We start from the raw sequence: 222,050 nt of genomic DNA, 5'->3' as shown, positions 1-222,050 counted from the left end.
ATCATGAGTCGTCTTTTATTATACTAAAATATAATTCAGAAATACTTTACTGATAATAGCAACGCAGGATATTATGTTGACTTGCCATGTTTTTTTTGTCCAGATTTTAAGTATTTTTTTAAAGTAGTGTTTGAGGAGTTTCGAGCAGTTGATTCAACTTAAGACATTATTTCTGGAGCTACTTAAAATGAGGTGTTTTTTATGTTACAAAATGACCATTTTCAATTAATTCGTAGTTCCAAAGTAATTGCTGTCATGAAGTGGCTTCCTTAAAAATTCTGTGGGATTCATTCAGATGATTATTTTGTATTTAGAAACCAAAATGCAAAATGCATTGGTAATGCAGTGTATAATATTGGTGTAGCCTCTGTCCACAGTCTTTAGTATAATACTCCATAGGAGCTCTTAAGGTGTGTGTCAGTGACAGTAGGTTAGATTTTATTTAACCCCTTCAGTTTGCGAATGTGCTATCTGCAAGTGTAACTTTGTCTTTTGAAGTGTCATTTCCCTCCTGACTTCTGCTGCGTAAAAATCTGCTTACAATCAGCTCTGCTTTTCTGGAATAGGAATCCACTGAAGCACTGGAAACCACAATGATAGCCTCAAAGAAAGATGTTACAATCCTGTAATGCTGACCACAGGTGCTTTGCTCATGGTGGTCTCCATAATAAGACCTTAAAACTTCTGTCTCTTCTTCAGCAGGTGGGAACTTGTTCTTTTGGAGCCCTTTGGAGTGCTTTCTGCCAGTTAGGTCAGGGTTAAATCTGTTCAGATGAACATTAATATTAATGCTGTATGGATGGTACTAATGCAGTTCTATGGAGTGTCTTATCTTTACAGATAAAATCAAGCAGAGCTCCTGCTACTCAATGTCTTCTCTTAGTTTACTACCAACCAAAAAGGAGGTATTTGTACTACTCCTCTTCCTTTCCAGCCCTAAGATTCACATTCCTCCCTTGCATATTGGCTTTATTGTCTGAGTCTGCACTGAGCTGATTTAACATGTTAAAACTGTAGGAGGCTGCCTTAAAAAGTGAAAATCTTCTCAATTAGCAATTTGAATCAGCTTGCTGCATAATCAGGAGTTTGAGAGCTATTGCAAGAAATGGAAAGGATTGTGCAGCTGGGGTTTGGGAGGTGATGGCTGAAACCTGATTCATGTATTTAGACTTTTCTGTATAATGTAAAGTAGTAGAAACCTCATTTTATGCAGAAGCTCAGTTATGTGCTATGAGAAGCCTGAGAGCTGGAGGTCTGGGCTACCTATGACAGTCTGTGACAGGTGATTCTCCTGTCTGTTGTAACTATGTTCTAGTAAAAAATATGAAGTTGTTCCAAAGTCTTTGGGTGTTACCTCTCAATTCAGATGCCTTGAATTTCTGTGCCAAGGATTTTTCTTGTTGGCTTTTTGGTGGTTTTTGGTTGGTTATTTTTTTGGGTGTATTTGGTTTTTGTTTTTTTTGGAATAGCAATTCTTCTGTCATCGCTCCATGTGGATATTTTTGGTTTAGTTTGTATCAGGCCTACATTGTCAAACCTTAATAGAATATAGAGTTACAGATTTAGTGAAGCTGCTCAGAAAATGCCCAGTTTTTTCCAAAAGGAAGGCAATCACCATGTTACAAATCAAATGTTCTTGAGATTAAACAGAAAGTCAAATGTGGTACAGTCATCTTCTAATATAGAAACCACTTGAGATAGTAGCTTTGGATACAGATCTCATTTGTCTGTTTTATGCTTAAAGAACAAGACTCTTGCACTGCGGTAGGAGTTCTTTGTCTCACCCCTTCATCTGAAGGTCTTGCTCAGAAGATGGATGAAATCTGATGTCTTTGATCTCCATTCATTATTTGTACTGTGTCAGTGAAGAGTGTGTGACAGCTGTCATTCTGGCTGGTGATGAAGGGTGAATAGGTTGACAATCTCTCTTTAAACTATCCATATGCCTACAGGAAACACTGGTATCTGTATTTCACATGCACAAAATAAAGTACAGCTTTATTTATTTGGTGCAGACAATTTATTGAAGATTAGTACTCTGAAAGTAGCAATAGAGGAAGTGTACATCACTAAGTAAACAAGTCACAAAGACTGATAAAACACCAAATCTCCAGATGATTTAGAGTATATCAAGCCTGAAGTCTTGATTTGTGTAAGGATTTAAGTTTCTGGGGCAAAAAGAAATTGACAGTATTACCTCTCACTAATATGTTTTGTATCACATTGTGCTTTGGGCTATAACTCTCTTAACATCTTGTGTATCTGTGCATTATCATACGCCCCAAGCATTAATTTCTGTCTTCAGTATCGTGCTGGAGTAACAGGTGACTTAACAAGTTTCATTAAACAAGTAGTAGTCCAGGCAGTCCTGTGTTGTGAACGATCTTCCAAATGCTCCTGCAAACTGTGTTGACTGACACAATGAGGATGCCGTATGGAGATAAGCTGTGCTCACAGAGCAAGGTGGGACACAGAACCACCACTTCTTGAAGCTTAAGTTTGACAGATTTCTGAAGATTCTTAGAGAATTGGTGGCTTGTGGCACCACGTTTCTAATTACACCAAGCTGTGATTCTTACATTCTGAAGTTCTTTAGAAATGAAAGAGAGCTAATGCAAGGCAACTATGGTCATGATGCAACTGAAGGATCAAGGTCCTTTATGAAAACCAAGATCAGAGTGTGTTGCCATATACTTTACTAAGAAAAACCACTGATCCAATCAAACTTCACAGCTCAGAGGATGGATGGCCCTCTCTATTAACTGAGGTAGTAGGTCTTTTTTTGACTTTGCAATAATTTTCCCAGAAATCCTAGTAAACTCTGAGCCAAGTAGACTTACTTCATACTGTACCTGACAAGAGATTCTGAACCCTTGAAGGTGAAAAATAAACCTGGTATAGTACTTTGTTATGTGTTTTTGTAATTCTGAAAGCTCCTTCTGTCAGCTTTCTTCCTTTCTTTAGTCAGTAGGAATAGACTAAATAATATCTGGATATTACTGATGTCTTCCTGGTATCTCAGGTACTACTAGGGAATGCTATACAGAAAAGCTTGTGGTTCTTTTCCATAAAAACTTCTCCGAATAGTTCTTACGGTCATCTAAATATGTCATCTCTGCTTTCCCCATCAGCTACTTTGTAGTACTGTGGGTTTTGGGTTTTGTTGTTGTTGTTGTTTTTGTTTTAGTTTTAAACTGATTGCTGTGCAACACTTTTTGAAAGTGAACATTATAAAGGTTTACCATTTGGATATTGATCTGAATTGTCATTTCATCCAGAGGGCAAGTTTCCTTACATTAGTGACTGTATCATGCAATATAGTAGGGCTTAGATCTTCCTGAATGATTTCTGAAATGTAAATAATCCAAACCTTTTATCCAGTATTGGGCGCTCCATTCTGGAGCATCCTTACACCTTATGTTTAACCTCTCAGGGTTCTTTTTGGAGTAAATCAAAGATCTAATTGAAAAACTCATGTTGATCTTCGCATAAGCCAGTTCCATACTGTTTAGTGGCAAGATGTCTTTCTGTATGTTTCAAGGCAGCTATGATGCACCTTGCTTGGTTTTCATTAAAGGGTCCTGTCACTGTCACTGTTAGGAGTTTGTCATGAGATAAAGCATTTATTTAATTGTTTCTTATATTCGCCAAGTACTATTGCAGGATTTGGCCTCTGGAAAGGAGACCTGCTGCATGGTCTGCACCAGAATGCTGCTGCTTTCTGTCAGAGAGCTTTACTTGTTGGTTTTGGTTTCCACAGTACTTTTATGTGTTGGTACAAACTAAAGATGGTTAATAAATTTTGCATAGGCTGTGCATTAACCTGGGTTGATTTTAGTATACATCCATCTTGATATGTATGTTATATTTTACTTTCATATAGTATCAAGGACCTTATTAATTATAGCTTTTCATTTAGAAGTCCAGGTTTCCATCAATTTCTACATTTTTGTTGTTTGCTTTCTTAGAAGATGATGGATTAAAGTATGGAGAAAAGATAGTGAGAACTTGGTAACTTGTGTCTTGAAGTAGAAACATACAGGCTGCCTCCCTCCAAATTTTCAGTTTATTACCTAAGGTGTTTTTTTCTGTTTTATTTTTTTATTTTATCAAATGTGTATATAAAACAATAGTATATTGAGTTCCATAGTGAACGGTGGGTGTAGGGAGGAAACGGATCTGAAAATCTTGGGGTGGTTTTATCTATTTGTGAAGACACGCTGTTTGTAGAGTGCTTATGTTTTGTCTTAATATAGCTTTGAAGGATCAAAACGTTTCCAGACATGAGGAAGTTTCAGTAACTTCTGTGAAGGCATGTGGGCACTGCACTTGTTTAAACTTCCAGAGAAACTGAAAAATGTACATTATCTGTCATAGACATTCCTTTTTTAAGCATTTTTAATTGCTATTCAGGTAGTAGATTGGTACTATTATCTCGTTAAATGAATACTGAACTTCTCATATTATGTGGGGATTTGCTCTCACTTACATTGTCAAATACAGTAGTGTTCACTCATGACAATTGTTGGGTGGGTGAGAAAGGTCTGGCTCAGTTAATTGCTATACAGCAGCATTTTAGCAGAAACATCCACTTAGTGCATTTATGTCAATTCTCAAAATATTCTAGAACTCCTATAAGCCCCAAACTCCCATTGCCCTGGCAGAGCTAGCATGTAATTGCAAAACAATTAATTGGTGACAGTGCAGGATAAGATTTTTTTAAAATTATTAATGGGAGAATGTTGTGCTGACCGGTCATTAAAACAAAAAGTTGTTTGAACTGCTGCAAAATTTACTGTCAGTTGTATTACTTTATATAGCAATAGAATTTAGTCCAGCTGTTTTTTTTTTTTTTTTTCTGGATTCCACACATGACAATTTGTGCTTCATTACTCCCAATAACTTATAATTTTATTAGCAGTCCCCAGAAAATTTTACTAAGGGTTGGAGAATTAATTTTGACAGGGTTGTCACATGCTCAGAAGCCAAACAGCTTTAATCAACTTAATCTAACATAAATATGATTAATTTCTCTTTCAAAATACTTTGTTATATTAATACTATTAATTGACTGTTGTAACTGGAAAAAGTTACAATGGTAGTGGCTATAACATACATAATATACAGGAAACTTCTTGCATGGTAAGCTCATGTAGAAATGGCTATGTTGTGTGTGAAACCAAGTAGTTAAATTGCATTTGATGTAGGTGTAGATGCGTAGATTCTGTTTGTTCAGCTACATACCTTCTGTTTACCCTGCAACACTTCACATGTTTTGAAGCTGTGTGTTGCTGCTGCCCCCAAAAGTAGCCCACATGTCGTCCTGAGAGCCGTCACTTAAAAACATGGGCAAACTGCGACTGCAGCGAGTGTACGCTGGCAGGAGAGAGTGTGAATGGAAAACTGGAGGCATCAGTAATCCTCTAAAAACAAACATCGGTTGAGTGACAATGCTACCCATTGTCCTTGTTTTTAGTGTTCCCATTCATGAGATTCTATACTTATGAGCATGTGTGGCCAATGATTTACTGTCGTTCCTATTGAATATGATAAGCCCTTTATGTCATTATCCATTCGTGTTTACAATACTGGTAACTTCTGAAGCTTGCTTTTTTCAGAGGGGGAAAAAAAAAAGCCTTTTCCTGTATGAAGAGTCTGCATAATGCTGTGTACAGATAATTTCTGTATTTTTCTGCTTACTGTTTGACTCTATATACGACTGAGATAGTCCTTGTTCCAAGAGAATAGTAATTTTAAAACTTGCTAATTTAATACGTATTTACCTTACTGTATAATTTCATAGTCATGCCTGTGATGCCAGTAATTTTATTGCTATGAAATGGTAGAAGTTCAAGTCCTTTTCAACTTATTGCAGAGTTTTTCCACTGTTCTGCAATAAAAGGAGTGTTTTATGAGGGTTAGGCTTTGTTTGCCTTAAATATCCCAGTGAGATGTGGAATATCAGATTGTTAGTGAAGGATGAAACACATTTTGTAGCTGTATAATATAGATAGCTGGGTGGAAAAGCAAACTAACTATGCATGATGAAAAGTACCTTTCTGCTGATTTAATTCTCTCCAAACCAGTTGTTTCCTTTTACAACTACTTAACTATATCAGGTAAATTTAATGCCAGTACAAGAATGTGTTTGGCAATGAGTGAAATATTTAATTTTCATGTCCACTGCTGGCTCTAACTTCAAGATTTAAAAGTCATGATTCCTGATTTCTCTGAACTAGTCCATTACAGTCTGCTACTGGAAAAGCTGTTGATAGGTATGTTTAGGTAAAACTTCTTACCAGCCCAACTGTGTCAATAAAAGTACTTAGTATTGACACCGATGTGCAGACAGACAGACAGGCTCTGTGACTGGCGTAGCTCTGGTTGTATTTGGTGTGTGCTGCTCTAATCTGTGCCTGCAGTGAGAGGCACTCATTGGAATCCACAGCACTTCACAATGGGTGTGATGCTCTCGTGCAACACTGTCCATGAAAATAGCATCAGGTCTGGACTTGTTTGGAGGCTGCTTTGTGTAGTCAGAATGCTATCAGTGAAGCACCACCTCCCTACCCACCCCACAAAAAAAACCCAAACAACCAACCAGCCACCAAACAAACCCCAAACAAAAACAAAAAACCCAAAACAAACAAGAACACCCCCCCCAAATAACAAACAAACCCTAAAACAAACAAAGCAACAACCAAACCAACACAACCACAAACAAAAAGCCCAGAACAAACAAAGAAACACAAGCAAAACCCACAAACAACAAAAACAAACCAAACAGGCTTGTAAATGGGAGTTCAATCTTATACAATCTGTTGCATCTTTGGCCTGTAATTACACTTTGGCTTTCTCGTATGTCCCTCTTGAGCAAAGCCAATGTATTCTCACGAAGTCCCAAAGCCCAGTGACGCAGAAGTGGACCGATCCTGAATGTCTGTGCTTTGTGATGGAAAACGGATACACCATGATCTTCAGGTTGGTAGTTCTGGTGGTATTCTGATTTATCAAACTGTAGTGATATTTGTCTTCATTGCCTCTGGTTATGAGGTTTGAAGCCCTATTGACCTGAATTATCTGGGTTTTCTTCTAAAATTTGGTGATCTGTGTTTTACAGGAGTATTCCAAATCTAGGTTTTTCTAAATCAAGAAAACACGTAGGGAACATGAGAAGTTTCCTGCTTTCAACAGAGATCACGAATTTGTGTGTGTTAACTAAGTGTGCATATATACACACAAGTTTATACAGTTACCACACATATGAACTAGATAGGCATAAATATGCATAATCTCATTTTCTGTAGTTGTAAGAAGGCAGGATGACTGTACAGAAAGTTCTTAACAGTTTCTTGTGTTGAAAATAAATGGAAGATGATGGAAATAGCTGATACAAAACTAGTAATGTCATTATAACCCCCCAAAATTAGGGCTAGCTTTTGTGCAGTTTTGAATACGTGAACTAGAATAATGAATAATGTGAAGTTTTTTGAATGTGTAATACAACTCCTATTATATACTATAAAATAATTTACTGATATAATTTTTAAACTTCACTAGCATTATTAAGAAAGTAAAGTCTTGTCTGAATAAAAGCTTTACTATTTCCCCCACTGATGTATGAGAGCAGTGGGGGAAAATAATTACAAGGAAATACAATTCTACCTGCAAAGCGATCTGAATTTGGGTTAGTGGGCCAACAAATGAAGAAACTGCTTTGATACCCTGCTGACAAGAGACCTAGGTGTAAGCTGGTAGTTGCAAAAGCAGCACGTTGTTTTGGCTGGATTCACTTCAGTGTATTCTGAAAAAAATAGTACTTGCTAAAGCAGACTGAGGACCTGGACGTTGCACAATGTCCTTAGTCCCAACAGAAACTTGCACTTGTCAGCATATATTCAATTGCAAGTTCTAGTTCATTTAGATTCTTGAAGTGATTGTGTGATTCATGATACAGGGCACCCACATTTTAGATGTGAATCATGAAAGATAATGTGCTATGTGAGTTGTTAGAGTTTGGAGCTTGTGAGTCTTCACTGGAGCATAAACAAGAAATTACTTTCATTGCCAGAGAAAACTCTGGATAGTATTTACTCAGACATTTGTTGTATCTTTGTTTGTTTATGTCTCTCATTATATGTACTACATAGGGTGATACATTGTTTTAGTCACTTGTATGACATGCATTTTTGTCAAAAATGTACTTTCATAGCCAAAAGTTCTGCACCTGTAATTGAGGGGCAGCAGTCTGATTAGATTTTGCTTTATTAGTAATACTGGGTTTTAATCAAATACAATCCCAGACTCCCAGCTTTAGCTTTTTTAATAGCTTAAAGTTCTTGGAAAAAAAAGTTATTAAAAAAATTAGGTGACCCATTCTTCTAGTATTAAGCTAGTAAGGCTTTCAGTCGGTTGAATAACTATGACTAATATAAATAATGCATTATCCCCTTCCTGTTGATATATTATGAGCACTCTGTATTATCTGAACTTCTCTTTCAACTTCAGTATCAGAATACTATCTAAGTTCTTAAATTTTAAAAGTACAGCTAAAAAGAAATTTTATCCAAACCTGGAACAGATTGCTAGAAGAGGTGGTAAAATCTCCATCCTTGGAGATTTTATAAAACTAAACTGACTAACCTGCTAACTCTAAAGTCAGATCCAGCTTTAAAGTTGGTTCTCCTTTGAGGAGACAGGGAGAAGGTGGTGGAGCAGATGACCTTCAGAGATCCTTTACAACCATTTTTTCTGTTTCTAATGTATTGATTAAAAGCAGGTTTCTGTTTCTGTGGTCCTGTCAAGCTCCTCCTTGTTAAATACATCAGTGTGCATTTTCTTTCAGGTTGTTTTTGTTCTGTTGCACCAGTGTGCATTGAGGGGTAGAAACTAATTTCTTGATGACTTTAAAAAAATTACAATTCTAATAATACTTATTAGTAAAAATGAAATACATTTTGGTTTTTCCAGGTCAGGTTTAAAGTGCCAATTTATGCTTTTCTGAATCTGAGGTTAAAAATGACAAGACCAAGTGTCTTCAGGTGTCCTGCACTCACATACACGGACCAAATGGAATGACTCTGTACCCATTCCCTCAGTTAGGTGATTGTGCAGGCTTTTAGGTGTTTATGTGGCTTTTTCATCTTTTTCTCGTTTTGAAAGTGCATACTGAATTAATCACTCCTATTAACAACTTACCTACTGAAACTAGATTGTTGGGCAAGTCATGACGCTCCCATTGTGTACTAATGGAGTAGAGCAGATTATTATATACAGACTACATCTTTTATTTTCAAAATTTGAGAAGGTTCTAGGTTCTATTAAGCTGCTCTTATTGGAGGTACTGATTAGCCTTTATCTCAACAGTAGGAGGAAGGAAAAAAACAAAAAAACCAACATAAAGCTACAATAAATCTAAAGAGTGGCTGGTAATGCAGCTTAGTTGTTCACATATGTAAAGCTCCAGTCATACAGGAAACTTACTAAAAAGCAAAACACTATCATGGACTTAAAATGATTATAAAATATTTGATCCCTTGTTCTATACCTCGACAAAATTAGATCCAGAAGTTGCTGGTGTATTTGAACTGATAAAACTTGTTCTTTTGTATTGTTTTCTTTCAACTGTATGACATCTGCAGCGCAGGATGTACGTTAAGATATGAGACTCTTCTGAGTTGATGCATGTAATTCAAGATGTTTTTTAGACTAAGCTTTTAGCTGTATAGTAACCACAATATTATAAAACTGTTAGGTATTGAAATAATAGCACAGACTGCAGATTTTGGAGACCTGTTGGAATTATATCTGTTGCAGAAAATTTAGAAAACTTCCCTTGTAACCTGATGCTGACGTTCATTGATTGCGTTTTTCTGCTGGGTACACCAGTGCTAAGTATATGTTAAACTATGGGGTTGTTCTTCAAATGACTAACAGTAAGTAAAAAATAAAATTTGATGTAAAAATAAATATATAAAGAAAACTAAAACCACCAACAACAAAACCCACAAACTTTTATAGACAACATCATCGTGATTCAGTATCTAAATGGCCTTATGTTAAACAAAATCTTGAAACTTAAGCAATTTATGAAAAGTACTTGCATTTTTATCCATTGGTGAATGATAAAGAAGAGGACATAAGAAATTGTATTAAACTGTGTACTTGTGTGCTCAGTTCTTAAATAAGGGGTAAGGAATCTGAGAAACAGGAAACTGAACAATGGAGATAAGAAGAGTAGGACGACAAGCTCCCACGGCTGAATACAGGGTATGTATGATATAAAACTGTCTTAGCACATGCTGAGTTCCCAAAGTGTATTTAAACAAGTTATAAATGTCATATTCATGTTCTGTTAGTATGATAAAAAACTTGCCATTAAGGTAGACGCTCATCGTGCTGTCCTGTCCCTGCATGTATTTGGTGTGTAAATCATGGTCTGTAACACACCAGCTCTACCCCAGGGCACCTGGAGGATGTGCAGTTGCCGTGTGGCTGCACCGTGGGCCCTGGGGCAGCTTCTCAGGCTGCTCTTTCTGCTTTCAGCTGTCACAACTTGATCCACCACTTGGTTTTAAGTCATGACTTAAAAAAGTCCTGATGGAATGATGTAAACAGATACTGCACGAAATACGGACTCAAGATTTATTCTGATCCTGAGTAAATATGTGTTGGTTTTTAAATTACACTTGCCATACCATGTTCTTACTCTCAGAGCTATCATTAAAATCTAAAATCTAGTTGCCTAGTAAAAGAGGCATCTTCTTCCCCTGCTCCCTACCCCGTTTTTATTTCTAAGCTTGAGGAGTGTTGTTACTGCGGTCTTACAAATCCGGTAGGAAATTCATTGCTTCACGTTCTGATGCTTCTACCTGTTTGGTGGTGGTGTGGGGCTTTTTTTGTTTGTTTTTTGTTTTTTAATGAATTTATTTTTCATTTTTATTTAAACATTTCTGGTTTGTTTTACGCAGCGGCGTCACTGGAGGGGACCCGGGCCTCGGCTTCCCCACCCGGCGGGGCCGAGGTCGCTCCGCCGAAGGGTCCCGGCCCGGGGGCGCGGGGAGCCGGGAGCCGTGGGGGCTGAGCGGAGGAGCGCCCCGCGCCACCGCTAGGGGCGCTGCGCTCCGCCTCACGGGGCCGGGCAAGGGACGCGGACGGGGCCATTCGTGCCGCGGGAGCGGGGGGGAGCGAGGCCCGGGCGCGGCGCCGGGAGCCCTCGGCGGGCGGAGGGACGCGCCGGGGGGCGGTGGCGGAGAGGCGGGGGAGGCCGGCGGGGGGAGGCGGGCGGCGCTGAGGCGGCTAGGCGGGGCGGTGGCGGCGGGAGGGTTGGTGGGGGGGGCGGAGTGGTTGGGGCCGGCGGCGGCCGCCGCGGCGGCGGGGTCAGTTCTCTTTAGTGTTTGCCGATGTTGGAGGCGTCTCCAAAGTGTCCCTGGGAAGCAGGTAACCGGGCCCGCGGGGGCGGCCCCGCGCCCCGCCGCCGGGCGGGGAGGCAGTGGGAAGGGGGGGCCGCACCGGACCAGGCCGGAGGGGCGGGGAGGGAGGCTGCTTCAGCCATGATGTCCGAGTCCCCGTCCCGTCTCCCCCCCCTCCTCCTGCCGGCGCAGCGACTCCCGGGGTGAGGGCTCCAGCGGCCGCTCAGCGCCCCCCACCTCCCCGGGGCTGGGCAGGCGCTTCTGCGCCACGGCGTTGCCGGCCCGCTCCGCTCCGGCGGCGGTGGAAGAGGCACCAACTCGCCATCCGCCCGGGGCCCCCGCCCGCCCCCAGCCGCTGCTGAGGGGCGGAGGAGGCGGGCGGGGGCACAGGTGGGCCGCCCCGGCGCCACCGCCTCTGGGGGCCGCGGAGGAGCCGCCGCCGTAGCTCCCACAGCGGGGTCCGGCTGCCGGCGGTGGCCGTTGCGCCAAGGCCGGGGCGGGGCCGGGCCGTGCGGTGGGGCTGGGGTTGGGCTCGGTGGGGACCGCGCGGGCCTGCCCTGTGTCGGACCTCGGGAAGTAGTTGGGTGCGACCTGAAGTTGCCCCTCGCCGCTCGGCCCGGCCCGGCCCGGCCCGGCGTGCTCTCTCGGGGTCGGCGGCGCCGACTGAGATGCGCGGCCTCGGGGGCGCTGGGCGGTCGCTCGCCGCCGGCGGGTGAGGGTCGCCGGGCGTTCCTCGCCGGGTCAGCAGTGCCGACCCCGCGGCTCGGCCGCCGCGGTTTCCTGCGCTGTGTTTAATCCCCCTCGCGTTGCGCATCGCGTGCTGCCCCCAAACTTCGGGCAGGGCCCGAAACTTCGCCGGCAGGACTGGGCTCTCCCGCTCCCAAAATGGATGTCGGCGTCTTTTCCACGAAGCGATGGGCAGCGGAGCGGTTTGCCGGCCTTTGCCCGAACCGAGGGCTTCGGGGCTGCCGTTGAGCTGGGGGTGAGACCCAGGGAGACACCTATGTTAAACATCCTTTTCCAGGCCACTTGGGCAGTGGGCAATATTTTCCCGGTGTTCAGGTCTCCTCGGTGGGAGGGAGAAAGTTCATCCTGGTTGCAGCCAGGCCTGGCAGTCCCAGCTGTGCCCTCCCGGGAAAGCGTGGGCTGCTCAGGGCGTGCTGGGAGGGCAGATCCCACAGCAGAGCTGCTCGCCTTGTAGGGCTCAGGGTCCCGCCCGCCAAACCAGTGATGCTCATGTGGAAAATATCCCCAGAGTGCATCTACCTGGTATTGCCTCATGGCCAGCAAGCTGTTTCTGTGGATACCGAGATGTAAGCTGCTCAGGCCATGCTCAGAATGCTCCCTGTGCAGCTACCATGGTACTAAAAAAAAAGTTTGTATTATACAGAAGAGTAAATGAAGTGTTTCTGTTGTAGCCCCTCTCTTTGTGTGAAATACTGTCTTTAACAGTGGTGAAGAATGTGCACAGATAGCGGCCCTGCAAGGCGCAAGTAAGGCTATTTGCTCTGGTATAACTAGGTGTAGTTGTGTTGCACTTCTGTGATCGAGCATATATTGCTATATCTCGCTTAGGTTACTAGTGGCATCAAGCTGTGAAGGAGTAAGGTCTTCCTGAGCAGTGTGGTAATTATAGGTTAGCAGTCTACACCAGTGTAATAATATATTGAAGTCATTTACTAAATACAGGGAGGCTCTATACAGGTTTTGTTGTGACATTGCTGCCTATAAACAGTGCCAGACTGACAGGTTTCTGAATGAATTCTCTTTTCTAGAAAGCCAGCAGCAGTGCAAGATTTCCACTACTGATCTCCAGCCACTGAACCTTGGCTTTATCCTAGAAAAGCTCCTGGAGAGAGATTTCTGCTCTTGCCTGTCTTTGTTAAGATTCCTACTGCTGACAACTAGGAACAGGATTGAGACTGCCCCTGCTTGTTCATAGTTTTTGAGGAGAAGATGCTGTTCAGATTTTGCTTTGCAGAGAACTTCTCAGCAACATTGCTCAGCTTTAGCAGAAGTCATTCACCTTGGGTTCAGTTAAGGCTGTAGTCTGGAGGCTAGGGTCTTTATGTAAGTTGCCAGCTTAAGCTACCTTCTCCCCAATATTTATGTCAAAATAATAAATTTGAATAATCCTACATCCTGAATTGTGAAAGTAGTTTGGAAAGGAACTTCCTAATTTTACTTTCAGGAAAACCTGATCAGAGGTGTTTTAGTGACTTGGCCAAGTATAAGTAAGTACTTAACTCGATCAGCCCCTTCCTTGCGGGCAAATATTGAACTTGATTTTCCTACACAGGTTAATAAACACGACTCCATGGTAATCCTAGTTTACATTGGTGTGAATGTGAGAATCAAATGCTATATGTTTTATTTGTAAAGTGTTATGAAAAGTGACCTTGGGAAGGTTAGGCAACAGGCTGTAGTGAAGTAGATACTCCGATTCCAAGACTGCTTCTCCAACCATTAAGAAAGCTGCACCTGTCATGCTCTATCTAGACAGTTTGTTTTGACCTGTTGAAAATATGCGGCTATTGATTTGTCAGTCTTCAAAAAGACTGAAAAAACTCTCACCAATTATGTCCCGTCCTTCAGCCTAAAATACATCTTTTTATGATGTCATACCATTGGAGAACAGACCTTACAAAGTGTGCAGTTTTTAGTGCCAGATTTTTTTTTGGTGTAGACTTCATAAAGACACCTATACACATGAGCAGATTCTCTCCCATTGCAGAGTCAGGTATCTGCTTCCTCATGTGTGTCACTGATGTGGTGTGGAAGGAGCTAACCTTACATCTTTTCAGGATAACGGTAATGTATAACTTGTGCTAATAAGCCATGAAAGCTTCAGTTTTCCTTACTCTTCTTACATTGATTTCCTATAAGCAACAGCAAGATCTGTAAGGTAAGAGTTAGGCCTGTCTTTAGCCAGAACCAATTATTTTGCATTTCTAATATTTGAATCACGCATAGCCTGTGTTTTTCACAATAGTTCTTGAATTTTCTATATCTTCCAAAAAAAGGAAGAGGAACAGGCAGAGAATGGCCCTCTTAAAGCTGCTGTGGGTACTGATGTCAAAATCCACATGGGAAACCAGGAATCCCTGCTACCCCTTTCTGCCTCCACACTTCTCAACTGTTCCTGTTGCTGGTTTTGCCACGTTACACGTCCAAATACACCCATGTTAGGGTCTGTGCTGCCGGAGGCCCTGGTGTCACCCAGCCACCCCTTTTTCATCTCCTTGCTGTTTGCCGATGGGTTCTCTATGTGTGGTCTCTGAAACCATCAGGGCAGGGGTTTCTATTTGGTTGAGGGTGTATAAAGCAGGAGGCCTGGTCAGGGAATGGAGCTGACAGCGCTGCTTAGGGAGGAGAGGGTCTGTGGTGCAAGGCAGGGAGCAGAGTTGATTGGGGCCATGTGACAAACTCTGGGAAGAGAGGAAATGGAACCTGTGTATAACATAGTTAATATATGTATTAAAAGTCAAGGGCTCTGCATTTAGGAGACCTGCTCATTGTCAGTGACTGGTCATGATCAGCATTAGCCAAAGTATGTTTGCATTAAAAGATCAAGAGTTCAGTAAAAATCTGAGAGATGTCTTGTCAGGCGTTGTTCTGGAAACTATTTAGAATATAAAAAATTGCTTCCCACAACTCCTAATCTAAAAATGAATTTTGAAAAACCATCTGTGTTAGTGTAATACTGTAGTCACATGCATGTCTGTAGCTATTCAAGTTTGTTCATACTTCACCTCAACAGCAACTGTTTTGTGTTGGGTTTTTTTAATTTTTTTAAGGTGGTAGTACTTGGAAAGTTTCCCAGTAGGGAAATCTGTACTCCAGGGTCACATTGTGCTCACCTGTGTCATACCGCATCTTTTCTGTTGGATTAGTCAAGTACATTTGTATGCAGTATGTTACAAATATATTGACACGTAGCCAAATAAATTCAAACTATGAAATTGATTTTCCTTTTTTCCTCTTAAAGAACACTTTTTTTTTGCATATTGAGTTATTTAATTTTGTGAATGCAGTGTATTCCTATATCCTCATAATCTTCTAATTTAATCACCATTAAAATGATGCGAGGGGGGGGCCTTTTTAGACTAATTAGAAGTGAGTGTTTGAGCACAGGTTCCTGTTGGTGTTTGAGGAGGTCCTAGTGATAGCCAGTGGCTAAGTATTATGGTGAGTATGGGTTAACCTGGCATCCCTAGTTTCTGGGCAAAGACAGCTTCAGAAGATGTTTACCATAATACCACATGCTCGAAGGGTATGTTTACAGACTCATCTTCTGAAAACTTCTGAAGGCAGCGGTCACGTGTCCAGTTTTGCTGCTTGCCGGCTTTGAGGAGACTGTTTGCCTCCAGGCTGAAGGAAATGTTTCTGAGCGTGGGAGACTAGATGTTCTTGGGAAGTTTCTTGCACTGGAAGTGGTCACCTGTTGGAACAAGAAGATTTCTTTAAGAGATGACAAACCTTTTTATTGCTATTGCTGTTATTGGTTTCTTGGGTTTGGCAGCTGTTATGTATTTGTAGTTTCCACTTTCTTATACAATAAACCCAGTTTAAAAAAGTAGTGTTGTACAAATATAAGGACATTTCAATGTAGTAAACATGCAGATTGATGCCAGTAACTGAAGATGTCCACATAAGTAACTGGCTGTAAATCCATGTCACCCAGATGATACAGCTGTACAGCTGATAAATTTTGCAGGGAAGAAATCAAGCTACTGTTCCCAAGGTGGAAGTGCAGAACTGATACAAAGCGATGGTTGGTCACTGTGCAGCATATCCAGTTGTACTGATACAAATAAAGCAGTGAAATAACGAAGTTTGTGGGAGCTTGGCTTTGTTAGAAAAGAAGAAGAAATAATGTAAAATTGCTTGTTAAGAAGTCGTGTGCTCTTTTTTGTTATTCCCGCCCCCGCCTCCTTCCCTGGTTCGTCTTCAGTCCTGGATACTGGGTTGCAGGGCTTTTTCCTTTCCAGACTGTGGAAAATGTTTTCTCTGCTTTTTATTCCGTAGTACTTAAACCTGCCTGCTTTGAACTGTGTTCTCTCTGTGGTGGCAGTATCCTTTGAGTGGACATTGCTGGTGGGTATTTTGCTTAAGAGTATACGCCCAAGAGTCTATTCCTTTTGTACCTGTTTTAAGGCCTGGGAATCTTAATGAATGACTCCAGAGGGATTTTCTCAAGAACCTTTCTGACCCTCTTATAATTCCATGCAACACACTTACTGGTCTTCTATGAAATAGGTGTCCTCTTGGCTTCTGCATGGCAACTAAGGCTGTCTGTCCTTCATGAAGGAGGATGAGAAGCTTGTCCTGGATCAGGAGGCAGGTAAAGCTCACCTTGGTTTCTCAGAGACATCTCTCAACATTTTCTTTTAGCTGAATCTCCAGGGTTAGATACAGGATTTGATGTCTTCAGAAGGAAAAATGATCTGCATCATCTTTTCTTCACCCCTCTTCAGCTGGCCGTTCTTTATCACTTAGAGCCATAAACAAGTGAAAAGTCACTGAAGATGCAAGGACTGGATCCCATTTCCATGGGCTTGATGGAGTTTTCATTGATGAGGACATTCTAGATGTGAATTCTCTTCTGAAACTGACCATTCCACAAGTTACTGTTGGTGTCAACTCACCAGAGGTGGTGGCTTTGGAGGCCCTTTTTTGTGTGGCCATTAAGCTATAGGTAAAACTTTGATTCACTTTTTCTGGTTCTCTTCGAATCCCACTGCAGTCAGAACCCCTTGGAGTTTGTGACATTTGCCTTCATTACAGGTAGGCATGAAAGCAAACCACTGTTGTAGATAGTGGGGCGAATCTTTAATACTGTAGCTTTAATACCATACTTGAAGTATTTTAAGAGAGATTGGAAGCAGCAACTTACCCGTTCTGGCTTTTCCAAGGCTTTTAAGCTACCTCTGCACTCACTAGGAACTTTGGCATCACTAGCACCAAAAAAGCAGCAGCTTTATTTGCTATCATTGCAAATACTGCCTGGTGCTGTTTACGTTCATGCACTTCGTAGCTGACAGGAGGAAGGAAGACATGGTTACTATCAAACTAATATAACTGATATATTCCTAGGGCAGGACAGAGCACTGCAGGTGAAAAGGGTTAGCTGAGGCAGTTCTGGTTCCAGGGCCTACTCTGCTTTTCAAACGTACATGTCTGCTGTTGCACTGGATTGGAGACCTCAGTTCCACAGCTCTGGAGTCTTCACTTCCACCTAAACTTCTGCTGCTGGCATGTCACAGCCAAGATGCTGGATGACTTTTGGGCTATGAGCACTCCTTCCCTTTGTTAACAATGGACATCCTTTTTCACAGGAGGTGTAACTGTGTTGGGCATATATATGTAGCCAAATAACACCTTCTCTTGGAGATCCTGGAAAATAGGGTCCTTCCCTTTTGCAGTTTTGCATGGTTTTTTGTTTGTCTGTTTCTTTTAAATTTGACTTTGGTTTTGAAGGTGAGGATGTCATGGTTGAGATGGACAAATGACATAGACCAAGTTCTTCCAGGATGAAAGTAGTAGATGCCATTTATTGCCACAAGTGCATTTTTATACAGTTTTACCAGTTCATGTATTTCTTCATTTTTGGTTACAGGTTACAGCAGTAACATTTCATTGGCTAACTTTGCTATCATTCATGTTACTCTTCTACTCCCTTCTCTCTCGCAGGTACACCTTAATATCTCTAGATACTCCTTTACTCCCATCTTTCTCATGAGTAGGCCTTAATATCTTCAAGGCTAATTTCAGTTCCCATGCCCTCCATCAGGGAATCCACGGACCCACCATAGTCCCCCACATGAGGAACAGGAGTCTTAGCTCAGTAGTGAACAGAAGCATTACCTCCCTGCTAGTTCACAGGCAAGTTTGTTCTTTCACTCTGGTTTAGGGTGGTTCCAGAGTCACAAAAGCTGACTTCACCCTGCTGAAGGTAATAGTCCCAGAGTCCTGAAAGTACTGTAAGCGGTGAGAAAGTAATTCCTTTAAAGGGCAGCTCAGAGCATCATCCATATATCAAGCCTGCTTCCATATAGTTGTGAGCCTATGCTGTTGCAGAGAGCATTATCATTCCTCATATATGCAAACTACTTTTTCTCTTTTGCTCATTTCTAGGTGCTGTTTCCTTTTATTTTGAATCATTTCTTGTTACCACTGAATCAGGTTGCACTTTTAGCCAGGATTGTCCCTTCTTTCATTTCTGACTCTTTATCTGTGCAAAAATACTTGAAAGAATGCCAAACTTTAGTTCATGGTTTGTTTACATTTTTTTCCTGTAGTAGTTATGCTTATAACTTCCTTTTATCTGGGGAAACAAGTTATTCTGTATCATCAACTATATGGATGGAGATCTCTTATTTGCTGTCTTATGACATATCCTACTTGATACCACTAGTACATAAGTTGAAGGAAAAAGGCTCCTGGTTTTGTCGTGCTGGTTCTGTTCACTCACAGTGTGCTCAGTTTGCACCGTATCTCTTTTTACTGGCAGTCTTCCTCTCTGTTGATGGTTGTTAGTTTAGCTTCCTCCTCACTGATTCAACTGCTGCAGAGATTAATCTTTTGCCATCCTGCCAGATGCATGTAGTCTCTGTGCTGCAGCAGAATGTGTGCTCAGTGTGCAGCAAGTTTATAATATTTGGCTAAAGTTTAGCACTGATCAGATATCCAACAGTTTTTCTTCAGTGTTCTCTGGTTTTGCTAACTCTGAAAAGATGTGTAAGCATGCCACTAGGATTTTTTCCTCTCCCCAGATTGTCAGCATATAACCTGCAGTCTATAACCTGCAGTCTCTTCAAAGATAAATAACTTATTTGATTATGTTTCATTGCACAACTTTGTAATTTCTGGCCAAAGCGTGGGTTTGCTGCAAGGAATCGGTACACGATTGCTGTCCTTGTGTACCTTACTGAGTTGTTGATGATTCTTTTCGTTCTCAGGATGCTTGAGGAGTCTGCATTGATAGCTGCCTGCTGTATGTGGCCGGATCGTTACCTCTGTTCCCCTTGGCTTTCTCTTAGACTCTTCCAAGCACGTCTCTTCCCATCTGGAGCCCAGTGTTAGTAGCTGCAGGTCACCACTGGCTACATATGAACTGTCCACTTCCTTAATTTTTGGACTATTTGTTTTCATTGTTGTTGACCAAGGCTTTTGTCATCAATTTTGCAATGGTTCATGACCTTGCCTCCAAACACAGCATCTCTAAACTGTTAATTTTCTCCAGTTGAAAACTTGGATTTTGTGCTTTCCTTAAGTCAGAGAACTTGGTACATTCAATCCAATGCTCAGTAATTCTTTTACCTTTATTCATCAACTGAGGAGATACACACTTAACATAGGGATGAGGCTCTTTGAACTCTGTAGAGCTGATTTGACAAGGTCCTGTTCTGTCCCCTGCTGAGCAAGGCACTAGTCTCATGAGCTGTATGTTGAAATTATCTTATATCTAAGCATCGCAAAATGTGTCTATGGGAGAGCTGAGAGAAGAGGAAAACTCCAGGAGTGATTCATGAATCAGAGGTGGCGAATTGACCCCAGTTGTGTCTGGAAGCTGCAGCTTGGAAGCTGTATGAGACTTCAAGGCAATGTTCATCACTCTAGTGAAATACTGGTTTTGTTTAAATACACTCATGCAGAACAAAAAAGGCACAAACCCCAGAATTTTATCTATTTCTAAAAATAGAGCACAACATCCACTGCTTTGTCTACTGAAACCTCATTCTCTGAGAATCTTGTAGCTGTTAATGACAGGGGAGTGATTGCAGTATGAGGAGGGCTGGTAGCAAGAGCTGTAACTTTTTGCAGAGAAAAAGGCATGTTTCTGCTATTTCCCCAAACTTAGTTAGTTACTTGAAATGTGAGAAGTAGTTGGTTACAGGCAGTCAAGGAAAACCAAGGTAATTTTCTGAATTCCATTATTAATATGCAGTTTCTAGTTAGGGAATAAACTTTTAGTCAATAAACAATTTTTGCCTGCTTCAGAACAAAATAATAGTTGTAGGTATGTATTACTTAGATTAATCCTAGAGTAGTTTGTAATTTAAAGTCAGTCAAAGCTTATTTGAGATGTTAGGAATATAACTATGAGTTGCTAGTGCAAATTGAAAAACATAGCTTCTAGAAATATATATGAGGGAAATTTAAAAATACTAATTAAATAAGAAACTAGGAGCTCTGACTGTACTCCAATATCACAACTAAGGAACCAGTTACAGCTGTGATGCACACGAATCTGTAGCAGCAGCGTGTTAAGTCTGAGTTGTGGTTTTTTCATTGACTTACTTAATCCTCTCTGCACTTTAAAGCTGATGATTGATTGTTAAACTAGTGGCTTAGGCTTCCCTTTTTTTCAGCTATTTTTCTTAATGAAAAATCTTAGTAATTAATTTTTGCTTAACCTAAGGTGAATGTGGTTTACCTGCCCATCATCTGCTGTAAGATGATATGATGACCTCTGTATGTGATGGCAACCATAACCATTTTAGTATAACCCCTTGAGTGTTAGTGGGATATTTAAATGGTTGCACTTGATTGACTTATCCCAGAAAGTAAAAATAACATATATTTCTAATAAGTTGTTCCACATTTTTCTAATCTCAGCTTCTGTGTTCACAATTTCTGGAGTCACTGTATTAATTAGTTATCTCCTTGAACATTTCTGACATGTTTTGTGTGTTTAAATTTTGAGGTGGCCCTGGAAATTCAGCTCAATTTGTGTCAGTGTTGTCTTGAGTCTCTCTTGATTGTCCTACTCTCCCTTCTTCAAGGACTGGGACCAGGTGTAGTCACCTTTTCAAACCATTAGAAATACGACTGCATATGGCAGAGTGTCTGGAGAGATACAAGTTTTCAGTTTTGAAGGGATCATAGGTGCTTTACAGTCACAATAAGGAAAAGATCTAAAGAGTTACACTGCTGGACAGCCAGCTTTTGTCCTTTGGATTAGTTGTTACTCCCAGTTGTAGTAGACAAATATAACGAAGGATATTACCCTCCAGCGCTGGGGAGTGCAGGTGTCATCCTGCTTCTGATCTGTAGGCCATTATAGGCAAATACAAGCTATTTTTTTGGATATACCTCAAACCATGATGGTTTTGGATGTGGAGAGCCTTCAACAAAGAAGGTGCTGATGATCAGCTTGCTGCTTCGTGAGGGAGTTTCACATTTTCTTCTCTCTAATAACTCAGGGTACTGTGGCTGGCTCAAACCAATGGCTGTGTCTGAACCGACGTTCTGGCAAGATGGTTCGTTTTCTTTTCTTAGCATAAAGTTTGTGGCAGTGTGAGAGCTGGGTTAGCTCATATTAGCTGTTGGAAATTTCCATGGCATTTTTGTACATCTTCTCTGTTTTCTGGACAGCAATAATAAATTGAGACAAACGAACTTTCTGATGAGTTTCTTTGTAAGGTAGTGGATATTTAGATGAAGCAACCTAACCTTTCACTCTTGGGCTTTGGGTTATAAACAGGTTGAAAAGCATGGAGATGCTCAAGTGGCTCAGTTTCTGATGCAACAGATTGACTTTCCTTATCTTTTAGTTTTCTTCTGGCATTGAAATCTTCGAGTTGATAATCTGATTGATCTCCCGTGTCATTTCAAATGGGAGTTTTGTGATTAAGCTTCCCAAACTGCTGTGATGCCAAGCAGCTGTAGCCATGAAGCATTTGCTCTGACTGCAGACTGTCTTCTCTGAGAGATTTCCAGATGTTTGGGTTTTTTGTTTTGTTTCAGCCTTTGCTTCAGTGATCTTTGATGTCAGTGAAGGTGTTTTGTGAGAAGAGCAATCCTTTTTCCATTGTGGTTCAAGATGAGTGTTAATGAAGTTTCTAAGGAGCTGTGTTTCATATCTGCCTGTGAAGTCTTCACCTGAGACCTTAAGTGGCTGTCCAGTACACACAGAACCGGACTGTAATTTTTCTGTTAGAGGAGAAAATTAGCCCAGTGTACAGGCTGGGCTCGTTTAGTTTTGCTTCACGCGGTAAGATACACTGTGGCCTGAGTTGCTCCTTTCTCAGCTTTTTCACGTCAGCCTTGCTGTTGCCAGGGCAGCAAGGGAAGAGCTGCATTCCTGCCTGTCGATATGCTCTACTTTCTGTTAAGTTTCTCTCATTACAAGTTTTTAGACTCTTGCACATCCAGCTGTGCACAAGTACAGTCAGTGCTCAAACCCGTGTGTTTTCTTTCATTCCTTAAAAAATTACGAGTTTAGACACTTGGCCTGTATTTGGAAACCTGAATTATACATGTCTCTAATCCCTACCTGAATCCTCATATCTCACTGTAAAGCAGTGCCATATGGTACAGGTATAACTTGTTCTGGTGTGAGATACACTGTGCCTGTAGATGGCCTTGTAGATCATGCGTTCTTCGTATTAGTTACTTGTCTCTTGCTCCAGTGGCTTAAGCAATTTACTACATCCAAAATATTTGCTTATTATATTTTCTCTGTGACATATACTATGTATTTCAAGTTGTACGAATCTTAACTCAATGGCAGCGTAAGCTTTTTTTGTTCTAGCCCCTTTGCTAATACATCATAACTAAATGACAACAAAAATCCTGACTTTTGGCTATTTTGTTGACTGAGAAAAATCATAGTTTTTCATCTTTGATTCCATAATTAGTTATTTTCATTGGTCTGGTTTTGTTTGGAAGTTTTCCTTTCTTTCCAAAATTACAAAAATCTATTTTAAAGAGAGCTGTTAAAGATTGAATTGGTGACAGATGCAAATAATATGTATTCCCAAGTAGTGGTCATTGATTTAGGGACTCATATGCTTCATGTAGCATTTTGGATCAACATAATATTGGAGATCAGGGAGTCGATACAGTTTCATGATGAAAGGAAAGGAATTGGCAAGACGAAGCAGTCTGTAGCTCAGTCCTGAGTCTTAAGTCGTTTTTTTGTTTGTTTTAACATGCTTGTGCTGTGTAGCAATTCAAAAGGAAAGTTGAGCTGACTGCTGAACGAGTGGCCGAAAAGTATTCTGAGTGCAGATTCTTAATCTGTTCGATTTCCCACTTGATTATTTTTTTCAAAAGTACCTTCCTGCCTCTCCTCAGAAAGCTTCTTCCTGATCGTATATAGGAGTTAGCAAAGGTAATTCCTCTGTGGATGATAATATCCTTACAAAAACAACTTCTGTGTTTCCTGAAAGTATGATAGGATTTAATGTTCTGACCTGGCATTCACTTCAGCCGCCTGGCCCTGCCTTGCCCTCCTGGGTGTCTGTCTGCACTGCTCTTCTGCTCCAGTCCAGGAGCAAAGGAAGCGGCTTGTGAGGAGCTGGAGTTTTTAGTCAGTTCTCAGGGGCTGGGTTTAGCACTGAGCAAGCAGGGGAACTTTTTTGTAGACCTTGCAGCTCCTTGGATTTTGAGTATTAGTCTCTAATTTTCTATGTCAATTCACCTTCCTTTTTGTGAACATTTTTGTCTTTGGTTGTAAATTACTTTATCAAAATAACCATAATAAAAGAGTTCTGCTTTGTGAGATTTTTTTTCCCCCTCCCTCTTATACTTCGGGAAAGTAAAAAAAAAAAAGGAAAATGTTTTTAAGGCCTAGCTTTACTTAGTTGTTAATTAGCCGGTAGCTATGCCCAGATTTCCACTGAAATTCAGATTCTCTAGTGCAGGGGTGTCAAACTCATTTTCACTGGGGGCCACATCAGCCTTATTGTTGCCTTCAAAGGGTCGAATGTAATTTTAGGACTGTATAAATGAAGGAGTAGTTACAGTGAGGCTGACGTGACCCCCGGTGAAAATGAGTTAGACAGCCCTGCTCTAGTGTAAGGCACTGTAAAAAAACCAAACCAAACCAAACACCAGAAAAACCAGGCCACAGGTTTCTGAAGGTGAAATTGTTGAGGAGGATGAGATCATGGGTTTTCTGTGGAACAGTGTGAAGGAGCTGAACTTCAGCGTGTGGTTTGACGGTGGAGCTAAGCGGATTAGCAGGAGCTGAAAGGGCTAATTCCTTGCGCCCACTCCAGGTCAGGAGTTTGTGGACCGCCCTGCACAGACATGGATCTTCCTCCTGATCTTCCTCCTCACCCGCACGTGAGCTGGTTCAGTGAGGTAAATGGACAGAAGAATATTAGCTTTTTGCTGGAGGGAAGAGAGGATGTGGGGTTGTCCCTGCTACGGCAGCAAGTCATTGGATTAGTTTGGCTGTTGGCAAAAGACCCGTAGTAGGGCAAAAACCAACAAATTGGTGGAGGAGCAAATGGGGAGGACCAACAGTAATATATAATAAATATATAATATACATACTAGACCCTCTGTGATTTCATACATACTTTGCCAATTTTGCCTATTTAAAATGTTGAAATATGATAAATTTTATTAGTAATTCTAGATAACCACCTGGTAACTGGTGCTTTAAGTCATGCTTTTGCTAAAGTGCTGCTGTGTGGCTATCTTGTTGTTTGTTTTTATAGAACAGAAAAGATTGAATTAACAGCTGCTCGGAAGGTAATGCAGAGCTGTGTGTTTTCTGTCAGCCCCAAATAAGCTATTGGATATAACACGGTAAAAAGACATTACATAAAGCTTGGGACTTATGTAGTACTTTTTATATTAGTGTACATATATGTATAAATATTTACCATAAATGTGAGAAATGACACACAAGAAGAGCATTTTACCTTTTGGCAGTTTTGTATGCTTTTGTCTAACTGAGTGAAGTAATATCAGGGGAACAGAAGGAGAATGGAGAGTTTAATGGAATTTTAAGGCTAAAACTAAAACCAAACCCTCCTTAGGAAGCTGTTACCTCTATTAGGGTTGGGACTGTGATATAAGAATCACATTAACAAGCTGCTAACCAGAACTGGGGTTGGTCTGGAAAAAACTCTTGCGATGTTGCCTGCTTAGACACTGCCCCCAGTCTGTTGTAATGCTGTTCCTGTACCTTTCAATATTTTCATTAACGATGTGGATGAAACAGTACACTTATTACATTTGTAGATGCTGTAAAGCAGACTTGGAGGAGACTACAACCATTTTGGAACTAGAATTGGAATTCAGTGTGATACTGAAAAATTGAAGGAGTTGAGTTTTTTTACTTCTTTTTTTTTTTTTTTCAAATAAGGGATTTAAAGGAAGACAAGAACAAAGTCTCATTAGTTGCAAAACAGGCAGATTCACAGAGTGCAGGCTAGAACTTGCTGGACAGCAGTTCTGTAGAGAAGGACCCGAGATCATTAATGTGATACTGCTGTGAAAAATAGGCACTGATTAGAATGTACGAGCAGAAGTATTTGGTATATGAGATACAAGATATGTCAAGTAATTTTTCTTGTTCAGCAGTGGCTGGCCCTCAGCTGTTACCTTTGTCAAGCACTTCACAAATATGTAGTACATGCCGTGTGTTACACACTTGTGCGGATTAGATCTGGTACGTTGGGTTGTATGACGGAGCCATGTGAAAGCGTGATAGCACCCTGCTGTGTAAATGCATTTTCACTTTCTGCACAGATGAAGTCCAGTCTTCCGTTTCAGCTGCTAGGGTCATTAGTTTCTCCAACTGCTGTTTTTTCATACAACTTGTGGTTCAAGTCAAGTATTGCTTTTTTTTCAATTTTTCTACTATGTAAAAGTGTATTTAACTTGAAAACTCATTGTTTGTGTTTTCTGCGTTTTGTGCTGTCTTATCTGTCTGCCTTTACTCATTCAATTAGTGTGACATATTCTAAGAATTATTTCACCTGAGCATTTAATTCACATCTCGTATCAAGATCTAAAGTGATTCATGTTCCAGAAGAGTACAAGAAATTATGATTATCAGAAAAAATATAAGTAATTCTTTACGTTGTGTGGTACTTTTTTAGCATGACACAAGTGTATTCACAGCTGTTAAAAATATTCTGCACCTGTGAGTATAACTAAATCAGTGTTATTTTTCCTAACTTACAAGAAAAGTTAATGGAACATTAGCAATATTTTAACTTTCAATTGTGAAGCAGTTTTGTTTTGTTGTTTTAATGTGAGTTTGTTTTGGATTGGTTATTTTTAGTGTGAGAGGAAAGTTTGGAGTTTAGACATAGTTTAACAGGAAAGTTAATAGCGTTTCATGAAACCCGTATACAAATTGCTTTCAAAAGTGGAAATTAAGTCAAATGCAATTATAGTATAATGACATTCCTTTAAATGCCTGCTATAGCGTTTCTAATACAGCTGTGCAGGTTAGTAAGAGAGGAAAGAGGATTGCAGCATTTCAGAAGGCACCATAAGCTCTGGAATAGAACTTACAGAAAAACGGCAGGACTGTGGCTTGCGGACTTTGACTGGGCAGGTGAGGACGTGATTGAGATTGCCAGCAATGTCATTGCTGTGGTGTCTCGGCGTGGCAGCTGGATAAAGACACGGAGCTGTGTGTCACAGCTGCCCAGCAGCCGTTCCCTAGACATGAGTTGGGTTGGCCGGCTGAAATGAGAGCTTCTCTGGTTGTATTCATAATATCCTAAATAAGCTACCCCTTTCGTATATGGCCAGTTTTTTCCAAAATGTCCACGTAGAAGATGTAAAATTATTTTTGATGATATAACTGCATTTAATCTCTGACTGTCTTAGTGAAATCTCTCTCCCTCAAGTCCTACAATTTGTTGTTTAGTAGCAAACAGGTCTGTGCCCATAGTGGGAAGGCCCCAGAATGTTTTTGCTTCTCTGTTTATAAAATGGTATGTAAAATATGTAAAGAAAAGATGTAGCATATAGATTTTGTCTCCTTTTGATGACATTGGAGATTATTTGCTTGGTAATGTGAAAATGACATGACAGCAGTATATCAACTATATTCTCTCTGTTGTCTATTAGCGGATTTTTAGAACTGATTACAAATTCATTATCTTCACATCTCATATACTGAAGAGTTAGTACCTACAATTACGTTTAGCTCCTGGGCATTTTTCTTTATGCAGATCAATTTATAAAACAGTTACAGTTTCTTGTGGGAGTTTTTTTGGCTTTAGCTATACAAGAAAACTAATAAAATAAACAAAGCCCCACACCTAATATGTTAGGATTTTATTCTAATTTCACAGTTTAATTTCCTGTGTACTTCACTGTAGGATAAATTATACATTTTTTCTCCTAAACTTTATAGAAGTTTGTTTTTAGAATTCCTTGATACTATTATCAAACTGATTTTTTTTTTTTTTTTTATTCTTAATAGAAAAGGACCAATCCTACAAAATATCCCAGCAATACTATAAGGGCTATAAATATACTTCATTATTTTATTTGGTTATTTGTAATTTCTGCTTTCTTGAAACAAAGAATAAACTTTCATAATACTGAAAGCTAGGCAGGGCACTGCTCTAGAATTATGTGTTTAGTAGCTTCTCATACAATATGACGTGGGTGATGGCTTTCTTGTACTTGTGGTTACAAGCTAAAATGCTGTAAATACTCTAAGGCAGGGGTGTCCAACTCGTTTTCACCGGGGGCCACATTTATACAGTCCTAAAATTACGTTCAGCCCCTTGAAGGCAACCACAAGGCTGATGTGGCCCTTGGTGAAAATGAGCTCGACACCCCTGCTCTAAGGAATTTCTTAAACTTGAATTATTGTGATCGTGTTTCAAGTTATATTGGTTTCGTCTTAAAGATGTTTCAAAAATATGGCCTGCTTCTGCCATAATTCCTTTGATGTTTACAATTAAGGAGCATTTTGAATGAATTCTGATCTATATGAGTGTATTTAAAATCAGAATGAAACATGTAGTATACCGATGAATTCTATAGTTATACACGACCTCAGTCTTTAAGTTAGGCCCTTATAACAGTACTGCTGTGTAATATTTGCTGTTAAGTGGCAGTAGGATTTTTACAGTCTGAATTTAGCATTTTTGAATACATTAAGTATTTGAATATATATATCAGCTGACTGCATATGTACTTTTGAAATCTGTCACTATTAGCATTTTACTTATGGTATTTATGAAAAGGGCAAGTGATTGCATCTTAGCTTCATTTTAATTCTTTTTAACTCTCACCTTTCTAGAGATCTAAATCAGTTGTCTGTTTTTCCTCAGTAATAAAAATGGCATTCCATTCTGAACGTCTTCTCCAAAGCACAGAGTCACAGTAGTAGAATTGATTATTTTCTTTATACTAGGACAACTCTGCTAAAGTTGGTGTATTGAGTGATTTGGATCTTAATCCAACAACACTGTTCCTCTGAATAGAGGTACTTGGATATTTTTTAATGGATTGGGAGGGGGAAGGGCAAAAATACCGATTAAAAAAATGGTATAGTTGAACTCATTTCAGTAAGACCCTAATTAGGAAGGTCTGCGTGATGGAGGAGTGCTGGGCTCCATCCTCCCCTGCCTTTGTCAGAGGGACTGGAGCTGCTGCGGGGAGAGCTCCCAGGTCCAGCTTTTCATTCACTGTTACAGGGTTCATCTCTCTGTCTTTGCTGTACAGACTGTATAATATCATGTGAAGCCTACAAGATAGTCTCTGCCCATGCTGCTGAACAAAATACATCATCACAGAATCACAGAACATCAGGATCATTTGATCCTGATGCCAAAAGGAGAATCCCAAGACTTTTCCCTGAGGACTGAGAATGACAGCCTCCTCATTTGGGTGGATTACCTCAGGTGCCTGCTGGCCTCTGAACTGCTTCCCTGTGGTTTTTGCAAGACTCTTATGTCAGCAGCCAAAATTTTGCCAAGGAGCTTACTCTCTGTGAATAAGATGAAGGAGCCGTGCCCTGACCCTGCTTTGTTTATAAATGTAGACTTGGCCAGAGGACAGGTACTGGTAATAAAGAATCTCATTTGCGTAGATGGGAAGAGATGATTAGTACCTTGCATATTGTAAGTAAATGCTTTAGGCACCGCATTAAAGGCTAGTTTAGGAAATCCTAGTACTTGTGCTAGTAATTTGTAAAAGGATTGAAGTGCTTCACCTGTTGACTGGTTAAGCAGTGATCTTTCAGAACTTGCTGTTTCAGTGTTTTTTTTTTGTTTGCTTGTCTTCTCCTGTTATTTTTTCTCTTTTATAGTTTGGTAACATGCAGAAAAAATAGGGAATTTCTCTCCTGGCCTTATTTGGTATTTTGTGTGCACTTTAATGCACTATGGTAAAAGATTGCTATGACAGTTTGTTGCAAGGACATGCTCTCTTGAAGAAATTGGCAGGTGCTAATCTCATCCACATAATAATTATATGGACTTTTATTCTAGAAGAATCATTCTTTGCGCTGTCTTTCAGGCAGGGTCACCCCATAGTTGAGCAACAGAACCTGGAATCAGGGTGTGTGGGTTCTTTGGTGATTTTCTTGGGCTGTGAGCTGTTCCTTTGTTGCATCAGTTGGGAAGTAGTGCATGCTGAGGCATGACTTTTGTGGATAGTTCTATGGCCTAGATCCAGGAGCAAAAAAGAGGTTTTGGTAGCATCACTACTTTAATTTGACTTTCAAAATGCAAAGTGCCCTGCTCATAATAATTTGTTTATTGCAGTGACAGGTGATGGCACAAGTTAAGATGCAGACTACAGCAAACCTGTCCGGACCTACCATGTCCCCTATGGTGCTACCCCTACCAGTTACAACTACGAATACACTTGGTCTGCCGTCCACAATGAACGGATCCATTTCGGAATCGGCTGCCAGCTGTAGCAGTCCTACTGCCATCCTTGGGGATCCTGCACCTTCTAGCAACTCACCAGGTAAGTTGGTACAGGTATATTTTCCTTAGTGTCTAAATGAATCTTTTTGAGGACTTGTTAATTGCAAAAAAAAAAAAAAAAAAAAAAGAAGATAGGTCTTAAATATGATTAAAATAAAGCAAAAAAATTCTGTACAAAGATATATTGGTTAAATGAACTGTTTACTAGGTTTAGTTTCTTTAGCTGAGCTCAGACTTACACTGACATGTTGGTCAATGATATAAAAGCTCAAAAAAGAGCATGTCTATTTTGTCAAATTCAGAGTGTATCTTTTTTAGAGAAGTTTTAGTGGTGCAGGAAGGCCTCCAAGTGTATTTCTCTTCCCTAGAACAGAATGTCTTCAGACTGCTTGGCAGTATTTGGTGTTTCCTTTGTAGCCTAATAAATGCTGTAGTTCCTAAGCTGAACTGGGTATAAAATACAGAAATTTTATCCTACGAGATTAAGCAAGAAATTACAGTGTGTTAGAGATAAACACAAATAAGTTGAAAAAGAAATAGCAGAAGGCTGAAAAAATAGTAAGGCAGCATACATGCAGTATGTAGTATAAGGAAAGCCGAACGAAATCCTCGAAGAGGGAGGAAAGGTGTTCTTTGGGAGTGCTCTGATTATTGTGAGGAAAGCCTGAAACACTGGGAAGAAGCAGGGAGAAGCAAGTGAGTACCACAGGGTTTTTTCTGCTATTTTTATCTTGCGAGCGTTATGCTATCCACCTCTGCTTCAAAGTGTCAGGAAACCATTCTGAAAGAGTAGTCATTGCCTGGAAGCAGCATACTCCTGACAGTAAACTTTGGTGGTGTAGAAAATGTAGCATATGTTTATGTCCTCCTACACTGTCATCTTTTGTAGAGACATTTTGGATAGAAATAGTTGTATTATTTTAAATTGCATGTGATCAAAACTATTATTGTAAAATGCACATTCTCATGTGGTTAATATGTAAATGGTGTTTAAATATTGTATTTAGCTTATGTGCAAAAATTGTTTTTTAGCCAAAGTGTTTTCTAAGCATGCTGCTGCTTTTGCAAAGCTTTGCGAAGTTGTGAAGAATGCATTTCTCCACAAAAACTTTACAGACTCTTTATTTACAGCTCCTCTCCAAGATAACATGGCAAACCCCAAAGAGAAAACTCCAATGTGTCTGGTAAATGAGTTAGCCCGTTTCAATAGAATTCAACCCCAGTATAAGCTTCTGAATGAAAGAGGGCCTGCTCATGCCAAGGTAAGGTCACAGTTCCAGGTGATGAGCCATAACCTTAAATGCTGAACAGATAATGTCATGGTCTGGACAAGCGTGCTTGTCAAACGCAGCCACACTTCCAGTGTAAGGAGTTTCTTACTCTTCTTTGTTTTGCCCTATTTTTTTTCTTTTCTTTACGCTTTCTGAAAGTGTGTCTGTATTTCTGTTGAAGCCCTGTAGATAATTTTGTGCCTTACTTTCACTTCCACCTTTGAGTTTATATTTGTTGGTTTCTGTAAAGATCTTGTGAAGGTCTTTCCAGGGTATCACCAACCTCTCTGAATCATTGTGAAGCGTTTGCTTTTTAAGCTGCATGAATCGTTCTCCCCACTCGGCCTCCTTTGCTAACTATCTCTGCATTTGTTTCATGGTAGTGCAGATAATGACAAAGCTAGTTTGCAAAATGCTTATTGATACAATTTCGTGTCCGTAAAGTTGATTGCATTGATACTCTATCTTTGTATCTAGCATTATAGGGCACAAACTTTATTACTGTTCTTTTCTTTAAATTCTGTGCAACTTTTAAGATTTATGGTGACGTTAAGACTCCTAATATGATTATAGCATTAAGGTTTCTAGTGAACAGACAGTTAATTCCGGTCAGTTCTCACATCAATTTGAATATCCAACTTAATTCCTTAAGTGCAAATTAAGATGCTTTTGGATGATAGGGAACACAGAAGGATATTCTCATGATAATTTTCAGACATAGTTTCGAATTTCCTCCCTAGTTAGGAGCAATATGGGAGGGGAGAAAATGGCCTGAAGAACTCAGAGAGAAAATGGTGTAATTAGTAGCTGATTTGCACTCACTATTTCTAGAGTGGCAAAACTGTCTGTGACAAGGAGTGGGACCATCCTGCAGATCAGCAGCACCGTCAGCTGCTCGTGGGCTGCCTCTCTGCCACCGCCCCTTGTTTCGCAGTTGCATGTTACGTTGTCAGTGCGCACACAGCTGACGCAAACCATGGATCTTCAGGTTTGGCCAGTGTTCGTCCATCCTTTATGCTGGTGGGAATGATGTCAGCAGGTGCAGGGCTGCTGAGAATCAGGAGGCTTTTGGGATCCCTCAGTGCAGATGGGAATCGATGTGTCCTTCCCCTTCCTGCAAGGCTTTGCCACTGCAGGGTACACTGGTTGATTGGTTTTAGGTTGTGGCATGTTAAATCTGTTAGCTTTCTTTAACTTTTTGCTGTTGTATACTTTGATACTTTTTTTTTTTTTCATTATTGTGAAATAAGAAGTGCTTTGGTTGTTCCAAAAGGTGTGGTTTTGGCTGTTCATATTTGTCTGCAGGAAAGAGATTTGAATTACATTCATACTGTACTTGAAATTTTAGCAGAATAAGAAGTAGTTCCCATGTATTTGTTTTATTTTTAAAGGAACTAATATAATTGAAATTAGTTGATCCTTCGTTAGTTGCACTTTTGAAAGCCAGATTTCCAGTAGATATCTTAATTTTTCAGTTTTTCTATTTACCTTTCATTATTTTTAATTACACTCATAGTGATCAAAAAAGAGATATGTGCTCTGTAGACTGGTTGTTGTTCAGAAGAAAGTAAGTCTAATTTTTGCCTATGCAGCAAATGAAAACAACGGAGGGAACTGGATGAAGAACAAGGGCGATATTCACAAAATTATGCAGACTTCTGTACCTCTGCCCTATGAAAAGCAAAGACATAGATATTATTGTGAATGCCTTAGCAGTTTAGTATAATGTCTTGCTAATAATATGGTGATATACCTGATAGAATATGTGAAACAGAGCTGAGTGTGTTCTAGAAAGCACGACCTGAAGGATGTAATGCTGCTGCTACTGCCATTAAAGGAGCGTCTCACATTACTGTCCTCCTACGCACTCTCTCTTCCTGTCCACTAGTGGTTTTCATGATTTTCAGAGCCATGCTCTGCAAGACAACTCTCTGTCTTGTGACCACAAATGCTAGTAAATTTTTATATCGTTTTTTCCAGTTGTCTCTGGAAAATAAGTTTTGATAGTTGGGGTGAAATGGGAAGCTGGAAGCAGTGGAGCAGGGAGAAAAGCTGTGCTTCTGACAGCTCTGTGAGGGTTTCCAGTAGTCTGCCCTCCAGGTGGATTCTTCCTAGTAAAAAAAATCAGAAGTTTTGTTAGCATAGATGGCATTTTTGAATACATTAGTCAGATCGATCATTTCTTCTGTGCTTTTATGTCATTGGCATCAGAGGAGGCAAATTTTAAAAGGAACAGTAGCAAAAGGAAATGGATGGTGGTAGAGAAGGAGGGGGAAAGGGGTAAGGGAGGTAGCACTTCAAAAAGCTGGGGAGGAAGAGAGAAATTCTACATGCAAAAAAAGTGAGGAGCAAAGAATTGCCAGAGCTGAGGGAGACCAACCTTATGAACACAGCGGGGCGAAAACAAGCACAGGGCCTGGTGGCATTAGTATTTCCACTCTCTTGTCATCAGGTAATTAGGGTGAATGTGCAGTATACAAACTTCCTCAGAAAACTGGTGAGAAATGCCTCATGGTCCGTAGCAGAACTGTCAGCTCAAGTCTTACAGAACTTGAGTACTTTGTTGGCGGCTCTGGACTTTGGTTTTAGGCCATTTTATTTTTTTAATTAAATTCCCACCTACTACTGTGTGTGGTTTCTTGCAGGAGCGTTTTGTCAGATGGGTTGAGATGGTTAGAGCTCTGGCTATAGAAATTTACTGAGTGCCAAGGGTTTGATTGCTGGGTGACAATAAAACTGTGGCAGATGTATTGTTAACCCCCTCTCCTCCCACTTCCCCTTAGCCCCTCCTTCTCCCCTCTTCCCGCTCAGGACAGGCAATCAGGAGGGAAAGAAGGACAGAGAGAAGAGAGTTCAAAACATTAAAAATGTTTTACTAATGCTACTAATAAGAGTAGAGAAAATAATACAAAATATACAAAACCAGTCTTCAGAGTCCCAGCAACTGCAGAGCTGGCACCCGAAATCCTGGATTGGACTCTGCAGCCAACCGGAGCTGGATTCAGTCCGCCACTAGGCCTCAGTTTGGAGGGACAACTTGCAAGGTCCTCTCCTAATGTCGGCCATAAGGAAAAACGGACGAGATCCTCGTGATCTCCCACTTTTATATGAAGTATTCACATGAATGGGATGTTGTACTCTGTTGGTCAGTTTCGTGGTCACCTGTTCCTTGTTGCCCCTCTCACGAGATGTTCATCAATCCCTATCAATAACATTCCATTGCTATGTTTACCAAAACATGTATCTGGTTTTCCAGGAAAATGCAGCTAATATGAAAGCTTTAGCTGACAGGCAAATTCACTAAAAGAGAAACTTGTTTTTCACAAAACCAGGACACTGAGCAAGCCCTTTATTCTTTAATTCTTGTTTGTTGTTTAAGCACTAACAGGAGAGTTATAGGTAGATAAGTAGCCGTTATTCATCATATTTTTATTGAAATTCAAGATTATTCTCCTCCTAAAAAATACTGCAGTGATACCTTCTTGCAAAATATAAACAATATAAATGCCAGATCCAGAAATTAAATTTCAGTTCTTTTAGTAATACGGGTGTATGTCTGTAGATAATTTATGTAATTGCAGGTATTTAGCTCTAATACCCAGCTTAGCTTTCAGGTGGGGGTAGGGTTTCAGCGAATGCAAAATTAAGAAACTATTTCTATCTTACCCCTTGTCTGTGAGGAAATTGTCATGACTACCGTGGAAAAAGTGGCATGGCGACAGGAACTGTGATATGGGGACTTGCACTGTGCTTCTGAAAATTACAGTAAGCCAGAAGTCAAGCCTGTAATTAAGATACAGGTATATATTTATAGCATTGAGTTCATATGCACTGTGTGCATGCGTGTAGGGCCGAGTTGGGAGACATGTACATACTTGTGTTCAGATATTTGTTTGCAAGTACATGCCAAGTGAAAATATCTGTAAAGGCAAAAGGTTGCCCGTCATGCCCATCTCTAGATACCCAGTCCTGGATTCTAGTGTGTTTAAATAATTATTAAAAATATAGAGCAAATAGCTATCCAAATGAAAATTTTACTTCATACACTGCTCAAACTAATACGTAGATTTCTTTATGTTGCCTCAAGTAAGTTAGTCTGTTTTCTGAGGTGGGTGCGTCTTAGTTTACTGTGTATATCTAACTATTAAATCCTGCCTTATTTGTGTGGAATTGGTATGGAAAAGACATTGAGTTCTTAACCCTTTCTTCTCTCATTCTTAGATATTGAAATTTAAACAGAACATGTATGTATCATGCAGAAGATAGACTGTATAAGGTCTTAAATTGAGCTTTATCTTCATGACTTGCACAGCATAGATACTGATGAAATTATCCTGTTTGCAGGTTTTGAAATAGATATGCTTTTTATCAGTAGTCTGTTTCTGAACTCTGAATTTTTACAATTCCTGTTTATAGATTCCAAATTAAAGAATTGCAGTTTCATTCAAAAAGTTAATACTTCTTTCATTTCTTAATTTACATTTTTGAACATATTTGAGCTGTGACTCTCCCCTAACAATATAGATTATTTTCAGACATGTGGTAGTGTGGGAAATCCTTTCACTGTTTAAAAATATTTGAGCCAAATTCCCCTCTGCCTTGAAGAGTGTGCAGTCAATCCTATTCATTCAGAATTATTACAAAATGACCTATTTTTTCGAGTAATATTCTTTACCTGTCTTCTGCAGGTAAAAGTGACTAAATGTGTTCAGATGTGTGAAGAAACGTGGTCTTAAGAAACCCATTTACAGTCTTCCGACAGCGTAGGACCAGCTTGCAGTTACTATTACTTGGTTGAAATAGTATTCTGTTCTTTGATAGTTCATGTTAACATTACACTATTTGTCATTTAAAAGGCCAAATGTTGCCCATTGATAAGGACCACTGAGCTCTGTAAGAATCAGTTGTGGTATCTGGCAGTGGAATAAAACAAAAAGAGAGCACAGTTTCTCTTCAGCCCTGGAAATTTTTATACATATGCATTTAATCTGCAGTGATAATCTTGCCATTGTTTACCTGTTCTTTGTCTTTGAAGATGTTCACAGTGCAGCTGACACTCGGAGAACAGACCTGGGAAGCTGAAGGAAGCAGTATTAAAAAGGCCCAACATGCTGCTGCTAGCAAAGCACTGAATGAAACCACCCTACCCAAACCAACACCTAGACCACCCAAAAATAATGTTAACAATAATCCAGGTATGATATTGTCCTCTGTATGTTAAATCTTGTTGAAGTGTTGGAATATTCTACCACTAATAAATAAATTTAACAAGATATAAGTTAAGTTGGAGGATGAGAATCAACATAGCCATCTTATAGGTATGGCAGTATAATCAAGAACCTCTAGTGTGTTTGCACAGGAGAATTTTTAATGCGCATACCTGAAACAGTTGAACTGTAAGTGAATATATTATTTAGATAAGGCTTGGATGTATACAAAGTGACTGTGTGTGATCAGTAGTAGACAAGGTAAAAACAGATTGAACTGCCATTATTACCATAGTAAAACACTTTTCCCAAAAAGTTCCTTAGCTAATTTTTTCATGATATTGGGAATTTCATCCTGTTAAATCCTGTGAAGTTGCATAATAAAAGGTCAAGATTTTACATGAGAACTTTGACAAGTAATTTCTGCATCGTGAGTTTTCCTTCATAGGAACCTATGCTTTTGAAAAGCTTTTAGATGGCTGAAGAAACAGTTGTTTGAACAATAGAAAGAATGTATATTGGTGTCTTGCATCTTTTATTTTGAGGTGTTACCTGTGAGTTGCCTTCTATGAGTGCAACACCTTTAGAGATACACTTTCCAGCTGTGTGCTTAATGTTTTGTTCTGTCTTGTTTGACAAGAAAGAAATGAAAACATGTTCCTAACTTTATTTTGCACTAATAGAGAAAAGAGCAAATGTTGAGAAAAAAGTAATATTTTCTTTTTTATTTTTCTCTTTTACACTCCTTTTTCTCTCCCCCTTTTCCTCTTCTTCCCTTTTTATTTCCTTCTGCTTCCTCTCCCCTTCTCAAAAAAATCTTCAGCCACTTTCTTAAGGTGGAGTAATTTTGCAGTTAATCTTTTCTATGTTAGAAAAAAAGCAGAAGTGAGTTTCCTTTAGAGCTTGTGAGTATTATCCTGAGCATTAGCCAGTAAGCATTGTTTGAGAGTGATGCAACAGTATTCACTTTCTCCTTAGGAGATCTGTGTGTTGGTTCTTCTGATCCAGGATGCTGGTTTTGCCATGTGTCCTTTGGAGTCCCTGTGACTTGAGCTGTTTAGGAAGCAGGAGGTTCACACCTCTATAAAAATGGATCATGAGCTTATTTGTTGACACTGCAGATAATCACTCAGGTTCTGCATTTTTTTTTGGCTTTGACCATGTTCGTAAAGGGAAAAGCAGATAACGAAAGAAGCAGGCTTTAAGAGAATTCATTAAAAATCGTGTCACTTAACGCTGTAATTTTGCCCTAAAAAATGTGTGTTATATAGGCACAGGTATCTTCTCATCAACATTACATTTTGCATTTCTATTATATAGTTGACTTCATAGTGATTCCTTGCTTTGGAAAATATGAAAATGATAGTTGATGGAAGTTTTTGAATAAGTATTGCATAAAAACTTTCATTATTTGGCATATAAAGCCTCAGTGGCAAACTGGCAAATTCATCGTAGCTGTATTGAGGCTGGAGTCACTTGAATGGCTTAGGAAGATATTTTGAGAAAATATTAACTACTTTTTATTGGAATATATATTTACCTAATTTAGGATCTTCTTACTGCAGTGGAACTGGAGAATACTGTAGCTGAACATTTTATTAAAAAAAAAAAAAGAAGACACAATGCAGCTTTTTATTTGGCATTTTGGAGACCTTGCAAGTGGGCAGGTGCTGGCTGGTTTCTATTTTTGTATTGTCACCAGTAGATGGCTGTAGTGACACTGATTTCCAGCAGATGTATTTGCAGTTTGTTAGGTCATTCCTGTTAGATCATTAGTTTTTAGTCATAGTCTTAAGTTTTCAAGTCTTGCAAATGAAATATTTTTCTTACTTCTTGTAAGATTAGCAAGTGACCGCAGTAGTGCCTGTTACTGCTTGCTTGTTTTATTGCCTCTTTGCTGGATTTGTTGCTTTTATTTAATGGTATTTAGTGAGAGGAGACATTATTCTCTTGACTTGCTACTTTCAGAAAGTGCCATAATGTATTATACGCACGTTGGAAAGATGAATAACCAGCTTGATTATAGCACTGACTTTCTTGATCATATGTGAAGATTGAAACTGCATAGAGAATGCACTGAGAGAAATGTTTGAAGTATTCCTTTTCATTGCTTGTGATTCAGTTGGCATCTATATTCCTGACATTTAGAGATACTGAAATGTCATTGTAGTTTCTTCTTTTTTGATTTAAGAGCAGAAAATTTGTTGCAGATCTCTTTTTGCTGCTCATCTCAGTCTTGCTTCTGTGTTTTGCAGTATTTGTGGTTTAAGCACCTTACATGTGTTCTTTGGGTTTTTTTGCAGGCAGTATAACTCCAACAGTGGAGCTGAATGGTCTGGCTATGAAAAGAGGAGAGCCTGCCATCTACAGGCCATTAGATCCAAAGCCAATTCCCAATTATAGAGCAAATTATAATTTCCGGGGCATGTACAATCAGAGGTTTGTACGTTTTCTATTATTTGATTTTTTTTATCATTTGCTTACCAGTGTGTTAAAAATCTTTATGAACTTCATAGGCTGAGAGTACAATAAAACCAAGATTTTTACTAAGGAGAGTCTGTGCAGCCTTATTTAGAAACACACATAATCTCTGTCTAAAAGAAGATAGGTGACCTAGGCATGTCAAAAGGAATAAAGACATGTAAACCAACTGTTTCTGTTCTTCTAATGGACATACTGGAGTTCCAGTCTACAGCCATGGCAGCGAGAAGGCAGAGCATTATACTTCAGAGCGAGGTTTTGGTTTCCTTTGTTCCTATTTTGGGTCGTGTGATTAGAATCTGTATCGTTAAAAATGAAGCACTCTTTTTTATAGAAATTTGATAAAAAATTAGGAGCGCTGCCGTATGAAAACTGACTTGGAACCATTCTCGGGTTTCTACTTTTTAACAATTCTAGCTCAACTATCTCAGTTCCTTAATCCTCAGTGTTTGGTTAGGAAAAATCTTTTACTTAACGGTTCTGAAACCTATATTCAGTGATCTCCATCAATGCTGTCATTACTGTAGTAAGTTGGAGTAATTGTTAAGAAGACAGTATTCAAGATTTTGTTTTTAAACTATCAGATTATTAAAGATTAAAAAATTAGAAAATTTAAGCGGGTGGTGCAGTTTTCTTAACTGACCATACAAATATTTAGTTTTTCAATAAGTTCTGATTTTTTGGAATATCTTCGTCCATGTTTTTTGTAGAATTTTAGTACCGATAGAAAACAGTTCTGGCTTGTCCTGAACGAAATGTAATTTGTATCTAATGCAACAGTCTGAGAGAAACTTAGGGTAACATATGTGTTAATTTGCAATCTCAATTACTTATTTTTTTGAGATAGGTTTTCTTCCCATTTTTCCTTATTTTTCCGCAGAGGAACTATATTAGGTCAGGTCTTTTGGAGCTCCAAGAGTAATACCAAGTGTAATCTGTAAAGAAACAAAAACAAAACAACAGGTCAGAAATTCTAATAGCGTGTTTTATCAGTGAATAATGTTGCCGTTCTTACAAACGGTTGCTTAATGGATTTCCTATTAATTTTTATGCATTTAATAATTATAAGAAAGAATGAGGTTATGAACTCTGCAGAAGTGTTTTGGTTCAAAATTACTCTTTTATTAGATACTGAATTTACAGCAATGCTTAAAAATTAAAGACTTTGAAATGAAAATGCAGCATTTCAGAATTGTCTGAAGAAAATATTTCAGTTGACTTAATCTTATTTTATTTTTCCCCAGATTTTTAAATCATTATAACTTTAGGGCTTTAACATTTCATTGTGATTTTTTTTTTTTAACAGCAACAATACCTAGAACTGTAAAAGACAAAGAAACAAAAATAACCTGGAAGAAAACCCATTCCTTGCTCTACAGAACAGTGCCTGATTATTGTATTACTTGTGTTGTGTTTCTAGTCAGTGCTGACCTCAGTCTCCGCTTACATATGTCATGGTTTAAAAAGCTAACTATGGTGCCTGAAATGAGTTTTGTTAATATTTATAAATCCCGCATTTATTTGAATTGCTTTTATTATGAGATTAGTTTGACTAACAGATAAAAAGGCTATGCTGGAAAAAATGCAAGCTAGTAAAAAACATAAAATGGTGAATTCGGGTATCTGAACTTAGTTACTGAAACATATTTGTGGAAGTAGAACACTGAAACACTTGCCAGTTGCTAACTTTTAAGATGCTATATCTTTTCATAGAAAATGTCTAGTGCAGTTTTTAAGTTGGCTTCTTTGGGAATTTTTTCATGGGCACTGTGTTCCTATGTTAACGTAAAATGGTACATGAACTTTATTCCTCTGGGCGCATTAGCTGGCTGAGGGCATTGGATTTTTCTGCTCACAAAGCAAACAGACAGAGTGGGACAGAAGGCCAGAATCTCTGCTTGCCTGCTTCACTGCGCCTCTTTGGGTACAGTTGCCCATGCAGGATGGCTGATAATACTGTGCCTAGTCAGTTGATCATTCCTACAGGCAAAACAGAGATGATGTAGAGTATTGCGAGTGTAGTCTTGCATCTAGGCAAGAACAACCCCAGGTTCCAGTATAAGCTGGGGAATGACCTATTAGAGAGCAGCGTAGTGGAAGGGGACCTGGGGGTCCTGGTGGACAGCAGGGTGACCATGAGCCAGCACTGTGCCCTTGTGGCCAGGAAGGCCAATGGCATCCTGGGGTGTATTAGAAGTGGGGTGGTTAGTAGGTCCAGAGAGATTCTCCTTCCCCTCTACTCTGTCCTGGTGAGACCACACCTGGAATATTGTGTCCAGTTCTGGGCCCCTCAGTTCCAGAAGGACAGGGAACTGCTGGAGAGAGTCCAGCGCAGGGCAACAAAGACGATTAAGGGAGTGGAACGTCTCCCTTATGAGGAAAGGCTGAGGGAGCTGGGTCTCTTTAGCTTGGAGAAGAGGAGATGGAGGGGTGACCTCATTAATGTTTATAAATACATAATGGGTGAGTGTCACGAGGATGGAGCCAGGCTCTTCTCGGTGACAGCCAATGGTAGTACAAGGGGTAATGGATTCAAACTGGAACACAGGAGGTTCCATTTTAATTTGAGACGAAACGTCTTCACAGTGAGGGTAACAGAACACTGGAACAGGCTGCCCAGGGAAGTTGTGGAATCTCCTACTCTGGAGACATTCAAAACCCACCTGGACACCTTCCTGTGTAACCTCATCTAAGTGTTCCTGCTCTGGCAGGGGGATTGGGCTAGATGATCTTTTGAGGTCCCTTCCAATCCCTAACATTCTGTGATTCTGTGATTCACATGAGAACTCATTGCTGTGCTGTTAGATGAAGGCAAGGCCACGCAGGTGGCACAGCCTGCCCTTCTCTCGCAGCGAGCCCATCCTGCAGCTGGGGTGTCTGTGCAGCACTGACCCGTCCTGCCAGCCAGGCTGGGCACAGGACCCTGCTCCTCTGCCCCTCCTGCCCACCCTCACCAGAGGGAAGTCTGCAGACAGATTCTAGATCCATTATATTACCCAGCTAAGTCTCAAGTAGACGCACATGTCGTAGTACTGTATTGTGTTCCTGTGGTATGGTATATTACATTTATTATTTATTATTATTTATATTACATTTATTATTTTATTACTACTGCTGTGTTGTATTTAGCTTTCATTTGCTGATTTTCAGCAGTTGGGTAGTAGAACCAAAGTGGTGTTGGAGTTCCCAACTAAACAAAGGCTATTTAAAAGTAAGATTTGAAAAATAATGTGGGTAATATGCTGTAATCAATATTTTCAATATTCATCAGTTTCTGACTGGAGATGATTATCTGTTAAAACAGATACAAAATATGGTAAGTTGGAAGTTGTTTCTATCTTTCATACGGTGACTAAATGCCCTTTATTGATCACTGTTTAAAAGAATGTGCTTTTCAGATATGTGAAGGTACAGATTAAGATTAGGAGATTGTGTTAGGGAACTTTGGTTCTGGCAAAATGAATGGCTTGAGGAAAAAATTAAGTATTAAGTTCATCCCAGGGCATATCTTTACACCAGTTAAGTCTTGTTTTTCAAGAGGCACAAAAGATCCTTTTCAGTAACTCATGGAAATGTGGTCAAAGAGCTGCTGTTTGTATGCAAAGTTGAGGAGTGGCTTCCGTGTTAGGCTCAGATTATTTATGTTGAGGTGGCAGTGATTCCTCCTCCTTCCTTCGTCCCCAGCCTCAGTGTGTCTACAGGTTTCCTGGCTCCAGCGCTGGGAGTTGAGCTGCTCAGAAAATAAACAGTTTTTGGAGGGGGAGAGGAAGGGAGAAATTAGTCCTAGATTTAAAACTGTACATAAACAGCTCCTCACCTAGTCACACAAGAGCTTGTGCCCTCACTGGAAAAGGGGCACGAATGTGTGTGTGGAAGTCAAGGGCCGCTCAGGTTGATTTAGGCATGTGGAGAACTACGCTCTCACGTGCAGTAGAGCATATTTGTATGGGCAGTCTGTTTCACAGAGCATGTTGAAACACATTTATGTGCGAGGTGCAAAGGTCTGTTTGCGAGGTTTGCAGCTGATGACATCAATTGATACTGAAAGGGAAAGTTATTTTCATGGAGAAAAGGAAAGCAGATAAGCGACAGGAAAAAAAAAAAAGTAAAGTGTCCAGCTTGGAAGGGAAGTGGTGGGTGTTCCCAGATGAGCATTCCTGTCTGAGTGTCCTTTCCCATGTAGCAAGTGTTCCCCATAACACTTTGCCATAGTAATTCTGTGGTTTTCATCAGGACCTGCTCAGGTTCTCTGCTACTTGTTCCTGCTTATGATACTGGTATTGCTGCATCTGGGCAGGTGTTGGATACTGGGGACATATTGAGTTTTGTGCATGCATGTTGCTGAGCTCTGTTGCGTGTACCAAAAGCTACTCCTAAGGGATAGGAAAAGGGCAGAGGAGAGGAGGGCTACGGTACAGTATAGGTACAATGCTGTCAATGTATTGGTATTTGCAGGTGGAGGGCCTTGAGAATAACAACATGGGGAGAACAGCAAGGGAAAAATACAGCCAGAGAAACTTTGGAAAACACTGCCCAAGAAGCTGAAGGGTTAAAAAGCTCAAGGCTCCAGACTTGCAAAGGTCTTTGTAAGGCATTTAAAGCAGTGTGTACCACCAGAGTAAGGTGTTAGCCTTGTATATCTCTTTCTGTGCCGAGTTAGGAAGTGCAGGGGCAAGTCCGCTCCCATCTTAGGGGGTAATTAAGTAGATAAAATACGGTCCAGTTTGGGAGTGGATGAGGTATGGATGTGTTAACCTGGCATTTCTCTGAGGCTAGTGAATACAATACTCACTAGGTTGTTAACAGCACTGGGCCATTGCCATTACGCTGCATCTTGTCCTGAGCTGATGAAATCTGTGCGATACTCGGTTGAACCGTGTGAAGTTATCAGTTTAGGTCTCTGGTAGGTTTGGTGTGTGTATACTGCAGTTCATTTCACAATATAGATAAGAAATTAAAACTTTTTTTCATCTCACTCTGGTGAGATGGTTTGGGAGTCCTCTCTGGGTATTCTTTATTCAAGTAAAATCCATACAGGTTTGGTATTAGGAAGTTTGACAGTCTCTGATAATGTGGAGCTTTTAAAAAAGTTCTCAACTCTGAATCCAGCCATGTTAGACAACTTCTTATTTATGAAACATTTCTATATTACTAACAGAGATTACACTAAAGGGAAAAAACATTTTGGCACTCAGAATTTACCAGTTGTACACTACCTGTTTAAAGCCTCACAAGTTGGAGTTTTGAGCAATTTGGCAGCAAAGGCACATGAAGACCTTTTGAGTTCAAACAAAATACATAACAGAAAAGCTACAAATAACGAACATTGCATTTTGTGTGGCTCATCTAAGAGCTTTACAAACTGACTGTGGGGAAGGAAGTGCTGGTACTTTTGAGGATTGTTTGCTGACTGATGTGGGTTGAGCATTTGTCAGCAGCACATTTGGCACGATTCAGGAGAACTGATACAAGAACTGGCATGCTACTCAGAAGAGGCCAACCATTGAAACAGCAGGTCAGGTTTGAGAAATACTAGCAGAGCTGAGGATGAAACATGTGCATACTGCTCATATCTGTAGCCAAGGCTAGAACCCATACTCCCTCACATCCCTGAGTATGCAGTTGGGTTAAGCCATATAAAAAAATTGAAAAATGTGGCTGTTCAATTTAGAGCAATTACACAATAAAATAAGATACTGGTTCTGACTGCAGGGTCATCCAGCTTGCCTTGTCGCCATTTAGTTCTGGTTTGGTTTATTGTTTTTGTTTTTTTTTTTCCTTCAGTTAGAATTGGAGAGAGTCATTCCTGAAGTGTAATTGTCCTGCAGTATTTTCAATTATAGAATGTCTGTAAGTGACAAAACAGAGATTGTATCTTACAAACATACCCAAACTAAGTGTTTTCAGCTGAGAAATAAAACCACTAGCAACTGAACAACAGCTTTTGATGTTTTAGTATAGAAAGTAGTGTCAAAGAGATCACAAAACTCAAAATTCTGAAGTTATTTGTTTATTATATAAATTCCTTAAAATGTGTCTCACTACAATCTAGAGAGCTTGAAAAACCTTTATTAAAAAAATCCTTCAAAATTAAAAGCACTTGTGGAGTATAGGAACAAAGAAAATACAAAACAATGGCAAGCTAAGGAATGGGAGAAAGATAATTAAAACAGTTTCTTGCTTGGCTCTGAGGAATTTGGATGCTGTGATAGTTCTAGAAGTGTGTCACGCAAAGTGGTGGTGTCCCTGGGATTAACTGCAGCTTCTGTGCACTCTGACAGTTTCTGCTGCATGGAGCCTTCATGCCAGTTGGTTTGTGGTTGCTTATGTATTGTATACTATAAGTATATATTGTATACTGCAGAGAAAGGGTGAGACTGTCACCTCTCCATAGCTCATGGGGGAGAGCACACAGATTATTCCTCCTTTTCTTTTTCTTCACAGCCCTGTCATTCTGAGCACATAGTTCTTTGATGTTAGTAAATGCTTCTTTACAGTGCTGTTTAGAAGACCAGACTTGGAGAAATAGAGAGGAAGCACATTCCTGCCTCTTCTGGAGCCAGCCAAGCTACCTGGCCACGGAGCACAGGGCATCACCCCATGTGGGCATGTAGGTCTACCTACCGGGTAGGTAGCTCCCCTGGTGGGTGCTGAGCTGCTGCATGGGACTGTTTACTTGGGGTTATTTGCTCCTGAAATTACTTATATCAGCCCTGGGGATTAATTCCTTAAATAATGAATCAACACTTTAACAATGAGGTATACTAAAAGGAAGTTTGAAAACTGGTCTTTGGCCAACTACATCTGCAACTGCTGGCTTCATAGTGGACTGACTTGTTCTCCAATTGAAAAGAGGATAGACTGTGTGATTATTGGATAAATTACTAGAATTGTCAGATCAGATTAATAAAAGATTGTATGGTGAAAGAATGCAATAAAACGAAAACTTTGTTTCTTCGGTGAATGCAGAGTTAAAGATTTAATACGTGCATCAAATGGAACAGATTTGAGGGTAGTGTTACTTGACATGAGTGCTTAGCAATGCAGTCTGAATCCCCACCCAACTTCATTTGTTTCATGGAAGTTACATAGTCCTGTGGGATAAAAAAAGGAAAATCTATCCAGAAGAGCAGCTGTAGAAGCCAAATTTTGAAGTGAGTGGGTTGCCCTGCAGGAGACAATGTAAAATCTGTTGAGAATGTTTTCAGAAGTGCACCTACAATTATACAACCCAGTTATCTAATGTACAGAAAGAGAATGAAGGCATAAATTCTCCTGGCCTTTAGAAGCCCTTCTTCACTGCCTGAGCACCGTGATTAACTTCTAGCAGGCGACACCTCTGTGGATGGAGATCCTCATCCATTAGAGGCACAGATAGTCCAGTGCATAATGTAAAGGGTTGTTGTATCTGAAAGACTTCAGTCTAGTGTTGATTAGATCAACTGGTAGCCTGGAGAAGGAAAAGTTCAGATTACCCTGTGGAGTCTTTTCATTATTCTAGGGCCATGTTTAGCCTATTATCTGTTGCTGAATTCCAGCTATTGAGGATTTCTGTTGAGGCTTTCTGCAACAGAGGGGAAATTTCAAGCACAGCTGTGTACAAAACAGTTGTTTGTTTGTTTGTTTTCCCAAGCATATGTAGTGTGACAGATGTGAGGACACTAAATTGCCTAAACATAGACCTGTAATTCCGCTTGAGACATTGTAAGGTCCTTGAGACATCCACATGGAACCAGTGGATTTGGCAGAATACCCAGAAGAGACCTTTACTAGGGGGCGGCTGAAGGCCAGGCAGGATACCCTAGAGCATTTCAAATGTCACCATGTTGATAAGTTTAGACAATGGAAGGAAACCCTGAAAGCAGGGTTTATTAATCATAACATTTTGTGTAATAATCCGCCAAGACTTCAGCTATTTGTGAGAAACTCCTGCTTTTCATGGACCAGTCATGTGTCACATCATGAGGATGTCTTAGCTAGATAAATAGGTAATAAGTGTTGTAGAGAGAGGCAGGCATGCAAGTACTGCCATGCTTTTGATTGAACAAAGCAGTATTTTGCTACAAAACGCTGTTAGGCTATGGACACCAGTGCCCTCACTCCCCAGGTGAAGCAAACCCTTGGTTTGGAAGCCTCTTGCATTGAACTGAGTTAGTGACAGGAGAATAAACCCCTTGATGAGGCACGGTGCAGGGTGGCACTGGGATTTTTACCTTGCTACAGTTGTTGGCTTCAGACTTCAGCCACAGGGTACAGCATCCCACCCTTAAAAAGGCCAGAAGGCGTCAGAGGTGCTCGGCCTGAATTTCCAGTCCATGTGGCAAAGTTTTGTCCTTAAAATTTGCGTTTTATGGAGTAAGAGGTGTGATGATAAATACGTTTTCTGACTGACTTTGCGAAAACTCCTTTCTGCGTTCTTTGCCCTTCTCCCAGCCTTTTGGACAAATGCACAAACACACTTTTGGAAGAAATATTAAAAACTACTTGGAAATAGAAATTAAGAGTTTGGTTAGAATAGGTTCTATCTCCTGAAATACACTGTAATTTCATTCTGAGCATCAGATACGGATTTCAGAGAGTTAAAGTTTAGGCAAAGGCAGAATAGTCCTAATGTAAGTGATTGTTCAGGTTGGAAATGTAATTGTTCAGCTGGAAATAGCTGTTTTAGACCATTAGATGGCAGCATGAATTTGTGTTTTGGTGCAATAACTTCACAGCAGTAGCAGTCTTTTAAAAGTTGCCTCTTTCTATTCTGAAGCTTTTCATGACTTTAGAATGTCATAATTCCAGCATAAAGCAATTAAAACCAGGTTTGCTGCGATGTTTTATCTCTTCTTTTTCTTGAAGTTTTCTTGTATAAGGATTGAGGCTGTAATGTAGTAACTTCAATGCCATTTTTCCTTTTTTATGTAAACCTAGCACGAGTAAAAGGTGCCAATTTGTCAGCCGTGAAAACTGAAGTGTTTGGTTTATCCGTGCAAAGACAGCAAGAATCCTGCATTTCACCATATTATTTATTTTCTCAGGCTTAACCTAAAGACATTTCCTTAAAGATAAGGCTGCAGTTCGGCCGCCAAACCTGCAGTCCCTAATGAAGCTTTCTGATGATTTGAACATCTATTCACTTGGAAGAGATTGAGATTTCCAGCTGATAAGTGATTCGATTTTGAACATGACCAGTGGAGACAGGATTCAGATAGCATCTTAAAGCAAAGTGTTGTACCTCGCACTGTTATTACTCTGCTAGTGTATCAACATTATGGTGTAATGATCCACTCACAGACTTTTAAATGAATTCTTTGTGTTCATCTTCTGCATGCTACATTTCACTTCCCCTGGCCTGTTTCTTCCCACTCATTGCCTGCCTCCCACACGGACATATTGTTGTAATGAAAGTGTTGAGTACAGCTGTGCTAGGGTTTTTCTTTGCTAGTATCTGTTTCTAGGAAAGGAAAAGGGAGAAAATCAGTCCATTTCCTGTTGGTTTAAAACAGCAGAAACATCTGTTTGTCTTAAGATAGTTTTCCCAAAAGAACAGTGGCAAGGGAGCTTGCAGGTGATGAGCTTTGCCATTGCCAGTAGCTATCAGTTTAGACAATAGTGATTAGTATCATTGGCGTAAAAATAATGTAAAAATTCCTAAAACAACAGACGTTATTTATTCCTGCAATAAAATTTTTGACAGCTAATGTTTAATTTCTACAGTGTTTTAAATCATAAAAATACATAGAGTATCTGGGATCAGAAAACCCAGATCCTGCTGTGGAGTCTAAAGACTCTGTTGAATTCTGTTCTAAAGTGATTTTTCTGCAGTCCCCTTGGCCTGTTACGGTGAAGGTTCACAGTGCTCACAAAATGGTATTAGGTGACGTGTCCTGGCACAGTGTGCATGTCATCCTTCTGACAAATGCATCCTGTCACTACCATCCACTGCTTTAATGGGTGCGTTTAACCTGTCAGGGATCAATAAAATATATACTCTTAAGTATATTTACAGTATTACATTGACAGCTGTTAAAAAAATGTTATGCAGACTAAAAATCAAGCAGACATAATATAGAGCAAACTTAGTGGGCAATATTTGCAGTACAGTGTCTCTTCATTCTCCAAGTCAATCACTTACCTGGTATCATTGAATCTTTTTAGCCTTAGCTGTAGAGCATCTAAATGCTTCATCACTCTTCATGCCTGAAATGTGTGATGTAAGACATGACATTTTGTACCATTGCATTCTTCTAACCTATCTTCGCTCAAGATTAAATAGTTTTGTCAATGACATTTTGGCCTTATTTACAGAGGAGCTCCTGAATCCCAGTACTTTATTCTTCTCTTAATATTTTTCTTCATTTTATTTCAGGACATAGTGAGCTCCTCAAACCAGTTTCTTACTCTGTCTGGTAAGGGGACTGCCCTGTCCTTTTGTAGTCCTTCACTCACATTTTGGTATTTCTCCTGAAGCTTCCATTTGTGGAACAAGGTTTTGGTAGATTTTTTTCTTTGTGTTTTCAGCTTCCTGAGATGTTTCTCTGCTCTGGAGAAGGTACATCTGGCTCCAGATCTGCATCTCTAACTTTCAGCCATGACTTTCCTTGTTCTCACTTAGTCTGAGAAGCATGAAGAGGTGAAATACAGATCCTTCTCATCTTTGGTTACCTAATGTCTGTCTGTTAACATTGCTTTTCCATTTGGGAGAGTTCCCGTCAACCTTTTGATTCAAACATCGTCAGAGCCCACAGCTTGCCCCAGCACCTTGTGAATCTCTTCAGTGTGTTGGCTTTGCAGCTCGCTGGGTGTCCCCAATTCATTTCTCTAGACCTGTTTGTTTTAAGGCAGCTTTACTTTCAGTATATGGACAGAAGGCTAATGTTGTTAGTGTGTATGAAAATAAACACTGATTCAGAATGGTCTTCCAGGAGCAGGAGCATTTTGGGTCTGTTTCTTTTTTCCACAGTTAGCTTTTTATTCAACCTTGTATTTTTCCTGTACTTCTGCTAAATGCTGTCGAGAGTCCTGTGAGATACTGGGTTTGATGAAACAAAGACTAGTTGGTCCCCCTTCTTGTTATGGCCTTTCTACCGTATCCAGAACCTGAACATTGGTTACCAGTAAATGTTTTCTCTGCTTGCCTTTTGGGTAATGACACAGATGAACTGCTGTTACAGCTCAAACATTAGTTTGAGAGGCTGTCATAATTTTCTTGAGGGAAGCAAGCAGAAAGAAGTTCAGTGGCTAATTTTTATCAGCTTATAACTCTAGAAGAAATGACTGGAATTGTATTCTCTCCCAGTCCAAGGTCTTTGTCCCTTTTGAACTTAAAGTTCTGCCGTAGATTGAGGAAATATTAAATTTTTTCAAGAAAGGTTTTCAAGATTCTTTTATGATAATGAGTCTGAATGCAGAACTTCCTGCCAGCAACCCATGTTGTTAGTTTCTCTTCAGGTCTTGTCTACAGTAGTGAAAATATAGTTAACATGTCTTCTGAAATGCTAATTCCCAGTATCTTCTGAAGATCTGCTTGTCTTTTCAGGATTTTTTTAAAGAGGAATGCCCGTTTAAATTGGTTATTGTCACAGAAAGGATAGCTGCACTCACAGCATCAGTGTCAGACTTGTTTCAGTGAAATGGGGATGAACTGGAGAAGGGATGGACACCCACCTCACTACAGCCTCCTTTCAGGTAGTTGTAGAGAGTGATAAGGTCTCCCCTGAGCCTCTTTTATTCCAGGCTAAGCAACCCGGGATCCTTCAGATGTTCCTCGTAAGACTTGTGCTCCAGACTCCTCACCAGCTTCACTGCCCTTCTCTGAACTCTCTCCAGCACCTCAATGTCTTTCCTGTAGTGAGGGACCCAAAACTGAACACAGTATTTGAGGTGGGGCCTCACCAGCACTGAGTACAGGGGCATGATCACTGATACAAGCCAGGATGCTGTTGGCCTTTTGGGCCAGCTGGGCACACTGCTGGCTCATATTCAGCTGGTTGTCAGTCACCAACCCCGGATCCCTTTCTGCCAGGCAGCTTTCCAGCCACTCTTCCCCAAGCCTATAGTGCTCTCTGGGGTTGTTATGACCCAAGTGCAGGACCTGGCACTTGGCCTTGTTAAACGTCATTCAATCGGCCTCAGCCCATGGATCCAGCCTGTACATATCCCGCTGTAGAGCCTTCCTACCCTCAAGCCAATTAGCACTCCCACCCAATTTAGTGTCATATGTGAACTTACTCAGGGTGCACTCAATCCCCTCATCCAGATCAGTGATAAAGAGATTAAGCAGATCTGGCCTCAGCACTGAGCCTTGGGGAACAACACTTGCGACCGGCCGCCAGCTGGATTTCACTCAATTTACCACAGCTCTTTGGGCCTGGCCATGCAACTAGTTCTTTACACGTCAGACAGTATGGCCATCCAAGCTGTGAGCAGCCAGAATGCTGTAGGAAACAGTGTCAAAGGCTTTTCCACAGTCCAGGTGAACAACATCCCCAGTCTTTTTATCATCCATTGAGTGGGTCACCTTGTCATGGAAGGAGATCACATTTGTCAAACAGGACCTGCTTTTCATAAACTCATGCTGTCTGGGCCTGATCACCTGGTTGTCCTGAATGTGCCACATGATGGCACACAGGATGATCTGCTCCATAACCTGCCCTGACACAAAAGTCAGACTGACAGGCCTGTAGTTCACTGGATCCTCCTTCTGGCCCTTCTTGTAGATGGGTGTCACATTTGCCAACATCCAGTAAACTGGTGCCTCCCTGGTTAGCCAGGACTGCTGATAAATGGTGGAAAGTGGCTTTGGCACCTCCCTCAGCACCCTCAGTGCCCTTGGATGGATCCCATCTGGCCCCATGGGCTTGCATGTGTCTGCAGGTCAGTAACCATTTTCCCTTGGTTTATGGGGGCTTCATTCTGCTCCCCGTCCCTGTCTTCTAGCTTAAGGGGCTGGGTACCTGGAGCACAACTGGTCTTACTGGTAAAGACTGAGGCAAAGAGGCATTTAGTACCTCAGCCTTTCCTCATCCTTTGTCACTATGTTTCCCCCCTCCTTACTTCTCCAAGAATCAAAAACTCTATCATTTCATGGCTGCTGTGCCTCAGGTGGTCTCCAACCATCACATCACCCACAAGTTCTCTGTGAATGGGTCCATTGTGGCACTTTCCCTAGTCGGCTCACTGACCAGCTGTGTCAGGAAGTTGTCTTCCACATGCTCCAGGACCCTCCTAGGCTGTTTCCTCTCTGCTGTGTTGTATTTCCAGCAGACATCTGGTAAGTTGAAGTCCCCCACAAGAACAAGGGCTTGCGATTGTGAAACTTCTCCCAGCTGCTTATAGAATATTTCAGCTGCCTCTTCATCCTGTAGCAGACTCCCACCAGGATATCTGCCTGATTCTTACCCATAAATACTCAACCGTATTGTCACTGTCATTAAGCTCTAGACAGTTAATATACTCTGTAATATACAGGGCTATGCCACTGCCTGTCCCTTCTGAAGATCTTAAAGCCATCCATAGCAGCACTCTCATTGTGCCAGTCATCCCACTGTGTTTCTGTGATGGCAACTAGGTCATAGTTTTCCCCCAGTTTCTCCCGTTGCCCCTGCTGCGTGCATTGGTGTAGGTGCACTTCAGCTGAGCTATTGATCCCTCCACGTTTTTGGAAGGAGAAGCTTTATTTCCTACATGACCATTCTCAGGCACTTCTATGGTTTCTAACACATCAGTCACCATGGCTGCCGCATGGATCTCCATCCCCTACCTCCACCAAGACGGCAGACGTGGCTAGCACACCATCCTTCAAACGTTGGCATGATGTCCTCAGGCTTTTCTCTTGTGAGCCTGGTTGTAATAACCAACATCATAATGACCATTTCAGAAACATGTATGATCAACAGTCCTTGGCATGTCTACCCTCTAAGTCTTCTTTGGAGTCCCTGCTTTCTAGAGTACTGATCCACACCATCTTATAAACATTTACTACATATCCCACCTTTTAGCAAGTCTGAAACCTTACATTTTAGTATATTGATCTAACGTGATCCAACTTTTTTCCTGTATTAATATTCAGTACTAAATTTCATTCAGTGGATCAGCTGAAGCAAGTCACTGCACATTGGTGTGACCCCTACTACTGCACCCTTATTGCGTCACTTTTATGTTTTTTATTAGCAATGAATTCATATACTTGTCAGTCATTGGTGTAAATGCATTATGCCCATTAACATTTGAAAGTTGAAAGAGTATTATGTCTGCTATTCCTGAATAAGCTTCCCTGGGAAATCTGCTCTTTTCATGCTTTATGTAGAAAGGAATCAAAGCACTGAAAGACTTCACCACTCATATTTTTACTTTCTGACCTTTTTATCCCTTCAGACTTCACTATGATTGATTAACAGACCTCCTCCCTTCCCCTTGGCGGTGTGGATAAAGCTGCCCTCGTAGGGCCATGCACATTGTTCTCAGCATCCTGATCGGATCAGAGCAGGGCAACACAAAGTGCCCTCCCGGTCCAGCTGACCAAGCTCTCTCTGTCTCACGTTTCACTTCTTTGCACGTCTGATGGCGCAAATGGGAAGATTTCTGGACAGAAGCTGTAGCTGTGGCCATGATAGTACGTTTTCAGAGGATGCGGAGATGATAGGTAGCAAGGTAGGAGAGTGTGCATCCTCAGCTCTTCTCAGCTGCTGAGAGGAGACTCGTTAGGCCAGAATTAAGTGTGGTTTTTTAGTTTGTTCTTACTTTCAATCTTTTAATTGCCATGTTTAAAATGATAGGTTAAGTTTTTTTACTCAGGATAATGCCATTTAATGCCTGTATGTTTATATTCCTCCAAGTAGGAACAGAATGTACCCCAATGTACACTCGTTACTTCAATTTAAGTTAATTTTGATGGTGAGAATCACACTGTGAGCTTTCTTGGGCTTTCTTCCTCTGTGGACGTTTAGGTTAATTAATTCCTAGGAAGTCTTAGGCCTGAGATGATTTTGTTAGTAGCATTTTTATTAGCATTGTATTACCAGTATAAATATATGATAAAATTAAATGAGTGAGGTACTTCATTTTCTTATTTGCTTAGTCTCTAGGCTGGCAAGTGATGTGATTTTTTTTTTTGACGTGGGTTTCTTATGTAGAAAGAAAATGATACTGTAGTCAGATATGCAGCATTGTTTATGTTCTTTTACTGTAATGGGTATTTGGACAGCATTCTCAGTAACCGCTCCACATGCTTGTAAAGATTAGTGAGTAATACAGTTCATGGGAAATTTTATGAGCTGGAGTAGATAAGAGTTTGGGATGTTTGTCTTCTGGATGTCTGCTTTAACCTCTAAATACACAGTGCACATCACAGCTTCATTATGTTTTCTCTTTTATTCTTATTGTACTTGATTTTATGTCACGAAAAGGAACATTTTCTTTTTCCTTGTATTTATCTTTTCCTCCCCCAGCCCCCATTTCCATTTCAGCATTGTCCACTTGACATTTTTCAATGCTTTAAAAACTCTGGAGGCTGTATTCTTGTGATGTTCTTACGTTATTTGTGCTGGTTTTGCAGTCAAGAATAAGTTGAAGTTGTGTTGACCATTTTCATTACTTAGTTGTTTGGTTGATAGATAAAAATACTTCTTCAGATGCACATAACATTTTGTTCTGTGCTCTCTTCTTGGTTTTGATTGTTGTTTTTCGCTTGTTTTTTCTACCTTATTTTCCAATGTACAGTACTTTGAAAGGTTCATCTCATGATCCTTTCTCCTTAGGTTTTTTCCTTTTACTTCTTCTTAGACTTTTTTCTTTTTTCCCCCTATCTCTTGCACTAGTTTTTATTTGTTTTAAAAATATATATATTAGGGCTGATTTTGAGACCCTTCTGGCACTTTGAAAAGTGCTTTTAGGCTTTAGACTGAAGGAGAGAGAGAGAGAGAAATAAAACCGGAAGCAGAGATCTGGACTTACTGTGTATGGAAGCATCTCACTATAACTAGTGCTACAGGGCTGGCTCAGTGTGTGTGCTCTATTACTTGTTACCCTGATTTGTGACTGTTAAAGTATTTAACTTACTGTCTGTAGCCTTTTGTTGGTTTCTTCTATTTACTGTTGATGAGCAACTGCTTTTTACTTGTTGATGTACGTATTTACTGAAAATGGTAAATAAAGTAGTGGTACAGCAGAGAGTAAATATTGAAATGTTTATTTCAGTCCAGTGTCTGTATTGAGCAACTTGAAATTCAGAGATGTGGCAATATGATGGTCTTGTCATCACAAATTCTCCTGAGAAGCTTCCACATTAGATAATGTTATGTTAAACTCAATCCCCCTCCCTTTTGTTTTTTACTCAGGAATGTTTCGATACTGTGATCATGAAAACATGAGGCAACTTTTTGATTAAGTTAGTCAAAGGAACTCAAAGGAACTGCATAGTCTCTGGCCCAGGAAAAGAAGAAAAGAAAAAAAAAAAAGAAAAGGGAATCATCATTAACTTCATGAAGTATTCACAGACTTAGCACAAAGTTTAAAAGGAAGTATAAATAAAGACATGGAAGTAAAAAAGGATAAAACTCAACACGAAGTTACTGTGTACTAAAGGTAGATTGTATCTGACTGATGTGTTAACCTTGCATGTTATGTGTTAACTCATTTTTTAGGTAAAGGGAGTAAAGTAAGTTATGTATTTGTGGGATGCAGTTAAGCATTTTATAGCATTAAATAAAGGTACTGTTTTCATTAAACTGAAGGAAATAAGGATTTGTATAAGAAATACAAGGTAGGAAAGGAGAAGAAAAATAATCAGCCGTATTAAAAGTCAAACTTGGAGGAAGATTATTAAGTGCAGTTCTTCCAGTTTTAGAGTCAACCTTTTTAATTATTTTTGTTAAAGGTGTTTGCACAAAAAGTAGGAAAATGTCCATGGGATGCAGAAGGCATTGTCACTATGCAGGAAGATCAAGATATGCAGGGAGAGTTGAATGATCATGAGGACTGGCACATTAGAAGTGGGATGAGACTAGACTTCCTGGTATAAAACGTAAGATTAAGATCATGGGCACCAGTAATACAAATTCTGTTGGCACCTGAGGTTTTATTCAGTTGGAAATCACAGAACAGGAGTCTTATCTAATATTAATTATTTGTAAGATGAACTAAGAAAACTGATGCGATTGAACCAAAGGAGAGGCAAACGTGATTTTTAAGATGTGTTGAGCAAGATGTTTCTGGTAAAGAGATATAAATATCACTGTTATACAGAACACTATTAGCGTTTCATATGCTATATTGTCTGCCATTCTTGACTCATGTTCATGCACAGGAGCAAGTATAGGGGGAGGAGCTGTGAAGGATTATCAGGATAGTCTGTAGCCTTTTATACAGGAGACTTCTAAAATACTTTGACTTGTTCACTTGCAAAACAGAGGCTGAGAGGGAGTGGGAAAGTTCTCCTTGGAGCTAAACATAACAAAAGACTAAATGAACTACGTAAGTTAAAGGATAGTATTGACTCAAAACAAAATGTGAGAGTATAGCCAACTTCAACATCAGGAGATTCTTAAGTGTCAGCTCAGCTTCTAGATCACTCTCCCAGCAGAAGCACTGGAAGCATGTAATCTAGACCCTAACAGATAAAAGAGGACTGTGTTATGCAGTTACCCACAACTCAGTGATCTTGACTGTTTAATGCAGGATTTGCTTATGTCCTTACATTTGAAATAGAGAAGATTTGGGTTTTCTGTGTCCTAAAATGGGAAGCATCTTTGTTATGTCTTCCCATTAATTTTTTTAAATTAACAATTTATTTTGAATCTCTTTCTATTAATAAGTTTCTATCATGTGGTTATTCTTTAAATTATTTACATAGTCAGTTAAGCATTCTGTTGCTTTGGGGGTTTCTACAACTAGGTCAAAATGGGTTTAGTAAACTGATCAGAGCAAATATTATATAAAGAAGGAAGTACTGAATCATCCAGAATTAATTAAACTAAGTTTAAAGTTCTAAAAGTTCAGTTTATAGTTTAAAACCATCTTTTGAATGAAGGATAATCTGAGACAAGTATACATGACTTTTTTTTTCTTTTTAAATGTCATCTGTGTAGCTCAGGGGAGGCCAACATTGGAAAAGTGAAAGCAGTAACAGGCTGTATAAATAAATCAGCTGAATAGAAATTTTGGGAAAGTTATCTTTCCATCTAATAATGGATGTGTTTGGCTAAAAGTGATATATTGTATCTTGTCTTGCTTGCTTTACATTAAAAATGGTTTTGGAGGATGTGGAGGTAATCTAGAAGAGGACAGCCAGCCTAATTCAGGGATAATGGACTGTAGTTCTCAAAAGGAGTACTTGGAAAGAGAGCCTCCTTGTTCCCTGGGGGTGTTTGGACCTGCTGAAAGAAACATACGGTGGACTGTATGAATGCAAAAATGGCTATGCTGGATGTTTCCTTCTTCAAAATGTAGAACTCACATGTGTATGAAATGCACGTGGCTAATGGACTGCGTAGTAAAATAGGGCATGGCCAGGGAACAGCTGCACTAAGCAACTTGCTCCCCTAGAGAAATTTCAAATGTTATGGAGAAAAAGCTGTTCACAGCGAATGCAGTTTCCTCCTCCCTGGCAGGGTCTGTGTCTCTCTGTCTCCCGCTGGCGAAGCATTTCCCTGGTGAAGCAGCGTCAGCGGGGCTGCCCGCCCGCACGGGTTGGCGTGGAGGAGCCAGAAGGAAAACGTGCCAAGAATGACCCTTTCAGCATGGAGTTGGCATCTGAAGAATGACATTCCCATGCCATGTTATATCTCGTCTTTTAGTGGCCCTCATCCTGCCCAAACTGATCCCTGTTTCTCTTCGCTTTGCCATATGAAATTGGAATAGAATTCCAATTCTGTAGTGGGGAATTGGGTTTATTTGTTCTTTTTTACATAGGTGAAGAATACATTTGCCATTAGAGTTTAGACAAAACCTCACTGGGGTTTTTAGCAGTGAAAAGGAGGCTAAATCTAAATAAATTTCCTGATTTCCTTGAGCTGCAACTTGCACTTGTTTTTAATCCCCTTCTATGAATAAAGTAACAATATTTATCAGAAACATTTATGCCATTGAGGAATCCAGAGAAATGCAGGAAATGCAGTTTGAACACATAATGTATGTACTATTACTTTATTTGTCTTTATGTGTGTGGATTTGATGGCCAAAAAGGAAGAGGCCCCAAGGGCTCCTTACTATGCAATTAATATTTTGGCTAGCAAAACAGCAGATTGTTTCAGTATGCTTACATGTTATGACATCATATTCCAGTAAAATTATAATGAAGAGAATTTTTGTTTGTCTCTGTGGCAAACCAAAATGAGTTTTCTAATTGTCAACAGACCTTGGTGATTTATTTAATTATAGTGGCGCCCGCTCACACCAACTTAGTTAAGGTCTGTCAGCATTTCTGGTATGAACCCCTGTTTTTAGGGGTTTATAACTAGTTGTAAATATTTGCTCATTGCTGAAACTTGGCATTCAAGGTCACAGCCACAGAGCAAATATCCCTATTCAGGTTGACTATTCTAGAGTGATACCAATGGCATTAGCTAAAAAAGTAGATTTCTGATGCGCTGAAACTCAGAGAGAATAAAGAGAACCTGTTTTCCAGACCTCTTATTTGACAAATTTTCTTAAGAATCTCAAATGTTCCGAAGAACCAGATGAAAATGGACTTATTTCAATTGGTTATATATGACCATTTGTTAAAGTGTTATCCTTTATCACATCTATTTTTCTTCTAATTGAATGTGTCATTTCACATGTCCTTCTGTTGTCTTCTAATCTTGTAATTTTCTGTAGTTTGGCTGTGTCTGTCATCTTATGTTCTGAGGAGTGTGCCAGTATCACCTGAGAACCTTTATTAAACAGGAATTTTCCCCGAAGGAAAATCCAAACCTTTGTAGCTGCCATGTAGAATGCAGGGAGATGCATATTCTTTAAATGCAGGTAGCTTAAAACTTTCAGAAACCTAACGAGTCCATACGTGAAGTGTTGCTGTTGGAAATTCTGACTGTCTCAGTCCTGTGACTGAATAGAGCAACAGGGGGCTTGGGAGTGTGGGACTGATGTTCAGGTGTTCTTGTGATGGAAAGTGCTGTGCTGCCATGTCATAACAACCAGCAAATTCCATGTAAATATTCTGAAGAGTGTTGATGTTTTCAGTCCTTTTTAGTAACTCAAATGTAATGTATTGAGAAGGTTTGTTAACGGTCAGTGACAGATACAATATCTTTGCATGGGATTGTTCCTTACATGAATGTGCATCTTCAGGATGCAGAATCATTCCTTATTAAAATTCAGTTTAATTGTTGCACTGTACTTTTGGATTGTAATATCATCATTAGTTTTAAGGCTTTTGTTAATATGGTCTCTGTCCTCACCACTGAATAGGGCATGATGTTTTGTTTCTATTTGACACGCTTTATGTTGTAGAGAAGCCAGTATCCTCACAGATTTAGTCCATTTTCTGAGGGTTTCAGGTGCTCATTTGCACTTTCCTGGCAATGTTCATATTATCAATGCTCTGTTACAATAACTCTGCTTGAGGCCAAGCAGAGCAAGAAAAGTTTAATCAAAACCATGTAAAAAGCCTAATCATTCTGCCAATGCCAAAGAGCTGCGTGAGGCTCTTGAGCCACAGGCTGAATATCATTTTTCCATATTATCACATTAATAGCTCCCTAAACACTCTTTAAAAGAAAAGGTGGGGAGAGGGGAGAGAAAAAGAGAGGGTTTGTTGTGGGATCTGAGTTTATGAAGTGGATTAAGGTTCATGTGCTTTCCTCCTTTGCATGTAATGGAAAGGTAGGTCTAGTAACTCAACAAGAATCGGGAACTTCTGATGTTGTATTTTCCCTGAATACAGGTAGTTGCTAACAGCACTACCACATCTCTTTTCATTTAAATAGTACTGTGAAGTGATGAGGTGGAATGTACAATCCAGGTGTCTACTGGTTTTGCATGACAGAGCTTATCCTGTGCTAAGCTGCAGCTAGCAGGCAGACAACAGATGCAGGGGTTTCCAGGCTCTAGTTCTAGGTCTTCCGAGAACAACTTCTGGGATGGTAGAAGGATTCCTGAGAACTCTGTGAGGAACCTGAGGGTGCCTGTTTCTGCGGGGAGAGGACAGATACAGGAGGCTGTGGCTTCTAGCAAGCGCTAGCAGTTGCTAGCAGTCAGCTACTCCTGATCAAAAGCTGCGTTCAGCTTTTCTTCCAGCTGTCTTCTGATTAGAGAGGGTCAAGCACCCTTTCAGGAGGTACTAGGGAGAGGCCCACGTAACTGCAGAGCCTAGAGCATCGCTCCCAGAGACAGGCGGCAGATGCAGCAGTTTGCACAGCAATTCACGCAGAAGGGAGCCAGAAGCTTTGCTGAGGACGGTGAGTGTGTGCTCAGCAGTGATGCACCACCCCATGACACAGTTCTAAGAACCATATGGAGCAACTCTGCCTGGTACATCAGAGACCTTGAGTCACATCTAGCTCCAGAGGGAAGGTGCAGGTCTCCAGGCCCTCAGCCGTGGGTCATGCTGGAAGCTGGGGCAGGGAGGCAGTGGCCTTGTCTGCAGTAGGTATGCACTGTCAGATGATCCAAGTATTACCCAGCAAAACGATGCAAGAAGATGTCTGTAAACTGTGCTGACATCACTCGTGCTGACAAGTAGGAGGTAATTGGGTCTTCTCCAAGATCATGTAGGTACAAGAGCCTGCATCCCCACCTATAGCAAAGAAGGAGCAGGGAGAGTCAATGCTTATTGGGCTGGGACATGGGGAGTCCTGTGATGGTGAGGATTGGAAGCTTGTAGCTTTTGGCACCAGGAGGAAGGCTTCTGCTCCACCTGCAGATCTGCAACTACAGTTTCAGTGCCTTGGCATCAGATGAGGGCCTGGGAGCTCTTGAAGCATCAAATCCAGCTGAGTCTGAGCCCTGCAGCACTACCAGAAGAAAGCAGCAAGTGACAATAGTGGGCAACTTCCTACTGCAGGGGACGGAGACCACCGTCTGTGAACCTGACCTGTGCAGGGAGGTTTGCTCCTCACCAAAGAGCTTGGATTGGGACATTCTGGATAGACTGCCAAGGGTTGTCTGTTTTTTAGACTTACCTACTACTGCTAATTATTGTGGATACCGGTGATACTGTAAGAGGACACATGGAGCATAACAAGCATGACTATGTGATTACAGAGATTTGATTTTTGCAACTGTGGCACCCTCTTTGAGGGTCAGTGCTTGGAAGAGATAGGATCCACCTGACCAAGTGGGGCAAGCATCTTGATAAAAAGATTGGCCAATCTCGTCAAGAGAGCTTTAAAGTGATGGAGAGTAGAGCTGACTTATAACCAAGCGAGGAAGTGATGAACCAAGTTAGTAAGCAAAGATTTAAGGGTGATGTTGACAAGAGAGGCCCTAAAACCAACAAAGGAGCTGAGGGAGTTTCACCCTGAGTGTATGCACACAACTTAGGAAGAGCCTACAGGACAGATTGATGGGGGAAGTCCTTACACGCATTCTGGGAAATCAGTATGCTTGGGTTCCTATTGGATGTTTACGTTATTAGGAAGGACAGGCCAGAGTGGCAAGGGCGGTGTGTTGTCCTTTATGTGAGAGAGTAGTGGGAATGTATGGAGCTCTGCCTGGGGATGAGTGATGAGACAGCTCATAGTTTATAGGTCAGGACTGGAGGACATACCAGTGTGGGTGATAATAGTGGTGGGTGTCTCCTACAGACTGAATGATCAAGAAGAAGTAGATGAGGTATTTTCTTTTTCAGGTAACTGGAAGAAGGTTCATGGTGACAGGCCCTGGTCCTCATGGAGGACTGTAACCACCCCAGTATGTGTTGAAGGGGCATCACAGCAGGGCACAAGCTATCCAGGAGGTTTCTGGAGTGCATCAATGACAACTTTCTGACATAGGTGACTGAGGACTCAATGAGATGGGGCATTCCTTCCAGAGCTCACACTTTGAAACAAAGAAGAGCTGGTCAGAGATGTGAAGGTTGGGTTCAGTGCAGTAACTGTGACATAGTGACAAGAGCTTGAGAGGAGAGAACAAGGCAAATATCACAGATCACAAACTGGACTTCAGGATAGCAGGCTTGGGTCTCTTCAGAGACCTGCTTGGAAGAATCCCAGAGGTATAGTCCTGAAGAGAGGAGGAATCCAGGAAACCTTGTCAAGGTTCACCTCCTCCAAGCCGAAGGACATTTTAACCATCCATCCTGACAAGCAAGTAGTCAAGCGAAGGCAGCAGGAAGCCTGCATGGATGAACAAAGAACTTCTGACTAAACTGAAACGTGGTTTTTGACCCAAGTGAGGTGACCCAGGATGAACATAGAGACACTGTACTTGTGTGCAGCTATGAGGTTAGGAAGACTGAAGTCCATCTGGAGTTGAATCTGGAAAATGATGTGAAGGGCAACAAGGTGGGTTTCTACAGCAGCAAAAGAAAGGCTAGGAATCTGCTCTTGGGTGTGGCAAGGGACCTGATGACAAAGGACAAGGAAAAGATGGAGTTACTCAAAATTCCTTCATCTGTATTGCCTGATAAAACTGTCCTTCAGGACAGACATCAGTGGGAAAGTCTGGACCAGGTAAGACTTAACCTTGATGGAGGAGGATCAGGTTGGGGGGACATATAAACAGAGGGGACAGGTCCATGAGGCCTGATGGGATGCACCCATGAGTACTGAGGGAGCTGAATGATGACATAGTGGTGCCACTTTCAATTATCTTTGAAAGGTTGCTGTGATTGTGGAGGTTTCCAGGGTCTGGAAGAGTGCAAATTTTACTCCTATTTTCCTGAAGGACAAGAAGGGTCTGGGAAAATAAGTAGTCAGCCAGCCTCATTTCAAGCCCTGAGAAGACGATGGGGGAAATAATCTTGAAAACCGCTTCTGAGCATAGTGAGAATGGCAGGTGACTGAAAGTAGTGAGCATGGATTTAAAAAGGTAAGATTGTGCCTGACCAATCTGACAGCCTGATACAGTGAGATAGCTTGGTGGATGGGCGGGAGGAGTGGATACTGTTTATCTTGACTTTATCAAGGCTTCTGACACTGTCTCTCATAACGTCCCAATTGGCAAACTGGTGAAACATGGCCTAGTTAAATGGACCGTGAGGCAGTCTGAAAACTGGCTGAACTGCCATGCTCAAAGGATTGTGATCAGTGGCACAAAGTCCATCTGAAGGCCAGTCACTAGTGGTGTACACCAGTGGTCAATACTGAGGCCAGTACTGTTTACTATCTTCATTAATGATCAGGGTGATGTGGCAGGGTGTACCCTCAGCAAGTTTGGAGATTATACAAGCCTGGAGGAGTGGCTGATGCACCAGAGGGCTCTTCTGCTCACTAGAGGGATCCTGACAGGCAGGAGAAATGGGCAGATAGTAATTTCATGAAGTTTAGCAAAGGGAAATGCAAATCCCTGCACCTGTGCGGGAATAACACTATACATCACTACACAATGGAGGCCAACTTTGCCAAAAAGGACTGGGGTGTCCTGGTGAACACCAAGTTAAACATGAGCTAGTAATGTGCCCTTGTAACAAAGGTGGCCAGCAGCATCCTGGGCTGCATTTGGAAGAGTGTTGTCAGCAAGCTGACAGAGGTCGTCCTTCCCCTGTACTCAGCCCTGGTGAGGGGCTACATCTAGAGTGCTGGCTCTTGTTTTGGGCTCTTCAGTACAACAGAGACAGGGACATGCCAGGGCCAATTTGGTGAAGGGCCACTAAAGTGATTAAGGGACTGGAGCACTCTCTCCTTTGAGGAGAGAGTGAGAGAGCTGGGACTAGTTAGCCAGGAGAAGAGAAGGCTCAGGGGGATCTTACCAATATGTATAAAATATGTGAAGGGGTAAGTAAAGAAGGTAGAGCCAGGCTCTTTTTACTGGTGTCCAGTGAAAAAGAGGCACAAACTGAAATACAAGAAATTTCATTTAATCATAAGACTTTTATACTGTGGGGGTGGTCAAACACCAGAGCAGATTGCCAGGCAGATTTTTGAATTAACCACCCATGGAGATACTCAAACCCCAATGGGAAGTGGCTCTGAGCAGTCTGCTCTACCTCACCTGCATTGGGCAGGGCGTTGGACTAGTGGATCTCTGGAGGTCACTTCCCACTCCAACTACCCTGTGTTTCTGTGGTCAACTAAGGAAGGACATTCAGAGGAATCACATTAGCAGTGCAGAGGACCAGGGACAGACAGCTAAGAGCCAGCTGTGGAACAAGTGGAGTTGATGGTGACAGAACTGATGAAGCTTTTCATTATTTTTCCCTTGACTTTAAGTGAGTGTAATATTTTGCACTTTGGAAATATAGTTTGATCCATGTTTGGTGTCAAAGGCCTGTTCATGATTCTTAGATTTGAACTCTTTCAAGGTGTTATTTACATCTATTGCCTGCATATTCCCTAAGTTTATTTTTAATATTCCATAAAACAATATTGCAAACCAAATAAAACTAATAAAGGAAAAAGTTGATATAGGAAGCATTTTATGTGGACTCATTAAGTGAAGGGAAAGAGTGCGATCCTGCTTTTCACTTGAAAATTTACCATTCTTTTTTGAGGTAAGTCTCAGTTTGTAGCCACTGTCCTTTTTAATTGTAGATTTTGCCACTTTGTTAGTGTCTTGGTGTTGTTTTTGCAGCTTTTACAAGCAGAGGGAAGCAGAAGGCAAGTGCTGTATGTCAGAAGCAATGAAGGACACAATGCAGCGGGACAGAACGTTCTTGAACTATCTGTTTCGTTGGTTTGACAGCTGCTTTATTAATGAATGGCACCACACTGTTTGAGTTTCATTATGCATGTAGGAGCTTTGCAATGTTCTCCCAGAGAGAGGGGTCGAACACTAGAACAAGTTACCCAGAGATGCTGGGAAATCTTCATCCTTGGAGATATCCAAGGACAATGCCTGAACAATACAGTGTAACTTCAGAGCTTGACCCTGCTTTGGGTGCTGTGTTGGACCAGGTAACCTCCAGGAGCCTCTCCAACCTGAGTTATTCTATAATTTTATGAAAATATTACATAAGCAAAACATTTCCAGGCCTTAATAATTCCCCATAACTGTGTTAAACTGTAAACAGAAAAGCAAAGTAAATACCCACTTTTTGCATGTCGTAAAGGCAACTTAGCTCACCCCTCCAAGGCCCTATAGCCAGAGGCTTCTTGGAGCCAGTATTATGGTTTTGCTCTTTCCATATAAACGTATTTTTAGAATGAGGCACAAAGATCAGCGACACTGAGACTATTTTGGGGTTGAAGTGCAAAACTTTTTATTTCGTTTTATAGTTGAAACAAATCAGTTACAATTATTAATGAAAAGTCAGGAAGTCTTCATACAAAAAAAAAAATCTCCATGTCAAGAGATTAAAATGGAGAGAGCATGCTTTAATAAGAATTCTTTAAGAGGAAGAAGGAATAATGTAGTACTTTGCTGTGCTTTTGAGTGATGCTAGTTTTGCTGCGACTGACCTAGCTTTTGGTCGTGCTTTTGGAAACCTGGGCTTTTTTACATTGCTGTAAAATGTGTACAAGTTATTTGTCATAAATGAGAAACTATTTCTGATGGTTATATGTTTTTCCAAGGACTACATCTCCAGTGTGTTAGAAAAGCCTTTGTTCGAGCAGGCAGACTAGATCACAGAGCAAAGAGTACGAGGCAAATTCCCTCACCTATGCAGAATTCTAATTAGAAGGTTTTTTGGAAATGTTCTCTTGAAAGATGATAATTTTAACAGTGACTAGAAGCAACTGTCTTTGCTGAATTGCTTTTCTGAGTCTGAGGGGAGAGGGCACTTCTCTTCTGTAGAAATTGCTGATGTGGACAAGCTGTTCGGTTTGTAGTTGTCACAGTGCTGTGACAGGACCTCCCAAATCCAAGAAGGGTGTTATTGTCTCTTCCTTCATTTGCTGCTAGCGAGAGACAGGTTTCAAGGTAGGGAGTATGGCTTGGGTTAGCTATTTTTATTACTGAAAATAGAGATGTGGAGTTGATGATAGGAATAAAGATACGGCTTTCTTTGAGGAGTAATGACTGTGCTGGTTCATAGGAAAACATACAACTTTTTGCTTTACCTTTCTTCTGGTGCCTTTCAGACATAATCAGAAAAACAAACCCCGCCATTATATTTGGAATTTTTTAATGTAGAAAAGTAAAAAAAAAAAAAAAGGAAAACAATGGGGTGGTGATTGCTGCTCTTTTAGTGCCTGGAAAATGTTTGGCTGTTACAGTTTTGGAGGAGAACTTCTCCCTACCCCCTGTTATGCTTTGGAAGCTAAATCCTTCTTATCTTCTACAGCAATCTCAATACTTGAGCTTTAAAATGAGGCTGGAAGTACATTGCTCAGGTCGTTCAATCTCTGCCATCTGACTTTTTGTTGTCCCCAAGAGCTGAGCTATGCTGGCAGGTCTCAGATGGGAGACCTCACAATTCTTCCTCCTCCGTGCCGCTTTCCTGCGGGGCAAGAGTTGTGTCCCAGGCGTGGCTTCCACTGGAGCTCTGGGTTCTCCTTAGCTTTAATCTTCTCAAGACTCAAACCAAAAAGAGTGCGGAGCTGGGCTGTTGGCCTGAAGTACTGTAGAGCTCGTTGAAGAGCTGGTTTGCATGTAGTAGCTGCTGTCAGAGTTACCGATGGTCTTGCTGAGCAACAGTCGCGTGTTAAAGTGTTAGTTCTTACTCCATGAGAAAAGATAATGCTGTAACCCTCACTACTGTATTACATAAAATTGATGGTTAAAATTTGTAACTTGTTTTCTTTCCATGATTTGTTTCCAGGTATCACTGCCCAGTGCCTAAAATTTTCTATGTCCAGTTAACTGTTGGCAACAGTGAGTTTTTTGGTGAAGGGAAGACTCGTCAAGCTGCTAGACATAATGCTGCAATGAAGGCCCTTCAAGCTCTCCAGAATGAGCCTATTCCAGAAAAATTACCTCAGGTTTGTGTTTCAGAAAACTGTTTCTAATCTTCACGTTAAGATAACCAAATCAAACTATTTAATTGCCAGTTTTTCAATGTTTAATTTTTAGGGTTTTTTTTAATATTTGTCTCAGTAATTACAGAAGCAATACTAACAAATCGTTAGTGTTACTACTTTATTATAGCACACCTGCCAAGCAACTAGACTTAATAACAAAAAGTAGGCGTTTTAAAGATGGGATTGTCAACAGTGATGAAGTAAAACATAAATTATTTGAGATTATGCAAAACGTGGAAAAATGTCTATTTAATCAGTGGCTTCATGGGGAATGAAGTATTAATCTTGAATGTGTGTTGTGCCATGAATGTGATCTTTACAGTCTAAACAGCTTGTCCCTAGTGTACCTGAGAAGCTGATGGTGCTCACTGAGAGCTACTGATCACCTGTCTGATGCTTTTAGGCTTTTAGCCACCAAGTACCTTTTAAAATGTCTAGCTTTCTCACTGCTGTGTTTATAAGTGGTGTATATTGCAATTTAAAAATGAAAACATTGTGTCATGTTTTAAAAAGTATTTAACAGAAAAAGTATTCTCAAAATAATCTTTGCGAATTGAAAGGACAAATATAATAAAATTGCCCAGTTAAATAAGCCAAAATAAATGCAGGAGGAAACAATCTTTTTGATTGGCGCGCTCTTTCTGATGATGCCTGTTGAACTTCTGTGCGCAGTACAAAACATTACTAATAGTACCTTCTGTGTCTTGTGTGGTAGTTTTGAGCTGTTTTTTAAGAATGGAAATAATTTTCTGTCTTTAAAGAAATCTTTGTTCTTTCTGCCTCACCCTATGTCTACATCCTCCTTTTGATCCAAAGAGAATTTGACTCACCCTTTTGTTTTGCTATATTATTTTGCTAGAAGAGGAAATTCTCTTCAGAATCATTTACTGTAATTAATATTGATTTTTTTTTAATGGGAAAACTATTAAAAAAGAATATGGAAAGTCTTAGGAGGAATCCCTGTTTCCTTTCTCGTTGTCAATTCTCTTCTTTCCTCTTGTGGTTTCCAGACAAGTGTATTGGTTGATAACGAATCCTTAGCACAAACCTGAGTGGGAATTTCATATTATTGAAACATATTTCTAGCTCAGCATATTCTTAAATTTTGAAATATTTAATTTTATTAAAAGAATATTTTAATTCAAGTTATCCATCAGTTAGAATGGAAATGGAACCACTGAGTGCATATGATAACAAGTAGTAGATGGAAGTAAATAATATTTAAGTAACATGGGTATGTACCTCATTTATATACTGAGTTTTCATAGCCCATTTTCATATATAATTTACCTAGCAAAAGTTATAAAATCTTTAATTAACTTTTTTGTTTCATTTGGTCTATTTAGTGTCTGTTTACAGCAGTGTCTGTTAGGTTGTGCAGGTTTTTAGAAGACATAGACATGGCAAATTGAGTTTCCTAAATTCTTGTAGCATGCTGTCTCATGTGCTAATGAAGTAAGTTCATTATTCTCCTCACCACCATAAGTTGTATATGTAAGCTGAATCAAAACCACAGTTAGCTATGAGAAAAAGAGGGAAGACTTACCAGGAGACAATACCGTAGATAAGCTGAGATGTTCACATAGAACTTCCAAGACCTGCAGGAGCACTGTGAGTTTCTGGTGCAGCAGCTGAGGACCTCTTGGGATACTGTAAGATCTCAATAACAGGTGTGTGAGAGGAGGAAACTAAATCGAGTCCTCAGTCAGGAAAACCTCTGTGGCTTGGTCATGCTGAGGTTAAAGGGAGCTGGTTGCGGGCTAGTCATGAAGAAACATTTCTGTCACCTGGAGGTGACACTATGCCTGGGTCATGATGGAGTACGAAGAGCTGAGTGTGTGGAGCTGAGTGTAGCTCTGCAGAGAACTGGCGCTTGGTTGAAGTAGAGTTTAAGGGCTTGGTGGTGGCCAGGGTTCAGGTTCCTGCCTGCTTCTGGTCATGTCAAGTACACGCAGGGCTGCTACACAGTGGTAGGATGTGCCCTCACCACAGGACGTGGTCCAGCTCAGCAAAACCCTGCTTTCTTCAGCAGAGCTGTCCTGCTTGGGTCTGCCGTGGAATGTGATTGATTCACCATTGCTCGGACGTCACGCGTGGATCAGAGCCAGTATGCATTAGAGTCTGTCGGGCCTCAGTTATGTGACTGATTGAGCTTCTTTCTCCCCCTGTCACGGCCACTGCGCTTCCCATGGGAGCAGAGTGGGGAGTGAGGACAGACCTGCTGGTACTGGTCTAGCCCTGCATGCCATTAGTAACTCAGTGAAATTCACTGGAATGGGATCCATGGAGTATAGCACAGTAAATATAAAGCTTTACCTTTTGCCCTTCATAACCATGTTTGCTTAATGCCAGCTTCCGTATTTTCTTCTTTCATTTCAAGATACCTTTTTTTCCTTTTTTTCTTTTTTTAAACTTAGTTAAGGATACTTTTTTTAATCCATATTAAACCACTGAAGAAGAATATTGCCATCTTAATACTTCATTGCACAAACATGTAGAAGAGCATAAGGTGAGCAGAAACAAGGAGCAATCGGCAAACAGGGCAGGGTTGCAGGTGCCTGTGAACCTGCTTTCATAAAAGAGCTATTGTGTGTCTGCCAAAGCGGCTCTGCTGTCTCATACATGTGAGGCTAACAAAGGCCTTACAATTAAAGTGTCAGTTGTGGAATGAGGATCAAATTTAAATCCAACATACTTGAGACACTCCTAAGCATAATTTATCTTCCTTAGGGAAGTCATACGTCTAAGGCTTGAAACCTTATTGCTCACTACTAAGGTCTAAGCCTTAGAGTCTCTGATCTTCCCGAGTCTCCACTTGTGTTTAGGCTCTCTACTGTGTTCAGTGGAAAAATAGGCAAGGAGTGAAATTGTAAGGGCAGAAGGGACAATCAGGGATGTTCTGGGCCGATGTGTTTGTATTAGTAATGGAGTTTTAAACAGTAATTTCTACATTAGACTCCACATATCTGGTTAAGCTGATTATAGCTAGAAAACCTAAAAATTCAGTACTTCATCCTTGTGGCTTTTTTTGTCAGCTTTTCAGATTATCGTTGTCATTTATAAAACACAAAAATAATTGAATACAATACTGAGTAAGACTCTCACTGTTTTTTACAGAATAGTAGTACCCCACTCTTTATGTTTGATATTCTTTATATCCCCAAAATATATGTTTACTTTTAAATATTGTCTCTTTATATAATTTAGCTTTCTCAAGTGAACCTAATCAATGCTTTGTATTAGCGAGACATCCTGCATAATTTCATTCTAACCACCCTTGTTACTGCTTTGCACTGCACCCTTTATTTTCAGCAGATTCTGTAAACTGTAAATGTTTATTTTGTATGGAGCTCCAGTTCAATGTCATGGATGTAAACTGCTTTTTCAGACTCAAAACTTTCCAGCCATTTAATGAGATAAAATGTGCCCCAAGTCTGCAGGCTGTAGCTGACCACTGCATTTTTGGTCCTGCGTTATCTTAAACATTAGTATATTACAAAATGGTCGGTAAAAGATTGAGAAATTTAATTGTCAATGTGAGGAACCTAATGTTTTTTTAATGTTATTTTATAACTTCGGTATCTGGACTTTTTAGCTGTGCTGGTAGCTGAAGATTTAGATCAGACTTTGTTATGTAAGATGGGAACTCTACAGGAATCCACCTAATTCAGACCAAGTTTCTTTGATGTTTACCTCCGCTAATAAAAAATTAGGAGCCTGGCCAAGGTTACATGGTTGTTGAGAGATCCCAGTTTGAAACACTCAGGGCTTAGCAGTTTGAAAGTATCTGAAAGTGGTGCCTCTGAGAACGAAGGAAGATGTGGCCTGGGGGACAAACACCAGAAGGCAGCAGTTGCAGAAGGCGATAGATAACTCTCTGACATTTCCCCATGCTGGTGGTTGCCTGAGAAAAATAAGACTTACCCAAAGTGCAAAGCAAAGCTGAATTTTAGGCAGGGTAGTGTTTGCATGTGCCTTTTGTCATTTTATGTCTTAGCCTCTCTGTTTGTTATGTTCCTATGGCTAAATAAATAATGTTCTGTGTTGAGCAAGCTGTTCTCTGTCACTACCTTTTCACACTGGTCACAACTCCCAGAGGGAAGTTGATGGAGGGGCCATTAACCAGCTGGACCTGCTGAGGACACCTGTAACCTGATGACCCAGTCAAGTGTGGGGGTGATTCACTGCGTTTCTTCTGAGACAAGTACAGTCCTCTGTGCTTTCCAAGAAGTGGAGAAGACTTCTTCCTTGCTGGGAAGGGGTACCCGCAGAGAGACTGAGAAACAGGTCAAAGGATCTGTTTTGTCCTCATGTTCAACAAAGGAAGTGTGTAAATCAGGTTATTATTTATCCATGTCATTAGTAAGATTAAAATCCATAGAAGTTATTTTGCCATCTCTCATTAATTCGTAAATGAATGTGTATGTGTTCCTTTATTATGAAGCATAAGTGTGTTATATATGGCTTCACAGTCAGCAGGTGTCCGATAATGGGGTGTTGCAATGGATGAACAAGCACTGATTTATAGTATGACAGGAGAAATCACAAGTCTTTGTTGAATGAGCAGAGGAGCATATTATATTTTTTTATCTTCTAAGAATTGTAATATGATTATGTATTCTTCATTTTCAGAATGGAGAAACAGGAAAAGAATCAGAAGAAGATAAAGATGCAAACAAGTCTGAGATCAGTGTAGTGTTTGAAATTGCTTTGAAGCGCAATATACCCGTCAGTTTTGAGGTATGTGTTACATATTCATCTGTTTGCTAAGAAAGTATTAAAAAATGTGCCACTAAAACTGAACACAGTTAAGAATATTCAGCCATCATGAAGATGACATTTAAATTCATGCAAATTATAAATTAAAAAATTGGTAGTGTGTCACAATCTAAGACACTGAGTTTTTACTATTAAATTAGATGCTCTTTCAGAAGGATTAGAGACCTGATATTTGTTTGCAAACAAGCGGATGGCAGAAAGACATTTCAGGCATCTTCTGTATAGTGCTGTGAGATTAGAATCAGTAGCCGCACTCAATCTGATTTGAAATGATATTCGAAACAGTCAGCCCAAGTCTTTGCTTTAACTGGAGGCATTCATACACCACAAAAGTTCCCATTGAGACGCTTTGCATCCACCATGCTGTTTTCAGAAAATCATGAGTATCTTTTTATTTTCCATACTGTTTGACTCCTTATCTATCTCTACTTAAACCTTCATGATTGTTTTTTCTCATTTCATAACGTTTTATCTATGAACCTGCTTCTGACACCTTTGTTTACCTTAAGTAATAAAGCGTTTTTGGAATAGCTCCAGTGCTATCAATGAACTTACTGTGGAAGAATGAGTGTTAATAAGAGGAACATTTTTCCGATGAGAAAGTTCTTGCACAAACCAGTTGTAAAAATCTAACATCGTTGTGGTAGGAACCACCAGACTTTAAAGCTGGGGGGTTTGGTTTTTGTGTTTTTGTTGTTGTTGTTTTGTTTGTTTGTTTTAATTTTTTAAATACAGAATATGCTAATTTAAGTGGCTCTCTGAAGTTTTATTTTCATGCTTTTTGTTTTACATTTAAACTGAGTTTATAGGAAGGACATGGGTAGTGCCTGTACTGATGATGGTTATTTTCTCCAGTGCTTTTTCCTTATGAAGTATAGGCACATCTTTGCATGCCAAAAGAATAAATTGTGCTGTGGCATGCCTTACAGTGTGCTGTATGCATTTTGCTGGAATGTTTGGCCCATATCCGCAAATTGGCCAATGTAAAATGAGCTATTCGGACCTTCTTAGAAATCTGAGAAATCTCTTAGAAGGTAGATAAGAGGGCCAAGGACAAATAATATTGTTTTTGACTAGTGAATTCATCAGTATAACAAGCACGTGTGTGCTTTATATATATTATCTATGTACTATGGACTAATTAGAACGTTAAGAGAATGTAAAATCTCGAAGGTAAAACTGGGGTGTCTGGGGGTGTTGGTGTATCAATTTGCAACTGCATAGAAAGAACATGACCCTTATACAAGATCACACATAATGGAAACACATGCCTGTGCTTCCACAAGGAAGCTCATAATTAACGTTTTGGTTTTCACACATCATTTTCTACCTTAAGTATTTAAAAGTATTTGGAATCATTCCATACAAATCAATGCACTAAAATACAAGGAGATGAATGGTCATGGGTCACAGAATAACTTGGAGGTTGGAAAGAAAAGAGGAATAGCGCTTTGAGTGTGTTCTTAACTTCATTCCTGTGTTTCAGCTTATTTAAGGGAGAGCATTTGGTAAGGAGTGAATGAAGGCAGAGATACAGAGAGTGTAGGAAAAGTCTAATATGTCACTTGCCCAGGAATGTTAACAACATTGGAAAAAGACAGTTTATTGCGCTCCTGACAGGTTTTGTGTTATTTCCTGCCTTTAAATCTAAGTAAAGGTGACGTTCTTAATAGAGTTTTGATTGAGCTTGGTACTGGCTTATATTTCAATAAAACTGCTAAGCAATTATGGGTAATCCCCAGGATCTGATGTTTCTAATAGGATTTTATTTACAAATGGTTTTGTGTTATTTCAGGCAGGCATCAAAGCTTTTGCTAGGCTTTTTAATTTTTTTTTTTTTGTGCAATAGCTATAAAATGATCTGCCTTTTCTTCATCTGACGAAGCTTTAGCCAATGTTCCAACAGTGCTGTGTTATGCAACTAAGTAATGGTGATAAAGATATGTAAAGTTTTATGTAAACTTGTCCTCAGAATTACACAAGGGGTGGAAAATAGGGAGAGCGTGCAGAACTCCATGGGTTTCTTCTGTCTATCCTGTTATGTGTATTATGGCTAGTTTTAATTGCCTAGGAACTTTAGGATGATTTTTAAGGGATTTCTGTCTGTGAAATCATTAACTAAAATAAGAGCATTCAATTCCAACAAAGAACAAGCTTTACTCCATGCTTCGCACTGGTGCATTCTTAGGTAACCTTTATTCATCAACTTTTAAGTCAAAATGCAGCTCCTATAAGGCGTTTGCAGGACTCTCAATGAAGGATTTTAAGGAGGGATACAAAACTGATTGCTGCAGGAGTTGTTAGAATAGCTATAAAATTATCATTGACAATAGGCTAAAATTTTGTGCTTTTTTTTTTGTTTTCTTGCTTATTTCTGACTTGTGAGTAAGGAGTTGACTGAGCCTAGAAGATGTAACTGAGGTCGACAGCTTCAGGTATTAGAACATGTTGAGGTGTTTCAGACTGTCATTTTACTGTCAATATTTTTCTTTGGATTGGAGTGTTCTTTCTTTAGAACAGCAAATACAATGTATTTTTTATGTTCTCAGTGTGCGGAGCAAGGGGATAGTTTGCCTGAACAGGCAAATTATCTGCCTCTCCATCCCCTTTGAGTGTTCTGCTGGGAAAAGGAGTTACACAGTTTCTTGTGTCCAGTCTTATCACAGTGAGGCAGAGGTTCTGTGTTTTGAACCAGGAACAGACGAAATTGCCGACTCTGGGAGCCTGAGCAAGTTCTCAGCAGGAAGTTTCACACCCGTTTGGCTCCTGCTTTCCTGGGGATTAAAGTTTTCAGATTGGATGGTTGAAAAAATCAGTAGCTCTCTCTCAGGTTTTGCATGATGGTCACCGTTCCTCACCCCAGTTTTAATAAAACATCCAGAACTTTTTGACTTTTTTAAAAAAAATTAAACTGGGAAAATCTGGTATGTCTTCCCACACAAGCACATGGAAATATATTGGTATTTTAAAACTTAAAAATAATCATTGGTGTGAGTGACATATTTTTGTTGACCTGCTTTTTGTCTCCTCTTTCATTTTTTTTAATGTACATTTAATCTGGTTGTAATCTTTTGAATTTTCTACCTGGAGTCTCATTAATAATTGAAGCAGTGTTCCTCTTTCGTTGTAATCGTACTGCTGGTTTTCATTTGTCAGCATGATTCATTAAGTTGAGCCAAATTCATTCTTGATGTAACTTGACCTTAGATGTGTTTTGGCCCCATGTGTTTTCTCTTGCTGGAGTTATTCTTTAAATCAGTGGAACAGAAAAAGAAAAGTGTAATGAACTGTCACCCTTAATCAAATTCTCAGCTTTAAATTAGCCATGATTTGGTCCGCAGGTCGTATCTTTCAACTAAGGAAATAGTTTAATGTACTAATGCATACAGTGTTCTTGAATAGCAAAGGCTGAATTTCTTCTTAGTGTTTTCTGACCCTAGGCTTATAGCACAACTGTTTGAAATCATGTGGAGTAAAAAGATCTAAAATATGGGGTTAACCAAATATGTTGCTAGGTAAATATTGGTTTTTTGCTAAATTACCGAATTTGGATGCTTAGCATGATCCAGGTCATATCGGAATCCTGTGGGGTTCATTCCATTGACAACAGACTTTTTTTCATTTGCACACTAACAAAAAAATAGTTTTGAATCTTTATCAGGCAATTATTTACCTTGTGTCACATACATAAAGTTTAAAAGATGAAAAACACACTGGAATATATTAGCTTTATATTAAGAATTGTATTTTCATGTATATTAAAATATAATCTAGTTTTGTATTAACATTATTTTTCATATATTTGTGTGCATTTATATATATATGTGAGAAAAATTACATGAAGCCTGTGTTTTAGGGTTTCAGTAACTGTATTTCTTAAGCAAGTTATTTTGTCCTTTTTCATCTGGTCAGTATAAACATTTTTGTATATTTTATTAAGACATTATATTGCAAGTAAGTAGAAATACCTATATAATGGTATTAGCGAGACCACAAAGAGATTAAGGACCTTAGTAAGGTCAGTTTAGCTATGTTTTACAGCCAAGCTGTTTTAATATTCAAACAGGAATGTACAGGGATGAATTAAGATCCACCTTTAGAGCCAAATAGGAAACGCTGCAGTGTGGTGACTGTGTTCAGCACTGAGCTGGAGAAGGGAAGGCTGAGAGGGGATCTCATCAATGCTTACAAATACCTCAAGAGTGGGTGTCAAGAGGATGGGACCAGACTCCTTTCAGTGGTGCCCAGCGATAGGGTGAGGGGCAACAGGCACAGACTGAACCTTAGGAGGTTCTGTCTGTGTTTAAGGAGAAACTTCTTTAGCTTGAGGGTACCAGAGCACTGGAACAGGCTGCCCAGAGAGAGGTTGTGGAGTCTCCTTCTCTGGAGACATTCAAAACCCACCTGGACGTATTCCTGTGCGATCTGCTCTGGGTGACCCTGCTTTAGTAGATGATTTCCAGTGGTCCTTTCCAACCCCAGCCATTCTGTGATATTGTGACACAAAGCCCGGCTGGTCCCAGTGCGGGTGCGGGCGCTGTGGGTTCCCCTAGCTCAGTGCCCGGAAAGAGCCGCTGCCTCCTCACACCATGAAGCGCTCACGGGCAACTTTGAACTGAGGTAATCTTGACAACACTTCTGAAGTTATTACCTGGAATCTTAGAGTGGGAGCACTCCTGGACTACTACAGAAAAATCCCACGCTGGCACGGATGTTGTCTTATTCTGGGAAAATGCAGACTAAGTTGTCCGTTAATTTTCATTTTGTGTCTTTTTATTGATATATGCTGTGATAATTGTATTTACTGGGTGCAGTTGCCACAAAAGAGAGCTTAAAAAAGAAATACAAGCCTAAGGAGACCTCATTACAGTGTAACAGCAAAACTAAATAATGCAAGGACATGACCTTGATAAAAAGAACTTTAATACAAAACATGTTGTAATAGTATTAAGGTTGAAGGCTTCAGCCCATTAAAAATACAATTATTACACCAAGAAGGCCCTGGCACTTATACCTCAGTTCCTTTGCACTCAGCTTCTTGCTTTACACTTCTTCAACAAATGGTTTGATGTAATTGCAGCATCTGAAAAAATACCTATTTTTATTGATTTTGAAGATAATACAAAGAGGTGCCTGTCAGATGCTCTAATGCCTCCTTGTACACATTACATATAACAAAGATTAAATTAGGTAGCTGCTTCCGCCCATCAAACAAAATCACTGAACCTTTTCCCAAATGAGGTCTCTAATTCGTGATAGACATTGTCCAGACCAGTAAATGGTGCACACAGGAAGAAATGGTGATCTTAGCACTTGCAGTGCTGTGATTTGTTGGTGAATGCGTCCTAACAGTATAGTCTCCTGAAAGGACATGTGTGTGTGTGTGGAAAAATGAAGACAGAAAATTAGTTAAAGGAAGGTCCAGCATTCAGAACTTTGTTTCTTTCCATATTGTTATAACTTTTAATAGTTTTAAGTACTTCAAACGGGTTTTCTCACTGTCATCCTGAATATGCTTGGAAGGGAGTGAATAAATGAAACTTGTCAGAACTGATTGGCTTTTGTGTGAGTCACGGTGGCTCTTCTGATAGTGCCTTTTGGTGCTGTTAGGAAGGACAGCTGGGAGTTGTGGGCGCAAGACTGTGGCAGCCGTTCAGATGCAGGGGCTGTTGTTCTGAGGTGTGTGCTCTGGCAAGGTGTGAGCTGCCTGCACCTGGGACAGTGGCAAAATACACATCTCGAAGACTGAAGTTTGGGACCATGAGTGAACATAGTATTTCTTAATGGTAATAGAAAAAAAATTACAAATGGGTTGAAGTGATGCCATATACATATAGTTTTTAATATGTTTTTTGTGGAAAAACAGCCAAAGCCTTACAGACCTTCATGAATTGAATTTCTTTAGTATTTGAAGCACTTTGCCAGGAAAAATGCAGCCTTGGTTTAAATATGCATTTTTGTTGTGTGTAGTGTTACTGTGTGAATCTTTTTGAAAATATAGGTCTGCTGAATATGATGGTTAGGTTTGCTTTATCTAATTAGCCTTAACTTTCTGTCCTCAAACCTGATACTGTCTATTAATACTTGTCCAGATTTTATGAAAACCCATCTAAGTGCCTTCAGTTAGGAGGGAAACTACATTAGCAGTAAGTACATTGCAGAAATACAAACATTAAGTTATATTCTTACAGGCTGATTTGACTCAATGTTATTTTTGCTTAAAAGGTGATTAAAGAAAGTGGACCTCCTCACATGAAGAGCTTTGTTACACGAGTTACAGTAGGAGAATTCACTGCAGAAGGAGAAGGCAACAGTAAGAAACTCTCAAAGAAACGTGCTGCAATGGCTGTCCTACAAGAACTTAAGAAACTTCCTCCTCTTCCTGTCATTGAAAAGCCAAAACTTTACTTTAAAAAACGTCCAAAACCAATATTGAAGGTATGTGTCCACGTTTGATAGAATTAAGCATGTTTGCTCAGAAAGTAACAGAGTTAATCAGATTTTAAATCAGTAAAAGCTTATTTGTCATTTTCTGCTGATACTGTTACTTGTTTGCCTGTGCTAGTGTGTCTGTACTTTTTCAAATTCTGAGAATGCTGTGAAGTTGTCAAACGGAATGGCCGGTAAGGTGCTCGGCTTAAGGACTGAACTCGCATCACTGAAGTCTTCAGGCATTTGGTTCAAGTGTAGTGGAGGGTCAGACCCTCCAAGTTGCTCTGTACAGCCACGTGAATTTTTAGCATCATCTCTGGGAGACCCTACTAGTGTATGTGGTGGTTCTCTCCCTGGTCTTTCCCCCCTCTCCAGTTTGAAGAGGGACATAGATATAAGGAATAGTGGATATATGGGGAAATGGTGCACAGTCCAGCTTCCTCCCCTCATGCAGCAAGATTGGGGAGTTTTGTGGCTTCAGTTTCCATTTGTTTCGATTTTCGAAAGATTTCCAAGAAGGCCAAGAATATGTTGACATCTCAACCTAGTGTGTCCCTTGTCAAGTGCAAAAGGACAATACTTCTTTTGTTTTGTATGTGTCTATTTGATAATGCTCTTTAGCTCCCAGGTACAGATAGAAAGTTGACCTGAGACAAGCCCATGAAGGACTCATAGACCTTGAACCATCCCTTCATTCAAACATGCTGTGTCTCAGAGGATATTAATGTGCTTTGTGCCGCATTGATGAGGCTTGCCTTAGAGGATCTGGCTTCTTGTGAGCTCAAGCTTTTTTAATGATGCCTTTTTTCTTGGTGTCAGTAGGTTTATTGCTACTTCTACAATGCAGTCAGTCTATGAGTAGCCCTGATTTGTCTGCTCATCCCAAATTCATACAAAACCAAAGGGTCATCTGAAGTCATAGTCTTCCAGATGACCTAACAAAAGTAACCACATAGTGTCTGTATGTTTACTGAAGCATCACTGCCTGGTCTAAGCACTGAACAACTAATCAGATTAACTTGTCACCTGTTCAGTGCAGAAGATGAGGTGACCAAAATCTGCTACATTTTGTTTTAGGAAGTTTTATTTTGTGAGGAAGTAAACTCTTTCTATGTCATTTTCTATTCTCTAGCACGTTGGATAGTCGTCTAGGTGTATGTAAGGGCACATTCATAGCCTTCCTTACTCTCAGGTCGGTATAAATAATGGTGGACAGTTGCTCGCTTTCTCTCTGGTGTTACAGAGTCACTTCAGCCACGTACCATGCAGATCAGGAACCTCAAGACTAAAATTGTGGGTAAAAACAGGAAACTTTAATGTCAAAAACCTGTGCTTCAGATTATAGTTTTGGACCTAAATTTAATTTCTTTTTCTGTATTTGCCTCTTGTTCATTTAAAAACAAAAACAAAAAAACCCCAAAAACTAAAACCAAAAGCAAATCTTAACTTTTTCTGAATTATATTATGTACATGGCTTGCATTTTTTTGCTGTCCACGCACAGCGTTATACCCGTGTGACTTGAACTCAGCCCTCATCAAGTGTTACGTGGAAAGACTGTAAATATAAGTAAATCTGTACTTACTTTACTAAAAGTATGACCATTAGAAATCTGGAATCTGGATACTCAGTAACACTGAGTGTAGGAGCAGCCAACAGAAAAGCCATCTAAAATAAGCAAATACTTCAGAGAGTGCAAGCCTGTGTTTGGAGAATGTACAAAGAACTTAGTTCATCATCTTCCTTTCTTCATTTGCCTTCAAAACAGAATGAGTGATTTTTCAAAAAAAACCTAAGTTAATTAGATACTGATCTCCTACTGAAATTCTGAGGAACTAATTCTCAAAGGCTTCTGGGAAAAAACGAGCATAAAAAATTATTTAGTAGAAAACTATCAGCATTAATGCAGCTTTAAAGTGGCAAAATCTGAAAAGGCTATTTGCTCTGATTGTCTCATTTTGGAAAGTTTTTCTCAAGAGGGATGCTAAGGGTATAATAATGTAAAAAGCTCTTATATTATTATATCATGTACCATTGACCATTACAATCTTAAATTGAATTATCTGAAGTTGGCCATGTTAGAAAGAGACATTAATAGTCAAAATAACGTGGATATGTAGAAGGTTTTCAGTTTTGGATATCCAAACTTCCGAAATGCTTTCAGTGTGCCTATTTCTTTTAATTTAACCTGCACGTGTTTTGAGTATCAAAAGAAGTGTTAACAATAGCTTCTTTTTATTTGTATATATATTTATGAGGCTGTATCTTATGGCCTGCACTTTATTTAGCCTGCTCTGCGTTTTGTCTCCGCCTGGCCTCTTGCCCACACAGCTGCCCTTGTGCATGACATTGTCTTAATTCTTTCACCTACATCTTCTTTAACAACTTCAGCAGTTACGCTGCGTAGGATTTGCTGCACAGCTTTCTTAATATAATATCCCTTTCTGGTCTCTGCCTTCAGTTGCTGATAGTCTGTTTAAATTCTGGACCGCTTGTTTGTTCTTATTTGGGAGGCTCAAACAAGCATGACTGCTGGTCTTTTCTTACCCTGCAAATGGCTTCATGAAAAGGAAACGGCTCAATAGCATAAACGTAATTCTACATTCAAATGCCATTTACATTTGCAAGTTCATTGTTTGTGTTATGGTATGTAAATCAGTTAAATATGACTTCAGATAAATTTTTGAGGGTTTTAATTTCTTCTCCCTAAGATCCACAAACAAATATTTTCATAGCTATTTGCTTTGAGAGAACATTTGCCGTGTAAGTAATAACATATTAAAAGGGTTTCAGAAGTAGTTAGTTTGTAAGGACTGTAGTTTTTCACTTGTCTGCGTAATCTTGGACAGACCCATCTCTCAGTCCTTTTCTTTTCCTCCCATCAGATCAATTTCCCCACTCACCATACATTTTGACATGTCACCGTGAGGACTGTTGTCTGTTAAGCATTTGAAATACTTTGTGGGTGGCTCACAGTATGAAACATTTCTTGCCATTGGAGATACTCCTTTCTAGCTTGACTACCTAAAAGTATTTTGAGCATTAATCCCTACAACACACAAGCAGAGCAAACCTGCAGCTTTAGTCGCGTTGTGGGTTGGACGGCAGCAGTGCCGAGAAGGAAGGCGGGCGGGCTGAGGGAGCCAGTTTCCTCGTTATATAGCATTGTAGCAACCTATTTTAAGGGGTTTAGGGCATAGAAACAGGGCAATGAGATATAATTGACTGACGAATCTGCTGATTTTCATCCATCCCCATAGGACTTTCATAGATAAATGAGGGTGTTGGTAGTTCACAGATGCTAGATATGCACACTGCCTGCAGCAGTACCAGAAAGTAGGTGCATACTTTTTTCCACAGTTTTGAGCTTGAGGATTCTTATCTTCTGTCTCGTGATCAGAAGACGGGAAGAAATTTACTTCTTGTTCTCCCAGAGGAGGTATTAAAGAAGAGGTAACCTTAGTAAATGATTTATCGAAGCAGATATATGGGTAGATGCTGAAATAATGGTTCTGTCTTTTAAACCTGTTTCAGACTGGACCAGAATATGGTCAAGGAATGAATCCCATCAGTCGTCTGGCTCAGATCCAACAGGCCAAAAAGGAGAAGGAGCCAGAGTATGTTCTTCTGTCAGAGAGAGGAATGCCTCGCCGTCGAGAGTTTGTTATGCAGGTATCATGTGCTGTCACGTTTAAGATAATGCCCTTGTTATGTTATGTGCAAACTCAAGCAAAATTAAGCAGATCCCTCTGTGTTCAGCTCTTTGCTTTATGGTCAGTTGTACAAGAGGAGTATGAAATCAGTATCAGAAAGCCTGTTTGAACTTTTCTTTCTCTTGGAGAAACAAATGGCAAGTAGACTATGAGCCTTCTAGACCCTTTTCTTGTAGTCCTTTTGCATTTTTTATATTCTTTGTTTTATTTCACCTGATGGTTTCTGTCTTTATCCTTGATGGTTCATGAGTTATTTACTTTTATTTGTCTTTTTGATTAATTTTTTTTTGCTATTGTTGATCAGAGGATCTCAATGCAAACAAGCATTCTGAAATATGGATACAAGTATCTCCATATTACTAAGCATTTTAGTTAAAATTAATAGTGTTGTAAATCTTTTCACATTTTTTGTTTCTTTGTTGCTTTGTTCATATCTGAAATACCACAAAAAAAAAGCCTTCCATCACCTACTTTAGCCTGTCCAGTTAAAGGCTCTGGACCTAATACAGAAACAGTAGATCATTAATGTTTGCTTAAATTTAAATTAAGAACATTCACAAAGATTTGATATAACCATGATATTTTGTTAGATAGCACAACAGCAGGCTCAGAAAGATTAGGAACAGGAAAGAATTCTTTTCTCTTGTGTTTTCACTTAGGGGTAATTTTATGCCGGAACAATCCAGAATAGCATACCTGAACATGTTTTGACTTGTTGTCTACAAGCTACACCAAAACGTCACTTCTGATCACTAGCAGAATTTCTGATATACCAGCACCTCTTTCTCCAGAAAATTAGTTGTGTTTTCACTTAAATCTTTAAGTCCCTTCTTCATGTCAATGAAGATACACTAGCAATCTTCATTCTCGTGGACATCACTGGTCTTCCTTGATGATTTATTATTTTTCTCTTTGAAGCAAAAGAAGGTATTTGATTCCTTTTGTTGCGGATTCAGATTTATGCGTATAAACTTGTATTTCCAACTTTTTATGCTATATGAAAGTGTTTGAAAAAGAGTGATGCTATCACGGACCATCCCTTTGCCCTTGCTCACACCCTCCTAGCAATGACCACAATTAGGTGGTTGCATGAGGGATCAGAAAAGGACTGCGTAATGCAGTCTAGTGTTCGAAAGATGGGCTGAGAATTCAGTTTTCCAGTGTAATAGTCTGAGTAATGGCAAAATCTTTGGTTTGAATAAAAAAAAAAATCTTAAAAGCAGTGAATACATAGAAGATCCCCTTGTCTACGAAGATTTGTGAAAGGAAGAGTCAAAGAAATTCCGTAAATCCGTTGCTTTATTACATATATTTTTAAACACCATAGCCCCATTTTTACACTGTTGTGGTATTTTCACACTAAAATCATACCGCTGGTTCTCCTGTCTTCAGGAAGTCTCAGTGGATTCATTCTGATATGCAAAAAACCTTATCAGAATAAAAAGCCATTGTATAAACTACTTGAACTATGTTTTCATTTAATTTAATTGAATGTGGAAGTAAAATATCCAGAGATAATATGTTCATTTTTATCTGTCACACAAAGAGCCAGTTTAGATGTGATGAAATGGATCCAATTACTTGTCCTGACCACTAGATAAACAGAAGAAAACCTCTGATGACATTAGTTGGTGTTCTGTTCCCAAAGTTAATTTCAGAAAGCTCTTTCTCTTTGTAGTCAGACCTTTAATCCTTGATAGAGGTTATAATAATAGCTAAACCAGTTTTACAGGTCTGAGAAATAGCAGCACATTGATTTATTGTGAGCTATGTTATAAATTATCATTTTGTCTTGTCCCATTAAAGTCCCTCAGTTTTATTGCGTATAAACTTTTAGCAGATTGGCTATGTTCTAATTGCAGTTGTGGAACTGCCTAGAAGATAAGGCTTTTATTTCAAGATTATTAATACTTACGTGTTAGGTAGCTGAATCTTTTTGTTTAATTATATGTACTTTGAAGGGATGTTCACATTCATTATCATTTATTTAAAACCTCTTCTTTGTATGTAGAATTAATAGGTATTTGAGTAAAGGAAAAATGAAACTTCTAGGAAAATATGTACATGATAATTTGAGGAAATGGAATAATTTTTGACCAGCACAAATTAGTAAATAACATGTAGTATTTATTTAACAACTGTATGCCTGTTTTTACACCTTTTTAAAAGCTGCTTCCAGACTGTTTCAGGTCTTTGTCCTCTAAGGTTTCTTTTATTCAGATCACCTTGGCTATTTTGTTATTTTTATTGTATTTTGGTTTCCTTTTTTTAACACACTTTTGAAACCATATGCTATTTTAAGAGAAAATATGCAAACAAAATGGCTTAATGGAAACAATGAAATATAGCTGTCAAAGAGCTATGAATATCACATAAGCGAACAGCAGTGACAGTGCTAATATCACAAACCACACACAGACAGCTTCAGGAGTTCAGGAAAGGTACCAAGGAATAAGTTGGAGTGTCACTCTTTGTGGATATCCATTGTCTGTAATTTGTGTTTATTTTGAGGTTTTAAATTTCTCCTAGTTTTATGAAAGGCATCTTATTTGTCAGAAACCCTTTGTGCACTATAGACCACAGGTCCAACGAGGACTCTTCTTTCCAAAGACTGTTTTGATGAAAGCTTGTCAGGTGTATGTGTGCAAAAGAAAGCAGCCCCAGCCCTTGTGTTCCTTGCAGCGTGACAAATGGGGGAGGAATATCAACATGGTTTTCATCTTTCTTTAGAAAACACTCTCATTGAAATCTTCAGGTCATTGTTTGTCTCTCCATTGTTTTGGATACTGTCCTGACAATGCTGGGGAACTGCTGTCGACGACACTTTTACAAGGAAATCCAGATGCTGTAACACTTGTACATTGAGGCAGAGTGGGGAGCAGGGGTGGGGAGATGTTCAGCAGGGAGGGTGGGGTTGGCACAGAGGCAGGTGGAAGAGAGAGACAGCTGTGTGTGCACTGAGATACAGAATAATGTGGCTCTTCGGTAGGAGTCTGGAGACCTCAAAATCCTGAACGAGCTTGTCTGCGTGAAGTGGTACTGTAGTCCCCTTCTGCTCTATTCTTGCTTTTCCAAGATTGCACCTTCATCAGAAGAGCTGACGACTGTTGGTAGGTCAGCAGGATTAGTACATGGTGATATTAAGGAGTCTTGCATTTATTGTGATTATGATCAATGTTTTCTTTTTAAGGTCAAAGTAGGCAATGAGATTACTACTGGAACAGGCCCCAACAAGAAAATAGCTAAAAGAAACGCAGCGGAAGCAATGTTGCTACAGCTGGGTTACAAAGCCTCTACTCCTCTTCAAGACCAGTCAGAAAAGGTGAGAACCTTTTGTTATGATGCCCACATTTTACCCTTCTTTATGTTTCTTAGTTGTATCAGCTAATAACTCAGTAAGAACAGAAGCTTAAACTTGTACACCCCCTGTTTTAGGATGTTACTTCTCAGAGATCAGTCTTTGTTTAGCTGCAGCTCTATAGCTACAGTTAGTAGTAAGTGCAGCCTCTCCTCCTGTAAGAGTAATTAAGAACAGGAATGTAGTTCCAGGGGATAGTGTGTGTACAAAAGTGTACACATGATGTGTGTGCGTATTTCTACTTACAAATCAGGATGAATGTGCCTCTTGCTTTTATTCCATTTTGGGCACTAAGAGGACTGAGAGGAATGATGTTATTAATTTTCATACATGGAGTACTTATAGTAGTCAATGTTTGTCTTGCTGTTGCGTATGCACTAAAGCAGTCCAGAAAAGTAATGGCCTTTTCAGGTTTGATGTCTGAGAAAGAAAATGCGTGTCATTTTTTTGGTGTGAAAAAGGAATTGCATTTTAAATTTGTATGTGATGTAGGTATGTATTTCTATGTTAGTGATGTGCAGCTTAGCACTCCGTTCTTGAGTTTGTTGATGGAAGATTTTGTAACCAAAATGGGTGTTAAGTTTTTGCCTTTTGTATCCTGAAAAGGTATTTGGTAAGGTATGTGGCTAAGCTGTGAATTCTTAACAGCTTCTGTCTTACACAGAGTCACTGCATGTGCATATTTTGATCATGGATTAAATGTGTGCTATGGCTGCAACAGCTAGCTCAGGTCAACAGAATCTTCTGCTGAGCTTTGCTGGGGACCGTGTGATAAATCTGAATAAAGCATATGTCTATATGTATCTTCTGAAACACTCTTTTTCTTAAAAATCCCACGACTGTATAGGGAGATACTCTGTTCTATACTCTTTAAGCCAGCAAAAGGTAAATGCCATCCTGGTTACCTGGCTCCACCTCCTTAGAGAGGAGCAATTCCATGTATGCTGTTCGCACTCACCTTCTCTATGTTCTGTACTTTGTATCTTAGCCATAAACAAGTGTGCAGTGCTCTAAACAGAGCACTTGGAGCCTAGGTGGTGTTCTTAGTAAGAACACACTGTGAAGTCATAGCCATTTAAAAAAATACTTATGACAGAGCCAAAGGGTGATTCATTTTCACTGGAATCCTGACACTTGACTTCTGTAGGAGATACTTTCTACCAGTTTCAACTTCTTCTTCACGGCCAATTTGGCCAAAGGGTTTTTTGAAAAACAAACCAGAAAAGTCAGCTTTTTTTTTTTCTAATAGGAAGTCATAGGTTTTCATTCTTGGATTTCAGATTGGCTGAAGTATTTTTAGTCAGTAATTTTCAGAGATAAAGCCTGAAAAAATACAGCCCGCAACATAGTTGCTTTGGAGAGCTCTGCACAGTGGAAACTTGTGGTTACATTGAAATTCTTAAATATAATGAGTGGCTAAAAAAGGGGCACTGCTTCTTCATTTGTCTACATTTATTAAACTGTTGCTTACAAGTGCATTGTCTTAAAAAAACGGGTTTAATTCCATACTTGCAGACATAGATATCTTAGAATTGATAGAATACCATACAGTGGCCTAATATTATTCTGAACAGAATAAGCAAACATGATGCTGTATCCAAAAAATGTAAAGCACTCAAATTTTATGTACTGAGAGTATTCAAGATCATAGAACAAATTTTTATAGCTTTGTTGGGTTTAAGGACATAAAATATCTAGAACATCTGGCTTTATCCTCTGTATATAATAGTCTGAACATATTTAAAGCAGATACACAAGTTAGTTTGTGTAGATGAAAGCATTTTAATTCTCGAACTAAACTGTGCTGGAGAAAAGGGAAGATAGCCCTTAGATCTCTACTGGTGTAAAATTCCTTCCACATAAATTGCACAATAAAGATGTGTCATTAGAAGATACTTGTTTCTCTCCTTAAATCCAAAATTTGGCCCAATGTAGATAAGCTGACATATCAAGTTGGTGTCTAAATGGATGATTATCACTTGTGTTGTTTTGGATGCTTTTAAAAAAGGAAATTTTTCTTTCTCCTGCCCTGCCCTCCCAGAGTACTTTCATCCCCTTACTCTTGCTGCTGTTTTTCCTTAACGCTGGTGTATAAAATGTGACTGTATTAATTGTTTTGATGAAGACCTAAGAGTGTTACAAGGGCCGTGCATGGTGCTGATGGCCACACAGGTAAACAGGGAATTGATGTAATGTAGAAGAAGTAAAGGCTCTGCTCCTCTCTGAGGTAATCCCGTTCCTGGAAGAATTCAGTAGTGGTTGTGCAGAGCCCTGAGGAGAGCAATTTGAAAGTGCTCTGGGAGACATTTTGTAGCCATCAGAATTTTAGCCCTAAGGATCAGAATGGAGACTTGTAGTGTCTTCGTTTTTTCATGTTTCAGTCTTCTTGCCACTTTTATTCTCTTAGAAGAAAACCAGAGTAGATTGCATTCATGTGAGACTGTAGCACTAAGGATAACTTATTGATAGATAAATTCTCATTAAATTCCCAATCATGATCAATAAACAGTAAAAAGAGAGGAATGAGGAGAGTTCAAAATGTTCTTCTCATGTTGTAGCACTGTGCTCGTGCTGATTTTCAGATCATGTTACAGACGCACGATATGAATTCATGACAAAACCGTGCTGTTGTAACAGCCAGCAGTAAATACAAACATATTTATAGATTTCATATTGCTTATTCATTTGAAGAACTGTCATCTTCCATATTTTCCTATATAAAAATATATCCTGTATAAATATCACTTCATAATATGAATAAAAGGAGTTCTGTGCAATTAAAGTGCATGGAGGCAGGTGACCAGTTTGAGAGCCAACTCTAATACCTATCACCCCTCGCCACTGAATATCTCCCATTTTTATTGCATGCTGCCTAGGCTGTAAGCACATTGGGATGTAGATGATGAGAAAAGGCAGGGAAACAGCCATTGGAATAGCTGCTTTGGCTAGTGTGCTCTCCACTCCTCTTTCCCAAGAGAAAAATATCATCTAGTGTTCTGCATTACAAGGTGACAGTAATCTAAACAGCCTTAACGCAACCTCTGAGGTACAGAGGCAGGTTTCAGCTGGATGATCCTCTTCCACATCTTTTCTGCTTTCCAATCAGCCCCATCTTCCAGGGCAAGTCGTCACAACGTCGTCATGGCACACAGGCTGCTCTGCCGACGGGTTTTCTTTGCATACAAAATCCCAGTGAAGTCTGAAGAGGATCATTTGTTTCGCATTCATTGAGCTGGTTGTCAGTAGCTCCTAGTTCATGAGGAATCTTGTACTTGTTTATCCACATTTACACATAAATCTAGAACACTGCCGTGTTATTTACTGTGTAGACTTCAGGAATGGCCTTGTTTTGAACTTCTCTATTAATTGCTCCCCTTCTCTGTGTCAGAGTAATACTTGGTGTTAAACATAATAAAATTAATTTGAAGAAAATTAGCTCCCTCAAAAAAAACTATATATTAAGAGAATGGAAAATTACAATCTTTCTTTGCTTCCACTTCAGTATCTAAATGGATTCCTAACAAGTAAATATTTTAAACTTACACCCAAAGTACTTTGTAGTGTTTATGCATTCTTTCATAGGCAGATATTAGGATCATCTTGGTTTAGAATGTAATTTTTCTGTCTGCGTATGTTTTCAGTTGAGGGCGGCTTAAAACACTTGATTTTAAGTCTGATTTGGTAATATATTATGTTGAGCCTAATCCTTGGGGAAACATGTATATTTCATTGTTAGACAATAGTTGTTAATGTTTACTCATGAAGGGTGCATTCTTCAAATAACCTATTTTAGACAGAAATTAAAATATGTTACCAAAGTTTTCTGAGCATATCTGGCAGTCCCAAGTCATCCTTTTTAGAATGTTTCCACTACATCTGTAAACATGAATGTTCTGTTTAAGGAGCAGTTTGCTCCATATTTATTTGTCTTTTTCTACCTGTTCCAGCTTGGAGAAAACAAGAGTTGGAATGGACAGAATGTTGGGTTTCCTGAGCCAACAAATAACAGTAAGTATTGCTCTCTTAAATTGTATTTATACTTACTTCTCTTTGTAGGATTTGGATTATTCAAGACAATTGAAATGCTTTCTGTAAACATTGTAGGGTTTTTATTGCAATTAGATGAATTGAGTCTTCTCTGTGTGAGTATAGACATGAACGAGTGCAGGAACATGATGATTTTTATTTACTCATTGAATCATTGAACATTTGGGTTGTATGGGATCTTAGGAAGTTAACTAAACTGCCTGCTCAAAGCAGGGTTGGTACAGAGTTCGGACAAGATTGCCTGTGTCTTTTTCCAGTTTTTCAAAGATCGAGATTCCATAGCTACTCTGGGTGCCTTGTTCCAATGCTTAATTATCTTCACATTGATTTTTTTTTCTTTTATCTGAGTCAGAACATCTCCTCTTTGTTTATAACTATCATGTCCTGTTCTTCTGCTACATGCCTCAGTAGTGTGCCTGGCTCCATCTTTTTGGTATCCTCTTCTTAGGTATTGGAAGGTTGCTATTAGGTCGCCCAAAGTCTGCCACTATCCTCTAAGTCTGACCATCCAAACAGTTTTTCATCGTCTAGTAATTAATCTATAGACACAAAGGTCAGATGAGACCTTGTTGCTAAAGACTGACTTCCATTTCACTGTGATATAGGTAATGAATAGGTCAGGCCTTCATGACTTAATAACTAGATTTTTGCTGGATTTGGAATTACTGGTTGGAGTAATCCTCAAGTAAGGATTGTAGTAGAGACAGACACACTTGAGTTTCAGAAACACACACATTGTGTTTCCTTGAAAGGAAGGATTCTACTGGATCAAGGACTTCTTATCGCTTGCTTCAATCTCCATCAATACTTCTGGACGATTTCTGTTGGCTTTGTCAAAATCTCTAAGGACATGGCCTGTGAAACATCTGCAAATGTTAACATCTTCAAATGTTCACATCCTGGAGTTTGGGACAGCAGAATAAGACCCCAGGCTTTTCTCTCCTGTCCTTGCAGTGTCTTATAGCAAAGATATTTATAAATCACATCACGATTATCCCCTACTACAAATAAGAAAAAACAGTCCTTTTCCCAGGCTTCATCTGGCAGGAAAATTTTGGCAGTCATACATCTACATCCAAATCTAGGAGGACACAAAGCCAAAATCACTCAACAGGGGTCAAGATGAACAAAAATTGTATTTTAAACTTGTGCTGACCAAAAGGACTTCTTTTTACACCTGCTTACAGACCTTTTGGCAGCCACCATAGGCCACAGCACAGAAACAGGTTTTCAGTTTGCGATGCTTTTTTAATGCACGGACATTCCTAGATGCCCTCATTCCCGTTCTTCTGATATCCAACTAAACTGGAAATCAGAGGAGATATAGCTAATGTGTCTATAGCCATAGAGCATTTATTTCTGATTGTACTGTTCAGAGACCACTGTGCTTAATCCCTTAACTCCTGTTTTTGATGGTTCCAGTCTAGAGGCAACATGAATGATAATCAGGTGATTAAAGTGTCTCATTTTTATTTCAGAGGGATTGTGCCATCCTTTTGCAAAATAGGAAGGATTTGAACCTAAAAAGCTATCAACAGACATAAATATTTTTTTTTACTATTTTTTTAGCTCTTTGCCTTATAAAGGGCTTTTCTGTTCTAGAGTATTTTCTTTAAAATGTACAGCTCAACTGTGATTTCCATATAAAGGCGTAGGAGGAGAATGAATCTGTTACGGTTATGTAGGGGACAGATCAGTCTTTTTTCACAGATCCTCAGGTCGAAAATTCAGTGAACCGCTTTTGTATGTTATTTCTGTAACCGGTAAGTTCAGTTGATACGTTCCTGCTGAATGGCTTTACAGAGAGACCTGTTTTTCAGGACATGACTGAAGTCAGGGCATTGTAGCGTTTGGAGAAGGTCCATGCAGCATCACTTGACATTGTGGCACCGGTTTTCCACAGGTGTGATTACTTGTTGGAATGCTGTGCTAATATTTGACAGGGGGATGGTCTACCAGTACATGTTTAGCTGTGAGTGCTTTCCCTACTTCTGGTAAAATATTATCTGGTAGTTTCCCACACAGGGAATGCATAAAAAAATCGGAATAGGAGTGAGTGTTATTAAGAGTTTTCCCTGTGTACTCTTGTTGATCTTCCCCTCAGCCTGAGAGTCAAGATAACCTCAGAGCTTTGTAGTAAAGGAGAACTGAGGAAGTTTGAAGTGTCTTCTCCTTTTCAATGAGAGAAGAGATCACTTGCATGAATGATCTCTCATATAACTGTGAAACACACGTGTTTTTTTAAGGCAGCTCCAAAAACTTCCAGTATTTTATATCAAAAATGTCACAGTGTCAGCATTATTATGGGAAAATTTAAAGAGGGCAAATGGAGCGACTGCCTCCCTTCTGTATCTTCGCTTATACGACAAATGTACAGTTTGAATTTGTTGTGACCCTAAAACTTAACTTTGTGGTCTTGAAAATCTAATGTAGGCCCTGAGGTTGCTGGATCTACCGTTTGGCAGCTCTTGTTCGCATTTCCAGTAATTTTATTCCAGGAATACAACAGTGTCCTGTTAGGACAACATACTGTGCATCAGTTTCCTTTTCCAGGCAGATACACTGTGTGCATAATGCAGTACATCTTTATGTGAAACTGTGTGAAACAAAACCGGAATAGTAAAGTGAAGTTGTGTACTTTAGTAGAACAAAAACAAAGATCATGACATGTAGTTCATTTTTGCTGGGAAATACCCTTCACTCAGTATCTTCCTATGTACTTGCTCATTGCATTTATAGTATTCCCTAAGAAATACCTTGAAAATTAACTTCTCCTGTTCCCCTCTATCACATCACATCTGCAGCTATCCTTGCAGCAAACTTGAGTCTGTTTCTTCTACTCATTGGCAAAGCTTCTTGCTACAGGTTTACTTCTTTACCTTTCGTCTTCATTTTACAGTCTTAAAGCTGAAGCAGGAAGCTAATTGTTTTTTTGCTTTGGGGTATCTTAGACAATTTTTCACATACAAAATAACAAGAATATTGGGTGAGTTTTTTCCCTGATCCTCTAGAAGACACATTGAGACACTGTGGGTAGACCACAACTGTTTGCAGCCCATAGACAAATCAACAGAATGTTCATTTATCTCTCTGGATTTGACTTAGGCAGTTATCAACAAAAACAAAATATGAAACATATAAACAGTCTTAATACAAAGTACGTTTTCCTGGGAACTTATTTTGGTTTTATATTTCTGGATGTGGTAATCACAAACTCATACAGTATATGTCTTCTAGGTGAAGCTGTAGATGAGCTGCGAAGAACAAAAAATACATTAAAAAAAAGGAAATATAACAGTGGTTTTATGTATTATAATTCTAACAAGGAAAAAATTGCCCTAACTGGTTCCAGTGTAAGAATGACCTGTTAGAGAGCAGCATAGGGAAAGGGGACCTGCGGGTCCTGGTAGACAGCAGGATGACCATGAGCCAGCACTGTGCCCTTGTGGCCAGGAAGGCCAATGGCATCCTGGGGTGTATTAGAAGGGGGGTGGTTAGTAGGTCAAGAGAGGTCCTCCTCTCCCTCTACTCCACCCTGGTGAGACCACATCTGGAATATTGTGTCCAGTTCTGGGCCTCTCAGAGGGAGCTGGGTCTCTTTAGTTTGGAGGAGACTGAGGGTTGACCTCATTAATGTTTACAAATATATAAAGGGTGAGTGTCACGAGGATGGAGCCAGGCTCTTCTCGGTGACAACCAATGATAGGACAAGGGGTAATGGGTTCAAAATGGAACACAAGAGGTTCCACTTAAATATGAGAAGAAACTTCTTCTCAGTGAGGGTAACAGAGCACTGGGACAGGCTGCCCAGGGGGATTGTGGAGTCTCCTTCTCTGGAGACATTCAAAACCCACCTGGACACCTTCCTGTGTAACCTCATCTAAGTGTTCCTGCTCCAGCAGGGGGATTGGACTAGATGATCTTCTGAGGTCGCTTCCAATTCCTAACGTTCTGTGATTCTGTGTGATTCTAACTGTTTTTATATGTTCCCCACCCTCAATTTTCCATATTATAGTTTTCTTTTATCTGTTTCCAGCAATTTTGGGATTCACAAACTATTGAAAAACTAATAATAAAAAAATTACATTCAGAGCAATCCTACCTCTCTGTAAAGGACAGGCCCTTTGTTTTTCTTGCCTAACATTTTATTACTAGGGATTCATGCATGACTTTACAGTCTTTGTTCTTCAGACTACATCTGTTCCTGCTGTTTTTTCACCACCTGAAATCATAATCATTTGTTTGTGACATCACAGTTAGTTACTGTGAAGATGATGAGATTGTCACCAACAGATTGTGATGATTTCAGATGGTAAATGAGCAGCAGGAGCAGATGATCTCCTAAGGAACAAAGATACTTGATCTCATGCAATTGTGCTCAGTAAAAAAAAAAAAAAAAAGAAAAAGAAAAAGAAAAAAGGCAATGAGAAAAAAAATGAGAAAAAAGCAAATAGATATTCAAAAGAGTTTCTTAAATCTGTGATGAGGAAATTTGAGCATTTTTCCATAAAAACATTAATTTTAGTATTTTTTTTAAATCTACTTAAATAATAAGAGATTAAGAATATAAGAAATATAAAAAATATGAAATTATGTGGTGTTACTATGAGCCCTGAATTTATATTTGCAGTCAAATTCTTAGGTATTTCTTCATCAGTTTTTTTTGAGAAAGAAAGTGCAAAATAAATCATGTATTTATGAAATTTTGTGTACTAATACATCCTCACTTTGGAGGAAACAAAATTAATGTGAACTTCTGTGCACTTGTGTGAATTGAGTTCTGGCCCTCACTACTTTTATAAAGCCTTTTTTTTGATAGTGCTCTACATGTTTATGTTTCCACTGGGGATTTTGGTGAAGACTTCCAGTAGATAATTTAATTCTCCTGTATTTCCACGAACAGTAACCAAAGTCTACAGTTTGGGAAGAAAGTTTTTGGTTTGCATTTCAGACATTTTTAATTTGAATGTATATGTGTTATATTTTGATGAAACATTTAATTCTTTTGGGTGTATTTTGAAGGTGTTTTTCAGTAGATTGTTCACCTTTTTGCTCACTAAGTACTGCTGCTTCATTGGACTTCACTTTTGAATTGCTTCCAAACTTACTGAACTTTGTCAATTATAATACATTCTTGCTAGGGGTCAGGTTGATACGTCACCAGACATTTCACAGAATCACAGAATGTTAGGGATTGGAAGGGACCTCAAAAGATCATCTAGTCCAATCCCCCTGCTGGAGCAGAAACACCCAGATGAGGTTACACAGGAAGGTGTCCAGGCAGGTTTTGAATATCTCCAGAGAAGGAGACTCCACAATCCCCCTGGGCAGCCTGTTCCAGTGCTCTGTCACCCTCACTGAGAAGACGTTTCTTCTCAAATTTAAGTGGAATCTTTTGTGTTCCAGTTTGTACCCATTACCCCTTGTCCTATCATTTGTTCAATTACTGGTCATTCTGAATAGAAACCACAGTAAGAGGAGCTGACACCACCACTTATTTGTTGAAACATAGGCCACAGAAGAGTAGTTTTCCATCTGTTTGGATTGGGGGCTTTGGTTGTTTGTTTTGTGGGGTTTTTTTTAGCAAGCATACTGTCAGGTGAAGATTATACCCTCACTGTGTGTTTCAGGGAGCAGTTCCATCAACACTTGTGTGTTCTCTGTATGTCTCACGACCTTGCCAAGGGTGTCTTACAGCAGTTAGTTGTGTTTAATAACACCTTGCCTCTGTAGCTGCTGAGCTGATGTGCTAATTTAAAAGGAGGAAAAAAAAAAATATTAACCCCATTTTTGAGTCTTCTAACAAGAGTCTGAGAAATCTAGATTTTCTTTCTAACTGAAGATATACGAAAATTAAATTTAGAAGCAGATGAGATTTGTCCAGTTGTGTTTCTTCCCTGAGTTATTGAATCTAGGAAGTCTGTACTGTATTTGGCATTGTTAATACTTAACGTTATATTTCTCAGTTTTATCTAGCAATGAGAATGAGGTAATATTTTACCCAGAATAATACCAATTAAATACAACTTGTATATAGGTTTGATATAGTTGAAAAAACTTCTAAAATACCTAAATTAAAAGACACCTAATATTAACAAAACAGGAAAGGGACTGTCATTATTTTTTTCTTGCTATTTGAGATCTAGTGGCACAATCCAAATTGGCATTTTTGTAAGTGGGGTTTGGGCACAATTCAGGTGTGTAAGACCACAACTGCAATTGGTCCTGCTCCTTTCCCCACGTTTCCCCTTTTTAGATGCTCAGTTTGGTGCTTTAAGTCCTGCAGGTTTTGTGTGTTCAGATGTGATGCTTTCTTTGCTGAGTTCAGAGTACAATGTGTATTTCTAAAGTGCGTAGTGTTTTAAACACAAGCCCAGAAAGATGGGAGACAGATTTAGTTTCCCTCTTCACCAGGTGAGTGGTCATAGAGTGCAGAGTGATCTGGATAATGGCAGCCACCTTTTGGAGATGTGCGCCTAATATAATTATGATTTGCAGACAGAAAATAAAAATCAGATGCTGTCAAAATGCAAGAAATCCACAGGGAAGGAGCAATCTAAAGGAATCGTGACTTTTTAGTCTGTCTTTTTATTAAAGCCCTTGTGAGTGAAGATGCGGATGTGTATTCTGGTGTCCCTTGGCTAGTTTCCACATATTATATTCTGCATATTTCAGATACAGATTATAAAACAACCCCAACCTGCTGCCTGGTTCTTGAGTAGTGTGGATTGTGCACATGTAAGAAACATACACTTGGGCTGTGAGGGTTGTGGTTTGGGTGCCCTCAGGCTGTGAAGGAGCCTGTCTTAGCTTTCTAGGAGACTTCTTAACCATTAAGCCCTTGATGTATAAAATGTATCAAGAAGGAACAGCCACCATGACAGTAGATAGCTAGTTATGTGGGTAGAGATAATTTCAGAGAAATTCTTCTTTTGCTTTTCCCCATCCCATAAAATTCCTATATGATCTATGTTTATTCAAGGTTGCTAGTCTATTCCTTTGAAAAAACGGAACTGCAAGAATAGCAGCACAGAGCTCTTTTTTGATGTTAAGTCTCAAATTCAGATTTAATAATGTAATTCTGCAAATTATCTGCATTTGGATTTCTGTCTTCAGCCAAGCAAATGGAACGGTATCACACAATTAACTGCAATACTGTTTTTCTCTTATCTACTTTCACTTTTCTGAAGTCTTTTCTCCGTTTCCTATTCCCTTCCCCCCAGCCTGGAACCCCTCAAGTTCCTCACCCTTAGTCTGGGATAATAATGTCCTGAAGAATTGAACTGAGGCTTTATTGCTGTCAGAACCAGGACTTAGTTTTCTGTTCTCTTCTCCATCCTCTTGCCTTTACATCAAACATGTATCCCTGTGACTTCTACTCCCCCACTGCTTTCTCCTCCTTTGATTTCATCTTCACTCATACTTACTCATACCTATGCTGTGCTTGTTGATGTCCCCCTTGACCTTCCCAGCTTCAGCAACCTCTCTGTCCTTGTCTAGTAGACTTGATCATTCTTTCATCTCTTCTACGTATGGGTCATGCCTTTGTTTCCATCATCACAATTCTCATTCCCCTCTTAATCTCTTAATGAGGAGTTTCACCTGCACAGGTCACCTGGTTGCACTTAGGCACTCTCCTACTTGCTTTACCCCCTCCAAAATCATTTTCTTGCAGCTTTTACAAGAACCTTGATCTGCGAGCTCACTAGCTTGACTTGCTCTTGCTCCAAATTTGCTGATTCTCTTTACTGATAAGAAAGTACTGTTCTTTCTTCTGCTTCTTTTCAGAACCTGCTTCATCTTAATCTTACATTAGCTGGTACGCTGTTGGAAATGTATGATGCAGAAATTATCATATGAAAAGAATGGTGTAGGTGTTTCGTCTGTCTATTGGAATAATTAATACAATATCCTGTAGAAATTCCCTGCTGCAAACACTTAAGTCTTATTTTTACCAAAATCTTATGTTCGCAGGCAGGAGTAAAGCTGTGGGAGATTTTAAAGAACTTTCCTCATATGAGTAAAACACCAAATTACATAAATTTAGATAATTTAAGTCTCCTGCAGTAGTGCAGCTTCCTTTGTGGCTGTACAGAAAGTGTTGCAGTGAAATTAAAGATATCAAGACCTGGCTTTGTGAAGAACTAAATAGCATTGACTTCAGTGTCATGGTTATTTTAAGGTTAGATAAACTAGTATTTTAATCAGTGACATTATGTAACATCAATTTGTTTAAGGTCATGTAGCTGAGATCCTTTGTTTGAAGGACGTTGTGTAATGGTGAAACATTTTTTCATGTCTGGATATTGCAGTAGCTGGTGACTTAGAAATACCACAGATAGCTGTGTTAAGTAGGTAATGATTGCATCTTCATATTTTAAGCCAAGATTGTCTGTAGACTATTACTGAGAACATAATGGCCATACTACTTGCCTATTCAATTGTTTGGCTGATGTTTTCTGAGTTCCTACTGAGGTACTAAAAGAAAATTTGAAAATATTCTAGTATATAAATGGGCTTTGACAGTGAGTGAAGTATAAAACAATATTTATTTTGATGAGAATATTCACATTTTTCAGTCTTGTTATTGAAATAGTTATTTGAGTTTGTAAATGCTCTATGTTGCTCTCAGTGGATTTGTAATGGGCCATATTCTAGGGCATGTTGAGAACCTGCCAGCTGTGTGGAGCAGTTGTTGCATGTGAAAGTCCTCCATGCCTCTTAAGGTTTTGTGCATTTTAACTTGTATAATAATGAAGTCAGCATTAATTCTGGGTCTAACATTTCCCACTTAATGCTTAACTACAAGGTATTGCCACATATTTTAAGCAGTACAATATAAGAAGGCTTTATTCAATGTGAATACAGGTAGCATAATCTGAAACAAAGCTTTTGATGATTATCTGTCAAGTATTATATTCAGTTCCAAAAATACCAATTATCTCTTTATGAATAATCTTTTCTTCATCCAGTGATGGGTTATTTCAAATATCAGGGTGTTAAACTTAATTTATGAGCATGTCATATACAGAATTATATTATGGTTTACCTTGCATCATTACACAAGACATGAAGGTACTCCTTCATGCTGGTGCCCCAGGTCAGTGGTTGTACTGCAGGGAAGAACATCTGTTCTTCAGGGGTGTCAGGGGACGTCGTACACTGGCAGGTGCTGCTGACGCTTCTGAAGCACCAGCAGGTCCAGCCTGCCTGTAGGACAGGTGAGAGCCCAGGGAGAAAATTGTCATTTTCTGAAAGAGAATAAAGTCGTGGTTTAGACCAAGTGTACGGAGTGTCCTTGAACCAGGAGAAGTTATTGAGTGAAGGCAGAGGAAGAGTATCCCTACAGCATTGATCAAGTAGAAAAGAGGGAAAATAAGCACTGATATCTATATGCAGATTGACAATGCAAGCCTGATCCTGCAGGTCATCTTTCAGAGTTCAATGATAAAATCAAAATTTCAGCTTTTCATGTTTTCTCATCTTCCTGACAGAAACAGGAAATTGAAAATGAGACACCAGTGGTAGCAGTGTAGGCACTAACACGTGTGAGTCTGCAGGCAACACTGTTATCACTCAGAACTTCTCTTAATTTAGCCCACTGCTGTGGGGTAACTTGTCACTCTCCTTGTATCAATAAATTCAGTTTTGGGGGAGTCTTATTACACTGAGGCTCATTTGGTGATAATATCAGTCATTCTTCTTCCTCACCTCATTCCCCATACGGAAACTCTCTCCAATGGTTATTTTCATTTTCCGTGAACTCCATAAGGAGTGCAGGTCCAGACGGTGGAGGACCCTTTTGTAGAAAGGTCCTCCTGTCATCCCAGCCAAGGAGACCCTGTAAAGAAAGGGTTTATGAAAAAATAATGCCACTCAACAGATTTTAGGACAGTGCCTCTACTACTGCTGCTATGAAAAGAACTGGAATCAAAGCATCGAGATTACACTTCAGTGGGAAGGCTTGAGAAGGACAAGCTGGGCCATTTTGTGTCTTAATCATACATTTGTATGATTTCTAATCACACAATAGACTTGGAGTCTAAACCATTTTGCAGTTGTGTCGTACGTGACAGCAAAAGTAGACAATGGAAGATCACAAAATTTATCCTTAGGTAAGAGGAGGCTTTGGTGTGGGCTTTTCAGAGACTCCAGAAGGTTGCGAGAGACTGTTAACAATTACTGCCAGGGATGAATAAGACATGTTTTTCAAATGTTAGTGATTATATTGCATAACTAACCTGAGTATTTTCATAGCACATTTGCCCACAGGTTTAAATAATATAGATGGAAATTATTTTAACATGTTTCATGAATGTACCTCTAAGTTAATGTCTGGCAGAAGGTGCAATGTTGTTGCTCTGAATGATAGTATTATAGACCTATGACCCCTAATAATTACGATGCCACCTTTGGAATCTGCTGAAATTAGTATGGGATAAATACTTAGTGGACACAAAAATCTTTTGTTTGGCTTTCAGCTGAAAAAAAAAAAAAAGTATGAAAATATTCACCTAGAGATGTTCTCCTGCAATGCATAAAGGTGTTAGGGGATAGTATTTCTTTCTCCCATGTTTTTTATTAAAGTGCTTGTCTGAAGACTAATCACGGTAAATTCTGAAGCATTCTTTTGTTCTTAGACTTACTCCTCTCTCTATGTCATACTCGTTGTCTTGTGATCACATCTTTACCACTGTAACTAAACTGTTACATCTAAAATAGTCTTCTACAATTCAGCAGAGTTGAAGTAAGCAGACAGCAGTGATGAATGCTATTTTAAAAATCCTCAATAATATATTAAAAATAGATAATGAATTACAATTAACATATGCTGGCTAGAAGTTTTCAAAGAGACCAAGTTTTTATTGGCTTTTTAAAACAAGTTTGTAAGAAGCTTCATGAAACATGGGCCATGAATATAGAAAGTTAATAGCTTGCAACTATATTAATGTAATGCCTGGAATATTGCATTACTTTGTTTCCAGAGATAATCAATGATGGTAATATAATATCTGCCCCTCAGAGCCAATGTATGATTTAAATTAATTATTGCTTATAAAGCACTTTGAAGTCTGAAGCAGAAAGGTGTTGCATAAGTATAAAAGTACTATTATTAATTTAACATCACCATTAAAGTCAGTACTTTAGGAGCATTTGCTATACTCTGCTCAATATCTTTTTATTCATCATATGCTGCATATTAGTTATTTTAACATTTAGAAAGCTTAGTAATCTGGAAGTGTTCCAAACCATTGTTCCAGACAGCAGTTAGATATTTGGGTGGATCATGTAAAAACAGTGAAATGGCTGAGAAAGCATGTAAAATGTTTGTTTTAAGTAATATTACATCAATGGAACAGACATCTGCAGCATTGGACTTGGTTTTAAGCTCCTTTTAACTTTTTTTTGAGTTAATGTTGTACTATGTTTTTCTAAAAATGGTTGGGGGGGGTAGTTGATATTATTTCTAAACAAGTATGATGTTTTACCGTTTGTTCAATTTTTGTTTCTGTTTCTCAAATATTTGTAAGAAATTAGATTTACAGAGGGCAGGTCTTTGAAGGTGAAGAGCTGCCACTCACTATGATCATTACCATTTGGTTTTGTAACGTGACGTCAACTATCAATATCTGTATTATCTATTTTAGTTTTCATTCATGTTATCTGTTGTACACTATTTAAAGATATGTGCAGTGATAGGCCTTGGAAGTCTCAGAAAAAGCGTATAGAATCAGTCTATCCTGTAGAGATTATGTGCTGCAAAATAATGCCGTGTGTTATACAGTTGTTGTTACCTATAAGGTTATATTCTAAATTGTCCCAACTGGCGAAAATAAATTTTAGGGACCTTGTGCTCTGTCTTTCCCAGTAGCTGTGTCTTGAATTCGTGCTTCACTCTGGAGTGCAGCGCAGGGTCCACAGGCTTTGGAGCCAGTTGTTAAGACTGAGCAAAACGTCTCTGGTGTTACAGTTCAGGGTCCAACCAGGCTCTGCATCCTCGCGAATGTGGTGGGGAGAGCAATCACGTGTATTAGACATGGAACAGATATGTCTTTCTGAAGGGTATAAACTGACGCTCTAACTCTCTGAGAGCAATATTAATTTAAAAGCCAAATGTGTGAGTAAATCGATTAAAAGATTCACCTGGAAGAAGTTTGCTGAGTCAGCAGTGAGGAAGTTCGATTTTTACCATGTAGCTGAAAATGAGGATATTAATTACAGGTAATATTTTTTGAGTCTTCTCCGTGTGGTAGACATTTTATTTAAAAATACTACTTGCGCTGCTAGGATTAGAGGAATCTTTTCTAGGAAACTGGAAATTAATTTTCTACCACTCTTGGAATTTATTCTACATTCTGAGATGAATTTAATATGTACTGCAAATGCATTACACATTGAACCCTTTGATTTCTCTTGGGATTACTAAATCAGTTAACAAACAGGTTTATCATCCCTAAGATGAAATGCCATATGGCTCAGTTTCACCAGTGGTGTTTTCAGGTATGTGCTAGAAGATTTAAGTATGCTGTTAATATGAAATTACACATTTCAAGCTCATTTTTCAATTCATTAATAATAAGAAAGAGGTTTTCCTCTTATATCAGCAAACTGGGTACTCATGTTTCCAATAAAGACTTTATTGTATATGAAAACTGACAGACATCAGCCTTAATGCTACACATTTCCATGCACAGGAATATCAGCAAAGCAAATCAAGTATGGACTCCTGTTTTCAAGCAGGTTTAGGGCTGATATATTTTCTAAAAATGTATTAAAAATTTGGTGATGTGAACAAATTATCCCTCATTTACATGTCACTACAAGTATTTAAAAGTAATTCACATAAATAAATTCAGATTTTTTTAATGTTTACCCTGACTCCTGTTGATTTTAATGATGACACATACATGCCTTCCTGGTTCGGTAAGAACGTTGTCCAAGGTAGGTAGCGATCTGCAAACTATAGGGTGCCATATATGCAGCTAAATAAAACTAAATAAATTCCTCTTAATTGCAGAGCAGTCAGTCATTAGCAGAGTAATTCAACGCAATTAAGGGTTGTTTAAGCACAGGCTGCTGTTGTAATTCAGCAAACACTTTAAGGCAGCACTTGAGGCAATGTGGCTACTGCAAGAAGCCTCCTGCCCTTTTTTTGCTTCCAGCTGCTCGTTCTCATGGTCCTACAGGTGCTGGTGCTGGCACAACTGATGGAGCAGCTGGAGACTACAAACACCAGCTGTAGGTGGGAGAGAAAATAACTATTTCTGGTGGTGATAGTGCTGACATAGGCTAGTTTAAATTATTTGTGAAAAAACAGATGAAATTATTGTATCAGGAGGCAGAAGGTTGCAGTGAAATGATTATTCTATGGTTTTGAAATAGAATAGTAGCTGTTCCTTGTGGCTTGTAGATCTCCAAACCTTACTTCATATTGTGTGCTCTGTTCTAGCCACAATTTTAAAGTCCAGGTTTGTACCTTCTTAAAAAGAATGGGAAAAGAGGGACACTGCAGATCTGTTTTGTTTCTAAATTAAGTTATAAAATCATAGAATCATTTCAGTTGGATGAGACCCTCAGGATCATCGAGTCCAACAATAACCTAACTCTAGCACTCATGTCCCTCAGCGCCTCATCTAAATGCCTTTTAAGCACCTCCAGGAATGGTGACTCCACCACTCGCCTGGGCAGCCTGTTCCAATGCCTGACAACCCTTTCTGTGAAGAATTTTTTCCTAGTATCCAATCTGAACTTCCCCTGGCACAACTTGAGGCCACTTCCTCTCTGTTATCACTCGCTACTTGGGAGAAGAGACCAACACCCTCCATGCTACAACCTCCTTTCAGGTAGCTGTAGACAGCGATAAGGTCTCCCCTCAGCCTCCTTTTCTTCAGGCTGAACAGCCCCACTTCCCTCATCAGTCTTCTGCTCCAGACCCATCACCAGCTTCCTCACCTTCCTCTGCACTCACTCGAATCCTTCAACATCCTCATGATGAGGGGCCCAAACTGAGCACAGTGTTCAAGGTGCAGCCTCACCAGTGCTGAGTACAGTGGCACAATCACTTCTCTAGTCCTGCTGGCCACACTATTCCTGATATAAGTCAGGATGCTGTTGGCCTTTTTGGCCACCTGGGTACACTGCTGACTCATGTTCAGCTGGTTGTCAGTCAACACTCCCAGGTCCTTTTCTGTCAGGCAGCTTTCCAGCCACTCTTCCCCGAGCCTGTAGTGCTGTCTGGGGTTGTTATGTCCCAAGTGCAAGACCTGGCACTTGGCCTTGTTAAACCTCATACAATTGGCCTCAGCCCATTGATCCAGCTGGTCCAGATCCCACTGTAGAGCCTTCCTACCCTCAAGCAGGTCAACACTCCCACCCAATTTATTGTCATCTGCAAACTTACTCAGGGTGCACTCAATCCCCTCATCCTGATCAGAGATAAAGAGATTAAACAGAACTGGCCCCAGCACTGAGCCTTGGGGAACAACACTTGTGACCAGCTGCCAGCTGTATTTGGTTGTGTTCACCACAACTCGTTGGGCCTGGCCATCCAGACAGTTCTTTATCCATCACAGAGTACACCGATCCAGACCATGAGCTGCCAGCTTCTCCAGGAGAATGCTGTGGGATATGCTGTCAAAGGCCTTACTGCAGTCTAAGTACACAACATCCCCAGCCTTTCCTTTATCTACTAGGTGGGTCACCTTGTTGTAGAAGGAGATCAGATTGGTCAAACAGGACCTGCCTTTCATAAACCCTTGCTGACTTTGCCTGAGCATATGGTTCTCTTGTATGTGCCCTGTAACGTTACTCAAGATCATCTGCTCCATGACCTTTCCTGGTACTGAGGTTAGACTTCATTTACTGTTACTGTGGAAAAAAGATACATTTTAGAAATGTTACTTTGTTTTCCAATGAAAAAAAAGTTAATGAAAAGTGCCTACACATCAAACCTGTTGTAGAGTAATGAGAATGATCTTTGTTTTTATTTTCAGCACCAAAGGGAATACTCCATCTCTCTCCTGATGTTTATCAAGAGATGGAAGCAAGCCGCAACAAATCAGCTCCTGGTACCACTGTAAGCTATTTGTCGTCCAAAGAAATGAGCCAGACTTCTAGCTCTTTCTTCAGCATATCTCCTACAACAAATAGCACAGCTACGATTGCCAGGGAACTTCTCATGAACGGAACATCCCCAACTGCTGAAGCCATAGGTCTAAAAGGAATATCTCCTGCTTCCCCCTGTTCTGCAGTGCAGCCTTCAAAACAGCTGGAGTATTTGGCAAGGATTCAAGGCTTTCAGGTATGGGAGGGGGAAAATGAAGCTCTTCAGCCAGAATCATAGCATTGCCATCAAGGTTTCACTCTTGCCCTCTTGAATGTGGGCGTGCATGTAACTTATCTTGTAAAATTAGCTGGTGTCCAAGGCAGTTTCTGGGTCCAGGAGATACAACCCTGCACCAATACACATGTCCTTCCTTTGCTTTTTTTCATTCCTTCCATTCACCTTACTGCAGGCCATCTTTCTCTCCTTTGTTTATTCCCTTTGTTTATTCTGCTCAAATAATTACAGGCTTAAATTATGCTTTTTGCTTGCACTTCTTGGAGAGTTCTCACCTCTTGACATTAGAAGCTTGACATACTGCTCTGGCCTCGGTTTCTCGCTTCAACTGATCCAGAAGGTACTGATGCACCACTTTAACTTTGCGTTTGTCTTCTGGGCCGGGTCATTAAAGCCATTACTGTGCTTCCCACCCTGCACCTCTTAGTTGTCACCTGTAGAACAACGTTTTGACCAGAAGGTGCAGCCTAGGAGCAGACCTGGTGTCAGAGCAGTGCAGAATGTTTTTGACATCGCAGTCAGTACTAGAGAATGTAAGATGAACCGCGCTGGGTCAGCGCACGAGTCCTTCAGCACTGGTGACCTGTATCCAGCAGTGGCAAAGACCCAACATTTCGTAGGACAGTGGCAGCTGCTGTAGTGCATCCAGTCCTTTCTGCAGCGTGGAAGATGGGGATAGGAAGCCCCTTCCCAGTCACCATTACATGCAAAATTACACACGTATTTGGATAGTAGCTCATTTTACCATGTTGAACTGTCAGAGGATAGGACCAGCTATGTAGAAATATTCTTTTTCCTGTCGTAAGTTTTTGGGTTTGGTTGGGTTTGTTGTTTTGTTTTGTTTTGTTTTCCAGAGTTGTGAATTTGTTTCATTTGAAAAGTTGGTTTTGTATGTTCTAGCGTATGTAATTTGATCATGTAACCAAATTCTGGAAATGAGAGGTTTCTGTTAGAATTTCTGCATGCCTGATAATGATTTTTTTCATCGAAGCCCATGTAATTTACAAAGTATGCAGTTGTTGGAAGTGATTTAGAAGAGGCTGCTAGAATTTGAGAAATAGTGTCAGATGTTCTGTTGGCATAAGCAGCACAGTTAAATTACATTTGCGTACATCAGATATCACCAGTCGTGGATTTGACCTAATGCTGTTTCTGTCTGAAATGTACATTCAGCTTTCTTTTGGTCTTGATTTTTAAAATGTCATATTTGATTCATTAGTTTGAATGTGTCTTGATGCAAGAAATAGTCAAAGTCTATGTCTTACCATGGTAGAGTTAAGCTGCTAATAGGAATTCAGTTTTTCTGAGTTCCATTTGTTACTTGGCTGCAGTAGAAACAGATGAATTCTGATGAAAAGAAATTAAATCCGTGAAGTTTTCACTGCTTGCTTTCATCTTGTCAGATCGCTAGTGTGTCTACTAGTAACACTTTATTTTCATAGAACTGATGCACAATTTATGTTACTGGTTTTATTCCTACTTGCCTACGGTTTGTGGTTACTGTAAAATGATTGGTTGTGTTTGTCCTGTTTGGTTTGTTGTTTTTGTTTTGTTTTGTTTTGGTTTTTTTTTTATGCTTTGATTCTGGAAGCTTTTGTAGAAGTTGTTTCTAAACAGTCTTACCTTGAGCCAAAAAATACAATCTGTTTCATCCGTAAACCAGACTACTACTTTTTACTTGGCCCTGACACAGACCAAGAAGTTTGGTAGAGATTCTCGAATACTAACATCTGTCTACTGTGTGTGTAACTGATGGTTTTACATCACCGTAGCAGGCTTTTTAACACCTCGCTCGAATGAGCCGGGTATCGCTGTGAAACTCTGCCGCTGCGGGGTGGCTGAGCCGAGGTGGAGCAGTAAACAGAATCTCTGTGGGAAATGGCTCGGTGGCCTGTCAGGTGCATATCACAGGTCTCTTCACCATTTCAGCCTGGAAAGCTCTTTGTGTCTAAGAGTTTAAAAGCCCATTTCTTTACAGATCAACTTTCTCAGGCATATTTACTAAGCAGAAAACTACTGCATTTGCAAATGGCTAGCTTGTTTCATGTTTCCTGAATGACCCAGAATGATTTTTAAATTTGTTAGCATGTATTTGTATTATGGTCTGAATGATAACCATAGATTTGTCTTTCATTGAAGAACATATACATTCTGTTCTGTTACAATGTATTTTTGAATTTTTTAAAAAAATCAATAAATACACATATGATGTTTCATTTGTAAATGTAAAAAAATGTTATTTGCTTATTTGAGTGGGGGTTTTGATCTTCTTTAGCTGCAGGGGTGTCTTTAAAATGTGGTTATTTAATTTAAATTCTTCGAAACTATTTGTGTATGATCTCAGCCATGTTCTATTGTAAGCCCTTGATATTAAGAGTTATTGGGACCAATGTATGGAAAAGTACTAAAAAATTACATATTTATGTTTTATGGCCTATTCTAAAGACATTTGTTATTGATAAGCAGCAGCTCAGTGTCACTGAAAAACAGGTGTTTAGCTTGGATACTTTCTAGGCTCAGGCTTCAAATTACCAGTGATAATTAAACACAAATACTTCAAGCAAGCCTTTCCAAACTCTGAATAAAGTATTTTTAGTGCTTGCTTCATATTTGTGAATATGATCTACCAGTTAATTGTTTTGCTGACTTTGCCCAGAGGTTGTTTAAAGGAAAACTCAGCTTTGGTACAAATTGCTATTTTTAAGTGACTGTGGTATTTTGGCCATTGTTTCATAACTAGATTAGGTAAGTTATAGTTATTTTTGCTGACCATTTAAGTGCAGCAAATTATTCAGGGAGTTTGTTTAAATGGAAACACTTAGAAAAGCTGTGTACACATGAATAATTTGAGCCTCCGGTTTTTATTGAGGTAAAACACAAGTTGCAGGTAGCCCAGTAGGAAATTGCCCTGGAAGTTTGGTTGAAGCAAAGGTCATAAACTGTAAATAGCCGTGATTGCATGCCCACAGCCGGTCCCAGTGCGTGGCTGCAGCCGTACTTGGCTTGCTGCATTGGCAAGACTTGGAGATCTTAACTTTTCCTCCATAGTGGCTACATAATAAAACCTCACACAAGATAGAGTTTCTATGTGATGTATTTTTTTTATTGCAGTGGTTATGCAATTTATATTTTTTTTCCCCTCCACATTTGTATAGTGACTAACCATTCAATTTTATACATTGATGGATTTAAATGTTGCGTTGTTGGCCATTTCCAAATGTTTCTCATTTCCACAACCAGTAGCATAAGCGTACGTTTCTGAGTGGTTGCACACACAGGAGAAGTCCTACTGGACGCTCTAAGGCTGTGTTTACTTGCAGCACATACATGTCAGCTTGTGGTTTGGAATAGTTGACAGAGGTTGGCCTAAACTGAATTTCCACACTTTGTACAAGGGCTGACATTGAGCTCGAACCTTTCCCTACAGTGGCTTTAAATAAACATTTGTTTTGCTTTGTTGGAGGTTGGGTTTGGAAATCAGTCTAGGAGTGCTAGGATCTTACTACTGAGATACATATGTGAGGAAAATTTCAGGGAAATTCAGCCTTCAGTGTATGTCAAGGAAAGAGCCGTAGCTTTGGTCTGATCTGCACATACTTGCAAATTTCTTGGAGCAGGTCAAATTCTCAAAAGCACCTAAATACCATTTTCAGAATTGACACAGGCACTATGAATGCTAATATCAAGTCATTTAAAGATGTAAAATCATCTAAAATGGTAGATGCTTCTTGGGTTTTCATAAACACCTGTGCAGATCAGGTACCTGACTTCCAGTTCACCTGTAAGCCTGGGCAATGTACATAGTGTCTTGCAAATTTGGGCTGTTGCCCCATGCTATGAACTCATTGCCTGGAGCCAGTCACACCCTGTGCTGGGTTGTCTGATGCAGACATGTCCGCACCACAGAAGGGTTCTTCATGTGCCATGGGTTGTCATTCTGGTGTGATTGATGATGTTACTTCCCTCGGTTTCTGCTCTTTGCTTTCACTGAAGTATGGAGTCACTGACAGGAAGAGCCAGCAGAGGTAGGTCTGGCTACTTCAGACTTGGCCTAGTGTTTGAACTAGTCATCAGACATAGCTTAGGCCATGCTGTGGCTGTTTCCTGCTCTCTCTCAGGTTTGGCTGTGGCCACTGACGAGTGCAACACCACAGAAGTGGCACCTGGTTGCCCTAGTAAAGGACAGTGGGTGACCTTTGCATCCATCCCACCTGAATTTGCAAACATCTGTGAATCCCGACCCTATTTTTACCCAAGATCTCTTTCTCTTTGACCAATATTAATTTCACTGTCAGAACTTGTTGACAGTATTCATGATAGGTACGAGTTCATGATCTTTTTAACAATGAAGAGTTTGGGCCTGAAACCCTTTCCTCAGCAAATCTGCAAAACACAGTCATGAAAATCAGATTTGAGTTCAATAGGAATTCTTAATACAAAAGGAATGAGTGAGGGATTCAGGGATTCAGCCTGAAGAAAATAATTAAGATATAAATTATCATCATCACAACTTTTGCATCTTGAAATTTGATGCCTTTATCTTCCTTCATTAACATTTTGTGTTTAAGCATGCCAACTCATTGATGATGGCTGAAATAACAATTTCAATTCAAAAGTCCATTTCCAAGGCAGATCAAAATTAAGAGGTGTTGCTTACTTAGGTAAATTAAGATTCATTGGACTTCACTAGGTGGGAGCAGCTTTCCTTTCATTAGTTCTTGTTCATTACATGCCTCAGTGAAATATGTGTACTTAATTTGCAAGAGCTCCTTGGGAGCCCTGGCTTTAGCTATTTCCCTTCTTTCTTACCTCTGAAGCTGTTTTTTGCCTCAGTAAAAGCAACATCTTATCCTTTTTCAGTCTCGTCTTTTTCTCTTCCCATTGCAAGCAGGATTTTTTTCAGTTGAAGTTTCATTGGTCTTTGCAAGCATACCAGGATATTCCTTTTTGCAGATCTTCAATATAACATAGAACTTGAAAACGGAGGCCAGGTAATTTACTTGTAGAAATTGTTGTGCCTCTGAAGGCAAGAGAGTGACACACCAGTTATGGATTTGGGCAACAAGACTGCACTTCAAAGTTTTCCATAAACCTGCTGTGTTCACGAAAAAAAAACATGATGATAAATAAAAAAGAGAAGAATACAGCAAGACATTAACCAGTGTTTTGAGCTCTTGAAGAACACAAATCTCTGAATTAGCTTTGAAAATTGCAAGAATCCATTGGTATGGATTGCAAGGTTAGGGAGAAAGACAAGAAAAAAACCCAAGGATTCCCCATTGACTCCAGATTCAAATAGGTCTTATTGGATGGCAGCACAGCCTTCTGGCGTGTCAGCCACTCCTCCCAGCTTGGTGTCATCAGCAAACTTGCTGACAGTACACTTTAGTCTGTCATCCAAGTTATTGATGAATATATTGAGTAGTACCAGTACCGACCCTTGAGGCACTCCACTAGATACAGGCCTCCAACTAGACTACACCCCTTGGACCACAACTCTATGGCTTCTTTCCTTCAGCCAGTTCACAGTCCACCTCACTACCCAATTGTCCAGACCACACTTCTTCAGTTTAGCAGCGAGGATGCTGAGGGAGACTGTGTCAAATGCTTTACTGAAGTCAAGATAGACCACATCCACTGCTTTGCCATCATCTGTCCACCTGGTTATGTCCTCGTAAAAGGCTGTGAGGTTGGTCAAGCACAACTTCCCCTTGGTGAAGCCATGTTGACTGCCCCTAATGACCGTCTTATCCTTGATATGCCTTGAGATGGCACCAAGGATAAGTTGTTCCATCACCTTTCCAAGGATGGAGGTAATTGTAGTGTTAGTTGTCAGAGAGAGTGTATTTTCAAAGTTCCCTGCTGATGAACATATCAAAAGCTATGTTTTAGCAAGTCTCCAGCTAAAGTCAATGATGGAGAGTGTAGCAAGTGCTAAAAACTAGGATGTAAAGACAGATTATTCTATTCTGTCCTTGAACATGTTGGCTGCAGAAGGGTTTGTGGCCGCTGTCAGCTTGGGACTAGAATCCCAGCAAATGGGCTAGTTCTGAAGAGTACGAAAGTCTCATCACTCATTCAAATTAGAAAAAACGAACATTAATTAAAGGAAGCTTTTGAGATTATAACATCAGGCTTCCTGGCATCATTCATGTAAAATGGATTTGAAGTCTATGCCAGCAAACTGGTTTTAGATAAATGCTTCTTTGAAGAAGATCTTCTCTCCAAAAAATTAAGAAAAAGTAGAATATTAAAAAATTAAAACGTTGGTATAATTATGTTAGAGAATACTTTTGAAATAAAGCTGTTAAAGCAAATATTGCTTCTTTCACATTTGGGGCCAAACCCTCCTATAATCCTATGAATATAAACTGTGCATCTGGCTTCCCCCCCGCTCAAGGCGTTAGAGACTTCTTTCCCAGCAGGATTGACCAGACTGCGAATGTTAGTGAAATTCTTGTAAAATAGTAAAATTGTTCTAAAATAGTTCCCAGAGGGAACTATGATCAGTTGATTCACCTTGATGTTAGCACTCAATGGGCAGTGGGAATTTATATTTAAAAATTAAGTATTCATGAAACCCCTGGAAGTAGCTCAGGAGTGACTGTGTTGCCATGTATTCAATACCTGCTTCTGCAAAACAAACTGTGGAACTGAGCTTTTGGTTCCTGTTGTGGTGCCCTGGGTCGTAGTCAAGTTTACTACCACTGTACGTGCTCCTTGGTCATATCGGTTTCTGTAAAATGGCACATGGGATGATGTTGTTCTCTGTCATCACTGAAAGTGTTGAAATCCGGCCTTTTGTGTGCCTGTGCTGTGCTCAGTGGCCAGTACAGTAACATCAACAGCAACATTCGTCTTTAGCCCCAGGGAGTATAAACACCTGTAGAAATGGTTGACAAAATCCTCATTATCACAGTTTCTGTCTCTTATGGATACTTTTGTTGTTGTTGTTGTTGTTTGGTTTTGTTCTAATGTGAAGTTTGCACTTTCCCCAAGTACCCAACTATTGCCTGATGTTCAAATTTCTACAGACTGATGTTGTGGGTTGACCCTGGTGGGCAGCTTAAGCCCCACACAGGTCCTTGGTCACTCCTCCCTAGTGGGTTGGGGGAAAGAATCAGAAGGGTGAGAGTGAGAAAACTCATGGGTTGAGATAACGATGGAAGCTGCGTGTGCAAGCAAAGCAAAACAAGGGATTTGGTCACTGCTTCCCATGGGCAGGCAGGTGTGCAGCCATCTCCAGGAAAGCTGGGCTCCATCATGCATAATGGTTACTTGGGAAGACACACACCGTGACTCTAAATATCCCCCGCTTCCTCTCTCTTTTCACCTGCTTTTATTGGTCAGCATGATGTCATATGATGTGGGCTAGCCCTTTGATCAGTTGGGCTCACCTATCCCAGCTCTGTCCCCTCCCAGCTTCTTGCCCACTCCAAGCCTACACGCTGGTGAGGCAGCGAGAGAAGCAGTAAAGGCCTTGAAGCTGTGTGAGCCCTGCTCAGCAACAGCTAAAACGTGGGTGTGCTAACAACCCTGTTTTGATCAGAAATCCAAAGCATAGCACCATACAAGCTGCGCTGGAGAAAATTAACTCTGTCCCAGCAAAACCAGTATATTTTCCACCACTTACTCCATACCATTTATGTCATTTTCTGGTCCCGCACTATGCCAGCAGATCCTCATTAACCACCCCAGCCTTGCCGCCCTTGTCCTTTGATATATACACAGATATAATTCCCTTAATCCATGGGCCTCCCCTTTAAAAAGTCCACAAATTTCCATTGAGTTAATTTAGTCCGTGACTTGGGCTGCATCTGTTATGGTAGTTGCTCAGGAGAGGAGAGCTGATGTGTTGCATGGAGTTGCTTGGCACCAAAGTCAGCTCAGGCTGGGTCAGTGCTTGCACTTTCATTACTTCTTGTGAGGCTTATCCTCTGCTGGTTTAGGGGGTTTCTGCTCATAGTACTTCTTATATAATGCAACTCACATCATGAGTTACAACAACTAAGACTTACAGTCTCCTCTTCTTGTGCCTTTGGACTAGACCATAGGGTCTAACATTTCAATGGACTCCCCTTGCCCCTTCTCCAGCATGGGTTTATGCAAGGCCACTGTTTCTTGGGGTGTACCTGCTCCAGTGTGACCTTACCCATGGGCCACAGTTCCTTCAGGGATGTACCTGCTCTGGCATGGACTGCTCCATGGCCACATATGCTTCTGGATGTCCGTGCTCCTGCATGGACTTACACATGGTCGCAGTCCCATGGACTTGGGTTCTAGCCTGCCCAGTACAGCAGCACAGAAGCAGCAGCAATGCCCTGGCCATCTGCCAGTCCATTGCTGTTATCAGCATGTTCCCAGGCAGAGCAGAAGAGGATGATAAGGAGTATGTGAAACAGCAGAAGCAAAAAGCACCCTCAAACAAATAGTAGACTCTAATATACAGCAAAGCAAGCAAGCCCCATGGCAAGCACAGGAGCCTGCCAATTAATATCTGAACAGCTATAAATTTGATCTAGCATACTCTGATCAAATCTGTTGTTATCTTGAACCCCTCATATCCTGCATTGGGTGCCCGAAAGGACCCTTACGGATTATCCCCGGCAGGCAGCTCAGCCCCATGCAGCTGCTCACTTACTCTGTCCAGCAGGATGGGGGAGAGAAAGGAAAGGGTAAAAGCACAGGAACTCCTGGGCTGAGATAAAGACAGTTTAATAGGTAAAGCAAAGCTGTGCACACAAGCAAAGCAAAACAAGGAATTCATGTACCGCTTCCCGTCAGCAGGCAAGTGTTCAGTCATCTCCAGGAAGCTGGGCTCCATCACATTTAACAGTTACCCAGGAAGATAGATGTTGTAACTCCAAACCTCTCCCTGTCTTTCCCCAGCCTTTATTGATGAGCATTACATCATATAGTGTGGAACATCCCTTTGGTCACTCAGGGTCAGCTGTTCGGCTGTGTCCCCTCCCAATTTCTTGCCTTCCCCCAGCCCACTCGCTGGTGGAGCAGTGTGAGAAGTAGAAAAGGCCTCCATGCTCCGTAAGCACTGCTGACAACGCTGTTTTGATCAAAAATATAAAATATAGCACCAGAGAAGCTGCCATGGAGAGAATTGGCTCCGTCCCGACCAAAACCAGTAGAGCTTTCTACACTTGACTGGCATCTTTACAGTGGTGTACCACTGGACAGAAGTCAGGAAATAGGAGAACTCCTTTTATCTGTGTGAACTTACTGTCTTTGTGCTCTGTGCTCTGTGGTTATTTGCCACAAAACTTCTCCGTTTGTTCAAGACAGCTGCTATTTTTGTTGTAAAGCTAATACAGATTAACAGGGACAGAAGTTTCTTTGAGCAAGTCAGTGGATCAGTCAGGATTTTATTGATAATTTTAGTGGCATATGCGATTTGCGCAATACCAGGCAACCTGTTCACTGCGGGTTCTTGTCTGGCTCTCAGAAACTTGCAGGTGTCCTACTACACTGAAAATCAACTTGAAATCAAATGGCTGCGTTATGTAGGTAAGAGCTTCAAGGTCTCCAAACCCTAACTTAGAGATGACTAGCCAAAAATAAGAAAACATGTTGGGAATGCAGAATAGAGGGAGAGACAAAACAGAACAAGCTGATAGCAAGATTTGTTCTTGAGAGAGCTTCATGTAAAAATCAAAGCACCTGGATTTTATTGCTTTCTGGTTTATAATGTTTTTTAATTGACTAACTTCAGAGAGAAGGCAGGCAGTACCACAGTGGATGGCAGTGACCCAGAGTAGATCTACAAGAAGTGGGTTTATTAGTTTCCATTTATTTCAGAAATATTTCTGCTGACTGTAGACCGTCTAGTCCATATTAGCCTATTTTTGACCTCAAAGGAAGCCAGAATAGTGGTAGTCATTCTGAAAAAAAATAACCATAAGAATCATTCTCATATCAGTTTCTATGAGGAAAGATGTGTAAATTTGGAAACCTAGCATATTAATTAACAGAGTCTACTGCAGGAGGTAATATTTGCTGCAGGAAGAATGTTTCTGAATTAATTTGACAGCATGCAGACTTAGAAAACAAATGCAAATCCAGCTATAAAGGGCAGTAAATTTTCTGACACAGAGTCTCCCAACTACCTGGCTTCTGGCCAGAAATCTGTCTAAACTAGCTTTCTTCTCTTCTGGCCGTCGTTACCTCTCTCCCTCTTACAAGGTAGAAAGCCCTTTATTCAAGGGCTGCTGAAGTTTTGCTCTTCTTGCCTTCAGAAGCAGCCAGGTGCTTCTTTTTTATTTCAGTTTCTAAAAGGAAAGAAGGTAAATGGAGAATAACTGGCTGATGGCATTGTGTGGATCCCCAGGTGTGGTGTGGGTGTCAGCTTGGTCACATTTTAGCTTTTCTCCTCAGCATCTTGCAAATAATGATTAAAGTCCTCCCCTCCACGTAACTTGCTCTGTGGAAAAAATGTGAATTATATTTTCATAACTGATTTTAGAATTCAGGGGGTTTACATGTGAGAAAGTTTAAAAGCTGTCAGGGTCTCTCAAAATACTGCAGCCAGCACTAAATGCACCGGGCTGGGTCCCCTGCCAGAATCTTTCTAAGTAAATCCTAATGTGACTTGATAACTCAGCTATGGCCCTTGACTTGGAATACAGCCAGAAGGTTGAAAGACTGGAAGTTTCAGCTGGCAAAATTGTGAGGGTGAAATGGTGAATTCATAGCAGACTGGGGTTTAGCTTTAATTATAACAAGGCAATTCAGCCCTCAAGCAAAAATCCTTTAAAAAGAGAAGCAACAAGAAAAGGTGAAGAAGGAGAAAAGAGACGAGTTACAGTGACTTGCAGCCAAGGCTTTCAGAAGGTTTTTTTGTCTGTCGTCTCCTTCTGTCTCATTCGGAATTGGGAGCACAATGAAGCAGGATGATTTTCAGAAGTAAAATGATTGTTTCTTGTTTTAATTAAAGAAGGGGGTTTCTTTCTGCATCGTGCCCTATACCTAGGTTAGTGCACAAACCCAGTGCCAGTATCAGCATCAGACTTTTCAGCACACTCAGGCAGCCAGTTTTGTACTCCCAGTTTCACAGTGACCCTGTTCTCTCTTCATTAGTGCAGTGTTGGGGGCTTTCAAGTCCAGTTTGTAAACAGAGAATAGTTAATGCTTGCTCCACTCTTCACTCCAGTGACAAACTTCATAAAGAAAAAGAGTGTACGTGAAAATGTATTTCCATTGATACGTTTGCTAGAAAGTGATTTTAAACCCTTACTGTTTTCTCTCTCCAAACTAACCACATTCCCCCCTCCCTTTAGTCAGTTGTTCAGGATGATACTCGAGACACAGACTCCTCTACAAATGCTCCGTATCATGCTTGTCCTTTGCATACGTTATTAGCAAAACACAAAATCCCTCACCTCCCTCCTCTTTTTTAGGCTGTGTGGTGAAAAAAAGGAGATCCTAGGGCTGCCAGATTTTCATATATCCTTTGACTGTGAACTATAAAATTAATTTCAACTCCTCTCCCTGAAAATACAGTATTTACCTGAATAATTGTGGCTGCATGGATCAGAGGCAGATAAGTTTGTGCAAAGAAACATGTCAGGTATAACATATTATTTTGTAGTGCTTTGCAGTGGTTTAATTTCTGAATAATTAATTTATTATTTGGGGGGCAAGATTGTATTCAGCATATCAGATCACTGTAGTTAACCTGCTCTCTACTATGTCTACAAAATAATACATATCTTAGTTATAGAATAGAGGAAGTGAACAGGGTAGCAAGGTACTCTTCAACATAAGTGTGATTTTTTTTATAGAAAGCCATGTCCTTTCTCCTGGTTTCAGCTTTCCCGTCAGACAAGTGGGTCCGTTTGCACCCTTGAATGGCAGCCATTGAAATTATGGTTGCTCGCTTCGCACGTGCCCCACAGGAACACTGTCTTTATAAACACATACTGGGGTTAAGGTTGAACAGATGGAAGGTAACCAGTAAGAATATTACTGCACCGATAATCCTCTAGGCTGCAACAGCAGCGGTGTTAGCTAATTTTCTCTGAATTAGCACCAAACATCACATCCAGAGGTAGGGTGGAGCTGGGTCTCTCTTGCTTGACTGAGCATGGTATATGGCCAGAGGTTCCAGATCTTCCACACTGCTGAAGCAGGAGCTCTGAAATCAGAGGGTATCTAAATAGCATTAAAAAAAAAGGACCTACAAGCTTCTTTGGCTCAGATGGTAGAGTTGTTTTGCATTTAGCAGATATTTTGTATAGTCTCTTTGGGAACTGCATCAAGGAAGCTTTTTCACTCTTAATTTGTAGTTCACATGTTTTTATAGATGTCAAGTGTCTGCCTTACCAAAGTCAGGAACATAAAATACTGCCGCAGTAACGTGTGACAGTGCCTTTGGTCTGCTGCTTGTAACCTATTTATGGTACAGTAATGGCTTATTTCTTAGTCTAAACCCTAGGACTGTATTTTAATGAAGATTTAGGGCTACGATACAGCTGCTATTCAAACTCTGCAAGAGAGGAGCATGTTAGAATAGCTCAAGATTTACTGCTGAACTGTCAGTCTATAAGCTACTGAGTGTCTTTAGCCTTCCGTGCAGTAGCCACGGTGGAAACGTTGCCCACTGCTGTGAGGCAGACACAGCGATTAATGAACCTGAGGCGCGCTAATCAAACATATGTTTTCTTGACACAATGATTGTGTTATATATCACATCCGAATGTACAAGCCTTTATCTTTCCTTAATGATCTAGCAAGGGGCCTTTTTAAAAATGTGGGTGTTTTTCATGCGCTCCTTAGATTTGTTCCACAGGGGGTGACCATTAAAAACATCTGACGGGCATGCAGTTAGCCAGCTCCCTGCTGAGATTAGTAAAATACTATATTTAGTAATTGCACTACATCAAGGAACTCCAGCATTGCAGGAAACAGTTTGATTCAACACAGTTTTTTTCTGATTTTTTGAAATTTTCTTTTATTGTATGTCTTATTTTGTCATCTGGGACATTTTTTTTCGTCTCAGTCTTGTTTTTTGTATCTGTGTTTCCAGACTTTGTTCATACAATGAGATTTTTTCCCCCAATTTTATTTTTTTGTTTTTACTGTACTGCTGTTCTAGTCTCTCAAATAAAATATAAGGAATTGTAAAGCCAGGTAGTAAGGATGCAAACTGGTATTCGGCATCTCTCTCATGCTGCTCCATGTCTGAAGAGACTAATCTGTTGTTTGTTAGGAAAGTGCTACGGATAAGACAAGGATTCACACTTTTAAGTACTAGAATACTATACTGTGAAAGCTCCTAAAATTGTCTTTGAGAAAATGGTTTCACATTAGCAATCACATTTAATTTAGCTTCCTGCTGGGAGTATTTATTCACCACTAAATATGCATGAAACAGAATTTGAGCTCAAACAGGATTGTTTAATTTTTTTTGTGGTAGATCATGTGAGCAACAGAAAGAGTAATGTAAAAGACCCATATGGGAAAGATATGCATTTCACTGGGAAGCTAAAGGAAGAGAAATGTTTCATGAGACTCTTGTCTGAGTCAAAATTACTATTTTAACATCTGATTTTGAGCCCTTTTTGATTTGCTTGTCACTGTAAATCCAGAGCAGCCTCTGTAAAATCTTGAAAATTGTTCTGTAAATTCAGTACTAAATTGGATGCTCTTCCTTTAAGGGGCAGATTTCAAGGAATACCATCCTTTGTTCTAACAAAATAGTCCAGGCTTGTCAATCCAGAAGATTTGTGCGTTGCTGAACATAATGGCATTTTATTACCTAGTTTATTTCTGTCTAGCATTCTAAGACTCCTGCTGATGCTTTGACTCAGAGTAGTTTTTGGTTTGGAAACGTGAACTCCAGTGTCACAGATGGCTTCTTTCTTTTGGTAATTCATATTATTTTTTTTTAAGTTAATAAATGTTCAAGAAAGAAAGTGTTTGGCCAGACAGAAGTTGCCTTTCAAACTGTGAACATCTAAGCAACAGTGTGTGAAAATAGTAGCCTTTATTTTTGCTCCCCTCAGTCTCTCGTTAGCACAGTCAGCTTGTTTCCAGCGGTAGTTCAGTATATTATCGTTCAGCTTGACTACTATGTAGTAGCATAGCAGGTCTCTCACCTTCCTCAGTTGTGAATCGGTAAACCATAGCTCTTGTTCACCCAAAAGGGTTGGTCTTCAAGTGCAGAAGTGCCCACTGAAGTCCAGGAGACTCCCTGTGCTTGAAGTGGGGGACATTGCATTTACAGAATACTTTATGCAGATTCACTATGGCTATTATCTGAAATTGCATATTGATCCAGTATCTAGCTTACTGCAAGACAAATCCTGCAAGATTTTTTACAGTTTCTGCCAGAACATAGTGAAAGGTATTATAGTAAAGCTAGATTCAAGAGATGTGTTTGTATAAATATGAAAGAAATGGGAAATTTCCTGCCTTTGGAACAACATTACGACAGAAGTAACCTTAGCTAATTTCTTATGTGTTTTTGTACAGTGTAATTTAGTTTTCCCTTTATAAAATAACATAGAAGGTTGAGAATTTTGACTATGCCATTCCACACTCAGTTGTAACATTGTAAACATTCATCTTATATCTTCCTTTATGTGAAGCTATAAATGTCCATCAAAATATTTGCGTCTCTTCAGTAATTTAAAATATTAAAAACAAGGGCCAAATTTCAACATAGTTGTCAAATGGTTTCAGACTTTCGCATACATTTCTATATACATACACCAGTTAGTAGTACTCCTCCATACATACTCATTCCATACAGCTTGTTCCTGACTGAAGCAATCGTGTAAAGGATATACAGTTGCATCTTCTGAGAATATCAAACATGAAAGCATGCATGTATGAGTAAATCCTTGGTATGTGCTTGCGGAAAAAATTACTTCTAGAATTTATTGCATTATTTTGATGCCCAGGATGCACTTTGCGTTTTACACACGGAGGTTTTGTGCTGCACCCACATGGGGCAACAGGGTGCTGTGTTTGGGATTCCTGAGCTGGTTGTACATGATTTACCTCAGGTTCTCCACCCGTGGAGTTACCCAGGAGAAAAGCTAGAAGTGCTGTGTGCTTTTTCCAATAAATGAGCAGACTCGTTTAGAGTTATTGCCAGGATCTTGTTGTGGCATTGCTTTGTGCTGTGTAGACATACTTGGAGGAGAACTATGTGTAAATCACTCATAATAGTCTCAGACTGGAGTCTTACATTTTACTCAGAAACTTGCACAGCCCTTACTACAGACATCAGTATGCTGGCCATGATTTTCTAACCAGATTCTAATGCTGTTCTATAAAATGTCTGCTTATGTGTCATCCAAATAAAACAGTCTGAATTTTAATGAGTGAAATTTCATTCCTGTTTAATTCCTAAAATGCATGGAGCTAATTTGTGACTGTCCCTTAATTACTCAGAATTGAAGCCTGATAATCAGGTCTGGACATAGATAGAAATGATTTTTATGACTCTTTTATTTTTACCTCCATAATGTATGGAAAACAAAAATGACCAATTGCAGTTAGGCCACAGGCCTTAATGGTGGGTTAAAGTCCCAGCGCTGCCATTACTCCCGCCAGTGCCGAGTGACTTTGGATGAGTCATTTAATGACTGTCCACAAAGTGTCCTTACGTGCCTAACAGACTTATTGCCGAGATGAGCTTTAGTCAAGCACTTTTGACTCTTAAGGCACTGAGGAACTCAGAAAAGTATTGGTGCCATTGTGAATCTCACCAATGGCCGTGAACTCACTGTTGGAGCACTTGTCTGGCCTTCAGCCACCACACCTTGACCGCAGATACTGAATCGGGTGTTTGCTGTGCCTTCATGTTCCCCTGCCTTAGATAATAATGATATTCTTAAACCAGTTTTGTAGACGTTCAGGTTTCTTCCATGCTTTTAATAGCATGAACACAAAAAATGAAATATTTGCAACATACTGCTGGCCAAAATCCTAGAAGTAACTTCTGTTATTCAGACTATTTAGTAACTATTCAACTACTGCCGTTTCTTTCTGAGTGCCTATTTTGGACATTCTGCTCAAATAGGTAAACACGTAGCACTCTTGGTTGACAAAAACAAACCAACCAAGCAACCAAACTTTGGATCACAGATCAAATTTGAAGAAGAAAGGAATAGAATATAGTGTTTGTGAATGTAGCAGCTGGCCTGATAAATAACAAAACAGGACTACTGGGAAATTGCACATACGCATGCCAAATGTAGAAGAAATCTGAATGTTTCTGCTGACTGCACAAATCTGTAGACCAGAGAGAGAGATCTGATGAAAGGACAAAGTTTTATTCTGTCCCCCATTCAAGGTCCAGTCTTTTGGTTTTTTTTTATATCACTATTCATATTATTAACATAGAAAGTGTTTATTTTGATTCAACTGAAGAGCTTCAACAGGGCCAGAGATAATTAGAGGACTGTTGTCTAAGAAATTACAAAGTAATGGCCTTGATATATTCATATGAGGCCCAAAGTGTGTCATGAAATTGCTTCGGGAAAGTTAGGACTAGAAAGATACTGAAATTCTGACTTTATTTCATTTTCAGTGTGAGACTCTAAAGAGAGCATGCATCAAATCTGCTACCGCAAATACAATAAAAGTGTTGTGTAATGCTACTAATAATTTTTCCTATGGATATGTCCTGTTCTTTCAGCTTGTTACCCTTGCTTAATTTTAGTGGACATTAGTGAAGTGTAACCTTATTTGTATTATTCTCATTAAAAATAAGCCTATGAAGATGCTATGCAGTGCAGAAAATGCCATTTTTTCCATTTCTCTGTATGTGTTCTAGGACATGTACTTTTCTTGGTCACCAGATTTTACTCCTTCTGCTATGTCATGTCTGCAATACAGACTCATCCTCTTGAGCTTTTCTGCCCCATTTCTCCACACCACATTCCCAAAACACATACTTAGCAGAATATCTAACTTGCATCCAGATACCACAGTTGTGGAAGCTTGATAAGTTCTTGTCATAACTGTAGTCACTGACGTTTAAGGACCTTCAGTTTATATTTGCAAGCCAAATTTCGTACCTTCATACCTCTTTTGATTAATCAAAGTTAAACCATTGTATATGTGAAGGGGCCTCTTGTGGTTTCTAAGTAAGTAGTATGGCTTTTCTGGCAGGGAGAGACAAGCAATTTAGTAGGTACGTATTGTGGGGGCTGGGAGAGGAAGAGAGAGAAGGATAATCCAGAAAGCTTTGAAAGGGGCTGAGCGAAATCAATATTTCTATACACGGTACAAGAATTTTGCCTTCTGTATCTTACTTTTGGCTGCAGCAAAACTGTTTTGATGTGTTGTCAGTAAAGCAGTTCCGAAATATAGCACTGGCTTGGTTTTCCTCTCACTCAGCTGGTTTTGCTCTGGTTTTGATTCAGCTGAAGTATTCCCAATTTGCACCTGTGGCAAAGAAGAGCATTAGGCACAGGGGATTTAATACACATGGCATACAATTAAGTATCATATATGTCACTAAATCATTTCCACTCTATATAACTCTAATATAGTTCCTAGTTGTCTTCAGAAATAATAAAGTTTAATTTTGTAGCCTACATGTCAAGATGGGGCTTTAACTTTTGCCTGAGAGCTGTACAGCTGTAAATAGATACTAACATAAAAGGTCTGTCTCCAGCAGAGCTGATCTCTCTTTCCATTTCTGACAGGGGGTCACATAGCCAATGTAAATTACCACCATAAACTAAATTCCACCTCTCCTGTAGAACAAAGTGCTTGATCTGCCTGTCTAGAAGCCAGGAGCTATGCAGAGGACTGTAATATTTCAACAATTCAGCATGAGTGGCAACCTGTTCTTAATAACCGAACACTGGCAAAGTTTAACTTAATTTTGTCTCAACATATTAAAATCCATTCTTGCTTTAGGGATTTAAGAACTATCTGAAGGGGACTTGAAGACAGGGAGAATAATTCAAGTAGAAGCGCCTGCCTCTGTATTTCATGTAAAATTCAGGCTCAGCACACACTCCTTGACATCAATAGGGACTGAGTTACTCAGAAAAAGTAGCAGAAAAAGGTAACCTAGACATCTCAAGAAGAAAGTGAATTATTCTCTGTTTTATCTGTCATTTTGGTTTAATTACAAAATGAAATTCAAATATACAACATTACATAGCCATGTCAAAAGAGTTAGTGAATTTTAGTAGAAATGGCATTACAATCGAAAAATTAAAACTGCTATTGCCAGGTTTTTGGGGGTGTAATGATGTACATGGATCTTTTATAACTAATCTACAAAATGCTGTTAAAAATGGCATCTCGGCTGGAAACTATAACTTGAAACTAGATTCTTGTAATTGTATGGATACATCTTTAATTCAATCTCAAAGGCCTCAGAAACTGAAGAAAGCAGCACTTTACAAACAATCCAACAGGCATATCACAGCAAATTCAGCCTCAATTCAGTATGTTACTGCCTAGAATACTTTACCCACTCCTTGTTTTATATTAAAGATGAATTCAATGTAAATGTTTGGAATTCTTCTTACAAACTTGTTGAAAAGGGACAGTTTTTTGGCATGAATCCCTTGTACAAACCTGGTGTTTAGCAGATTACGTATGTTATTCTGTTATAGGTACACTACAGTGATAGACAAAATGGCAAAGAGTGTATGACCTGTTTGACACTGTCTCCTGTGCAGATGACTTTCCAAGGTATCGGGAGCTCCATTGAAGCCAGCCATGACCAGGTATAATACCTTCACCCCACACTCTTGTAATTTTATTAATATCTAGTAAGGCCAGAATGTCAGCATTAGTAAATTTTACATTTTGACACATCTCGTGATTTTCGTATGGCATGTTCTTGTCACTGGGATTTGCCTGTCTTGCCCTAGTAAAATCCTGGTTAGATCGAAAGAGTGACCCAAGGAGACAAAACTGTGTTGCCTTTTATATATTTTTAAGACATATTAGGGAAGCCTGAGGAGCTTGCTTTGCTTTTGAAGTCAGATGTAAGGCTTCTGCAAAGGTTTTGTTTAATTTTATGTGTGTATCAGGTCTTGTCTATCCTATTTTTACTAGAAGATTACGCGTAGCTAGAAAAGCAGAGAGATGAAGCCATCATCTCCAGCCATCACCTGTCATAAGAGACTGGCATTTGAGAGGAGAAAGAGACTGTGTAAAACTCCCATTTTGTTTGACGGTTCTTAAAACGTTTAATTCAAGCTTCTGGCCAAAGGCCGGAGGAAAAAACATCTCAATGCTAATCACTCATCACCCTGCAGCTTCAAATGGGAACTGAGGGGGACTTCCATTCCAGTCTTCTTGTCCTCCAACACTCTTACTTATAAAAGCAAGACAAGACTTTGATACTCAAAAAGTTTTAAAAGCAAAAAGGAAACAAGTAGAAGAAAAATTTAAACCAAACCTTGCACCTTTCAGACCTTCAGTAGAATGGAAAAAGTACAGGTTTTATTTGCCTTTTTAGGCCATCTCTAAATTGTACTGTGTTCACATTTGCCATACGTTTTATCAGACTCTACGTAAGATTCTCTAAGGCAAAAGGAAAACTCACCTGAAGAATTATCCGAATTCATTACTTTTGGGGAATAGCTTCAGGCACTCTTAGCCATATTTTTGGTTGGTGGTTTTTTTTTTAATTGGAAATTTGTAAGTCAGTTGTTAACATAGCCTAAGCCCATTAGTTATTTACATGGTAACATGAGGATATTTCCTGTCCTTAAGTGTTTGGTTTTTTACAGTAATGGAGAGTTGTGGTAAGTCAGAACATACTTTGACAGAAGTAATTCATTCAGTTCTCATTTCATCCAGCAATTTGTTTATGCTGTTCTAAAGTTGCTTCATTTTTCTTTCAGTAAAGATCGCCTTTTAAAATTAAGTTGTAACTCAAAGACAATATTTAGACATTTCAATGAATTTAAGGTGGTCCATGTCAATTTGGTAACAACTACATTCTGGGCTACAAGCCAGCTTGGCCTTTGTCTTAGAATTTATTTAGGCTAGAGTATGATATGTAAACAGACAAAAAGACTTTGTAAGCAAAAAGCACATTTAAACCATCTGAATAATTATGTATTTAAGACATCTAAATGAAAAAGTGTTATTGAGCCTGCAAAATCAAGCACCTAGAAATTAGGAAATTCCAGATTATGCGCAGCATTAGTTTGATCCCAAGTGTGCCCATTCAGTGCTCCAAACAGGACATTCTTCTGTGAGGAAAAAAAGTATTCATAAAATCACGTACATAAAGATTGTATCATAGCATGTGCACAAATGGGTAGAATTAAGTTTGCTTGGGCCATTATGTAGCTAGAATTTCCTAATCTTACTTCAATTTGAAGTTTAAAAAAGTGTTCATCATTTGGTTTAGTTACGCAATTTTCCATGGGGTTCTTGAAAAAGAAAGAAAAATGTTTTGCCATTGTATGATGAGGTGGTTGTTGCACACTGAACCCACATCACTTGTGCAAAGATTTCATCTGAGCTGAGAGCAAAAGGCAGTAATCATCTAAAAGCCAAGTGCCAACCAGTGGGTCACAAAATAGCACCACATACTGGACAGGATTCACAAATTTCTGCTCATCCTCTTCTTAAATATCAAAGGAATTCCACTTTCTGGGGAAGAGAGATGCTACTGACTGCTTGTGCTTGATAAGGCAGGTGGCAGGACTGGATCGAAGCATTATTTGCTGTCATCTGAATAAAGAGAGAAAACCGAATCATTAGCAAACAAACAGAAAGCACATCAAGTGTTCGTCAGGCACTTAATTAATTGATGTCAAAATTAGAGCTCTTAATGGACTAGCTAAAAAAAATAAATACATTTTCTTTCTTGTTCCTATGTGATGGGTATGATTTTGCTTCTTGTTCTACAGTTTCCCTCACAACAGGTTTATTTGATACCCTTATTCTTCTTATAAAAATAGGAAACAGAACTGCTGCACCTTGGTTAAGCTGAATTATCAACATTTTAAAGTTTCAAATGAAATAAGTGAAATAAGATATCCACATGCTATAAAAATTTAATTCTAGAAACTCTAATTGATGTCACCTGTATTTTTAAATCATCTCTTTTGTATTATATGGTAATTAGGATGGAGTAGTCACCTGAAAGCCTATAGTTTCAATGGAGGCATGTTGATTTGTGTCAGCTATGGGGCCTGACATAGTTTCACTTTGAGGATCTGTCTGTTTCTGTGTTTATGAAAATAATTTTTCTCGTGTTCATTCTAAAATACAGATTTTATAATTTCTAGGGTTTTTTTTTTGTTGCTTGGGTGTTATTTGTTTTGTTTTGTTAATGGAAAACTCTCTGAATGAGACTCTGGAATAGTTTCTTTGTGGGAAAGTGGTTGTGTAAGAATATCTAAAATATTGAAATCTGTTGTGTAAGAATATCTAAAGAAAAAGCTGTATACCAGAGTTGTCACTATGTGTATTTTGGCAGAAGAACCACAGCTGACCTCATACCTTGATCAAAAATAAAGAAACAAAAATGAAAGAGGGAAGGGGAAGGGGAAGGGGAAGGGGAAGGGGAAGGGGAAGGGGAAGGGGAAGGGAAAGGAAAGGAAAGGAAAGGAAAGGAAAGGAAAGGAAAGGAAAGGAAAGGAAAGGAAAGGAAAGGAAAGGAAAGGAAAGGAAAGGAAAGGAAAGGAAAGGAAAGGAAAGGAAAGGAAAGGAAAGGAAAGGAAAGGAAAGGAAAGGAAAGGAAAGGAAAGGAAAGGAAAGGAAAGGAGGTTCTGATGGCAATCCTTGTCTTTTGTAATATATCTCTCAACTCACATACAGTGGGAGATTTGTTATCCAGCAGATACCAATGTGGTTACAGTGCTACATAAGTATATTATCTTGCTTTTTCAAATATGCCAAGACTTGACACAACAGTTTTTCAAGTCAGTTCCTCTTTCTCTAGACTCTGTAGGGAGTTTTCGTTCCTTAGATTGCTTTAGCTTGTGTTTTTAATGAGTTTAAATTTTTTATCCACATATTTCATTTGAGCAGTTTCAGATTAAAATAAGCATTTCATACTGGTACAATAATTAGTGTGTATTTCAAATGTCTGATTAACAAGGCATATCTGATTTGGTCATGAAGCAGTGTTGTGGAAGCAATTGCTGGTGTTTCATTTTTCTTTTGGCAAACAGTAAAAAAGAGAAACATTCCTAAAGTACCTGCCAGCCTGCCACATGTTTTGTTGCATTTTGCATTCAGGTGTGCCAGACTTCTTAGTAGAAATGTAGTGGTTTTTAGAATATTTTTTTCCCTGAATTATTTATTGCTCTATTTTCTGTTTCCTAGTATTTGACTGTAACTATAAATGGCAACAATTCTTTGGGTTTTTTTTTGAATAAAATTTAGCTACAGGCAGCTTTTAGTTAAAATGGCCCCACATTCTAGTGGCTTTCTCAAGCACACCTGAGTTTTTCCTTAATGGTAATGAATCCTGGTATTTTTTACCTTGCTGTGGGACTGGAGGCAACCTATTCTCAGGACTCAGGATGGACTTTAGGTGTACGGTGTAAAGCTGAGGATTTAATTTAATGTGGATGATACAAGGAAACAGAAGGGAAGTCCAGGTAGTTGTTCTATTTGTGTCACTAATAAAACTGAAGGTATGATTATCAGGAGACAAAAAAAAAAAAAGAGATAGGAGTCTATGTAAGCAAAAAATAGGTGGAGTGGAGCAGAAAACTAAGAAAGTGAATGTCTAAAGGCCATAGAAGTGGGACAATGAGAAGTTAGAGCAAAATGCAAGATGGTGCTCAAATATCACACCAAAATGAAGACATCTTCTCTACTGCTTAGTCTGAAAGTCTTAGAGAGTTCTGCCTGCTTAGCTTCTCAAGGTATTGGACATGGAATTGCTTGTTACCAATAGAAATCAATATCTTTCAGCTTTAGCAAACTGGGTTATATGAAGAGTGCTTTGAAATTGTGAGCACAGAGGTACCAAGAACTTTTAGGTAGAAGATCTAATGCTATCAGAGCAAACTACTGAAGGAAATATGGATTTATGTTTCCCCTAAAGACTTCTAGTCACTTCCATTGAGTTGTTAAGAGATGTACTTCACTTAACACAAATAATTGGACTCACTGCGATGGTAGCTAGGTTAAATTTGAGTGGCTGTGTCATACAAGATGGCCTGTGACATAGTTTCAATCTAAGAAGTGACGCTTTTGCTATGTCTTGAACAAAACAGTGTCAAACTCATCTTCCATGTTTGTGTGTATATTTTTGGAATTTGCAAAAGTCATCTTTAGTGGCTTTGTAATAATTGCTGTTTTTCTGAACGCTTCATCTCTAAATGACTGCAGCTTTGCTTCAGCAGTATCATACCCCTGTGGTTGTCATAGCTGTGGAGAAAACCCTGGAAAAAACATCTTGGGTGCATTCTTAACACTTGCTGAATAGCAGGCAGATTGGAAGTCTGAACATTCATTTTTTAATAAAATCATTTTAAAGTCAGTTCTGGTGATGAGAAAGAACAGATTGGGCCCGTTTTTAGATTTTTGAATGCTTGCCATGGAGTGCTCTGCCTGTACAATTGAATTTTCAGCCCCCAGTAACTTGATGTCCATTGAGGGGTGACCAGTTCTCTATTTAAATTTCAAGATCCAGAACAAAGACTAGTGCATTTTCTTGAAGTCTCATTATTTTAATACTTTGTGATGATTTTGGAGGTTTTAACGTGTGGTTTTTGGAGCTAGCAGTACTGCCCATTTGTTTGTTACTGGCTTCTGATGTTTAAATTACCCAATAGTCCCAACGAGACATGCTGCTAAAATGAGTATAATGAATCTTTCACACTTACATTTTTAGTCCGTGCTTTCTTAATCCCATCCATTATATTTATGTTGTATATTAGACCATGTTTTTAGAACTGTTCTACACTTTACAGTGCATAAAATGGAATACTTTTATTTTCCAGGACAGATAAGAGTTGTGTAATATTATCTATAATCTACCACTATTACCACTTTAAAACAGTTGGAAGGAAAATAAGTAGGGGCAGAAATTGTAGAAGTGGAAGAGTTACTGATGAGATAGATTTTATAAGAGAGTCTGGCAGGGAGAACCCTGTAAGAAAAGCAAAAGCCCCAAAAAACAGTGGTGCAGTCAGTGAATATGCAGAGGATGAGAAATTGTCCAGTGCTCTAACCAATAAAGATGAAAAGGATTGGTTTTTTGTTAAGATACCTTGCTACATCAGAAAAAAAGTTCATTTACTGGACACTGCATTAATTCCTGCTTAAAATTAGTTTTGTTATAAGGCAAAATTGGTATTCTTTGGATGTTCAGATTTACTTCACAGTGGATGTTTTTGTCCTGGACATAGACAAAAAATACCAAAGTATTACTATTTAAAAAAAATACATGTATTCTTCAAGCAGTTTTCCCGAAACTTGGTGATTCCCTTCACAGCCCTTTCAGCATCAGGACTCCGACCTGATCACGTCGAAACATCTCACGCAAGTAGGTCTCCTTCTCCCACCTTCCACTTGACAACTCTGTAACCTTTAGGGTGAGTCCAGCATGGCCACAGCTGAGTGCCCGGTGCTCCAAGAGACAGTCCATGTGCTGCTTTTGATATGTAGCACCATGCTTCACTCTTGTTGTGTGGAGAAAGCTGCACCTCTTGGGTTGACGTTGCAGGCAGGAGTCATCCCATCAGGTTTTAGTTAGGCTCACTACGTTGTTGTCTGGTATTTGGTAGTTTTTCCTCGTCTGCTGCGTTCCCCACAACTGTGTGTGGAAGCATTTGTACATGCTCTCTGTATTCTTTATCTTCTGTTTTGCATTATCTCAGTCTGGATGTACGTGATAGAACATTTGCTTTTCCCTGGCAGCTGCCAAGTTTTCCTTGATGAGCTCGAGATCAAACGTTTCTATTTGTTCAGAATGTGTAATCTTGCATTTTCAAAAAGTGAGTTACTAATTAACTGCCGAATGGGAACAGAATGTAAACCAAGGCGCAGCTGTCTCCCTGCCAGACCCTTTCAGTGCTCTCATTCAGGGCTTCCCGAGCAGCTTCCCAATGTGACTGCCTCTTGCTGAAGATGCAGAATAGGATTTTCAGTGCTCTGTGTATGCATGTTTGTTTATACAGTAATGTCAGCTGGGTATGAAATGCTACTGATGCAGTCTCTGGGTATCTTACATGCTTTGAAATGAAAAAGATGATAAACAAAGACCATGTTTGTTTTGGGGGCTGTTTCCTTCTCTGTTGAGGGGAAAAAAAAAAAAAAAAAAGGTGAAATATCATAGTGACAACTATAGGTGAAGTTTCACAAGAGTAGTGAGGTTCACAGAATCACAGAACAGCTGAGGCAGGAAGGAACCTCTGGAGGGCATCTGGTGGAGCCCCCCTGCACAAGCAGGGCCACCCAGCTGCCCAGGACCATGTCCAGACAGCTTTTGAATATCCTCAAGGTGGGAGACTCTACCTTGGTGTTCCTTCCCATTGACTTCATCTCCAGTCCTGGCCGCTTCCTAAACCACTGAGCTGGCAGAAGGTAACTCAGGTTTTTAGCCAGCTAAGTGAGTTGAACTGGCCCACTGGGGTTTCAGTGAGTACCAGAGCTGGAGCAAGGGAGACATCAGGACTGCCCAGCCCAGAGAAGAGGAGAGAGAGCCATCCCCTTGCACAGCAGCAAGCTATTAGATCAGCTCACCCACCATGTAAAATGTCACTTGAAGAGGATGAGGCAAAAATTAACTGTGCAGAAAAATTGTTTTCTTGTAGAAATGTTTGTCTTAAACCTGTTCACTGTGCAGTAGCATGACCTGGCATAAAGAAGAGAAAAGGAATGCACACAGATGAAGGAGGAAGAACAGGATCATAGAGAGACCTAGAGAAGTTTAGCTGTTTTGGAACTGCACCCTTAGTAGTTGCTTTCATTAAAATACCTTAGCAGGCTTTCAGTGCTGTGTAGCATGTGGAAGTGAAAAGAAAGGCATTAACAATGTGCAATGAGCCAGCCTTCCATGTACCACAGGCCAGCTGTTCTCTATCCTTAGTCTGCAATCTGTTTCTGGTTTGGTTTGTTTTGCTGTTACTTTAGGCCGAGCTGACCAGTGGTGAAATGTAAAAATCTTGAATTTCCTTGCTGCTGTGGCTGATAGGGAAGGGAAAAAGCTTAAAAGGGAAATATATTGGAGAAGTTTGGGAAAGCTGAAAGTGTCAGTTTGCTGCCTTGTCACACTGCAACAGGAGACTCAGCCCACTTGCAGTACCAAGAAATCTAACAGCTTTTTCCCTGGCAGGAAAAAACAGAGGGAAGGCAAAAAAGGTAGCTTCTTCTCCTAGTCAGCTGTTAAAAGTTGATAGACCTACACCTACTAGATAAAAGTTGGTGACAGAGCTGGAGACAAAAATCAAGTGGGAGGAGACCATCCCAAGTAGCTTGTCTTGCAGTTGGGATTGACAAGGATCTGGATTTTTCATCTTGACCCCTGACGGGCAGGATTTTCCTTTTAATAGATATATTAATTTTAGTTTCTAGGACTGGTAAAGCTTTCAAGCCTTATGAATGAAAACTAACACTCACTCAAAACCCAGTTGCCTACTTTGTAGGCACCTCCATTTCAGACCAAGAAAGACCTTAGCAAAATGTACACTCAATTTGGTTGCCCACCCTCTGCTTGCCAGAGTTATTCTGTGGCATTTTCCGCACACAGTGTGCTATGTCTGTTTGTTGATACATGTTTAATCACTTGTCATTTGAAGAAGTTGCTTAACACACTAATTATATAATTGCCATTTCAAAATACATTTCCTTAACCATTGTACAAGACAAAATAATGATATACACATGTTGCATCTGAAGAACTGTGCTTTTGCCAAAGTTCTGTTCGCCACCTAACTTTTCCAGTTCTCTTGAAATAACAGCACATGGCTGGCATTACGCATTTACCTAGTACAAAGGAAATTTCGTAGGTTTTTGTTTGCATAATCATCTGACAAACCCTGGATGTACATAGTGCAAGTAGAAACTAAATTGGACATCCTACACCCCTTCATTTCAAGGATTCATTTCAAGAAGCCAGGATCTCATCATAAATGTTCTGACCATAGTCTTAAAGGGAAATTAAGGGGGTCATGTTCATAACTACAGGGGAATAGCCAAGCTTATGTACTGTGAAATACAGTGGGGTAACAAAACTGAGCACTCTTCTCTGTCACCACTTTAGTTTCATCAAATCGGTGCAGTTTTCCTCTGACTCAGAGTTTAAACAACTTCTCCCTCTTCTTTTTGGGATAGCTCTACACAGCACAACCAGCCCTAGTGGTGAGTTCCTCTAAGCACTTCTATAAACTTGGACTGTCTTCCAGCACCATGTTCCCACAGCAAACTCTGGTCATGTGTTGCATATATATAACTTACACACTCATTTCTTTGTAGTTTGGCCCATGTTTTTTAGCACTGAGGCACTTTTCTCAGTCTGTTGTAGGGAAACTCATGTCTATTCTGGGTGGGGGTAGGAATACTGGAGGAACAAAGGAATAGCTTAGTCAAGTAATGGGAAAAGTATAAAAGTAGTGATACATGCATATTTAGTGCAAATTATGGCAAATTCCTGTCCAATTTAAAGTTCAGTTCTAAAGTTGCTGTCTTAGCTGTGCTACCTGTAACACGGATAGGCAGATTAAAGGTCTGGTTCTTTGCTGAGCATGAGGAAGTTGTGGAGCCCTATTTAGGAGCTCTAAGATTAAACTTGGTTCCTAGACATCTCTGGTGCAACAACATTCTGCTTTCTTCCTTGGATGTTTTTTAAATACATCATCAAGAAAGAGCTGAAGATTTGCCCTAGCTTGATGGCTAATGGTTTACCTGAGAAAATTACTTCACTTTCCTTTTTTACATTATTGCCATTGATGCCCTGTGTCAAACATCTCCAGTCAAAAAGGTGTTTATCTTCATTCCTATAAGTCATTTAGGATAGCATCTGAGTCTCTCTCTTGTCTCCCAAACTCATTTCATGTACAGGTTTTTGTAGTCACACTAGATTTCTCAGATCATCGAGTCAGAACATCCTACTTTTTGAGACAGGAGGGAGTCACCAACCAACCTTCTCTTCGAAGCATCAAATGTGCAATATCCTCGCTTGATACAGGAATTCCTACATCCCCAGAAGCTCCGTATGTGCTTGTGTCTTCCATTTTGTAGCTCTTACAGACCATCTGTGTTCCAATACTAATGTTTCATTCCAGCAAGATCCCTCACATATGCTAAATCTAAGTCTACTTCCAAGTAATTCACTCTCTCAAGGATACAGGACTTGAGATAATAAACACTAAAATGGAGGTATCAAGCAAAACCAAAACAGTGAACTCTTAAGTTAAACTTTAATTTTTATACGTATTTCTTCATATTCTTTCTTTGTCTTTCCCATCATTAGAGAGACTGTGAGACCTAGTTTTCCACAGATCGTTACGGCTGTACAAATAATTGATTTTACAGGCTAGAATCCCCTCTCATCCTTCATGCCCTCAAAAAAAACAGTTCAAGCTGGTCCAAAATAAAGAAAAAAAAAGCCTCTAGCCAAAAAAAAAATAATTCATTTTGTATTCCGGCATTTGTAGTGAAGCTAGGAAAATGGCTGAGATTCACAGAACTGTTGGGAAAGATTATGGATTACTTTACCTACAAGCTCAGTGGTTCACACACTCATGCGAGGTGCAGAAGATGTACATTTTATTCCATGCCTGTCCCTGTGTGAGCATGAACCCTCTGTAGGAACCCTCCTCATGCTGCAGAGCGGCACAGATGGGTAGCTGCAGGATCACCAAGTGATAACCACAGAGTAGTCATCCTCTTCTTTGACTCACTAAACAGTGTGCTCAGTAGAGCTGCATGAGCAGAAGAGTTTGGAGAAATTCTCATTTTGTAATATTAAAAAAAATGGCAGTTAGGGTGCTGATCTGAAAGGTGAAAAGAAGGATTTAGATCCTCCTGGGAGTGAGAGAGTCTTAAGCTCTGATTTTCCACAGCCTAGTATTGACCATCAAGTGAATCTTGGTTTTCACTACAAATGGCCAAACCTGAGCAAACTAAAAGGGATAACTTCAAAGTTTCTAAAGTTGTTTACAGTTGAAATTGCAGAATGCTCATCCAAAGTCTGGGTGCAGATTTAACCAATACAAAACTTGTTTTTTATTTCCACTGTATACATCTACAACCAACCCCATCCCTGCCACCAGTAGGTATCCAGCTGGTGGCGGCATTGTCCAAACCTCCCAGCCACATGCTCCTCATGGCTGGAAGCTGCCACATGAACCCCAAGCACAGATTTCTAGGTCAGGCTACAAAGGCAATTTGAGGTAGTAAGTCATGTTCAGCTGGCGTCACTGTGTTCCTCAAAGGTACCCAGAAAGTCATCTTCTTCCTCCCTTGTGTAATTCTTCTAAGCATAAGCTGCAGATGAAATGATAGCTTCCCTTCCTCAGCATTCAGCTGTCTATAAAAAAGCTTTACATTTGCTTCAGGATTTTAAAAACTTGGTTACATGGCATGGATTCATAAAGGCCATCTTGGCACAGGTTTATACCTCTGGTGTTGCTGAATCTCTTGTATTGGCAGCTTGATAAAGGAAGACAAATGCTGAAAGCTCAGTTCTCTGAGTAGTCCATGTACTTATCACACCTCAGCTATTTACATAAAAAGCACACCTTTTGCTGATAGTGGCTACAAGGCTCATCCCAGTAATGGAAAGATTTTAGCTGGTTTGTGAGATCATAGAAAGCCCATTTAACTATTGCTTCAGAATGTCAGGCTGTTCAGCAAGTCAGTCCTATTTCAGATGACTCCCTACATGTTTCAAACTTTAACATTTTTTTGAATAATTGGGGTAATTTTTTGTAGCACAGCATGCTGATTGAAATTACGAATTGGGGAGATTTCTGTGTTGTTGTATTTGATTCAATACTCCATTGTCATTTATGCAAAGTGGTACAATAATACACTGTCAGTCATTTAGGGGGCAGCTGGGTGTACATACACGAAGCTTTGTTCATGCGAGTGGGGCTTCCTAGGGTGTCTCTCTTCATCAATGCAGATAATACTGCAGAACCTGGGGTTTGATTTTGGAGTGTGACAAAGAACAGGTTCACTCTTTCAAGTTAAATAAAAAATAAACAGAGATCGGTGTGTAGAACTCTTTTGTCATCATGTATCCATCCATGCTTATGAGGAAAATAGTAGAAAAGAAAAAAAATGGAAAGCAATGTTTGCTATGATTTCTTAGATGCAAAATAGTTAACAAGAAGATATGGGTTTGAGAGAGAGGTAAGGAAATCAAAAGGAGGCATCAAATGTTGGCTTGACCCAAAAATGCTTTAATCCCCATTTGCCCTTATAGAACAGAAGTATTAGCACAGAAGAAGCCTGACATGCTGGCAAATACACAATTTAGACATGTCAAAATACTTTGAGAAAATTTCCAAAAAAATGAATGTTTTTTGGCCCTCATTTAAATAAACAGGATCTTGTGGAGTTTTTTGGAACTCTCCTGATAAATAACACTTAAACCCCTTTTGATCAAATACCATTTCTCAGGCAATTACTTGTTCTTAATTTAGAGGCCAGTTCAAAAGATTGCTTCTTACCATCATTTAGCAAAGGTTCAACTGCTGCAGTTTTCTGATCCTTTTAAAAAAGGCAAGCAGGGAGAGTTTACATAATAAAAGTTCTTTTTTTATTCTCAAATTAATTGTTTTGAAATATGTCCCAGATTACATCAGTTTCTTACTTGCATTCATGTTGCAAGATGGCGACTATTGTATATTGTTAGTGATGCATTAAATTAGTTGTTTACATTATAAAATCTAAATATATTAGAATCTTTTGTGTTTGTCTTCAAAGATTCCTATTCTAATAAAGCTTTCTGAAACAAGTAAGGTTGTCTTTTTTGTTTAGTTAATGCATCAGTGGAGAACCTAAAAATTTGTAGCCTTTAGCCATTCCGGTCTGTGTTTAGTAGAGTGTAAGGAAATTATGTTTGGGAAAATATATATTTTCATTTAAAAGGGAAAGTTATACTTTTAAATTAATCATTTTGCGTTTAGAAAAGGTAACACCTGAGACAAATGTAGATGGGAAGAGCTGAAATTAATTTTCTTTTCTCAAAGACTGTTTTGCTGTGACTTTTAATCAGAGTAAAAGAACTATGTATAGTGTACTGAAAATAAAAATTTTGGCTGCATCCTTCGTATTTCTGGTGGCTTTGTGTCTCTTTTCAGGTCAAATTGTCTTTGAGGCTTAAGTGATATAAGACCAATATTCAGTAAATAACAGTATTTGGGATTTTAAAGAAACTTGGCAATTTGGACTCTCAGTTTTGCTCTCTAACAAATGTTTTAGGAGAGACGAGATGTGAAAAATAAAAGCCGCCAGCTTTAATGTGGCTGGAGCTGCTCTGTGAAAGTGATTTTCACTGTTGGAGGAAGTTCATGGACACATTTTTAGCAGCAAAGGAGCTTCTTGAAGAGTCAGCTGAGCAGCGTGGCAATGAATGCCCACACTTTCCCCCCAACACTCTCCTTTTAAGTGCAATATGTCTTAGTTCTTCAGCTAGAGAAATGACTGCTCTAATACACTTTTTAGGTCTTACTGCATCTGCCTTAGGAATCTCTGTTTTGATATGTTTAGACATTCCTCTTCCTATCTTAACAGTGTTGCCAAGTCATGATAAAACAGGAGGGTTTTATTTACCTGTCAAAAACCAAAATAACTTGCATGAAGCCAGTGACCAAGTAAAATTGTCACAGTTATACTTTATATCAACGTATGTCACTGAAAGGAAGAGCAGCAAGCTAACTGTTGAGTTAGAAGCAAATTATTTTCTGTGTACAAGATATGCCTTTGAGGATAACAAGCCAAGAGCACTTCATATCTAAATAGCCTCTAGAACATACAGCAATATGGCAAGAATTGAGTTATGGTGAGACTTGGGAAATGTGACAAAATAAGCAGTGGAATGAACAGAACAGTCCTGAAACCAGTTGGAAAAACAGGAAGTATAGAATTTGATGAAATTATGAAATATCTTGAGGAACATCTTGTTTCTGATCATGACTAAACAGCGAGAAAAATGATAAGGAATAAACTGGCTGTTTTCAATAAAACTTCAACTTCAGACAAAAAAGCTAAGTGATTAAAAGCTACTTAAGACTGTTTTGATTAAATAAAAAAAGGTAGCATTTTGAAGTGTAAGATTAAAAAAAAGGAATATAATTATTTGCTTGAAAGACTTTTTTAATTGAAAAAAGCATGAGAAGGTATGAACCAGTTTGATGTAACTGCCTGCCAGAAGTTGTTTCAAAGGTTATCACTTACTGAGATATTTAGGCAAGATGTGTTCCATCAGCAGCCTAAGGACAGTGCTGTGTGTAACAGGATAGTAGCACTCATGATAACTGAACAGTTTTAGTAAAGTTAAAGGTTAATAATGAAGCTTCAAAAATAATAAACTGTGATCCAAAGTGTAAGGTATGAGTTAAAGCCTTGAGAGAAAAATTAAAGGTTGCATTTCAAATATATGCTCTAATTCTGGAATTCTGATTTGAGATTCCTTAAACTACAGTATTCAGAAACAAAGAGCACCCACAGCTTTTAAACAACTGCATGCTTTCTCTTTTTTCAGGAGCTTTACCCATTCAGTTCAAGATGATACTAGATGAGTATCCATGCCACTAGTTCATTAAGAAATTCTGACCAAATGTCTTGATCCTGTAAACATTTTCATATTCATATAGGTCTGCTTATGAGTCGTCCCATTAGATTACCTGATGATCCGTCTGTGAAAATGTACAGGCAATCAGAAATGCAGGTTCAACTGATGTGAATAGAAGTTGATCTGAGGTGAAATACCAAACGTAGCTACATTGCCTGGGGTTAGTATCCCGTCTTTATTTTGGCTGGGATCTTGTCTAAGTGCATGAAAGTAAAACACGGCATCTCTGAACACAGTCACACTAAGAACTGATGTTCCTACAGTCAGTTTTTTATGTCCAAACTGCATGAAAGCTGCAGTTTCTACCCATATCTCACTTTTTACAGTAGAACAAATAATGTGTATTTTTAACTGCCTTTTGCTCTTTCAGTTTTCTAAGTCACAGCTGGTACTTGCATGCACATTGCCTCCTGCTGGCCAAAAGTAACTGAAGGGGAAATTTTTGTCAATGGTTTTAGAAAAAGGTGGAAGGAAGTATAGAAAAGTAAAGGCTTGTTGGAATCACAGGAATTCATGGCCCTTGTCCTGATGACAGATATGTGTGCTGGGTTGTATCTTGAAGAGCCACGATGTCTCACAGGTCTACTTTTGAGTAGTGCCTCTTACTTCTCTCCTAGACCTCCCTTGGAAACCTGGTTCCAGATCACAAACCATTTCACAGTTGAGAGAGCAGCAGCCTGGAGTATCAAAGACTTGTATTTGACTGATGGTTTGAGCAAGAGTGCAATTTTGACAGGGATGGTCTTTTGTCAGATGAAACAAGACTCTAGGGCCTATGTTACATACTTATGCGTTCCTGACCACGTTCTCCATTTCAAGTAAGAATCAGAATGTAAGCAAGCCAAGTTACCAGACAAAAGTGGTATAACCATGTGATATACTTTGGTTTCTAACATACGAAGAAGTCAGAAAAGGCCTTTCAGGTCTTGAAATGAACAGTGTGAGTGTGCTGGTATACTGCGTTTATGCTGTGAACTTACTTGAAGACCACATTTCAGAGTTTGCAGCTTAAACTTCCATTACATTCTGTGTCTGGCAGAAAAAAGAAAAGGCTCAATATCACTCTTTCCCTATTGTAGTCTGAGAAGTTGTATGTCTTTCTTCTTGTCTGTTCTGCCTTTTACAGAATCTTATTTTTGTCTCCCTGCTAATCTCTCTCATAGGTGCTACAGGCCCACTGTTAGGTTACCCATACCTTCTGTCATAAGCAGAATAACTTAAGCTTCTTTAGTCTTGAAATGCAGAGATTTTACACACCTTATTCTTCTAACTCTTTTTCAGAACCATATAATCTGTCAATATACCTTTTAAAATTTGGAGTTTAGAGCTGAGCATGGTCAAGTTCTAGAATATCGATGCCACCTTTAAAGACAATAACACTTTCCTGTTTCCTGACATCATGCTGACTATGTGTCTAAGGGTTTGCTGCTGTAGCTTTTGCATTACTTTTACTAGTGTAGTTTGTTCCTTTTTTAAAATTTTGTCCTTTTTTTTTTCTGGAGTAAATGAGCTGCATCTGAATGAGATGGAACTTGCATCATTGCAGATTACCTGTTGAAAGTTCCATTTTTATAATGATTACGTGTCAACATTACAGGTTTGCTCTGAAATAGCTGCTTTTTTATAATTTATTGCTCTTTGCTGGGGAGAAAGCAGTGAATGCAGCAAGAATGCATTCTCTGTGTTGAAAGTAGGTCTTCACATATAGAAAACGAGATTCCATTTCCCCTAAATTTCATTATTTCAGGAGTTGCATTCCTTCAGTACTGGGAGTAAAGTTCAAAATGTTAATATGCTGCTATGATTAGGATGCTTTTGATGAATGTGGTCTGTATGAGGCTGGGCTCCTGTTCAGAATCAATCAATCAGTGCCCGTTGAGTTGTTGTAAGTAAAGCTCATTAAAAGTTGCATTTGCTGAGGATGTATTTGTGTTCTCTAAATAATCATTCTGTATATTCTCTATGTAATATCCTTACCTAGTCTTAAACATTACGGATAAAATAAATCTTAAAAAATGCAAGTTTTCTTTCTACAAATGCACGGGAAGCAATCCTGTGGAAACCAATTGGTCAGTCCAGTCTTAGGTCAAAATACGATTTTGAATAAAATAAAACTAAGGTTATGAGTGGAAACAAAATTATTACAAATTACCTCAGAGCGAAAAAAATATACTGACATGCTGTCTGTACAACATAGGAAGTAATGTCTATATTTTATGTCCATTTTTACAGAAATTGTGAAAAATTACAAGTCAAATTACAAAGCACTTATGCAAGTAGTTAAAATTGATTCCCAAGGATTACTTGTACGTTAAGGTCAAGCATTTTCAAGATCTGCCCCAGACTATATGCATCTATCAACATACTTAAAACAACTTGTTCCTATGGTGTATACTCTATAAATTAATAATCTGTGTATACATCAGATACACAATCAAATGATATTTCACGTTTGAAATATATTTAAAATATTTTGATATGAACTTCTTCAGTACCATGTTTTTTCTGCTGAAATCTGAGATGATCTCTTTAATTGTGTAGTGTTGTATTTCAGTAATTCAAGTCACAGTGCAGGTGGTACATGCAGTTTACTGATGTTAGAGATAGTATTTAAACAACTCCATGCTCAGAGGTAGTATATCAAAAGTTTTTAAATTGAGGGTGACAGGAACTGGTGCTGCACTTTCATGTTATCCAGCAATGTGGAAGAATTTTGACATACAGCTGAAATGATAAAACTACATCAGTTTTACTGTCTGACTTAATTTGACATGAATTTCAAAGGTATTTGGAAATTATTAAATTGTATGCTACATTTGGAGAATTTGCCTTCCTAAGGGAAATTTTTTATGAAGTCTGAATTGAAAGGGCTTATGATCTCAAACCATTGCATAAAGCTGGTATATTTTTTGGTAGATGTCCTTTTATGTTTAATTTGCGAGTCATGCGGAAGCTGTAGTTTCTGCAGGAGCTGTTACTATAGAAGTGAAACACACTGCTACTAACCTGCCTACGTTATTTTACAAACATGCTTCTGCCACTGATACAGGAAGAGACTGGCCTGAAAATACAAAAGATTACTTCAGATAATCAGTATTTTGTGTACATATAAGAGTTAAAATTGAAAACCAAAGGTAACAACAGGAAGCCCAGCGTAGTTTGGTGATACAAAGTTGGTTCTAATTCACATCGTAAATGATGCGATTTGTGCAAGCTCAGTAAGTCTTGTCGAATATTTACTGCCTTTTGACAGAAAAACCAAGAAAAGTTTCTCTACATCTTTTTGTGGTGTTGCTTAATACTGATGTGGCTCAAATTGCATAGCTGTAAGCAAAGAGATAAACACTTTTTTATAGAGTAAAAACTGTATGTAATTTAAAATTTTCTGTGAATATTTATATTTCTTCAGGATTCTGACAGCTGTGACCCATTGGACTTAATTTACTTTAGTGCTTACATGTATGCGTGGGCCATATAAAAGAAATGAGGATTTCAAAACTTAACAAAATTAATTACAAAAAATTCTATAAAAAGTCGTGATTGAAAGTTATTTTTTAAAGTCCTTTTGAAAATGGCTTCTTGGGTTTTCAATTTAAACTTTTTGTTTAGTTAATACGAAACATTTCCCTACATTTTTATTTACCGTAAGATCCTTTATATCAGTGATGCCTTTCTGTCCGAGTGCCAAGTGATTACTGCATAGTGATTCACAAAGTGTACCTCAATATAATAGCATTTTGTAATTATCTGGCAAAAGAGTGGACAATCATTTGGTGTTTGCCGTGCTTATCTGCAGCAATAACAAAGGATTAAATGCTTCCTCACTCCCGTGTTACAGTTCTCATGCTTTCCCCGCTGGCTCACATAGGCGAGAGAGTCATGTTTATACTGAATATAAGGTTCAGCAGAGACTACAGGAGGGAGCTGGTTATTAAGAAATCAATGTATGTCTCACATAAGCAAAACCAGTGCCCTGTGCCATAGTGAGTACTATTAAACAGAAGCCTGTGGGGGGAAGGATTATGGCGTGTGATTGAGACACCTGTTGAGAAAATAGGCAACTATTGACAACTCTGATTCATGACTGAGTGACTGCTCTGCTAGTCTTCACATGATCCCCACCGAGAGCGAGCCTCGACCGCCTGCTAAACAAGGGCTGTTTGAAGTTTCTTTTTAACATTTCCAAGACGTTAATTCAGCAGGACATCTCCACTGGGGTTCTCGATGTCACCAAATCAGCAGCTGTTGAAATCCATTCACTTCAGCATGAAATGTTTGCATAAGTTTTTTCTTTTTTTCTTTTATTTGTGACAACAGCAAAGTAAATAGAACCCTAAAAGTCCTGCACTGCTCAACTCGGGTACGTGTGAGAACAGCTTCTGGTTGCAATTGTAGCTGCTAAGGCAAAATGTTTATTTGTAGAGAACAATGACAATTGGAGTAGTTTATTATGATACACATAAAATCCTGATTTTAATAGACATTTCTGTGACTTTTTTCCAGGATAAACATTCAGTTAATTTTTGTACCAGCTGTCGAACTTCTGTAAAAAGGGTTTTGAAATAGAATTGTCTTTGTTTTTCAATTAAAAAAAAGACCCTTAAAAGTCTAAAAGCAAATGTTTCCTATTTTTTCCAGTTAGCAAATGAAACGTTCATGGGTAGGAAAACATTTTATCTGACTCACATTTCCCTGAGAAAACAGTTTGTATCGTAGAATTAGTTTAGTTTGAAGGAGAAACAGAACAAGGCAAGACATGTAAACATATTACAAAGCTTACTTTGATGTTTAAATACTTTTTTTTTTCTTTTCCTGGCCATCTGAAAAAAGGTGTGGTGAATGTAGTCAATTGTAAATAGAAACTCTGTATTTTCAGTCAGCTTCATTGTTAAACCCGAGAACTGCTGACCACATATGAAGACTCACAGTCTGAGCCATCCCTCGTCTGTTTATTAAATCTGGTAAAACTTAAGTGTATTTTTACAAGTTCATTAATGTATTCCATTCTCTCTGATGTATTTTTTCCCACTATTATCAGATTTCATTATATGGGAGGAATTATCAGATCAGCCCCATTATACAGCCGAGCAGCGTTAAGTCTGATTGGAATTTGGGCTTCCCTCCATTTACAGGGGGAATATTGTGTAAATCAGACTCTCGGGTTTCAGCGAGAGGCACAGGGCTGCACAGCATCCATTTGTCAAGTTGATTGCACCTCAGCGAGGTTGCATTAGCTTGTCTTTGAACAGAAGTGAAATCCTATGCGAAGCTCCCCTTTCTGTCATTTACACTAACATCCATCCTCTTAAACCAAGGCCTCAGAGAAAAAACAAAGTGATGGCACAATATAATCAGTCACTCAGGTTGTCTGTCATCTGTTTTCTTAAGGAAATGACTTTTAAGTTAGTGGAGCAGAAAATTGAAGAAAATTAGCAGAAGGTTGTTGTGGAAGCAGGAGGAATTTTTTAAAATTACAGATGTACGTAGAGAAGCTCAATCGCTTACAGCAAGTAGAAATGCTGGTTTTTAGTTTAGCGCTAACATAATGCCAGCATACCCAACAAGTAATAATCCAACTTTTAATGAATATTTATTCATAAACTTCAATTGGGCTGTAAACGCACAATAAAAGGCTGGTATGCACATTTTCAGCTTTTATATCAGTGACTGTGTTTTATGATGCTGAATACTCAAATAACCTGCACTCTTTTCCGCATGTCAGGAAAGCTGCCTACATATCTCAGAAATGTTAAGCTGCAAAGGCTGTTGTAAACAGCTCTGTGAGGAGGCTTGTAAGTTTTTTGAAAATCAGAAAACTGGATTTTTATTCTGATGCAAATAGCAGCAGTAACTAACATTACTTGTTTTAAGCTTATGTACAATTAAATTCGTACAGTACTGTTGCAACTGTTCCTACAGGGCTAACGTGAATGAAGATAAGATAAAGGTGTACATTTTTCACAAGGTAAAAAGCACCACATTTTAATATACTTCTTTTTCTCTCATCCTCCTAAACTCTTCTTTTATCTACTCTGGAAGTAAGTTTTTAATTAGAGATACTTTGGTTTTACTTCAATCAGTAAGAAAATCAGTTTTGTCCTGTGCATTGTAAGAGAACATTTTTCAGTGTGGTGTTTTTTTAAAGGAACGTTGTGCATGGGTGTTTTAAGTTCGAGCAAAATAGCACATTCCTAGTTTAAAATAAAAGCTGTGACCTCTTGCAACAAACTGGTGTGAATTTTGAATTTATTTAGTTATTTTGGAATAGATATGCCTTCTAAAGTCTTTCTAGACATGCAGTAAGTGATGTGACTGGCATCCGTCAAATCTACTTCTTTTTCTCCCTTCTTCATTCTGCTCAAGGGAAAATTGCATGTGGTCTTTATTTGTTTATGTGATGCAGATATAGTAGTCTAAATCTTACAGCTCCATAATAAAAATATTACTGATCTTGGTTGGGAAGCCTGTTTTCTTATACGTCATTTTCCTTATATTCATTTTTGTCCATTCTTTTCTGCTAGACGTAGAGGCATAAAACCTCACAAAACAAGTGAGGTTATTAAACTGCTTCATCTTAACATGCCTTGGAAGCTTTAGATACAATATGATATGACAATACAAAATTCTGATATTGATTTATACAAATGTAGTGGCACATTGTCACTTGGAAAGAGAAAGGAAATGCGGAAAAAAAAAAATGTTACTATCTTAAATATTAGGCAAAGCATATTTTTATAATTTTCATGCAGAACTATAGCTTGCAGTTAGTTTAATTTTTCAGTAAGTATTAGATTTTTCATATGTCCCTTGAAGAAAAGTTAAATTGGCTTCACAGTCTTGAAATCACTTAAATTTGAATAGTTTTACTCAACAGAAATGTTATATACACTAAAGTTAGTCAGATATGTAAGGGTTTGCAGGATCAGAGCGTAAATGGATCCACGTTTCTCCTCAAAAATAAGTCTTAAAAGATTTTGGAAGGAAAGTAATTTTGAACACAGCATGTAAACTTATATAAAAAGTTACAGATTATAGAAAGTACGCTGCTCATGTAACTCATGTTTCATTAAGATGTATATTACTCAAGGTTGTGATATGAAGATGATAATGGCTGCATTTTACACTGTTTTCCCTTTTATAACCTAATGTTAACATTTAGGAATTTGGGAACTTGAGAGCCCTAGTAGATCAATCTTGATTAGTTTATTTTTCTTTGTAAAGATTTTGATAGCCTGGTAATGCTTTTGTTTGAAAGAGTATTCTTTACTTCCTCTTGTGGGGGATGAAATATTGTTACACCCAGCTCTTCCTCTGAAATAGTGAAAAACAATTTAGGTAACTGAATCTTTGATGAGGAGAACTTAGCTTGGAAAGTCTGGCATTTAATTGCCCTTTTACTCATAATTCTTCTGCGTTTAACCTCAAAGGTGATTTAAAAAGTTACATCTTAATTGCATAGCCTCGTTCAATCATTAGTACTTTGCCTTGCAGCAATTTATTACGACTTTATTTCCCTGAACCATCAATGAAGATGATGCTGAATTTTATATTAGCCAAATGTCCTTTTGAAATGAATGTGGTAATATAGATTTTATGCACGCTTTTTCTAGTTTAATATTGGTGTTACAGATTGGGGCTGTAGGTATATCACAACTGCTGAAGTAATTTAGAGAATGCTGTGTGTATTGCTTCAAGTGCTGATGCCAAAGATTTATCTCAAAATGTGCATCTGCAAGAGGAAATACTAGCAGGGCATTCTCTGTTGTGCTCCTCTCCAGCTATTTTTACAGCTTACTCACACAGTGTTTTCCCCTTTGAAGATAATAGTTGGGCTCCTGTTGTGAGGAAAGCACTGCGGTCAGATGGGAGAGGAGATGGGGAACTGGGCACAAGAGAGCTTTGCCACAAATGCCACCATTAACATTGGGCAAGTCGCCCTTTAAATTGTATTCTTCTTTCATAGCAGTCTTTTGGAGACTCCTACATTCTTAAAATTTTTAAGGGCTCCAGCTACTAGGGCTATGAAATACCAAAAATCCCTTGTGTCGGTGCAAGATCAAGGTAGAGTTCATCATGAGCATCTTCCTGTTGTGTTCTGTAATTCATATGCATAGATATTTAAATATGCTGGATAGAAAGCGTGGAGATCCTTTATGCTCATAATGTCATTATTTAAAAATTAACCTCTTTTCCATATAGGATACAGAATTTGGGTAGTTTCTATGCAAATTCTCACATTAGAACTGGCAGCTGCTGGCACAAGCACTTCTTGCACAAGGCTGAGAGAGGTTTCAATGGATGAGGCTACTCTGATGAATACTTAAAGCCAGGTGTGCTGACGCCAGTGCCAAAAGTGCCATCCTGCCTTCCCTCCACTCTTGGCTGCTCATTCCTGACCCTCTACCATGCTTTCCTTTGAGCTATTGCAGCTGTTTATCCTGCCAGCAGCGAGGGAGAGGAGGCGACCGCTTCCTTTGCTCACAGCGCTGGCACAGCCAGCACAAGTGATGGTCTGGCTGTGGACTCTGGAGCCAGCTCAGAGGGGTACGTTAGGCAAACCAGAAGGGGCTGCACAACATCCCAAAAATGCAAATTTTTGGCATGCGTGTTTGGGTGAAATACTGTGGAACTTGGTGGATGTTCCATCCTTCCTTTAAAGAACAGGTAAGCTCATGCTTACAGTGGTTCAAATAACAGCAGCCTCCACTCTCACCCCAGGCACATATCACCCCCCAAAAATATACAGGTATGGGGGGTGCAGCGGGACTCAGGCATTTGAATTAGATGGAAGGGTATGACTGGATATTAAATTAATCTGTATGAAAATCAGGTATATCTGAAAGAGAAGGAAAAAATAAAAAGAAGATAAAAAATAGGAGAAATAACATAGCAAAAGACTCAAAGGAGGAAAAGAAAGTGCAAAAAAGAATTAGATAAGCACTGTGACAGTCCCACAAAGGTCTGAATGCTGGCCGAAAAGGCTTCAAGAAGGGATGGCAGAGATTTTTTGTTGTTATATATCTCCTGCACTCAAGGAAACAAGTGAAGTTGGGGGAGGGTGACTTTGGAGGTTGTTTTGGTGTGGTTTTTTTGTTTGTTTGTTTGTTTTTTTAACTAGATATGCCTAAATGATGCTTGACTTCATAATTTTCTCCTCGTAGTAGAAACAGCCCTCAGGGCCTCAAACTTTGGCTAATCATTTCAGTTAAAAGGGTAATAATAATGTAGAAGACCATGAATTAGAAGTGTACCCTGGGGAAAGCTTGACCCAATGCAGAAATAGAAAATAACCATACAAAACTCTGTAATGGGATCCTCTGAAGCTGAATGGGAAAATGCGGGCTCATACAAATATGCTCACCATCTAATATGAAACATAACTCCAGAAGTATGTATTTTTATTCCCTGTTACAAGAGTGAAACCACAGTGGAGTTACTGTAATGCTGAGGCTGAACTAATCCCATCACAGGATCAGATCTTGGTAATAAAACAGTTCCAGGTGCGATCCAAGGACTAGGAATGTGTAGATTTGTTTAAACTGAAAGGTGTGGAGTTTTTTCAGTCTTTCCACTAATGAGGGAGATTTGCATGAGGTATGTAACTCCTGTCTCTCAAAAGAGAGACCTCCTTATTGCATAGCACTTTTTACTGGTATATCTATCTCAAATACATTACCAAGAAAGTTGATATTCTGCTTATGTTACAGATAGGAAAATGAGTGATGGGGATGCTCAGCATCTTGGTAAAAGTGAGCCATCATGTCAGTGGCAAACCCTGAAGTATAACATTGGTACAGTGCTCTACTTAGTGGGCTCTGTTGCTTTCCCTTATGCACATAACATCCTTAGAATTTGCCACTTTATTCATCATGAAACTTTGGGTTTGTGATGGGACAAGTTTGAAGAAGAGCTACACTTTTGAATATGCCCACATTGTGAGCAGCATTGGATGGAAAGGAATGAGCACACATTCGAAGATTGTGCCATGCTGCACATACATAGAGGACCATACTAAGGTTGCGTAGGCAATCTCATAGCCGGTGCCTCTAAGTTTTTCGGGCTTTGGTTTTACAGTTTCATGGACTATGTCAAATCAAGTGCTTGAGCTTTGTGAAATAGGCTGTACTTGTATATTGGGTTGCTAGCCCCAGCTCTCTGTTCCTTTCCACAGGCTGTGGCTCTCTTGGCAGCAGACAGGTGGAATGGCAGCAGATATTAGTTACCTCAGACATATAATATAGACAAATTCATAGCTGAAAAGGGAGATGAGCAGAGCTGGCTCTGAAGTCACACAAAGCCTTTATATCTGTTTCTGTACCATAACCCCCATTCAGAATTTATACAACAGTATCAGAGCAGCAGGTAGGTGGTGACTTCCAGCCATAACTCAGAATTTTCCATATGTGCATCCCACTTAAGGGCAGGAACAAAGCAGTTTGTGGCCTGAAGCATTCGTCTTTTCTGCCTGATCCATGTGTCCAGAGAGATTAGAAGAGAAAGAAAGAGCATGGTGATAGAGAAGGAGTATGGAGAAAACTGCTCCTCTGCATGTTCACCAGCACTTAGGGGAAGACAGTGAGTGGGTACTGGAGACCTGTGCAAAGAATATAATCGCCTGTAGGCACCAACTATGGGGCCTCAGGCTTTGGTTTCCTTTCACCTATGCTGCTGAGCAGAGGCTCTAAGCCAGGGACAAAGCGTTGTGGGACACATCCTCTGTAAAATTTCTACATTTCTTGAATAATACACAAAGCTTTTGGACCCCTTTTCCCCAAATACACATGAAGCCAATTGTGCTGTAGAAGAGAGTTTGAGAAACTCTGTAAGGAAAGCTGCTTACTTCTTCAGCCTTTGTACAGGAATTTTGAAGCAGTTTTTGCTATTCCCTGTTTTCAGGAGATGACGAAACTGACCGCTTAGTTTTTGCAGAGTTCATGTACTGTAGTGATATAGTTTTTATATCTCTATTAGGGTTGTACTGCCTTATTTACATTGTACTAGCAGTAGTGATGTTTTGTGTGTAGTCATATTACTGTTGGTTGGGAACAATACCAAGAAAACGGTGTGTTTCATGTTAATTATTTGCAAGAATAATTAAAGGATCATGCCAAAATCTTATCAGAGCATGAAAATTTAGCATGCCAAGAGTGAAGCTATTTAAGTGGCATACCAATGATTATTTGCTGACAAAATTCACTTTTAGAAACTCTCTTCTTTGTGTGACTGGTGGTTGTTACAAGTGTAGAGTACAGTTGTCAAAACCTGGTAGTAAGAAGAGAGAAAAAGTTTTCAAGTGACCTGTGATTGTAGATGCTTCAGCTTAAAAAACATCATCAGAGAAACTGATTCTTTGGAACTGAGCAAATATTTTCTGCAAAAGCAAGCCATGGGTGCGTATTTCAAAGTCAACCAGCACTGACACAGCTACTAATCCTTTTCTAAATCTTCACCATGAAGTTTTTGGACTCTAGTTACTCATCTGGAACATCGCTTTAATCTGTAAGTCTTATCTTATTTCAGAAGTATTGCAGCTGAATAGGAAAAACTGGCGATTAAGTTGTTCTGAATAATTAAACAATCTAAGATACTGTAAAATGGCTGTAGCTTATAGTCCATATGTGCCTTATGAAATTAATTCTTTGGTTACCATTACATCTTCTTAAGCCACAAAAATTTCCCTGATTGCTTTTTTTCTAAATATTTTCTCTGTCAAATGAATTAATGCATTCCCAAACAACAGATTTAACTGTCTCCAGTAAAAGGCAGTTTTGTACAGTGCAAATACCTTGACCTACAAAGTTAATCCACAGCTTTTCTTGAAGGATTTTTGTATACTTACAAACACTGGTCTGTTTCAGGAGGGACTTAAAAAGATTTACCTGTAGATGCTTGAAGGAACAACCATTTAATAAAGTAGTATTCAGATCGGCACATCATGTCTAACATTCGAAATGCATCAGTAGCACTAAGTCAGTTTGGGCGTCTCAGCAGTTAACTGGTCCCAGAAAGAGCATCGTCAATATCCCACAAAGTGCTGATCTTCAACATTTTAAATGCTTTGCAGAATTGATTTCTCAGTCCCAAGGCAATTGTCCACATCATGCAAGTGCTGCATACTGTTATAGTCAGAAGCCTCTGTTTGAGAGTAATCCAAGAAAGAATACCAGTATTTTTTTTCCAAATTCTTTTTGTGAAATATTTGGCTCCAATGCATAGCTAATTTTCATAAAGCTCTTTGAAAGTCTCTTTTTAGGAAAATATGTCTTTTTTTCTACGTGCATAGTTCATTCTTAAACCAAATCTAGCTAAAAATTGCCACGTAAGCTTTTTTTTTCAGGAGGGACAATAGCCATATTTTTGTCTCCTCACAGAAGGAATGCATTTATGCTTTTAAAATATATGTATTTGAGTAATCATATGAAATAAACAACATAAAGGTGCCATACTGAATTCATTAAGATATCTCTTTCATATGTGATTCCAAGTATCTAGATCCTTATAAATTTGTTGGCAGAGGCAGCAAATAAATGGTCTGACATATCAACCAGGCTATGAATATCTAAACATTAATACACTTCCAAGTTCATGTTTTGGTTTGGTTTTCTGCCTTACAAGTGACTTCAGTATAGGTTAAAAAGTCTCCATTGACGATGTCATCTCCAGACTATATTTAGCAGACAGATTTTTCCTGTCCTGTTATCACCCTTACAAAGCAAGGGTGACGGAGTGTCCTGTGGTCCTTGGTCCCCTTGGTCATTCAGTTCACTACAACATAACCGCAGGCAAAGTGAGACAACACATTTGTCAGGGAGTGGAGCTGCTGGGCCTTGGAGAGCCATGATTTCCATGGCTATTGTTATCCCGAGGAACAGAGGGCCCAAAGAAGACTAAAGGTAATGGATGGGTCACTGTTTCGGTCTTCTTCTTCTTTGATATAAATAATTATTAGGAAACAAAATCAAACTTTCGCCTCATAACCAGAAATCAGTACCATTTTTGTCTGACATAGTGACACCTTAAGTTGTTGAAGAGAACCCTCATTGGCTGCTAGGGATTAGTAGGGAAAAATATTTCACATGTGGGTCACCTGCATGGATCTAGCCGTGGGCACTGGTGATTGACAGCTGTTCAAATGTGATGTCCGTAGGAGGCCGCTGTGAAGAAAGTTGCAAGTTTCCGTCTGGGTAGGCAGGTGTCAGCACTACAGACCCGCGCTGCCGGAATTAGGAATCTCTGCTGGCAGTGAACCTCTGCTGGAGCGCGTGGAAACCTGCCCTCAGGGTGCTGGGTGTGGATGTTGGTGGGACACAGGGGTTTCTGCTGCTGGTGCTGCACTCGCACGGGGAAGTGGGGTGAAATCCACACCCCGTGCGAGCTCTCTCCCAGGGATGGGCCGTGCAAGTGAAGCAGGAGCCTGTCCCAACCGCTTTGTGCAGGGAATTCTCTTTAAGTGTGAGCATCACTGTTTGGTGTAGCCCTGGAGAAAGCAAATGTCAAAGTAAAGGACTTAGCGCCCTTCACTATATCTGTCCCAGATTCCTTCCCGCAAACCTGCATTTCACCCGTCCTGTCTCTTACCACTTCAGCTGCTTGCTACACTTTCCCATGCAAGCTTTTTTCTCCTTGTAAATGATGGGAAGCAAATATCTAATGTTATCTTGAGTGCTGACTCAAGAAAATTAGAGGAGGTATATTACAGTTCTGTTCACTATTCTTTCCAGAGAAAACTGCTGGTTAGGTCAATTTGCTTGGCGCTGTACACTGTTTTAATCTTAACTTGAGGCCTGCTGTAGATATACAGCAGCTGGGTCTAATGTCTTCATGCATGGTTGCAAGTAAGCCAGTTAATTTCTGTTTGTTGAGAGGTAGGAATCAAGCAAATTTTTCTCTGTTGAATGAAAACGTTGTGGGGCGGGTAACAGGTGAACAAGCAATACTGGATAAGAAAACAACCTGGAATTACCGCCTAATCTTTGAAGGGCTGGATTCCACAACAGGGAAGTCACAGTTTCATCCTGTTTATTATGGCAGTAGTTTAGCTCCATATATTCGATTGGGAGAATTAAAAGGAAAACCAGGCTTGATAGACCTTGTTTGGAAGAAGATGTGCCACCAGTGAAGTGGCACTTAGCTTTGAGCCCACTTGCAGTGCTTTAAGCTGCTATCTGGGCTGGTCAGTGTATCGCTAAGCCTATATACAGGCTACAAAAGCTGAACAAATTGCTCCCCCTTTACACTGAGGTCTGCTCAGGCTCTCGGTGACCTCTCAGGTAACATCCATCAAGCTTGTTGCTGTATGTCTCTGAAGGTAGCACTGGCTATGCAGAGTATTACCCATGGACAGCCTGAGTTCCTGCTACATTCTGTGGAGTCCTCAAAGACTGGGAAGAAATTCACTGGACCTTTAGATTTTAAAAAGGTGTTTAGAGTTATAGGCAGTCAATGAGTTATCTACTTAAAATTAGGTGCTAATAAAACCTCCAATGTTCTGCTTAACTGTAAGATGCAAAAGTTATGGGTCTGTACTCAACCTATAAACAATTAGGTTCCTATCATATTAACAGTAACTTAATTCTAAATACACCTTATTGTTATACCATGAAAGTACTTAAAACTGTTTGTGTATTTAGAAAATAAAATTTTAAATAAATTAAACAACAAATCTCAATAGTAGAAAATTAAATGCAAGTCTTCCCCCAGACGACCACCTACGGAGTCAGGCAGCTGTCTCCGCTCTTGCTGGGAGCATTGAGCTGTTGCCTGCACAGTGCCACAGCCCCGGTGGGAGCAGCAGAGCACAGACCCAGCTGATGTGGGCGAGGTGAGAGAGGGAGAGAAATAAGATATATTTTTTTTGTCCTCAATCTACCTTGATTACTTTGTGCTTGCTGGCCCTGTGTCCATGCTCAGTGATGAGCGTGCTTTCAGGCACTATGATATTTTATTACAAGACTTTCTTCACCTGTGCAGCCTAGCTCCCCTCGTTTAGTGCATAGGCACTTATAAAATGTGGGAAATCTCAGGCTAAGAGAGGTGCTGAATCAGCCCCTGTTACTCTATAGTTGGTATTACTGCTGAAGTTTCTGTATTGCCAAACCACCAACTGAGAGAAGTTGCATTTCAGAAGCCTTTTACCAAAGAATCGATGAAAGGCCATCAAAAATGACAGCCTGCTCAGGATAGAGACTAAACAAAATTAAGCCTATATGTATAATTTCCATAAAATACAATCTCCACTGTTAGTTAAAAAGACAGCTAAGATGCGAACTTTGGTCTGATGTTTCCTCTCAAGCTTGACTGCTTAAGGCACTTTCCTGCAGATTCCGGTGTTTACCTAAGCCCCTGGGTGAAAAGCCTCCTTCCTTTCCCCTACACCTCGTGGAGCTAATGAGCCATGTCTCTGATCCTCCCCAAACTCTCAGCTCAGCAGAATTTAATTCACTTTCTTTGCCCAGCTCTAACACATGCCACTAGGTTAAGGCAGGAGAATGAACCTTCCTACCTTTTTATGCTCACTGGAGGACTGACTGACAGACAGGTAGTACTTCTTAATGTTTCATCAGTCATTGTGTAGTTTGACACTAAAGCTAAACTAGCTTATTTGCTAGCTGCTACCAAAAGATTGTACCTCTCTCCTGCCATCTCGCTCCCAACTGCGTGGTGGCCCTGGGTCCTTTGCAAGGCACCTGGCCCCACAGGAACACGGTTCAGAGGTCTAGACCTGGAAAAAATGAACCTGCAAAAATATGTGAATAGATTTAGACGTCCACTTGGGTGTTGCTCATGTGCCCAAGGTGGTGGAAAACCAGAGGCAGGAATAAGTTTCTGGGGTAGCAGGGGCGAGATTGGACAGCTAATTTTAGCAGGGACACAGTGTTAGGTTGGCTTAGCTGTGTTGCCAAACTAGAGTTGGTATTCTGTAGAGAATAGCATAATTGCACTATTCGACAACAAACCTGTGGTTCCTGTTGTGAGTCAGCCTGTATAACTGAATTAACTTTCCCAGTGAATCATGTTTCTAATGTAGTTCATTAGACATTGTTGCACAGACCATCCGTTCGTGGCGACACTAACATGTATGCCTGCCGTGCCACCCCTTGTCTTGGTGCAGCTCTTCAGGCCTGTAGAATGAATGAGAAAGCTGACTAACATTAAGTTAAATAGAACTTCTTATTTCCTGGCAAATTAGTTTTAGGCAGGTCACTTGCATGTCGTGGTAGACAATTGTGGCAGCATAATTAAAGGAGCAACACAAGTGCTGGAATGATGATGGGAGAGTGGACAGAAAAGGAGTAGAGAATAACTGCTTATGCAGATATTGTCACCAAAAGACATACCTGTATAATCATTGCTGTAGTAAGGATTTAGCAAAGGCTTCCTTTTATCTAAAGTGGAAGGGATGTTTGCTTTTGGAGCAGGTCTGATTTTAACCATACTGCCAACATGCCACACTGTGAATCGTTGTGATAATCTCAAAGATCAACTGGGTAATGCAGTTTGCTTCTTGTTGTCAGTCAAAGTGGGTGCGACTCTGAGCCCTGAGTGTAGCATAAGATAAAGCAGATGTCTGACCAAAACTGGTAATGAGTTAGTCCTAGAAGGAGCTTCTAGGATTAGATGACATACTCAGCAGCCCTGATGAATGAGGGATGAAGAGGCTAGGGACAAGAGGGGGATTTCACAGATGTCACATCACCTGCTCGAGAGCATGCTCACCTTACTGAAACTGCTAAGCTGGAGCAGACAGACAGGGTAGATGACAAAACAAATCTGAACCTGCAAAATATTGTAGTTGTATGCATATACCTTCATTAGTGTCTGAAGGAGTTACGCTTACATCAGCATCTTTAACTACAGCTCTGTGCTTTTTCTGCTGGTATTTTTCAATAAATGCCATCGCATGAAGCGCTGCAAGGCCAGTGCGCTCTCAGATTCTCAGCAGAGTGTTACTGAAGTGGAAGGAGAGTGACAGCTGCATCAGTCCCACAGTGTGATAGAGATATTTTACAAAGAGCTTTGAAACACTTGGATATGTAATATTTTGCAGTTGCATGTGGAGTGCTCTGATGTCTCTTGGAGCAATTAAAAATCTTGCCATATGCTCCAACCTTCTTTTTGTGTGGCCGTGGGTTGTGTGCAAATCTTTGGGATGACTGTTAGAACTGTTGTGGGCATACTGGATGCTTTTGTGATTTGGGGTGCAACTTGAAATGTGCTCAGCGTCCCACGCTGACGCAGCCCATTGAACTGGAGCGCCCTCAACACCTCACCACAGCAGGCTCCGAACAAGTGGACTGCATTATATTAGCTTCCTCGGGAGGAAATCAAGCACTGTGCTCTTAAAATCATTTGTGCCTTTCTTTCTGCTCAAATTTGTAAGGGTTGACAAACTTTCGAGTAATTCCTTAGTGGTGCTTTGCTCCGCAGTGTGTGAAGGGGGACATTTGTCACGCAGAGCAGCCTGTGAGTCAGACCTGTAGGGCATGTCACTGGCACGTCAGCTTCTTACACAGAGGCTCAAAACAGTTTGTGTCAATGCTCCCCATTAGCCGCCCTAATTTTCAGATGGGAACTTGACTGTCACTTCGACTTAACTGCATCGCTTCCTAACATACCATAATGTGCAGGTTTTGTTTCCCTGAGTATACCATATTAAAGGCTTTATAACAAGACCTAAAATGTTGGTTTGTTTGCAGATGAAAGCTGGTATTTCACGTCCGTCCTCCGTCTTGTGACCCTTCAAAACAGAGGCAGAGCTACCTGTATACCCCGTTCATTTCATGCTAAATGTGGGTAACCTTTTAGTCAGAACAGGATCATTCAGAGTACTTTTAAAGTATGCCTACCAATTAGAGCTGCATATTGCATAACATGTTTAAAACTTTGAGTATTTCACATGTGCAGATACACTTTGTTACTAAAAGTTTACTTTATGTACTGTGAGCCCTGATCTTTATTTTAGAACTTTGTTTTACTTCTAGCTATCTCTATTACAGCTCCAATTCACAGCTCAGTCACCTTCTATCTAAAAAATTCTGAATTTCTAATTATGAAAGGGAGCTGTTTGTCATTGTTTGAGGTGTCTGTTTGACAAGCAGTCATGCAGAAATAGTGCAATGTGTAGGCTCCCAGTATAAATAGAAGCAATCATGATCCAAACTGTGGGTAAGTAATTAGAATAATAAGTAGAAATAAAGAAGCTTTGTCAGTTTGCATTCCTTTTTCTGAAGCAGCTAAGGGCAAGTATATTATAGAAACTGATCCTTATCTTTAGTTTTTCCACCAAAATAAGGATAAAATTGGATTTAAGAATAAGAGCTTACCATATGAATTTAGGTTTATGGAGGATGTACTGTAGACTGTCAAAAATAGTATGCCTAAGGCGGATTTCCTTCTAAAGAGAAGAATGCAATAAAGCTATGGGTTATACTGAAACTGAACTGCAATATAGTACAAAATAGTTTGGTTTAGTAATTCCTGAACTGTTACATTCAGATTTTCGAACCACTATGGTTCTTTGTTGATTAAAAAAAAATCCTCTGATAAATTCCAAGGACTGGTGAAGTTCAGGGTATAACTTTTCTTTCTCTCTGAACCTTTCAAAGCAAGAAAGAAATAATCGTTTACACTTCTCAAAAACTGAATAGTGACCAGAAGCTATTAAATGTATATGAAAAAGGTGATTGAGAATAGTGACAATGAAACCAGCCTCAGTGAAAAGTGACGATCACACCTATGTAACAGACTATATGTGACTTAAGAATGGTCTGAAAAGTTGGTCTCTTTTCAGATGTTTTTCACCCTCTGAACTAGGATCTAGTGGATGAGGTCAAAGCAGACTGCACCATGTGTATGGTCTGCACAGTCTCTCGCATGACTTAATCAGCCTCAATGCTGCTCTAAATTACTGGAGAACAAACTAGTCTTCTGATTCTTCATTGTATCATCTACTCAACATGACCCTCTTTTTGGATTACTCTTTGCTACAGGTTTCTAAATGTTCTGGAAATAAAAAATAAGCAGACAAAACTCATTTTTCTGGTACTGACAGTTCTTGTTTGTAGACTAGTTGTATAAATAACTCCAGGACATCTGACATCTTATTCATATAAAATGTGTTGGCAAAATTTGGCACGAATTGGTTCCATTTCATCAACTTTTTCTTTTTTTTTTTTTTTTTTTTTTTTAGTTTTCTGTGGGAGTATTTCTATTTTTTTAATCATTTTGGAATTTGGAAGTTTACTCATATCTCCTTAACCATATAATAGTTCAAGGAACACATAATCCCCTTTAGGCAGCAGCTTTTACAACATGTGGTGGGTGCCTCTGAATCAGCATCAACTGTTGGCATCTCCACTTCCTCCTTCATCAGAAGTGGTGGAGTTTCTTCAGAACTAGTGAGGAAAAGTATTTCAAGAGAACGTAAAGAAGTGGTGCTTCTTTCCTTAGGGGAAAACAAACAAGCAAACAAACAAAAACGAAGCAAAAAACCCAACAACAAAAAAAGCCATTTTTAATATTAAATGGAAGAACACACTTTTCAAAACATAAAAACATCCTGTGTACTTCCTTCAAACTTAAAAAGGAATTAAAAATCTCTCCTTGAGAATATACCCAGTTGATAAATGATGGTGAGAATTGAATATGACTTGTCATAAGACAGAGCTCCTTTGCCTGAATATTTGTAGTGTGATTCGATGTTTTTTTCATATGTGGAAACCTTGGATGCAGGATATCCTGTTTCTGGCAGGTCTAGAAAAGAACAAAATTCAGGATAATATAATTTTCAATCCGTACAGTTAGATTAATAAGATGCCTTATTGTCTTCTTTCTCCAAATATCTGATACATTTGATATAACTACTGGGAAAAATGCTTGAGCTCACTGTTCAGAAAAGTACTTCTGAGCTCCTGAGACTGGTAGACACTCTGTCTACCTCCCAGACTCATATAGGGACACTGGGTTTCCCTGGGTACCATCCAAGTGCATGGGCCTGGGGAGGTTTCGTGTCAAGGCCCCAGAGCAGGCCGCGGGTAGCAGCTCCTGCGGCGTTCTGTGTATGTACGCCGGGAGCTGCTCCAATGCAGATCCTGGGAGTAGTTCACCAGCGTGAGTGAAATGCTCTGGGTTTGGTGCCACAGAGCACTGAAAGTCAGTGGACCATGGCCGTTCTCCTGCTTGATGTTCAGGTCTCAAATAATACCAGTGCATCCAAATCTTCCTCCTCCAAACTTCAAGTACTTGTTGTTCAACATGCTGAACTCCGCAAGAAATAATTCGAGGGAATGCTTCAGGCAATGGATTGTAAAACTTAGAAAGGTCCAAAGGTTTCTTCTCATAATGGGATCCCAGCATCACTTAAATTCATGGATTACCTGATCCTTTTTTCTTCCTTAATTGGATATAGGATAGAAAATCCACATTGGCTTAGCTTTCAGGAGCTTAGTAGTGTGGGAAGAGCCTATTATATTATAGGCAGGTATAACCTTGATCTCCCTTTCCAGCCTCCCTGGTTGGAAAAACAGCTGGAGGACGGGTCACTTTATATAAAATAATAACTTTGGGGGATTCATGGCTTTGCTCTTCCCAGATTATGAGCCCAGACATTAAAGTCTGACCTAAGGAATGGAGCCTTTAGAAAACCTTTCCAGAGGAAGGGCTGGATGTCTAAGCTGTTTTCCTATCCCAACTCAGAGAATGATTTTTCTGGGATCATATATCAACAAATAAATTTCTAGCTAAGCTATGGGAACAAAACCAAGTGGTTTTGGCCAGTAATAACATCACAGTTGAGTGAGGATGATGCAGAAACCTGAATGTTCAGAACTTAATTTTTGTCTCATATTTCTAATACCCTATTTGAAATTAATAGACGATTTTCTATCTTATTTTTATGTTAACTGTGTTTCACAATTAAATTTTTCATCAAAACCACAACATTTCTCGATGTTGAAATCAATATTCTCTGATAACTTAATTCCATTTCTGGATGCAGCAGACCTAGATTCCTTTCTACACTAAATGGAAACAGAGTGCAGCGTATTTAATATCCTGTCATTGAGACAGTGCAGACTGCTACTATACAGTGTGTAGTATATAAGTATGTGAGTTTTGAGAATTAAAATAAGCTGGTAAGCTAATAAAAGATAATGTAAGGATAGTCATTGATTTTACCTCTCAATAAGGCCACCCTAAATAATTTCAAGCAGTTTGAATGTTTTGAACAATCTTTTTTGGGTAATCTGTGCAACTAACTCTTCATAACAATAATACTTTGAAATAGTTGATTTTCAAATACTGAAGCAAGCAGAGCATGAAGTTTAAGACTGCAAGGCAGTAAAGAGGAGTTGGTTTCATATAAAACTATTTTTAAAAAAACAGGCAAGACAAGTTCAGTGAAGCACAACTCATGTTTTAAGAAAACCTTTATTTGTCTTGTGTGGAAAGCGTCCTATCATTTATTTTATATATATATATATATGTTCTATTTTCTTGAAGGAAACACAGTATTGGTTAGAGGCGGTAAGCATTCATAGCTCCCTTGGTTATAACACTCTACAGTCTCAGCCTGTTGAATTCAGGATATGCAGCTGTTTTTGACTTTATATACTCTGTAGCCAAATAGGGTAAATACCCACTTGGGCCAGAGCAGAGCTGTTTGCAACCTGACCACTTGCTTTCATAATCTGAATTCAGTACCAGGTACCACTCTGTTGTTGTCCAGTAGGATACTGGCTCTGGCTGGGATGGAGTTATTTTCTTCATAGTAGCCTGTACGATGCTGTGGTTTAGATTTGTGGCTGAAACAGTGTCGATAACACATCAGTGTGTTAGCTGTTGCTGAGCAGTGCTTGCAGAGTGTCAGGGCCTTCTGGGTCTCTCACCCTGCCCCAAAGCAAGCAGGCTGGGGTGGACAAGAGGTTGGGAAGCAGACACAGCTGGGACAGCTGACCCCAGCTGAAGAAGGAGTTATTCCATGCTGTATAACATAATTTTCAGCAATAAAGTGGAGGGGGGAGTTTTTCCAAGGTAACCATCACTCCAAGAGTGGCTGAGCATCAGTCTGCTGCTAGGAGGTGGTGAGTGATTGCCTTTGCATCGCTTGGCTTTATCTCCTTTTTCTTCACTTATTAAACTATTTTTTTTCACTTTTGCCATTTCATTTTTTGCCTCATCCCACTGGAGGGGAGTGAGCGAGTGGTGGCATGGGGACTTAGCTGTCAGCCAGAGTCAACCCACCAAAAGTAGGCAAGATCTCTTGGGATACTCAAACGTTTCATTCTGCATTAATGAGGTATATCCTACTGAAAGCTCCCACCTTCAATTTTGGTAGTTTACATTGCACCAATATTCAACTTTATTCTCACATTATAATAAAGTTGGGGGCTAGTTGTAACTTTTTTTTCTTTTCTTCTTTGTTAGTTCTGTTGAGAATGCAGCAGACTAATATACTCAGGTCAAGACTTTGATCTTATATGTATTCCTTAAACCTAATGTGCCAAAAAGTGTAGGAAAGCCATGGATTTTGAGCATGCCATGTAATAAGCTTCAGAAAGGAGGGTCCCGGTACCTAATCTGCACAGAAATTACAGAGCTCGACCTGCAGTGTCTTCTTGGCACATACCAATATCTCCATTTCAACTGTATCATTAGTTTACACAAAACTGGAGACTGGAGCAGAAAATGTGACCTGACCTTTTATTTTTTATTATATATACAGCATTTCCTGAGAAATCTGTTCCAGTACATGATAGATTCTACTGCTCTTTCTCTACACAATACGGAAATAAGCACTTCAAAATTCAGTTTTAATTTTCAGTCTTGGGTTATCTGCAGTATGTTCATTTGGGAGGAGACATAAAATCATCTCTTGATAATGTTTGCAGATAGCATAAAGAGTGTTAAATTATGGTAAGTTGTACAATACAGTGTGGTAAACCAGCTGATTCAACAAAGTCCGTCCTGACATAGCTAATGGAACAATTATTCATCAAGGAACAAAGAATCAAAGCCATGCTGACAGAATGGAGAATTTTAGCTCAAAAGTAAGTAACTGATCAGGGGTTGTATGAAATGGGCAATTGAATAAGAGTTCCCATTACAGTGCTTGACCACGAATGTCATGGGTAATAGTAAGTATGACTTACAAGGTATATGCTTGTACGTGGCATTGGTCAAGCTGGTGCTAGAAGAATTCATTTAGTCCTGATGTCAGCATTTTTAAAGGTATATGGAAACGCTGAGCCAAGTTCAGTAAACAGCCACCAAAAAAAAAGAAAAAGTAGGAGGAAGTGAGGAGAAATGCCTTTTGGTGAGACACTTGAAAGCTCATTTGGTTTAATGTCTAAAGGAAAAAATTGGGAGCTGACTTGACTTTATCACTTACAAAGAAAATATTGTTGATTTCCTAAGAGACCCTTTGATCTAGCTGAGAAGGACATAATAAGAATCAATAGCAAAAGACTGAAGGTGCACAAATTCACATGACGAAGAATGAGTTCTGAGAAGAAAAACGCTTATCCATGGAAAGAAGCTGCTAAGTGTCTCTAAAGCTCCGTGGAGCATGATACAATTTCTCTGATTGACACTCAAACACAGCACTATCACCATCGGACATTCACAAGGTCAGACTAGACCAACGCAGATAGCTTTACGAATTGATACATGTATATGGTTTATAACTATGGAACAGAAATCTCACTAACCTGTAACTTCCATCACTGGTACGAGCAGCACAGAACAGAAAAAAATGATGCATGTTTTTAATGAAGGAGAGGAGCTAAACTGAAGGAGCTGCACTGGAATGTGGTGCCAACTTGCTTTCATAATGAGGTCTCAGATGAAATACAAGGAATGAATTCTACTGCCTGAGGGTGCTTCTTTTTGAAACTGATGATTCATTCAGTCTCTTCACTTTCTTTGGGGTTTTGAGTAGTGAATTCATTGGGTTTGCATTGTGTTTTAGGCCTGTCTCTCCATCTCCTATAGATGCAGTTTCCAGCTATGATTAATTTCTCGAGATAGGAAAGGAAGTCTGACATCTAGTCTCTGGTTAATACAAGCGTAACTCAACTGCAGTTTTGCAAATTATTTACATCAACACAACAGGCTCATTATTTGGCTCATTTACTGTTCTTTTCTGAAGGGAAGGCAGAAAGGGTTGCTTTTCATATTCTTAGGTGTAACTTAGTCGCTATTCTTATTTCTCTTGTTCAGTGCTGTGATTGGAGAACAGACATCCAAGTGCCAAACATTGTGGGTCACTCTGGAGTTTTTTATCCATTTTACAAGTTACTTATACACTGCTATGACTTTTTCAACATTGGGTACTTTTTTTTTCTTTTTTTCAGTTAAAAATGATTAATACTTTCCTGTGGATACTGTGTCTTACCGCAGCATATGTTTCCTTCCACAATATTTTATGTTTGTAGAGTGAGCCTAGTTTTACCCATGTTTTATGACTCTATGAAAGCTTGAAAACTAGGGATAAAAACTAAAAGAAAAGCTTTCAAAAGTATTTTGTGACTTGACTTGGGCACTGAAGCTGTGGGTTCAAAGCCCATCTTGGATCTTGAACTGTCAGACAGTAACAGTTTGAACATTCTCTGTTTGATGCATCATTCAAATGAAGAGTCATGGACTGTTTACTTTTAATCTGCTGAGGGAGTTCTCTTTTGCTAAAGATCTCCTTATTCTCTACAAAAAGAAAAATTATTTTCTACTGCAATCTTAAAGAGATGGATTTAGGGTAGGGTGTTTCCCTGCATTGTGGGGGAATTTCTCCTTAAGCCACAGAATACTGCAGTGCTTCTCAGTGGCCCCAGCGCACGCTTTTCATTTCTTCCCCACTTAATAATCAGAACCTGTTAGCAAGGCTGAGCATATGCAGATCAATCTTGTTCAAGTTGTTCTTTCTGTCTACTTCCACTAGTGTGAAACACAGTTCTGCAGTGTATGGGGGACACCCCACTCTCCTCAGGTATGGTCGCCCCCCAGATTCTGATTATGTTCCATACACATTAAAGATACCTACTTGTTTTATGGGTTTCTCTATAGTGAAAGTACAGAAAGAAAAAATTCCAAAAGTTACTTCCTCCTACCTATCTATTTAGGATAGGATAAATCACACTCCAGAGATACCTGTCTGCTTATACTCACAAAAAACAATGATCTTTGACCATATCTCTGATGAGTTCAGGCTTAAGTGAGAATGGATCCATCCATGAGTTACTAGTCTGCCATTTCTTCTCCAATCAACAATTTATTGAGAGTTTTATTAGAAGATACTGCTCTTTATGAAACAGCTTTATAAATAGGGGTAGTTTTGCAAGAACATCGCCTGTAGTAATGCATTCTGGCATTTGCAGACTATTTTGCAGGAATGTTTATAGGAGGAAACACCTTTGCAGATCAGACTCGTCTAGACCCAGTGAAGTGGTACATGGTATTAGGATCTCGCAGTATCGATTTTAGGAGCGAATTTCTTGTTCTGAGCAGTCCAGTTCCCAGTAGTTATTCCTTTCCAAAGAAAGTCAGGGGTTTGTTAGCTTGTGGCAGGGCACAGGAATCTAGCCATATTTAGCTCTAAGAAAATATGTATTTCCCTGGTAGAGGAGACAGTTATGAGAGGATGGTTTTAAACTAAAGAAAAAAATGTTTCAAAGTGGAGGGACAATTTAAATTCTTTAACCTCTGCTTGTGTTAGCTACTTATTGGCTTCTAGTGTATGAAAGCTTCTTGGCATGTGCCCTGCCTGGGGTCGAGTAGGACGTGGGAGAGATTGTACTTGGATGTCTGGAGTACTACCACTTGGGGGGGAAAATGTGTAGCATTCCAACAGATATAATTAATGACAAGTGTTGTTGTCTTTCTCCTGTGCCATCCACCCACTGGCTGCCTGGTGCTGACCCCTTGCTGTCCTGCTGACCTCTCCAAAGTTTATTTTAAAAAGGCATCCTTGCTTTCCCAAACTTTTCAGCTAGGCTTCCCTTGGGCTTCTTGTTCAGTGCATGCCCAAGACTATGCCTGTGTCCACTGCTCAGTGATCAGACACAAGTGTTTCCATTAGAGGGATGATTAATGGAACGTTCCTTGGGAATGGCAAAAGGAGAAGTGGGTAATACAAGTCAAGAAACTTGTTAAAACTGAACAAAGGAACTTTTTTTCTTTGTTTCAGAAATAACTTATTTTTCAAGTGTGCCGCGAATTGCCCTATTCACTTGGGTCCTGCCCACATCAGTAGAATGCTACAGTTGTTTCTGCAGTGGTGGGTTTGAGAGAAGTTCGTGCTTTCAACCAACCCACTTTGCAGTGAGTGACCACATAAAATAAATCCACCAACTGAATTGGCTTCTGTGTTGGCAGATTTAGTAGACACGGGGTTTAATGCTGCACAGTACAGGTGCATGGAGTTTTCTATATCTAAATGCGAAGCAATAGAACAATGCACAGGACTGAAGAGTATACAGGAATCCAAACTGGCTATTATGAGTGTGCAGCTGTCAAGTTACTCCTGTCTAGTAGCATTCTCCAAAGAGAAACTGCATGACTAAGTCCCTCATTTACATGATGAGGATCACAGCTCAGTTTCTGTCTGATCTCAAGCCTCACCTCACCCCGTGTTTTCCCTGTCCTTGTTATGGGATGTTAGAGGCAAAAACCTGTTTCTTCCATTTCCATTAGACCCTGTGCGTAGCTCTTTGGATGCCCAGGAGTAGCACCGACTCTATCAGCCATGGCATCCCGCAGATTGAAACAGCCCAAGTGTAGAATGGGCATGGTGATGGATTTTTCACAGCTGAGGGGAAGTGGTGAAAAACCTGAATGGGAGGAGAACAGGAGCTCCGCACTGCTGCTTCCCCAGGAAAACAAGGGCTGGCATTTCTAGTACTACCAGGTAGGATCTTCTAGAATGCTTTAGAAGGAAGAAGCCTTGCCATTTTCCATGAGAAATCAGTGCTTTTGTGGCTTGTTCTTTTCAGTCTAAGAGTTTATTAAGGGCGTTGTAGAGACAACAATAGAAAATGTTATCTTCCCACAAATCAAACAGCTCCTCTGCCTGGTAAACTTCACTGTTACTCGGCAACAATCAACTCTGACTGCTTGGTAAGTTGTTATTCAGCATGTGCACATCATATTCTTTATGGAGTTAGTTTTTCAGATCTAGAGCTTGATCCTTTTGCCAAATCAGAAAAATTGGGCAGTTGCAGTGTGGTGCAAGAGGGAGACTGAGGCATGGGGCTGGAGCTGCTGTTCTCTGCTCAGCAAACCAGGTCTGAAACTCCTTTGCTATCTGTACAGCAAAAAGTTGACTCATTCCACATTTTAGCCATTAAACCATTTCTGCACATGCTCCTGCCCTCTCCCGTGGCCAAACCCCATCAGGCACGATGTGCTTTTGAGAGGCTGGTGCTGGTTGGGACCCCCACGTGCCTGCGCAAAGGGAAGGTCTGCCCCTCCCCTGCATAGCAGAGGCATTCTGCTTTTATGGCATCTGGGACGCTGCAGCTGTTACAAGGAGGGGTTTGCTCTTTTTAGAAATTATTAGCAAAGCAAGCATGTTGTTTATTAAAATATGAAGTGTACGTTGTGAACTGGTAACTATGATACAAAAAATATCAGCGTGCGATTCTGGCAGTTTATTGAAAACTCCTTCCTGCCCCTACCCCAGTGAAAGGTGGGAAATATTTTTTGTTTGAACATCCAAATTTAGAATTCAAAATAATTTATGTTCAAGTTATAAACATTATAAATTAAAATTGCATATTGAGAATCATATAAAAATATTAGTGAAAAATATTTTACTTTAGCTTTTCGTTTATGACCAGCTTTGATGAAATCACTGCAATAGATAAAACACAAGAGAGCGAGTGATCATGAAGAGCAGCTGAAACTTTTTTTCCTTATGTTTCCTGTGAAATATGTAAAATATGTTTCCTTATGTTTCCATGTACTAGTGCGTTGTTAACTCAACCTGGAAATGCTGGTAAAGTTGATGTCAGCCAGGCATGATATAGTAAAAAAAGAACTAGAAAAGATCAAATACTAGTAACGTAGCAATAGAAGAAGCATATATGACCATATGAGGGAACAGACTTTGTGTAAGTACTGCAGAAGATACTTTCTTTACAATGACAATTCATTTTGACACAACCTTTTTTTTCATCTTCTTAATAATTAAACTGTCATTTCGGTCTGTTAAGTGTAATAATTACTAGATTTTTTTTCCCCAAGCTTGTTGAGCTTTTGTCAGCTACCGTTCTTCATTTATTTTATTTATATAGAGATTTTATTTACTGTATTTGAATGATTGATATTCATTCACTGTATTGTTAATTCTTGCACCCTTATTGGAGAAGACTAACAAGCTTTGTCAGTTCATTGCTGCTTCGTTTTCTTTCGTATATTTAACATCCATTGTTGATACCAAGTTACAGTTCTGTCAGTTGTGGCTTGAAGACAAGAATGAGGTAAATGTTAGGGGAATATAAATTATTAAACAATTTGCAGGGGTGGTTGATTCTAATGAATTAAGTTTCTTTCCTAAGTACGTGTATGAATGATCAAATAACTCTATGGCATAGCTAGAAAGAAAGAAGTGCCACTGCTTTTCACAACATTTGTGAAAGAGATTGTATCATACAGTTAACTCCTGATTTGAGTAAAATAGTTTTCAGCCTTATAGGATCTGAAATTGAGTTGAAACAGGCCAAAAAATTGATAAATCATAGACCCCACCTTCAGGGCAACTGGGTTAGTCCAGTGCTTTAGAGTCCCTAATACTGTCGTGTGACTTGCATCTTGTGAAGTACACAGTGGTTTACACTTTTGAGATGATATCTATAGGCAGAGAACAGGCCGTACTCTTTCACATCTCTTCTAGACAGGCACGTGATTTTTCAAGTCTAGGATAGTTTGCTTCTGGCTGCTAGGCAAGGAGAAGAACTACAGTTCTGAGTTAGAAGTATGGTGTACAGAAACACTGCATTTTCCTGAAACAACGGAAAGATTTGTCAGTATTTGATCCTCTCTTTTTGTGTGCAGTCCATAGGAGAAAAAAGATGAGGTGTTTGGCATATGTATTTCTGAAAATGAGCGTGAGTATTCCCACATAACAAATAATGAGGAAAAAATGGGTTTCATAGTGGAACAGGTTGAAATGCAATAGGCAATGGGGTGCGTTAGGAAGCCTTCTCTTTTACTTTTGGTCTAAGACTCTTTTTAGCTGGATGTGTGTTGCAGTTTAGTAAAGACACACAAGAGATCTATTATCCTCAGGATGGCAATTAAGTTTTTAAAAAAGTATTCCTCATTTATGAGGAAAATGGTTAGATAAACACGACAGTGTTTCTCACTGATGGCTGTTCCAAGGCCTTGCTTTATTTTTTGTTAGAACCATTGTAGTACTATCATTTGCAGACTGACATTGGTTTACATTGCAGTTTGGATTATTTTCTCCATTTGTATAATCACAGGCCAGCAAGCGGAGTCTGTGGGTGGTTTTAAGAGATTTTCTAGGCTTCTTTGTTTCAAGAGTTTGGTGTCCAAACATTATATGATTTGTTTATACTGATTTCATTGTGAAAGAAATAATAAGTCTGATCTCCTCCTCTCTTTAATGTAACTTGATAGCATGACAGTTATCTCAAGCATGATTTCAGTTAGGTCTTATTTGTGCTTGAAGAATATTGCTGTATAATATGCATGGTTAGGAGTGTATTTTCTCTGCTTCTGGTGGCAGCCTTAAAAGCTAGTGTTTCCTTCATGCTATGATTGTATTGTTTATATGACAGCTAAAAGTATTAAATTCTTAGAGCTAACTGAGATTGGGCATAGTGTTTTATTCTTACTGTCATTTAGGTTACATTATTATTTCTGCTTTATTGTATTTTATTGTATTGTATTTTAGGCAACTTAGTTTTACTCTATCATGGCAGAGTAAAATTGCTTGTAGCCTGATCCTGGAGACCTTCTCATAGGGTCTGAATGCATGAGCAGGCTTATTGGAATCATTTGCATAAAGAGAACTTGAGTAGTGAAGGATTATTTTTATTATTTATCTTAATAAAATATTTTGTTAAGATATAGCTGTATATTAGTTAACGTGCCTCATATGGAAAAATATTAGACAAAACAGCATCCTGAAGGCCGTGGCTGGAGTGGTCGCTAGTGGTTTCTGTGCTTTACACAGTAATGTAGACTTACTCAGGAAATGTGAACTCGGACTCTGTTCCTTCCACAGCCTTAAGGTGTTTGTTATGGCATGTCACAGGAGACTGTCTAAATGCAAGTACAGCTATTTACCTACTTTCCCAGATAAAAACAGCCACTGTATAGCAAATTTTTCAGATACTCAGGATTGCACAGAGAAAGCACAAGAAGTACTGTTATTGCATCCTACCAGTTAAAGAAGCCATTGAAAAGCAGAGTACTGGATTGCAGGTCCTGCTTTCATCAATTCTGAACTTGGTGTTAAAGTAATAATTGGGTAAAGAACAGAAATTATCTAGGGGGCATGGGGTGATCATCAGGATAGCTCAGGAACTGTTGTGATCATTAGCCCATGGAGCCATTTTCTTCCTTACTCTTTTTTCTTTGGCCCATGAATGTTGAGTTATTTTTAATGTGACAGCTGAATCATCCCTATCACTTACCCTGAGGGTTAGATTGTCAGCTAGGAGGTGGTTTGCTGTCTTAAAGCTAAGAAATCTAAAATCTGTATCTCTTGTACCCTGGACAAGCATTCTCACATCCTTGCCATTGACAAAAAGGGGAATCTTGCCTCCAACCTCTTCACTCGTGGTCATCTTCTCTGTGAAAACAGCGAGTTCTCCTCAGGCTTGTTGAAGAGCTAGAAGAGCCAGCTGTCTCGAGGAGACAGCTTGTGCATCTGTGGATACTTGCTGACCAAGCTGCCAGGCCCTCTGCGTGAGGCCCTGGCTTTGCAGCTGAACAGAATCACAGAATGTCAGCGACTGGAAGGGACCTCGAAAGATCATCTAGTCCGATCCCCCTGCCAGAGCAGGTACACCTAGATGAGGTTATACAGGAAGGCATCCAGGCAGGTTTTGAATGTCTCCAGAGAAGGAGACTCCACAACCCCCCTGGGCAGCCTGTTCCAGTGTTGTGTTACCCTTACTGGGAAGAAGTTGATTCTCAAATTTTAGTGGAACCTCTTGTGTTCAAGTTTGAACCCATTACCCCTTGTCCTATCGTTGATTGTCATCGAGAAGAGCCTGGCTCCATCCTTGTGACACTCACCCTTTATATATTTGTAAACATTAATATGGTCACCCCTCAGTCTCCTCTTCTCCAAGCTAAAGAGACCCAGCTCCCTCAGCCTTTCCACAAAAGGGAGATGCTCCACTCCCTTCATCATCTTCGTTGCCCTAACTCCAGAGAGGAGCAGGAGTTCACCTCTGGGCTTGGTGTACCTCATTGCCTGCAGGTAGCTCCATACTCAGCATGTATTATAGCTTTCTCGGGTCATTCTTCAGAGAAACCTGGCTCTCCTCTTAACACTGAATGAAGAAACTGAGTACTTAACTTCAGACCTTTGATTTTGTTCCAGGGATGTGCTGTTTAAAACTTCACTCTTACGGTGCCTAATTTGTAAGCACCTGAATTCTTTATTGAATCTAACCCTGACAGGTTATTTTGTAACTAGCAAAGTTTTGAATAAGCTCTTTTTGACAGCTGTGGTTAATGGAATTTAATAATACATGCTAGGATGAAATGATAAAATAGCCGTTAGCAGATCTTCCAGACTAAAAGCCAGCTGTTCAGTAGAGTTGCTGGACATATATCTATATTTTTGACTGTAACTGTAAGTGGAGGAAAAGCAGGTCGATCGTTGAAGAGCTCTGTTAATCAGAGTCAAGGAGTGTCTAATCTGCATTGATGAGCTGCCAGTTGGAGAGGTTTCTGAATTTAAGAAGTCCGAGTTCTTGAGGAAATCTGGTTCCTGCTTGTTAACGTCTCCCTTTAAGCACTTTTTGAGGTACATGGTACCTGAGGTATACCCTTTGTACCAGTGAAGCATGTAGGACAGCATTCCTGGTGTCTGCTCCATCCCACATCATTAGTATGCTTTTAATATTTCCACTTGTAATGCAGTAGCAGCCAGAGTTAATGACTGTAGGGCAAATCCAGGAGCACACATCCAGTTCCTACTCGAATCAACATACAAACGGTAGTAGAAGCTGAATCTAGGGTAGATTTGGCCTTTCCACTAAAAAGTGGAGCTGCAAGCAGCGGAAAATATTAAAATAATCCAATAAAAAGTACATTTGCCACTTCACAAAATGAATAGCAGGGTAGCTGGTATGGATTTTAGGTGAAAACTAATTCTTCATCTCAAGATGATGCATTTGCTAAAGAAATGGTTGAATTTGCGTGTAAAATAGCAGCACTGGACTAGGCAGGGGAAAAATACATATTACCAAAGTATTCTGCAATACTGTCATTTAACTTGATCACTGGAGTGATGAGTCACTGACAGCAGATTAGTTTTTATTTCACCTTTGGGAAATATTCAAATACCCTCACAGGATTTTCACCTTTGGGAAATATTCAAATACCGTCACAGGATTTTGAGGCAAAAGGAGAAGCAATGAAGTAATGATACTGCTCCTGTGTTGCAAAAAGACAGGTTAAAATATTTTACTTAAAAAAACCCAAACAAACAATATAAACTTGAAAAGGGATAGAGGGGATAGAAATAGTATAGCTTTCTTTAGCTTTCTTTTGCTGTTGGAAAACCAGGGCTTTTTCTTTCCTCCTTGCTGTATAATAAACGCAAACTTTGGGACACTTGAAAGGTTTCCTCATACCTGAGTCAGAAAGCTGAGTCCAAATATAAGGCTCAACTGCTCCTCTCCTCTCCTAAAGGGCTAGACAAAGTGTAGCTTGCATTTTATCCACCACATTCAATAGCATCTTCCAGGTTTTCCAGATATTGTCAGAATCCTCAGATCCAAATGATAAGTTAGAAGTTGTACATCTAATCTAAAATTAAAAAAAGAAAAATCTGTGGAAGAAGTCCTCTTTTTAAATATTAGCCTTTTCAGCTCCCGCCTTCTGTCAGAATATGTGACACTCGCCAGACACTAGTTCTCTCCCAAAAGTGGTTTTATTTTGCAATTCACCTCTAATTCCCAACACTGAGAGCTGGGAGTGCTGGGTGCTGAGGGCTAGTAAGGAATGTATAGGAGCTTAACAGCAGGAGCAACAAACCCAGGTTAAAAATTCAGTGACCAGGAACAAATGTGCCCTTTATTTCATCTCCCAGCTAAAACCCTAGATACAGTTTATTGGTTTTAAACTTTTCTCATTTAGTAGAAAAATCTAAGCTTAGTGTTTCTACTTAATCACAGCCACTTTAAATGGGACATATATGGCTCTATAAATTAAGCTAGCACAGAAGTATTCTTTGTTTAAAAGACGTGGAAATTGTTTGACAGTTAACTATTAAATGGTATCTAAAATACTTGGAATTTCCTCTGAAGAAGTGTATACTTCAACTGAGAATGACAAAATCAAATTTACACCGCAAGTGATGGAAATGTACTACTTGATGGTCTCAAAGTCAGAAGCTAAGTCAATGTCTGAAAAATACTGAGCTACAGTGGTTCTTTAAGGTCACACAGCAGTTTAGTGGCAGAGTCACTGTCTTTTGAATGAAACAGATTTTTTTTATCCTTCAAAACACATCAAGAGGTCAAGTATTTTCAGTCACTTTGAAATGAACTAGAGAACTCCTGATTTTTTTTTCACGCAGAATAACAAGCAACTATGAATGTGCCACCGCAAGCATAGTCATTAGCCCAATGGTCATGTATGGCACTTGTCTGTGGTATTTTGACTGGGGAGTCCATCCTGGACTTAGAAAATATTTTCTCAAAACTGACATATTCTCATAAAAAGGTCTGTTTCTTGATTTAGTGTTTTTCTGGGAAAGGGATTTGACCAGGTCTCCTCCTGGCTTCTAGTTCAGTGTCCTATCCAACAGGTCATATGTCCCCCATAGCAAATATGGATGAGTCCCCTCTTTGAGGAGCAGCAAGATCTGCAGCATCTTCATAATACTTCGGATGTACTGTTCTTCTCAAATTTTGGGTCTTGACATAAAAAGGCTGGAATGAAGGATATGGTGTTGTGCATACCCAAGTGAAGGCAGAGAGCCAACAAAATGCTCTTGTAATTACAAGTGAACATTCTTGTATCATAAAACTGCAAAGAAAAAGCTATAAATCAGAGCTGGCCTGGTGGTCCCTGGCAGCAAAGCACAGGAGATTTGAGCTCATTCCCTGAGCTAGCCAAGAGTGGAATCCTTGTGGAGACAGCGGCTCATTCCAAGGGAAGGGCATTCCTCGTGTCTCCTGAGTGATGGTCATGAAGCATTGATTTTGGTGGGAGTCAGATCCAGTCTTCAGCCCTGTAGGAGTGATAGCCTGAAAAGTGCTGGCCATTGTGGAAAATGAAGCAAGTTGAGAACCAAAGGAATTTTATCTTCAAGAGCTCTTGTGCATGTTTAGGAGCCTACTGCTTTCAGTGTTAGGCCTGCACTGTTGTCCAAATCCCATATTTGATCACTTATTGTTATAGTTGAGTATGTGAGATTGTCTTTTAATTCAGGTATCTACTTTCATGTTTCCATATACTCACTCATGACATGAAACTGTGCTAAAACATTTTTATGGGCATTAAAAAAATGAAACTAAGTGACAATATCCAAAACATACTGAATTTTCTGCCATTAATGAATGTGGATTCAAACTTCATCTTGTTAGAAGTGGGCTTTTCTTCAGTCCTGGAACATTTTTCCTTTTTTTCTTTCTGGTGTCTCATGAGGATGTCGCTCTTTAAAAATCATTGATCTCTCTGGATAATTTACCAGTTTCAAAAATAAGCACATAAGTAGCAGGAGAGTAGGAAAGAATTAAAGCTGTTAGTGCTGGGCAGTTTTCTAGAAACTTTCTTTAACACAAGCTGTGTGTTGGGGGGGGGGGTGTTTCCTGTCTCTCTGAAAGATGTGGCTTGAGCTGAGCCCACGTTTACAAACAGTTTGGAAGGAGCAAAATAAGATGATCTACTGTTGTTAAAATAAAAAAATTTTAAAAAGCAAAACCAATTGAGAGTGTACAAGTGATTATAGCAAAACAAACCCCAAATTGACAGCTGCACAAACAGCACTTGTCCAGCAGTGGTAGTCAGCTACTAGGAATACCCAGTTTCCCATCAGATTGGTAAGAATTTATAATCACTAGCACATTAGGGGACTCTCCTATAATGAAACCACAATTTGATTATGGAGGAGGTAAAGGAGGGAGGGCAGAAATTCAGAGTCTCACTTTGCCAAGTGCATTATCTGCCTTTTGATAATGGTACGTGACCAAGACAGACAGTGTTTTCCAGAATCTGCCCCTACACTGGTTTAAGAGCTACAATCCTGAAAGGTGAAGGGCTCTTTCCCAAACAGATGTGGCCTCCTTCAATTCCGATAAACTTCCCTAAAAGATGATGGAAATCTGTACCACGCAGGATGTGCTCAGCACATTGAGGGATTGAGTTAGTAATGTCCCTGATAATTGTGGATACCTCATTGTAGGAGTCAGTTTTTATTTAAATTTTTTTAATAGGAGTATACACATCTGTCTTTATACCCAGCAGCTTTTCTGGCCCACAAGAAGTCCTCTGTGAGTTTCCCCAACTGAGCTCAGTGGGATCTCTGTCAGCTGCAAGATTTATGTCATCTTTTTCAGTCCTGAGAACTGTTCCTTAAGCTTTTCACATCTGGATTTAATTGGAAAGACATTAAAAGACATTAAGTGTGCTGGAAAAGCATATTTTAGAGAAGATCTTTATAGACACTTCCATTAAAGGAGCTGATGGTTGTAGGTTAAAATGGGATGAGGACAAGCCATCAATGGTTAGCAAGGGCAAAATTACATTACGAACTACTTCAGATGAGAAGTTTGGCTTTTAGCTCTTGGGCCTGACTCTGATCTCACTTAAATCAACTTCAGTTAGGAGAAAAATGCTGGTTAATGCAGTGTAAAAATACCCTGAGATCAGAATAAAAAATTTTTGCCTTTTGGAAACACTCAGATTTCTCATTACATGCCATATATGCTAAGTATAATGCTTTTAGCTGTCAATCTGGATTTGGTACTTCATTGGATGTACACTCATGCTTGTAAAATGAAACTTGGAGAATTAAGAGGGGGATTGGTCGTTAGTGCTCTGGTGGAAGTATCCTTCTCCAAATGTTGATATGTGGGCCACAGGAGCAGAGTTACAGAGAAGCAGAGGTATGAGTACATGGGCTTCATTACAAATGTTGTGATACAAGAATCTACAGCCCTACCTAAACTCCTCCATTGCTCCAGCTACAATGTGCTGCTTGAAGAAGCCAATAGGCAGTCTTTTGCATTAAGTGTAATCTATTGCTTTTCTCTTCAAACCAAGGTTTAGACTCACTATGTTTAGACTGACATGCACTTAAAATCTAAGGTATGGTGTTGGTATGAGAGAACAAATTTTTTTTCATTTAAAAATTGCTAAAGTCAAAAAATCTTTTAGTATCCATTTTTTGACCACTCTGCATGAGCGGTTGCCTAAGGAAACCGCTTAGATAACAGGATCAATGCTTAAGTGTTGTTTAAATATAGCTCAGCTTAGAGCTCATTGATTTTGTTAAAACAGTTCTGGCTACATTTACACTACTCATAATATGGGTCTTTGCCTCATTTATGTGCTGCAAGCTGTGTAGTGAAGGCTGTGGTAGGGATGTTAAAAACAGGATGGAACTGTGGAGGCCACACAGATGAAGAGGATTGTCTATTGCGGTATCTTTTACAAGTCACTATGAACACTTGCACAGCCAGTAACCTCAATCCACTTATTTAAAATCCAGAGGTCAAAATCTCCTGCAATATGGATAGGGTTAAAGACAGTGGACTTGCAAATCCATGGCAGCTATGGGCAAGATGCCTATAAATAAATAATTAAATAAATCAAATTGTTCTGAGAACACAGCTGACAAGGATATTTTCCAGCCATCAGTGATGAAAGAGACAGTGATTCATGGCCTTTCTTCCCTGCTGGTGCAGGATTTTGCCTGAGGATATACATTGTGCTGTTTTCAGTTTTAGGTTTAAAGCCATGTTTCTTAAAGTCACCCATAACTTTTGTCTGCAACTTCTCAGCCATGCTTGAGTGTTGTCTCAGTTGCATGATCTAAACCTCTACCTACCCTTATAATAATTAGCCATCTAAATGCTCTCATTTGGAAGTCTCTAATTATTGAAAGCACCTATATTAATTAAATATCTACCTTCTTCTGAAAGTTAGTGTTAAGTAGCTTTTGTCTGAGCACATCAAATTAGAAGCGAGATTGATCTGAAGACTAATTGCTGACTGGTGAATTTCTGTTGTATATACTTAGTGTAAACACTTGAAAATTTAATTTTAAAATATTTTTCTGTTGGTAAGTAAGATGTGATGATGCATAATTCTTTCTGTATTTGTTCTTTCAATTGTAATAATTGAAGAAAAACTATGAAGTTTTGAATTTAAAAATAAATTTACTTTAAAACAACTTCCGAGTTTGTAGACCAGAACCAGTAAAGACTAAAGAGTATACACTGGAAAGGTACTGAAATTACCTGACAAAAGAGGCTTGACTAGGAGTTGTTTTAATTACTGATACTGGGGCCAAACCTTCACACCTCACTTACTGTTAGAGGACATAGACACGCCTCAGTAGATACTGGCATTGAACCTGAAAGCTCTTTCAAGACATTCATGAAGAAGTGCCAACTTACTGGTTTCCAGCATAGATTGCCACAGAGGCAAGAGTTAGCATTTCGGTAACACCTGACAATGTTGCTCCTCACAAATATGTAAAGAGGGAGGAGTCCGAGAAGATACAGATTTAAGAACATTTCTTCTCTGAGTCCCATTACAGATCTCTTTGCGATCTTTTCTTCTTTTATTCCCATCCACCAGTAAGAACGCAGTATGAACTTGGCAGTCAGACTAGCCTCTCCACACAGGATTAATCTCTTAAATTGGTGTTAAGTTCATGAAGTTTGACATTCATTATTATTTATCAAATACTTTTCATGTGAAAGCGTACCTTTTAACTGTTTTTATAATTAGGTGTTTTTCAGCATGGTTTTCTCTCTTTGTGGCTAGAAACTCTTGAATCACCATTAAAGCAGTAGAACTGTCTCACCTCAGATGATCGTGCAGCTTTTTCTTGGGCTTTGAGATAACGTTTTGACATTAATTACACCTGGAATTACTGCGCAGTGCCAAGAATGGCGGTCAGCTTTCTAGTGTGGTGGTTCCCATGCTAAAATAAGTCATACCTAACTGACTGTCTCTACTGCTACCTCAAGCAGTCTAGCTAAGTAGACTGTTGAAGAGAAAACTTGCAGAAATAAAATTCCATGTTTAATAGTGTCTTTTACTCCATACACTTGGAATATTGAAAGGCATGGTCCTGTGTCCAATAAAGCTAGGTGGAAGAAGGTGACATTTATGCTGTTGTTGATAGAAGCTCTGCTTAATATATTGGAAAAATTGTTCAAGAACAGTTAATCCTTACTTTAGGATTATCCCCAGAAAGCTGGCAAGGTCAGGCTGTACGTGGATTGTGTGTCATTTAAATGCTGGCTGCATGAGTTGCCTGGGGGTAGCATTAACTACTACATGAAACTTGTTCTAAGCTGTATCTGTGAATCATCATTCTTTGTTTGAAGGTGCTGGACTCCTTCTACCCTCCAAGCTCCTTCTCTTGACAGCTGCAATCAGTAGCCTTAATTGTAGTGCCTATCAGGTGACTATGCCTTTGTGCAGAGATTAATCAGTTAGGAAAATGTTATTTCCATGTAAACTACATGAGTTAATCAGATTATAACCCTGTGTTTTCCATGCATATCATAAACTGTGTGAGGAAAGGGCTTAAAGTAATTTAATTAATGTTTACATTGTGCAGTGTGAAAAGCCTTTCTGAATTTAATTTCTAAACAGATGTTAACATTGGTTCACATGAAATCTAATCAACTGGGGACAATAGCATATTGGGAGGAAAGTGGAGAAAACTCCTAGCAGAAGTTATAGCTTGTGATGAAGTAAATTAATTTACAACATAAGCTGTGGGGAAAAGGGATTCATTTGCAATACCCACCACGTAGTTTTTGTTTAACATATATGTGGCCAAACTGGTAAATCTAAGAGAATTACGTGGATATTTTAAAGAGTCAAATTTTAGCTGCTTTGTATGTATGTACATAAGTCTACACAAGCAAATATTATCTTCCCTTTGTGCATTTCTGTATGCACACAATTTTAGGTGTGGACAAGTTAAAGCCAGGTGAAAGCTTCATCAAAAAATTCTTCCGCAAGAGAAAGTAAAAACAGTCACCAAGAACAACAATTTTAAATACATACAAATCTAACTAGTTGCTTAGCTTTGTTGACACGGAGTCCTCAAACTCGCCTCTGCAGCTGTGATATCGTTGGGTTATTTTCGACAGATTTTAAATGTGAAATTTAAATCCACATATTAAAAAGTCATGTAGTGCATCTCATTACCGATGCAGACAGCTTTGCTGCAGTGTTATTGCATGGATGATATTGCCTTTTGAGGCCTCAACTGCCAGGGAGAAAGGAAGAACCTCTCTGCTTTATGGGGCCTTTTTTTCTCTTGGCTTAGAAAACAGATGAAAATTGATTGTTTGTAAATACACTTGCGACAAGTTTTGTTCATGCCTTAACTCTGCTGTTGTCTAGCTCTGTTGTCTAACTCTGGCTTGCAAGTGAAATCAAGGACGAGAGCTAGATCTGTCTATCATTTTAACCTGGCATGCAAGCATTTTCTCAAGGCTAAACTTGGGCACAGCCTGAGACTTGTTCATGTACGTGGCACATGGCTACAGGTGGTATGACCACAATGAGTCATTTGACTCTGCAAATTCAGTCCAGAACTAAGACCCAGCTACCGAAGACAGTAAAATCTTGTCCTTCATGACATACCCTGCACTCTGACTTAATCTATTTTTGCAATGTAACTGTTTTTGCCCATATTTTTTATGTCTAAAGAAAACACTCATTAAGGCCAAGCTGAATATGCTTTTTTATGTACTTAGAAAACTGATGTTATGAGACATTTCACCAGTAAAGTAACAGTATCAAGCAGTGCATTTATTATGATTGTCTCAGACCTCCTTGGTAAAGTCAACTAGAAGGAACACAGAGAACAAGAAACTTTTACAGTTTTTGGTTTTATGGAACAGTCTGAAATGCAATATAGATATAAGAGGAAAAACACAAACTACATACTGTGCTAAAACAAACATGTGAAAATTTTATCATGAGGATGTGGTTCTTAAGTGCACATGAGCTAGTGTAGTGCCTGCCTGCTGTTCTTGCTAAAAGAATGATCTTATTTTACTAGACTGTCGTTATAAGATGCTTAATCCCCAGAGTGAGCAACAGGAAGAATATTTGCAAGTTTCAGTGCTATTTATTAATTGCCGATTGACTTGAGGAAAGCTAAAAAATTACTGGAAACATCCATCCCCATCCTGATACACATACATACTAATAATGGAAATGGCAGCCAAGACAAACAGCTAACAGCGCGGTGCATCCTGTTGGCATCGTATTTTTGGCGCTGTTGTAGCTACACGGAAAACAAGTGATACAAGAAATGTGTAAGGACATCTGTTCTGTAACCTATGGGGCTTCACTCACAAAACAGTTGTAAAATCTTCTGGGGGAGTGAAAAATTTCTCTGTATCTGTGCAGATGCTCTCTTGTAAGAAAAATATCAATGGAAGGAAGTGTTGAGCCTTTAAAAGAGGAAATTGTTCACCAGATTCACTGTCAAATGTTCCATTCTTTTCTTTCCTTTTCATTTAAACTAAGTTATCTGCCATTCACCAGTTATATTTAAGCCAAGTGGTGTAAATCTGTTGGGACTAATAGAATTGAATCATGGATTAAATTAGCCCGGTGTCTGCTTGTGTCGCAGATGAGTCTGTAACAAACTGCTGCTGGTTTGGCTGGGGGGGTGTGAGTCTAGTGCATCCGCCACAGCTTGTAACTCTTCTTTGCTGCATATTACCTGGGTTCTGTGTCACTCTACTGACTATTCAGGTCACAGCATCTCTCAGCTGTCAGCTTCCTTCCTGAACCCAGCATCTTCATGTCTGTCTAGGGGCATGACAGGGAGAAAAGAAACATTAAGGACATCTATTAAGGTCCAAAGTGTTGTTTACTTGCCAGCTTCTCTCAGCTTTGCTGATGCTTCTAAATGTAAGCAAGCTATGGGAGAAAGAAAAGGGGAAGTTTCTAAAACACTGCAAGGCTTCTCTCTACCATTCCTCTGCTGCCCTTCAGTTACATCCCATGAATGGGCATTTTAACAAGGAAGGAAACTTTACCACAATTGAAATGTTGTTGCAAAAGTTGGGGTATAAGTAGTAAGGCTCCACTGACAAACACCCTACACCTCTAGTTGGAAGATGGAGGATACAGTTACGGGACTGGTTTCTTGCTTCTTCTCCCCTCTGATATTTGGCTTCAGAAATACAATAGATCTGAGATCTATCTTCTATATCACATTTCAGTTTGGGAAGGGCATGGATTGAAGAAGGCTGAGATGGAGAAATGAGACTGCACCATGTTACAAGCATGAGGATTGGATGTTGTGTTTGTATTCAACATGCTTATCATAAAACACCTTGAATCTTACCATAATTTTATATGTTTCCTTTAACTATTCCATATTTATTTCCTTGACATACATAATGATCCATGCTTACAGGCAAAGAGTTCATTATTTTATATTGTAGTAATTCTTCCCTGGCTGTTAGAAGAGGAGAGATGCCCTCATGATCTGTTTCTGTTGAGATTAATATTACTCCCGTGGCTAATATTCCTCCAGAAAGTTCCAAAGCAGCTTTTCTGGAGAGCAGCCCTGAAAGCTTCTCTGTAATTGATGTGCTATGCCTTGCAATAGCCAGTTCTATGAGTAAGACAGTAGTAAGTAAAAGATGTACTCATATTCAGAGCAATTCTAGAAAGGAACTAGGAAGTTTAGGTTGGTCTAATTAATCTTGGATGATTTGGGGATTTCAGTGACCACTGATCAAGATCAGACTGTTCTGCATATCATATGATCAACCTGCGAACTATTCTTGAATGAAACATTACTTGGCTCTATTTCTTACCAACAATGATCAGGGCCCTTTCATCTAAACCACTGTACAAACAAATAACCTGAACCAATAGTTCTGCCACAATAAGTTTGCAATACACACATCAGACCTAGAAGCTAAGAATGGATATAAAAAGGTCAACAAGATGGGTTCAAAAGCAGATGAGGCAGCAATTAAACTTTGTAGGAGGAGCATATGTCTCAGCTTCCTTCTCTCCTTGCAGTGCTACCTAGTAATGGTTTTTGAATTGCCATACTTAAGGAGAAAGGAGATTCTTATTGTTTTGCTAATATACATCACCAAAAATTGACATGAGAGGAGAGGAGATTATTGTGTTGCTAATCTATGGCCAACTAAAGTACAATACAGAAGCAGTCCTGTGCAAGGCAGCACAGGAGCCAAAATTGCTCCCCTTCCTCACATGATGAGTAGTGCTTGCATTGTGATGAAAAGGACCCCAGAGAGAGGAGGAGAAGAGAGAAATTGAAATGAAGAAATGTGTCAGGTTACTGGAAGAAACAGAGAGGTTGGGAGGTGAGTAGATGAAAACCCTTGTTGCCACTGGGAGAAGTTATTTCGGCTGAACAAACAGTGGTTTTGCTCAGTGATCAAGATAGAGGATGGAAAGGCAGATGGCAATTAGGGCTTATAGGAGTTGAGAATGCATGTCTAAAACTACAAGGGACACTGTGAGGTGGTAGAGAAAGTGCTGTCTTATAAAAAATAAAAATATATCAAAATGTCTAGAAAAACAGAATAAATTAGCAAAAGCAGAATAAATTCACTGGGGAACTCAATGGACGATAAAATTGAAAAATCCTTCAATGGGAGAAGTAATTACTGAGGTGAACCTGAGACTGAGCCCTTAGTCATAGCATTGGAGAAAGGATAAAAAGATTTTAAGATGAAGGGGAAAACTATGTCAACGGATGAGAAGAAGCAGCAAGCAGCGGGCAGGTTAGCTGTCAGACCAAAACACGTGGTAAAGGTTGAGTGGATGGGTAAGTAACAGTGATAATCTGAGATTTACCAAGACACTTTGTTAAATGTTTAGCTTTTTATTTGTTTGTTTGGGCAAAAACTATAGAACTTTGCAGACTAGAAAGATTCCATCTTTATGCATTATGCCTGGGAGTACCTTGTACAGCCTTCTGAAGCATTAGCAGCCATTCATTACTATGGACAAATCTAGGGATTTTTACTTCAGGGCAGCCTAGCAATTTTTGTGCTGCTATTCATCTCACCAAAATACACAATGTCTAATAATATTTAAGTTGTATAAACATACCTTTCAAAGGAAGGAGCTGTTGAGAGAATCCAGACAAAGAATTAGTACAAAAGCATATCTAGTACTTCATTACAATAGCAGCTCCTGTTCCTGATGGAGTCCATGCTCTCCAAAAGGAATGGGAAATGAAGATGGAGACATGGATTCTTTCTGTCCCAGCAATTAAGAAGAGAGCAACTTCCAATTTTCTAAAAATCATTTGTTACCTCACTATAAAGAAAAGTGCTGTAGGGCCTGCAGTCAATTCCAGTGTTTGTGATGTTACCTTAGATGACAGCGTCTGTGAAAATGTACCTTGTTTCCTTCTGTGATTAGTTCCAAATGCATCTTAGGTGGGAACGATTAAAGAAAAAAATCAGTTTTTCAGTCCTGCTTTAATTTCACCTTCAAGACAGAACTGACCTCAGCTGTTTTATTGTGCTGGATGTGTTTTAAAAGTTAGCGACATGGTGTCTAAGAGTTTCATAATCAACATTTGATAAATTATTAGTAATTACAAAAAAATAATTTGTATTTCACCAAAGCAATTAAGGATGAGAGAAGAACAATTTTGAGTCCTAAAGGAGAACTCATGAAGATATGAGAGAAGCTGGTCAATAAAGAATGCTCTTGCACAGAAAAATGTCAGCTGAAAATTGATCATACTTCTATTGCTGACAATCATCCCATATTGGCACACCCTGTTTAGCGCACTTCACTACCTATGTATAAGACATCAGTCTGCTGCCTTGGAGTGCTGGCAGTGTCCTGCTGACCCTCTTCCTGTTGCTCACACCTTCTGCAATCAACTACAAGACAAGAATTTGTCCACAGGAGCTCCGGAAATCATGGGCTCTGGGAAAGTGCATGGAGAAGCTGGAGAGAGGGGCAAGAATCCTAAAAGTATATCATGCTGATGGTGGTGAATCTTGCATTAAAACAAATGGAAGTCGCTCATACGTGCCCAGAGGGAAGAAGAAGAAAACATCCATGCGCAAGCACAGTTGTTTATCATGAAGCTGTTAGCTCTGTAGCCTAAATGGCTTCAAAATATAGGAAATTATTTAAATCTACAATGTCCTTCATTTGGTTTAAATACAGTTATGTCAGTAGTTTTTTTGACGGCTCATTTTTTGTTTAGGCAGCGTTAAGTGCCTTGAAACAGTTTTCAGAACAAGGACTGGACCCAGTGGAAGGGGCTATGAAAGTTGAAAACGGAGCACATGAAAAGTAAGTGCCATTTAAATCCTCTGCATTTTAATGCCTGTGTGGTGCGGTAGATAAGAAATGTTAAAGTGCTTAGTTGCCCTTTTAAACCTGTGGAGTTTGTGACAATTTGAGAGGATAAACAAGATTTCAGGTTTAGCATTACTGATAATGTTTACTAATGAGCTATGAGACAGTCAGTCCTCCTATGGCAATTCTAAAGAAAAGGATTTTCTTTTCATTGTATTGGTTATGTGTAAGTAGCATAACATCAATTTTGTCAAGTGTGTTGTAGCACATGATATTGCCTGTAAATAAGGGTAACTGTTTGCCAAGAAGTCCTTATGTCTGCAAGATTAATTTTACCCCACCGAGTTTAAAAGTTAAAATTTCTTTCAGGTCTTAAAAAACTCATACATGGAATATTCACTTTAAGTAGTAGACAATAGAACCACTTTTCACACTGGATTTTCAATTATTTAAGAAAGTGGGATTGTCTGTCCAGTATAGATTTTTTTTTCCAGCTGCTAGTCTGTTTATATAAGAAGGTAGTCTTGCGTTACTAAATAAATTAGGAAGTAATAGAATAAGAGAAAGAAGACTAAAAGTGGTGTTTGGAATTTTCAATACATATATCATGGCTATTTATATACTAATTTAATCAGAAACATTTTTCCATATGATCTCATCAGCATAGTATTTGAACATAAATATTGTTGTTTCACTTTAAAATGTTACCTTCCACAGTGACCTTTGAATCTCATGTGCCATCTGCTAATAAACATGTCTTAAAGATGTGCAACCCTGGACCTCACCACTCTTGTTAATATATTAATCTTTCAGACAAGTCAAGCATCTGGGAGAGAAAGCAGACAATAAACAGACTAACTCAGGCACCATTGCTCAGGACTGCAAGGATTCAAAGGCTGTCGTCTAGGAGCTTCCCAGCACCCACGGCTGCCACTGCATCCCTATAAACCTGTCAACACGCAATAGGGTGTATCTGTACAAGGAAATGAATGACTAATACCATTATTTGGGTCTTATGTGAAGACAACACTATTCTAACACAAGAGATAGTATACATGGTACTGTTTATTCAACTGTGGAAAAAAATAAAATTGGACTTTTCCCTTAGAACCTGAGATCAGAGCATTACTCAATTGCCCAGAGGCGGAAGAAGTCTGATCATGTTACTGGAGGTTAAAATAACAACTAATTAACAAAAAACATTTTAAAATAAAAGGGGGAAACTTTAAAATTGATTAATATTGAGGAAAACAAGTCAGCATTGGTTCAGTTATACAATTTTTTCATAGTGTAGTTTTAAGTTCAGCTTACTGTTTTTTAAATAATGCTTGAATATTTTAAAATTAACCAATGACAGTGCTGTGAGAATTGTAGTTGTTGTCTTCATATATAGTCATACAGCTTACCTTTTTATGCAGACATTATGCATTCTTCATTCTATATGAATATGTATGACTTTAAGGTGCACTACTCAGAGTTGTATGCAAACTGAAGTTTAAATCATGACAAGTATTTGCTTAACATGAACAGATGTTAGTTATGATCAGTCTTGATATACTCCAGGACAAAAGCAGGTATGGTATTTGATTTTCCTTGGCATAATCGAAGAGGCGTCTTGCCTCCAAGCAACATTTTCCCCTTCAATTCTGCTCTCTGTTGTGTGAAGCACATCTACACCACATTATGTGTGTTGTATCAACCCACCGTTTGCATTGACTGAGCGTTTTTGATCTCTGCATTCGGACCAAGGGCAAAAGGTAGGACTGCAATGGTACCAAGCTGAGGATGGAAAACTGTTGATAAAAAGATTGTTCTTTTGTGAAAAGAGTGGCAGCAGAGCTAAGACCTGTGGCTGCTCTTTACCAGCATATTTATTTTAAGTGTGTGGCCAAATGCAGTAAAACCACATCAGTTCATGTGTACAATGACAGTGTCGTCTCTTTCTTTATTATTCACAGGTAGACAACTAAGAGAATTAAGTGCAAAAACAAATAAACAAACAAAAAAACAAACAAAAGCCAAACAAAAACCACAAACAAGCAACAAAAAAACCCCAAACAAATCCCACACCTCCCCCCCCCCAATTGGAAACTAACAAATGACTGGCTACCACACCAAAGCCAAGGTTTAACCTACCTTTCCCATGCCACCACCTTCTACAAACTTACCATGTTAGACCAGTTATTCTGGCATTTAAGTCATTTATTTATCCAAAATATGATATTTTATTTGATGTAAACCTAATACAATAAACACATAAAGCTTCTACCAACTGCATAACAGTCACGACAACACTACACAGGATTTTAGAAGCATTTGAACCAAGTGACTCACACAGGAAAGAAGACAAACAGCAATGTAAGGAAATGGTGCATGGTATGGTGGCATTGATTCACCTCTGGGACAGGCTTCAGGGTAGCATGCATCTTGCTCTTACAGAATCAGTGATTACTAAAAATTTGGAATCCTTTTTGCTATTTCATGTTTCTCATGGGTATAATTCACTCTCCTCCCAGCAGATGAGGAGCCTTTGTTATAAAAATTTGCTATTTTCTAGGGTCTGACTCGATAAAAGAGTCAGGAAAAAGCCAAGTCTTTCAGTTCCCACAGAACTGGGCAATTTCCAGAGGCATTTGGCACCTGGCAGACTCAGGTTATTCAGTCAGGAGCATACAAAAATAATAGAACAGTTTGGGTTGGAAAATACCTTTAAGATCATCGAGTCCAACTGTTAACCTAGCACTACTTCTTGCAGACCAGGTTTCTCAGGGATATGTTACCTGCCTAACTGGCAATGGAAACAGAAATTCTACTGTTCCTTATCCTCGGTAGTCAGCTCAGAAAGCTGAGAAATAGGCTCAGTCTGTGCTTTGGGAACACCTGTCAGTATGCAGAATAGAAGTGGCGTAACTGTCCCCTCCCATGGAGAAAAAGAACAAAAGGAAGAGTCAAACCCTTGACAACTCTTGTCCTAAGAGCAAGATTGCGTGGGGGAGGTCACATATTAGCATGATTTCTAACTGTTTTCCAAGCATGGGATTGACTAATAATTGATGTAATCACAAGCCAGAAAGTTCTATGCAGCCTGAGGTAAAGTACAATCAAGGTAAGACAGAGCTTTTCCTGCCGTAAATCCGACAAAAGAGTTCCTGCTCCCAACTGGCACAGATGAGATCTCAGAGACCTCAGTATGGAGCTCATCAACTCACCTGAACTCTGTAATGTCATTTCGGTGTCATTAAGTCACTCCAAGGCTCCTGTCTCAGTGAAGAGGTCTCAGTCTGTTCACCTGCATATCACACATGAGAACCTTCTCAAACAAAATCTGGTAGTATTTACACACATATGTACAGAAATGCACTTTAAACAGTTTAGCATTATCAGTAGCAACCTCTGAAGAAGAGAGATGTTGCAGCAGCTGGTGGGCTGGTCTATGATCTTCAGTCTTGTTAGTTCACAGCTGTTCCTCTTAGTTACTGAGCTGGCAGCACCTGGAAACTGCTGGGGCTAGCTTAAGTCCAATGATCTAAAAAATGTTTTAGTTTCCTTCAGCAGCCTGATTTTTTCCTGATTTTGCTTCCCCGATTTATATAAGAGTTGGTAAATAGGTGCTTATAGAACCAAGCAACCTTCATATTTAGTTTTAATAATTAGCTAATGTTGGACACTGGAAGAGTATCTATATATGTCTTTAATATTATTAGTTTTAGAAGGGTTGAGTTTGCTTTCTTGACAGCAGTTAATATTTGTTTTATTTTTTAGATTATACCATCTTTGAGATGGAGATTTTGTCAAGCTTCTGTTTGCAAAGCACCATGAATAGTTTAGTTCCCTGTTTATCATGCATCCCACACCTCTCATCCTGGATCTCAGAGCACTTTCAAAGATGAGCAAATGCCATATTTTACAGATGTGCATCTAAGGTGCAAACTTGCACTTAGGAATAAGGAACAAGGCTTAGGATTGACAGTCTGCCTGTCTAGCAGACTACTGAGAGCACTGTGGTGAAGACTGTGTTTGGCTTCTTAAGGACTCAGAAACCAAATTGTCATCAGTTGTGGACCTACAACACTCATTAATCAGGAGGAATTATGCTAAAGAGAAAATAGAACCCTCAAGTTTTGTCTCATAAGATCTTCTCGACACATTCTGGGGGTCAGTGAATGAAGAACTTGCACAGGACAAGCCTCATCACTAAGTGAATGGGGTATCTGATACGACTTGAAGGATGAGAATTCACATGATTAGTTTTATATCTGAGTTATCATCTGCAATCCACACTGACCTGCCAACAACTCATCACACTGGAAGATTCTGTTCTCGCATTGACACATGTAGTGCTGATTTCCAAAAGAACAGATGTTCCAATGAACCGGAGCTGCAGCTGCATTGGGGCTGTAGGGCTGGAGAAGAGGGTGCAGATTTCTGTCCCCAGCTGTCCCAGCATCCTCTGGTTTACAGGGGAGCTGAATTTACCCCTCAGCTATAGCCCTCACTGAACACAACAGAGAATTATACCAGCATATAAATTCACCTAATCAAAGTCACAGTCACAGTATTTAAAAGATTTAGCCGTCATCAGCAACATTTTTAAAGAGTCTTTGGATAATAAGTAGAGAGGAACCTCAGGAGCTCTTGTTCCCTCTTCTGTCTCTCCCTTCTTAGCACGAGGAAGGGGCTGAGACACAACAGATTTTAAAAATCAGGAGGGGAGTAGGCAGGATGAATGGCTGCAGGAATACAGAATCTCCTCCTCCTTGGCCTGAAATGACAATGAAACCGAATCCTTCCGCAAGTGTACACAAAGCCCTTGATCTCCATGACAGTACTTTACTACATGCATTTTATTGGTGGGTGGCTAGTTGTTGTTCTCGTCTCTCTGGCCTTCTCCAGCTCTCCACAGAACAGCAGAAAGTTTCCCATCTCCTGCAGCGAGAGTTGAGCAAAAATTTAAAGCTGGATTGTTTTCCAGTTAATAGACAGAGGGTTGGTTTTTCATTTGTTTGTTTCAAAACACTATGTAAATAAAGAAATACACTTGGTGAAATCTCTTTACCCTCTCCCAGAAACATCCAGCATTTCCCTACTTTAAGCTGCACCCCATAAGCAGGTACGATTTTCTTTGCCCAAGTGAGAATGGCCTTTGCAACCCCAGAGAAAAATCAGCAGAGGCCGGGAGGTTATTTTTAATGATGGTGAAGACAAGGACTATGTCAGTGCCCTGAATAGAACATTTCATGATGATTTTGTGTGCTTTGGGGGGACATCATTCTGTGTCTGGTGGGAACAGATAGTGACGGTCGTTCACGCAGCCTTCCTGCTCAAACGCAGCAAGTTACCTGCCCTGAGCAATAGTGTTTGGTGCCTATATTTGGTGTAGCTCCCCGAGAACATCTCCAGAAGGACTGGAAGGAGAGAAGCATGTCCTGAGCAGCAGCTAGCTCTGCCTTTCCCTCCCCACAGCTGATGAACCTCATGCTGAAGCTGTAAGGTACTGTCAGGACGAGGCACAGGGAAATGTGGCTTCCCCTCTGGGTATTTACCTCTCGTGCAAGTCCCTTTCTGTTTGTAACTGCATTCCTAAGACATTATATGAGCTGAGCAAGTGTGTATGTTGGTAGATGAGACGTGTCTGAAGTGTTTTGGTGGTATGATTTCTATTATTCCACATGAATGGCACTGGCTTTCGTTTTTTATCGTAACAGCTTGCTGTTTGCTTTATGGAGTTAGTCATGGTTGGCTGTGCACTTTTGTGCTTGGTGTTTTAGCTCCGAAGCACTTCAGTACAAAGGAAATTTAAAAAACAACAATGAAAATGTTTCTAATCTGTTTTTAATTAAATAGACCTCAATAATTGATTTATGAGAAGGGGGAAAGCAAAACAGAGCGGTTGCTAACCTGAAAATATGACTTATTTAAGGGTCAAACTTTCCTTTATTTATGATAACCGGGATCTAGGGAAGCCTGAATGCCCATGAAGTTTTTTCCAACAGCACCCAATAAATGAGAGGAAAATTAACCTGGATTATGCCTCTCAATACAACAGTTTATGCCTCTCAATACAATATATTAAAAATATCTTAGTGCATTAAAACAGATCACCTAAGCCTGCTTATTTACTTTTCTTTATGATTATATGTGCAGCGTAGATTTTCTTTTTTATAAGCCACTGGTACCTGTTAAAAATGTTCAAGGGCAATAATAATAAAGTCAATATAGCCTAATTCCCTGTTTTAAAATTTCCACCCCTGCCATACTCTCAATTCACTGTAGTTGAACTAGGCTGGAGATAGATTTGGGTTTTTTAAATTTATTTAGGTTTAAAGATAGGAGGTCTTCACGTGTGGTTCGAAGCAAAGAAGACATATTTAAATATGATAGGGAGAAATAAATCAAAATGTAACATCCATCTGTGGTGCAAAAACTGAACTATTTATTACCTAAAATATACCTGATTTTTTTGAAACTGAAAGACTGCACTCCATCTACGCTCTGATGAAGACAGATGTTTGTCCATTGACTTCAATAGAACCTGAATTTAATCCAGTATTGTATCCCCAAACCATGTAGCTAGCTAGATCAAATATGTGTGATAAGTCAAGTACTGATTTTTTTTTGCCTTGTATTATCATAAACTGGTTGCAAACCAACCTTGACTGCCTCCTGTATGGAAATAAAATCTAAAGTAAAAGAGATGCAGAAATTTTTTCTTGTCAAGGAAGATGGACCAGTCCAGAGGGCAGCACAGCAACTGTACTCTGACCAGCTTTTACATGCTGCCTTATTAACCAAGTCCCCAGTTGTCCTATCACTGAGGCTATTGGTGATTGAAAGTTCAGCTGCAATGGGAATTGGTTACAGATGCACTAGGAATAGTGTAGGTAGGACTCTGATAAGCAGAGACTACATTTCCCATGTACAATACATGGTAGGAATAAATAATCAAGTGAGCGCAGAAAATAAATAGTTCCTTACAAAAGAAGTCACCAGACCTAAGGCTGTGCAGTCAATTTATGCAGCTCACTTCAACAAAGCTGCTCTTATTATCATGAAACATTTGTTGCATGTGATCAACACAGCTCTGAGAAAGGTGTTGCTACTATTTCTATGTTTCTTCTAACTCAAAGACAAAAAAACCCAGGGCCAGAATGCTAATAGCACTGGCCTAGTTAAAATATACCAGAAAGGATGAGATTTTTCTGACATCTTCTGAAAATCTGATCCCAACTGGGCACAATTATCTTGAGTATCACCTTTTGAATAATTTTGAAGCTGGTTTTGAAATACCAGCAGATCTATCATCCTATTGTGAAGACCTACGAAAGTACATTGCTTCTTGGGGAGGAAGAGCACTGTGAAGGCCTTGACACCCTCATGTACAAAATTTTGTGGCAGATTTTGCAGGCATCTGAAGGTAAGGGCAGGTGAATTCTGTCCCTTCCCTCTGCACCAGTTGTACTCCTAATTGTTGGGTTTGCACAAGAGATGATGCAGATTTCCACACAGTTTCCAAGAAGATAGTGAAAACATTTTCATGAAACAAAAGTTTGTGAGAAATCAGAGACTTAATGACTTCCATCATTTTTTTGGACATTTTCTTTTAAATTTTGGTATACCAATAAACTCTAACAAACCCTTCCCAAGTAAATAATGATTTGCTTTCTTCCTACAATCAGAAGCCCTTCACATTTTGTTTCAGTTGAAGAATAAACACAAAATAGAAGTTTTGCAAAATCTGGAAAAAGGGACAGTACTGGCTTTTTTGAATGGAGTTAAACATGTATATACATAATGTATTTTATATATTATATCATTATATATGCACACTATGCTTAAGTATTTTATATATACTTGTGTGTGAATGGGTCCACGCTACATATATTTTGGTATTTGTATCTGTGTGCATTTAAATATATGTATACAAGCGATCTATCTGCCAATTTGAAAACATAAAGTTATTTTAAGAAGCACCTACATTCTACATTTGTATCCAAGTTTTTAAATGTCTTACTTGAGGCCAAACTAGGTATGGAAAAATAGTTCTGCACCACAGATCTAACACAAAAGTGTCTTAAATTCCACAGACAGCTTCTCAAAGCAGAAGATTGCCCATGTAAATCTCCATTTCTGGGCATGTTCAGAAGCACTTTGATCTTAGTCACATGAACTGTTGCCTACTCCAGACACTCTGGGACTCTGAATCTGGATATTCCCTTTCTCCCAAGGAGAGGATACCCTATCATGTAGACATTCAGGGATTCTTACTGATTTGGGCAAGATACAAAATACTGGTGAAGGAGAAATTCCTGATGACAAAAATCTGCTTTGTACTCAGTAGCTAAGACTGGAGTTCAACTTCTTCTTCTGCACCTTGCTTCAGTGAATGCCATGAGCCACCAAGCTGTAGTTTCTGCTGAAGCAGCGTGTCATCCATCACTACAGCTGGTCCTCTTCACTTTGGACAGATCTGTTCAGCATTCACTGAATCAGTGAGAAAGTATTCCTATTACCTAGTGCTTAGGGTGCTTGTGGTGTGGGATAGGAGCCCGGCGTTCCAAGATTTTTCCTTAAAATAGTGAAATATCAATATCAGATAAGCCAGGGGCAGTTATTCATGTTCACTTTTGTACTCTCTGAACCACTGAATATTAAATATTCTGTACAAACAGGAATGGTAACCCAGTGACTTCCATGTTTTGGTGGCTAAAGCATTCTTTGAAGGTAGTAAAGTGTATTCTACCTGCTAATCAAAGACATCGTCAGTGCCACAAAAATTCATATTGATCTCACCCTGTACATCTTACGATTCAGTCTAAACTACAAAAGCACGTGGGAAGTACAGCAACTCAATACAGTGTACATATGCCACCCTCCCCATGAGGAAACAGAAGTCTCCTTACTGAGAAGGAAACTACCTTCCTTCGTGACGACTGCACTCGAGTGATTAGCTTCCCTCTGAGCAACAGGTGATCTAAGCCTGGGAAAAGTATGACCATGACATAAGCAGTATCTTTACAGAAAGGCTCATTCTCTTGGATTCTTGGAGTCAGAAACCACCTATTGCATCTGAAGTCAAGAGGGAACTATGTTCTAACAAACACCTTAGTTTCCTGTTAATCATATATTGAAAAGAGAGTCTTTTGCTTTCTTCTTCAATCCAGAACTTGTATTGTAAGATCACACAGAGCTCAGAGCTTCTGTGGCCTCTCAGCTCTGTTTTTGCTTGCATATTTGCTTTCTCTGGTTTGATATTTTATTTTTGTTTGATAACATGGATCCATTCATATTCATTCTGTCATATTTTGAAGAGAAAAGAGTAAAACAAAATTTGAGAACAAAAAGGGTGAGCACATTGGAAATAAAATTAGCAGGTTTATTTTATTGCTTAAGGTCTTCACCAAGGAACAATTTGCACAACATTGCTGAAAGGCAAAGAAATCTTAACACAAAAAGAGTCAACAGTTTGATAAAACCCAGACCTCCTGTGTTATGCAATTAGAGGTTAGACAGGGTGATAAGAACTTTAATTTACCTTGGGAGATATTAATCAGATTTTGGATTAACTTCGAATATGCTTTCTGTGCATTTCTTACCAGGTGAAGGTCCTTCAATGTTTCCTCTGGTGCAGAGGAAGAGAAAACTCTTTCCCAAAGTGAGGTGACCTCTGCAAACCCAAATATGCTATCAGGAGGCTTTCTCCAAACTCCATAATTCTGTGATTTTTCTTCTAGCAGCCAGGAAAGCCAGTGGTACAAATTCCCACATGTGCTAGTTTGATGTGAGTTCTGTTATTATTAATTATTTATACAACACCGTGCGTGTGCATGATTCTTTATAGATGAAAGATAATATCCCCCAAGAGCTTGCAAACCAAATGGCCCAGTGGTACAAACACTTCTTTAGCTTTCCTAAGGACACACTGCCTGGAGTAATCCACTGATGTCAGTGGGCTACTTACGCGCTGGTAAGTGCTCTGCTGGGTAGGAAGTGTTTGTGGGATTAGGCTATCGTTAAACCATGACACAGTCATGGGTGAGGAGGGAAGGGAGGGCAAGCGTTCCAGCAATAAGATCATGCTGTTGCTTTGGTTATAATGAAGTTGTCAAGGGGTTAGGGCATTTTTAATGCTTTATGCTATTTGTGATCCTGTTACCAAGAAGGAAAAGCTCAGGTTTACAGGCCACATGGAAGAAGTGAGCTGCCGAGGAGGAAGACTCGCTTCGAGCAGGGGGAGAGGCACAGCCTGTTATGTGAGAAAGAAGACTCCAGAGGTAAGGAGGAATGCACAAGTAGAGATGCTAACCATATGCTGGGAGAGTCTTCATACTCTGCTGCAGCTAGCATGTGTCCGCTACATCCTTGAGAGCTTTTTTTTTGTTTTGTTTTAATTGAGGGCATTTTCAGAAGTTTCCCAGTACATTTCCAGTTCTTGGCAAGACCCAAACACATCTGTGACATTTAGCTGATATCCTCCTTAGTGAAGGGAAGGTTGCCAGTGAATCCTTGTGCAACTGTTTATGCTACAAACCAAAGCATACAACTGCCAGTTTCACTCTTACAACACAGAGAGCTTTTTTCCTCCTTAATTGAAAGTGTGGAACACAACAGAGTCTTTAAATACTGAGAAAACAACCAGCTGAAACAAGTAGTAAGAGAGACATCAAGGATGACAGGCAGTAGGCCCTCTGCCCAGTGAGACACGCAGCCAGGGCATGCTCTATTTTTAAAAGCAACCTACAGACTTCAGGAAGACTATAGGATTTGGGGGGCAGGGGAGAAGTTGTTCCTGGATTACAAGACACTTCAGAGAAATACATCCACGGGGAAGGGAGGCTGCCTTTGGGGTACTGGCACAGATGACCTGTGAGGTTGGGATGAGACCCCAGAACAAGCCAGCAGAGACGGCCAAGTTGCTGGTCTGGTCTCCTTGGAAATCTGTCCTAGGAGGCTTTTTCAGGTGGAGGCTTTTGCATGGACATGTGGGTCTGTCTCTCTGTGGGCTCTGTCTCCAGTAGAGTTGGGGTGAACAGCAGACTGGAGCATCAGCACCTCCACCCCACCAAGGGCTGTATGAATGGACCAAGAGGCTGGAGAAAAACCCTGCCTTTCTGCAGGGAAGTGTAGAAACCCATAAACTCACTGCAGTTTTGGTTTGCTGCCAGCTTAAAGAGTTAAAATCTGGGAAAAAATAATTTTAATTGTGAAATTATTAAAATTATGGAAGTAAGCAGGGCATCTCAAACAGGCATTTAGCTTCCAGCTACTTTCTGCAGTATGAATATTTGGATTTTTCAGCATTTTGTGGGAACCAAATGGATGCCACAATGGTGAAATGAACTGACAGACACCTCGCCCCTGCACTTGAAGGGTGAGGATGGCACTTGCACAGAAACAGATGTCATCAACCCCCACTTTTCTGATTCCTCCCCGCAACTTAATCCCTCTGTGATTTGTGAGACTTTTCTCTTTCCTGAGCTGGTCTGTGATAAGTGACTAAATTAGTTTCCATACATTTTTTAAAGTTTTTAAATACTTCTGTCAGATCACAAAGAGCATTTGAAGCAAACAGATACGTGTAGGCAGATCCATAGATTATAGAACTCAGATACTCTAAATTTTCTCTCTCTTCTCTTCTTGATGTTTAACCTGTTCCAGACATTATTACTGTTTTCTCTTACAAGTTTCACATTTTTTAACCTGAGTCTTTATACTTTATTAGTAATATGCTTTGAATTCTACATAAAAAGAACTAGTGATGTAAATAGCCAGATCTCCCTGTCTGACAAATCTTTTACATATGATGAATATAAAACTAACCAAGTGATAGTCTGGTTCTGAGCTTGTTGCCTTTACGGTACAGACAGCTTTTGATGTAAGAACCCTGTATATATTTACACAGTTCACCTGACACTTGAGATCAGGATTTTATTGGTACCAGGTACTCCAGGCTGTCAATCACAGCGAAATGAGCCATTGTCCTCACAGATAATTAGCATGCCTCTCCCCTCTTAGAGGCATGTTTTCAAAGTTGCTTCTGACCTCCGGAATGAATGGCGTCACACATACTTTAGCTTCAACTCATACAAAATAATATTAGATGCACCACCGAGAAGCTCTCACTCCTACTCGCAGTCAAAGATAGAACTGATGCTTCACAGATCTCAGTGGCGGCTCCTAGTCCTCCCTGACCCTCAGCGGGCAGCTCTCAGTAGTACGTAGGTGCTTGACATGCTTGAATCAATGCTGGCATGGTCTGGTATTTCAGCAGTTGTGACCAGGTCCTCTGTAGTGGAGTGGAGGGTCCAGAAAGAAGAAAAGAGATGCAGTAGGCCTCGAGTGAGGAAGGGAATGGCCCTTCCAGCTCAGCAGATGGCTGTGCTGCTCCTGCCAACAGCCCTGGGAGCATCATGGCCTCATGACACAGCCAGCAGCCAAGGGGAAAATTCACAGGGAACGACTGTCCTCACCCTCTTCCTTCTGACCCTTGAGAATAAGCATGACATGGGACACCACCTCAGACCAGGCAGATGCAGCCTCTGAGTGCGTTTTCAGCTTCTCTTAACATCACTGCCACACTGCAGCTACAGAGTTTTACGTTAGCTTTTGTACTGAATTACCAACAGAAATCCCAAGACATTCGGTCTCAAAAGCATACTTAAAGAGGGAATATTATTTGGATATAATTTAGCTGCTATTGCCCAGCAATTCCACAGATCCCTTTGACTCGTGACATTAAATATACGGAGCGAACTTATGAATGGATTAACATACGCAGTCCTATATTTAACTATGTTATTAAATTTGCTAAGTAGTTGGGGGAAAGGGGCTTGTTTGCCATCTGTTTAAAAAGTATCTCTCTTTCCACTGAAATCTGGATATAAAAAACCCCAGACATGTGGGCATAACTGCCTTACATACATTACTGGGATTATTTCCCCTGAGTTAACCAAAGACAAGCGTGATTCATATATCAGTAGAATGCTGTGCAAAAATGTGCATAGCATTGTTTCACATAATGTTCCTTTTCCTTCCCATTATAAATTATTAATCGTGTAAACACCATGAATTACAGAGTTTTGTTGGTCTGGGGTTTTTATTTTTTCATCATGACCCTGAAAACTACATAAAGAGAGAGCAATTATACCAGGCAGTATGGTAAATTCTTCCATGAAAATTAGTTTTTAATCCTACTCGTGTCTCAATGTAACCACACGGCCATTTGCTTCAGTTTCCCTAGAAAACATGCAGTAACTGAACTCTGATTTTAAGACCCAGACGAACACACACACATAGACATTTCCACTGACTTCAGATAGAAAGAACATTTGTAGAGGAAGAGGGAAAATTTGGCAATGGGTAGAACAGAGATTTATATTAAATATTTAATCACTAGCCTTTGTTAATGTGAAACTTGTCTTCAAAACGTGGAAACAAGCTGCATTCTAAAAAGCCTAGAGTAAGACCCTAATTCACAAACTCTTCAGCAGAGCTCTGTCACTCATGCAGGAGTGCCTTGAAAGGTTGTGCTGTGAGAGCAGAAGAAAGAGAGACCATATAAGAAAAAACTCACCCCAAACTGCAAGACTCCAGAGGATGGGAAGCCCTCCAATATGTTAACTGAGCAGGACCATAAGTTGATATTCCTATGTAGAGCCTTACTTTTAATGCCACGTTTCTTTAGAGTGATGAGCAGGCATTTGTGTTTTCCAATCAACCATTTAGCAACAGTTCCTGCAACATGCAGACCATGCATTTAATTTTTTTTTTCCAAAAAATACAAATGATAGCAGTACAAAAGCATAGTTCGAAACAAGGGAATCTGGATCTGAGTGGTTTTTCCATGTTCAATTAATTCAGAGGCAAAAAGACCCACTCCAATGTCATACTAATGAGTTAGGGTTCATTCTCACATCCACAAGGATTAAATATAAAAGTTGCAACAGAGCAACGGAGAAGGCACGGCATAAACCAACAGGAGCACATAAAGGAAGGGAGCTGTTAGGTACATCAACACGTACAGTCTAACATCAGGCTTCCCATACAGTCATCAGAGAGGGTGAAGCTTTAAGCATGGCTGCTCTGAGTCACTGCCTGGAGGTGCTCAAGGGGTGCACAGGACGTTAACTGCACAGGAGCATATAGGAGGTCTAGAGTTCAGGAGCTGAACATGAATACTCCCCAGAAAGTGTAGAGTTTGCATTTCTTTCTATCTGCCACTGTCCCCATGTCCTCCGTGAGCTCCTCCAAGCCACGTTATAGAAGACGAAGAAACTTTCTAATTTACCCCAGACAGAAACAGCTGCCATCAGTGATCCAGACTCGGGTTTCTCTGGCTATGTCCTCCTCTTTGGCAGTGAAAAAAACAAGTTATACGTTTGCTGTTTGTCCCTGCACAGAAGAAAGTGGCCAAGACAAACTAGCTGGGTAAAAAAAAAAAAAGAACATGAAAGCCAAAAAGGAAACTCCCTACTAAGGACCTTCATCCATCTGTTTTTCTTTAAGGATGCTTCAACATTAGCTAAATATCACTTATTTACACCTGAAGAAGTTAAATGATCTTGTTCCCATGAACTCTCTTACAAATGCTGGCCTGGTCTGTGATTTATATAAAAGTAGCTGTTCCCTTAATTTTACTCACAATAGCTTTGTTCTTACCGTATGAACCTGCTTTGTCAGTATTCGCTTTGATTTATGGAAGATTTCAAACTAGCAAAATAACTATCCCTTTTCTTTTCATTAAAGCTAATCCCCACAAAGACACTTTCATCTGCTGATTAGTCATGCTCCAGCAATCCTTACTAACCAGAGGCTAAGTTATTGATGTGTTAAAGATGTAATCGCAGAGATTCAAGACCACTAAAGAAAATTCAATGTGTTGTTTGACAGTGTCAGAATTTAACAGTGTCTTGCCTTATTGAACAAGCCTGGGTAGCACATGCTCAGCAGCGTTGTCAAATCATTTCATTTAGGGTACAGGCGAGAAAGGTCTTGTTAGAAAGTGTTTCAGGTTTGCGCAGACACACCGGTTTCCAAAAATACTTCGGGGAAGTGGAACCCCCCACCTTATTCAGCAGGAAAAAGACAATCTCTGGCGTTTCTCTAAACTGCACCCAGGTTTCTGAGCCAAAGGAGCAATGCATTTTCCATTATAACTTGTGCATGTAATTCTGAAAAATTCCCTGTCGTGGCTTATATTTCCCAGGCCTTGTCTCATTTGAATGTTTATTTAGAAACCATCTAAGCAAACCCTTCTTGCATATTTTAATGCGTAGACAATTCTGACTACTATGAAACAAAACTTCCTTCCTGGCCATTGCTGTCTCTAAGTGGTTTTACATTTATATGATGACAAGCCATGATGACAAGCTCGTATACTATGGCAGCAGTTTTCAATGAATTCACAAAGATGATAATCCCAAATATTTAACTTAATAAATGTGCTAAGGATAATAAGGACTTGTGGAACTCTACATCCCAGCTTGGAGCTAACAGAAGTCTTCAAGACTAATCCACCACTCATCAAGGCAGCTTGTATTACATCTCAGCAAAGGGAACATGACAAGCCTGAACCTCCACTTCCAGCAATCAGCACCTCCCTGGCACAGCTGTGATTAGCAGCGACATGACACACATTTAAGTTCATCAGAATACATCCCTGTCACAGGTACATCACAACTTCCTCAGATATAAGAATATTCATGGCTGATGCTTCACTATCTTGGCCCTAATAGCTTTGTGCTTTTTAGGAAATTAAACATGAATGAGACCTACACTAAGTCTCAACTGGCTTTACTACATGTACAGGTTTCCAAGTAATTATCAGCTTAAGTCTTGTGTGATCACTTTTTGGGGCATAGACATATATTCAACTACTATTATCCATAATTATTCAGATGTTTTAAGACCCACTTGACTCAGGTATTCTCCATCATCGGTGGGCAATTGTAGATTAGTGACAGCAGAAGGCCACTGTGGTTGGCACAGTCAGCCTGGGCCTGAAAATGGGTTAGCCTGAACAGATGCATCTTGCTGAGCTTGAGCTATCTGCCTTCAGGGCTAGGCCAGGTGTCACTGCCTCATGTCCACAGACTGAAGTGGACAGCAGCACTGAGATTCTTATGTAGAGGCTCAAGAGGATCCCAACATGGCTGACACCATTGTACCAGGGTGGGACCTTGGCTGGTTCTGTGCACCTGCCAAAGCGTCTCTGCAGGAGTGTTTCTGAACTTACCCTGTGCTGTTCCTTCTCCCAGAGCCTTGTTACACAAACAGCCAGGCACTGACTGCACTTAGATGCCAATTTTGTCCCATTTTTGAAATGGCATATGAGTCCGCACTCCCTCATCACTGTCTCTGTTAGCTGAGCTACAGGCTGCTCCAGGTTTGGACTCTCTCTTCCATAATCTTAACATTACTTATTTGTGACCTGGATCAGTATTGCCATATGCCTTTCCTGTCTTCTGTCAATCTCAAACGCTATTCACTGATAGACTTGATCCTCATTTCCAGGCTTTATTCCTTCCTTTCATGTTCAGTGCTGGAAGACACTGATGATGCTCTTTCTGCGCTGTTCAGCCTTGTACTCATAGCACTCCTTTGTATCACTGATTTTTTTTCTGCACAGTTGACATTTCACCCACATTGTGGCAGTGCCCCTTATTTTGTAGCACAAACTCATCATCTGTCCTTGCTGTTTAGTAAATCTGTGAGCCATATCCATGAGGAATCCTCCATTCCTCATGGATATTAGACAGAGAGCAGTATGTACAGGATTCATGGCAGCCAGCTTTCTGCCTACATTCTAGCAGCTGCTTCTTCATCTGGTGTATTTCTAGATGGATGGCGTCCAGTTCCAGGGCAAACACTGCTCCTCTAGGAATGTTCTTGGAATCCTCTGCCTGATCTTGGTTTGCAAGCCCAAATCCACTGGGCACATATAAATTGGTCCATGGCTAATTTGTGCTGGAAAGGCCAGCTAAATATAGCGATGTGCGAGGAACACAAATCTTTGAGATCTTCTTTTCAACTGAAATGTCTTCTTCTCAGTCACTCGTTTACCTTTTGGCTTTGTCCCGGCCAGCTAAGACTGATGATTGATCCATGCAGCATATCAAAGAGGGGGGTGTGGGGCGTGCTGTACTCTGCATCACAATCATAGCTAGTCCTGCAGGTTGCCTGCTGGATGATGCCCTCTCAGTCCTGTGTCAGCCATTTTGTTTGGTATTATTATAACAAAATAAAGCTAAATGAGCTTATCAAAGTTTTATGCTCATATATAGTAGGGTTTTGTGTTATCTGCAGTTGGGATAGTCTGACCTTAGGCTGCATGGCAAATGAAAAACATTATTTAAATGCCAAACTACATCAAGTCTTCTCTAATTTCTATCAGGTCCAACACTAGTATTCTGTGATTGCACATTTAAGGCAAGGGTTTGTTTCCTGTATTTTGTGCAGTCTAAATGGAAGACTTAAGAACTCGACTTCCATTTTGAAATACCTTTATTTCTTCACTTTTGGAAAATGACAAATTACTGTGAGCAATTGATCAGATTAAAATGTACAAAATCACTCGTAACCTGTAGATGTCAAATTCCAAGGCAATTAGGCAATTACCAGTGAAGGAAGACAGCACAGAGGAAAAGCATGTTTTCACTGTGACCTGGCAGTTCACTGACTCAGAGATAGCCTATCTGTACCAGATCTGTGAAGCAATCTGGAATATTTCAGCCAGCTGGGATGGATAATGCTGACACACATGAGACAGTGCCAATAGTTGTATCTCACAGAGACAGTAATAGCACTCAGCGTAACTAACAGGTGTCGTGTCATTCCAGAGGTTTTGAATGATCCCATCCTAGTTTTATTCTAATGGAAAACAGTTTAGTTTGCATCCACATTGACTGTCCTAGGCCTGTGATTGCTGGGAGTGGGTAGGTACTGACTACACAGGTGATCAGTTTCTATGGCTCTTTGAGTGGCCCTTCATCCTTGTGGCAGTGCCTGGGCAATTGCGTGTGGGTATGGTGAGGAGCGTGCCTTGTTCCTTTAGCCCAAGCTAAAGGCACTCTGGTGCTGAGGTAAGCACCTGGTTCCTTCACTGCTACTTGACAGATCTCCTTGAAAATGAACAACTGCTTCTTTCTCAAAGGACATCTCATTCATCAGTTCATGAATGCTGATGTACATCCCTCTGACGATGGTTTATTAACCCTTTCTCTTCTTGTTACCCAAGATGATTTTACAGACATCCTGATAAGATTGCATTTCTTGATGACAGTAAGGCCAGAAAGGTACCCATTAGGCGGCCTTCTGAGTCCTCCTCTCTTCTCTCAGGTCGATTCTTTTTACAGACAGTTGCCTTGGAGCAGACGAGACCTATCCTGTGTCACAGGTGTCACTAGCAATAGTCAAACCTCTTCAAAGTGGTACACAAATACAGCCTGAACAGCTGAATGCTTCTGCCTCTACGTGGCCTGGTGCACATGGCGTGCTCCGTGGTGGCACCTGAGGAAGCACACATGAGGACCTTCAGGCTCAGAGAAACCTTTGTCCATCCTGGGCAGGCTGCTTTCTCTGTGGAGTGCTTGGGCATGCTCTTTGTCCCACTTCCTTGCTTTTTTTCCCCAGAAGGTGCGGAGTTTGAATCCAGCAGTTTTCCAGTATGGCTCCTGTGGTCTTCTAAAGCATGGTGGTTCTATGACTAATGAAGTAGAAGTGGAATTAACAAAAATCATTTCACTTTTTCTGACACAAGTAGCTATATCAATACTAGTACCTCAAGCTCTGCCAATTCTAAGAGCCAGAGGCGTGTTCTGAGTACTCCCATGCTCCTGAACGTTGTTGCTCACCAAAGTATGGAATATGCACATTCACTCTACCTGAGACATCTGGCCCATGGCCTATGCCACCCCCTGACACATGCTGGGAAGATTTTAGGAGAATGCTACTTGGCATTAGCTAGAACTGTGCCAGGGACCCCAACAACAATTTAACAACACAAACACATTTTGGTGCCTGGGAATGTTCTTTGGTACTATTTAATTTGTTAGCATAAGAATAGCCAGCATGTCTGGAATAGATCTCATTCTTTCCATTATATTACTCAAAGAAACCTGAGCACTTTTTGCACCCTTTCCAGTCTAAGAACTCCAAGATTCAAAATGTCATTACTCAAAGGCAGTAATTCTGACTGGTAAAAAAGAACTTGTGGACAGCACTTCTGTGGGCATTTGTTTTAGTACCACGTCATCTCACGCACAGGCATAGAAATTGACTATATGTGAGAAAGAAATTGCAGATAATTTGAATGACAGCACAGAGATTTTTCTTTGCTTTTCAGGGCACATCCAGCATGGTGATATGACTGGAAGACATGACATTCTGCTCAGGTTTGGAAGCCTATAGGACAGGAATTTCTGGTCTCACCTCTTGCTCATACCCTTTGGCTATTCACCGCATAGAAATTGTGACTAGCTGTTGACAGACTTGTGGAGAAGGTAGGGTGAATCATACTTGTAACATTAATATGTCTTTTATTCCAGGATGTTCTTTCATTAGAGAAGTTCACAGTGACAGGTTTGATCTAGGGAGCCTGAATCTGATGTTATTCTGCCTATATAATTTGTGCTGTAACCTGTAAGTTCATCAATGTATTTATCGCTTTCATGTGCCTTGAAAAAGAAGCACAGCTTAAGTGATTCCAAGTGTGTATGTTGAAGCCTTGCTGGTGTAAGCACCACAGTGCCATCCCACTCTTTGGCACTGGCAGAAGATCCTCAAGGCTAATAGAAATCCATGAATGGTAGCAGAAGTTTTGCACGGTGTTTCTTATTTGTTAAAGCTGGTAAGATATCTGTAAGCTATAGTGTCTCTACTTCCCCCACTCCAATTATTGCTCAGAGTTAAGTGCCAGAATAATTAGTTTATTGCTGAAGAACTTCATATCACTTTACTTAGCAGATCTCACATCCCATACAAGGCACTGATTCACAGCTCTGAGTGCAAGTACAAGAAAGCATTCCAGCTGGGACTGGGAAAGAAAAAAGCATTAGCACTAGATTACTTCAAACCAGTTCATGTAGAGCATTTCCTTCCCTAGCACTCCACCACCTACCGCACCAGCTGGCTTCAGATTCATCCAATCAACACCCAGTTGAATGTATAGGACACACAACACTCACAGTGTACCTAAATGTGATAAAACTCAGTTCTTATCTCCATGTCAAAGGTCCCCAGGCTGTGGATCACAAATGTAAATGAGTGCAGCTGAATGTTTTTCCATTTTTGCTTTTGTTTTTATCATGGGGTTTGAAGTGTTACATTCTGTAATATAACTTCCCTTTTCTAGTCACAAACAAATGACATCTGGCCACTTTCAATAATAAACTTGAAGAGAGGGGACATTTCCTTTTAGCTTGTTGGGCCCCTTCTTAAACTTCAAATTCTTATGAGAAGGAAAACTTTTTTAAAAAATAATCCCCTAATGATTAAACTCACTGACAAAAAATAAAATCCCTTTCCTTCCAGTCTCTGGGTATCATTTGCTTCATACAATCTCAAACATCCCAACACAGTTAATGTTTGAGGAGCTGTTTGCTGCTCCCACTCTCGTTCTTACATCATACAGGAAACCCTTGCAGGAAATGAATGTTCAGTCAGCTGCCTTCTCCCTCAACACCTTGGGCTTACAAGCCCAAGACAGAAAGCATTACAAGGAAGAATTAAGGTGGGGTAAGAGCACCGGGGAGGCAGGCCAGACACCAATAAATCACACACCTTGATTTTCCTGCCTGATACAATGTTCAATTTTCTTTCGGGAGGTGCCTCTGTCAAATAATCTGGGTTTCACTGAGCAGGAAGCTTTCACTGCCTATCCCACACTGGGGCTTGTTGTTCAGGGTTGTGTGGGCTGGGTCTGCTTTGTGTCTGTGTCATCCAAGAGGGCATTTTCAAAGGCGTATAAAGAAATCCAACAATCCTCTTCCATTTCATGTGGAATAATGGGCTCCTAGCCCTTGATGTCTCCCCAGCTTGAACATTCTCATCACCATAACAATGTGGTGCGGCTCTTTGTCCAGGCGGGAAGAGGTGGTTTCGATCAGACTCACCCAAGAGTTTTTCACCCAGAAGCAGAGAATGGCTGAGGTTATGAAGATGAATAAAAATTGGGGAAGGCATTGTGAGCATTGGTAATGAAAAGCTCTTTCCTTCTTAGTCACCAGAAATACCAGACACCTCATTTTGAAGATTAGATTGTTCAGGCCAAACCGCTGCCAGTGGTGCAATGTGTAGTAAATCCAGAAGGCGTAATTTAGTCACTGTATAAGGAAAAGCATGTCCTCCTCCTGGTGATCTACAAGAGCTTCTTTCAGAGCTGATTCAGGACAAGGAAAATATTTCCTATGGTTCCCATGGCCCAGAGAGTGGTATCATCCCTGCCACCACAGCTAGTTAAAGTTTGTTTAGATAAATGATTTTTCTTTCTGCTGAAAATATGAATGTACTGAAACTGATTTATGTTGAAAATATTGACATTCTAAATGGAAATGTACCAGTTCTGACTCCACTTTTTGCCTGCCTGCCCAGGCAGTTGACTGATCAGCTCCCTTCTAGCTCCTTTGTCAGGTGTAGGACTTATGTCTTGCAAAGTGCTCAGAAAAGCACCTTTCATTTTTAAAATACTAGGAAGAGCCACAGCAAGTCATCTGGTTTTGACCAAGCAAATTAGCAGCTATTGCCAAAGTAAAGCTAGTGAGAACTGCAGGAGCCAGACAAGAGGTTCAGGCTTCTGGACTGTCATCATCACAGTCTGAAATAAGAAAATTTATTAAAAAAAAAAAAGAAAAGGTATTGCACCACTTTTCCATGAGCCCACAGAACAGCAGAAGGCCCTCAAAGTTTCTGTGGAAAAAGAGACCGGTTTGCGATTTTCCTATTTGAGGGCACTTTCAGGCCACACCAGCCTCGGTGAGTTCACCAGTGCAGATTTGCCTCCTCCACAGGCTGTAATGGGCACAGCAGTTTTGCTGTGCCATTGTGGGATGCAGCATCTTCCAGCCGCCTCCTTTGGAGGTAAGTCGTGTTCCTCCAGGACTTTCTGAGAGAACATTTCTGTTCAGGAAAATGCAAGTGAACCTCTTGCAGCACATGAAGAAAACGCTCTGCCTTGATCCTGTTATGTCCAACAGAGATGGAGAGTTTTTACCTCTTGCCAGCATGTGGTCCCTGGGGCAGTACTAGGCTTAGTGGTGTGGCTATGCTGGTTTGAAAAGTCCTTAAATAATTTGAAATGCCCACTGTAGAAAGCAATGAGCTGGCAGGTCTGCTGATGCTAACATCACCAGGTCATATTTCAGCCCACTTCCACACCCATCTTTATCTTGCAGTGGTCTATTTGGCAGGGAAACTACTCACCCTTAAAAAAAAAAAAAAAAAAAAAAAGGTAACAAAACCAAATAACAAGAGTAACAGAGTCACATGCTGCAGCTGAGGTGTTTAAGGAACGAAACAAAACAACAAAACAGCTATTGCATGAATCAATGAATCACAGCACTATCGTGGGGATCATAACACGGGGAACAAGTTTATACACAGCTCAGCATGCAACACTCCAAAGTCATGGTGAGTTGTCAGTGCAGTCGGTAAGAGTTTGGAATGTTACCTGGCAATGGGTAAGAGGAAAAGATCTGATGTGGATGTTGTCGCTCCCTGGCTGCCCTTGCTTACAAGGTTTGTCTCTTAGCATGTGTCGATGTTTTGATTGTGGGGCGACAATAAAACCGTGGCAGATGTATTGTTAACCCCCTCTCCCCTGCTTCCCCCTTTTTAGCCACTCCCTCTCCCCCCTTCCCACTGGGGACAGGCGATCAGGAGGGAAAGGACAGAGAGAAGAGAGTTGGAAAAATTAAAAATGTTTTACTAATGCTACTAATAAAAATAGAAAAAATGATACAAAATATACAAAACAAATCTTGAAAAGTCCCAGCAATTGCTCTGGCAGATGTGGAGCCAGCACCCGAAGTCCTGGACTGGACTCTACAGCCAACCGGAACAGGATTCAGTTTGTCACTAGGCCCCAGTTCGCAGGGACGACTCCTAATGTCGGCCATAAGGAAAAAGGGGGATGAGATCCTCGTGATCTCCCACTTTTATATGAAGTATTCACGTGAATGGGATGTTGTACTCTGTTGGTCAGTTTCTTGGTCACCTGTTCCTTGTTGCCCCTCTCACGAGATGTTCATCAATCCTTATCAATAACCTTGCATTCCATTGCTATGTTTACCAAAACACGTATCTGGTTTTCCAGGAAAATGCAGCTAATATGAAAGCTTTAGCTGACAGGCAAATTCACTAAAAGAGAAACTTGTTTTTAACAAAACCAGGACAGCATGTAACCAGCCACCCAACGCTCTGTCAAAGAGCGGCCAGGCTGCCTCAGCATCAGTCCCCCAAATGCCATCACTCTTCTGTGGGGGCATACACATAGCATTTGGAAATGAGAAAATAGGCTGTTTGTAAATATCCCTGTCCACCTACAGAAAGGACCACCCTGGAAACAAGCAACAAAGCAAACATATCTACTGCTGTTGTGGGGCTCACAAAATCACACACCAACACCCACCCCCCTCCACCTCGAGATTTGAGCTATTATTATAATGGACTGATCACTTCCTCTCTTGCTTTCCGAGGCTGTGATCCTCCAAGGCTTCTCACAGCTTCCCTCTGTTGCAAGTGCTTCTAGGAAAAGTAGAACGGGATCTCCCAGGATGAGTCACCGCACATGGCTACCTCTAACTTCTATGGTGAGATGAAGTAAAACACAGCAACGCTGTCAGAGACAGTTAACTCTAACCCCCTGTCTCTGCCTGGGGACATGGGGCCTCAGGCATGTCACTGAACGTGGGTCGCTGACTTCAGAGCCCGTGGTTGCATCCTGTTCCCGTCCCTGGTTCAGAGGGGATGCTCCAGGAGTCACTTATCTTCCTAGCCCATGAGAAGTTCCCCCATAGTTTATGTTTTCCAATATTTTCATGGTGACTAACAGTGTTACTGACCTCTGAGAAGGACAATCATTCTGGTGCTGGGTGACCAGCTTGTTTTACAGGTCCCAGCCTTGTCTCTGGTTCTCCCTGCTTGCAGCCTGTTATCCAAACACTCTCCTTGTCTCTGAAACCCTTACAGCCTGTCCCACACCTCCCTGACCTGCTGCAAAATCTCTATCTGAAAACTATCATTCTTCAGTTTGTTCCTGATGAGAGTAGTTGATCAGAGCAAAAACGTGGCTTGTTTACTTGCCAGTATCAGAGAACCCCATGGTGTATCTGATGTGAGGACCCATCTTCACAGCAGCTGAGCTAACTGGAATTGTAACTAGCTGTACCCTGCCTCTGAAAAAAGGGCCTAGCTGGGGCTAGCAGGTTAGCTGGGGTTCCTATGAGGGGAAAAGACTGACTTTGTGTGGAGAGCAACTGAATGCAGAGCTGACCCCAGCACTTCTGGAGCCTCTGAGAAGAGCCCAGAGCAGAACAAGCACATGGACTCACACACGGGGCTCCTGCTGAGCCACTAACGCTGCCCAGGTGGCAGAAACATTGCCTGGCTTGGAAAGTCACAGTGCCGGTGCATTGCCTGACTGGCACAGAGAAGTTTCTGTGTTTACGGTAAAACAACTGAAAACAAGGCCTGAGAGGATTCTTTTATAATCAAGATCATTTTCTATCCCACAAGCAGGAAAGCAGAGGGGCATTGCAAGAGAGAGAGATTTTGTTAAGCGGATTAACATATTAACTAAAAATAAAGATTGGACATATTTGGAATTCTAGGATAATCTCCCTTTTCTGGTGACAATAGAAACCACTCACGCCTCTCTCTTCCACTTTCCGTAGTGCTCAAATTCATACTAGCCAGTTAATTCATGAGTTTATCTATGCCATGCATGAATAAGATACGTCTGTGCCTAGAGCACATGCTGACATTTGGGCCCAGATGATCTAGTGATTGACATGTTTTGATTGAGTAACTACATGCTGAATAGTTTACCAGAAAATTTATTTATAAACACAAAAATTGGTCTTTTTAAAAATCTATTTATTTATTTATTTATTTTCCCATACAGCATCTTCCTTCCGTTTTTCCCACACAAATTCACAAACCTGATCAAGTAGGGGATTTTTAGAAACGTCCTTTATTCTCTGCTTAGCCTGAAATGTCAAACCTCTGTGCCCCGCTAACAGCAGTTCTGGCGCTGTGCCTGAGCCAGGTCAGAGCCCGAAGCAGTGTGAGTGGTGCAGACATCCCGCAGGGGCAATGGTGTCCACCCTGAGATGCACCCCTTTGGCTTGTCTGGTTCCAGACTGGAGGTAACTCATTTCAGCTGGCTTGTGTACCTACTGATGTGCTGTGACTTGTGTGATGTTTGTCATATGATATGAGGGAATATACACGCTTTTGTCCTGCCTCACGTTCATGGCTCCTGTTCAGCTTTTTCTGCTGCAAATAGATGTTAGGCCTAGCAAGCTGATACATGGACCTCCTTAGCATGGCTTCATCTTACATCAAGGCAGAATGGTCTCGCAGGAGGCTGGAGGATCACCCTAGGATCTTCACGCAGAGGATTATCTGTGGTCTGCTCTTAGAAAAGCACTCAGAAAGCTCACAGCTCTTCGGGGATACAGGGACTCTGTGACTCTGTCACCTGCATTATCTCCAAGTTGGGTTAACAAAGGTAACCGATTTGCTTTCCTGCCTGTTAGCCCCAAGGGGAGCCTCTTGGTACACACATTCAACATGCAAAACTTGGTGACCAGTTTTACCACTGCAGCTCAAAGTCTGGAGGGTTTCAGAGCCCCCTCCCCCAATCCATAAGAAAGCACAAGGAGCGTCATGGGGCATTATTTTGGCTACCCACCAGTGGCACAGCCATGGGTGCAGTGTGTCTGCTGGCCAGTGAGCAGCCATTTACCTTCCTAATGGGGCAGGTCTATCCCATGACTCCTATCTACCCTACTCTCCTGCAACTTAAAAAGCTTTCCTCTTTCTGAGCTGCAAGGACAGCTGAAAACTCGCAAGAATTAATGGAAAATAAGTGCCATAGCATCCTCCTGTAGGAAACTTCCAATGGGTTTATATGCATATGTGTGTGTGTTTATGTACATACACATACACATGCAGACTGCACCATTTCAGCAGGGGACTTTCTATTTCACATTTTACTCAGGCTAACACTTGCACTTTAATACCAGATATCACTGCAAGTCATAATGAGGGTCATTAAATGTATTTATTAGCTTATTAAACTGAACTGCCTTCACTGTTGCAGCTGGCCTGTGTTTTATAGAAAACCCAGCAAATCCCCAAAGTCACACAACAGGAACCCAACACACTTTAGCTGATGACAGTGTAAATATCAAATTTACTAGGGCTAGCAAGTGGCAAATACAGTTCTGGTATGTTATGCAAAAATCTGCCATGAGGCATAATATGTAATTCTCAACTCGTAAGGGTAGAGTTGCTTTGGAAGGAAATATGAGAAGAATTTGATAGGATTTAGTGATATTTTCAGGGATACAGTTTAATTATAAGCAGTCAGGAAGCTCTTAGATACAAGCTGCAAGTCTGATCCAATGACCATTGAAGTGAAAGAGGACTTAAGCTGATTATATGCGTTGGCCTAATATGGATTTTAATCATAATACACAAATTAGATACACTTGAAGTGCCCATATCTCTATCAAAAGCCATACTGAAAATAAGTTTAGATTTTTATTTAAGTTCAGGCAGGAAGAAGGAGAGCCCAGTGCGTGCTGGTTGTGTAAATGTGGTGTATCTGTGTGCACAGGTACATGCATTTCTGGTTTTCCAGGGGGTAACATCTTTCTCACAGGCTGTTGGTGGCAATGCAGCTTTTTCTCTGTTTTTAAGACATGAATGTTTCTTCTTTCACAGTGAGGTTTCTCATCCCTTGTTTCAAACAACTGAGGGACTGTGATAACAGTGTCTTCTCCGTGCTGTAAGCATGGGTGGAGGCAAGCGTGCTGCCAACATGAGATGGGGTTCCACTGCTCGCTACTACCTCCTACCAGGGACTTGGCTGGGGAAAACACTGTTAAGGAGCCTGTCTGTGGCAAAGTCCCCTGATGGTGGGGACGGGCAGGATAAGCAGGGGACTCTGCCTCCAGCAAAACCCCAGGAGGGCTGGGCTCGTGTCTCCAAGCCCCAGGATGCTGCAAGGGTTGGGATCCAGGAACTGTGCCAGGGTCACACCACCCTTTAACCCTCACTTTCTGGTAGTCCCACACGTGTGAGGATGATGAGAAAGGCTCCAACCCTTTCAGACATTTCTCCAGCTGTTCCTCCAGGGCAAAGACAAATGGACAAGTTCCTGGAGCTAACGGAAGATGCAGTATCAGCCATGCTTTCAGCTGGAGATGGCTCTGTGTCACCAATGAGAAATCAGAAAGGGATTAGTCACAAGGAAGTACACTTTGTTTTTAAAAGCTCCTCTCACCCGAAGAACCCTCTCAAACCCCAGGGCACCGGCTGAGCAATGCAGCCAGATGAAGACAGAAAAGCTGCTCAGCTGCCGTGAGATAGCTGTGACTAAGAATGATGACCTCACAAAACCACTGTCTGCCTTAATTAAAAAAAAATAATATATAAAAAAAAGTAAAATTCTGTGTCCCTTTTCACTCCTATTACAAGGAATTCACAAATGGTTTTGCATCATTTTCCATAAAGCAGAAGGAAAACCCCTGCTGAGGTATTTTTTACTCTCACTCTATCTCACTGTCCTGCTCTAACACCCACAGTTCTCCTGAAGATACAGTCACTGCTTATTCAAAGTTCAAGTGTAAGGGGACCTTGAGCTGTTCTGCCAAAAGCTTTCCCCTTCCCCCACCACCCCCGCCTGAATCATTGGCAGCAAACATAATGGCAAAGGGTGTCACATTCTTCTTACTGTAATTCTGTAAAGCAGACTGGGATATTTTCTGAGGTTTCTTGTAAAGCTGGATGCAAGCGACTGTGTGTATGTGTACATGTGCACACACCCGACTGCCAGTAAATCACCTTAAACTCAGGTTTGGAAAATTAATGGCTGATTTGGCTGTTTTCTCTTAATTAAGAATGTGCATTCAAATTATAATTGAAGATCTACTTCTCCAGGCTTTCTTCTTCCAAGTTCCTTGTTAAGTTTCATACACGAACAACACAAAAGTGTATCCCAGATAGCTGATAGGCATGAATTATAAGTATCCACACCCCTATACACACATTTTTATAATGGCTTAGGCTGATGTGAGCCAGGAAATCCAGAGTTTGGACTCACATGGCCCTAAGTCATACCTTTGAACACACAAACTTGTCTCTCTAAAGGGCTATATTTTAAAATTAGCCAGTGGGACTTAACTTCAAATTTCTGTGCAGCCCTGATTACATTGGCTCTTCCTTTTCCAGCTTTATCTTTTACAGTCTTTCTTGCTAATTTTTCAAAAGATAACACTTAGAAAGAGGGACTGGGAAAGGATTAATTAGTTTTCTATCAGACCACTGCTATTTTGGAAGCGCTGGGGTATTTTTTTCTTTTTATTGTATCTTGGGCGTGTCTATATTTTATGAGCTCTTATCGACACAGTGAAAAATACTGTAATTAAGTGATCCAAGGACTCAACAGTTAAGAAATGCCAGAATAAATTGCTTGCACAAGCCCAGTCACTTCTCTTACATTTAGGTACCAGGAGATGGTTTCCACTTAGGGTCAACCCCTGTTAACTCTGGCGCTTGCCCTTATCAGCTTTCTCCACCCACCTTGTCCTCCCGGGTCGCTGTCACCTTGGCCAGCCAAGCCCAGTCCTCCAAAGCACTCATCCGATCATGGCCTCTCACCCTTCTTACCCTGTTTTTCCACCCTGCTTCTAAGCTTCTGGCCTGCAAAAGCCAGAGCCACCTCCCAGCTCTTCTGTCAAAGCCTGATTCTCACTGGAGACTCTGGCATGTCATGGTGGACGGAAATTGTCTGTAGATCATGCAATTGCTTTGCATATACACAAATACACCTTCTATCAACAGGTCTCCCACATGCTTCATTTGCCATCTGCCCAGATCAGCAGAGGACACAAATAACCCCAGTTTGCAGATGGAGGCAAAGAAAAGACATAGGGACTAAAGACAAGAGATGAGAGTTTAAAGCCAGCCTGGCAGTATGAGACGTGTGCTTGAGCTGGGCAGACTGGACACATGGGACACTATGCACGCAGAGACCGGGCTGCTCACGTGCAACGAGTGTGGCTGATGTGCTGCAGCCATTTGTCAGGGAGCTGTGGACATCTGTCTGCCTGAGCTGCTCAGCATTTGGAAATGGGAAGATCTCTGGTCACACGCAGGAAAAGACTTACAGGTTTGACCGGCCTGATAAGCAAAAAGCAAGACGTTGAAACTGCAAACTGCTCTCCCCAGCCACTTAATGCCTTGGGCATCAAAATGCACTTGTCCACTCCAGGCTTGCTTTGAATGTTCATTTGGTCCGTAGGCTAAGAAAAGAAAAAAGAAAACTGGGTCCCTGTTAGAGAGTAAACAAACCATGAATCATTTCAACCTAGGAAGGAAGCAGTAGACAAAGCTATGCTACCCTTATATGAGAAAAGGCCTTTCCCAGCACAGTTTCCCAGAGCCTTCCTTGGCCAAAGCTGGGCCAGAAGCGATCAAGGCTCTCGGGCCAGCAAGGCAGCTCAGACAGGACCATGGCTCTGCAGCTGAACACTGCAGGACTTGTCTAGAAGGCAGCTGAATTCTGATCCCTTCTTCTATGTTTTCTTTTTTAACCCAGTGACCTGTCAGCATAAAAAAATACATTGCCAAGGCTCCCTAAAAATGGGCCGCGCTGTCATGCCCTTTCCTATACTGCCTGGGTGATTCCTGCATTGCTAAATTTGTCCAGAAATGTGATTCTGAGAAAAGCCTGGGGAGAGGCAGTATCCTGAGCAGAGCTCTGGCTGACAGCGACATGAAACAGGGAGCAAAAGAACTGTCACCTGCAGCTTGAGACCTCCAGGGAAAGCAGAGTATCCGAATTTTTTTGTAAGTAAACAGGATTGCCTCAGAGAGACAGCTGACTCCATCTTCGGTTTCCCGTGCAACACCTGCAGCTCCACAAATATGGCTAAAGTCTGGGTCAAAAAAAGGGTAACATTGATATAATTAAAAGTAATGTAATGAATTTTACTGAATGAATGGTTTCTAAACAGCCCAAGATCTTTTGAGCTGTGGACTGCTGGGATTCTGGACCTGAAATCTTGTCAGTCTTTTCCAGAAATGCCAGTGGGCATTAGAAAGGATATTGAGTCTATGCTCATCAACAGTTTGACTGACTCTGTGTTCCTAGGGTGCCTAGAAAGGCTTCCACCAACATGAAGACATTTCTAGTGCCCTCAGAAGGGCTTGAGGGCTTTGGCTCTGGTTCCCCATGGGAGCAGTACTGAAGACCACAGTCTTGGCATTGCCCGCTGTGCAGCTGAACATAAAGAGCATGCAGGATTCACACCCTGAAAAGAAACATCTCTCAATCAAATCCTGAGTGTTCCCTTAACTCTGTATCATCTCACTTAGTTTGTCCAGTTCCTCGAGACACACTTGTATTCCCAGCTTTGCCCACGTCATCTTCCAGAGCTCTGCTGGTTCGTCTCCATCGATCTGTTCCTAGGTTTACATCTCTCAATACAGATATTCTCATTGGCTGAAAGGATGTCATCTCATTCCCCGCCCCCAGCTCCACACCTTCTCATAAATCTTTAGAAAAACCCCGATGATAAAAAGCAGCTTGTTGGCAGGGAAATCAGCCTAGAGAACAAGGAACTTTCTACCTTTATGCCAGTGAAGACACAGCCTCCCCTCCACCACTGCCAGCGGTCTCCAGGAGTACAGAATAACAAAGCAAGTGCCTCTAAAAAGCCCAGGAAAGGAGATACTCTGTGTAAATTTGGGTAAAAGATTTCTTTACACTAGTTGCTTTGTGTGGTCAGGAACAGCGATAGGGTAGCGAAGCCGGCTGGGTTCAATATAGTACCACTTATGACAAATATATGCAAAGCTTCTGCAAGCAGTAGAAAATTGCTTGCCACGTAGACAGTTTTTACAAAGAATAAGTCCTGTGGTTTGGATGCAGATTCAGGGTACGGAATGAGAGGAAGTGAGACCGAGTATTTTGGGGAGTGTGTGTGTGTCCGTACCCAGTACCTCTCTCTAAAAACCCCACACTATAAGCTGTATCATTTCAAACTGAAGGAACTCAAGAAAATATTGTCAGAAGCAATGCGTGTGTGCAGGAATTGTCAGATTTTAAACCTAAAATCTCTTCTTTATCTTTTACTTCCAATCCACTCGTTTCAGTAGTTTCAAAGGACTTTCCTAAAAGAGGAAAAAGAAAAAAAAAAGCTTGAGCAGCAATTTGAGCTTATGCTTTGTGTAGAAGTCTCAGGCTTGAGCTTGTGAAAGTATTTTGCTTTATCTTTGATTAAAGACACAAGCTGCTCAGTTCACTAATACAGCTCAGAGCCTACAATTTATCACATGGTTTGCTCCTGTAACCCAGGCAGTTGGCTGAAGGATCCATCCCACTGAGTTGTTTTTATTATCCCGGTTTTGTGTTTGTCTCCCAGTAGAGGAGCTTTTTCAAACTCATTGATACACTTTTTGGGTTTAAGCCATTGGGACACTGAGTGCACAGGTGCTCTGAAAGACGTGCAGTATTAGGTTACAGAATAGTTCTGATGTGATCTTTTGACTTTGGGGTCTGATTGTTACAAAAAAATAAAAAATAAAATAAAGTAGAAGAAAAATCAGCAATTGACTACATTTCATTAGAGCTTCCCATGCAGCAAACAGGACAGAATAATTTCTTAATCCTATATGTTTCATTTTGGGACCTTACGTGTAATATCAAATAGATTAAATGAATTGCATCAGTCCTCGGTTCAGCAAATGCAGACTCTTGCCGCTGAAGTTTCCCAGTCAATCCATCCTCTTCCCCCCAGTCATAAATAAAATCAGGAGTGGAAGATTCCCTTCAAGGAAATTTATCTCTTTGACAGTCAAACAGGTGGCGAAGTTAATGCTGAGTCTCAAGAGAACTTGGTTGGTAAGAATGGCCCTGCAATAACTAACCACAATGATTTACAAGGGACTAAATTGCCAGATTAGGCCTTGATAATTTTTCAACTCTTGACTTCATTATTACCTTGTGGATCTGGATCTTACATCACCTCTAGGAATGCCGGGGATCAAATTAAAGTGGAAACACCTGGTTGAAAGTCAGTTCAAAATACAGATTTAAGAACTATGGGGACTATTTTCCTGTGCTGGATCTGCTTTTCATGCATGGTAGACAGCTATAAAATTCTGTTTCTCTGTGTTTGAGCTTTGTTTTCAAATGCCAGTGAGCCCTGTGTGCACACTCGCTAATAACCACTGCTCTTTGCAAGCGCATTCACTGCTTCAACATCTACAGATCTGCTCTGTGCAGCAGATTTAGTAGTTAAATTAAGTGTTCAAGTAAGGTAAACTGAAAACTCAAAGATTTAAACCAGGATGAAAATTTATGGTTTGATCTAACGCAGTATCACTATCTAGAGAAGGCAGCAGAGGTAGTCATGCAAAAAGGATTTGCAAAGAAGTGAGATGATCCGATAGTTAAGATGACACACAAACTGGTTTTTTTTTTTTTTTAGTCATGTGTGAGATCTGAATAACAATTTTTACCAGGAATTTGTAGCCTGAACCATCCAGTGGAACTGTCGAAGGCACAGCAGGCAGTGATTTAATGACCGGGGACACACTATACAGAGCTGTTTGAGGAGAGTCTCCTGCAAGCCTTTATACCTTCCTCACCTTTGCATCTCAGTTGTCCTTCTGCAGCTCTTCTGCTCGTCTGGGAAGCTGCAGTTGCAGCCTAAAGCCATGGCTGGGTTACCATGAGCCAGGGACTCTGGTACTGGCACAAGACAGATGAAGCCGTATGACTGAACACCAGTAGGACCTTTTCATGCAACATCAGGTGGAAAGTCAACAATTTGCCTAGAGCAGACTGCTGCCAGGGCATCTCATGAACAGATGGCTATTTATACAGTAAAAGAGAAGTCTTTTGTGTCTGTTCTGCTGCTGCTGGCACACGAGCAGTGACTGTTTCAACAGAGAAATCCTCCACCTCCCAGTGAGTCCCACTGATTTTAACAAGAGCTTGTTTGGATGGCTTCAAGTAACAGATCTGGCCTAACAACCTTGACCCTTGAAAAGTAAGGATTTCAACCATGGTTGCTATGTGGGACAGTTTAACTTGATCCAGAGCCATTCCTCAAAGGTACTGCTGCACGTAGCTGGTGGCACCGGGCGGTGTGATGTGCTGCTCAGAGACCAGGGTACTGGTGAGGCTGGAAAGGGCTCATCTTCATGTTTCAGCAACCCATACATTCCGTTATCCCTTTCAAGAGGTGAGGTTCTCCCATGCATGGTGGCTTTCTGTTTGAAAAAGCTGCATGTGCAAATGGCTCCTACCTGGGGAGAAGTCAAAGGTGCTTGACAAAACAGCAGCTGCTCATGGGGACATCAGAGCTACGTGCTCTGCCCAAGGGGTTGGAGATTCCTAACCATCTATGTACACTCCTGTTTACACACATACATTCTCACACTGTCTCTTTCTGCCAGGTAAAATGAACGTTATGGTATATGCTCTATGCCTGAGGCCTTGTGTTTCCTTTTTCTGGAACCGGAGATGCTTTCATAGGGCTGTAGGTGGACAATGCACCAGAATGGCTCATGAGGGAACTCCTCCAGCCCTTAAGCAACACCAGAAGGTTGGGCTAGAAAAACTAACACTGTTCATGCGCCTGCCCGCAAGTGGTTACTGCATCTCCTGTTTCATTGTGGGCACTTGAAACTTCCCAGTGTAGGTTGAGAGAGAAGCAAAAGCTCAAAGATGATGGTAAAAAGCTTCATTTTTTCCCCTCAAGTGAATGACATGACAGATGGGGAGCTGTCGCATTGCCCATGCGGTTCGTTTCCTGGACCCCCCCAGGGTCAGACCCATCACCCCAGGCAGGGAGAGGAGGTGAGATGCAGCACCTCAGCAGGTGAGAAACCTCAGAGCCCTGACCATGACGCTGGAATTGTCTTCAGGGAGTGGGACTCGAGGAAGAACTCCAGACAGTGACAGAACAGGAAGTTACAGCAGCTGTAGGAGCTGTGGTTAATGAATTTCCCAGCGGGGCTTTAGCTTTTGCTCTGCGTTGCTCCCTCTGGCCCATAGCGCCGTATTAGTTTCTCCGCTTCCCAGCCATCCTGGTCCCACAAGCTGTTTTGTGTAAGAATTTTCAAGGCAGCAGATTGTGTTATGAGTCCCCAGTGAGAGAATAATTTTAGGTCCCATGCCAAATATTTAGTAACAAAGGCTCAGCTTCCCAAGGTGAATCCCAGGAACACTGACAGCATCTCCACATCTGAGCATTCAAGCATCAGGAGGAAAGCAAAAATGAAAATACGCATTTTTTTGAGAAAACGAGAAACTTGGGTCCCACAAGCTCAAGGGTCATGGAATTTCATGTGCAGTTTTGCCCCTTTGATAAAAAGGGGCTGACTTGGCTGACCCGACTGCTCTTACTAGATGCTCTAGGTCTTCAGAAAAGAACCTTCACAGGGAACTGCAGATATTTATAATGCCAAAATACCAGGGAAAATTAAAAGCTGCCTATTGGAGATGATGCGAACGCTTACCTGCAAGTCTATTGTACTTGCTAAATTCAGCTAAACCCCTGTGTCTTTTCTAGAAATGGAGAACTTGGGCACTTTTCCTCCAGTCCCAGCCCCAACCTGAGCTGCACAGTTACTGCTGTTCTCTTTCAGTAAAGGAGACATGAATTATTTCCTTGAGAAAACACTATCTCACCAGCAGCTGTGGCTCAGAAGTGCTCTGTCTATAAATGAGGATGCCATATTAAAATATAGTTCAAATTATTTTAAAAACTCAACTCCCAAACCTTATAACCTCTTCATGGACCTGGCTTTACTGCAAAGAGCTTAGTTTGTTCCCCCATCTAGTACGGACACTTCCATTTTCTCCATTTGTTCTAGTTGCTACACAAAATAAAGATGAGAAAGAATGCTAGACCAGACTGAACTGTTGCTTGAACAACCTGTATTTTCACAACCACCCTAGTATTCCTCAGAAATTCCTGGTTTAGCCCTGGGACTAACAAAGTGACTTACTTTGCACGTGCTAACATATGATGTATTATGTGAGCCACACGTTATTTTTAAATGTCAAAATTGTTAGTTAAACAATTAGAGAAGTGGTGACTTCTGCAAGTTCAGAAATAAAATATAGGAAGTAATTGTTTAAATTATTTTTATTTTGAGTCATTGCAAGCAGAGAAAAGCTGGTATTTCTTATCAGGTTGTTTGGATTGTAGATACAAGCAAGAGATGAGAAAAACCAGGTATCAGTGTTTTTGCTGGACTGTTCTAGTTTATGATCCTGCTCTTGGAAGCTTTGATCCCACCTGCCTCGTGTTTATTTCCCACCACTGTGAGCACTTGCTGGACAAGAAGCTGGTGATCCTCAGCATTTCAAGCCCTGCAGTTCACAGGCAAGCCCTGGGAAAGCAGAGGCCTTGAGGAGACACTGGTCCCTTGCAGCCTTATCTGCATTTGGGCTCCCACTATTGCTACCAGAAGTGACATTGAACTAGTAGCAGTAACAAGACAAGAACTGGTGACAAAAGCTCTGTGCAGACACCCATAAAACGAAGATCACTGACGCTAGCTTGATTCTGGGATGCTTGAGAGACCTTAACTCCACTCTCTTCTCCAATCTTGCTGTTGACATGAAACTCCTCACCTCACACGTCAGAGGTTTAACTAGCCAGGAGCTCCTTTCTAAAACAGCTGGAAAGGTCAATATTCCAAGATTTCAGAGCAGCAGGAAAACTTAACATCCTAATCACCTTGGCACACTTCCACTTGCCCATTAACTACTGATGTATGTGAAGACCTAACTTGCATCAAGTAAGGTTCCTTCTAAACAGTGGATCAAAATGTTCTTGTCTGTTAAGAAAATGGAACAAGTTGAAGTTAACTTTGCTTATCCATAGCTTAAGTGGACACATCCCAATGAAAGTTTGTAATTATCTTCTAAGGGCTTGTTTAGATGTAACAGCTGATGCAGAAGAGAGTATGACAGGCATTCAGGACATGCTGGCTAATCCAGAATAAGTCCCAGAGCACAGAACTTCTTGCTCCAAAGCATTGTTCTTGTTTAAATTAGGCCGGAACAGTTTATGCTTATTGCCGAACATAAGGGTACACACAAGTGCACAAACACAGGCACACATTTAAGCGTAGTTATTCCAGAGTAACTTCTGAGCAGGGTTGTGTGTAGACAAGCCTCAGCAGATGAGCTCAGGACTAAGGCTGCCTGCAGCTGGGATGAGGAGGGGAGCTGGGTGTCAGCTCAGGAGCGGGACACTCTGTGTGCACACAATCTGCAACAGGAGCAGCTAGCATGGAGGGTGGATGGGACATCCCCAGAGCCATCCTAGCGTCCCATCCTTCCTCTCCCGCTAAAAACTTGTCCCTTGATAGAGCTACTAGCTTTGCTCTTGGCTCTAGCTATTCCTTACACCTCACTACTACAGCAGCTTTTATTGATAATCAGATTAGGAAAGAAAGGCTCAAGTTACCCCAGTGCCATATACACTGGCCCAGGCACATTGTTTGCTGAAACATTTTCAATCAGAACAGGCTATTATTTTGAAGGTGGTTTGGTCAACCAAACAGACAGGGATGCATTTAAATCTGCATTTTTTCAAAATACATTGTGGCTTCTTGGCCAAGAGCTACAGTTGCCCTGTTCAGGAAGAGGTAAACAAGCATCCTGACACTGTAACTTACGCACAAACACACACACAACCTTGATCCTGACTTCTGCACATTCATCGTTCAGCTCAAAATGGATTTTTTTTGTGGAAGAATTATGTGTGTATTGTCAGCATTAGGCAGATAGATAAGCATGTAAGCTGGAATGTGACTTCTAAAGTTATTTTAAATATTTGGGTTGTGCACTTAAAATATGTTTAAATGAAATTAGTATGAATTTCTTCATTTATGTGATGGCACAATGAAGCCATACTTTGTCATTACCATACATCAGTATTTAATGACCAGTGTGAAACATGACAGGCTAATTACAATACCGGGTTTTGGGGTTTTATGTAACTACCTAAAACACACGCTTAGTTGGGGACCATCCCTAGACTTTCCAGCTTTTTTTGCAAGGGAGGGGAGCAGCTGTGTGACTAAACATCTGGAATTTAGGGTTAGGAGTTTCATGACAAAGTCAGCCTTAAATCACACGCCCTCATCAATGAGTTTTGCCTAACCCTCTGTTTTGGGGCCTGTTAGAAGACCTTATCTCTGTGCTAGACAGCTTTATTTCCTGTTTATGGGGTATGAACACAGCAGCAATGGAAAACTGAGCAGAGCCCCAAAGTTTCTGTACGTGGAAAACTAAAGCATTAGTGCACAGACACAGATTCCGAAGCTAAATACTTACTGGATTACCAATTGTGTCATGATCATCTGGTTTTGTTGAACAGATGCTTAGGACTTGTCTACTCAGAGACACAGAAAAATTAGGAATCAAATTCAAGAGGTTAAGTTAATGTTTTTATATGTGTTAAACTCTTGTGCAGATGCACACTTTTAGAACCACAGTGACCGTAACTTAATCCTTTAACTTACGTGTGTTTGCTACACAGCTTTAATTCCTTTGAATTTTCCCAAGTAGCTCATGAAGACAAGGCTCATAAGAGTTTGTCTACACACAAAAGTTACAGCAGATGATGATTGTATTTGAATGTAAAGAATAATGATTACTCCTGAATTATGTATTAATTACAAACTAAGAAGGTATTGTTCCTGAATAGCTTACCTCACTTAGAGGTCTTTTGCACAAGTCAGTATGATGTAAGTTGAAGTACACACTTAGCGTGCGTTAACAACTCCACATATACCACTCAAACAGGCCTAAGGGGTGTGTGGGAAAGAACAATTTGTACTATATTGGACATCTAGCTTACGTGGCCCAAGCTGCAGCTAAATTAATACATTAAATAACCAACAAGTACATGGTACAAGGAACTACTAACATGAAAAGCAAAGATACTTGAAGGACAAACTTGTCTTATCACATTTCAATTATTTAGTGGGTACATCCAGTTTAGAAACCTGGCAATCCAAGATTCCTTTTAACAGCAAGGAAATGGAAGAGAAGACTCACTTTGAGAACAGCTCAGGTTTTACAGGTGTAAGTTTGCTCCCACAGACGCTTTTGTCACAGGGATAGAGGGGAAGTGTAGGTTTACGGGCTCCTATTTAGCTATATAAAGTTAATGAGATTAATCCAGGCTCTGTTGCCCATTGGGACTGTCCATAGAGGAGGTGGGTACAGGAGATGTGGATTCTGATTACATTTCCTTCCTACATGGTCAACCTCATAAGAAATGTTAATCCACATTCATAGCATGTTTACTAACCAGACATCAGGCCCCAGTTTTTCCTAGAAAAAAAAAATCACAGAAGGGTTGAGGTGGAAGGAGACTTCTGGAGGTCATCTGGTCCAACCCCCCTGGTCCAGCAGGGCCACCAAGAGCTGCATGCTGAGGACCATGGCTTTTGAATTAATCCATGGAGACTCCACCTCCCCAGGCAACCTGTACCAGTGCTCAGTCACCTTCAAAATGAAGAGGTGTTTCCTGATGTTCAGAAGGAATCTGTGTTTCAGTTTGTGCCCATTGCTTCTTGCCCCATCTCTGGACAAGACTGGAAAGAACTTGGTGATAAAGAACTATTTGTGTAGACATTTACATGGGAACAAATTCTCTAAGCATAAACCCAAGAGTAAGCTACCATGAGGTAAGCCAGGTTGTGAACACATTTCTGACACAGTTATGTTACAGCAACTGCCAACACACATGCACTTACCATGGGGAAAACATGAAGTTTACTCCTCAAAAATGGAAAAGTTCCCATATCTTCTGAGCTTTGGTTTTCACATAACAAACTCTTAAGATACCATTCCTCTCTCAAGGGAATACCCCAGTTCCCACTCCATCCTCAGTCACAAATTTTCTCCTCCTGCTTCACAGAAAGTCACTCATGCAACTGGGAAACCACCAAGTCAACAAAAACCCCTTTTGAACAGGTGACCAGCTTCTTTATGTGCCTTTTTTTCTTTTTTTAATGTGTGACTAGAGGTGACAGAAGTTCCATGATTGTTTCTAAACAAGCTCTTCTGTGTCAGGAAAACCACTTTGAAACTGCTTTTCTGGAGGCTGAAACTGAATTTAAGCTCAGTCTCCCATTCTGCAGAAGCAGCACTACCCACTAAGTTTGGAGCCATGGCTGTCTCCAGGGCAATAATTATGATATTACTTGACAAACTCTAATATGAAATTAGCTGCAAAGATCTTCCCCACAAGCACTGAAGTAATTCTCACCAGATCTACAAGGTATCTGTTATCCCCTTCATATCTAATTGACTTTTGAAAAGGAGATTAAAAGGTAAGGGTCTAAAGTTTTAGAAACATGTTCACAGACCACAAGCCACCCCTCAGCCACGCAGCTCAAAAACTGAGACAGACCATGGTATTTCTGGATTGGTAGCAATTCAGAGAAACCAGGATGACAAATGTATTCAATAATGGAAGGAGAACTCTACAAGCCCCCAAACTTGTTTTTTAAACAAGTCTATAATAATTGTAAATTGGCATGATGCTTTATATGAAGCTTGATAATTTTCCTTTTCTGTCAGGCTAATAAGTGTCTTTAGAATCAACATATTAAACTTTAAATATTGCTTCTTAGTCTAAGA

General features: G+C 39.9%; 1 protein-coding gene and 1 long non-coding RNA gene across 12 annotated transcripts; one reads left to right on the top strand and one right to left on the bottom strand.

Moving 5' to 3' along the window:
• The first annotated feature begins 11,290 nt into the window (after positions 1-11,290).
• On the top strand, positions 11,291-184,065 carry STAU2 (staufen double-stranded RNA binding protein 2). 11 transcript variants are annotated; one of them, XM_065053805.1, is made up of 15 exons: positions 11,291-11,439; positions 29,903-30,110; positions 31,202-31,332; positions 36,377-36,536; positions 38,852-38,987; positions 66,817-66,976; positions 71,648-71,755; positions 78,020-78,232; positions 81,759-81,896; positions 85,128-85,259; positions 89,243-89,303; positions 104,336-104,643; positions 123,285-123,398; positions 182,046-182,134; positions 182,954-184,065. In XM_065053805.1, the coding sequence occupies exons 2-15, from the start codon at positions 29,912-29,914 to the stop codon at positions 183,045-183,047; spliced, it is 2,043 nt and encodes a 680-aa protein (XP_064909877.1). In that variant the 5' UTR covers positions 11,291-11,439; positions 29,903-29,911; the 3' UTR covers positions 183,048-184,065. The 11 variants fall into 11 exon arrangements, with proteins under 11 accessions (XP_064909877.1, XP_064909875.1, XP_064909883.1 ...); XM_065053803.1 differs by having other exon boundaries at positions 31,187-31,332; XM_065053808.1 differs by lacking the exon at positions 11,291-11,439 and adding an exon at positions 11,518-11,614.
• On the bottom strand, positions 98,311-113,548 carry LOC110363787 (uncharacterized). The gene is made up of 3 exons (XR_010470626.1): positions 113,454-113,548; positions 99,054-99,183; positions 98,311-98,593 (listed from the first exon to the last, which is right to left on the bottom strand). It is a non-coding gene; the product is annotated as an uncharacterized LOC110363787 (long non-coding RNA).
• Positions 184,066-222,050: the final 37,985 nt, after the last annotated feature.

This window comes from Columba livia, chromosome 2 (assembly GCF_036013475.1).
Source record: "Columba livia isolate bColLiv1 breed racing homer chromosome 2, bColLiv1.pat.W.v2, whole genome shotgun sequence".
Classification (NCBI taxonomy): Eukaryota; Metazoa; Chordata; class Aves; order Columbiformes; family Columbidae; genus Columba; species Columba livia.
This window is presented reverse-complemented; position numbering and strand designations above follow the sequence as displayed.

Bases quoted from the DNA above. Each gene is read 5' to 3' on its own strand.
- STAU2 (XM_065053803.1), top strand. From the start codon at position 29,912: ATGGCACAAGTTAAGATGCAGACTACAGCAAACCTGTCCGGACCTACC. The intron at 30,111-31,186 runs GTAAGTTGGTAC...AAAACTTTACAG, and splicing joins ACCTTCTAGCAACTCACCAG to ACTCTTTATTTACAGCTCCT. The intron at 123,399-182,045 runs GTATAATACCTT...TTTTTTGTTTAG, and splicing joins TTGAAGCCAGCCATGACCAG to GCAGCGTTAAGTGCCTTGAA.